Below are 288,358 nucleotides of genomic sequence, written 5' to 3' on the forward strand. Positions count from 1 at the left end.
ACAAAATTGGGTGCATGTGCCAGGTCGACATGGCAGTTTAAAATGCGCAGACAGACACTGCAATCGCAGATCTGAGACATGTTTACAGGTCTACTCAGTTGGGTGGCACAATCAGTGCTGCAGGCCCACTAGTAGCATTTGAGTTACAGGCCCTGGGCACACATGGTACACTATACTAGGGACTTACTAATAAATCAAATATGCCAATCATGGATAACCAATCATAATCACAATTTCCACATGGAGCACTTTCACTTTAGTACTGATCAGCAGTGGTAAAGCGCTCAGAGTACCAAATCCAGCAAAAATGAAATCCAGTACAGACTCAAAAATACAGGAGGCTGAGGCAAAAGGGCAGGGAGGAAACCACGTAAATGATGTCAGGTCTAACCCTGGCTTTGTGAATCAACCATGAAACATCAAAAGCCCTATTAGCAAAACTCCAAAAAAAGGCACCGTCCTTTTTATTTGAACGAACAGTATATGAATATTCCAGTTGTAGTCCCATTTAGTTTAGCAACAATTCACAAAAAGATGCGTGGCCGACGTAAAAGAGCTCGACTGCTATTCTAATTAACCTCCATAATGAGCTGCATCTAATACCCACTTTTGCATGAAGGTTTAGTAGGGAAAATAGGTTTCCTGCGCCTTCTGAATATTGCACACTGGCCAGTTTTCCCAAAACCTCCACACATTATTCACCTTTGGGTGTGTGCCTAAATGAGGCCATCTACAGCGCAAAAAAACATGAATTACAAGCGCTCGTGTACACTTCTGAAGAATGAGAGAGAACGGCTTGCCAAGAGATCATCAAAACGAAGCGACGGAGCACGCCGGTGCGTGAGAGGAATGTGGCCCCGTGCGCCGGGGCCTGTGATGTTCACAGCACAGATGGAGGCCTGGAGGGATTACGGGCCCTCGTGCTCCTCAGCAGGGTCATGCGAAGACCTGCTGATCCTGAGAAAGGCGGCCCTCACAGGCGAGCTACGGGCACGGGGTCCTCTCATGACTGCAGCCAGAGCAGGAAAGCCTGAGACGAGAGGCGGGGCCTTTTCAAAGCATCAGCTGAGCTCAGTTCTTTCAAAGGGCAGGAACATATATCTTAATGTTTAATGGGGGGTACAGACACTTCTGAGAGGGCTGCTAGTTTATAAAGGTGTCACCACGTTACGAGGACCTCCGAATATTGTCTTGCATAGGGCTTGCTACAGCTCTTCTGCGGCTTCTACGCGCTCTAGGAAGGGACTGATATTTTAGAACTTTATCACCACATTACAAGGACCTCCCAATTATGTTTTTTTGTACAGAGCCTCGCATAACAGTTCTGCCGTTTCTAAACACTCTAGATAACCGTCAGTATTACTAGCCAATGTAATGGTACTCAGTTTGCAGACATCTTACTGCTTTATAATTTCCCTACGTCTCATGCACTGGTCAGAAGTGAGCATCAACTCACTGAGCCAGACATAAAATACAACAGTATGAATGGTAAGTTACCCCAGCTTCCTGGTGTGGTAGATCTTACACAGCTGTCTGTAGGGGATAACGGGGGGAGGGGCAAATGGAGTTCCATAAGGAATGTGCATGGGTTGGCCACTGGACATATGGTGCACAATCTAAATTGTAACTTTGTTGGTGTTCACAACATTTCTGAATGGACCTGTATATTTGAAGGTGGTGTAAGGTAGCACAGTTCACCTGAAAAGAGGATTATCAAATTTACAGAAAGGAGTGCTGAACAGTACCAGCAACATGGAAAGTCATGGATTTTCAGACATGGCATAAAATGTTCATTTTTGACAGTACACAAACATTTTGGCAGGACAGTTATACTTGTAATAAAGCAATGTTAACATGATTAAAAAGTATAACACCTTAAAGAAACTGCAATGCACTTAATAGCACTTTTCAGTGGAACTGTTACATCTTTAAAAGCAGGGGCGTAGCTTGGCCAGTAAAATTGGGGGGTTGGGTGGGATGAGCTTCAGATTTTACAACAATCACGCTGTCACATCATTTTAAAATAAATTACATGAGAAGCACAATATGAGGGGGACTTAAGATTCAGTAAAAAAGGGAGAGGAGGGGGTTTGTTAGGGGGTTTTAAAACTCATTCTTTTGTAAAATAATCAACGTTTTAAGATCTGCAAAACAGAGACAATTGTGTGTGTACTTATGCCTGTGTGTGTGTGTGTAACCTAAACTCCCAGGTAAGATCCGACAGACACCTCACCATACCCGACTGAAAGCCTCTGCGCCCAACTATTTATTACAGAATACATTTATCAGGGGGTGTAACACCCCCAAACACTCTCCTTCAACTATGCCCCTGTTTAAAAGACAGAAGGGTTGCTTCTTATATCATTATCAACGGCTCCATGTCAATGGTTAAGCAATCTTCCTCGGACCTGGGTTTTCCTAATACAAACAATTTTAATCTGGCATTTTATTTAAAATGGATCAATTAACGTGACCCTAGACTACAACTCCCAGAATACACCCGTTTGTTTAACGGAAGCCGGGGGCTGGGCACTGAAGTGACCTGGAGACACCCTGGCTTTACTTCTAGTAGGACAGCACACGGTGTGGTACACTGTACTGCCAGCTCTTAACTGGCATGCAATACATTTACGGGGACAGTGTAAGGCACTGTGATGCAGAAAGTGAACACGAGCACTTTATGCATTTGAAACACTGTACAGCTACCATGAACCCCCGCGTAATGCGTGACACTTTCACTCAGTACTCTCTTTTTAGCCAGCAGCTCCTTTGTTGCTGTGATTGTTAAACTCCTGCTTACTCTGGTAAAAAGAACACGGGCAGCATGCTAACGTGACCTTGGCTAAAAGGACGAGATTAAATGAAGTGTTGCGCAAGAAATTAGCCCATTTGGCATCCATGAAGTTAATCACTTTATTACGCAAACCGACGAAAAACAGAGAGACTAATATAATAAATTAAGGGGAATGACTGATGCATTTATGAATTTGCATCTGGTTCAGCAGCACATCTTTCAAAGTCGGAAATAGCAAGAAAGCAGTGGACATTTTAGGCCTCGATGCTCCCACAGATAATACATGGCATCCCCTCCCTTTCGAGGTGTGAGCTGCTCATCGTCCTAACCAGTGCTTTAAATGGCCAGGGTCTTCCTGGTACTGAGTACCTGCACTTCTTTTATTTCAAAGGGAGAGTATCTGCACTTCTCCGAGCAAATAGGCAATCTGAACAGAGAGTACAAGCACTTGTATATTTTAATTTAAAACACCTGGGCCCATATTTATACTTTTTTAGCGCCGCATTTACGCCGCTTTTTAACGCAAAACCGGTGCAAACTTTCAAAATACAATTGTATTTTGTAAACTTGCGCCGCTTTTGCGTCAAAAAATGACGCTAATACAGCGCTAAAAAAGTAAAAATACGGGCATTGGCCCCGTTCCTGAATGGGGTTATATTTGCAGCGGTTTGGTACATGTGGTTTTGCTTTCCTCCTTTTAAAACTGCATGACCCAAGGGTCCAAAGGAAAGTCGTGTCGATAGGCATGTTTATTTCGGTATTTGATTTGGACACACGTTGGGCTTGCAAGGATCTCCCAAAAGCAAAAAATCGATTACAACTGGTGACCTCGTGTGGTACTCGAGGCAGATTAGTTTACCTAGTTGCCAATTACATTTATGTTCTTCTCACAGGTGAAACCAACAGCCCTATCACAAACGCAGCATCGGCGGTTTCTAATGTTGGTACACTTCCTAATCTAATTCATTAGTTGAGCAAACTAGCAAATGAAGCAGATTAGCGTGCCCATTCACCCGGCACATAACTTTTTCCCGAGACGGCCCTTTCCATGCAGGCCGGTCATGTGCGCAAAGACGCAGGCTCGCTTATAATGCTGCTTTTATGTTCACGCGCTGGCGGGGCATCCGCACGGTGGTGTGTACACGTGGTTCCGATGTGATATCCGGGGGTGGCGGGTCGGAGGGTGTGTGTATGTGACCTTACTGGGGTGTTGCAGGTTAGCTCACTCTTCACAAAGCACGATGATGGTGTGGGGCCTGGCCGTTTGTGTGCTGCTGTGGGCTCTGCCCTGTCAGGCCCAGTTCCCGCGCCCCTGCGCCTCCTCCGCGGCTCTACTCAGCAAGGAGTGCTGTCCGGTGTGGGATGGCGATGGCTCTCCCTGTGGCCAGCTCTCTGGCCGGGGCAGCTGCCAGGCCGTGGAGGTGTCACAGGCCCCCAACGGACCCCAGTTTCCGTTTTCAGGTGTGGATGACAGGGAGGATTGGCCCATCGTCTTCTACAACCGCACCTGCCGCTGCGTGCCGCCCTTCGGCGGCTTCCAGTGCGGGGATTGCGCCTTCGGGCGTTGGGGTCCGGAGTGCGCGGACAAGCGCTTGCAGGTGCGCAAGAGCATCCTTCAGCTCAGTGCCACCGAGAGCGCTCGACTCCTGGCCTATCTGAACCTGGCCAAGCGCACCATCAGCCCCGACTTCGTGATCGCCACTGGGACCTACGAGCAGATGGACAACGGGTCCCGGCCGCTCTTCGCCGACATCAGCGTCTACGACCTCTTTGTGTGGATTCACTACTATGCGTCACGGGACACCTGGGTGCCGGCGGAGGGCGAGGAGGACACAGCTGTGTGGCGTAACATCGACTTCGCACACGAGGCGCCCGCCTTCCTGCCGTGGCACCGGATCTACCTGCTCCTCTGGGAACGCGAGCTCCAGAAGGTGACCGGAGATGAGAACTTCACCATCCCGTACTGGGACTGGAGGGACGCCCAGGGCTGTGACGTCTGCATCGACCAGCTGATGGGGGACCGGCACCCGACAGTACCCGGCCTGCTAAGCCCGGCTTCATTCTTCTCCTCCTGGCAGGTAAGAACTGGATCCAACCAAAGACGTGCTTTCATAGCCGTATACTAATTCCTTCTTCGAGCGACCCCCCAGAGCTTGACGTGTAGTATTTGCAGGTAGACGTGGGCTTTTGGCAAACACCTTGCCTGCTGTAATTTTCAATCCTCATAACTGTCCAAACGAAACTACAAGTCCCAACATGCAAAGGCCAGGTCTAGTGTCACGTTATGATTTGGGCTCTGACGGGTCTCTTGGATGACTCTTTATAGCTGTGCTGTGTCTGACCTCACAGCACTCGACAGTGCAGCATCCCTCAAAGTTACCTTATGGGTGGCCTCCCTTCAGCATACGGTGCTCAATCCCTTAGAGCTGCCGGTAGCGGGTCTACGGACGTCATACTGCGCTGTGTACCTCACAACTGCCTTAAGCATGGTCTTCCTCTCCATCCTAGAGGATTATGATAAATAAGCTGCATAGAAAAAGGGATAGTATCTGAACATGGTTCCTTGTGCTTTAGAGTTGAGTTGCTTTTGTGTGACCCTTCCGTTGGATCCAGTTCAATTGCTTTTACATCTGCGCTCTCCTTCTCTGTCTCCTCAGCCCTCCTCTCTTTCACTTCATCACCTGCCCTTCACTTTCGATCAGAAATTGCATAGTTTCTTGGCAGTGCCTGGCAGGTCAGTCCATCAAGTTCTTGGGGAATATGTACTTTTGTTCCTCTACCTACAGTCTTGCTTGGACTCCTGTATAGGTGAAGATAGAGTAATTTGAGCTCACTGGGTTCTCCATTCCGTTTGTAACCTGGGTCACATTGTGGTGTTCACTTTATTTATAGTAGTTAAGTGCTGTATTTGCTTGGCTCCTGGTGCCCGAGATGTATGAGAAGGATGTGACGTAGTTGGAGGGTATTCTGGTCCACACATCCCAGTCTGGAGGCCTCTTATTTGTTGTACGGTGGATTTTTGGGCAGTTTGTACACCCCCCCCCCGCCCCCCTTCACTAAATACTCGCCAGTGAAAGGGGATCGAGTGTACTCTCATTGCAAGAAGATGCACTACATGCATTGTTTCATCCCACCAAGGCCTCCATTTAAATGTTACCACACATTTCTAGCACTTCTGCAGATTTTTAATGCTTTCGCGATGATACATTAACTTAGCGATGTCCGTAAGCAGTATCTACCTACAGAAGGCTGGAGTTAACAACAAGCAACAATGGAAAAATATGTTGTCATGAAATTGTTGGAAGAACTCACTTCTTTTCAACAAAAATTTAAATCCACCCAAAGTTAATTGTGTTTAGTGTTGTACTCGTTTTGGAGTATTAGTGATGGTTTTAAATCGAAAATCTGAATGAGCGTGTAAACAGGGAATGGAATTCTGATAGGTCAATTTCGAGGATACCCGTGGCAGAGGAGGGGCTACGTATACTTTTATAACAGATTTTGCATGCAGGTTTAGCTTTGACTATTGTCACTCCTACAGGCCCTCTACGGGGCATTGTCACCGGGTCTCCCTGCAGGTCGCTGTACCCTGCTGTGTTGTTTGCAGCAATACAGGGCCATCCTTCCCGGCCACCACATCTGATGGAACCTGTCCTCTCATGTTCCTGTGAATTCCTTCTCCTCCTTTATCAAAGCTCTTTTTACCCTGTTACTATGTCTAGCTTGGCAGGCCCAGTCCCAGACAGTCACTGTCCTAGAACCCCCTGGGCCATGAGGCATTCCTAACCCCCCTCACCCTGTCCTTTCCGCTTATCATCAATGTTCTATGCCTCCAAACTCCAGTGATGGGTGTTGTGGAATAAGGCATGTTACATGAGTGTTGTAATATGTGGTGCGTACTTATGTCTGTGTGTGTAATATAAAATCCCATGTGAGATCCGACATACTCCTCACCAACCCCCCCCCCTTCATCTACGCCCCTGTTTAAAAGACTGCGATTGCTTCTCAAATCATCATCGGCTCCATGTCAATGGTTAAGCAATCTTCCTCAAACCTGGGCTTTCCTAACTCAAACAACTTTCATCTGGCATTTTACTTAAACTGCATCAATTAACGTGAACTTAGTGACCACTCCCAGAATCCGTCCATTTGTTTAACTGAAGCCAGGGCCTGGACATGTGGAGTGACCTGGTGAACCCATGGATGGCTGTACTCTCAGGACAGCACATGCTGTGGTGCACACTACTGGCAGCTCTAAACAGGCCTACAACACACTCACTGGAACAGTTGAAGGCACTGCGATGCAGAAGGTGAACATGACCACTTTATGCATTTGAAGCACCGTACAGCTAACGTGTGATGCTCTGTGTAATGGTGTTCTGTAGTGAATGGTATTATATGATATAATGAATCTGGGGTCTTGCAGAGTGCCCTTTACTTCTATTCCATTTTATCCTACTTATTATTTATTTTTTCTCCGATATTGGGGCACCAATCCGTTTTAGCCTTAAACTATGCAAATCTATCTGCATGTCAGCAGCCCTCCAGCTGCATGTTCCCAAATGGTCCGATATTCTGGATGAGCTGGCCACGTGGAAGAATCTCCCCAACCTGCACTTGAATGGCTCTGAAACACACCCTACTATTGGTCTCAAACCAAATTCAATCATCATTTGGGAAAATGGGCTATCCACCTTTTGTATTTGGTATTCAACCCACATACACCAAAGAGATTCAGCACTCGGGCTCTATTTGAAGTGAGCCAATGTGGGCTGCGATGTCCATATTGGGGGTGTGGGTCAGGCCGAGCTCTTCCATCCCCGTCTCCTAAACGTGAGCACGTAAACATGCCAACATAATTGCGTGATGAGAACTATGCAAAGTCTCTTTTTGGAGACTGTCAGAGTACCTGTGGACAGGCATGAACAAAGCAATACAGCTCTCTGACGTGAAACATGACCACGTTTCCTATCTGTACTGGGGTCCGGTGACTGAGCATTCTCTTTAAGATGTTACGTTTGACATTTAACTGTGTACACGGTTGAGTTCCAATAAATTACAGTCTAGCATTCCAGTTTGGACCTCGAGTTTGAGTTCTCAAGCTCTTCTTCAGTTCTTGAAGCTCAAAAAGTGCAGAGGAGCTGTAAAACAAACAAAAAAACAAAAGCAATCAGCGTTTTAGTTTAAATATCATGAAACATTTCTCTTGATAGATCAATCCCTAATCGTTTGTCCTTTCATTGGTTAGTTATCAGGAGAAGTGAATTTTTAATTCTAGCTTGACTCACTCCCCCAGCTCTGTCTTTGTCAACCTTATACCAAGAGGTAGCTTCATTTTAAGTTTTGTCTTATAAATACACGTAGTGGTGCGATGCTGAATGGTGAGGTGTGTTGTCTCGTCTAGCATGTGTTCTATCGGATGATGTGGTGCTGGTGCACTGTATGCATCAAAGCGGTGTGGCACACTGTGATGGTAAGGCAATGTGTTGTGGAGTAATATGCTGTACTTTGTGTGGTATGATTATAAAAAGTATCGACTGATGTGGTGGGATGTGTTATATAGGGTGTGCCCATGTCATAATATGGTGAACTGTTTTGTTTTCTGGTTTGATAAGATGTGATATTTTATCGTGATGGGGCGTCTTAAGTTGTGGCATAGTGTTTTGTTGTGTGGAATACCGTAATGAGTTGTGTGACATGACATTTAGTGGAGTAAACTGTGGCAATGTAATCCTCTTCTTTTATAAAGCACTGTGTTTTCAGAATGGGAATTGCACGCTGATGGTGCAGGGACATTAAGACTATGATGATTTCATAAAAGAAAACATCAATGCATTGTGCCTTAAATATTTAGGCAATGCCTCCGATAGGGTGCATACCTGAATGGTGGCACAGCTGACTGCATGACTCTTTGTTATTTTAGCTACACCACAAGGATGCTTGCTGCTGAGGAGCCCTGGGTAGTGGTAAATATGCAGTCTGATTTTCATACAGTTCTGGGCAGTTGTGTGATTTAAAAACATTTTGCTCTTTAAATATAACTCTTATCTGGGTGTCATTACATGTGTTTTTTTTTTAAGCTGGTGTAATATGTATTCTTCTTGGTAGGTTGGTACATCCACAGATTCATAATTCTGTCGAATTTACATTTGATGGATATTTTCCTTTGTTTAGTAGCAGAGATTGGCAGTAGTCTGGTTTCTTTTTGTGTTGTAATTTTGTATTTCCACATTCCAAAACGACATACAGAGAGCAGATAACAAACCTTCAAGATTCTTATACAACATACAGCTTAAAATCTGAAAATACCACACAAAATGAAAAAGACAAGCAAGTCAGGAAATAGACATTCAGAGGAAGGATAACGTTCAGAAAGCCCTTGATACTGCATGTCTAAATCAAGGCCATGTGGCTATTACTGAAATAGAGCACAGAGAATAACTATAGCGCACAAGTGCAATAGTAGAGTAATAATATCTGATCGCAATACAATGATGCAGAAATACAACTCACTCAAGAGCGTAATAATAATGCAGTGCCACTGTGCTACGGTAGTGCTCCCCATTCTGTCCCCCCTCAGGCCCAATTAATAAACTTGATTACAAATATTTCTAACAAACCTGCCATTCCAAGCCCCCCCTCCTGTAGGTGTTCCAGAGTTAGAGTACCCCACGACTTATTTGAAAATAGGAGAATGGGGAGCATTAGGATGTCACTCACGAATAATTATGAATAAAAGACAAAGCTATAGGGCCTCCAGACAAGGAACACAAGCTGAAGGCGAGGAACGATGGCCCCAGTGGCTTGCAAGGAGCGGTGAAATCTGTCCCTTGGAGAGGGAGGACCTAAGAGGGAACAGAAAAGGGGGTGATCGGAGATGAAGGGATGCCCTGTTAATAGCAACGTGGAGAAGAGGAGTAGGTGTCCCTGGGCGTCGGTATGAATTAGCATGGGCGAGGTCATGATATTTGAGGAAACATCTGAGGAAGAAGGTGTAAACAAAGCTGGGAGAACAAATAGAAAGGAACCTAACTAGGGATGGACAGTAAGAGCAGGGACAGGGGATGTGGGGAGAGTAGAGGGTATCCGTGAGAGTGAAAAGGGGAGGGGGGACGATAGAGAGAATGAGAGTACTAGTAAGAAAAAAGGGAACGACGATATAGATGAGGATGAGAATGGGGTTAAGAATGATAGTAGTGGTGGTGGTGACCAAGAGGGAATAACACAGATGGGAGTGGGGGGGAGGGGAACAGGAGGCGCCATGAAGAAGGATTGGCGGGGGCAAGGTACAGAGTGAGAATAGCAGGAGGGATGAAGAGGTAAAGGGGAATTAAAAAAAAGGGGAGAGATCGGGGTAAGCAGTTGGTGCATTCTTGATAGGTCCGATTGGAGATCAGATGAGGATAGGTGCTTGCACTCAACTAAAACCGATAGAAAACAGAGAGGGGCAATAATGCACTGGTGCATGGTAGTAGACACACCGGATAAGTGTATCCCTACTCGGTCAAATGTGTTGCGACCTCCGTAGTAAATATTCAGCTCATTGGCCCAGGGAGAAAGGGGCAACCACATTTGTAGAAACACGTCCGCTTTATACTGCAAGTCATATGAGTCGCTCGTGGGAAGCTGCCTGATACATTGCAGTGATCATTCTCCATGGGAGGGGGCAGTTGCCGCGCGCCAATGCCTGAGGATTCACACCTTAGCTGTGGCCAGTGCAGTGTGTAATACACAATGTTTTGGTCGGGAGAGATTGTAGAGCTCTCCGCTGTCATGCAACAGTAGGAGGGGGGGTGAGAGTTGACGGTAAGGGAAGCACTTCTCTAAGGGTGTCCCCCACTGATCACCAGAAAGGCTGAATGACCGGGCAGTCATGCAAAATGTGTGGCAAGTCACAGCGGGTGTGAGGGCATCTCCAGCAGGAGGTATGAGACAGTAACCCTGCGGTGCGCAGTTTCTGGGGAGTCCAGTACCATTCATGTAACATTTTAAAAAGACTGAATTTCAAGCGGGCCTCCCGTACCCCACGGTCCCTGGCCTCAATCAAGTCAGCCCATTCCTCTAGTTCATATTTGACCTGCAGGCACGCCTGCCATCTATTTTTGAGGGAAATGATAAGGGGGAGTGAGAAGATGTATCGGTTCAGCAATGCCTGCAGGCCCGATGCAGCCCCCATCAGACGACCCCAGGTTTCCAGATAATGGAGTATCGGGGATTGCGGAAGTCGCCAGGGAGGGTTCCCCAGTTGTTGCACCAAACAATGCCTAAGCTGTATAAAATGCCACGAGTGATGTTCGGGGAGACCAAATTTCTCCCTGAGTTCAGAGAATGACTTCAATCTATCCCCGGTTAGGAACTGATCCACCCTCTCAAGACCTCTCGAATACCACTCCTTCACCAAAAAATAATCTGTCCCCCAATCCGAAAAACTTTAGTGCCCCATATTGGTGCCCTATCATGTATTTGGGGGTCCACCTTCATTAAGGGGTGTGCCTGTAGCCATGCATTTCGTATGGCCCCAATCATGGGATTGGTGGTTCAATGGGGTGTCGAACCTATAGCATAGCGCATCTGGAGTCCTGACGTAGAGTGCAAAAGTGTCCGCTCTACTTCCACCCAAAGTGGTGGATTCTGTACTCCCGGGAGTAAGATCGTCGTCTGCGAAAGGTGTAATGCTAAGGCGTAATGTTCCACTGAGGGGAGACTCAAACCCCCAAACTCACGTCTAGCGAGCAAAGCAGCTCTAGGTAGCCGTGGACTCATGGACCCCCAGACGAAAGCTTGAATAAGACGATCTATCTCTCGGAGGAGAAACAAGGGTATTCGTAAAGGTAGCATGCCCAGGACATATAGAAATCGCTGTAAGGTCACCATTCGTACAGCCTGCACTCTGCCCCACATAGAAAGGCCCAGATGGGACCATTTGTCAAAATCCTGTTTCATACTGCTAAGCAATGGGTCCAAGTTGTCTGCCACCATTTTATCCAAACCTCTGGTGATGTCCATGCCCAAATAATGAAGATGTGATTATTTCCACTTAACTGAGAGTCCCTGAACTAAAGTGCTTACCGTTACTGGAGATAAGGGCAGTGCCTCACTCTTATCCCAGTTGATTCGATAGCCCAAGAGATGTTCAAATTCTGATAGATATCTCTGAGGGCTGGAAGGGAGTTGGACAAATCAGTGAAAGTGAGTAAAATGTTATCCGCATATAAGTAGATGGTGGAACTGCCACCTGGGATTGATATCCCAGATATAAGATTGGAATTGCGAATTGTTGTCGCTAAGGGTTCTACGGCTAGGAGAAATAATGGGGACAGGGGGCAGCCTTGACGCGTCCCTCTGTTGACCAAGAAGGCATCCGAGAAGAACCCATCACAATTTACTTGGGGAGTCATACAACAAGCTCACCCTGTCAATAAAGCTAGTCCCCAGACCAAAATGTTTTAGTATTTTGAAGAGATACCACCATTCTATTCGGTCAAATACCTTCTTAGCATCCAGCAAGAGGGCAAGGGCTTCCTCTCATGACTCCTGAGCTGACCAAATGGCATGAAGTAGTATGCGGAGGTGATTTCTCGATGAACAGCCTGGTACGAAGCAGACTTGAGTATGATGAACCAGGGCGGAGAGGACCTTCTTGAGACAGGTTGCCAAGATGCCTGCCAGGATCTTGGTATCTCCATTGAGGAGAGATATGGGACGATAGCTACCACAAAGAGGGTCCTTACCCGGCTTGGGTAGAACTACAATGGAGGCCTTGTTGGAAAGAGGGTGTAAAGAACCCGTCTGATCAGCCCCCCAAAATGCCTCATACAAGGCATCCACTGTATCCGCTCCTGTCCACTTATAGAATTCTGACGTGAACCCATCTTCCCCGGGCGCCTTGAGATATGAAAGGTTAGCTATCGCCTGTTGTATCTCCTCCTTGCTGATGTCACCCTCCAGAAGCACTTTACCCTCATCCGAAAGGCATGGTATAATTGCCCTCTCGAGGAAGGTGCCCAAGCGACCAGTGTCTTCAGTTATTTCTGGGGTGTATAGCGTTTGGTAAAATTGCCGGAACTTCTCCGCAAAGTCCTGCGGATTGGTAATGAAAGTGTCGTCGGTTCTGCGTAAGGCTGGTATGGCCAGTGCCGCCTCCCTTTGATGGAGTTGAGCGGCTAACAAGCGACCCACCTTCTCCCAGTGTTCATAATGGCGACCTCTCAGCCACTGTAAGGCATATTCCGCCTGTGATGTATAAAGAGAATTGAGCTCCATTTTGGCTAGTTCCAGGTGGCGGATGGGCGGGGTGAGTGTTTGGGTGTATTCCCGAGTGGTCTGGGCAATGTAGTCTTCCAGCTTGCTCTGTTGATCCCTCCTTTGGGCACTGGAGATGGCCGCATCTCTCATGAGCTGTCCTCTAATCGTTGCCTTCACCGCCGCCCACAGGCAGTAGTCTGGTTTCAAACCAGCGGTGGCACCTGCAAACTTGGCTTCATTGTCCCTCTCCAATAGAGGCCAGACTGCTTAGTCACTTAAAACAATAGCTTTGAATGCTATAATCACATTCAAATGATAGCACAAGAGTGCAAGTACTCCGAGGTTTGATTTTACCTTTAGGCACAATGTCAGTAGCACCTATTCTGAGTTTCTGAATTAGAGCTTTGGTCTTCTATAGGGATGCACCCATCAACGAGCATTGGAACTCTGATTTTGCATCTTTTAAACTATGCCAGTTGCTGTCCACTCTGGTGTGGATTAGCTGAAACGTCAATTCCCCAATATCGGCTATTTGCCTGAGTCTTTTTACTGGTGTAAAAAGATCACACTGTCATCTGCTTTATTATGTTAGTATTGCTGAATTTCAAGTGCTGATGGAGAGACTTAGCATATAGATTAAAAATAGGAGTGGCAAACCTGATCCACTTAGTGCATTTATGGTTTGGTGTACTTTAAATTCAAACTCTCGCACTTATTTTAAGAAACTAACTTGTGGCCTCAAGTTACTTAACAACATAAGTTATCGTTTGTTCAGATAAGTATAAGTATGACTGCTGAATTTCTATGGTTTTGTGTGGGCAAATCGTGAACTAAACTATAACGTCCCTGTAACCTTTGTTTTTTTTTCCCCAGTGAATTTGTATTTTTTATTTTGTTAACATAAAGTAATGTATAATTACCATTCATTAATACAACCACCATTGAACAATGCCTTTGGCCTTGCATGGCAGTTGTTGGGGCCGCCCCCTCCCCCCCCCCCCCCATGCCCCAAGCCGGCCGTGCACTGCAGGGGTTTGGTGTGTGAGTGTATTTTTTTATTTTTTTTTATTGTTCCTCAAATCCTTGGATCAATCTCAGTTACACGGGGGTCACGCTGAGTGCCATGGGGGATCTGTGGATCCTTCCGCAGACCAAACAAAAATCTGGGGCAAAATGTCTTGCCCATCAGGGACCTCCCCCGCCCCCCTCCCCCAATGTGTCCTGTGGGGGGGTCAGGATATTTGCATCCTGACTCTTTATGTGTCTTTACACTGAATTCTTCCATCCCCCAGTTAAAGCAATGAACAAAGTGTTCGTTGCAACTTTCATTTGAGGTTGCTGCCAGCCAATCGGGGCCCTGCTTTTTGCCTGTTCTGCAGAGCCTCCGTGAGTGGATCAGCGAAGTATCGGCGACCTTAGATATCTATATTTGTATTTCTTTAATAACTCTCAAAACTACTGAACAGATTTGCACCAATTAACAAAAAGAGATCTATCTGGCCCAAGATCTACCTTTCTGCCAAATTTGGTGTACATCCATTCAGCGGTGCAGGCTGTAGTGGTGTTAAAAAAAAAAAATGCAAAATCCCTATAGACCTCGCATGGGGGGAAAAAAAGCATTTTGGGACTTGCAGCTGAACTAATTAGCATACAAATGTTCACGTTTCGTCAAAGTGCCAAAGTTATTAGCAAAACAAAAAATGCTTTGTCTATGGAAACGTTGGTCCTAACTATAACTACCTGCTGGCTAGCACTTGTGGGATATATATATATATATATTTTTTTTTTTCTCTAGTTGGCAGAGGTCTACACACTTGTCCAAGTAGGGACCACAGTCCTAGTCAGGGTAAGTCAAAACACAATCCAAATTATCCTGTGTCCACCCTCCGCCTTACGTCAGGCTTAACTTAGAAAAATAGATAATATTTATCTGAAAAAAGTAAGGTAAAAATGACAAAGATCCAATAAGCACAAGTTGAAATATCACTTTTAAAAGGTTTAAAAGATTCTCAATTCTCAGAAATAAACAGTTGTCTCTTTGTTACACACAGTACTTGGGATGTGTCGAAAATAACGATGCACGGAGACCGAAGAGGAGGAGATGCATGGTAAAATAAGGGGTTGTGTTGGATTTTCCAACGCAGAACAGACAATGCATCATTTCTTTCTAAGCAGCAAGGGGTTTGCATCATTTTTCGGCAGGCAGTCTTGGTTCTTCACTGCGATGCGGGGATATTTTGACACCCAGGGACGTTGCGTTGAAAATCCTCGATGCACTGGAAGAAGGAGCAGGTGCTGTGTCGATCTGGTATGCAATGCGTCAAATTTACAGTCAGAAAGTCGGGGTTGCGTCGCTCCAGTTGGCTGTGCTGTGATTTCTCATCCGCAATACAGGCTTTGCATCGATTTCTGCAGGTGTTGCATCAATGTTCAACACACAAGAAGTTTCTTGAAGAGGTGAACTCTTTGTTGGCCCTGAGACTTAAGAAACAGGAGGCAAGCTCAATCGAAGCCCTTGGAGAGCACTTGTGGGGAAGGCGGAGTCCTTCCTGCAAAGTCCGAGGGCAGCAAGGCAGCAGTCCTTCTCAGCAAAGCAGTCCAGATGAGTCCTTTGGGCAGCTACGCTGGCAGGGTGCAGGTGTAGGTCAAGAAGTTTCTGAGTTTGGGGGGGTGGGGTTCAGAGACCAAGTTTATGTACCCCAAAATGCCTTTGAAAAGGGGGGAACTTCAAAGAGGGGTTTTGAAGTGCACAAGTTCCCCTTTCAGCCCAGCCCAGCCCAGTCCTGTCTGCCAGGGTCCCAGCGGAGGTGATCAGTCCTTTGTATGAGGGCATGCCACTGGTCTTTGAAATGTAAGTGTGAGGCCCTCCACCCTTCCAGCCCAGAAAGACCCATTCAGTATGCAGATGAATGCAGATGTGACTCAGTGTCCTGTGTTTGTGGTTGTCTGGCTAAAATGCACAAGGGAGTTGTCAACCAGCACAGACCAGACATTGATTGGAAACAGGCTGTAAGGCACAGATGGTTTTAAGTGCACAGAAATACTCACTTTCTAAAAGTAGCATTTCTAAAATAGTAATATAAAACCAAACCCACCAATATGCAGGATTTTCCATTACCATTCTGGCCATACTAAATATGACCTGGGTACCCCTTTCAGATCACAATCTACCACCCAAAAAGTATATGACGGCATTCCTAATGTTAGTCTATGAAAAAAGCAGGCCTCACAGTAGTGAAAAGCTAATTTAGGAGTTTTTCACTACCAGGACATATAACCATATGTACATGCCCTGCCTTTTACCTACATAGCACCCTGCCCTATGGGTTACCTACGGCCTTCCTTAGGGGTGACTTGTATGTAGAAATAGGAGAGTTTAAGGCTTGGCAAGTACTTTTAAATGCCAAGTCGAAGTGAGACATGGTTCAGAGGCTACTTTTGCTGTGCTTCAGGCCCACTAGTAGCATTTATTTTACAGGCCATGGGCACATGTAGTGCACTTTGCTAGGGACTTATAAGTAAAACAAATATACCAATTCAGGATGAACCAATGTTACCATGTTTAAGGGAGAGAGCATTTGCACTTTAGCAGTGGTAAAGTGCACAGAGTCCTAAAACCAGCAAAAACAGTGTCAGAAAAGTGGAGGGAGGCAGAAAAAAAGTTGGGGGATGACCACCCTAAGGCTGTCAGGTCTAACATGTGCCCCCCCCCCCAGTTGAAAGTGGGGAGAGCTACCCAACCCCCTCGTAGCTCTCATCACTAAGGCGGAAGAATCTGGATAGACCATCAGTATTGGCACGGTCAGTCCTTGGGCGATGCTCTACCGTAAAGTCCATTCCCTGTAGGGAGATGGACCCCCTTAAGAGTTTAGGATTTTCACCCATCATCTGCATGAGCCATTTTTGGGCCTGTGGTCTGTCTGAACTCGGAAGTGAGTCCCAAACAGGTATGTTCTTAGCTTTTTCAGTGCCCAGACCACAGCAAATGCTTCTCTTTCAATGGCACTCCACCTCTGTTCTCGTCGTAATAACCGCCTACTAATGAAGGCTACTGGCTGTTCTATGCCCTCCTCATTCAGCTGTGCTAAGACTGCCTCTATGCCGTGCTCTGAAGCGTCTGTCTGCACGATGAACTCCCTGGAGTAATCAGGGGCCCTGAGCACAGGTGTGCTGTGCACATGGCTTCCTTGAGAGAATCAAAGGCTTTCTGACAAGCCACTGTCCAGATCACCAACCTAGGCTGCTTTTTGGAAGTCAGCTCAGTTAAGGGGACCATCATGGTGCCATAACCCTTTACAATTCTGCAGTAGTAACCAGTGAGGCCTAGGAATGCTCTCACTTCAGTTTGAGTTCTAGGTGGTTGCCAGGCCGTGACTGTCTCAGTCTTGACCTGGAGGGGGGCTGCACCTTGCCACCACCTACTAGGTGTCCCAAGTACACCATTAACCCTGCTCAATCTGTCTCTTACTGACCTTGATTGTTAGTCCTGCTTGTTGCAGGGCCTGGAGCACCTTCTGGAGGCGAAGCAGGTGTTCCTCCTAGCTGGCACTGTAGGTGGCAGTGTTATCTAGATAGGTGGTGCAGAACGCATCCTTACCAGCCAGTACCCCGTTAATCAACCGTTGTAGCAGGGGCATTTTTCAAGCCAAAGGGCATTACCTGGAACTGGTAATGTCCCTAAGGTGTTGAAAATGCAGACCTCTTTTTTTGCCCCCTCCATCAAGGCAATCTGCCAGTACCCTGATATCAAGTCAAAAGTACTGAGGAATTTGGCAGAGCCTAGCCTGTCAATGAGCTCATTAGCTCCGGGGACGGGGCGAGCATCTGTCTTAGTGACAGAATTGGGACCCTGGTAATCCACACAGAACCAACGTTCTGGCTAGGTGCCTGGTGGGGCAGCCTTTGGTACCAACATCACAGGGCTGGTCCAGGGACTGCTGGGTTTCTCAATCATCGCTAGAGCCAGGATCTTGGCAACCTCATCCTTGATGCTGGCCTTCACCCTGTCTGACAACCTGTAAATTCTATTCTTTACAGGAGGAATGTCTCCTGTGTCAATGTGATGGACACACAGGTGTGTGAGTCCTAGGGTGAGGGAAAACCGAGAGGAGTACTGCTCCAGTAACTGGTAACAGTCACCTCGCTGGTCTATGGTCAGGGAGTCAGAGAGATTGACACCCTCCACTGACACATCACCCTCCTGTGCAGAGAGGTGGTCAGGGAGAAGGTCACTCTCCTCCTCCACACCCTCATGTCACCAGAAGCATATTGACTTCAGATCTCTCAAAATTAGGCTACAGTCTGTTCACAATGAGCACCCTGAGGAGGTTGTAGGGGACTGAAGTTCCACTCAGTAAGTGGCCTCCCCCTTACGCTCCTTGATCTCATATGGGCCAGTCCAGCGATCTTGGAGAGCTCTAGGCTCTATTGGCTCCATAACCCATACTTTGTTTCCAGGCTGAAACTTGACCAGGGTGGTCTTCTGGTCGTACCAGCGCTTCAAAACCTCTTGACTGGCCTCGAGGTTGCTCTTGGCCTTTTTCCAGAAGCGGTGCAGCTGGTTGCATCGGGCCAACATGTTGCTGACCACGTCCTGCACGGGGGGTTCTTAGGAGCTTTCTCCCACCCCTCTTTGATAATGCTTAGGGGTCCCCTAACAGGGTACCCATAGAGAAGACAAAGGAACTGAACCCTACCCCCTTCTGGGGTACCTCTCTATAAGCAAAGAGAGGGCACGGCAAGAGGACGTCCCACTTATGCCTCATGGCTTCAGGCATGCCTGTGATCATGCCCTTCAAGGTTTTGTTGAATCGCTCAACGAGACCATTGGATTGAGGATGATAGGGTGTGGTGAACTTGTAGGTCACCCCGCACGCATCCCACATGGACTTCATGTATACAGACATGAAGTTAGTGCCTCTGTCGGACACTGTCTCCTTGGGGAACCCCACATGGGTAAAGATCCCCATCAGACATCTGTTCTGGTCACCACCGGTGCAGTCACCATCCTCAGAAGAATTGCCTCTGGAAATCGGTTGGCATGGTCCACCAAATCCAGGATAAACCTGTTGCCTAGGGCAGCTTTGGGGTCCAATGGACCAATGACGTAGATGGTCACCCTTTCAAAGGGGGTGCCAACAACGGGAAGTGGGATCAGGGGAGCCTTGATATTTTTCCTTGTCTTCCACTGACCTGGCAGGTGGGACAGGACCAACCGAATGTATCTGAGACTGTCCACGTTTGGGGCCAATAAAAGTGGGTCACCGGCCTGGCAAAGGTCTTGTCTTGCCATAAATGTTCTGCCAGGGGTATGTTGTGAGCCAGGCCCAGCAGGAGGCCCGGTTACACTGGGGAACCATGAGCACACATGCTGGGCAGTACCCAGAATCTTAGGCTCACTGTAAAGGAGATGATTCTCCCAGTAGATAAGGTGATCCCCAGATCCTTCACCTGCTGCTTCGGCTGAGTGGGACACTCTTTCTGGACCTTGCAGAATTCTTCCCTGGTAGGCCCACCCTCAACTTGCCAGCTAGCTAGCTCAGGTAAGTCACCCAGGGCAGCAATGTCTTCCCCGGTTGGCTCAGGGGCCTTCTCCTCAGGGACCCAGTCAACCTTCACCACTGGAATTTCTGGGACTGGTTTCCCATGCCCCTTGCCCCTCTCCTTCGCAGCTGTCTGAGCCATTCTTCCAGGTGCCCTTGACTTCCCTCCCAGGTAGCCATGGACCTTGTGGTCATGCATACCCACTCAGGCAATCCCATCATCTCCAAGTGAGACCTTAACTCTACCTCCCTCCAGGTAGTGTGCTGAAGGTCATTGCCTAACAGACAATCTACAGGCATGGGAGGACTCGCAGCTACTTTCAGAATACCAGAGGCTCCCCCCCCCAAAGGGAACCAGAGCCACCGGTTGATGGCTTTCACGATTGTCAGTGACTATGGCTTGGTGGAATGTGTTTGGTAGGACCTGCTCTGCTGACACCAGCTGACCCCTAACAGTAGTCATGCTGACTCCTGTGTCACGCAGAGCCTCCACCCATTGCCAATTAATGGTGACCCACTGCCTATACTTAGAAGTATTGGCAGGCATGTGGGCTTTTGTCATCACTTCTGCATTCCCCAGGGACACTAGGGTCACCTCTGTCTGTTCCCCAAAACAAACTGGGACTGCCTCCTCCTAGCTACACTAGCCAATCCGGGTGTCTGCCCACCAGTCCCCCGCTGTTACCTCTTTGGACATTTTGAGTCACCCTTTGAGTGACCATACTTGGAGCACTCTGTACATTGGGGTACAAACCTCCCTGTCTTATGGTCAAATAACCCTTTTTTTTTTTTTTGACTCAGACTGGGATTGGTTACCACAATTCGCTTGGTAATTATTTTGGGGGCCTATAGTGAACTCCTTATCTTTGAGTTTTTCTCCCCCCTCTTCTGTTGGGAACCCTGACCACCTTTGTGGGTGTCCCCCCAGATACCTTTTTGGGCACTGTGGTGCTAGCCCAAAGGTCCTCTTCCTCAGCAAGCTTAATGGGATCAGTCGGCTTACTGTCAGCTAGGTGCTGGTGCAACTGTAATGCAAATACTGAGCATATGCTCTCTCATGATAAAATTGAACAACCCAACATAATCACTGACTTTACTGTCCCACACCCAGCCATTCAGTGCCTTACTGGAAAAATCAACACATTCTACCCAAGTTCGGTTTGGGGGCCTTGCTACTGTCCCTGAATCTTTGACGATACGTTTCAGGTATCAGTCCCAATTTCGCAATCAAAATGGTTTTCATGGGAGTGTACGTGTTCTGGTCCCCAGCCTCTAGTGTCAGAAGTGTGTCCCAAGTATTGGCAAGTGTTTCCACAAGGCCCCCCCCCCCCCCCACACCCCACACCCCCAGTGCTCTTCAGGAACCTCATGTGCCCTCAGTGCAACTTAATAAATGGAAAACCACTTTCAATGTCCTCTCCCAGCACATAACTTAACTCCAAATCCTTGGATATACAAACCTTCTTGTCTCCAGCAGGTCCTGTATGTATGCTGCCGGACTCAGACTGCCTAGACCTGAGCTCCAGCTCTTTCAGACTCAGTTCATGAGCCAAGATAAATTTCTTTTCATCTAAGGCCCTTTCAGCCTCAGCTTGTTTGGCTTCGCTTCTCTTTTTTTTCTCTCTTTTTTTTCTCTCTCTTTTTTTTCTCTCTCTTTTTTTTCTCTCTTTTTTTTCTCTCTTTTTTTTCTCTCTTTTTTTTCTCTCTCTTTTTTTTCTCTCTCTCTCTTTTTTTCTCTCTCTTTTTTTTCTCTCTCTTTTTTTTCTCTCTCTTTTTTTTCTCTCTCTTTTTTTTCTCTCTCTTTCTTTTGGTACTCCTCCTTCCTGAAAGGGACCCCGGGTAGGTACTCTCATCCCCTTGCAGAGTCCTTTCAGCTGGTTAACTGTGTATCCCTCCAGCTTTGTCAGGTCAAACTCCCCAGCTCCACTTTTGGACCCAGACAGAGACATTATGTATAGGACTGATTAAAGAATGTCAAGGAGGGAAATTGCAGCAAAAAGAAAACAAATCAAATTCACCTTTAACTGTGGGTAGGTAGTGTACACATAGCTATTGTATGGCACTGCACACACACAAGTCCTATCCTCACAGCTGATCACCAATGTTGGAAATGGGATCTCTAGTTGGCAGAGGTATACACCCTTGTCCAAGTAAGGACCACAATCCTAATCCGGGTAAGTCACAACACAATCCAAATGATCCTTTGCCCACCCTTTGGTAGCTTGGCACTGAACAGTCAGGCTTAACTTAGAAGGCAATGTGTAAGGTATTTGTGCAATAAATTAATCAGTAACACAGTGAAAACACTACAAAAATACTCCACACAGCTTTTAGAAAAATAGATAATATTTATCTGAATAAAATAGGGTCAAAACGACAGATTCAGTAAGCACAAGTTGAAATATCACTTTTAAGGGGTTTAAAAGAGTCTCAATCCATAGAAATAAACAGTTGTCTCTTTGTTACACACAGTACCTGGGATGCGTCAGAAATAATGACGCACAAAGACTGCAGAGGAGGAGATGCATAGAAAAATTAGGTGTTGCGTCGGATTTCCTGACACAGTACAGACAAGGCGTCATTTCTTTCCACGCAGCAAGGGGTTTGTGGTGTTTTTCAGCATGCAGTCTTGGTTCCTCACTGCGATTCAGGAATATTTTGATGCCCAGGGACAATGCGTTGAAAATCCTTGACATGCTGAAAGAAGGAGCTGGTGCTGTGTCGATCAGGTACGCGATGCGTTGAATTTTTCGTTCCAAGGTAGCCGCTGCGTTGACTTTCCAGTGGGGAAGCCAGGGGTGCAATGTTCTGGTTAGCTGTTCAGTGAATTCTCAGCCGCAGTGCAGGCTTTGCATTTATTTCTGCAGGTGTTGTCGATTTTCGAATCACACAAGAAGTTGCTTGAAGATGTGAGGTCTTTCTTTGCCCTGAGACTTCAGAAACAGGAGGCAAGTTCAATCCAAGCCCATTTTTGGGTAAGGCAGAGCCCTTCCAGGAAAGTCGGAGGCCAGCAGGGCAGCAGTCCTTCTTAGCAAAGAAGTCCAGATGAGTCCTTTGGGCGGGAAGGCAGCTCCTCTGACAGGGTGCAGGTGTAGACCCAGAAGTGTCTGAGTTGGTGGGGCCAGGGATCCAGTCTGTATACCCAAAAAGGCCTTTGAAGTGGGGGAGACTTCAAAGAGTGGTTTTGAAGTGCACCAGTTCCCCTTTCAGCCCAGTCCTGTCAGCCGGGGTCCCTGTGGGGGGGTTATCAGTCTTTTTTGTGAGGGCAGGCCAATGGCCTTTAAAATGTAAGTGTGAGTCACTCGACCCTTCCAGCCCAGGAAGACCCATTCAGTAGATGTGACTGAGTGTCCTGTGTTTGTCCTGTGTCTGGGTGAAATGCACAAGGGAGCTGTCAACCAGCCCAGCCAGAGGTGGATTGGAAACAGGCTGTAAGGCACAGGTGGATTGTAAGTGCAGAGAAATGCTCACTTTCTAAAAGTGGCATTTCTAAAATAGCAATATAAAATCCAACCTCACCAATTAGCAGGATTTTCTATTACCCTTCTGGCCATAATAAATATTACCTGGGTACCCCTTTCAGATCAGAATCTACCACCCAAAAAGTATATGAGGGCAGTTCTGATGCTAGTTTCTGAAAGGAGCAGGCCTCACAGTAGTGGAAAACGAAATTAGGAGTTTTTCACTACCAGGACATATATGTAGAAAATATAGAGGACATACATGTCCTGCCTTTTACCTACATAGCACCCTGTTTTGTGGGTTACCTGCGACCTTCCTCGGGGGTTACATATGTAGAAAAAGGGGAGTTTAAGGATTGGCAAGTACTTTTAAATGCCAAGTCAAAGTGGCAGTGAAACTGCACACACTGACCTTGCAATGGCAGGCCTGAGACATGGTTCAGGGGCTACTTATGAGGGTGGCTCAATCAGTGCTGCAGGCCCACTAGTAGCATTTAATTTACAGGCCCTGGGCACATATAGTGCACTTTACTAGGGACTTACAAGTAAAACAAATATGCCGATTGGGGATGAACCAATATTACCATGTTTAAGGGCGAGAGCATATGTACTGTAGCATTTGTTAGCAGTGGTAATGTGTGCAGAGTCCTAAAACCAGCAAACACTGTGTCAGAAAAGTGGAGGGAGGAAGGGAGGAAGAAAGTTGGGGGATGACCATCCTAAGGCTGTCAGGTCTTATATAAATATGTATATATATAGAGAGAGAAAGAGGTGAGTTTATGAGGAATAAATCAATGAGGTATGAAAAGAGCTGCGCAAAAGTCATATAGAGGAGGTTATGAAGGTGGATGAAAGAAAATGCGCTTAGCAAAAATTGTAGGTAAAGACTTCGTAACAGTAAGGTAAGTAATCCTTAAAATGAGAGAATTCCTAAGATCGATAATATAAAAACATTGCCAGAGGGACCAATATGAAACAATTTGAAGTTAATTCTTAAAATAAAAAACCCATATGATTCAGGAGTACTTGCAAAGCAATACTGGCTGCCCATTGTACAGCATCCATTTTAGGACATCCTTATTGCTCGTTCATCACCCCTACTTCTCATCCATTTTCCCTACTTCTCATCCATTTTCCCTACTTCTCATCCATTATCCCTACTTCTCATCTATTGTCCCTGCTTCTCAACCCTGCTTCTTATCCCTACATCTCTTACATCATCCCTGCATCTCTTCCATCATCCCTGCATCTCATCCCTACTTCTCATCCATCACCCCTACTTCTCACTTATCCCTGCTTCTCATCTATCATCTATACTTATCGTCATCCCTACTTCTCTCATCATTCCTGCTTCTCCTCCATACTTCTCATCCATCAACCTTACTTCTCATCCATCACCCCTACTACCCATCCATCATTCCTAGTCCCTCAGACATCCCAACACAATTTCAATGTTGTGAAATACCCCTTCACAGGTTGGCAGCAGCCAGGTAAAAGAAAGAGCCAGGTTCTATTGGTTTAGCCACTGAAAAACAGCTTTCTCAGTACACATGGTGGTTAAGGACAGAGTAGAAAAAATTCAATTGGTGTTTATGTCCTGTGAAGACAATGCTATACAGTGTCCTATTTTGTTTAAGTTGGTGCTTTTCTGTTTGAACAGGCCTCTATGGGAAGCTCTGATGGTTTTGAGGAAGGAACGGGACCTCCCACTTAGGCCATAAATCAACAGTTGGAGAGAGGACTACAAATTTAATAGACAACCTTTTGTGGTTTCAATTTCATGTACAACAACTGTTCAGGCCTTGCTCTTCCTGGTTTCCTACACAACTGAATCCCATCCCTGAAATCTGCAAACTGCAAGGAAAGGAAAAACACAGCTGCAGAGCTAAAGACAGCATCAGACTAAAATAATTTTCTTTTTTTCAAATACAGTTGAAACCAGAAAAGGTTTCTGATGACCTGTATGCTACTGACTCCAAGTGTTGATTTATGGCTAAACCCTTTCACTGCTAGGCCTTTTCCTCCCCAGTGCTGAGCCCTTTTTTGGCTATTTGGGGTAGCTCACACATAGACCTCCATTACTTGTTTGTGCACATAAGCTATCCCTGCCAAATTTGTGTCCTTTTTTGTCAAATATCCTGGGGATTCTAAAGGTGCCCAGGGTTTGTGGATTCCCCTGGAGGGGACTGAGAAAGTAGGCAAAGCTTCCAGGAACGTGCAGAGCTGAATCAAATATTTGTACCACAGTTTTAGCATTTTTCTAAGAGGCAGCCTATTTTTCCCATTTTGTGTGCTCTCAACCTACTTCCAGTTTGTGTTGGAAGCCAGTGTGAATCCAAAGGGTGATCCAGAAAATCTATATATTTCTGAAAAGTAGACTAAATTCTGAATCAAGCAATGGATCATATCCTTTGAGGTTTTCCCAAGAGGGGAAAAAGATATTGAAAATGAGTAGGAAGAAACAGGCATTTGTGACAACATTTTCATCTGTACCTTTTTGTCACAATGGCAGAAAACTGACTGTATTTTTCAGATATAGGTAGCTTCTGGTTTTGGAGCCTAGCTCAGTCGGCACCCAGGGAAACATAGCCAACATGTACATATTTTAAAACAGGACACCTAGGGGTATCCAGGGTGGGTTGACTTGCATGGCTTTCCCCACATTTCTGGTTGTATTTTTATTTTTATTTTTATTTTATTATTTATTTATTTATTTATTTATTTATTTTCACCTGCAATGCTCTGCCAATCTCCAACTTTGCCTGAAATCACACATTTTCCTTGCATTTCTGTGATGGAAACTTCTGGAATCCACAAAATTCCAACCATTCGGCTGTGCCGATAAAACTGCTGAACCTACATTCACAAAGTTGGCATTCTCTTACTTCTGCCTTTTGGTGTCTGTCTGTCTCCATTACATGTCTGGGGTGAGTTGACAGCTGGGCCTGTGCATTCCCTCTAGACAGCCACACACAAAGGGAGCTTAGGTGTGACTGATATGCCACCAACATCCTGATGGGCCATCCTGTGCAGGACGGGAGGGAGAAACTGATACATCTGATGGGTTGAGTCCTGAGCCCTCACATACGGCTGCAGAACCCCCTGTAGTGTTTTTGGAGCCAGAGCAGGCAAGGCAGGGACTTTGAAGTGCACAAAGGCCTCTCTTGGAAGTCTCACTAACTTCCAAGGCACCACTGTGTATTAGAACTGGACTACTGACACCTACCAAATCAGTACACCTCTGGACCTGAGGACATTCTGCCAGGAAGGACTGCTGTGCTGTTAAAGGGACTGTCACTTTGATGGGCTTTGCTGTACTCCTGCTTTGCTGTGCCTGTCATGCTGCCCTCCCTGTCTGGGAGTGAAGAGGACTGGGCCTGTTTCTTTATATCCCCAGAATCAAAGTGAATCCAAGGGCTTGCTAGCTTGCTTCCTGTTTTTAAGTCTTAGGGATATCAAAGACTTAATTCACTTCTGCTACAGCTGCTGGACTTTACCAACTGTGAGTCCTGTCCTGCCAAGTGGTGCTAATACAGTTTTGGGCCCTTGGAAGTGGATTTCCTGTGCTGATCCAGCAGAATCCACGCATCGCCGTTACTGTGCTGATTGGAACCACCGCATCTCGCCTTGACACTGACGCATCATCGATGCTGCCAAGTATGAGGGCATCGTAACGCTGATTGAGCAGCTCAGGACTGATTCATTGCCATCAGCCCTGATGCATCGCCAGCTGTGTGGCTAGCAGACAACCAATTGCCTTCATCGCAAGCGTTTAACAGTACATCACTGCTTGAGGATCGATGACTGCATGGCTCGGTGACAAGACATCTCTTACAGTGCAGATCGGAAATTACACATCGCCTTCGCACAGTCTCCCCTGCTCCCCCCTTCGGATGTTTAACGTCAAGGTAACCCTCCATACAAAGTACTTTTTCAGCAGGATGAGGTTGGTCCCTGTACCCTTCCCGTGCTCCATCATGGTTGCCTTGAACTTTAGTGTACCCTGGTCGAGCGCGACCAGATAGCCCGACTGGCGCACTAAGCTTTTAAGCACTACATTTACAAATATTCTTTTTAAATTAGTATCTTGGCTTCTACTTAATGGATTTTTGTTTTGGTCTTGTTTTTACTCATAAAAATATAATGTATTTTTCCAACTTGTTGTGGAGTCCTATTGTGGTGTTTTCACAGTGTTACTGTTTTAAGTGTTGCATTAATACTTCACACACTGCCTCTTAAGTTAAGCAGGACTGTTCTGTGCTAAGCTACCAAGGGTGAGCACAGGTTTATTTAGTTTATGTATCTGACTTATCCTGACTAGGATTGGGGTTCCTGCTTGGACAGGGTGCGTACCTCTGCCAACCAGAAACCAAATTTCTAACACCAACAAATCAGTGTGAAGGTGTGTTTCACAAAGCTGAAAGTATGTTGGCATGATTGAGGGATGAGGACTGAGAAGTTGGGATGATGGATAAGAAGTCAGGATTATGGTTGAGAAGTAGAGAATAGTGGTAGGGATGATGAATGAGAAATAGGGGTAGAAGGTATGGATGAGAGATGAGAAGTAGGGAACACGGATGATAAGGAGTGAGGAATGATGATGTCCTAAAATGGATGTTATACCATTGAGGCCTTGTATCTTTCTTCTTTCAAAATGTTCAATATGTTCAGGGCAGCTGTTTTTATAAGTGTGGATATTAGTAGAATAAAATGATCCATACAAGTCCAAAGTACAATTGTGGTGTCCAATTACCATTAGTGGGCTATAAAGCAAAACTCAAAAAGTTTTGAGTAACCACATAGAAGCACCTTAGCATAAGGGCAGCGGAGACATGTACTGAGTTTATCCTCATATTATTTACTGGCAAAAGCTTACGCCTAGTACTGCTCTCTTGCTTTAATTAATTACTAACGTGGTGGACCAATATCATGAGACCAAATGTAAAACTGGCAAAATAAATACTTCTCACATCGATGCTCCTTCTGCAACTAACAGCCTCAGGTATGCCAACAACACAGATGCTCCATTCCTTGTATGAATTAAAGTGAGACAGTAGGACTTGGCATAATACAATTTCTAGTTAATAATATGAGCATTTTCCCCTCATCGCTCTCTCATTTTACTTCATTACTAATGAAATGAAGTGAGCAAGGAAAGATGCAACAGACAACCATGGTTGAATGCACCAAAAAATAAATTTCTTTAATGAAACCAGACTCATACACTATTGTTTCATAGAGGAGGTTGCTTATACCCCAACACCTTATCTATGTGAGTTTCCTCTGAGCTTCTGTAATGTTTAACAAAAGTGGAAGTGGTCGACAAAGTAGCTGCCTACTTTTTCAGAAACAGATGTCCCTTGTAATTCAACCATCTTATAGGCCATGTTCTGATGGACCTCCCTTGAATCTCCAGTGGTGCAACCTTCTCCACTAAGACATAAGCCATAGAAATAAGTGGCCTGATCCACCTTTTTCAGGAAGCAGTTGTTGACTTCTCTTCTTTACTTGCTGGCCCATAATTCACAAACAGTGCTTCAATTTTTTTAAAGGGTTAAACCTTTCCAAATAAACTCTTCTAACAAGTTTATTTTTTCCGTCCAAAGAAGCAGGTAAGAAATAGAACTTGGGTAAAATGATTTCCTGTTTCCAATGAAAAGACAAATAGATTTTGGGAACAAATAATGGAACCACAGATAACACTATCATATCAGGAAAAACCTTACAAAACTGGAGCTTATATGACAGAGCACCCAACTCTCCCAGTCATCCAGCTGACTCTATTGCCACCAGAAATTTGAGAATGGGAAGTTTATAATACCTCTAAAGGCTTGAAGGGCGGATTAGATAAAGTGTCCAAAACCACAAGTTTATCAAATGAAGGGAAAGGATTTCAGAGGAGAAGGATAGCTATTTTCTAGCCCTTAAAGTCTAACCACCAAGCCATCTCTAACCTTCAACTTCCTCCACGAAGCACTAAACTACTGTAGTAGAATCAAAATCTCTAATGATGAACCAGATAATATATGCCAGTGTCTACTATACAATTTGAAAGTACAGGACCTCCTACAGGCCTTAAGAGTGACTGTCAAATGATCTGGGACACCCTGAAACTTCACCCCACTGCTCTCAATTTCCAGGCCATTATTTAGAGACTCCTTTCTTAAGGCAGGAAATGAGAGGAGAAGGAAGGATTGCAAGTCTCCATTTTAGAGAGACACTTATTGCTGTGAGAAGCAGAAACCATTTAGCATGGGGCCACACTGGTTTAATCAGTATGACCTTGGCTGCTTCTTCCCTCAGCCTCACTAGATTGGGTCTGGTCAATGGAAAGGGTGAAAAAGCATACAAGGGACCCAGAGGCCCTGTGCACAAAAGGGCCCTGTGCCCTGTTGACTGCTCCTCCTTGAGAAAAACCTCCCCACGTTTACATCTATTGGGGAAGCAAATACATCCAAGACTGGTTCACTCCACCTCTAAGTCATAAGTTAGAAAATATCTGGATGGAGAGAGCTGGGAGGAAACGCACGTGTTTGCTCAGATTATCTGCTTTCTCATTGCATGTTCCCAGAATGTAGATTGTGAAAGGCAAATCAAAAACATCTGGGCCCTATGAAATATATTCTCTGACCAACTCTTGTCAAAGCAACAGATCTTGTACCTCCCTGCTTGCTTATGCAGACCTTGGCTGTCATATTGTTTTTATGAACAAATACTGAGCTCCTCTTGCTTCCATGAGAAAAGAACCTTAGTGCTAGTCTCACAGCCTCAAGTTCCCTCCAGTTCAATGACTTTCAAGCTTCTCTGGCAGTCCAAAGACAAAGTCCTGGCCTCACCAAGTGGTATAATTGCTTGGAGCATCACCATGTGGAAAGGGATTGTTGTTACCCATGAAGTCCAGCACTGGATGAAGTGAACCAGAGCATTTTGGACCAAGAAAATAATGCACTTCTTTTCCTCTTTCCTCCCTTGGCACTTGTACAATTGCTCTCTTGTGGCAAAGTGTCCACCCTGTCCAAAAGTGCCTGACGTTTGGTCTATTGTATTGGCATCTAAGTCCAGATCACACCAGTTTCTGGAGACCCAGTTGAGAACTTCATTGCATAGTCCTTCTGAACTATGCTCAGAACTCACTTGTCTGTGGCATTCTGTTTCTAAACCTGAAGAAACTGTTGAATACTGCTACAAATAGAATCAGTGACCTTCGCTCCTTGATTGTCAAGACTTCCTTTTAATATGACCAGCATTTTCTAAAGAATCTTGTTTCAGAGAGTACCTTTTTGAGGTTTTTGGCTGATACACTTGGATTGTCAGACTTGAAGCATTTATTAAGGAAATTGGTTGTTAGGTCTCAATCAACGGCCACAATCCTTCTCAGGGTGAACCACAGAAGTCACTAAATTAACCTGTGCTTTATCCTCTGGTGGCTTGGCACAAACAGTCATGCTTAACTTGGAAGCAATGTGTAAAGTATTTATGCAGCACACCAGCAATGATAAAGTGAAACACAAAAGAAGAAAAATCCCAAACCTATTTAAAAATAGAGTAAAATGTAATACGTGATTTGACACCAAAATGACAAAAAATCCAATCAGTAGAACTGGAGATATGCAATTTCAAAGTTTTAAGGTAAGTATAGCGCCTAATAGCACAAAGTACCAACTGTGATTATCTGATCGTGCCAGACCAAGACAAAGTCACAAGTTCGGGCTGGTCACAATGGAGTGCAGACCAGTATCAGGGACCAGGTTAGTCCCACTGAGAATTGTACCTTAAGTCCTTGATACAAAGCTTTGCGTCACCCTGTCGGTTTAGATAAGGAGCTGTGAGGACTGAGATGCAGAGTTCTGCTTTGAGTTGTGCTGCATCATTTCTGATGAGGCCGCCGATCAGGTGAGGTGAGGTGCTGAGATGTGAGATCCTGTGTTGTGCTGTGTTGAGCTATTTTATGCTCTGTTGGTTCAGAAGAAACATACAGTTAAGCATACACTCTGATGCTAGCCAAGGGTCTAGACCCTGAGGGGCACCTTTTGAGAATCAGGACTTCCTCTAACAGAGACAGTCAACAGGTCACAGGCAGGTACAGCTGAGTCTGGGCAGCTGGGAAGATGCAGGCCAGGACTCTGGAGCTGTTATGTCTCTGTAGCTCAAAACAGGAGGCCAGTCCTCTAGCCCTTGGAGCCATTTTGGTGTTTCTGAGCTCAAGGACGAGGTCCATTATTCCTTCCATAGGCAGCTGGGCACTCCTTTCAGCAGCAAGACAGCAGTACAGCCCTCCTTCTGAGTCTTCCCCATGTCCAGAAGTAATCTGAAGAGTGAGTCTGAGGGTCCCATTATTATACCTGATGGTAGCATTGAAGTGGGACAAGCTTCTTGCGTTTTTCCTCTACAAAAGTGTCTGGAATTTCCTGCCTCCCTGCCCGGGTCCTACTCTGTCTGCATACACAATAGGCTAGGGTGAAGTCCTTTGCATACGCGCTGAAGCAGTATCTTTGAAGTTGCAGTGGTGACAGCTCTGCCCCTCTCCTCAAGCTTGGATGCACATCCTGCCCACACCGAGGCATCTATTTTGGTTGTGCTGTCTGGAAGGAAAACAAAAAGGCCAACTACACCCTGTCATATGACTCAGGAAACAGGCTGCAGGTACCAAATGGTTAAGACAAGAAAAAAACAATTTTCAAAAATTGGAATTTTCAGAATTGTGACTTAAAATCCAACTTCACCATTAAAGACATTTTTTTTTATTGCAATTTCCTCATACAACAAACACAATAGTCCTACCTACTCCCACACAGGTTATCAGGTATTAAATGTAATAAGGTAAGTCAATGCTATCCTATGGTAGGCCTCACAGAAGTGAAAAACAAATTTGGGGGTCTTTTACTACCAGAACATGCAAAGCTTAATAGCACACATCCAACTTTTTAATTACAACTCACAATGCCCTGAGGGCTGTGTAGGGCCTGCTCTAGGGGTGGCAGGTCCATATTAAAAAGCTAGGGTTAGGCCTGATGCAATGGTTATTTTGTTAGGGTAAAATGGTAGTTTAAAACTGCACACACAGGCTACAATGGCAGGTCTGAGGCAAGTTTTAAATGGCTACATAAGTGTGTGGCACAATAAGTACTACAGGCCCACTAGTAGCATTTAATGTACAGGCACTGGGTCCATGTAGTACCACTTTACCAGGGACTTATACATATATTAAATGAGCCAATTGTTTGAAAGCCAGTTGGTTGTAAGTCAATTTTACCGTGTTTGAAGGAAAGAGCACACAAACCTTAGCACTGGTTAGCAACCTAATAGCCAGCAAAAACAAGTTCAGAAAACAGGAGAGGCGAAGGCAAAAAGTTTGCAGTAACCCTGCAGTGATGGCTAGGTCCAACACATTGCATAAATGTTCTTTTCCTTTCCTTTGTTGATACTTATGTATTATTATACAGTCCTTCATGTACCGTTCCAAACTTGAATTACGCTGCATGCATATGGTATACATTTGGGGTTCTTGAGCATGGGCATACAGTCTTAAAATGTAGCGCTTTCATGTCCTTCGCAATTTGAACAGCGTCATGGGAATGGGCATGTGACTCAGATAAAGGTCTTTCGCGCCATCCTGCATTGCCCTTTTGGTGCCTACAGGATGTTCTGCAATACATCTTTGAAATAAGTCACAACTTTATGCATTTAGACCAAGGACTTGTACACACTGCCAAACTCTTGATCGCTTATTATCATTTGCAGTAAAAGCCTTGCATAGTTTCAAGTGTTCAACTCAGTTAAAGTTCCCCAAAAGCAAGTAAGGTAGCAGTGGTAAAGCCAATACTGCACTTACCGTTTTGTAACAAAATAATACAGGTACGTAATCTTTGTCTGCTCAATAGGTAGGAGACACCATGTTACCCCAGCAGTCAGAAGCGTTGTCTGAGAACTCCAACACCCACATAGATATTCATAAAATCCTAGAGCTGAACCATGTAATTTGAGTAATAGAAGAAAAAAAAGATAAATTGTCCAATTAGTACACAAATAAGTCTTAATCCATTAACGAAATGAAGTTGTTTAATCCACACAGAACAGGCAGCTGACACGCTTTTCGTCTTATGACGACTTTTTCAAGGCTGCAAAAACATATAGAAATACATACACCATATCACTAAACAAGTTAACAAACATTTAAAACTACTCCATTCATGAAAATAGTTGATAATAACACCAATTTACCACAAGAAACCAAAGAGGAAGGAATGCACTGGAAATGTGTACTGATAGCCTTGGATTGTAGAAGAAGTACAGAGATGAGGAGTTGTGCCATAAAACGTCCCCAAACTCCCAAGGAAAAAAACGCAAGGTATTCAGTGAATCAATAACATCCGTGATGATCAAAGCGTCCTGCATCAGACAAGAGCACAAATAAAAACTTTATAGAAAAAGTAAAAACTTTATAGAAAAAGGTTTCAAAATGCGAAATTACCTCAAAAGAGACCAATAAAGTTCACAAAATGCCTGAATTCAAGAAAGCAAAATGGGCAAAGTATATTGGGCACTGTATCGGCAGAAGAAAACCTCCTGCTGGACAAAGATGGTGTATTAAAAGTCCTGTATATACATTGTGCCTGATGTCTTAGAAATATCGTCAATAATACACAGCTAAACTATGTGCAAGATATTTATACTTCTCGAACCGACGGCCATGTGTTCGACCATACATATGTAAACCGTTATATTGCAGTGCAAACAGTAGGGCAAACCAACCATGTAATCCTGTGTTTAAAAGTGACTCTCACCCGTATCCATGTCCATAGCTACTATGTGACAGACCTAAAATAAACAGTGTCAGCAGGAAGCTCGTGAGCCCCAAGTAAGTCATGACAGTACCGTCACTAGAGGGACACCAGGTAGGTGATAGTGAAAGTTACCGAAAAAAGGTGGGAGTTAGTATATAGTGCAGTAAACACAGATGAGGAAGGAAAGATACTTCAAAAAATATAGGCAAAGCCACTGAGATGGCCATGTTTTATTGTCTGTATTAAAGTAGCAGCACAAAATCATGATACAGAGCATTGCAAAACTCGAAGATGTCATTTCACAGAAAGACACATTTAATATCAAACATTAAACAGCACCGACACAGAACCAGTGAGTACACCCACCGTCATCGACTGCAGTTAAAATCCAATGCTAAGAAACCACCAGTGGTTCTGACCCCAATACAAAGAGTTTGGAAGTTGATGGAAGAATGTTGCTTTGTCACCTTGGATTTAGTTTCCTTGTACACTTCCATTCCACTAGAGGGGGGCATTGAAGCCATAGAATACTTTCTCTCTTCCAGGGATGTAACCCTTTTTGAAAATACTAATATGCTGATTGACATGATCTCCTTTGTATTAGAGAATGTGTTCTTACACAATGGTACGTGGTGCCGCCAGAGTCATGGTGTCGCCATGGGTTCGAAATGTTCTCCCTCATTTGCAAACCTCTATATAGGGCGGATGGAGAAAATATACACTTGGTCAAAATGTCCTCCTTCTCTTCATGAACATGGTATGTTTTGGGGCATATACATCGACGACATACGTGTGAAATGGAAGCGGGTGTAAATTTACTGTCAGACTTTGTGTGTTTCCTCAATAACAACTCCCTTAACATATTTTACCCAACACTTGCATTGTAAACATATTGCTTATTTAGATATTCTACTGTACATTGAGGGTGCAAGGATTCTCTCAACACTATTCAGGAAACACAGGGCATGTAACTCAAAATTGCATGCTGTGAGGGCACATCCTAGAACACCTATATACTCCATCCCCTATGGGGAAATGGTTAAACTGAAGCGAAATCGTATTGATGATCTCAACTTCAGTACTGAACTCAAGCCTCTAGAGGGTAGATTTTTCACCAGGGGTTATCCATTGTCGGTGATTATGAAGGATAGACAAAGGATCTTAAGGTGAATTGCCAGCGTCTTCTCAGAAGCAAGCCTAAATCCACAAAAAAATAGAAGAAAAACTCTAAGTTGACACTTATCACCCCATATCACAGTGCATGCAGTAGCCATATAGGATTTTGGCTCAGCAGTGGCATGTCTTAAACTTAGAAGTATCCCTTAAAGATGTTGTTACGAACATCCCAAGATCACGTTTAGTAGGGGAGAACCTTACGCAACATTTTGTGTCCTAGTTTTATGGACAAACTGAAAGTCAAGATCTTATTGGATGAACATTGACACAACCTGTATGCTTTTATAAGTGTGGTCATTGTAGCATGTGTCCCTTTGCCGTAGACATACTCAAATGTTTTCAGTACAAAACCCCGACCAAACACTAAATTGATGCTTTTATGAACTGCAATACCAAATTTGTGGTCTATTGTACCATTTGTATTTGTTGAGCTATCTATGTAGGGTGCACCATAAGGCATTTTAAGGAAAGTTTACAGGATTATATTCATGACATCAGAAATTACCCCTTGCTTCTCATTTCAGTACTCACTACATAATTGTAGACTTATTCCAGTTGAAATTTCATGCCAAATGTGTGGCACAGGAACATCCACAAGGAGGAGATGGAACTCTGTCACTTTGCAAGCTTGAAACCAACTGGATCACTAAACTTAGAGCGGTGGACCAAGACCTCAATGTGGACCGAGAGCTACATGTCTTCTTGGAAGAATGATGAAAAGTCCCCACAAATTGGGACTGTAATTTATGAGACCGTATTTATTCCATCTGTGATTCTGGGATGTTGTTGGAATGCAAGTTATGCTACCACGCTTTATAAATGTTGTTTTGGGTCAAACATTTGGGTGGATTTACAGTATTGGATCTCAATTGTGGTCTGCGACAAAGGGTTAGTCATACTATTGTGCCTCTGTTTTAATAACTGGATTTACATTGTCTATTTCTGAAACTTAAAGAAAAAAAATTCTGTGCTGAGTGTTCTTATTCTGTGCTTCTTGTCACTTCATAGTTCAGTACATCTTCGGGTTTTGCAATGTACTGTATCATGATTTTATGCGGAGTGTTACTTTAATATTGGAATTGAAACAGGGCCATCTGGGTGGCTTTGCCATATTTTTAAGTATCTTTCCTTCCTGCTCTTGGTGTATCTCTGTGTACTACACTATTTTCGTACTCTCACCTTTTTCCGGTAATTTTCACTATCACCTACCCGGTGTTCCTCTAGTAACGAAACTCATGACTTACTTGTGGCTCACATGCTTTCAGCTGATTCTGTTTATCTCATGTCTGTCACATAGTAGCTATAGAAATAGATACAGGTGAGATTCACTTTTAAACACAGGTTAACATGGTTGGTTCGGCCTACTATTTGTACTGTGGTTTAACTGTTTATATATCTATTATTGGACATATGCCTGTCGGTTCTATAAATATCTTGCCCGTAGTTTAGCTGTGTATTATTGATGATACACATAAGACATCATGTCTGGACAGATTTTGGTGTCATGTTGACTTATGTCTATGGGACTTTACCGTTGGACTAACTCATTCCAGTATGGCGCCTACTAGTGAGATTGTTTGGTTCCCTGCCCCCGGCGATGTAACACCTCAATGTCTTTTTTTATAAACTCAAAACATGTGGGACTTTGGCGTTTATACCCACACCGTTAATACAGAGCCGGTTACTGGCCAATAAACAGGTGAGAATGTTCATTTGTGGTTGATACACGTCTAGATTATACCAGGTATTATACCTGCCTGGGATACGTACATAGATAAAGGCCTCTGTTTTCTTGGACTTTCGCTTCACAGATTGAAGAGGGATTTATCAGGGCTCCCCTGTCTGGATCTGTCCTTTAACACATTGGGACACTGACTCTCACATTTAAGGTAAATAATCTTCTAGACCTTAGCCTCTCACTACCTTTGAGAGGCACGGGGTTTGTGTACTGACTGGTTCTGTGACAGTGGCATTCAATGTTTGATGCTGTGATTAGACTACGTATGTGTGAGGGTGTGGAATAGCGACTGGCGCATCTTTCTACATGCTTTTGAAGTTGTGAGTCTAAACAATTCCCATTCCTTCTTTTTATTTTGGTTTTATTTATACAGGACTTTCAAAACACTATCTTAGTCCATCAGGAGGTTTTCTTCTGCTGATACAGTGCACAATATACTTCACTCATTTCGCTTTCTTGACGTCTGACTTTTTGTGGACTTTATTGGTCTCTTTTGGAGGTTATTTCGCATTTTGAAACCTTTTTCTGTAGATTTTTTCTTTGCACTCTAGTCTGATGCGGAACGCTTTGATCATTAAGTGTTATTGATTCACTGAATACCTTGCATTTCTTTCTTTTTTTTTTCTTGTTAGTGTGGGGACCTTTCATGGCACAACTGCTCATCTCTGTACCTCTACATGCCATAACTATCAGTACACATTTCCGGTGCACGCCATCCTCTTTGGTTTCTTGGGGTAAATTGTTGTTGATATCCACTATTTTCAGGAATGGGGTAGTTTTAGCAATGTTTGTTAACTTATTTAATGATACGGTGTATGTATTTATATTTATTTTTGCAGCAGTTAAAATTTCCTTCCTGGGACTGGCTCCTCAGTACCCCAATATAAAAAGAATTGTGTTCCGAGTTCCATGAATTCGATTTGCTGGGGATTTGAATCTCAGTGGCTCACCCAGCCAGGATGAAAATTGTTCACAGTACATAAACATTCACACTGTAGCACAGAACTATTTACAGGGGAGAGAGCATGAGAAGGCACACTGTGAGGGCGCACCCGTGTAGCAGAGTGGGAGAGCTGCTTGAGCGAATACTAGCAAAGCAGGACTCTTGGTCGGGGTCGTTCTACAAAATAGAGTCTCATTAGAAATACACATTTCTTATTAGGGCTTGGACAGATAATACACGGGCTAGAATTAGAGCAGTATACATGGAAGTAACAAACGACCCTGAAACAATGTAATTTGTTTAATACGTGTTAGGTGAAACACCCTCTATGACTTTCCTTCTGATAAGTGAGTGAAAGGGCTTCTTAAGTTAGTTTAGCTAAACTTTTTCAAACAAAAATGTACCCTAAGATAAATGGTCCCTCTAAACGTGTTGACCAGTAGAAAGAAGTGTAAATCTCTTTGCCAGTTTCACGTGTTTTGGGGAACATAGAGCATACACTGAACCTTTCTCAAGTGCTTCTTCGACAAAGACATGGAGGGGCCAATTCACAAATTCATTTATGACTACATGAATTAATACTATCCGAGTATTACTTCACATACTAAATGCCTTTGTGAATTGATCCCAGAAGAATTAACCCGAAATCAAAGCTCTGGTTTTGGTGATTTTCCTTTTTGAACCATGACTCCTATTATACACATGAAAACACATTTTCATACAGATGCCAAATTAGTGGGCCAATTCATAAAGGTATTTATGAGAACATGAAATAGTACCACAGGAGTACGACCATGAGCACTCAAATATGTCTTTGTAAATTTGCCCCAGTATGCCTTACGTGGTTCTAAAACTTGCAGAACCTCATACAGCCCTAGAAAAGGTAGCGGGTGCATTACTGGTGGTGGCATTTGTAGATCTGACCTTCTTGCAACTTGAAAGAGTAATGAAGTTGGTGTGTGCTTATTTTCCCGACACAGGAGACAATGGTAACACCTTGATCCTCCTCTGTAAAAGAACACGCTCCTGTTTTATTTTGTGCTTCAGAATACCCAGAGCTCCTCGGCGATGAGAAGTAGAATGTAATGGCATTGTAAGAAGTGAACTGGCAAGTCCTTCATTTGTGCCAGTGTTTGCTGGTGACCTGCACTTATTTTTCCACATTTGCACTTGTTTATGAGGGTACAGCACATGGTGGTCGCTCTCAGCCTGAGCACAGCAGAAGTCCTTTAGCTATTCGATGTGTTTAAAAAAAATAACACTTGCAGGCCAACCTGGCAGCTTGGCGAGACCTGCAAAAACCTAAAATGTCACACTTTTTTAAATGTGATGGTTAATGGGTAATGCTGGCACTGCCATACAGCAGCCATGACGGGAGCTGTGAGTGGTGCCAGCTGCAGTAGACTACTAGGACCCTGGCACTTAAATCTTTATAAATTAAGCACTACTTGGCAAAGAGATGTCAGCACAGTGAACCTCCAAACACGGTGTATTATTATTATTATTTTTTTTTTAAGCAAAGGGAAGTCAAGCAACTTATCAGAGGTCAACAGCCCTCTTTGTACATGAACACACTTAAAATGGCAACACTAGTTGAGGACCGGAACTGCACACCATTGTCAGAACTGTCCAGTTATCTGCACATGTGCTAAGCACCAAAGTTGCGACGTCCTGAGTGTTTCAGAGTGGAACTCCTTGCTCCATTCCGTGCTGCTAATCAGCACACCTCTGCTGGGCAAAAGGCACAGGAGTTTGAGGGTCATATAACGTTGCCTGGCGCTGCAAGTTTTAATATTGGTAGTTGTGCCCACACCAGTCTCTGTATTTTAGTGAACTAGATTTCAGAATTTGCCTTCCTGCATGGCAGCGTTTTCTCAGTCGCAAGGCCTTGGTGTTGACTTGTCATTGTGTTACTTTCTCAGGTTCGTCGAATTTTTACAGCTCATGCTCTGTTGGGGAATGCTCCCAAAGCTTGTGAGATGAAGCTATTGACTGGTGCTGACAGTGAGCACAACAATGTATTTCTTTTTTTTTTTTTTTTAATCTTTTTTTTTTTTTCTTTCTTGAGATGGCACTGTAGTTGCTCTTATGAAGCTGACAATTCATTTTTCCTATTCTGTCCCTAATAATGCCAACCTCAATGTACATGAGGCCTGGTGTTGCTGACCCCCCATATCGAAGACCAGTCACCACCAAAAAGGTACCAGGAAGCCTCGAGAGGTTACCATATAATTTAAATTTTCTTACAGCTTGCTATATTGAAAGGTTACATTTTCTGAATGACGTTAAGGCATACACGTTAAACAAACATTTCAGAGCGAACATAGCAACAGACTAGGTTTCCAGACCACAATTCACATCAGCTCTGCACTGGGAAGACCTACTACTTCAACATGCATTCTCTGGAAGCCTATCAACAGCCAGGTGTGGCTGAGAAAACCAGTTAGGTTGTGAGTAGGCTGTCTTATTACCAGTAACAACCCAGCCCTCAAATCTTGAGTGACCTTGCTCCCCAATCTAAAGTTTCCTCCTATTTAAGCTAAATAATTTACACACAGGAGTATATATATGCAGGGTTTCGGTGGTTTATGGACACTCGGTGGGCAGGTGACTATCACATGGTGTCCTGTTGGGCTTATGCTGGGACCAGCAACGAGTACATGTCCAGCGTTTTGAAGAAAGGACTTAAACATTATATAGCTTTTACAGGGTTTAACTTATTGGTGTAGCATAATTATGGACAGAGTGACTCCTGCAAAGAAGCTGCTTCGAATGAGGGATTTGGGGTTGAGCAACCAGTGAATCGGCAAACACCAGAAAGTGAAGACAATACTGGGTAAAGTACACACTTGTGCACCACATTAACATATGACATCTAAGACAAATCAAATGGGTAAGTGTTAGAAATGGGGTCTTTGGTTGACAGTCAGGTTACCCCCTGTTCAAGCAAGGACCCTCACTCTAGTCATGGTAAAAGGGAATCACCCTCAGCTAACCCCTGCTTACCCCCTTGATAGCTTGGCAGAGCAGTAGGCTTAACTCCAGAGTGCTAGGTGTAAAGTATTTGTACCAGCACACACAGTAACGTAATGTAAACACTACAAAATGACACAACACCAGTTTAGAAAAATAGGAAATATTTATCTAAACAAAACAAGACCAAAACGACAAAAATCCGACATACACAAGTCAAGTTATGAATTTTTAAAGATTAAACTAAAAAATAGCGCTTAGAAACAAAAATGCTTCGATGAGGTGTTAACACGGCGTCGTGACGGAGTCGTTCCCAACAAGCCGACATCAGCGGCACCGGACACGGAGTCGCGTAGACCCCCAAGTACAGTACCTTTGGTGAAGAGTGAAAAACAAGCCGATGCACGAAGTGTAGGATCGTGGCGTCTGTGCGAAACGTTGAATCCACGCACGTTGAGCGGCGTCGGTCACGACGTGGTGCGGTGACTTCCACAGAGTCGCTGACTTCAGTGGGGCTGCAGCGGCGTCGGGCCTGCGAAGAGCGTCGCGTTCCAGCGAAGGTCACGGCGTCGGGTGCAGGCGGCGTCCCCGGATTCAGCAGCGGCGTTGGTCCGGAGTCCTCCGAAGTCGATTTCCTTACATTTCCACCAGCTTTCCTTTCAAGGGCCCAGGGACTGGATAGCGCACCACTTGTCAGAGCAGGAGTCTCTCCAGAGACTCCAGGTGCTGGCAGAGAGAAGTCTTTGCTGTCCCTGAGACTTCAAACAACAGGAGGCAAGTTCTAAATCAAGCCCTTGGAGATTTCTTCACAAGATGGAAGGCACACAAAGTCCAGTCTTTGCCCTGTTACTCTGGCAGAAGCAGCAACTGCAGGATAGCTCCACAAAGCACAGTCACAGGCAGGGCAGCACTTCTCCTCAGCTCTTCTCCAGGCAGAGGTTCCTTCTTGTTTCCAGACGTGTTCCTAAAGTTTGTGGTTTTGGGTGCCCTTCTTATACCCAGTTTCTCCTTTGAAGTAGGCCTACTTCAAAGTAAAGTCTCTTTGGAATGTGAAATCCTGCCTTGCCCAGGCCAGGCCCCAGACACTCACCAGGGTGTTGGAGACTGCATTGTGTGAGGGCAGGCACAGCCCTTTCAGGTGTGAATGACCACTCCTCCCCTCCCTCCTAGCACAGATGGCTCATCAGGATATGCAGGCTACACCCCAGCTCCCTTTGTGTCACTGTGTGTGGGGTGCAACCAGCCCAACTGTCAAACTGACCCAGACAGGGAATCCACAAACAGGCAGAGTCACAGAAATGGTATAAGCAAGAAAATGCTCACTTTCTAAAAGTGGCATTTTCAAACACACAATCTTAAAATCAACTTTACTAAAAGGTGTATTTTTAATATGGGAGCTCAGAGACCCCAAACTCCACATGTCCATCCGCTCCCAAAGGGAATCTACACTTAAATCAGATTTTAAGGTAGCCCCCATGTTAACCTATGAGAGGGACAGGCCTTGCAACAGTGGAAAACGAATTTAGCAATATTTCACTGTCAGGACATATAAAACACATTACTATATGTCCTACCTTAACCATACACTGCACACTGCCCTTGGGGCTACCTAGGGTCTACCTTAGGGGTGTCTGACATGTAAGAAAAGGGAAGGTTTAGGCCTGGCAAGTGGGTACACTTGCAATGTCGAATTTACAGTTAAAACTGCACCCACAGACACTGCAGTGGCAGGTCTGAGACATGATTACAGAGCTACTTATGTGGGTGGCACAACCAGTGCTGCAGGCCCACTAGTGCACTGTACTAGGGACTTACTAATAAATCAAATATGCCAATCATGGATAAGCCAGTTACATACACATTTTGTAAAGGAGCACTTACACTTTAGCACTGGTTAGCAGTGGTAAAGTGCCCAGAGGAACATAAACAGTAAAATCAGAGTCCAGCGCACATCAACAACCTGGGGAACAGAGGCAAAAAGTTAAGGGAGACCACGCCAAGGATGAAAAGTCTAACAGTAAGCAACAGTGCAAACAGGTGTATTTTAGTGCAACCATTCAGTAAATGCTTTACAAGAAAAACCACAGGCCTCGCATACTCCGTTTCCAGCTCAGGTGTGCATCCTCTCTTCTTCAGATTTCAGCCATGCACGCCTAAGTTCCCTAGTAGAAAAACGTGGTATCTCTCACATATAAGGTAGAATGAACTTTAACCCTGCCTACACAGGTCTGACTTTCTTGGGGATAGGGAAAATGCTGCAGTGGTGCCATGACCCTCCCGTTAAGTTTAGCAGGTGCCACAGAATTTAGGGCTTTGGAAATTGGTGGAAAAACTTGGAAAGTCTGTGACCTGCTCTAGATGGATGACCTATCTTTGTTGGAGAAGGTACTCATTTTTAGGATACCAATGGTTCTCCCTGGTGACAGCGACTGAAGCAGACAAGTTCTACTTGTCCAGCGAGTGCGGACGGCTTATTATGCAGTTGGAAATCCATGGTTTTATGGTTTCCAGCACTGACGGGGATTGCGTTACTGTGGACAAATGTGCCACTCTGAAGGGGTAACCCTGTGGGAATCTGCACTGCTGAATTTGGAGGTGCCTTGCTAGGCTGTGCAGATTCAGAAGCAGCAGGTCTCTTTAAACCTTCAAATTAATTCACCAGGGGAGAGAGAACCCTTTGCAGCGGCATCCTTGGATACCTTCCTCTCTCTAGGGTTGAACACCAGCCTCAATAAAAGTCCAAATTTACAATCACTTGTGGATTTGAGCTCCAGCCTCTCCTTTCTTGAAGTTTTCAATAAGGCAGCAGACCACCGGTTGACCTCTGTTCTGGAAGAATTTCGTAAAGTTGACGTGCATGTTGTTTGGTCTTCAGTATAACCAGGTGCTTTCTTAGAATTGAAGACTGTCATGTGTGCACTCTTGCATCTGGATGTGGGCCACTCTCCAGAGACTGGCACATTAGCATATGGACCCTTCTCCAAACACACTACACAGTGACTCTGAGACCTTCTTTGGCTGGGGAAAGTCCTCCAGTGTCCATGATGGGGGCACATGCTCATGTCTACCGGCCATCCAAAAGCCTGACCTTCGGAAAGAGGCAGTCCATAGATGCCACGTGTGAGAAGTTCTTTGTATAGTCCCCTAATGTTCTCTTATCGAGTGCCATCCCATCATAAATGTAGACTTTTATTTCCAATACCACACAGGAAATACTCTTATAATAGTCCAAAATACTTGAAAAAGGTGCTTAGTGAAGGACAGTCGAGGACATTTATGCTGGTGACTCTAACAGAGCACTTTAGTTTGTTGTCATGGGTATCGGACATGGTCAGATTTCAAGTCCAGTATATTGTTTTATTTTCGCCTTACGACCATTTGAGCACAAACTCGTCTAAAAGAAATGTATTCTCTACTAAAACATGGGCAATGTTTCGTAAAGAAAAAGAATAAGATGTTTATATAAAATATCCTCTTAGTAAAAAGAAGCAGGAATAGAAAAATAGGAGGTGAAGAAAATGAATGTGCCGAGAAAATTTAAAAAGAAAATAAGGGAAATCGAATAGGAGGCAATTGGTATGCTCGGAACAAGGCACGGTGTTAATAGGCCTGGGTCTGCTGAGATAACACCACTTACCTCAATCAGATGTATCTGTGAAGCAGTGGGCACTATGCCTGCCGCAAAAGCCGCCTGGCCCTTGCTGCTATCACCAGCTTTCCTGATTCAACTCTAATTTCGCCAATTTGTCCTTATTTTCTCACTCGACCGTGTCCCTGCGTGACGCACGGTGCCATTTGGATTACTCTGCCTTCTGTGGTTTATCTTTCTTTTTCTTTGGTAATGATGGTGGAGTTTAGCTCCCCGTGCTTTAGTTAAATGGTTCCTAAACTATGGCCCGGGGACCCCTGGGGGTCCGCGAAGCCTCCTCAGGGGGTCCGTGAATTCTTAGAAAATTAAATAATATTAACAGATTAGGTCCCCACCTTTCAGTAATGACTCAGTGAGGGGGGTGGGGGGTTACCTGGATTCAAATTATCATTCAGTGGGGGTCCCCGGGTTCCAGTAATGATAAGTTTGGGGTCCACAGAAGTCCAAAGGTTGGGAACCACTTAGTTAAACTACAGCTCCTAGCTGCTAACCTAAATCTACACCCTAGTTGCTTAATAGTGCTCCATTGGTGTGCTTCTTGACGTGCGCTGTGCAAATCCTTGTTGCTTTAGTACCTCCCAGGGTCGAGTCAAAACAATATAGAGCACCCTCCCAGTCACGCAGCTCACACTGTGTTGTTTGCTACTTTTTTGGGGCAAGTACTTAGCACTCTACAAAGGCTAGTAAGCATTATATAAATGCTGCTAAAAATACAATATTATTTCCATTTGCTTTTTCGTGAACACTTCTTTCAGGGTCCTTACCGCTCTACAGATGTCTTTTTTTCATTTGAAGCCAAATTTGCTCATAATTGGTCCGATATTTCTAATTCTGATCTGTGTGAAAGTATTGCACAATAATATAAAAAGTGATTTGTGTTCTCTATGAAAACCAGGGCGCAGCAGGCAATTTGCCAGTAATGCCTACAAGATTATTTTTCAGAAACTGCCCTATTCACAAAGATTAACATTACATGTGAGCAAATCTATATGTATAAATTTACTGTTACACTTTGTAGCAAGGTTACTACTTTTGACTGTTCTTCATTTATGAGTATAAATGTACTGCAAAGTGTTGACTTGCACGCCCCACACTGCTGAAACAATGTAGTGGAGCCAAATATAGGTGTGTAAAGTTATTACTAGTACATTTTCACATGTTGGCAGAGATCACTCATTCGGGTGGGGATATCTCTATGCTAAAGTTGATTAAACCTTTTTTTTTTTTTTTTTAAATAGTTCCTCCCTAACCCCCTCCCATTTCGTAGTAAGTATTCCCCATTTTCCAGGCACGCCAACGTCCTTCCCACATTTACTATTGAAACATACTTATACATGTGTGGATAATTCTGCATTGCATCCAATAAATGATACTCTGTGTTTTGTTATTTATCCTATATGATAAATAATGAAAATTACGAATTTTGCATTAAAAATGGAGAACATCACAATATGGCACTGTTGAAAATGGGGCTTTCTGCAGAGTTATCCCTAAATGTTTTTCCTTCCTCCTATTTTTCTGACCCTCTTTTTGTTGGCTTTAGGACTCTAGGCACTTTACCACTGCCAGTCAGTGCTAAAGTGCATGTGATCTCTCCCCTAAAACATGATATGATGGGCTTACATCTGTTTGGCAAATTTGAATGACCTGTAAGTCCCTTATCTTAGGGCCTGTAAATTAAATGCTACTAGTGGGCCAGCAGCGCTGATTACACCTCCAACAGAAGCAGCCTTTCAAACCTGTCTCAGGTCTGCCACCAAGGGCCTGCGTGTGTAGTTTACTGCCACATTGCCTTGGCAATTCAAACTACTTGCCAAGGCCTACATTTCCCTTTTATTACACCAAAGTCATCCCTAAGTTAGGCTCTAGGTAGCTCTACGGGTAGGGTGCTGTGTAAGTAAAAGGTAGCACATGTACCTTTGTTTTAAATGCCCTAGTAGTGACAAACAGCCTATTTCGTTATTCACTACTGTGAGGGCTGCTCCTCTCATAGGTTAGCATTGGGCTTTCTCTTTAAGTGGTAATTCCTGATCTGAAAGGAGTAGCATTGGCATGTTTGCTCTGTTTAGAATGGTAGTTATAAATACTGCTTAGTTGTGTGGTAAGATTTTTACATCACTATTTTAGAAATACCACTTTTAGAAAGTGTGCATTTCTCTGTGCTTGTTACTCTGTTCTTGGCAGCCTGACGTTAATCCCCTTCTAGGGCAGAGTGACACTTAGACTTTGTGCATACTTTCCAGGCAGCCACAACACAGAAAGGTCTGGATTTCACAGGAGATACATCTGCATTCATCTGCATACTGATAGTCTTCCTGGGCTGGTAGAGGATGTTCACACCTTCCATGTCAATAGGTTGTGTCCTGCCCTCACACAAAGTGCTGATTTACCCCCACCCCCTACTGATGTCTGGAGGCAGGTCTGGGTTGAAAGGAGTTTGTTGTAAGCCATTTATGAGTATACATACAGGGCTCTGACAACGTTTCCTGAGCGCTTTTGGAATTGAGACTGAACCTCTGTCAGAAGGACTGCTGCACTGCTCGAAGGACTCATCTGGACTACTCTTCTGCTGTTGCCCTTCTGTTTGCTATTGGCTGGGTGCCCAAAGGACTCACTGTATTGTTTTTCTGTGTGTTGCTCTTTTGCCAGCTGCTCCCTGACTCTGTTATGCCAAGGCACCATGGTGCTGCCGGGAGGCCCTGACGTTAGAGTTACTTGCTTTGTTGTGCTGACCTGTTTTCCTTGAAGGACTGCCACTTTGCTAAACAGTAATCATATGTGCTGGCCTGCAGCCCCCTTTGTGCCCCTAGTGCTTTCATGGACTGGGTTGCCCCAGAATTGGCTGTCGGTCCCAGAGTCTGGCCCTCGCAGTCCCCACAAACAGCTCATGGTGAGCGCCTTATTTCCTCTTTGCGTGTGGGGAGAGTTTTTATTTTGTTTCTTTAGCGCATGGTTAGTGCTTCCCCCTTGAAATAGGGTGAGCCTATCGGGCACTCAGGGGGAAAGTGTGTTGTGCATATCAAAAGCAGCGTTCGCGCTGCAGCAGTAGAGTGTTGGGTTCATCTGAGACATGCTTGTTGTAACTTGGATAGCTGTGGTACAGTCCACTCCACCCCAGCAATATTGCCGGTGCAAGCAGCAGAGTGTCCGCCCTCACGCGCTGCCTTCTTGTGGACAGGTTGCCATTTCAACTGCACACCCCGCCTTCAAGGTTGCCTGCTGGAGACCACCGCAACCTTTGTGGAAACCGTACGGCAAGGAGATGGCCTGCCGTGGCCCTGGACGTGCAACCAGGATATCAGGAATCCCATCCTCGCTGTTGTCACATTTAGGAGCACCAGTAACTCACCAGGAAGGAGGCACTGAATCCACCAGGACCCATGTGGGTCTATAGCTGCACTGCACTCTTGGAGGTAGCTGCGATTGCCTGAGCTCAATCAGGAGGGTCTGGGAGAGGACTCTCGCACCAGCAATTTGTAGGCTTGGGGGCTTACCCAGTTGTAGTCATACTTGGGATCTCTTGTCCTTGCAGAATAGTGGCAGTGCAAATGAGTCCTCAGTGGAGGCCCCCCCTCCATATCTTGCCACTGTTTGAAAAGAAAATTACCGTATTATCAGTAGTAGGTGCCCAGGTGCCCCTGCGCCCAACCTTCCTCTCTCTACCAGGTTCTCTTAAAAGTACTGTAACCCCACTAGTAGGGTGGCAGGTGTCCCTGTATCTAGGTGAACTCATGATTATTGGTACAACAAGGATGATACCTGACAACGTATGGGTCTATGATGATAGTTGGTAATCTGTGTGTTTCCTAACCAAATAATTGCATTTCATGCCCTGAGGTCACTGTTTTGTTGTTTTACAACGGGCACTGTCCAGAAACCGATTACTATTTCAGTGTTGGCATAGTATGCACAATATTTATGACGTATGATGTTTTTGGTTTAATTATATATTTATAACATAAGACATGCATTTTATATAATCCTGTGTGGAGTCTCCTTTTTTGGTATGATCATTGCCTTACTGGTGTGAGTGCATTGAGCAAATGCTTTACACATTGCCTCTGTTTATAAACCTGACTGCTCTGTGCCAAGCTACCAGGTGTGAGCATGGGTTATCTTTGGTCCGTAACTTACTTGCCCTGACCAGAGCAGTGGATTCTGCCTGGCTTAAGTGAATACCCTAGCCAGCCAGAAACCCCACTTCTAACAGGCACCCAAAGCTGCATCACCCGAGATTAACAAGGACTATTTCACCTGGCACATTTTTGACAGCTTTGTTTTGACCTGCTGAAATGTATCCCACTCTGATCTTTCTGACTTACTCCTAATTCGGACTCCTGTTCAAACATTGGTTTACATGAGTTTGGGAATTTTATGACACACTTAATTGAGGCCTACTGCTCACCTCGTGTGTGTTTATATAAAGTAATTCAAACGTAAGATCTTTAAAAGTGGTTATCGGTTTAGACATCCAAAGCGAAACATTTAAATGCTGAAAATAGCGCATTAATCCTTGTGCCCTAAATGTGTAATAAATGTGATAATTTACTTTGTAACCAAATACAGAGTATCTATTTAAAAGGAACGGCAATGTGAGTTGAAGGAGGTAGCTCAAATGTATGTACATATTTAGAAAGAAAAAAACAATTAAGCTTGACCTCAAGCTATTTGCAGTATTTAGTAATGGAATATAAACCTCATTTATGAACTGTGCTAAACAAGCAATGAGTCTTAATTGCATTAATTAGTCACACTGTTATCCATGTTACCACATTAAGGAGATAATTAATCAAATTGCCTTAGAAGTTCTTAAAGAAACCCCCTTTGAGTAGCGATAGGACTTCTGAGGCCACCTGCCTGCCTTGCACCACTTCAATCTAGCATAATTTGCATATTTACAGGAGTACGCATATGCAGTTTCATTTTATTTTAAAGTTTTCTAAACTTGTTTCCTTTTCGAAAAAAACTCTTACAGTGAACTCCGTTTGATGTGGGAGCATTCCCACCCTAGATACGTATTTATTTCTGCCATTGTCTGGAGTATTTTGTTGAAAATCTATACAGGTAAAATACCAGAAAATAGGCAGCGAGTGCCTCTTTTGTGGGTGGTAACTGACGTTTGCAATGACACTCATGGGATTGGCTGGAGACGCTGAGCAATTACAGAACCTGCCAATGGGCAAAAGATGCAAGGAGGAGAGGACCGCACGGAGATCGACGACACCCAGAATGAACCAGTGCAATGAAGGGACCGTATTGGGAGGTATTTAGGGTGTGGGTAGGGACAACGGGTACGGTGAACAACACATGATCCAAGCACCCCTGTGAGAAGCCACAAAGGGACCCAAGTTACAGGACTCTATCCATGGAGGGAGGCCTGTGTATGGTGAGTTGGCGAAAGCAGGAACTGAGCAGCATTATAGTGCATGTTGCACTGGGAATGGTCACACCAATCAAGATAGTTTGAGTTTGAACAAGAGCAGTATACAGTTTATGCTTAATATTGTTGAAGCACACACATCAAGGGCACGAAGGGCAAACGGCAAAAGGAGTGGTATGCCGGGAGGGTAGCACCATCCTGACACCAGACAGAACCCCAATAGTTGACACTCTTCAGATGGTCACTTGGAATGCCCAGTGGCTGAACATACAGAAAAAGAGCTAAGGTGGGGCCCTACTTGCGCAAATGGGAAGTAATGATAGCATGCCTGCAGGATACGCACCTACTCCCAAGCGAACCTGATGAGCTATATAAAAAAAAAAAAATTGAGGGGCACATCCTACTATGCTGATTACAGCCTGCATGCCAGAGTAGTGGGGATCTGGATGCCACCAAAAGCCCTGTATGAAGTGGAAGTTCAAATGGACACCAGGGGGTGGTATGCAACATTGCATGGTCGGCTTACTGGATGACCCTTGACAATAGTCAGACTGTATGCCATAACACTGATGATCAGTCCTATTGAGGGGCAGTGGCATGATTGACCCAGCCCCATCAGGGTACCCCAGTGCTATGGATGGAAGACTTTCATTGTGTATTGGATGGCACATAAGACAGACTCATACCTAACTGGACCTATAAGCAGGGCACACTGGTCTGTTGGCGGTTGAACTGCTTCAGATCTACCAGGGGGAATTAGAGGTCAGAGAGTTGCCCAAAGCTGAGGAAGGCCATCATCATCCTTCTGCCAAAACCAGGGAGGGACCCACACAAATGCAAATCATACCAACCATGGTCTATGCTCAACACTGACAATAAAATATTAGGAAATGTTCTAGCCACTCGTATGAAAGAAATAATGGGGGTACTAGTGCATTCATACCAGAACGGTTTTATACTGGGCAAACAAATTGCTTTAAATATCAGATGCCCGAAACGTGTCTTTAGGCAAGTGGAGGATGCAAACCAAAAAATGGCAGTGGTTTCACTTGACATTGAAAAAGCATTTGATAGTCACATGACATTACCTGTTTGAGACACTCGGAGAGATGGAATTAGACCGAGGTTAATATAAACAATTTCCCTGCTGTACACTAGGCCACTGGCAAGGGTTATACTAACAACCTGATCCCAGATGAGTGGGAAATGGGCAGCGGGACCAGGCAGGGCTGCCCACTGTCACATGCTTGTTGTTGAGCCCCTGGCATGTAGATTGCATGGCGTCCTCCATGACTGGGTGATAATCACATGGGACAGTGGACACATGGTGTCACTGTATGATGATGATCTATTGGTATACCTGATCAACCCTATAGCATTGATGAATGTTTTACTAGAAAAACTAGGTGACTTTGGATGACAAGCTGGTCTAAAGAGTAATAAACAGAAATCAGTAATAATCTCTGAATGGATTAAGTGGCAAAATAAGAAAGAAAACTCCCACAACTGGACGTACAATGGGCCCCACCTCTTTTAGATAGCTGGTGATTCAAGTGATCTGGGATAGGTGCCTAGTCTTGAACCCAGGCAAACGTTTGGTGGACATATGTAAAAGATTAGACTATTGGATATCCCTGCCCCTCTCTATGGTGAGCAGAATAACCATAACAAAAACATTGGTAGTTCTTAGATGCCAGTACTTTTTTCAGTGTAGCATGTTCCCGATTCCATATGACATACTTATAAAGCTCAAATCAGTATTGATCCATTTGACATGGAAGAACAAAAGGACCAGAGTAAAAATGGAGACACTACAGTGTACATGTGAGCAGGGGGTAGTTAAGAACCCCTGCTCTGAAAGGGTATTACCAGGCCACGCAACTACAGTTCCTAACAGGCTGGTATGGACAGATAATGACATACATATAGCCCCATTTGGAGGATCTAGCGCGCAAAACGTATAGAAACCATATATAGAAAGAGAGGCACACAAATGTCAGACAAAAATATTTTGAGACTACACTGCATGCCTGGGATCTGTGTGGTGCACGCTGGGGACAAGCCTCTCCTTAGTCCCATGTGCCACTACTCTGGGACCTCCCCGGGTTCCTGCGTCAAGATAGAGAACTAAACATGAGGCACTGAAAAACGGGGAAGGGGAGTTGCTGTGAAGTGGGCGACTTATATATTTGACAATCAAATATGGGGTTCCCAAGATACTGAACCACAGGTTTCTGTAACATTGACATTGCTCACACAGACAGACGGGGACACAGGAGATATAACACTCCTTTACCAGGCAATCTGGGCGGATACTGTTTCACCTGTGTTGCACGTCAGACAGAAGTGGGAAATTGAATGCAGTGGGCAGGTCCAGGATAAGCAATGGCAGGAAATGCTCACACTCATTAGAACTGCATCCAGTAATAGCAGGTTTCGTATCTTAGAATTCAACGTTGTTCAATGTACATATATAACCCCAGCTATGCTCAACAAACTTGACTATACAAAGTCACTTCATTGTCCAAAATGTGACAGGGTGTGGTGACCTACAACCACCTGACGTGGACGTGTGGCAAAATCCAGTTTTACTTGGAACGGGTGGCAGGCATATACCGATATAGGTTACACCTCAACTTACAAAACACCCCACAACTCTTCTTACTGGGAATGAGGGTACCCACTTTGAAACGCCTGAACCAAACCAAAAAAAAAAAGTTTGTATTCTTTACCATACTGAAGGATGGCGATCCACTGGCTCACTATTTAGGGCCCAGACAGTGGAAGAATGCTTAACAGATATTACTGAATGCTGCGTAGCCGAGGGTGTCTGGAAGAAGCAGGTCATAACCGACCCCCAAACCTACAGATGACCTAGAAGTTTCGCATGTACTGCTTGGGGGTTCTGAAGTTGCACCCGAATGTCCACCAGTGGTGGGGGTGGGAGGGTGACTTCAGGGCCACAGGGAACTCGGACAATATGATGAGTGACTGTGTGTGTTGAAAATGATAGGTGGGTCTACCTGCCTCCAAACTAGAATATTGTTATACAGCCTTCCTTCCCATCCTTCAGGTTATGGGCTTCCGGAATGAGAAGCCTGTCCACATGTATGACATGTATTTTTATGTACAAACACAGCAATTAGTGCTGGGTTTGTGCCGCTACGCTACTTTTTCATGTGATAGTCCTTAAAATAGTTTTACATTAATTTTTAACTTGTTTTAAACTACAGATGGGGGGGATCCTGAATTTTGGGAAATTGTTGTACTAATGTGTTTGATCTGAAGGGCCATTTGCTTAACACGAGTCATTTCAACTAATCCTCTTCCTGGAGGCCATTCAGAGCGGCCATTTTTCTTGGTCAACGTTCTAGTCTTTTTTTTTTTTTTGGGCCTCATTCTATTTAAGCAAGAGGAATGCAGTGGACACGCAGCAGGTGCACCACCAGTGCATCGAAGGCACGCCAAGGCAAGCCTGTCCATGACCTGAAAGCAACCAGAGCCAGCCATGCTGCTAAATGTCTGCTGAATTTCTACTAAAGTTAAAAGGTGTAAAAAGTGGGTGACTTGACCTTTTCCCTGAGATATGAGGGACCAATTTCCTGTATTAAGTGCAGAGAATGCACTGGGATGCCTTTTTTCATTGGGGAATAATATTCCCATATCATCTAGAGAAAATCATTTTTTGGGGGGACTCATTAATGCACACTTACTAAGTAAACATTCACAAGAGATTTGATTTGTTCAGTGAGACCCAGCTGGACGGTTTGCTCATTACGGAATCATGGTTAAATGATTGTTCTAATCCTAACATCGTGAAAGCGCTACCCCCTAGTTATACGATAATGTGTTTCAATGCCAGGTTTTTTAATTAGAGACTTTAGAACGTGCAGAAAGCGTTAGATTCTTTATCAAGCTTAGTTCCTCTTCTGTCTTTGCAGGTGGTCTGGTTTATCGCTGTCCTGGGCATTATGGTAGTTTTCCAACAACCCCTGGGAATGCTATTGCTCCACCCACCTTACGTTATGCAAATTTCATATTACTTGGCAAATTCAATCTTCATTTAGAAACCAACTCAAGCACAGAGGTGTCTAATTTTATTGCCGCCCTAGTCTCACTTGGCCTACGACTATTGGTTACTACATCTACTCATAATGCTGGCCACACTTTGGATGGAGTCTTTACAAGTAAGGGTAACCTAGTTACTGACCCCCACGCCCTATTAAACACACTTGGTGAGATCACTTCCTAATTCCATTTAAATTAGGATTCAAAGTCACCAACGGTATTTTTAAGTCTCGTCCTAATGTAGTCTGTCAATGGACTAAACTTCTCTGTAACCCTCATTTAATATGTGAGTTCTCCACCAATACCCCAAGTCTGTTGATAAATGTAACAGCAAAGAAACTCACTTTCAAAACCTGGGTTTCTGAAGTTCTAAATAAACTTGCCCCTGTAGTCCCTGTAAAACAAAAATGAGAGATAAGCCATCAGCCCCTTGTGACTCCGCTAAGGACTGCGAGTACCATCACAAAGATAAGCATTTCTAATGGAAATAGAGAAAAGCTTACCTGACTGAGGATTTAATTGCATTAAAAAAAGCTCTGAAAATCTATCACAACCAAATTAAGATTGCTAAAAGACTATATTTTGCCCAGTCGATTGATAACAACCAGGACAACCAGACGACCATTTTAATAGTGAATTCATTTTTGCAACCAATTGCACCTGGCAGGGAGATACCACCCTCACAATTCTTATATAATAAAATTTCTTTTATGATAAAATATGATCAGTTCAATTAGCATTTGTCAATTCGCTGCCCCGGGACATTCCCTCAAGCAGTGATCCTCCACACTGATGATCTTCTTTACAAACTTTTCAAGAAATCACTCGCGCTCAATCCCACCAAACGATTCTGCCATGTAACTGAGGATGTCCTCTGGACCACTCCCTCCCTCTCCTCCCCGTATTTTTCACCAAGTGGTAGATTATATTAACCCACTTATCAATGACATTCTGAACTTTTCTTTTGTCACCAGCTACAGTTCCCGATGATTGGAAACTAGCGATTGTAAAGCTCCTTCCCAAAAAACAGCTAAATGATCTCACAACATAGTCTAACCTACGGCCCAGTTCCCTACTACCAGCACTAACTAAAATGTTTAAAAAACTGGTCAATTCACAAATTGACATTCTTGGAGCAAGCAAATATTTTGAACCCAAATCAATCAGGCTTTTACCCTAAACATTCCACTGAGACTGCATTGCTAGAAGTTTCGGACACACTCAAAACAACACTGGACAGGGGGGGGTAAACGCAGTGCTGATCTCGCTAGACTTACCCACAACATTTGATACTATTTCACATGACCTACTGCTGCAACTAGCTGAGCATTGTGGCATCTATCACTTGGCCCTGGCTTGGATTAAGTCATTTCTGTCCAATCGAAGACAAACTGTTATGGTTGGATCTTTTTCTTCTCTAAAAACAATTGTTGAATTCTGGGGTGCCTCTGGGCTCCTCAATGAGCCCAGCCCTATTTAATATTTAGATGCCCCCCTAATTACCTTAATCTCATCATTTGGTATTGATGTTTCTTCCTATGCTGATGACACACAACTTATGTTGTCCTTAGATAAGACTTCCTTGGGCTTCGAGCTTAATTTTTAATGTTGTATGCCAAAAATGATTAGGTGGATGCAAACTAACCACCTTAAATGCAACACCGATAAAAGTGAGTTTATGCTTTTTTTAATCTCCAATACTTTTGATCCCATCCTTTGGTGGCCTACCTCCACCCTGCCTCCTCCCGCTCCAGTTCAGGTAGACCGAAACGTAGGAGTCAGATTTGACTCTGCTCCTTCTTTTGGGCCTCAAACAACTACTGTAGCTAGCATCTGTTTTGGGCTTAACGAAAAACATTGAAAAAACCTTTTGACTTACTCCCCCCTTGCAGCCAGGAAAACAGTTGTTGTAGCATTAATAACATGAAGGCTGGACTACTGTAACAGCTTGCACGCTGGATCTTCCAAGCTTACAATTCAAAAGCTTCAGGTAGTCCAGGATGCTGCAGACAGATTGGTTCTTAAACTTCCTTTCAAGGCTTCAGTTTCTAGAGCTCTGATAATATTATACCGGTTACCAATTTATAAAAGTTTTATTCAAGATCATCCTTACTGTAGTCAAAGCCTTGGGACCAGAATACTTATCTATGAGACTTCTCCTTTTATGTCCCTGTGCACCCGTTGAGGTAATTAAATGCTAATCTTGAGGTCCCTACATTTAAATTAAAAATGAAAAGAAGTAAATAATTTGTGATCCGAGGAGGTAAGGCATGGAATTGCATGCCTGCATATTTTAGGAGTATTGAATCTGAGGACAGGTTCAAAAGAGAGTTGAACACCTGCATATTCGGTTTTCTCGATTCACTTGGCTACTCTCTGATTTGAGGCAGGGCTCTTTCACTGCCACTAACCGTGCTAATTGCTTGTTCAGCGGCAGGAATCTTTCTTGGGAGTGACAGTCGCGCTTTATAAGTCCCTGAGATAAGTTATGTTCATGTTAATGTTTTTGAAAGTGCAGTTTTTACATCACACTGACAAGCATAATCCTTCTTTGTGGTGAGATTCTTTACTGTGAAGCTGCAGTATTCAGTGCAATTCATGAAAAATGAAATGAAATAAAACTTTAAAAAATATATATGTTAGGGTATCGTCAAAGCCATTGACTGAGGAAAAGCCTACCCCAAAAATACATTTTGAGAACACTGGACAGATTTTCATGTGTCATTTCAGACCAAATCACATTAGGAACTAAGGGGGTCATTACAACACTGGCGGACGGTGTTAAAGCGGCGGTAATACCGCAAACAGGCCGGTGGAAAAAAAAAAGGAAATTATGTCCGTGGCGGAAACCGCCAACATAGACAGCCACTTTAACACACCGCCCGCCACGGCGGTACAGACAAGCAGCGCGGCGGTCACCGCCATCAGGCAGGCGGAAGACAATGTACCGCCCATAGTATCACAACCCGCCAATCCGCCACCTTTTCCGGGGCGGATTCTCCGTGGATAAAAACACGGCGGAAACAGTTTCTGCTATGGGAAAACACTCACCTGAACACATCCCACGAGGAAGGAGGACTCCATGGAGCCAGAACTCCAAATCCTACCGGCCCTTGTATTCCTACTCATCTACGAAGACCAACGCCTGCGCCGGCGATGACAACGGTGAGTACTGCACCTATGACATAGGGGAGGCAAAAGTTAGGGGGACACACACGCAACACCCCCACCCCACCCTCGCATATTACAACACACACACCAATGCATTCACAAAAATCACATCAACAATCCAAAACCCCCCGGAAGAAAGCAAAGACAAAACAAAATCTGTCCAAACATTGTAATGTATCAATATACATGTCTCAAAAATATACAGATATATTAGCAAACCATACAAAAGTATATACATTCCGAGAAGTAGTGCAGATATGCACATATAAATGTCCGTGCACCACTAGTCCAAAAATGCATGGGCGAGGCCCACAAAAGATACCTGTCCACACACGGAGAGAACACTGCCGGGGCATCAGATAGAAATACTACAGGCACCTCAGGGGGAAGGGAAGGGGGGGCACCTCAGCCGGAGGAGTGCAAAGCCAGATCCACGACGGGGCTCCATGCCCACTGTTCCATCCTGGGGAGTGCAAAGCCACAGTCTCTCAAGTCTCTACAGTGGGTGGTTTGCCCACTGTACCATCCTGGGGAGTGCAAAGCCACAGTCTCTCAAGTCTCTACAGTGGGTGGGTTGCCCACTATTCCATCCTAGGGAATGCAAAGCCACAGTCTCTCAAGTCTCACAAGTGGGTGTGTTGCCCACTATTCCATCCTGGGGAGTGCAAAGCCACAGTCTCTCAAGTCTCACAAGTGGGTGGGTTGCCCACTATTCCATCCTGGGGAGTGCAAAGCCACAGTCTCTCAAGTCTCTACAGTGGGTGGGTTGCCCACTATTCCATCCTAGGGAATGCAAAGCCACAGTCTCAAGTCTCACAAGTGGGTGGGTTGCCCACTATTCCATCCTGGGGAGTGTAAAGCCACAGTCTCAAGTCTCACAAGTGGGTGGGTTGCCCACTATTCCATCCTGGGGAGTGCAAAGCCACAGTTTCCAAAGTAGATAACAGTCTCCACTGGTTCTGGAGGGGGACTGGTGCCCAGACTGGATTAGTCTCCCCGTGGAAGTTCCTGTACCGTCCCTGTCCCACCTGCACATGGGATAAGGATACTTGATGTGGTGGACATTTCATTCTTCCCCGGTGCATGCCCTGTTCAGCGGTGCTTTGCCATGGCGGTTCTGGACTGTTCAGCGGTGCTTTGCCATGGCGGTCTCTGGACTGTTCAGCAGTGCTTTGCCATGGCGGTCTCTGGACTGTTCAGCGGTGCTTTAACATGCCGGTTCTGGACTGGGAATTGGTGTGTGGCATGACGTTCTCTGGACTGGGCATTGGTGTGTGGCATGACGTTCCCTCATTGCCCAGCGGGGCTGTGGCAGCTGGGGCCATCCTGGGCACTGACTCTGGCGGTGGTCTCCTGACCAGTGACGATACTTGGGCCCTCCTGGGCACTGACTCTGGCGGTGGTCTCCTGACCAGTGACGATACTTGGGCCCTCCTGGGCACTGACTCCGGCAGTGGCGGTGGTCTCCTGATCAGTGACGATACTTGGGCCCTCCTGGGCACTGACTCCGGCGGTGGTCTCCTGACCAGTGACGACGGTGCTGGCGGTGGCGTCCCGACCACCGGGAAGGATGCCGCCCTTCTCCTCTGTGCTGCTCACACTAGGCGGTGCAGACTTCCTCTGGTCCTTCCCCACCTTTGGAGGAGTCACAGCTGACTCTGCAATCCCCCTGGAACCCCTGTGAGTTGTTTTGCCTCCAGGAGTCATCACAGGGTCCCGTCGGCCACTTTCCAATTTTAGAGCCTTTACAGGGGGTGGGCTGCCAGTGCCTTGGCTCCGGGTCACACTGCCAGTCCTGGTGGCCGGTGCACTCCACACACCTTGAACAGGCACCACTGGTATTGGAGGCTTTTTGGCTGAGGCGCTACGACGGGACTGATGAATTAGAGGGGGGGGGCAAATAGGTCAACTTTACACAGGGACAGTTTCTGACGAACACTGGGATGGGTAGTTGGAGGGGGTCTGGGAGTGGAGGAAGAGGAGATGGTTGTAGGAGGTGTCACTTTAGGTGTTTTGGGTGCAGGTGCAGGTACTGGAGGCTGTCGTGAGGTGGATGGATGTTGGGTGTGTGGGTGCCCGCGTTTGTGTACTTTGGGAGGGGGCGTCACAGACACACTGGGAGAGGACACAGGGGACGTGTAAATGGGAGTGGAGGTGGTGAGTGCAGGTGAGCGGGGTGTGGTGCTGGGTGTTCTGGTGCGAGTCCTGGTGCCTGTAGATGTAGTGCATGCAGGTGTGAGTGAAGACGAGACTGTTAGGGAGGAGGGAGACGATGAGGAGGGGGGACACAGTGGAGGCAGTGGATGTTGCTGTGTCTGCACGTGGGTGATGCTTGCGTGTGTGCCTGTGGGTTGTGTGGTGCCTATGTTTGCCTGAGCTACTTTTGTGTGTAGAGGTTTGTGCATGCTGGTCTGATGGTGTGCTTGGGATAGGCTGGGGTACAGGGGATTGGGTCTGGGTGGAGGAGGTTGGAGGGGGGAGGCTAGACACAGGGACAATGGCTGCCATCAGTGCTGAGGCCAGAGATTGCAGGGTTCGCTGAAGGGCAGCCTGACCAGAATGAATGCCCTCCAGGAATACATTACCGTGTTGCAACTCCCTTTCTACACCCTGGATGGCATTCACGATGGTAGACTGCCCAACAGTGAGTGACCTGAGGAGGTCAATGGCCTCCTCACTGAGGGCAGCAGGGGTGACTGGGGCAGGGCCTGAGGTGCCTGGGGCAAAGGTGATGCCCACCCTCCTGGGTGAGCGGGCACGGGGCGAATGCTGAGGGGCTGCTGGGAGGGCAGTGCTGGTAGGGGAGGTGGCGGCTGTACCTGTAGAAGTGGGACGCACAGATGGTGCCGCCACCACAAGGGAGCTCCCATCGTCGGACGAGTCTGTGTCGCTGGTTGGTGATCCGGTGGCCGACGTGAAGCTCCCCTCGCCCTCCGTCCCACTGGTGCATTCAGAGTCCGTGGTGTGGCCCTCCAAGGCCTTGTGGGATGCAGCTCCCTCGTGCTCCGGTGCCACTGTACCTCCGCCTGATGATGCTGATGCACAAAAGAACATGGAGAGCACAAAAAAGGGGGGGGGGAAGACAGAAGAAAGACAGGTTGAGTGCATGGCATACCACGACCGTTGGCGGACACTACAGACACAGCAGCCCCCTGCACTACGCTGTGCTCCTGGCCTCTACAGATGCAATTCCTGGGATCTGGCCTACATGGCTATGGTGGATCTCTGCAAACATGGATGCCACAGGGGCATCTATACCTGTACTTGGCACTCTACTGCGGCGGGGTAGGGAGCCACATGGCCTGCATTACGGAGGGGCCTAGTCTACCTATGTCTGCCTGGTCTATGTACACCCACAGGACTCCTCCCCCACCCAGACCACTCCACTGCGCGCAAAGTTAGCAGAATTATGTTGTACTCACCCCCTTGTGTCTGCTGTGATGCCCTCAAGCGCCCATCCAACTCAGAGAAGGCTACCGCCAGGATCCTGAACATCAGGGGGGTCATGGGGCGACGGGCACCCCTCCCACGTTAGGAGGCCATCCCCAGCTGAGCCTCCGCCGTCTTCTTGCTCCAGCGGCAAATGTCCTCCCATCGTTTACGGCAGTGGGTGCCCCGTCTCTGGTGGACCCTCAGGGTCCAGACGTCCTTGGCGATGGCACGCCACATGTCCTCCTTCTGGTGGGCGCTGACCTACATGACATGCACAAGGGAAGAAGAAAAGTCATTAACAACTGCACCGTCAATGTGCGTGGCCCCCCTCCCTACCCTAGCCATGTGGCACATTCATTCACATGCATTAATGTTCCCTGAACTCTGCCCCCTTCCCTCTTCCAACCAGCCCTCTCCACCCAGGCCTAGCCCATACAACGTGCTCCCTGTGTACTTACCTGTTGGTCTGGAGGACCGTAGAGTAGCGTGTACTGGTGGAGGACCCCGTCTACCAGTTTCTCCAACTCCTGAGCAGTGAAGGCAGGGGCCCTTTCCCCAGACGCAGCAGCCATCGTCGCTTCCAGACCGAGGTCACAGCAGCACTTGCAGTGTAGGTCCTCTCCTGTCGTAGATCAGGTATCGAGTGATTGAACAGATAGAAAATGGCGGTGACGTCCGCGGCGGTGCGTATCATCACCGCCGGCGCACTTCCTCATTGGCTCCTGGGACCCATAGGGTCCAATATTAACCAATGCAGCATTGCGCCGCGGTCTACGACCGCCTACCGCGACGGTGTGCAACGCCAACGCAGTTACCCCACAATCCCATTGTCCCAGTTTAGAGGTCAGGCAGCCGCCATTTCAGGGGCCCACATGGCTTAATTTACTTCTGCGTCACACATAGCTAGGCCTACACTCAACACACATACAAGAAGGGTCTTGTGTTTGGTGTCGTGTTCTGTGTAACTGTGGGTACATACCTGGAAAAAAGTTGACTCGATCCTCGCTGTTGCCCTTCCTAGGCACCGTCATTTGGGACAATTGAGAAGATGGCGGAATCCTCCGGTGTACCGACCGCTGGTGGACCTGTTGACAATGGAGGAGCGACATTTAATCGTCACCTACAGGTTTGACCGTGACACTATCCAGGAACTATGTACCCAGTTGGAGCCAGACCTGATGTCACCAATCCGCCATCCCACAGGAATCCCCCCTGACGTGCAGGTGCTGTCAGTGCTCCATTTCCTTGCAAGTGGGTCTTTTCAGACAACAGTGGCCATGGCATCAGGGATATCCCAGCCTATGTTTTCCAACGTGCTGTCCAGAGTGTTGTCTGCCCTGTTGAAACACGTAAGGAGATACATCATTTTCCCTGAGTTGGAAGATTTGGCTACACTGAAAGGTGACTTCTATGCCCTTGGACATATCCCCAACATCATAGGTGCTATTGATGGGACCCATGTAGCTCTGGTCCCCCCCCCCCCCACAGGAGTGAACAGGTGTACAGGAACCCGAAGAGTTTTAATTCGATGAATGTACAGATGGGCTGTTTGGCAGACCAGTACATCTCCCAGGTAAATGCTATGTTCCCTGGCTCAGTGCATGACGCCTACATCCTGCAGAATGGCAACATCCCTGATATGATGGGTCAACTCCAGAGGCACCGTGTGTGGCTATTAGGGGACTCTGGTTACCCCAACCTTTCCTGGCTATTGACCCCAGTGAGGAATCCCAGGACCAGGGCAGAGGAACGCTACAATGAGGCCCATGGGCGGACTAGGAGGGTGATCGAACGCACCTTCGGCCTCCTCAAGGCCAGGTTCAGGTGCCTCCATATGACAGGTCGTTCCCTATTCTACTCACCGAAGAAGGTGTGCCAGATCATCATCGCCTGCTCGATGCTTCACAATCTTGCTTTGCGACGCCAGGTGCCTTTTCTGCAGGAGGATGGTCCAGATGACGGTGTTGTGGCAGCTGTGGAGCCTGTGGACAGTGATGAGGAGGAAGCTGAGGAAGAAGACAACGACAACAGGGAGTCAGTCATACAGCAATATTTCCAGTGACACACAGGTGAGAACATTTCATTTTTAACATTACATTCACTGTCACACGTCTTACTCTATCCTGTGTGTAATTTAATGGGATTATTTGGTAACTGAGTTGTTCCTTTTCATTACGGTTTCACAGGTGTGGTTACCAACGTGTGTCATCTGCATGCATCCTTCAAGGACTTGTGATGTGTGACATTGGTATGTTGCCTTAACAACCAAAAAAGCATTTTGACACTGTCATTGATAATACATTTTACAAAATCATAGACTGACTCCAGAATGTTTTGTGGTTCAAGGGTGTTTATTTAAGTGCTCAAAAATGGAGGGGGGTTGTAATATGGTGATGGGTGATGGTGGAGGAATGTCCGTGGCAGAGTCCAGTCTATTAGTCTCACAGGTGCGCTGCCCATCTGGGCATAGGAAGTGGAGCTGGGGCAGTTAAAGTATGGACAGGGTAACAAAGTGGGACGGTGGGGGGACAATCAGGGTGCTCTCATTTGCTGGCGGGGGTCTTGCCATCTTGCTCTGTCCTGTTCCTGGATCTCAGGGACCGCTTGCGTGGTGGTTGTCCGTCTGCAGGGGGTGGGGTGCTGGTGTGGTGGTCCTGTGGCGGGGCGTCCTGTCCACTACCGCCAGCGGAGGTGGTGGGCAGTTCATCGTCCTGGCTAGTGTCAGGGGCCCCTTGGAGTGCCACGGTGTGCCTCAAGGTCTGCTGTATGTCATTGAGCACCCCTACGATGGTGCCCAAGGCGGAGCTGATGGTCCTGAGCTTCTCCCTGAAGCCCAAATACTGTTCCTCCTGCAGGCGCTGGGTCTCCGGAAACTTGACCAGGACCGTCGCCATCGTCTCCTGGGAGTGGTGGTATGCTCCCATGATGGAGGATAGGGCCTCGTGGAGAGTGGGTTCCCTTGGCCTGTCTGCCCCCTGTCGCACAGCAGCCCTCCCAGTTCCCCTGCGTTCCTGTGCCTCCGTCCCCTGGACCGTGTGCCCACTACCACTGCCCCCAGGTCCCTATTGTTGTTGGGGTGGTGGGTTATCCTGGGTTCCCTGTAGTGGTGGACACACAGCTGATTGACCTGTCCTGGGTACGGAGGTTTGGGCCCGCTGGGTGGGTGCTGTGCTGGTGTTACCAGAGGGTGGAAGGTCAGTGTTGGGCTGTGCTTGTGCAAGGGGAACCGACTGTCCCGAGGCCCACGATGGTCCGGGCTGGTCATCAGGCTCCAGTAGGGCAGAGCTGCTATCGTTACTGTGGGCCTCTTCTGTGGGTGGAGTGGAGATGTCTGGACCCTCCGGTGTGGTGACGGTCCTTCGTGATCCTGCAGGGGCATAAGAGCATGATTATTGCATCTGTGTGTGTCATGGTGTCCAATGGGTGGGTGAGCGTGTACCCCAGTGCTAGCATTCCTGTGTGGGGGCTTGTGTGATGATGGTTAGGGGGTTGTTCTGGGTATGTGCAGTGAGCATGCTTTGGTGAGGGGTGACCATGCTTAGTTGTGTCATGCAGGGCTTGTTGTTGGGATGTGTGGTTTGTGTTCTTAGTACATTAGTGAGGAGTTGGAGTGATAGGGGAGGGGGTGAGGGTGGGGGTGTGTGATAGCATGCAAGTAGGGTGGGGGATATGATAGTTGAGATTTGACTTACCAGTGTCCATTCCTCCACGACTCCTCCGAGGCCCTCTGGATGCATGATGGTCAAGACTTGCTCCTCCCATTTTGTTAGTTGTGGGGGAGGAGGTGGGGGTCCGGCGCCAGTCCGCTGTACCGCGATGTTGTGCCTGGAGACCGCTGAACGCACCTTCCCCCGTAGGTCGTTCCACCTCTTCCTGATGTCCTCCCGATTTCTTGGGTGTTGTCCCACTGCGTTGACCCTGTCCACGATTCTGCGCCATAGCTCCATCTTCCTGGCTATGGAGGTGTGCTGCACCTGTGAGCTAAATAGCTGTGGCTCTACCCGTAGGATTTCCTCCACCATGACCCTGAGCTCCTCATCGGAAAAGCGGGGGTGTCTTTGGCGTGCCATGGAGTGGTGTGTGTTATGTGTGAGGTGGTGTATGTGGTGATGAGTGTAGTGGTGTGTGGTGTTTTGTGCGTGGATGTTGTGTGGGTGATGGTGTTGTGTGCCTCTGTGTGGTGGTATTGTCTATTCTGTGCTCTCTCTCTGGCCTTCGTCAATAATTTTTGGTCGTAGGGGTTTGTGGGTGATGTGGGTGTGTGTTTTATATTGTGTTGGGTGTGTGGGAGTGGTGTTTGTATGTGTATCAGGTGTGTGTATTTGGAATTGTCCAATTTGGCGGTGTTTTGGAGATGTGTGTGTATTTTGAGCGCGGCGGTGTGTACCGCCAATGGAATACCGCGGTTGAAAGACCGCCGCGTGGATTCGTGTGTCGTAATAGCATGGGCATGTTTCTGTTGGCGTGGAGGTGGAGGTTTTGTTTTCGCCAGTTTAACACTGACCTTTGGTGTGGCGGACTTGTGTGGGTGTCTGAATTTCGGCGGATTCCGAGATGTGTGTCATAATAGCTGTGGCGGAATTCCGCGGCCGCGGCGGTGTATTGGCGGTCTTCTGCACGGCGGTAAGCGACTTTTACCGTCAATGTTGTAATGACCCCCTAAGTCTGCTTGTTGATGATTTTCTTTCAGTGGCAGCTAATCTTGAGTTTTCCGCATTTAAATATGATAACTGTGATTACCCCTTTGAAGAAGCTAACAAATCATTCATAGACCTCTGCTTTGAGAAAAATAGCACAGCCATAAACCTAACTAAACTGTTTTTACCCTACGATAAACATCTATAACCCCATGATAAACATGAACAAATAGTAATTCAAAGAAACTTTACAACTCCTGACGTTATATTATCAAACTATATTCCCCCTTCCACATCCTGTATTTGGTGTATTTCATTTAGTGACAGAAAGCTGGCCATCGATGTAATGGCCCAGTCCCTCATGGCCCCACACCTGCACCATTACTGCTTAGACCGAAAGCCGATAACATGCATGTGCTGCTGAAATGTGTCCCGGTGTCTGAAAATTACACTGGGGCGAGCTCAGTATATATCAGTGGGGCCCAATATATTGGCAGGGTGGACAGCGTCTACCATGTGAAAATAGTGGGTGGGCAACATCTACCTGAGTGTACCCCTAACTTGTACCCTCCTTTTAATGCTAAAAGCAGCTGTATTGTCAAATACTATCCCAATGATGTGTTCATTCTTACTTTCATTCTCTTATGTTAGAGGTGCTCCTACTGCAATTAAACTGCTTTATTTGAAGTACCGACTTGTTCTTTTGCATCAGATCCATGCAAAGGCGCAGCAATGGGAGAAGCAGTGAACTTAGATCTGTTTTTCTGGAAGGCTTGCTACATATCTGGGTTCATCACACTGAGTGCAGCACGTTACATGCATGCACATAATTAACTGCAAAATGGTGTGCAGGAGGAGACTCCGTTGTTTCCACTGTATGGATCTACAAATTACTGTATGGTGATGCAGGAGAGATCTTGAACACTCAAGGCTTTCTGATACATACTACAGCTAACTGATTTGGAAATGGAAGTTTCCAAATCCAGAAGATATCCAGTCTCTGCTCCTCCTGCTTGGTCAATTAAGAGAGAGAAAGAGCGGGAGAAAGAACTTTGGAAATCATTGATATAAGGGTGATCGATCTGTTTGACATACAAGGATCGGGACATCTCATGGAACATAAACCAGAAAAATGAGATTGCCCCTGAAACTTGCATTGACTGTGCTGGGGCTGTTTTGGTGCAGCAAGGCCGCTGCTTTAGAAAGATTCTCCATGAACACCAAAGTTCATTGAATTCCTCTTGTAGCATGGCTAGAGCATTATGGTTCACAATGTGCTCTGTATGTGACCCATTGTTTATAATGACGATGTGGTCAGATATTCTACTTGAATTTATTAAACTTCCAGTCCCTACTGATGAGGCGCTGATTCTGGTTTGTGCATAGAGCTGGCTTTGGCGTAAAGTTGAGTAACTTTATTTGTATATTTATGAAAATTATTCTTGTCAGATTCAAATCCTTTGGATGTGACAATTTCCATACGTTTTCCACTGTGTCCCGAAACTCAAAGGCTCTTTCTGTCCATGGTACCACGAAAGGTGCAGGCAGATCTGCACCGGTACCCTCCTTCCCTCCATTTTGATGTTTAACTCCAGCAAATATAATGATGATGTACAATGAAGGCAAACGCTGCAAATGTAGGGTAAGAAGGAACCGTGGGTGAAGCATGTGTTTTTTGTAGTTTGGAAAATGTGTATCGAGTTTGTGCACCCTATAACTCAAACAGTTGTTTTTCTAAACTCTGTGTCGGTCCTTTAGAGACCCCTCCGAGTCCGGGAGGTAATGTGAAGATATGTGGACTTCCTGTTTTTTTCAGGATGCATGGACTATGCCGGAAACCCTGTAATGGCAGGGACAAAAATATACATTATCTTAAGGTCAGCAAATCCAAGCCTTTTGGTCCATAGGTGAAGAGCAAAGTTTCCTGTTGCATTTCAAATGTGAAATGCTACTTTTTTTACCATACTTTATTCCCCCTCTCCGCCCACTCTGCATGGATCTGTACACAATTTGCCATGATGAACATAAATCACATTAATTTTGTTTTTAAAATATCATGCAGATTCAAATTAGCAAAGCAAACACTGGACATCTGACGAAACCCTAACTACAATTCTGCTTCTATCTATCATATATGGGTTTTGGTGATTTTATTGCACAAACTGTAGTGGCATAAACCCATGATGGGGAACTGTGAAATATGTATAATACTATATTGCTGGCTAATAAATACGGACTTTATCATCATAATGATGGCCCCAACCCACTCTGAAAAGTTGAAAATTGATAGAGCTACCAGGAGTATGCAGCATGGAAGACCAAGTTATGCAATAAGGTTATGTAAGTTATGTGACAAAGTAAATTATGTAGCAAAATATCAAGTAATATATTTATCAATTTGAGCTGGAAATTCAGTTTTTGGTGAAATCACAAATTATGTGGTGAGTTATGTGGCTAACATAGTAAATTTATAGACTGTAAAGCCATTAGAAGACGGAGGATTAGGACCCCGAATTTCGAGGCGTGCTACATGTTAGTAGACTAATATGCCCAATGTGCTGGGCGGGAAGTGACACTGAACGAGAGGGTCAGGAGATTAGAGCAGTACAGGAGGGGACAATGTCCTCACAATGCTACTCAACTTACGTCCATGTTTGGCTTCGTACCCTAGGGTTGATAACGCGTCCAGCCCTTATAAATTACCTGTACCTGGACACGTTGGAGGTCGGTGAATCTTTTAACCGAGTCGGGCTCTCCTCATCCTCAATAGTCGAGTCACTCAGATCAATAATCAATAATTGTTGTAATCGGTAATCAATACTCAATTAATAGATCAATATAACACATCAGAAATCAATAACAGTTGGTATTTCGGCGCACCATGACCTTTCAGTCATGAATAACCACACCAGTTTATTAAAAGTTAGTGAATTTATTTCCCTATATTAACAAAGCTAGCACGATATATATATATGTCTCAAGACCAATTGATATATGTATATGAACATTACTAGATGTCCATAACGGCGGAAGAAACGCAATCTACGTAAAATCTGAATAATGATACACTCTGTTATAGCAATGCAAATCACCAATGTGACTAACTGTATTTGACTAATTGCATACATTCGGTCAGCATAACAAGATTTAAATTCTTCATGATACATTGAATGAAAACCTCGACTAACCTCTAATTAGCATTGGCATGTGGGACTTCATGCAAAACGAATTTAGTCAACACAAATTTGGAAAACTTCTAGCTAGGACCCTATCAAAATAGCAGTTGGTACCTAAAAGGAAAAACACAATGCATAATACATTTATCCTTTCATATTTACCAAATACAATCAGCATTCAAGAAAAGTCTTCGTCCTTCAGGTACCGGTTGATCAGCCTGGGGCAAATTTCAAAAGGGGCAAAGTTAAGGGCAAGTTTCCTTGCAGCGGCAAGGAGAATGGGGCAAAGTTACTGCATGGGCAAGACGGGGGCAAATCAAAGTTAAAGTCTCTAGGGTGAGAATTCTTAAAGTCTCTTTCTCTCAGATAGAGAAAAGGGCATCAGGGTGTCGTCCAAAATGGAGTCTGGCATCAGGCTTCAAACTGGCATCGAGGAAAAATGGCTGACTTCTCTTTGTCCGGTGGGTTTAAGTAAGAAACATTCCAAATTCTGTAGGGTCTTCCATTGGAGGGTTCATAGGTTGGCTTCAAATTGTCCAATCAAAAATTGTCTTTTACTAGCGCCCATTTATGCATACACTGTCCTTGGAGCCTTGGAACACAAATTGTATCATGGTTTGCCAATTATTTTACTATCTGTACCTCCATTGTCCGCACCTGCAGAGACTGACCTTGTATCAAAGGGGATGTAACCGGCCTAGCACGAAACCTTGGAGATAAGTGTACCAGCCAGTTTCTACTGGAAAAATACAACTTCAAGTAAGAATATATATTTCGTTAATTCAAGGAAAAAAATCACGCAGTTAGAATTTGAAACCAAGCAACTAGGCCAAAGCCTGTACTAAATTTAAGCTAAGCAAAACAGTATTCAAACAAGAAATTATGGCATACATTTGCGATTATGACAGATTAGTACAATTTTAATACTTCGTGATTAATAAAGCTCGTTTATAATGATGGCGAACTACCCCGAGGGCACAATTTCCCTCGCACATTATTTCTTTAATTAAAATCACACTTCATTATATATGTCGGTTACACGGTGTACATGAAAATATGTCGGACCTTCTTTTTCTGCGTCCTCAATCCCTCCTCTGATGACTAATTATGTCATCACATCAAATCTACCCACAAATTTTATCCCATTAAAATTCTGTATAGTAATTTGGCACTTCAGTCAATTCCCTTTTTCTTTTAATCCCTTTTGACTTCTCCCTATATATTTCCACCATTTTGTTCTCTATTTTCTCTTCTCTTTTTCTTTTGTTCCTTGCTTTTAACATTTTGAAAGCTTTCCATATTCCCCAAGAGCCTAATAAACAAATTAATATTATCAATATTCCCTTTACTATTTTTAGTAACAATCCGTTCCAAACGTTGCTGAGCCAATTTCCCACGGAAGCAAATCCTTTTCCAACTTTCTCCCAAACTCCGGGTTCTTTCAATTCCTTTAAATCTACACTTTCTTTAGTTAAGTTTGTAAGCATTGTTCTAATTTTTCCACTGCTGTCGGGTATATATGTACAACAGTGACGCGTGCCAAGCATTTTGCAAACGCCGCCATCCTTTGCTAAAAGAATGTCTAAGGCAAGCCGATTTTGAAGAGTCATAGCTCTTTCTGCAGCGAGTTCAGCATCCATCAGGATTATAGCTCCTGAAAACTTTGTCAGCATGTTATCCACAATAGTAGACAACTTTCGTATTTTGATTGAATTCAATATGACTCCTACTGAAGGAATCAGAGCTCCAAATATATCTCCTACCACACCAGCAGCTGTCTCCCTTTTCTGAACACGATGTGATTCAGACAGCCTTAGAAACTTCTTTAAGTCGTCTAGTTGGTAAACCTTTGGGAACACTATTCCCAAATAACACCTCCCATACCATCCTTTAGGAAGACGATAATAGGCGTTGAGTCCACAAATATAATACACTCCAGGAATAACTGGGTCTTGTCCATTCAGCATGAACGTCCACTTAGATTGAAATGCATATGTATGTTTACATTCACTCGTTCCCACAAAAACTGTGTCATATTATGATGGAAATCTATGTATACAAAATCTTCCCACATGCAATGTATCTAAAGCTATTTTCCCTTGTGTCTTTATTGCGGCAAAAGCATAATTATCTACAGACGTCCTTTCGTGCAATTCCTTCTCTAATTTCTCCTTCATTTCGTTCTTTCTGTCGTCAGTGCGGTCTAAAAATTCTATTTCTACTGGTGAAAGCAAGCATGTAAGGTTCGCCTTATGTGCGTGAGCTGTGTGGAAAGGGGACATTGGTTCGAAAAATTCCCTCATTAATTTGGCAGACCAATCTCTAGCTATCTTACTTAGGTGCCCTATTATGGGGACATATGCAAAAGTAACATCGTAATTAGTATAGAAATAATGAATGTCTTTTTGAGCATAAAATCTGGAAGCTACTATACTACATGTAATTCCATATGTAAGAGGCATGCTGTGATATGTTACCCCTTCCACTACTGAGGTAGGTATTTGTGTACACACATAACAATCTTTCGCATCCATGGTCTCAACATACTCACTCAGTAAGCGATAGAAAACGTTAGATGAAAGTTCCTTCTTATCATGCAAGTGTCTCTCGTCTTGCTCGAGTCTCTTCAGAGCTGTTAGTTCAGTAACGATAATAGGTTTAGAAGTAGAAGCATCATTCGTCTCACTCTCACTTTTACCATGCATTCCAAGAACTATTGCTACAATTATTAGTACGCATGCGGTCAATAAGCCTATACACATATATTTACAATACTTCATCTTGCTCCCCTGTGTAGTGAAGCTAGTCATGATCTGTATAGAATCAGAAAGTTGAAGACACTTTATCAAAGCGTGTTTGCAGGTATTTACAAAGCTGAACGAGTTCAATGTTCACACAGTTTTCTTCAGCAGCTTAGTCTCTTATCGGTTAGCAGCGTTGTCTCAAAATCGGTTGAAAAGTCAATCAAGTTAGCAATGTCTTAGCCGGTTGAAAAGTCAATCAAGTTAGCAATGTCTTAGCCGGTTGAAAAGTCAATCAAGTGATCAATGGTTTCAATCAACAGAGTCCATAAAGTTTTTACTTCCAAAATGAAGTTCTGCCTCTTCGTTCTCAAGACTGAGGGATACGAATTCGTCTGACCAATCGTTATTGGCTACGTACGCCCACTCCGGACCGGAATACCTCCTGCTTGGTATCCTTTTTCTTTTCAATTTTGCATCTCTCTTTGATTCTTTCTCACTGATACTTTCCTCTTTTGCCAAGTCCTTTTCTTCACTTGGTGTTGGTACTACAACAGACACTTCCTTTCTTTTCTCTTTCACTCTTGGCCCTTCACTGTCGTTCAACGTTTCTCTAGTTCTTAATTTTACTGGCGATATACTTGGTCTTCTTTTTGCACTGTGTCCACTTGATGGACCTGCGATCTCTTCTGAAGAAGTTTGAGCAGTTTCGTTCTGTTCTGCCTTGTCCCCTCCTTCTGGGGAGTCAATCAGGTTTTCCTTTTCTTTTTCTGTATCGTCTGCTTCTGGGAAAGCCCTCCTCTGATCAGGCTCTCCTGCTTCTTCACCTGTTTCGAGCCCTTTGTCACCGTTACTTTCTTCAGGCTCTTTGTCACTTTCAGCTGCTTCAGGCTCTTTGTTACCTTCAGCTGCTTCGTCGCTGTCTGAGGCTCCTCCTTGGTCTTCCCCAAGTGAATCAGTTGCTTCGTCCTCAGAGAATATTTCTCCCTCCTCTATTTCTGCCTGTTCGCTTCTAGTTCTGGTTTGCTCTGCCTCAGCGCTTGGTACTTTGTTATCAGGTACTGGTAACTTCAGCGCTTCAACTTCCTCATCTGTGGGACACAGTACCCTCTTTGTGTGACTGGCGTGAATCCAGTTGGGAACTCCCGCACACTTCACAGCGGTGGTAGTCGTCAAAATCACTTGAAAAGGTCCTTTCCAACGGGGTTCCAAACACGACTTCCTCACGTGCTTCTTTATCACGACCCAGTCACCTGCTTTCAGGGCGTGTCCTGGACCTTGGATCAGTGGCAAGGTGGTTGCCTCCACCTGGTGAGAGAAAGATCGAACCACATCAGCTAGACCTTTGCAGTAGTCTAACACCATATCATCTGTAATATTCAAAATCGCATTTGCAGGAACTGCTGGAAGTCTCATAGCTCTGCCCATGAGAATCTTGTGTGGGGACAGTCCAGTCTTTCTGTCAGGGCTGTTTCTCATTGACATTAGTACCAAAGGCAATGCGTCAGGCCATTTCAAGTTTGTTGATGCGCATATTTTCGCCATTCTTGATTTCAATGTGCCATTCATCTGCTCCACTAGACCTGATGCTTCAGGGAGGTAGCTACAATGCAGCTTTTGCTCAATGTTCAGTGCTGCACAAAGCAATTTTATTACTTCATTATTGAAGTGACTTCCCCTATCTGATTCTAAAGAGATCGGGAATCCGAAACGTGGTATTAACTCTCTCAAGAGTAGTTTTGCAACTGTGAGACTGTCATTTCTGCGTGTAGGGTATGCTTCAATCCAGTGACTAAAAATGCACACAACCACCAACACATACTTCAAGCCTCCATGCACAGGCATCTCAATGAAGTCCATTTGCATCCTGCTGAATGGACCCCCTGCCCTTCCAATGTGGCTCAAATTTACTACTGTTCCCTTCCCTGCGTTCATCTGTTGGCGAATGACGCAATGGTGGCAAACTGCTTCAGCAACTTGACGGAATTTAGGGTTAAACCAATCAGTTTTAAACAACCTAATCATGGCATCCCTCCCAAGATGAGCTTGTCCATGGTAAAACCTGGCTATCTGTGTCAAAAGGCTATTTGGAAGAACAAATTTCCCTTCACTTGAAACCCATAATTCATCTAGTCTCTTTACACATTGTGATTTGGTCCACAAGAGTTTCTCATCCTCACTGACATCATTCTGTAAGGATTTCAATTCGTCCATCGTATCTATCACCTTTAGAGCAAATATTTCGCTTGGTTCGAGTTCTGGTTCACTTATCAAATTCCATTCATCCCTAAGCAATATACAGTTCAATGCGCAAAACCTTGCGACTTGATCCGCATATCCATTTCCCAGAGAAACATAATCCTGTCCCTTCGAATGTGCACTGCATTTTACCACTGCTACTTCCCCTGGCAATTGAATGGCATTTAACAATTCTCTTATTCTTTCACCGTTTTTCACTGGTGATCCTGAAGAGGTCATGAAGCCTCTCTGTGACCACAGTTGTCCGAAATCATGCACTATTCCAAACCCGTACTGGCTGTCAGTGTAAATGGTAACTTTCATCAATGCAGAGAGCTGGCAAGCTCTAGTAAGGGCTACCAATTCTGCTACTTGTGCAGAGTAAACTCCTTGAAGCCAAGATGCTTCCAAAACACCTGTTACTGTGCATACAGCGTACCCTGCTTTCAATACACCCAGTACATCTCTTAAACATGAACCATCAACAAAAATAATTTTATCATTTTCTTCCAATCGGGTATCTTTGATATCAGGTCTTGGTTTGGTGCAAAATTCAGTCACCTGAAGACAGTCGTGCTCGATATCTTCAGCGTTCTCAATTTCAGCATTTTCACTGGGAAACAAGGTTGCTGGATTCAACGTAGTGCACCTTTTCAGCTGCACATTAGGTGATCCCAGAATTATTGTTTCGTACCTTGTGAGTCTAGCACCAGTCATGTGCTGTGTTCGGGAACGTGTCAAAAGTATCTCGACTGAGTGAGGGACCATGACTGTTAAAGGGTGTCCCATCACTATTCCTTCACTCTGAGTGAGGCTGATACCAACTGCGGCTACGGCGCGCAAGCACCCTGGCAGTGCTGCTGTGACCGGATCCAAAGTAGCTGAAAAATACGCTACTGGTCTGTTTATGCCACCATGGGCTTGGGTCAAGACAGACAAGGAACATGCATCACGTTCATGACAAAACAATGTGAAAGGCTTTGTGTAGTCAGGCATACCAAAAGCTGGAGCCCTGCACATGCATTCTTTCAATTCAATAAAATCATCCATCTCATCTCCTTTCAGCTCAATTTCATCCAATGCATCCTTCTGGGTCAGTTTCAGTAAAGGTTTTGCGAGGGTGGAGAAGTTGGGAATCCATTGGCGACAGTAACTCACCATTCCCAAAAACTTCCTCACTTCCCTCCTCGTCTTTGGTGGACTCATTTGAAGTACACTTGTTATTCTTTCCTTCATTATTCTCTGTGACCCTTTCTCTCTTTGGTGACCCAAATATTTCACTTTCTTCTGACAGAACTGTAATTTTGAAGGAGACACCTTGTGTCCATTCCTTCCCAAATGGTTCAATAGGGCAATGGTGTCGGCTGTGCAGTCACTTTCTGTCTTGGATGCAATCAGTAAGTCATCAATGTACTGTACTAGGGTTGACTCGAATGGCAATTCTAACGCTTCCAAGTCTTTCTTTAGAATCTGATTGAAAATTGACGGTGACTCCGAAAACCCTTGAGGAATTCGACACCAACTGTAAACTCTGTCTAAGAATTTGAAACAAAAGAGAAATTGGCTGTCCTCATGAAGAGGCACCGAAAAGAATGCTTGTGACAAGTCGATGACTGAGAACCACTCGGCATCGCAAGGCATTTGAAACATTATCACAGCTGGATTTGGTACTACAGGGCAGCATTTAATTATTATGTCATTTATTTTCCTCAAGTCCTGCACAATTCGTACCTTTCCACTTGGCTTGATTAGTCCCATAATTGGTGAATTACATGGACTGCTTAACACTTCTTTCAGTACTCCCTGCTTTACAAACTCATCAATGAGTTGGGCGACTTTCATGAGGGTGTCTTGTGCCATATGGTACTGTGGGGTCTGGGGAAAGGTTACATTGGGTTTTACAGTCACTTTCACTGGTTCCACTCCTTTCACCAATCCCACCTCTTTTCCTGTCATATCCCACACTTCTTTTCCGACTGTTTCCTGTAACTCAGCTGGAATATCTGCTTCAGTGATCATCGGAAAAAGGGTAATCAGAGGATACTCTTCATCGACAGTCTCCATCTCATCCCCTTCTACACTGTCCTCTTCTTCCCCATCACTGCTCGTCTGAATTCTAATTCCATCGTTCGAACACATAATCGAACATCCCAATTTGCACAATAGGTCTCTCCCTAACAGTGATATCGGGCTTGAGTCACATACCACAAAATTATGTGACCCTTGATAGTTACCAATTCTGACTTGTACTGGGTCTGTGATTGGGTTCGTCAGGTACCGGTTTGCTACTCCCACTACTTGAACTGTTCTCCCTGAAAGTGGCAGATTTGGTACTTCACTGCTCCTGACAGTGGAACGTGTAGCTCCTGTGTCAACCAAGAATGAAACGCGATGACCCATAACTCTTCCCTCCACATGCGGACCCTTTTGATCAACTTCCAAAGATGCTGCAAGCACACAATTTCCCTCCTCATCTGAACTTCCACTCTCCCATACATCGTTTATTCCATTCTCGCTGTGTAGTGGGAATTGGTGTACTGTGTCATTTTGACTCATTCCCTGACCCGTGACCTGTTGAGGAAGCATTGCTTGCTGCTGATTCATTGGTGCTAAGGGTATTTGCATTTGCTGATTAGGTACCATAGGAAACTGCTGTTGCATTGGCTGCAATTGTGTCATTTGCACACAAGGCATTTGCACCTGTTGCGGTTGCATGGGTTGTAGACCCTGCATCTGGTTTATATTGTTTTGAAAATTTGGGTTCGGACCTCTCAGTTTCGGTCCTCTCATAGTCTGAAATGCATTGACATCATTGTTTTGCTGACCTACACCTTCCTGCACCATCATTGGGCACTCCCGTTTCCAATGCCCGACAATTCCGCACGTGTGACATGGCATCACCTTCTTCTTTGCCTGTATACCATTTGGAATCATAACGGTATTCAAATCAGGACCATTATTCACAAAACCTCCTCGACCTCTGCCTCTCATCTGCGGCTGAAACATAGCATTTCCCTGTTGCTGCTGCTGCGGCATCTGTTGTTGAAACCCTTGTAAACCTTGTAAACCTGTCTGAGCTGCTCTGAGCTGCATCACCATCACCTTTTCCTTCAATCTTTTCTGCTTTGTCTCAATCTCATCACTGCAGTATTTTGCATAATTCAACACTTCATCGATCGACTTTGACTGCCAACAAATCAAATGCGATTTAATCATCTGGCTAATTTCGGGTCTCAGCCCTTCCACAAACCTGAACACAAAATGGAGCATGTCCTTTGGCTCAATCGTTTCCGTGCCACTGTAATTTTTAAACGCTTTCAACAACCTCTCATAATACGCATGTATAGATTCTTTAATCTCTTGAGCGGTCCTGTCAATCCTTTGCCAATCCACATTTTTCGACGCAACCTTTGTTTTCAAGTGCTCGATCACCTTGTGGTATAAACTCATTACCATAGGTGATGGCGCACCTGTGTCCCTATCTCTCTCTGGTTCACTCGTCGGCCAACCTACAGCCCTTTTACAATCTTCCCACAAATCTGCCGGAACCACAATTTCAAATAAGGTATTCAGGCCTTCCCAGAGACACTTCGCGAGTTTCACAAATCTATCCGTTTGTTGATACCACTCAATCGGCTTCTCTCTTAATTTGGGAAAGTCATCCGTAAAGGATTGAATATCGCACCTGTGCCATGGTACATGCACAAGTTTTCCCCCTGCTGTCTCTCTCATTGGTAACATGGTTATCAGATCGTCATTCTGTTGTTTTTTCTCACTTCGTTCTGAAGTATTTTCCTTCTTTTTATCCTTTTTCTTGACCCACCTGCTTTCCCACTTGTCTAAACATCTCCAAACCTGTGCACTCTGCAGTATCTCTTTAAGGTGTGTTTTCATCCCTGCGGATCTCATGTGTTCAAAATCTTTTGTCTCAAAGTCTAACCTGTAACTTCTGCTTAGATGTTTGGTCTTACCTATATCGATCTCGTTTCTGTCTGCAATTTCTTGTAATTTCTTATGTATGTTGCTCACTTCTCTTGTAATCCTAGGGCACATGTATCTTAGTTCTTCTTCTGTGTATGATTCTAATCTGTTCAAACCCATTGTTCCCTCTACCAGTTCATCTGCCTCCATACCCAACCTTATTTTATTCAGGTATTCTTCTCCCTTCCCGCTTGATGTACTCTGTGGGGAGTTCAGGCTGTTGAACCATTGTGTCAACTGTTGCGCGTTCAGTCCCATCAATGTAGCAGTTACATCAACTGCCATCGACGGTTTCTGAAATGTTTCAGTCTGTGAGGTTAACGGTACTAATAGTGGTGGATGTGACCTTACCACGGTTGACGGAGCACAAATTGGAATTGGACTAAACTCCGACAAGGACCCAGATCCATTTGGCAGTGCCGCTATCGGAGTTGTCTCTGGAGTGGTTTCTATGCATCTTCTCCCTGTCCCATTCTGTATCATTAACCCTTGGTCGCTGGTGCTTGAATTTGCCTGTATGTACAGTGGTACTGGTGGACCTACAGTGATAGGTAGAGATATTGCATCTGGATTCTGTCTGTTCCCCGAATTCTGTGGCATGTTAATCCCCACATTGTGGTTCATCATTGCTGGCATACCTAACTGACTTTCTACTACTCGCGCTTCTTGCGTTTGCTTTTGGGGCATCGAGAACTGTGTTGATTCAGCTTGAATCAATGTCGGTCTCTGATAGTTTTGTCCTCCCTGCGCCATTGAATCGGAAGTCATTCCCACATTATGCTCATCGCAACAGTGCCTTTGAACCTGTGGCTGATAGTTATCAGCAGGTTTCAATATTGGCACGTCTGGGTACATTCTCTGAATCCGTGGTATTCGTGGTGAGAAAGGCATGTCAGAGCTGCTCGGCCTTTGAGATATTCTCAAATTTGGTGTTACATTAGCCTGTATTGGTTCTGGAGGGGCAGTACTAATACTTGAGCCTTTTTCGCTTTCCACGTATGGTGGTGGGCGATCATTCAGCAATTGTATAATGAACTCCTCATCATCTGACTCGTCTCCCCTTTTCGAATTTCTATTGCCCTCTCCCTCTCTGGACTGACTCCTGTTTGTCTTACAGGTGGCTTTCCTTCCTTCCGTCTCCGCTTCCTCGGCAATCGCTGGAAACAATTTAATTCCCTGCAATACGTCTGATCTCCAAACCTTTTGTGTGCTGTCCCATCTAGCATCCGCTCGTGTCTTTTCTACTTTTCTTATTCTTGTCTCAAATTTCTTTTGTTGTTGGTTTCTAGCTATTAGCTCCCAAATTGCTAATGCCTCAAACTGTGCTGGCCTTGGAGGTACTTTCATGTCGTATAGCGCAAATCTCAGATTTTCTAAAACCCTTAGGTTAAACGACCCGTGGATAGGGAACGCTACACTTCCATGTTTCTCTGTTAATTTACACCATTGTTTTAACCATAGACATGGCGCTACACCCTTTTCTTCAATGACGATGTAAGCTGGTGTACCCTCAGGCGGTGTTTCTTCTCCTACATTGGCTTTAATATAAACATCTCCCCTCATGGCACTCTTGAATGCTTTGAAAAATTTCATCTCTCCGTCTTTTGTTTTTCTAAAATATGTAATCAATAAGTGACTTTAATTCCCGGAATACTCTTCGCTTGCCTTTCCCCTTCCAATTGTGCTTCACGGACTGCGTCCAATCCGTGCGCGACCCTACTCACCAACCGACCTATCCCAGCGCGGCTCCTAGTGACGTCACACTCACACACTGCGGCTGACAAAGTCCTGCGGCTTGTCCTCTCTTCATTCGGCTTCACTCATAAACTAATTTCTGCAATATAACGCGAGCACTTAACCAAAAGAATAAAACAGATCTGTCGGTTTACTACAGGAAAGGTACTACAATCGCTTCAGAAACCTTAGGGATTTTTCACTAGCCTCGGCAGTTATTCCATCTTTCTCGGTTTCCCACTTTCGCAAGCAAAATTTGACCCGCAAACTTTACTCTCAACTGATCAATGAACTATTCTAGTGCACTTTAGAATTCGTCAAATCTCAAAGTCTAAGTTTTCTTTCACTCTGCAACATTCATACCGACTTGTTGACCACGCCCGATCAACCTATTAAACCTGACCAGATCACAACATCAAACAAGTGTCACATACACTTTTCAACATACTCCGGAGTCTCTTGACCTCGCAGGGCCCGTCTCAACATCAACAATCACGTGGACAATTTTTCTGCTCAAAGCGCCACACACACGTGAAGTTCGACGACTTCCCTACTCTCACACCTTTGGAGTAACACTCCTCTAATATCTTTTAACCCCCCTTAAAATCCTCACAAACTTCTCAATTAATCTGCGGCGATAAGCTGTGCAAGCGCGAAACCCTAACTTCACTCATACCGTCACTAGAAACGCTGAGACCGTTCTCATACCTGCATGTTCCTCATTCGCAAGCTCCGAGATCCCGGGAAAGTCATCGGGGACTTAGGGCATCATCATCTCTCCAACTTGTTTTATCAAAGAAAATTCTAACCTGACTCTGTCTATTGTTCGGATGGGGTCCCAAAGGGCTAAACCATCCTCTGCTACCATCTACTGATAACGCGTCCAGCCCTTATAAATTACCTGTACCTGGACACGTTGGAGGTCGGTGAATCTTTTAACCGAGTCGGGCTCTCCTCATCCTCAATAGTCGAGTCACTCCGATCAATAATCAATAACTGTTGTAATCGGTAATCAATACTCAATTAATAGATCAATATAACACATCAGAAATCAATAACAGTTGGTATTTCGGCGCACCATGACCTTTCAGTCATGAATAACCACACCAGTTTATTAAAAGTTAGTGAATTTATTTCCCTATATTAACAAAGCTAGCACGATATATATATGTCTCAAGACCAATTGATATATGTATATGAACATTACTAGATGTCCATAACGGCGGAAGAAACGCAATCTACGTAAAATTTGAATAATGATACACTCTGTTATAGCAATGCAAATCACCAATGTGACTAACTGTATTTGACTAATTGCATACATTCGGTCAGCATAACAAGATTTCAATTCTTCATGATACATTGAATGAAAACCTCGACTAACCTCTAATTAGCATTGGCATGTGGGACTTCATGCAAAACGAATTTAGTCAACACAAATTTGGAAAACTTCTAGCTAGGACCCTATCAAAATAGCAGTTGGTACCTAAAAGGAAAAACACAATGCATAATACATTTATCCTTTCATATTTACCAAATACAATCAGCATTCAAGAAAAGTCTTCGTCCTTCAGGTACCGGTTGATCAGCCTGGGGCAAATTTCAAAAGGGGCAAAGTTAAGGGCAAGTTTCCTTGCAGCGGCAAGGAGAATGGGGCAAAGTTATTGCATGGGCAAGACTGGGGCAAATCAAAGTTAAAGTCTCTAGGGTGAGAATTCTTAAAGTCTCTTTCTCTCAGATAGAGAAAAGGGCATCAGGGTGTCGTCCAAAATGGAGTCTGGCATCAGGCTTCAAACTGGCATCGAGGAAAAATGGCTGACTTCTCTTTGTCCGGTGGGTTTAAGTAAGAAACATTCCAAATTCTGTAGGGTCTTCCATTGGAGGGTTCATAGGTTGGCTTCAAATTGTCCAATCAAAAATTGTCTTTTACTAGCGCCCATTTATGCATACACTGTCCTTGGAGCCTTGGAACACAAATTGTATCATGGTTTGCCAATTATTTTACTATCTGTACTTCCATTGTCCGCACCTGCAGAGACTGACCTTGTATCAAAGGGGATGTAACTGGCCTAGCACGAAACCTTGGAGATAAGTGTACCAGCCAGTTTCTACTGGAAAAATACAACTTCAAGTAAGAATATATATTTCGTTAATTCAAGGAAAAAAATCACGCAGTTAGAATTTGAAACCAAGCAACTAGGCCAAAGCCTGTACTAAATTTAAGCTAAGCAAAACAGTATTCAAACAAGAAATTATGGCATACATTTGCGATTATGACGGATTAGTACAATTTTAATACTTCGTGATTAATAAAGCTCGTTTATAATGATGGCGAACTACCCCGAGGGCACAATTTCCCTCGCACATTATTTCTTTAATTAAAATCACACTTCATTATATATGTCGGTTACACAGTGTACATGAATATATGTCGGACCTTCTTTTTCTGCATCATCAGGGTCCTTAGAGCGGCAGCGCACTGCTGAAAGAACATTGTGGGGGGAGCTGGCCTGGTATTGGCGTATGCCCCTGAGATCCCCCTTTTTACTGCACTTCAGATATCTGGCTAGATCATTTGACAAAAAACTCTGGCCTTCAAGTGATGGGAGGTTTGAATGCAAAGGGCTGCCTTCTGACTTGTGAAGAAACTAGCGAAGAGTATGGGCTACCAGCAGGATTACTGCTTGCATATGATGCTATAAGAGTGCTATGACAGATAACGGCCTTGGAGGATACTGGGCCTATAAGGTCCAATATACTCACTGCACTGCTAACACACGGGGATGGCAGACAATGTTAGTATAAAATATTACCCCAGCTTTCTATACTGATATAACCCAGCTGAGATGTCATTTGGGGTGGAAGATGAGGAAGCAACTAACAGACGAGGAGTGCAATACTATCCCGGGGGGGAGGGGAATGGGGGGGAATGGAGGGCACAAAATCAGTTGCCAGGAACGCCAGATTTCAGTTCACTCAACCGAACTATTTACATCAAGCTTTCCGATCACTGCCCCTTATAGCTAAAATGTATCCTGGGGTGTTCGACACCAGTGCGGTATGTGGTCTGTCTCGTGCAGATTGCTTCCACATAATTTGGGAATGGGCCCACATACGGGAATATTGGTTAGAAGCGCCTGAGATGATTCATTAAATCATAAGCACAAGTTGGGTGTACACTGTGGGGACAGTCTGACTTATCTTAGTTTAGTGTTGTTTTGCTGTTCTTTTTGATACCCACTGCTGATCCTGTACCGGAAACAGAGTGGAATACAAATAATGTATAATGACTCCTTAAATGTAATAAGCTGCTAATGAGTGTTGGTATTACCGAAGTGTACAAGTAATGTATTTGTGTGTGCGTTCTACCTTGTCAGTTGAAACTAAATAAAGAACAATTTACATACACATAATAAAATAATTCATAATTATGCAGTGAACATTGGTGCCACAGAATCCAAGCAAGGTAAACAAAACCTAAATACTTTAACCCAATCAATGTCTATTGTTATCTGAAGAAAACAGCTTTTGCTCAAGCTAGTTACCTCAAAATAAGAATGTAATATAAAAATACATAACGGGTAATGTGTGTTATATGGTCCAATATTGCCCTCTCAGGGTTCTGGTGACAGCAAAGGTCTGGTGGTGTATCAAGTCACTAGAACCCTTCAAAGGCAATTCAAAGACCATGTTACAAAATTACCCCATTAACTGTTACATTTATTGTGTATGAAACGCCTGTATATCGAGGTTAGGTTTCATGCCCCTTTTTACTGTAAAAATACTTGATTTAAATACATTTTGATTTTTCTAATTAAAACTAGTGTCCCATGGAAGTTTGGAGGAGTCGGAGGGCTCGTAACTTTTGCAGTGTACAGTTTACTTTGTAAAAACATTTTCTGTTCCAGTGGGTCAGCTAAATGGCAATCTTGACCATGCTTATAGTTTGCTGGAACATGATGATCTGTAGATGATGGAGTAATATGAATGGCCCCACTAATTGTACCAATGTTATCACTGCAGAAGTACTCAGTTCCCGAGTTATCCTCGCTGCCAGGGAGTATCATCAGAGAGAGAATGATTGTGTCTGAGATTCTGGTGATAGCACCTCGTGCCTGCAGATCAACCAGAGGATAATCATGCAAACCATAATAACATCAGGATCAGATAGCGCACCAGGCCCAAGTGGGGTTCGCTTGTCTGTTTTGAAATCAAAGAATGGCGGCCACTGCTACTCTCAAGGGGAGGGGTGGGAGGAGGGGTTGTGGGGTTGGGTAGGATGAATTTAAAAATAAACAAAAAAAAAACGTACCTTTCTGACACCAGCCGCCTCGCTCCTGTTCACTCTCGATGGTGTTTGTGTTCCAGCAGTCCCTAGGACACCAGCACAGGCTCCCCATGCAATCCTGGAGCTGCTCTCATGCTAAACCTACAATGGGAGCAGCACCAGAATTGGTCAGAGTGGCTTGGTCTGCCACTTGGACACTGCATGGGAGTCTGTGCAGTTTCTCCAACCCGGCTGTGTAATATAGCAGGTTGGAGAAACCTAAGTGTGCATGTGTGTTTGGCCAGCCTAAGACGGCTGGCCAAACACACGTGCACTTCACTCCCCCTACCCTGCCCCGCCCCCCCCCCCATGGCCCAGTCCGTCCCTCCCTGCACAAGATACTGGCTGTGCCAGCAGCTGAAAAATAAAATGATAGTAAACTATTGTTTTATTTTTCAGCTGCTGGCTTGGCCGGAGGGGGAATGGGGGGCAGACGCTTCCTCGCCATTGCGAAGGCACTGCCCCTGAAATCAAATACTAAGAATTGAAAGAAATCTATATCAACCTTTTACTGGCATATGAAAACTGACCCGCTACCTGAATCCTAGTGGGGGGCAATATTTCACCCCATACATATAAAGGGTAGTGAAATGGATCCTAAGAACTATAGAACAATTGCTTTGCTCGCGAGCGAAGTTCTATTATTTGCCAGGATCCTTCTTAAGGATTCGGAGGAATGGGTTAACGCAAAGCAAATACTTATCCTGCAGCAGACTGGGTTCAGAAGAGGACGAGAGACCTTGGGTAACATTCCAACAATATATGTAATGGCAGAAAATGCCCTGAAAAAAGCAACTGCTCCATATGCCTGTTTGTATTTTAGCAATGCATTTTACAGGGTAAATAGACCTACCCTCTGGGGAAAAAAAAAAACTATAATTGTGGTGTATTCCCCGCACCCTTGCTTGAGGCTATTAGAATGCCGCACACTGATGCGGGGGTGAGGATTGTTAGACCTGACAGCCTTAGGGTAGTCACCCCTAACTTTTTGCCTGCCTCCCTCCTCGTTTTGGATACTGTTTTGCTGGTTTTTAGACTCTGCGCACTTTACCACTGCTAACCAGTGATAAAGTGTATATGCTCTCTCTCTGTAAACATGGTAACTTTGGATCATACCTGATTGAACTATTTAATCTACTTATAAGTCCCCAGTCATGTGCACTCCAGGTGCCTAGGGCATATAGATTAAATGCTACTAGTGGACCTGCAGCACGGATTGTGCCACCCACTTAAGTAGCCCCTTTTCCTTGTCTCAGGCCTACCATTGCTAGGCCTGGGTGTGCAGTTTCACTGCCACCTCGACTTGGCATTTAAAAGTACTTGCCAAGCCTAGAACTCCCCTTTTTCTGCATATAAGTCACCCTTAATGTGTGCCCTGGGTATCCCCTAGAGCAGGGTGCTGTGTAGGTAAAAGGCAGGACATGTACCTGTGTAGTTATATGTCCTGGTAGTGTAAAACTCCTAAATTCGTTTTTGCACTACTGGGAGACCTGCTCCCTTCATAGGCTAACATTGGGGCTGCCCTCATACACTGTTGAAGTGGCAGCTGCTGATCTGAAAGGAGCAGGGAGGTCATATTTAGTATGGCCAGAATGGTAGTACAAAGTCCTACTGACTGGTGAAGTCGGATTTAATATTACTATTCTAGAAATGCCACTTTTAGAAAGTGAGCATTTCTTTGCACTTAAATCCTTCTGTGCCTTACAATCCACGTCTGGCTAGGTTTAGTTGACAGCTCCTTGTGCATTCACTCAGACACACCCCAAACACAGGGTACTCAGCCTCACTTGCATACATCTGCATTTTGAATGGGTCTTCCTGGGCTGGGAGGGTGGAGGGCCTGCCCTCACACAAAGGACTGCCACACCCCCTACTGGGACCCTGGCAGACAGGATTGAACTGAAAGGGGACCTGGTGCACTTCTTAGCCTCTCTTTGAAGTCTCCCCCACTTCAAAGGCACATTTGGGTATAAAACAGGGCCTCTGCCCTACCTCATCAGACACTTGCTGGAGAAGAAACCGGAACCAGAAACTACATCCTGCCAAGAAGAACTGCCTGGCTGCTCAAAGGACTCACCTGTCTGCTTTCTACAAAGGACTGCTGTCTTGCTGTTGCCCTGCTGCCTTGCTGAACTCTTGTCTGGCTGTGAAAGTGCTCTCCAAGGGCTTGGATAGAGCTTGCCTCCTGTTCCTTGAAGTCTCAGGACCAAAAAGACTTCTTCCTTTCACTTGGACGCTCCGTGCGCCGAAAATTTCGACGCACAGCTTGTTTCGCGGCGAGAGAAACGCCGCACACCGACGCTGATCGACGCGACGCCCTCGGGACGATCGAGACTTCGACGCACAACCTCGCAAGGACAAAGCCGCTCGACTTTCCAGGAGAAATCGACGCGACGCCCACCGTGAGTGCGAAACTTTGACGCACGGCCTCGCAAGGACAACGCCGCCCGACTTCCAAGGAGAAATCGACGCGACGCCTGCCGTGAGACCAAACTTTCGACGCACGGCCTCGCAAGGACAACGCCGCCCGACTTCCAAGGAGAAATCGACGCGACGCCTACCGTGAGATCGAAACTTCGACGCGCAGCCCCGCAGAACGACGCGCAGCCGGAAAACAAGCAGGAGAATCCACGCACAGACCCGGGACATCTGGTAATCCCCGCGATCCACAAAAAGAGACTGTCTGCGCGCCGGAAAACGACGCCCGACTTCCCCGCGTGGAAAAGACCGACGCAAGTCTGTGTGTGCTGAGGAGAAATCGACGCGCACACCCCTTTTTCCACGCATCTCTTCTCCTGTGGCCCTCTGAGGAGATTTTCCACCAGAAACCAGGTACTTTGTGCTAGAAAGACACTGTATTGCATTCTAAAGACTTAAGACACTTTATATCACTTCCCTGTGATATTTCCACAATTTTCCATTGCAACTTTATTCTTTTTGACCTACAATTATCCTGATAAATATTATATATTTTTTCTAAACACTGTGTGGTGTAGTTTTGTGGTGCTATATGGTGGTATTGTATGATTTATTGCACAAATACTTTACACATTGCCTTCTAAGTTAAGCCTGACTGCTCGTGCCAAGCTACCAGAGGGTGGGCACAGGATAATCTTGGATAGTGTGTGACTTACCCTGACTAGAGTGAGGGCTTTTGCTTGGACAGGAGGTAACCTGACTGCCAACCAAAAACCCCATTTCTAACATTGGTGATCAGCGGTGAGGATAGGACTTGTATTTGTGCAGTGACATACAGTAGCTAAGTATCTCACTACCTACCCACAGTTGAAGGTCAACTTGGTTTTTATCTCTTTTTGAAAATCCGTTTTTTCCTGACAATTTTCAAAAACTAAATCCTCACTCAACATGTCTCTGACTGGGTCTCAGACAGGGGACTTTGACCTAGTCCAGTTGGATACATACACGGTCAAACAACTAAGAGGATTCTGCAGGGCATTGAGGGTACCCACCCAAGGGGCCTCCAGAAAGGAGGACTTTCAAGTGGCACTGAGGGCCTGGGCAGAAGCCCATTTAGAGGATGATGAGGAAGGGGAGCCAGAAAATGGCCCCTCAGAAGGATTTTCACTATCTATGGATGGTGTTACCACTGCAATTGGGCACCCTTCCAGACCAGGGAGCAGTGTCTCCATGCAAAGCCTGACCGCAGAGGAAAGGAGAGAGGAAAGGGAGTTCCAATTGCAAATGGCAAAACTGAAAATTGAGGCGCAACAGGAGGAGAGGAGGGCAGAAAGAGAAGCCAAACAAGCTGAGGCTGAAAGAGCAGCCAAACAGATTGAAGCTGAAAGGACAGCCAAACAGATTCAAGCAGAAGCTGAAAGGGCAGCCAAACAAGCAGAAGCTGAAAGAGCAGCCAAACAAGTGGAAGCTGAAAGAGCTTTGGCTGAAAAGAAACTATTGTTGGCTCATGAACTGAGTCTCAAGGAGCTGGAGATCAAGGCAAGACAGTCTGAATCCAGCAATAATGGTGGCAGCATACAGACAGGACCTGCTGGAGAAAAGAAGGTTCGTATACCCAAAAATGTGGTGCCCAGTTTTGTGGTGGGAGATGACATAGATAAATGGTTAGCTGCTTATGAAGTTGCACTAAGGGCTCATGAGGTTCCTGAAGGGCAATGGGGGGTAGCTATGTGGGGTTATGTGCCGCCATTGGGGAGGGACACACTTCTCACATTGGATCCACCGGATCAAAACACATACCCACTCCAGAAAGCCACTTTACTTGCCAAGTTTGGGCTGACCCCTGAGGGATACCGTCAGAGGTTCAGGGACAGCACCAAACAAACCACACAAACATGGGTAGATTTCTTTGATTTCTCTAGTAAGGCACTGAATGGATGGGTGCGGGGCAACAAAGTAGCAGATTATAAAAGTTTATATGATTTGATCCTGAGAGAGCATATGCTTAATGTTACTTATACAGATTTGCGCCAGCACCTAGTGGATAGTAAGCTGACTGATCCCAGGAAGCTTGCTGAGGAGGCGGACCTCTGGGTTAGCACCAGAGTGTCCAAAAAGGTACCTGGGGGGGGACTCCCACAAAGGTGGTCAGGGTTCCCAACAGAAGAAAGAGGGGGGAGATAAACTTACAGATAAGGAACTCTCTAAAGGCCCCCAAAAGAATTCCCAGGGAGGGGGTGGCAACCCTTCCTTTTCCAAATTTGGGAGAAAGCCAGGGACATTTGACAAGTCAGGAAAATCTAGCCCCAAATGCATGGAGTGTTACCAATATGGTCACTACAAAGGCGATCCTCAGTGCCCCAAGAGGGCACCGTCCACTACCGGACAGGCACCTGGGTTGACTAGTGTAGCACTCGGGGGGGAGATGGACCCAACTAGCTTTGGGGAACAGGTAGAGATTTCCCTAGTGTCCCTGGGAGAAGGAGAAATGGTGCCCAAGGCCCACATGCCTAGAAATACTTCCAAGTACCGGCAGTGGGTCACCATTGATGGGCAGAGGGTGGAGGCTCTGCGTGACACAGGAGCCAGTATGACTACTATCAAGAGTCAGCTGGTGTCAGCAGAGCAGATAATGCCTAATACATTCCACCAGGTCAGAGTAGCTGACAATCGCGAGAGTCACCTACCGGTGGCTCTGGTTCCCTTTGAGTGGGGGGGGGTCTCTGGTACTCTGAAAGTAGCTGTGAGTCCTGCCATGCCTGTAGATTGTCTGTTAGGCAATGACCTTGAGCACACTGCTTGGAAAGAAGTGGAGCTCAGGTCTCACCTGGAGATGTTAGGGTTACCTGAGTGGGTCTGCATGACCACACGGTCCATGGCTGACCGAGAGGGAAGTCAAGGGCATCTGGAGCCTGGAACGATGGCCCAGAGAGCTGCCAGGAGGAGGGACCAGGGGTGCGGGAAACCGGCCCCCGTTGTTCCCACAGTGGCTGACGGGGCTCCTGAGGAGGAGGCTTCCGAGCCAACTGGGGAAGACATCGCCGCCCTAGGTGACTTACCTGAGCTTGCTGGTTGGCAAGTTGAGGGTGGACCCACCAGGGAGGACTTCTGCAAGGCGCAGAAAGAATGTCCCACTCTAGAAGGTTTGAGGAAACAAGCCTCAAACCAGGCAGCCGGCGACGCCTCTGGCGATCACCACCTATATTGGGAGAATGATCTCCTTTACAGTGAGCCTAAGGTTCCGGGCTTTGGGGCAGCACGTGTGCTGGTGGTCCCCCAATGTTACCGAACCTTCCTACTGGGTCTGGCTCACGACATTCCCCTGGCAGGACATTTGGGGCAGGGCAAGACCTTTAACAGGCTTGTCACCCACTTTTATTGGCCCAAAATGAGGACACACTCAGACAAGTTCTGCAGATCCTGTCCTACCTGCCAGGCCAGTGGTAAAGCAGGAAAAAGGGTTAAAACCCCCCTGATTCCACTTCCTGTCGTTGGCACCCCCTTTGAAAGGGTGGGCATCGACATTGTTGGCCCCTTGGACCCCAAAACTGCCTTAGGCAACAGGTTCATCCTGGTTTTGGTGGACCATGCCACCCGTTACCCAGAGGCAATCCCTCTAAGGACAGTAACTGCACCGGTGGTGGCCAGAACCCTGATGGGGATATTTACCCGTGTGGGGTTCCCCAAGGAAATAGTGTCTGACAGAGGCACTAACTTCATGTCCGCATACATGAAGTCGCTGTGGGATGCGTGTGGTGTAACTTACAAGTTCACCACACCCTATCACCCCCAGACGAACGGTCTTGTGGAGAGATTCAACAAGACCCTGAAAGGCATGATTGGTGGCCTTCCTGAGGCCATGAGGCGTAAGTGGGACGTCCTCTTACCATGCCTTCTCTTTGCTTACAGAGAGGTCCCCCAGAGAGGGGTAGGGTTCAGTCCCTTTGAACTTCTCTATGGGTACCCTGTCAGGGGACCCTTAAGCATTGTCCAGGAGGGATTGGAGAAAGCTCCAAAGGCACCCCCTCAGGATGTGGTCAGCTATATGTTGGCCCTCCGCAACCAGATGACCCGCTTCTGGAAAGAAGCCCAAGATAACCTTGAGGCCAGTCAAGAGGTGATGAAACAATGGTATGACCAGAAGGCCACCCTGGTAGAGTTTCAACCTGGAGACAAAGTGTGGGTAATGGAGCCAGTAGAGCCCAGAGCTCTCCAGGACCGCTGGTCTGGCCCATTTGAAATAAAGGAACGGAAAGGGGAGGCCACTTACCTAGTGGACCTCAAAACCCCTAGGAATCTCCTAAGGGTGCTCCATGTGAACCGACTAAAAGCTCATTGTGAGAGGTCGGAGATCAACATGCTTCTGGTCACAGATGAAGGAACGGAAGAGGAGAGTGAACCTCTCCCCGACCTCCTCTCTGCCCAAGAAGGTGATGGGTCAGTAAGCGGGGTCATTCTGTCTGGCACCCTGACTCTAAATCAGAAAGGAGACTGTTATGAGCTGTTGGAGCAGTTCTCCCCCCTGTTCTCCCTTACTCCTGGGCTGACCCACCTCCGTGTTCATGATATTGACACCGGTGACAGTCTCCCTGTGAAAAACAAAATTTACAGGTTGTCGGATAAGGTGAAGACCAGCATCAAGGAGGAGGTCTCCAAGATGTTGACTCTAGGGGTCATTGAGAAATCCAGTAGTCCCTGGGCCAGCCCAGTGGTATTGGTCCCTAAGGCTACTACCCCAGGTGCGAAGCCAGAGCTCCGGTTCTGTGTGGACTACCGGGGTCTCAACTCAGTCACCCGGACTGATGCTCACCCCATCCCCCGAGCTGATGAGCTCGTGGACAGGCTAGGCGCTGCCAAGTTCCTGAGTACGTTTGATCTTACTTCAGGGTACTGGCAGATCGCCCTGACTGAGGGGGCTAAGGAAAGGTCCGCCTTTTCCACCCCTGACGGCCATTACCAGTTCCGAGTGATGCCGTTTGGATTAAAAAATGCCCCCGCTACCTTCCAACGGTTGGTTAACGGGGTCCTGGCTGGCAAGGATGCCTTCTGTGCAGCCTACCTGGATGACATAGCTGTCTACAGTTCCAGCTGGGAGGAACACCTGCTCCACCTCAAGGAGGTGCTTCAGGCCCTGCAACAGGCAGGCCTGACCATCAAGGCTAGTAAGTGCCAGATTGGGCAGGGTTCCGTGGTGTACTTGGGACACCTAGTAGGTGGTGGCAAGGTGCAGCCACTCCAGGCCAAGATCGAAACTATCAAGGCCTGGCAACCACCTCGAACCCAGACTGAGGTGAGAGCCTTTTTAGGCCTCACCGGATACTACCGCAGGTTTGTCAAGGGCTATGGTACCATTGTGTCCCCCTTGACAGAACTCACGTCCAAGAAGCAACCTAGGTTGGTGAATTGGACAGAGGCTTGTCAGAAAGCCTTTGACGCCCTAAAGGAAGCCATGTGCACGGCCCCCGTGCTCAAGGCCCCTGACTACTCCCAGGAATTTATCGTGCAGACAGACGCTTCAGAGCATGGCATAGGGGCAGTCCTAGCACAGCTAAATGAGGAGGGCCAAGATCAACCGGTAGTCTTTATTAGCAGAAGGCTATTACCACGGGAACAGAGGTGGAGTGCTATTGAAAGAGAAGCTTTTGCTGTGGTCTGGGCCCTGAAGAAGCTGAGGCCCTACCTGTTTGGGACTCACTTCCTAGTTCAGACAGACCACAGACCCCTCAGATGGCTCATGCAGATGAGGGGTGAGAATCCAAAACTTCTGAGGTGGTCCATTTCCCTACAGGGGATGGACTTTACGGTGGAACATCGCCCAGGGGTTGACCACGCCAATGCTGATGGTCTCTCCAGGTACTTCCGCCTTAGCGATGAGAGCTCCCAGGAGGTCGGGTAGCTCTCCCCACTTTCAGCTGGGGGGGACACATGTTAGACCTGACAGCCTTAGGGTAGTCACCCCTAACTTTTTGCCTGCCTCCCTCCTCGTTTTGGATACTGTTTTGCTGGTTTTTAGACTCTGCGCACTTTACCACTGCTAACCAGTGATAAAGTGTATATGCTCTCTCTCTGTAAACATGGTAACTTTGGATCATACCTGATTGAACTATTTAATCTACTTATAAGTCCCCAGTCATGTGCACTCCAGGTGCCTAGGGCATATAGATTAAATGCTACTAGTGGACCTGCAGCACGGATTGTGCCACCCACTTAAGTAGCCCCTTTTCCTTGTCTCAGGCCTACCATTGCTAGGCCTGGGTGTGCAGTTTCACTGCCACCTCGACTTGGCATTTAAAAGTACTTGCCAAGCCTAGAACTCCCCTTTTTCTGCATATAAGTCACCCTTAATGTGTGCCCTGGGTATCCCCTAGAGCAGGGTGCTGTGTAGGTAAAAGGCAGGACATGTACCTGTGTAGTTATATGTCCTGGTAGTGTAAAACTCCTAAATTCGTTTTTGCACTACTGGGAGACCTGCTCCCTTCATAGGCTAACATTGGGGCTGCCCTCATACACTGTTGAAGTGGCAGCTGCTGATCTGAAAGGAGCAGGGAGGTCATATTTAGTATGGCCAGAATGGTAGTACAAAGTCCTACTGACTGGTGAAGTCGGATTTAATATTACTATTCTAGAAATGCCACTTTTAGAAAGTGAGCATTTCTTTGCACTTAAATCCTTCTGTGCCTTACAATCCACGTCTGGCTAGGTTTAGTTGACAGCTCCTTGTGCATTCACTCAGACACACCCCAAACACAGGGTACTCAGCCTCACTTGCATACATCTGCATTTTGAATGGGTCTTCCTGGGCTGGGAGGGTGGAGGGCCTGCCCTCACACAAAGGACTGCCACACCCCCTACTGGGACCCTGGCAGACAGGATTGAACTGAAAGGGGACCTGGTGCACTTCTTAGCCTCTCTTTGAAGTCTCCCCCACTTCAAAGGCACATTTGGGTATAAAACAGGGCCTCTGCCCTACCTCATCAGACACTTGCTGGAGAAGAAACCGGAACCAGAAACTACATCCTGCCAAGAAGAACTGCCTGGCTGCTCAAAGGACTCACCTGTCTGCTTTCTACAAAGGACTGCTGTCTTGCTGTTGCCCTGCTGCCTTGCTGAACTCTTGTCTGGCTGTGAAAGTGCTCTCCAAGGGCTTGGATAGAGCTTGCCTCCTGTTCCTTGAAGTCTCAGGACCAAAAAGACTTCTTCCTTTCACTTGGACGCTCCGTGCGCCGAAAATTTCGACGCACAGCTTGTTTCGCGGCGAGAGAAACGCCGCACACCGACGCTGATCGACGCGACGCCCTCGGGACGATCGAGACTTCGACGCACAACCTCGCAAGGACAAAGCCGCTCGACTTTCCAGGAGAAATCGACGCGACGCCCACCGTGAGTGCGAAACTTTGACGCACGGCCTCGCAAGGACAACGCCGCCCGACTTCCAAGGAGAAATCGACGCGACGCCTGCCGTGAGACCAAACTTTCGACGCACGGCCTCGCAAGGACAACGCCGCCCGACTTTCAAGGAGAAATCGACGCGACGCCTACCGTGAGATCGAAACTTCGACGCGCAGCCCCGCAGAACGACGCGCAGCCGGAAAACAAGCAGGAGAATCCACGCACAGACCCGGGACATCTGGTAATCCCCGCGATCCACAAAAAGAGACTGTCTGCGCGCCGGAAAACGACGCCCGACTTCCCCGCGTGGAAAAGACCGACGCAAGTCTGTGTGTGCTGAGGAGAAATCGACGCACACACCCCTTTTTCCACGCATCTCTTCTCCTGTGGCCCTCTGAGGAGATTTTCCACCAGAAACCAGGTACTTTGTGCTAGAAAGACACTGTATTGCATTCTAAAGACTTAAGACACTTTATATCACTTCCCTGTGATATTTCCACAATTTTCCATTGCAACTTTATTCTTTTTGACCTACAATTATCCTGATAAATATTATATATTTTTTCTAAACACTGTGTGGTGTAGTTTTGTGGTGCTATATGGTGGTATTGTATGATTTATTGCACAAATACTTTACACATTGCCTTCTAAGTTAAGCCTGACTGCTCGTGCCAAGCTACCAGAGGGTGGGCACAGGATAATCTTGGATAGTGTGTGACTTACCCTGACTAGAGTGAGGGCTTTTGCTTGGACAGGAGGTAACCTGACTGCCAACCAAAAACCCCATTTCTAACAAGGATGAAGGCCAGTTTGGGCAGGATTGCGACTAGAGAAGTCTATACAAATCTTGGTTTTGAAGCAGGTTTGTTTGCTCACACCTATTACTCAATCTATGTACATCACATATTGTCTCAACTCTGAAAAAAAGAAAGTTAGTTTTTGCCCAAAATAGGCTTTGTATACATCCCCGCCCTTCAATACGCAGATGGTATGGTGCTGCTGGACTGTACACCCATTTGTCTTCAAAGAGCTCTGACTTGCCTACATTACAATAACTGCAATTAAATTCTGGCCTCGATAAATTCCTTTCAGAAGGAATTCGGACGATTTTTGGTCTTCCTAGTAGTGCCCCCTCCCCCCCCAATCTTTCAACTACACCTTGAATTTGGTTTGACAAATCTGATTGAAAAAGATTTACAGTTTTTGAAGTCCTTTTACAGGCTGAAGAGCACTTCACGCTAAGGGGTCCTTAAAGTACAACATTTAGAATGAAATTAAAGATGTCAAATCGTACTTCCTGAATGTTTTTGCAATCCGCAAAGAATATTACTCTCATGGGACGTGATGAATGTATGGCAAAATTAAATTTGCTACAGTGCCTTCAAAACATTAGCCTAGAAAGCAGCGATAAATGTTGTCCTTCTCAAATAACATATCTGAGTTCAGTAATTCCACTGTCTGCCCCACTTTTACCATCCTATTGTTCACTAACTGCCCAATGGTACAAGTGATTGAGCCTGAAACATGAGAGCAGATCCAAATTCTATTGGTCACACTGGCATTGTTGAAATATAGTCAATGAAAGAAGTGAAAATGCTACAATGAAAGAAGTGCAAATGCTGCAGAGAATGTGGCTATTAAGAATCTTTAAAACGCATCATAGGGCATGTCCCTACCTGCTCAGCTAGACTTCTTTGGGCTGCGCCTCTCTCAAATTGATACGTTACTGCAAAAAATATTAAGTAGACGGATTTATTTGAGGATACAGTAGTATCTCTAAACAGATGGATGTATTTAGGTCCGGGCTGCCTGCCCCATCTCACTGTGAACGATGAGCCGGAAACCAGGCGGTAAATCCTCTTTGTGCAGTACAACGCACAGTGCTGGGCTTACCATTTTAAAGCCCTTCCGTGCCATAGTAGTCCACTGTAGGCCAGCGCCACTGTCAGTGACAGTTTCGGGCATTGCAGACTGCATCCCTACGTGAGGCCAGACGGCCATCATTCACAGGTACAGATCCCACCCATTCTCATTCGGCGTTAAAACGTGCCCTATATTTGCACCCCCTTAACATTAATGCCAAAGCATGGATGGATTTTCGAAACAAATGTTAAAAACATTAAGGTAATGCATGTCCGCAATTTAGTTCCCCTTATATTTCACTTACTTTACCTAATCTTGAACTCCCCCAAAAGCTTTAGCTATTTCCATCATGTATGGTTATGTGTTTTTTTTCGTGCATCCTATTACTCTTTTATAGTGCATACATTGAGTCGTGGCAGGCGTTGAAGTGGCCCTGATTGTGAGCTCTGGCACTGTGGCTGAAGGCAGTGCGAGCTTCTTACAGTGCCTGTCAGTAGGATGGCCTCTCTGCAGAGCACACAGAGCAATGGTCACCTATTCCAGTTGCCAGTGAAATTCTCTGTAAATGAATCTGAAGGGGCTACACAGTTGTCAAAATATTTACGAGGCAAAAAGTAAAAGATAATAAGGGGCCTGATTTAGTTTTTGGTGGGCTGGTTACTCCCTCACAATCTCATAAAAAAGAATGGAATTTAGATTTCAGCAGAAAGGATATCCGTCACTGTTGTACTGGAGTAACCTGTCCGCCAATATCTAAATCGGGCCCAAAGTTCTTATATGTGAGTGCAGTGTATACCTGGGGGTGGTGAAGTGCGTCCAATGCAAGGAGGTGCATTCTGGGGAGAGGGAAGAGAGAGGGCGCTAAAGAGGGAAGAGATGAGATTCAAGATGTGCAGATGGATGAGATGTGGAGATAAAAAGGGCACACATGTTGAACAGTGCACACAACTGAAGACCAGTAACCTTCCCGAGACCTCAATAATATTTCATTTATAGGCTAACGTTTACAATTTTAATTTTTACAACAAATTGTTGCTACTCATTTACCTTAAACAGCTAACATTCATTTCTCAAAGCCAATAGTAATGGCTGGTTTTAGTTGTATGTCAGTTGTGTTATATCTCCTGATGTAATAACATCTTAGAGAGAATCTAAAATGCTGGTCGGGTGACACACTATTAAAATCACAGAAATTTATTTTACATGTTACATTTTAAAGACCATCCACTTTCCTTATTTTTTTTTTTTTTATCCCACTTAAAGACCTGGCTGCACATATTCCTATATTGCAGCCTGTAGCTGTGGATGCTTCCCGAAGCCTGGTTAAAGCATTTTCTTCCAAAGCCGATGCTGCACACAGTGCAAGACACAGGGCAAGCACACACTTTAAAGGGCCTGAAGTTGTAACGCTGTACAATTTGTGCACTGCAGTAATTGCTGAACACATTAATGCAGTAAGATATTGGGCAGTTTTTAATGTGTTTAAATACTTCAAGGCTATGAGTTCACAATTGCTTTATAAATCTCCTTGCTTTCGTCCTAAACCCTTTAATACAATGTGCTTTAAAATGCACCATTTGCCATTTTTTTTTTTTTCAAATTTATCTCAGGAGGAGGATCCCTCACGCATTCCACGTTTCTCCATTGAGCTTGCTTGCTTTGATCGCCACTTTTATAGCTCACCATTGTCAAATGCCACAAACTGCCACTGCAAGATGTAGACTGCCAACTCATTTGTTGGCTGAACAAATATCTGGACCTGGCAGTCGGGGAGCTAATTAAAATCTAAAGTCGGTTGCACTCAGCGGATTGCCAGGGCGGGGGATATTAATTTTGTGTGGTTTAGAGAAACACTTTAAAATGCCCTTTGAGGACTACTACTTGACACTTTTACATTGACAACAGTCAGTTGATTTTAGGTTCGGGGTTTCATTCTACAAGTAATTAAAGTGAATAGTGGCTTTTCAGGAACAAGTTTTATCAATACATTGTGGGTACCTGTATTTTCGTGACCAGGATTAACGGCATAAAGTCTTGTTAAAATACAATATATTAATTTCAAGGCATGCATAATTACTCATGAGGTTATGGACAATGTGACTATTAATCGAAGAATCGCCACATTATCTCCAGACACCTAGGAAACCTACTGTCACTTTTTTATTTTTATAAAAAGTTTTACTCAACTTCCAGAAGTTGTAATTAGTTGAATTTTTAGGATTAATCTTAACACTTGTATAACAGCTGTTCGGATAAACACCCACATTTGTATGCTTTATGCAATTTTTATAAAATTGTTTTTTACACCTATCAAATTAATTAACAAATTAAAAGTGCTGTTTTTTCCTAGACAAGCGTCATCTATAGGCAATAGCTTTTAAGAACGTAATGCAAAACAGTTGTGTATTGTATGTGGCCTTGTATAAGCAAATTGGTATATTTACAAAGCCCTAATGCAATTTTCCTTAGTTTCCATTCAGGAGAATCTACAAATTGGTTTCTTTTCTATAGTATTTATGCAGTAGGGTTTATGCTATAAAGGGAACTTACAGTCTTCTATGTCACCAAGATTACCCATTGTGTTTGCATGGTTTTATATAATTTTTGCAATTATTTTAATTAAACGAACAAATTAAGTTTACTTATCACTGTGGAAGGCTGTAGACGGACATTGCCTCTGCCAGAGTTCTAGCAGGTTAACAAATAGATCTCTTCAAAATGCTTGCAGCTCAGAGATCCATCGTAGGCCCTTAATAGTAGAAAAGGAGAAATCTCAAATCAACAACACAAGTTACCATCTGAATCAGAATTACAGGTTTTGCAGGAACTCCATACACCCAATTTACTTTCCACACACATTTTACCAAGAAAAAGATGGTGAAATCCGCATGGAGTCTTGGAATAGAGAAAACACCTGTGCTGATTGGGGGAGAAAAGCAGATACAAGCAGTTATGCATGGTTCCAATGGGGTAAAGTCATAATGGAGTAGTACACCATCCAGAAAATACCACACTTATGGGATATCGGGATACGGAATTGTAAAAATGTATTTGGCAATTTGGAATGCCTTTACGTGGGTAATACAAGAGCCATAGTAGTAATGCCAGAGCATCAAGGCAATACTCTTTTGGAAACTTGGCCATTTTTCTCCAACTGTCAGTACTGAGTTCTGAAAATACACACATTTTTTACTCAAATACACACTTTAAAATGTTGGTTTCCAAATATTAACTCAACCATGCAAAAGATTCTAGTTTAGTTGACTAGGCTGCATACAGGAGAGCTGGAGGGCTACCAGTAGCTCACAAGCTACTCGTTGGCGAATCCTGTATTAATGCATCAGGAGTTCAGAGACTTTCCGCCAGTCCAGTAATGAGGATCATATTTGTACTTTTGTGCCTGCAAGGTCAAGGCACCACCAGTCATTAGTCTCATTTAACATAGGAAGAGAATTCAAGACATTAAGGATTTCAGAGAAACATGGATTGGGGTGCCGTGGTTAGACAGAATAGGCGATGCGCCTGAGCTCGTCCTTAAGTAGGTTGACGCTAATGAGGCAGAGTGGAGCAGGCAAACAGCGGCTTCATGTCGCATCAAAGTCCAATCAGCACAGATGAGATGGGCAAATCCTCAGAGTCCGCACAGTTTATGCAGAAACGCAAATACATTTCCACTGAAATGGTCTGCTTAAAGGTCACCTAGAAGGCGAAGTGCCCTGGCATTTCTCTTGCAAATGGAAATGAAATCAAAATGGATTTTACAGCATTTCCGCCTTCAGCTTTTGTGCTGCGTGTCTATTCTTTGTGCTTTTGATTGAGACAGCCTGTCTAAAACTGATGCAAGGCACATGCAAATGTGGTTTTTCATCTCGGAGAGCAAGTGACTGGTGCCAAAGATCAGAAATGCCAAGCCCGCTTAAGAGGTCCTGGCTAGGCTGGAACACTTACCTATTAAAGGGCTTGTGTTTATTTGAAAGTGGCCTGAATTAGTTTACTTCGGTCTGGTTTTAGCTGACATAGAGTAGCTGAAAGACTTAAACACTGGGGCGGACTCCATTAATCAATAATGGAATGAGGGCCAAGCCCCAATAGGATTAGAGCCCTGCTTCACCATCCAGGTCTTGAGAATTGGATGGGAAGTCTGTGGTCAGTCACCCAACCAGTAGATTTGTGGCGCGCTTCTGGTAGCTTGTGAGGGTATCCAGGCGCTGCACTGAAAGCCGGGGCGTAGCTTGGTCAGTATGGGTTTGGGAAGAGTTTAAGATTTCCCAACAATCACGCTGGGACATCTTGTTAAAACGCATTATATGAGAAGCCGGGCATGTAGGGAGCTTAAGGGGCAGTGGAAAGAGAGACGTGTGCGGATTGTTAGGGGAACTTAAAACACAATATTTTTTAAAACAAGTCAACATTTTTTTAAGGTCTCAAAGTCATAGGGGAGAGAAAGTTTGCGTGTTTTTGTCAGTGTGGCCATGTAAAAATCACAGGTTATATCTGACAGACACTTCACGTTACCTGACTGAGAGTACTTGGACTCAACTATTTAGTACAGAAAACATTTTAGTGGGGTGTAACATCCCAAACTATCCCGCTGGAGCTACGCCCCTGACTGAAAGGATGTTCGGGAGGGGATTAAGTAATAATCATTTGCAGTCTCTATGCCTAGACACATAGTGACTTAATGTCCAACTAATTTATTTTATTTTTGTAAATCAGGTGGCGTGAACCGTTCTGTGGTTCAGAACTCAGTGCTAGTGCTGGATTAGGAAAAGTATGGGAAGACACGGGGTAGATAACAGAATTGCTGTATGGCAAACAATAACTTTGATCTATAGTGTTAGTAAATGTGTGGGCAGGGAAGCTATCATCCTGCCCACTGGAATTATGCGGCAGAGGAGGACTAAATTATGTGGCAGGGTTTACTAAATTATGCAGCAGGAAAAAGAAAATTGTGCTTCACAATACAGCACATTCAGTAATAGTATTAACTCAATATTTTGTTAATTGTAGACGCTAAAACTATCTGGGTAAAGGTTTCACCTCTTCAGTACCAGTCTGACACCTAAATAATAAGCAACATAAAGATGACCAGTCAACCTTTGCCAAGGCGCTTACGTTGCGCATGTTTTTAGTAACTTTTTTGAGGTATTTGAGCTAGAAATGACTTTTTGTTACAATTACAATCTGCAGATCATGCAACAGACGATGAAATATGTGGCAGATATACTTAATTATGAGGAAAACACCATAGCTGAAAAATCACATAATTCCGTGGTCCTAGCTATAATGCTGGTGGCGTGGCATGATCACTTGGGCAGGGAGGTTGCCTGTGCTTATGCATAGCCTACTTCTGGTCTGAGCCAGGCTGGTGCATAGCCTCCCAGAATCTGATCTGGATTGGGTGATTGGCGTCCAATACAGCTACAGTGCTGTTGAGTCAGCCTGCTGTGCTGCATTTCAAGGGCTCCAATTTGCAAACCTGAGACTGGGATTCCTGACCTGGCTTCTAATGTATCCTGCATGACGTTACAAAAGCAGGCCTGGTCTGTGGCACTGGCAGGAACCTCTGATAAGCATCAGTATAGAAGGGCCTCAGCCGAGTTTTAAGTAGATTCCCAGGTGGTCCCATCTATACACAAATAGACGCATCCTCTGCCTGCTGCCATGGATGCTTTATCAAATTGTGCGATCCTGGGAAAATCATTTTCAGCTCCCAGTGATCCGGTTCACATCTCTGGCATGGCTTTGGATCTGAACACAGCATTAAAGTGGCCCTGTATGACGAAGCATGGCTTGTATCTTCTGCTTCCACTTGCTCCTGGCGCACAGCCCACTCACCAACGCTGGCTGTAACTCATTCATTGATACTGTCCTTTCTGAATGAAGTGAGTCCACCAGGAAATTGAAGCTCTCTACAGTAGAAGATACAGAGCCACCAGTTCATGATTCCTCTAAGTCATGGCCATATGGCACTGTTCTTCATCCCCAATACTGTAGGTTGTGTAAAGATAGTGTTTGGGAGCCCCCCTGCGTCTTTTTCTTAGCTTTTACTAATTCAGAAATGGATTTATGTAATGCCATACCTGACAGGTGAGCTTGTTACAAGGATTGGCAAAGCCAATCAGTCTGTCTTTATGTGGACGTTCATGAAAGAAAGCACACAAATGTGTTGTTTGTACGAGTTCACCACATTAAAGCCAAACCTGCACAAAACTTGTTCTAATACAAATAGCTAAAAAGCAATGTATCTCACACGTGTCATTATTCCTGATACACGCACGATGCTCTCAAACAGACAATGCGCTCACACACAGAACTATAAGGAAGTTTGGTAGTGGTGGTTATGCCATTGTGGGTATGGTAATAGTGGGTAAAATGTGCACCGTTGATGTAGTGATGTTATGGTGCTAACTGCGGTGATTGTGGTTGTTCCAGCTGTATTGTGGTGGTTATTGTAGGGAAACACTAAGTAGTCAAGCTCTCAAAGGCTGTGCATTGGGACTGTGTAACCGTTTGAGCATGACCATGGAGGGAGTCTGCTAGGCACTCTACATCCCAAATGATCAGTCCAGAAGAAACTTTGGAGACACTGTCTTGCACCCATCTTTGAAAAGGCATTAACAGTCTCTCAAGCATGACACCGGAACTGGCTGGTGAGGGCTGTGAACCGGAGTCTGTTCTGAGCCACAGTGACTTGATCCTAAGCAAGCGGTGCAGAGAAGACGCTAGGAACACCATGAGCCGTGGTAACCTCGAGGACGTGGTAGAGCAAGATCTAGGATCACTGAGCTACGGAGAACAGTGTAAAACAGGAGCCTGGGCTTCCAGGATCCGCAGCAAAAAGGAGAGTGGGTAGAGCGGAAGCTGTGTTCTCACAAAATATCAGAAGGGCCTCTGGCTGTATTGTTGTCAGGCCCCCTGGATGTGTGAACCCCAAAAAGCATTTAGGTGGCCATTTTTATGGTAAGTCTAACACTTGATTCGGTCCAGAGCTTGAAAAGGCTTCTGCAGTGATAAAAAAAAAATAACCAGAGCAGATAACCATGTTTGAAATAGATAAATAATTTGTGATCACAATATATTTTTCAGATGTAGACTAGTGCCTCACCTGTTACATTGAAACCACTTCGCATGAGGAGGACTGATACACAAAACAGACAATAGTGTGAGGTGCGAGACTGATCAAATATATGACTGATTAAAGACTCAAATCACTGGCAGAAGGTGGCTGACTCAAACAAGCTAATGGCTGAAGGGGGCAGACCCAAAGCTCACTCTCTCTATTAGAAACAATAGACCTTGTAGAAAGCTGCACTGTACAGTCAGACCAAAAAAGCAGTGACCGTTTTGATGGTAGATTATGAAGAATATATTCCTGGGTTGAATCTGCTGCAGAGGTGTCTGTGTAACTTTTTGGTCACTTCTTCAAAACCTCTTGATTGGGTCGTTTTAGCCAGATATTGCCTCCCAAGTGCTGTTTATGAGGGAAACGGCAATGCCTGCTATTTATGGAAGGTAAGTTATGTTTCATCAAGCATTATGTAAAGCACATAGTTATTATTCCAGTTTTTTTAAATGATTGCATCTCTGAAAAATGCAATCGGCTCTTTTTAGAACGTGGTGAAAGCACCCGTCTTGCTGACTCCGTTTTGTGCCCTATGATTCAGAAGAGTATTCTCCGGAAGCAGGCTCATTATTCCTGGGTGTCCCAACAAGGACAGGCCTAACAAAGGCCCTCCGCAGTCCTCGCGGTGCGGAGGGAGGGGTCGAGCTCCAAGGGCCCCCTCAGCAAAGTAGCCTGTGCAACAGGGCGGCAGGCCCGTGACTAAGTCCAGGGCGGAGCCTCTTCCCCCGCCCCCCCAGTTACTTTGAGGGGGATCAAGTTTCGTTACGTCACTGGACAGCATTGTTCTCTTTATGTTGTGGAAAAAACGGAATTAAGTCTCACAATTTCTCACTGAATACTGCAATCAGGTTACATAAAATAGTGAAGGTTTTATTCTCTGTGGTAACACGTGTAATGTGTCAATACCTAATAATACCTTTGACCCTGAACACTTCTAATGATTAGTAAGATCCAATAAACATCTAACAAATGATTTAAAAAATCAAAAATACTGAAAGCTAACAAACAATGTAACAGTTAAGTCCATGTCTTTGGCTACCCTTTACTGTGTAAATACCGCTAGGAAAACTGAGTTATATTCTTTAGTGATAATTCTAAATGAACATCAGATAGTATACAGAGCAACTGAGAACACTCCTCTACCTCTGAGGGTAATAAATGCGTTTTATTTATCTCCCCTAGAACAAATGTATTCTTTATTTATTCAGCAATATATGATGGCAATTTAACACAAGTTGTGCTTGCCATGGTTCCTCTTTACATATGAAATATTGTAGTTATAACCGTTTGGACTTATTGATCCTCCTGTAAGGAGGAATCAGACTATCAAGCGGTGGAAAGGAGGTTATTGACCTGAAATGATCTATAACTGAGCTCCCCCACTGGGGGGGGGGGGAGATATATATATGGGTGTGTGTACACACACCCACACACTTTTCTCTAAGTCTATCATTTCATTTCCTTACCTTTGCCTGATAATAGAATTAAGTGTGAGGTAAACGGTGTAACAATGCTATCGAAGAATACAGATACATACCTTAAAGGCATAATAATTTGCAATAACATTCTGACAAATTCCTAAAAAGAAATCTGCACCAAAATGAAGTAAATCTTGTAGGGGCAGTGGAGTTGCTCAATAAACTTCAATATTTCTACGAGGATCATGGACTAAAGCAACTTTATGAAAGAAAATCAGAATGCGGAAATTCCCAACAAAGTGACAGGAGTCCTCTCCTTTGGGCATGAGCTGGAACTAGGGATCAATTGATGTTGCCTCACAAGCGCACTCGCTTGGATTTAAGCTGGCATGCATCTGTTTCAAGATTTTACATCTTTCTCAGAGAGCAAGACATTGCCCCAGGCAGAAAAAAAAAATACATCACCTCACCTGACCTGCGAAGGAAATAAACTTTGCCCTAATGAACAGCAGGCATAATGCCCATCAGGACTGGTGGAGCAGCACTGTCAAGCTGGTTCCCCTCCGGACAAACGGACCGTGTGTGTCTCACATGACACCAACCCCACACGCTCCTAGCAAGACTAAAGCTCTCCTTTCACTAATCTCCCTCTTGTGTAGATGTTCAGTGAAGTTAGGAAGAACATGTGGGTTCATGATAACTTAATTGAATTCTTAACTAAACTATGTGAGACTTATTGAAAACTATTATGTATTGACCAGACACATAACCCAGGTACAGAGGTTACCAGAAAGGGATGGCTCTGTACGTCTATTGTCAATGCATAGCGTACTGGTCATTAATATCTAACTCCTCTGCCATCTTAATGACCTGCCAAAGTGCGAGACAGTCCCTTGGTAACGAGAACTGCAAGGGGAAAATGAAATACTGTTTTGAATAGCGTAAAGGGACAAAAATTGTGTTAGCAAGGCTCAGGACTGGAGTGAATGACCACTTGAAAATGATAATTGGTAGCCCTTTGGTTGCCACTTGCTATACTCAGTTGTTAAACTAGGTTTAATGAGTTAAAACACTTGTTCAGACACCATGAATGTGCATTAAAGTAACAAACTGGCAAAAGAATAATGCCACAGAATGTTCTGCCTTATGCTGCATAATTTGCCTTTCTTGCTGCATTATTTAGCCAGTCCTTCTACATAATACGGTCTTCTACTGCCAAACTGATTGTGGTGGAAAGAAGTGGGTGATGGTTATAAGGATGAAGTGAGAGCTGACAAGAGCGGATGGAGATGAAATGAATGTAGGGGAAGAACGTCACAGGAGTTGTGAAGATACAAATCTTGAAATACTGTGCAGGTATACCATGCTGCTCTTGTTTCGTTTGTCTCTCAACTCCCCCTGCAATTTTTTTGCCAGAAGGTTCATGAGCTCTTACCTCTTAGCAATACCTCAAATTGCAGATTAGTGCGCCTCAAGGTCGTCATTTATGCCATAAACCTGTGAACTATTCTAACCGCTAGACACTGGAACTGGCCTGCTGACCATGTCCTCTTCCTGGGCTATGCCTGAGAGCACTGCAGGAGCTCCACCAACCTGCCTTGCTGCCAGTCATCCCCACCATGGAAACCTCAACCAGCCCAAGGTGTCCACAGACACTTAAGAATGATCGAAGCCTGCTCTCTCACCATGCGATCACAGAAGTGTTTCTGAAGAAATCAACCTCGGACACTGGCATTTACAAACTCCTTACCAGAAATGAAGGTGAGCTGTTAAAGAGATCAGTTGCTACATGTCCAGGTACTACTGTGGTAAGCACACCACTCGCTGCAGAAGCTATTTTTTATTATATACATTTTATTTACTCCTTGCTGAGTGAAAAGGTCCAGCACTCAGTCAGCTAACCAGCCATATTTTTGTGGTCTGTTCTGAAACTGGTGTCCTGTTGTGCCAGTGGCCCAAGTTCAGGATCTGTGTGGTCTACAAAGGCGACACACTCAAACTCTGAAACTCTATCCTCTTTCTTTGCAAGTTTGCTGAAAGCTGTAGCCCAAATTGTGTAACATTCAATTTTTGGTGTCTAGGTGTTCACAACCATTTGAAGTCGCACATCCTAATTAATATTCAAGAGATACAAAGTAACCTACTTTTAAAGCGAACACTGTGGTCCTCCAATTTGCTGATGTGTCCGTTGTGTTGTTACTGAACATTAGGTTTTTGTGAACATTGTGTTTCTGTTTCAATCCTGCATTGTTTTGGTTTTGTTTCTTTCCATTTCAGATTTGTGAGAATGTATGTGTGTGTGTGTATATATCTATAATCTTGTTAAAAGTGGTTGTCCTCTCGCACAACTTTATAAGGACATTCTTCATTTAATGCAACCGTGATAATTCTGTTGCACTCAGCAGGAGTCTCTCTACCTCCACACATGACTTCAGCTTCGGCTGCTGGTCAGCCTTTACCCAGAGAGTCGAGGGAGGCCTAGGTGAGGCCCATCTTTTAGCTGTATTGGTCTCAAGTCTAAATCACAAGGGACCCACCCCTTCTTCTTTAAAGAGAACTTAGCTGGGCTTGCAACCCCACAGTCACAGGGACCGACTTGACAGGCTTATTGATAGGTTTATTGATACATTGACAGGTTTATTGATACATTGACAGGTTTATTGATACATTGCCTTCCCACTTGAAGGAATGTATGACACAGATTTCATGCTGCAGTTGGTTGTGGAATATTTGTGTTCTGCATTATTTGCATTAATTGTTACTCTCATTTTTCTTTGAATTGAATGTATTGTGGCTCTTCAAGATCTCTTTGCTTTCACGTGTTCTATCTCAAGGGAGAAGGATGTCTTGTGCTCTGCGCTTCCTGACCAGGCGAGCAGAATTGCTGGATGTCTGTTTTGCCCAACCATGAGTGGTAAACAATTGACTTCTCATGAAAATATAAAACGTTGAATCCTTATTGGATTGCATCCAATATTTCCAATTTGTATGTATACCTTTTAATAATTCATGGAGCTCAAGACTCTTATTTTACATTCTAGTAGGCAATGTTTATGTACATCTAATCTGACCTGGCCTTTGCACGATTATTGTTAAGATGTAGCTCTGTTTTCTATTTTTCATGTTATTGTTGTTATGCATTTTCTGTGCATGCTTTAACCGTAGTTGTTTCTGGGTGGGATGTATGTTTGGCGCCCACTACAGGACTTTCCTCATTTCTAGATGCATATTTTCGTCTGTAGTGGTGCTGCACTCCTTAATATACCTGCCACGTGGCCCGTGTCACGTGCGAGACCTTGATTAATTCCTGTGTTTTTTAACTAACACCACTTTGCATGCTGGTAAGTTTAGTTTCACGTTTAATACTGCAGCTGTGGGCTTAAGTCTCCAAGCATGCTAAATGTTGTCTTCTGAAAACCCAGACTGGCTGAAAGTTTTATATGTGACACAGGATCCATCGGCAGCTGTTGTGGGGAATGCAGAGCTCTGTAAAAAGGGCCCAGGATTCCCCAAATCTTCCCTTCTCGCCGACAACAAACTGCCTTACTCCTTCCTCATTTATGGTGCTGTCTAATCATGCTTTGTCAGTTAGCATGCACTGTCCATAGGAATAAATCACGTGCTTTCCATCCATCAGTTATAATTGAGTACACCTTCTGACCACAGCTCATCTTCTGTCCAGCACACCTGTCACTTAGCGCTGCTCAAGCCCTGCCTCGGCCCTCCATTCACCCCTTAGATAAAACAGAAACTGGAAGGTAGCGGGTAGAAAAGAAGCACCCTCTTTTTCAAGTATAAGACATTGAACCAGGCACCTGCAGCAGCGCACAGCACCACCGGCAAAAACCTCGATAGCTGAAGATACGCAAACTTTGTGAATCAAATGAAGTGCCCAACTCACCAGGCAGAATGCCTCGACTCATGAACATAACATTTATTTATCGCTCTTTTATTGAAAAAGAAAAAAAAACTTTCACAGAAAGTGTACAAGTTTGACACTAAAATTTAAAAAAATCATGTCTGCCTACAGTAAGGTAAAACGTCCCACTTATCTCTCAGCCACCATACATTGCCGCTCTCATAGTCCTATTGACCTTTTACATTGTAACCTAAAGAAGCAAAAGTTAAATTAAAAAAAAAAAAAAACATGCATCCAGTACACGTGCCGATACTGTTTTAATGCTTATACCTGACTTTCACTTATCGAAAGCTAACAGCAATCCACTTATAACCATAAATGGCGCATTAGTTAATTTTCTGCTCTGTGCTGGTGACTTCATTAATATATACTGTTCTCCCATTACTTTGCAAAGCCGGTGGAAGGCTCTATCACACTATTGTACGTATAATGAAAATAACTTACCATCAATACAACTAAAACTAAGGGCATGCAGTTTAGAAAGGGAAAAGGGAATATTTGAATGGTACGTGTTAGAAATGTGGCCTTTTTGCGGATCGCCCAGATTTTTGCCACCTTTCAATGAAAATGGTGTTGGCCATAGGATTCTTTGCACTTTACTCCTAACCAGTGGTAAATTGCTTCTTCTTTCCCTCTTTAAACATGGGAAAATTGGCATATACCTAATTGGCACATTTAATTGACTTATAAGTCTCTAGTATATGGTACTACATGTAAATTAAATGCCCCTTGTGGTTTTAGCTTCATTGTGCCAACCACTGAAGACTCACTGTAAATCATGTCTCCAGGGCTGCCATCACATCTTAGGTGTGAAGTTCTAAAACTGCATTTTCCATCTGGCAAAACAAACCTTTTGCCAGGCCTAAACCTATTTTTTTTTTTTATACAGAAGTCACCCCTAAGGTAGGTCTTAAATGCCTGTATGTCAGTGTGCATGGTGCTTAAAAAGTAGGTCATGTGTCATTTGTTTTGCATGTCCTGGCAGTGGGAAAACCTACAAAGTTGTTTTTCACTGTGACACTCAGGGTGTTGCCCCCAGGTCCTGAATTCTAGTGTTGGAGTGTACTCCTCTCCACACTACAAACACTGGGACCTACAACCTTATTTGCGATGATCTTACCTGGAAGAACCAATGGAGATGAGGATCAATGTTGAATCATCGGTCTTCCTCAGCTTGCTGGTGTCTCTGTTGAATGGCAGCGAACTTCCAGAGAAGTTTCTAAATCCAAACTTGGACGGCTTCATTGGGACTAATGCAGAGCAGTATCCCAACAAAGGCATTCATGGGCACAGACTTCAGAACTCACCCACTCGGACCTTTCCCGACTTTGTTGGGGACCACACTAAGTCCCTACTCTTCAACAGCCCACCCTCATCAAGCCCTGCTTCATAGCCAGCTTTTGCAGTTTGTTTCACTATCATCTAAGTAATGTCCACTTTCTCTCCATAAAAATTTCTAAGTTGAAGCTAAACTTCCCACTGAGACGCACCTAGTCCTGCTATCTGACGGGTGATCCATCACAGTTCGCCTTAACTTTGGACTTTGACCTGGTCAAGCGCAACCAGATAACCACAGGTGGCACTTTGTGCTTTATAGCACTATTTTTAATTCAAGCTTTAAAAATTCAGATCTCTGATTCCGCTAATTAGGTTTGTGTCATTTTAATAAAATTTACTCTATTTTTCTAAATTGGTTGAGCATATTTCTTGTGTTGTGTTTTCACTTTATTACTGCATAAATACTTTACTCATTGCCTCCAAGTTAAGCCTGACTGCTTGGTGCCAAGCTACCAGAGGTTAAGCACTGGTTTATTTTAGTGACTTAGGTGGTTCACCCTACCATGCATGTGATTATTATTCAAGGTGGGTTTTCACCCCATAATCTAATACTACAATTTCTAACATTATATCTCAACACCAAACATATAAAAGTATCATCATATAAGTATCTGAAAAACCTGTATAATGCAGAAGAGGAGTGAAGAGGAATGACATTGCGTCTGAGAAATGTCACAAAGTTTTTTTTTTGTTTTTTTTTAATGCAGAATACCTGTGCACTAAAGTCAGTTTATTAGGATTGGGGCAATATTTGTCAGTGTTATTGTCCTCTACGAAGACGCTCCTCTATCCAGCTTTTAAAACACTGGATGTAAAGAATCTCAAGCCACTATTTATTGAGAATACTCTTCTCAGTACTGCAGGTGCTTTTAGATTTTTATCTGAATTAAATTCGGATCAGGTGGCCAAGCAGCAACTTTATTTTCTGAAGGATTGCAAGAAGGGTGTGGCCGCAGATGATTGATTTAATATGCTGCTCTTTTCTTTTTTTTTAAAGAATGTATTATGTTTCGTTTTTAACGTGATTGTATTGTGATTTGATTGAGTTTTTAATTGACTGTTTTATGTGAATGAAGAGTATTGTTTTTATGGACAAATATGTCTAATAAATACTCCTTGACTAAATGGAGGGCGTTTTCAGGCCCCAAATTGAATGTATTCTTGTTTTTAGGGTCAAGTGCGTGCAAGTGCTCTGGACCATATTGTAACCTCTCTGTGGGCGTCTAACCATGCCCATGTCATGGCCGTCACTCTCATTAGTTTGTGGGCTTGCCTTTTAAAAATGGATTGATTCCATTTGTGAAAGGCAAGCATGCCTCATGCCTTTTCTGGTGTTTAGCCCTCACTGAGCACACCAGTAAACTACTGAAAACTTACGAGACTCCATGTTTTCAGCTGGTTTCTGGACTACTTTATCTTTTCATTTCCTGCGCAGCACGACCTCGCTGGGCAGAAGTCGAGCGCTTTGCATGACATCGACCCTGTTACATGGATAATTGCACTTTTGTCGATAAGTTTCACTGCAACCAAACTTCTGTTTCCTTTTCCGTGTCTCCTTCACGCTCATTGAAACCATCAGCTTGCATATGTGAAACTGTTTTACTTTTCATTATTAGTTTATGTGGCAAGAAAAGTCCTGTTAGGAGTTTACAGCGGTAATAGCTCTAACGCGAGGAAACACGAGACCCATTGCATTGCAAATGCTTGTTTTAATTTATCATGAATGTATTTGTCTTCTTAAAGAATCACCCTTTATGTGTGTCTTGTAATGTTATATTCAGTTTCTTTTTAGGGCAAGAATGACCGTGCTTTCTGCGTTGTTTGGTCCAAGTTAATATTTTTTGTATTAAAGCCAGTAACGTCCTTGTCTGTCCGTAGTTGCTGTACAATAAACGAAGGGGGACGATATCTTGTATTATTTTATTATATTTTTATTAAATACTTTTCATAGCATCGATTGTGTCTTCGTAGTTACAATAACACAGTTGGCACAAAATAGCCATATAATTGCAATTTGCCTAAACTATGCAAACCACCCGATTGCTTTAGGTATCATCGTTGTTGATAAAAGGTTTGTGATAGAGATATTAATGCTAACAAATTAAATATGTTATCTTCCATTACAATTTATACATGATTTTCCGATTACTATATTAATCTGCTTAAAATGTGGCTGCACAGATAAATTGTGTTTCCAACCCTCACCTGATTTGGTGTGTTTTAAAGATGTATGTCCTGATCATTTATGATAATGTTATCACCAAATCTAAAACTATGTTCTTCCAAAAACAACGTATTTTTCTTTTTAGGTCATTTGCAGCAAGGCTGAAGAGTATAACAATCTACGCATTCTATGCAATGGTACACAAGAAGGACCTTTAGTCCGGAACCCTGGAAATCACGATAAAAGCAGGGTTCAGAGGCTCCCAACTTCAGAGGAGGTGGAGTTCTGTGTAAGCCTTACACAGTATGATACAGAGCCGATGGACAGGTCAGCTAACCTGAGCTTCAGAAACACATTGGAAGGTAAGATGTTCAGAAGTTTAGTGCATTTCCGTTAAAAAAAAAGAAAAGATTGCAATAGGTTGTTTAACCTAACAATTGAATAGACCTGGCTTATGTTTGGTTTTCGGGATTCACCTGACAAAGTGTAAATTAATCCATAGCGGTAACAACCGCAGTATGGGTTAGGTAGAAATACACTGACTCCTTGAATAGCTATAAATCCCATATTTGATATGTTGGTATGAGATTCATAATCAAGATTGCTACAGCATGTCCTGCACCATTTCTCCTTGCTGCCTGGTTCACCTCTGCCAACTCTGCCGGAGTAGGCTGCAGGTTGGCTTTTCTGCTGCTGCCTCCCTGTGTGCTGTGCTTAGCCCCCTGCTTTCCCGCCATGTTTTTCTGCTGTTCCCCTCCTGCCCTCCACCCACTGCACTCCTCCCACCCCAGGTCCTACTTAATGGCAGTCACACTGTGACCCCCCTGAGCAGGTCCTGCACCAGCTGTCCTTGCTGCCTAGTTCACCCCGGCAACTCTGTTTGAGTAGGCTGCAGGTTGGCTTTTCTGCTGCTGCCTACCTCTGTGCTGCGCTTTCCCCTCTACCATCCTGCCTTCACACTGGTTTCTTCCCACGTGCCCCTCCCTTCCCATGACGTACTTAACGGAAGTCCCATTGCAACTGCACACTGGACACATGCAGCGGGCGAGCTGCTAGCATGCCAAAACCACGCCAAAGACAAGGTCGTCTGCACCCTTTTACACATGGATCGCGCCAGCACCAGAAACTCTGGCTCTCCCACCATCTGCCAATTCGCTGCTGCTGAACTCTGGGCCCTGGCTTCTGTGAGCCAAGACAACAACTGCAGCATCATCTTCACCCCAGATCCCAGTCAGATCTTTTGCCTGTCTCCAATGCCACTTCAACTGCAACTCCTAGACAAGCACCGCTCCTGCACTGCCGCCCTCCAAGCCTGAGAAACAACTTTAGTGCCTACTGCTCAGTGCAAGATTCCTCTGCAGACAGGCCGCCACCAGAGAGCCCACCTTTCACTTCAGAACCTAAGTCCAACATATGCAGCGTCCCCCAAGGATCCTATCTCAGCCCCACCTTCATCAACGTCTACGTGATTCCATTGGCTGAGAATGTTCATTCCCAGGTACTCAACATTATCTCTAACGCCGACAGCACCCAACTCCTACTCTCCCTCTCAGAAGACCACGCAACCCCCAGAAACAACTTCAGCAATTCCATGACACATGTCGCGAATGTATGAAATCCAACTGCTTGATACTGAACACGGACAAGACGGAAGTGATCATCTTCAGAAGCAATCGCTCGCTTTGGGATGACTCCTGGTGGCCCTCTATGCATGGACAGCCCCCGACTGACCACAGCAAACTCACCTTCAAAAGACAGATAAACAAAGTGGCCTCCAGCTTCTACAACCTCTACATGCTACTGAAGATCTCCAGATGGGTCCCCATCGAAACCAGAAGGGCGGTCACCCAAGCCATCATCACCAGTAGACTAGACTATGGAAACTCCTCTGTGACGGACTCCCTGCCCAGCTCCTCCACCACCTCAAGATCATCTAGAACGCAGCAGCGCGACTCATCTTGGACCTCCCCAGACGGACAGACAGACACCCCCTACCTCAGAGGTCTCCACTGCCTGCCTGTGCACAAGAGGTGTAAATTCAAGGTTCTCACAATTACAGACAAAGTCCTCCACAACATCAAACCCAATCTCATCAACCACAGATTCTCCTTCCACCAGCCCACCCCGGAACTCCATTCAACAACTCTCACCTTCGCTCATGTCCTGAGAGTTTGATGCAGCGGCAGATGCTCCTTTTACCTCACTGCCACGATCTGGAACAACCTCCCTGAGCAACTTGTACATACTGTTCGACTTCAGGAGAAAGCTCAATACCTGGATCTTTGAGGAGTAGCTACTGATTCACAGAGGGAACCCACAGCGCCTGGTCACCCCCGGGGTGATAAGCCATGCTTTACAAATCTAATGATTGATTGATCGATCTCACTTGCTGGGCACTCTGTCGAATTGTTTAAAATCCCTCTGCAATATAAAAATATCTGAGGCTGGATTGGTGCATTTTAGATGTTACACTTGCTTCATGCACTGTAAGTAAAAGAAAGAAAAATCTGCCAGAACCCCTTTCAGAGGGCCGCTGGGCAAACACAAGTTACTCAGCCCAACTGCGGTAGTTGATGGCTTTCGCTCCTGATGCCTTGGGGCCCGGCCTTTTATGGGCTCTCAGCAACTGTGCCAAGAACTGCTGCAGCACCGGACTCTCTGTAATTGCACTGATTGAGCAGCCCAAGGCTTCTAAGGGAGGAGGTAGTTGTAGGGTGAATGCAGAATCACAAATCAAAACCCATCCAGCAACCCCAATGAAGTATTGTTCAGACCAATATCTGCTTTTATGAAGAAAGAAGTATTTATCTACTAACACAAAGTACACTTCAGAATTCCACAAACAATTATCTTCCTAAGACTGGCATGCTAGTGTTACCCAGGGTCATTTCTCGAGTCTCATTTCCTTGTTTGCATGTGAAGACATCCAAACTAGGCTCCGCTAACAAATTCAAGTTTTAGAAGTTCCACAGTAACTTTGCACCATACTGCATTAGTCTGGGCACATTTCCTCAGGGTCTGGTGGCCTGGTAATGAGTCTTACCTGCTTTAATTAGAGTGGCAGGTCGGAGTCCCGGGGCGTGTGTCTGTGGCCCCACAGTGAGCAGAAGTCAGGGTGGTGTGGTTAAGATGGCAGATGTCCTCAGCACTGCTCTGGTAATGAAGTAAATCTCTCTCGTAGTCCAGTGGCAGGTTTTGGGTGTTCCCAGATTGGGTAGTTGAATTGTTGCCCTTTTCTCCCTGCATCACAATCAGCAACTCTTTCATGGTTGCATGTTGATCCGGGGCGGCGCCTCTCCACTTCATCAGGGCCTGTTCCTGACAAATGGGCGTCAGAGCAGCATACACAGGGCAGTGGTCCCTTCCAGGCTACAGCACTATCCAGAACAATTGCTCTCCTCTCGATATAGTGCTGCGAATGGGTGACATCTTTCAATCTACACTGTGGCCCTCACCTGGCCTATGGGTGTTGCAAGATGCACAAACAAGAAAATAGCCCTTTCTGGTTTGAAGCACTGCACAAGACAACAGCTCTTGCTTTGACACAATGCAGCACCAAGGGTGATCACCCTCAAATTTCACACATGGGCAAATGGTCAGATCAGTATGAAGGTGCACATGGACAGACAGCTCGGTGTGGCAGCATCGATGGAGCTGAACTCACACTCCACTCCTGGGATCCTTGCTGGACCTCACTAACTCCATGTGAGCTCCTCTTCCTCATAGAGACCTCTGGTCTTTTGCAAGGCAGAAGCTAGAGCTAGAGACTCCAGGCAAGGGTTACTGCTTCTCATGTGATGTTCCCTTACCAAGCATGGCAGACCCTCAATCCCCACTCCTGGACACAATTGGCAGAACTCATGCAGAGCTTCTCTATTTTAATATACAGCTTCAGTTTGACAATTGGAGAATTTCAAACTCCCCTTTTATAATCCTTTTCAAGACACAAATGTGATTTAATGTCTGTCTTTGATGTTCAAGTTCTGGGGGTTACCCATTTCTCTGTCTTGCTTTTCATCCAGAGAGCAGCCTATCACAGCAGGAGTGTCTTAAGATCTGATAGCCCCAAACACAGACCATGTGAGTGAAGAGAGGATCACACCTGGATATCAGCCAGAGTGATATCTGCATCAACATGTTTCAAGTGCCCCATTTCTACTCATGATTCCCTTATCTGTCACAACTCCTTCCTGAGGTGTGTACAGATCTTCTTGACCAGTGACTTTCAGAATCAAACAGCCCTTTTGAAGAGTACTTAAGAGCCTGGCTCTTCCTTGAGCCACTGTCTGTCCCATCCAATTCTCAGGAGTGCCACAATCCACAAATGTCTGGGAAAGGGGTAGAATGGGGGTTTTTGCTCCTCCACATGTTCCTCCAGCACGGCCTGGCTTTCCCAATATGGGACACTAAGGCCCTCATTGTCTGTACCACTTGCAGGTACTCATTACTCATGCATGGAAAGAAGAATGTAGCACTTTTCATACTGTTTCTATCATATATATATTGCATCAAAAATTTAGCCGTGCACTCCACCAGGGTGAAAATAATTCTTGAATTTTATTTGAAACAAAAAAGAACAGAACAACGCGTTTCGACCGGATGGTCTTTGTCAAGTTCAACAAACAATTCACAAAGCAAGTTCCTTTTATAGTGGAATATATTAAACTCATATAGTGCATGCTGGGAGCTGTAGTTAAACAAATGTTACATAAATTAAATACAAATTTTCAGAATTACGTGATTTTGCAAACAATCTATTCATGGTGAAAATACAATCATAATTAAATTTCCATATTCTTTTATTTTTTATTTTTTATTTTTAAAGTTAAATATCTTACAAACTTACTTCATTTGTATATAATTTCAATCTCATATTTCCCCTGTTACCTTCATTAACTCTATACTGATTACTTGAAAAAAAAACAAAAAAAAACAGTATGCTGCCATCACCACCCTTATGCTACTCGCTCGCTCCTGATACGGGTGGTAGCCCTCCACCACTATGAAAGTGGCATGCGGTTTGCCTCTCCTATGAAACTAGACCACAGTCGGTGAGACAGGCCTAGGTCAAGGTGCACACACGATCTGTGCTTGCCCATGATCAACATTTCATTACCAGTGATTCAGATATCACCACAACTGGGGGCACTCAAGGACAGGGATTCATGTCTAGTACCATGAGTGGGACTTTTCTGTCCCAACAGATGGGGAACAAATTGATGTTTTATGTTAATCTGGATAACCATTTTTTGTAGTATATCAAAAAGTATGTAGTAAATTGGCCTTACGTTTGCAAATATATTTCCATTGATGGAAATCATTTTTTGCTGTCTTTGACTTAGCTTTAATCACAGGCAATTGATTATTAGTTGGGTTAGATGGTATTCCCCCACAAGTAACAATGTCTCTATACTTCTGCATCAGCATGGAGTCTCTGCAAAACGCTAAGGCAGAGAAAACTCTGCAGGAAAAGCTTTCACACCCCATAGGTCTCTGGCATTGATCAGGTCTCTTAGAGGGTGTCGTCAATGAAACTTTGACTGGGCTTCAGCATTGATGGATTCTGGCATCAAAGGAAAAACACATGGTGGAGTCAGGCCCACAAGTTATGCACCCTCTGCAACTTGTTTGGCAGTTGGTCCTGGTCTCTTGTTCTCCAGGTAAAAAGTTCCTAAGTTCCCAGTCTTTAGGGTCAGGCAAGAGTTGACACTCTGGCACCAGCCAAATGTTCCAGTACCTCAGTAACAGTAATTGAGGGTCAAGACTCTCATTTAACAGAGGCAAATTGCAGGGTCCATGGCAGGTCGCTGTCGATGAGGGTTTTTGATGTGAAAAGGACCACACAGGACCACTCCGCATTCCGGAGACTCCTCAAGACCTGGCTCTTTGAGCAGCAGTAACCCCTTCCCCCTAGCGCCTTGAGACCCGCACGGGTGAGTAGCGCGCTTTATAAATGTTAATGATTTATAAATGTTAATGATTTGAAGTCCGGTGTTGAGGATGCATCCTGCTGTCGAGATTCCAAAGTGTTGTGAGGCTGTGACATGAGAATTTGCATTGTCGTTGCATCTGCTGTCGACAAGTGATTTGTGGAATGACTGCCAGCGTTCGTGAAGCTTTGCACAATGGTAGTTCCGATGCAAGGTCAATGTGTAATCCTTGCACTGGGAGAACCCTTGCAGCAAAGGTGATTGTGTTGGTTGAACTTGGAATTGTGCCTTGCAGAAGGGGTTATGTGTCTGTTGTGCTGGGCCCTCAGATGGGCTGGCAGTGCACCTTCAGATCCACTTCAAAGAGCCAAGGACTGGGGTGGCAGCACTTGGCAGAGTAGGTCTCAAAGATGGCAGAGTCCAGATTTAAGATTGCTGGAGCCTTCTGTTTCTGAGGCTGTAGTCCGGCTACCAGCCAACTAGCCTTTGAGGTCCTGGGTTTAACAGATGCAGGTCCAATCCTCAGGCAAGAGGGCAGTAGGTCAGCACAGCAGAGCAACAGTCCTTCAGAGCAGCTGTTCAGCAGAGTGACAGTCCTTTCAGCAGCACAGCAGTCCTTCATCCTGGCAGAGTATTCCCAGGTCCAAAAGGGTTGTGAGAAGTTGGTGTCCCAGGTCCAATATTTATAACTTGGCCTTCCTTTAAAGTTGGGAGGTTTCTAGAGGTTTTTCTTTGAAGTCCCCAGGTATCCTGCCTTCCCTGTCTTGGTTCCAGACAATGTGACATAGGCAGCCTTCTGTCTGGAGTAAGGCCACAGCCTACCCAAACATAAGTATGGTTGTGCCCAACTCCGTCCTCCCATCTTGTCAGTGATGGCCCATTCAAGTACACCTAAGCTCTCTATTGTGTGTGGCTGTCTAGGAGGAATACACAAATCCCAACTGTTGGCTACACCCAGTCAGGTGACCCAGAGGCAGGCACTACATGGTTAAGGCAGGAAAATACCAACTTTCCAAACGTGGCATTTTCAAAACTGTAATTTAAAGTCTGACTTCACTATAAGAGAGGATTTTTCATTCCAATTCAAAGACACCAAACATGAACTGCTTACCTGCTCCCATTTGGAATTTATCACTTGTTAGATATAAGGTAACTCCAATGTTATCCTGTGGGAGAGGTAGGATCTGCAATGGTGAAAAATTAATTTAGGTTTTTCACTGCCAGAACACCTAAAACATTAACGTACGTGTCCTACTTTTAAATACATTGCCCCCGTCCTCTGGGCTGTCCAGGGCCTATCCTAGGGGTGATTTATATATATATTGAAAAGGAAGTTTGGGCCCGGCAAAAGGTTTATTCAGCCAGGTCGACATGGCAGTTTAAACACTGCACACACAGGCTGCAGTGGGAGACCTGATGCATTTTTAAAGTGTTACCCACGTTGGTGGCACAATCAGTGCTGCATGCCCAATAGTAGCATTTCATTTATAGGCCCTGGGCACCACTATAAGCCAATTCTGCCATGTTTTAAGGAGAGAGCACAAGCACTTTAGAACTGGTTAGGACTGTTAAAGTGTGCAGGGCCCTAAACTGAAAAAAATGAAGTCAGTAAAACAGGAGGATTTCCTGAAAAAAGTTAGGGGAAAAAACACACCAAAGATGCCATATCTTACGCTTTTGAATCTGTTCATTTGTGCCCTTCTGCAAACCAATCCTACAGTGCCCCTCACTCTAATCCAAATATGACAGAAACTTTCTTCCCCCTCACAGAGCTGAAAATGAAATGAGCCATTCCTCTTTTGTGGCCTTCATCTGATTCTGGGGGCAGCTTCTTTCCCACTGGGGATTGGTGCCTGATTGACTAAAGGGACAAAAGAGGGGCAGGTCCAGCTGTTAGCTACACTTGCCCCACTGATAGGTTCTTCTTTCATTAGATTCCTCGCAGATCACAAAGCAGTTACCACAATTGCCCATGTGTGGGCCCAGGTGTAGGCAATGAAAATGGCCCACTTCACTCACTGCTAGCATGGAAGTAAATTACTAGGAACGGGTGGCCTTCCGCCGCATACAGAACTCTGAAGAATTTCACAGGCTTTTTAGATCACTCTGCAGAATTCTGTGTAGTAGAACTCCACAAGTTCCACCCACCACTACTCCTAAGTACAGTTTGTACCATTTACTAGGAACGTACACTACGTTAACATGTTTTTAGTGGTCAGAGAACCTGAACTGGGCACCCAGTGTGTAGAGTCTAAAATCCAGAAATGAAATCTAGCAAAAAGGGCCATCCTCTACAACAGTTGTCTGTTTTGAAAAGTAGAATTAAACTGTTTTTGCTTCAGTGGTCTTACTTTAAGTAACCTATGAATTATCTGCAATTGTACCTGCATTTATTGTGCTCTAACCTTTGTGGTATTTAATGGTCCCATAAAATATTTTGTGCCATTTTCCTTTGGTCTGAACTCTTATTCACCCAGCCCAGATTTTTTTGTTGAATATATGCTTATCGCGTCAGTTCATATATGTTTTGTGAATTGTCCAAACGAAATGTGGTTCACACAAGCGGCTACCTGCCTATTAAATGATATGCCTACTTTGTTTCGGGAACACTGTCTGATAGATATCGATATAAACATAAACAGCAGCATTTTTACAGTGTTGCTGAGTAGCACATGGTGGTTTCATTTTTAATTTCTTCTGCATAGGTCATTTCCTGGTAAAGTTTGATTGTTTCCTCTGTTTTGCAAGATCATTTAAACTCACAATATTGCTTTTGGTAGCCTCTAATGCTCCTCCTGTAAAATGTTTCTGTCAATGTTTTTTTGTACAATTAATGTCCCACAGGTTGGCATTGCATTTCCAGTTTTGCCAGCTCCAGATTGAACCACCTGTAGGAGGATTTGGGGCCCTGTTTACACTTCCTGATTCATAGTGCCATCTATTTCACTGTGATAGTAGTACTGTGGTAGATTGTCTTCTATTCAAGACCCGGAGTTCTTGGTAGATTCCTCTTTCTGCTTTATATTGTTAAATTCTAGTTGCTAAGGCCTTAGGACTGTTGGGTTTAGCTTCTTGTGTGTGGACAAGGCAATACAGTTTGCTTAAGAGGTCAAGAGAGATACAAAAGCACTTATTGTTTGAATAAGTTGTGGCTAGTTATAGACTTATTCTAAGAATCCAACTTAAAAAATAGAAGAAGTGTTGTTACAACTATAAATACATGGTCTGTTGAGCAACAGGTATATGTTTCTAATCACTTAATTTATTTTCTTGAATTCCACCCATAAAGTGAGGAGCTCTAGTTTTTCTAAGATTAGCCTAATATAGTACTCTTACCCTTGACCTGCAAAAGAGGCTTGTGTATTTTGTGAGTGACTCACAAACATGTATGTAAGCCAAGTCCAGTCATAAAACAATGATAATAAATTTAGTGCTCACTCAAGTAGTCTTAATATCTTGCTGTCACAATGGTTTAGATTTGTTTTAATTGTATACACTTTCCATTAGGTGTTCATTTCTAAAGTTTATTCTCAGATAGAATGTTCCTAATAAGTGGCACCTGAAACCAAGCAGAACTACTTTGAGAATTGTTCCTATTGACTTGAAGTTGTCAGACTTTATTGATGTGTCTTCTCATGCAAAAACAATATTTAACTTGCTTAAACTATATTTTTTCTAATTCACTTATAGGATTTGCCAATCCAAGCACAGGAATTGCAAACCGATCAATAAGTGCTTTACATAATTCTCTCCATGTGTTTATGAATGGCTCCATGTCATCGGTTCAAGGGTCGGCCAATGACCCCATTTTTGTAATTCATCATGCCTTTGTTGATAGGTAAGTCACATGTACAATGGTTAGCAATAGTTTGTTTTGTCTGAAATATGCAGACATATAAAACTAGAATAAAACTCCATAATGTGTTTGTCATTATTTTTGTCTGGTTTTAAGTAAAACAAAAAAGATAGTTTTAAAAACGGTTACTGCAGGAAATTGGGTTACTGTTTGAGGCGGGTGAAACCCCACTCAAGCAGCAACCACAATCTGTCAGCCTGAAACACAAGCAAACCCTAAAATAACCTCTGCCTAACCCCTTGGTAGCTTTGCGTAAAGCAGTCATGCTTAACCTAGAGGTAACATGTAAAGTACTTCAAACAGTAATAAAGTTAAAACAAGAAAAATCCCTCACCAATTTAGAAAAATAGAGTACAATATAATAGATCATTCAACACCAAAACAATAAAAAATTCAATCAGTAGAACCAGAGTAATGCTATTTCAAGTTCTTAAGGTAAGTATAGTGCCTCAAAGCACAAAGTGCCACTCGTGGTTATCTGGTTCTGTGAGACCAGGTGAAAGTCACAAGCTCAGGCAGACAGAGCATGGGCCAGGTACAGACAACAGGATAGTACAGTTGAAACAGTTACCTTCTTTTATATAGCGCAAAGAGTTCCATTCATGTTAGAGGAGGCCACGAGGAGTAGGGATCGTGCTATAGAACAGGTCAGGTTCCTTGGATGGTCATCACTGTAGCGCAAAGATAATGTTGTGTGTCACAGACAGTTGTTGCTGGAGATTCATGTTGGCAGTCATTGAGGGCGGTTGATGCTGTATGACCGCAGTGCAGATCTCCAGTTGTCGTTGGCATCAGCTGTAGCGTTAAGAGTCCGGTTCACCAGAACTTTGATTGGCTGTCAACGTGGGTGGTAAAATCTTGGCCGGAACAGGCACATTCACTATTGCAAAGAGCTTAAACTTCAGGATTTTTCCCTTTCTTCAGAATTGAGATCAACTGATGCCACACTTACGGTTCAGGACTAATATTTAAAATGTTCTACATCTACATGTTTTTGCAATATTTATATTATTAGAAATTTGACAAGTTTAGAAAATAAATGTTTATTCAAAGTGGATTATTTGAACAGGTTCCTGACAAAGTGTTTACAAATTAGCTAACAAATTTGCAATAAAGTGAAAACACACCACAAGAAAATCCCACACCAACTTAGAAGAATAGAGTAAAACCTTATAAATGACTTAGAACCAAAACTACAAAAATTGTTTAATAGAACCGAGGTATGTAAATTTAAAGATGTAAGTGAAAATAGTGCACAGAAGCACAAAGCTTCAAGTGTGATTATCTGGTCATGCCAAACCGGGACCAAATCACAAGTTCAGGATGACCACGATGGGCCAGATGCAGAGGCAAAGTTAGGCCTGCTGAACAAAGTGCCTTAAATCCTTTTTGTGGAGAGTTGTAATCCTGTGTGGAGGATGCATTGAGCATTGGCTGATCCAAAGAAGTTGTGAGGCTGCAATGCAGAATCCTGTATTGTCATTGAGGATGCCATTGAGAGGGGCTTCTGATGCGGAGTCCGATTTTGAGGATGGATTGCACAGCAGGAGTTCTGAGGAAGCTGTGGGGGTGTGATGCGACCACCTGCCAATGAGATGCTTGAGATGTGAAGGCCTCCATGGAAGACTGCAGCGACGGCGGCTCCGCAGCATCAGCAGCACTGCGATGCAAGGTTCTGCATCTGCAATGTGTCGTGCAACAGCAGTTCCAAATCAGCTGCAAGGGGATGTATCACACTATCGATTCTGCTCACAGGACCACAGCTGGGCTGACAGACCACTTCAGGCCCACTTCCAAGGGTCCAGAACTGGAGTGGCACCACTTAGAGGGTGAGACTCACAGCAGACAAAGTCCCGGTGCTGGGCTCAAGGTGGTTGGAGCCTTTTCTGTCACTGTGGCTCTGATCTGGGGCTAGCCAACTAACCCTTGGAGTTACTCTGGTGGTTTTGGGATTGAGATGCAGATCCAGTCCTTCTTACTCAGGCAACAAGGCAATAGAGTAGCACTCCTTCTTGCAAAACAGCACAGTAGTCCTTCTGAATCTTTGACAGTTCCAGAGGTGTACTGAAGAGTTGGGTCTGAGGGTCCATTATTTATACCCAGTGCCCGCTGTGGGGATTTGGGTGTACTATATGATATGGCTGTGGGGCCTTATTGTGCAGTAGACTCATACCATCATGGGTCCAGTCAGGCTTGTTTACTTAACCTTAAACTCGAGACTGGGTAATTGTGGCTGCGAGCAGTAAGGGTTAGCAAAATAATTCTGTGTAAAGCATTTAACAGTACAAAACAACGAAATATGAAAGCAACAACACACAAAAGAAAAAAAGACACCAGTTTATAAAAATTGAATATATTTTGATGAATATTTAGAGACCTTGATGCACAAAATCTGCCGGAGGATTCTGGAGATACAGATTTTTGACGATATCACTTTTAAATGCTACCGCAAATAAGCACTGGGCATCAAAAACTTTGCAAACTTTTGAAAAGTTTGAAGCTGTTATTTTGGCTACTCTGTCACAGGTTTGGCAACCAATTTTGGCAGAGGTCTTGGAGACCATAGTGGAAATCTTGGACAGTAACCTGGGTAAAATATGGCCAAATGATGTCTGGGTTGTGGTGAGCTTGATGGGAGAGAGGGGGTTATCTGTTTGGGTGATCCTTGGTCCTTGAGTGAAGTGGGGCGAGTCTTGCCATAGAGATCTGGATCCCTCAAAGTCTTCTATGCTGCCGATGCTGGGCTACTGGTCATTCTGCGCCGCGGATGGGGTGAACTGCTTAGGTGGGGGGCTAGTGTCTCTGTGGTGTGATGAATCCAGACATGGATAGCACTTCAGGGTCAGACAGACTTCAGTTCAACTTTTGCTTATCTAAGATTTGTCCTTTTGGGTGCTCGACAAATGGTAGTGGCAAAACATCTGTGGTGGCTTCCAACTTGTTGGTTTGTACTACTTCCGTTATTGTGGCCCTGGAGATGGTTCCAAGAGATCAGCTGACTGATCCTTGACGTCACTGCTGTAGGCTGGGAATCAGCTTTTCCCAGAACCAGGAGCTGCAGGCACAGACCAATCTTTGCTAGACCAAAATGCAACTAGTAAAGTCTTTCTGATGGTGCAGCCTCTGTGTGCGTCCAAGGGCAGCTGGGCAGTCCTTCAGTACTTTTTCCAATTCCAGCTTGATCTGTGGTCTAGGGTGCCATATTTATCCCAGGAAAGTACCCAGAGGGTACAATGCGATCACTAGCTAAGGGACTAGTAGGTCCCCTCCTTTTGGATAATGATGATCCTGTCTGGTCCCAGTGCAATATTCTTGCCCCTTCCAAGATGGCACGACCCTTCTTTTGTCACCAGGAGCATGGTAGCCCACTCCAAAGTTGTGCCTACCCAAGGGATACACGCTTATGGGAAAAACAGTACTGATACTGGGTTTCCCTCTCTGTCCCTGTCTCCAACCTGTTTGCAAGAACATAAGGCAGCCTGCTTGCGAGTGTTATCACCATTTGCCCTTCAAAGGCAGCTTCCCCTTTGAAGTCTGCCTTTTGGGATAACACCCCAAGTGACCATCCTGGGGGAGGAGGTCACACCTCACTCTGTGGCAAATGCCATTGTCCCGGAGCCTGGGAGTTGCTCACACATCTCTCCAGGTGGTCAGAAAGCTGTCTCTGTGCCAGGGCCTCTGTGAAGCCACTTTCCCAGCAGAAGTAAAGAGTTGCAACTTTCTAAAAGTTGCTTACCTTTAGTAGTGGTATTAACTTCGACCTGGGCATCATGTCTGGTTCAATGCCATGATTAATTTGATACCTTACATGACCTAGTTAGGTAATCCCATTCATAAGTTCTGCGGGTTGGGGTGCCAACTGGTAACCCTGTGTTAGTCAATAGGGCTACTAACTTTATGCAAGGCAAAACATCAATTTGGAAGTGTTGCTGTTAAAACATATTAAACATATATGTCTTAACAAAATGCAGCTCCCTGCCTTGGGCTCTATAAGCTTTCCTTAGGGAAGACCTATTTATAGTGTTTAGAGATATGGTGACTTTGCCATTGGTGTGAATGGCAAAGTCAAACTGGCAGTGAAAACACTGTCCTTTGAGTCTGCAGTGGCAGGCTGGGGGTCATTTTGTACCTTGTCACACACGGGGTGGCACAAGTAGTGCTGCAGCCCTGGCTGGACACACTGCCTTACATGCCCTGGGTACCATATACTAGGGACTTATAAGTAAGTGAGTGCTTGCCAGTTGGGGACACCCATTTCAACATAAGGGACTGAAAACTGTCACTGATGCCTGGACAGCAGGCCTCAGTCCTCTCTGAGTCAAAACAAAGCAGCAGCTAGTAGTCCGGGGTGAAAAAAAGAGGGGGGGGGCATGCAAAAAGCCTGGTGCCTCACATGAACCCTGCTCCTCAGCTAGTTCATCTGGCACACTTCAACCACACTCTTGGTGAGTCTCCCTTACCATTCAGCGAGGAAGGATGTAGGGAACTGGCTGTCCTATTGCAGGCCCTACTCTGCCTTACATTCTTCTTTCAGGTTAATTCCTACTGGGGAACTGACCTACCTCAATTTTGACAGGACTCATCCTAAACAAAACTTTAGCTAACTCTGTATGCACCTCATTCTTTACTTTGACCTTGTGCAGTGAAGTACCTACCTCCACTAACCCTAACTTAGCCAGGACAACACCGAGCTGACCCACAGAGGTTATCAAACATTGACGTAACCTCACCATGAAAAATAGGGTCAGAGGGCCTACCTTGCTACCTGTCATGGTCCTTGACCACCATGCTAGGGACAGTGCTTCCATAAAGGCAAACAGCCATCGACAGCTGTCAGTGCCCAGAACCACACCCTTAGCTCTCCACTGACAGATGTGTGTGCTATTGTATGGGTTTAAGGTGCACTTCTGCTTTTCCTGAGAAAGAAGCTGCCACATTCTGAAGCTGAAACGCTCCTTTCAATCCTTCTTCTGACAGTTCAAGGGTGCCACCCTCAAAACAATCAGCTGCCTGAGTCTTCAGGACGTCTTGGGGAACAAGCACAGTCTTATTAGTGCCAAATGTTGGATTTTTCCTTACTGGGTTAAAATTTCAGTGGCTGACTGGGTCTCTTCCGAAGAGCTGCTTTCCTTTCCTATCATTCTTTTTCTTACCTTTCTTTTGGCGCCTACTATTATTCCTAACCTTAGGGACAGTACCTCCAGAATCCTTAGGGGAGGCAGTGCACTGGGCAACTGCCTCCTTTGGGCTCAGACCAACCTCTGGGAGGTCATTACAAAAGAGCCAATCTAGGGGAGGTCTGGACGCACTACGACCCAATGCCAACCAAGGGAATTACCTAGCTTTAAAGGCCTAAAAACAACTTCACCTGGGGTAACCCTTACTTTCTTTGTTTCTCCTAGCAAATACAGTCTGGAGACACTAGCCTGTCAAGCACGATGGTTTGACCAGCACAAGAGTCTCTCAGGGCAGTTATTGAGATTCCATTCACCTTTACAGGGGCAAAAATGCTTACTACCTTCAGGACCTAACAACTCACACTCTGGGCCATTGTCCCAGTTAAAATCAAATAGGGTATCCTCATCAGAAGAATCCTCCTTTACGGCTAAACTGGCAATTCCATTGGTAACCTTTCTCTTGAGACAAGCTGCATCTCCTCTGTGTGCCCTACCGGCTGATAATCACTCTGTTTACTAGAGGTGGGGTGGGTTTTGATCACTTCTCTTTTAGGGTTCTGCAGCTATGAGGAATTGTCTTTGGTGGACTTACCACCTCCCTCCTTTCCCTTCTGTGGGTGCAGACCCCCTCTCCCGGGGATCATTTCATCCCCTTGGTGTTTTTAGGTACTCTAGTTCTGGCCCACTCAGCAGCCCGCTTTCCCAACTCTCTAGGGCTAGAATGTTTTAAATCTTCTAAATACCTGTGTAACATCTCAGCGGTACAATTTCTAAGAATGTGTTCCTTCACCCTTAAATTGTATAAGCTCTCATAGGTATCAACTGTGTTGCCCTTTATCCAGCCATCGAGTAACTTCACTGATGCATCCACCAAGTCCACCCATGTCTGAGTTGACCCCTTTGGTTTGCTTCTCAATTTACGTCTGAACTCCTCTGGGGCAAGAAACAATAACTCAATGTGCCCCCTTCATGTGAGTTACAATTCTGCCACCTCATCCTCAAGTGTATGTAATCTAGCTGTCTTGACTGTTGGTAACAATTTCCACAACATGGTCCCAAATTTGAGCACTTAATTTCTCATCTTAAGAATGCTCTCATAGGATGACAGCCACTTGTTTGTCATCCCCTCCTACAAACTTTGGAACAACCCCTTTGGGCGACCTGGGATCATAGGTACTTCTGACTCTTTCTTGTGGCCACCATTCTCTTGGGGAGCTAAACTTAGCTTGGCCCTTCTTTCCTGTAGGGCCATTCTCCTTGCTTGAAAAGCCAACTTCTCCATCTCCAGGAGGGCAAACTGGCAATCTAGTTCCTTGGATCTCCCTGTGGAAGTAAAGCTCCTCTCACTCGCAGATTGTGACCCATTCCTTGATCATGTTCTAGGAACCACACTGTGGTTGTCCCCCTCAGTTTCAGAGGAGTTTGTGCCATTGTCGTCTTCATCACCACTCTCGGGGGTGACGTTCTCTGCCATGTAGGCCTGGGCTCTCCTTGCCATTCCACATGCTTTGAGATCTTTCTCTAATTCATCCTTTCTGGAAGTCATGCCTAGGCCGATTTCCCTTCTCCTGCACATCCCTCTTGAGTCATTGATTTTCAGTGTGGGCAGGGTGCCAAATCAATTGCCCCCATTCTTCATCTTTTAAGCCTTTGGAAAAATGTTTTGCCCTCTATGAAAATTGGTTGTCAACTTCTTTGGCTCTTGGAAAAACAGTGCGTAGTGTGTGTAGAACGTTTGGCAAACCTCTGAAACTGTTACTTCAACTCCACTCAGTGTTCTTTATGTGATAGTCAACCCATTACCTGTCTGGTACAGCGAAATAAAAGTTCTGGATCCCATCGCTAGGCACTAATGTGAGGATTTGGGTGTGCTATATAATACAACTGTGGGGCCTTATTGTGCAGTACACTCACAAATAACATCTTGGGTCCAGTCAGGCTTGTTTGCTTACTCAAGATCAACACTAGGTAGCTGTCTGTGAGTGGTAAGGCTTAGCAAAGGAACGTGTAAAGCATTTAAAAGCACCAAACAATGAAATAATAAAACGACACACAAAAGAAAGAAGGCACCAATTTATAGAAATAGATTATATAAAATTCTTACCACTTGCTGTTTTTATTTGTTTGATTGAATTGTTTAATGCTAAGCAACCTGTTCAATCTGCATGTGATGTTACTGTTGGACATCTGAGAAATTTCTAAACAATCAGCTATATAAGCATTCAGTCGTAAACAAGTCACTTATCGGCATTTCTACCTGCTTTACATTTGCACCCAAGCCTTCAAAAGCATATTGGGATGTGTACATTACTGTTAGAAAGCTGGCATTTTCTTGTCCAAACCATTTGGTGTCTGCAATCTGTATCATGGGTCACATGACTAGAGGTAATTGATACTTGGCCTCTGTGCGTTCTTCCCAGGTAATATCACAACAGAGTCTGGGTCTGGGTGTTGGCAGGGTGGGCCATCCTGACTTAATACTGGGCGGAGCTCCTTCCACACTTTCGCTTCAAAATCAGTGGCTCAGCTCACACACATAGGACTTACTAGCATATTGTGCTTGTAGACAGACTGAGAACAGGGCTGGGAGGCAGAAAATTCCAGACACTTCTGTGGAGGGAAACCTCCAAAAGCTTCTCCCATTTCAAACCAAGTATAAACATGGGACCCTCAGACCGACTCTAAAGTACACTTTTGGATTTGTGGATACTACAGGATGACTGCCTTGCTGCTTGTTGCCTGCCCTGCTGTTTGGGAAGGAAGACTGCCCCTGGACCCTTTATTACAGGCTGAGGTGACTCCAAGGGTCAGCTGACCGACCTCCTGTTCTGAGCTATAGGGACACAACAAGCTTGAGAGGTCTCCCTACAACTGCTCAGCTGACCGGCTGCACTGGACCTGCCTATATCTGCAGCTGGATCTGCCTGAACACTGCTGGCCTCTGCTGGAATGAGTTCTTGATCCCCAAAAGGTGCCCCTCAGGTCTTGGAACTTTGGTGTGGCATCTGTTGAGCTCCTCCCAAAAGAAGGAAGAAATCCTGAAGTATGGCTGTGAAGATGCCTGTTTGTGCCAAGATCTTGTTGGCTGTCAACGCGAAGCTCCGGTGAACTCAACTGTTTGAGCTACAGTGACTGCAAGCAATGACCAGCAACATGAGATCTGCACTTAGTGCTATAGCATCAACAGCCCGTGGTGACCAACAACGTGAATTTCCAGCAATGACCATCTTCAATGGCACACAATCTGTGCACTACAGCGACGTCAGGCCAGCTCTTCATGCTAATGCGACAACCATCTGATATGCCCTCCCTGCACCGCGCAGCTTCTTCCACTGAAAACAGAATTCTTCGTGCTGGACTTTACAAGATAACTTTTTCAGCTGGAAAACCTGGATCCCGGTGTTCAGTCCACGCTCCTTCGTCTTCAGCCTAAGCTAGTGACTTTCACTAGTCTCACACAACCAGATGACAGTGAGTGGCAATTTGTGCTTTTAGGTGCTATTCTCAGCTTTGATCTTTGAAACTGCATATCCCTGGTTTGACTGGTTGGATTTTTATCATGTTGGTGTCAAATAATTTATTACATTTCACTCTGTTTTTCTAACTTGGTGTGGGTTTTTTTCTTGTCTTCTGTTTTCACTTCATTGCTGTTTGTGTCCTGCATAAATACTTTACACGTTCCCTCTAAGTTAAGCCAGACTTTTTTTGTGCCAAGCAACCAGAGGATTAATAAGCACAGGTTAACTTTGTGACTTTTTGTGGTTCACCCTGGCAAGAACTGTGATTATTGCTTGAGAAGGGCTCACACGTCCCCTTAACCAACCACGCAGATTCTCATGATAGTGCATGGCAGTTTACTCTTGTTAAAGGTTACCTTCATGTATAGTTTCTTTTACGAACTCTAACCTTTTACCACTATAGCGGATCCCATAGCTCTATTCGACAAAGATGAAAGGGGGTCAGATATACTGATAAGCACTAGCATGTGCATCTTAATGACTGACAATGAATGTTTGAACATTGGACATTTTTGTGGCATTTATTAGTTTTTTGTACTGCTAGCAGGAGTTATGTTTTCTTTTCTTCAATAGGCATGGCATTGAGGTCAAAGCTGACTAAGCTTTCATGCCTTCTGATGGTACAGAAAATTGCTGTAGTCTTTCAATGTTTCAAGTGAGAACTGCCAGCATGCAATGAAAATTCTCAGCTGACACTGGGTTCAATTCCTGCAAATAAGGCAGAAATCATCAGACAAAAGAGCCACGTAGATGCCTGAAGACAAGCCAGCTCTCTGTTTCCCATAGTGTTAACTGCAGTTTCTCGCTCTGTTTTCTTCAACAGAAGAAAGGAAGGATTAGAAGAATTCACTGAGCACTTGGATTATACTAACAATGTATCAGGAATTGTATGTCGATAAACCGGATAGGTTAATGTGTACATTAGAGATACTGAAGCAATGGAAACAGGTATTCTCATTTTTATGCCAGAAATCCTAATGTATCCAAGATCCAAAACTGCTATGCAGTCACTGGTGCCCCAGGTGTTTTTTTTATTTTTATTATTTTATTATAAAATGTGTTTTGTTCCAGAGTAACCCCCCATAATATTTGAAATCATTGATTTCCGACACTAAAGTTTCACATATTAATGCCCCTAATTTTAAAAATGGTGGAGGTGATTGAATTTTAAGCCTCTGTTTGTATGTGTCTCCCACTCTACCTCAGTAGGACACCTGATAGTAAATTTTGGTGGCGGGATTGGAATGACTACTACCACTTGTCTAATTAAAACTAATAGAACATTCTGTACATTGATAGGGGGAACAGTCCACTTCACAGGAAGGTCAGTTAAAATAATGTGTGGTACTTTCATTCGCATGAAGCCCAGAGATGGCTTTTTTCATTGGAGTTGATCCTGTGTGATTTTCCCTGGACAAGGCTCTATCATAACAGCTGAAAATCCAATGTGTTTGTTGGATTTTGCCATTGGCAATATGAGTGAAACCAGCTTCAAGTGCAAGTGTGGAATCAACGTGTTCTGACCTAAAGAAGAGGTTGCATCTCCATGCTAAATGTTGTAACTTAACACCAGTAATAAGCTGTAGGACCACATAAGATTGAGATCAGCAGAATTGAAAACCTCTTGTAAATGGCTAAATTTCATACAACTTTAAAATGCAAGGATATGTAATGTGAAATATAAATGACGGAAAAATGTTGCTTGCTCTTGCAGCATATTCGAGCAATGGCTTAGAAGACACCAACCATTATTAGATGTTTATCCAGAAGCGAGTGCGCCCATTGGGCACAATCGGGAATACTTCATGGTCCCCTTCCTTCCACTGGCCACAAATGGTGAATTTTTCCTCCCATCAAGAGACCTGGGCTATGAATATGAATATTTAGTAGAACCAGGTAAGATATACTGGTTTAGTAACAGCTTGCAAATCGACCAGTAACACATTCTAGAAAATGCTTGACAAGTTTGTGGGGATGAACACATGTCACCTTAATGTTAATATGTTTCTATTTTAGGTTTGATGTTGTGTATAAGCTATTTGGGCATGGTTCTTTGGAATATAATGTTCAGTCTAAAGCCCTAATTCTCTTCCAGCATAAAACCCATTTTTGAAAGACAGCCAGATTGTTCCCCTTAACCTTATCTGTACATGATATACTCACTCACAATGGGTTTTTAAATGGTGAGTGACAGATTTTATTTTAGGTTTAGTTGACAGCACTACACATCATTTGTCTCCCCATCCTATTAATATGGAGGCTAGAAATTACAAAATGTTAATTGGATAAGCAAGGGGATGTGCAAATGGGATTACACTAAAGGGTAAATATGGATAAGACACTGACTGGCCCTAGCATATGCCCTGGATGCTAGGATTGTTCTACAAGATATTGAGGATAGGAATATCAAGATGTACATATATTGTGGACAGAATTTCAAGGGACAAATTATCAAAAGGTAAGTGCATATAGAGGAAGTACAAATGTACTATTCTCAACACCACATTTATGCACCTTAATTATAAATACATCATCAAGGTACCTAGATGTAGAGTTAGGTAGAGAAAATCTATACTTGCTTCCATTTTGATAGTTCATCCTTCAATTTTGTGTCCATGATATTTCCTGACCTTGGGGTTCCTACCTGCATATTCTGGGGATACACTGATGCTAGTGCATAGGTTCAAGGATAGAGCACATAGTACTTGTTGTTCTCTCCTGCAAGTTATCTTGCTATGGATTTGGATTGTTTAGAGATTGTTGTCTTTGTTAGGCATGGACTAGATATAAATACATTTGATTATTGAAGACATCAAGCATTAGCAAAGGCAATTAGTCTGGCCTCTGCAAATTGGATGCCAAAGTTACATTTTATCTTTTATTGCAAACATATGTCACAAAAAGGAAAATAATTATGGAATCTACACCCTTACATTTTAAGTTAAATGAAATATCGCATATACTTCAGGAGAAAGCATCTGCATCCCCGTCTGCCACAATTCAAAGGATGAATTGTGGCCTAAGAGATGTTTTTGGGGGGGACTGATGGGCCTATCTTAGAAGCAAGTGGGGTCTAATATTAATCTTCAGTTATTCATTACGGTATACTCATGGTAAGCAGGCTCTTTACAAATAAACGCTATGTTAACAAGGTCTGGTTACTGTGGGTGTAGATTAAATGTTTGTTCACTTATTTATTTGTGGAATTTTATATTCTGCCAAAGTGTTAACATTTGGACATCTTTGAGCATTTCAGCACAAAGATGACTTCTGCGTGTGTTAAGTAGCTGGTAATTTTGAGGGAATGTTATGGTAGATTTACTTGTTATCACCATAGAGTTCCCCACTGAAACTTGTGTAGTGGGTGTGGAGGGATAGCTGGTAAGCAAAATAAGGGGGGCTGTGTAAAAGCTGAACTGTTAATGGAGATGAGTAGAGTGAGGCCTTTCTAGTGGTATTGTGTGTTTTCATGCTGCCTTCCTAAATCACTGTGGTCAGAACAGTGCAGTGAATCTCTGCATCTGGGTCATTGATTAGTGTTAGTTAATTTGCATTTCTATTTCTAGAATATCCTTATGGAACCAATCTTCTAGAGCAAAGATTCTAAGGTTGGGCCGATGTGTTGGAGGGTGGGTCATTAGTTGTGTGGCCTGCCACTGGGAACCAACCACCCCATTGTGTTGACTATTAGTTGGTATGGACAAGTAATCACCATTCACAAGCACATAAGAATAACACTCAATAAATGATTACCCAGTCTTTGCTTTATCATTCGGTAAAGTAAAATTACATTTATTACACACTCTCACTACTCAATACTATGCAACAGTTTACAAATAAACACAAGCTGATGGAATTACTTTTAGATGACTGAGTAATCATTCTTGTCTCTTCCAAAATGAGATATAGACCAGCAACCCACATGGTAGAACATTAACTTACATTCCAATGCAATATTTGACTGTATCTTGGAGTGAGAGCACCTAATACTGGCAATAAAGTACATCCACTTTTATTACTAGTGGCCATTAGTCTAATTACTCAAATAAGCATCAACAAGGAGCATTTTTTTAGACCGGTGGGAGTGGTCTGCACTGCTCAGATTACCCTCAGCACGATCTATGCAGTCCACCCTCACTCCTACAGGGTGTGGGCCAAGGTTCATCTTATTTCACAATGAAACATTCAACATAAACATGATGCACAGTTGATACGGTCCCTAAAAGACATCACTTGGTTGTAAATCATTATGTAATGCTATCTTTCCCCTCTAGAGGGTGCCTTTTCATATGACTCTACACAAGTTGTATCATTGGCCACAACACTGCAGCACTACATTTTGAATCACATTTAGCATAAATGCTACCCTTTTAACCACAGTCCCTAAAGGACTCCATTTCTGTAACAACACATGTAATTACATCCTACAATCCATTGTTATGACAATTCAGGCCATAAGGTCTGCAGCCATGATCTTTACCACTAGGGGGCACAGTCCCACCACTCTGAAAAAAAGTTCCAGCTGGGACTCACTTGAACACACATGGAAACCCTTGACGGGTCCTCATTTCCAAGTCCCCTAAAACTGAAGATGGGGACAGTTGATAACAATATCTTCTTTTTTTGGGGGGAGGAGGCTGAGCTCCTTCTGCAACATCCCCCAGACTTAGTGATGCTTTTGGTGGTGACCCTGCACTCCTGGGGGCTACCACCATGCCAAATGAGTGTGTTTTGCACTTTAATTGGGTCAAGCCCTTCAGGGCATTATGGGGTGCTCCCTCTAGAGCCTGGATACCACATGAGGTTCTCCCGCTGATCCAGGGAGTGACACTGTGGCGGTTTTCTTACTGGCTTTTGTTGGGCGAGTGTGAACGGTCCCACTCAGACACCCCGTGGCCATCAACATTGTTGGAGAGCAGCTCAGGGAGCCCACCCCCGGCTGCTTTCGGCCGTCCCTCCCTTACCAGTATCTTTACATGCTGCTGTGGGAGCTGGCTTTGCATTGGGAGCTTGCCCGCTCCTGCAGGCAGACACGTATGGTGCTGCTGTCGGGGGGGGGCAGCTGAGGGGAGTGTGGCATCACTCCCTCCCCCCCTTCATGGCACTATCTGGGCCCAGGGATGGGTTTCTGGGCCCCTACTCACCTTCATGGGGAGCGCAAAGGTGCTCCCTGACTTCCTTTTTGGCCGCTGGGCCCACCCTTTGGCAGCGGCCTTTTTTGTGGTGAGCGCAATGGTGCTCCTCAACCATGCTTCTTCGTGGGATCCTGGAATGGGATCTGTGACCCAACTCCATTTTTGTGGGGGGTGCAACGACGTCTCCCACCTTGGCTTCTTTGTGGGCCCCTCCCAGCATCTTTGTGGAAGGACAGCTTCCATGGGCCCTTCATGGGACCCCATGGGCTTCTTCATAGGGCCCCAGGATGGGGTCTGGGGCCACGCACACTATCTTCACAGAAGGTGCAATGGCATCCCCAGACTTGGCTTCTCTCAGCAGGGCCTCGGGATGGGGTCTGGGCCCCTTCCTCTCACCTTCGAGGGAGCGCAACAGCGCCCCCTCAATGCAGATTGTTTACCAGGGATGTGTGACGGTGTTCCCTGGTTCCATTCTTCTTTGGCCTTGGGTCCTGGCCCACCCCTGGTGCAACACTGGAATCGGTGGCGGAGACCCACGCACTTTGCCTCCAGTCCTCCCTGCAGGTCAAAGGTCCTGTACTTTCCCTCACGGATATCTCAAGCCCCTGTATGCTAGTTTTGCTGATCTTCGGCTCATTTTGCTCCTGGTGGCGACCCCTAGCCACCTGGAGCATTTTAGGCCTCTGGGCCTAGAAGGTTACCAACTCGGTAGGGAGCCATTCTCACTGACTCCCTGCACCAGCCTTTCATCTGGGTGCCTTCTTTTCCTCTGGGCAGTGGCTCTCCCTGCGCCAGAGCCCAGCCTTTCCCCCAACTGGTCCTTGAGGGAGTTTAAGGGGACCAGCTTACCTGGAGTTTTACCCCACTGGGTCTGAGGTCATTCAGGGGCAGAGTCCTTGCCCCAGTGGGCAGTCAGAGGGTTCTTCTTTCCAGTTGTCCATGACACCTGTCTTCAGTCCCAATGTTCTGCAGGGAAGCACAGACCAGAGGGAGTGTCCTTCCCTGTACAAGACTTTTTAATTGGGGGCAGAAGTGGCTAGCAGGGCTGCGTCTCTGGCCTATCCTGATGCCCACATCACTTCTCCACCCTTGTCCCAACCTTCCTGTATAGTCTTCTTGGATAGCTCAAAATGGCGTCGTCCAGAAGTCTGTTGCCACATGTGCTTTGATAAACTCTCCTCCTCCTCCCTGACATTCCTGCCAGGGCCTCTCCCCAGCAACTCCTCCAAGGAGCATCTCCTCGCTGAGGGGCCTGAGGCAGGGACGGTTCCTGGCACAGAATGAGAGCTGGCTTATTGATGCAAGGGCTTTCTCTTGCAGCTGGACAGATCAGTAATTGGCCCTAATACTGAGCTGAGTCAGAGAAAGACGACATTCCTGGATGCGCCAGAAGTGGTACAAATATTCTTTTGTAACCTACTACATTATTATTTTCATACAGGTTACAGTGGAAATTGGTGCAACTTTGGACCCTAGGAAACTGGAGTTGCGCCCTAGGCCAATCTTTTCTCATTGACATATAATGGATTGTCACTACAATCAAGACAGTAAGCACACTGTCTATCCCTCACATGTGTACACCCATTTCATAAGGCCTAATTCAGGTTGCCGGCCACTCTGTATGCTCCCTTCTGCGCCAGGATACCTATGAGCAGGTCTTGAGCTGTGCACACGTGATCAAATATAACCAACCCTCAAGCCTCCTAGCCTTGTTGCATCACAGCAGCCTATGCTTAACAAGGCAGCACCAGTGGGAAACGTGCAGTACATTTTACCATAAGTTTACAGTGGGTGATTCCCAAACTATGAGGCTCCCTCGCAGTAAAAGGTAAAAAAACAGATGATCCAAAAGCAAAAAATCAGGGTAGACCAGATAGTCAGAACGTCCACCCACACAATGTGACAGATCATGTTTGGACTTGCATGTCAGTTAGTAAAATTAGGCTTGAAAGGAAAGGCAGTTTTTATATGATCATTTCCTCCATCTCAAGGATGGGCATAGGATGTTCCATAGCTTCAGTCATTTGATCAGCCTCCATTTGTCTGGTGCTAGAATCGGAGTTTAATATTCTTGTGAGACTTTGACAACTGCAAACTCTTGCTAGAGCACGGTAAGTTGCAAATTTGGGAAGGTACTCTTGACTGTGAGACATTGTATATCTTGCATTGGATTTTGAAGATGATCATTGTTTCAACTAGGAGCCAGTGGAGGGATTTCAGTATCATTGTTGTGTGATGGCATCTTTTTAATTTATGATCAGTCTGCAGGATTCTAGACCTTTTGAAATCTGGTGGTAAGTATTTTCACGAATCCTGCATAAATAAATATTGCAGTTACCCAATCTAGTCATCACCAGCAACCTAATCTATCAGTTAAGCCATTTGGAGGAACAGCAAAGTTATTCTAAGGAAGGAGTGTCAGAAGTTGGGGTTTTGGACAACTTTGTGTTTGGCTATAATTAAAAATGTTTACACTTTATGGATTGGAGTCATACCACGCCCACTACTGTTGACCAGTGTCATCCTTACTGTTGCAAACTATTAGGATTCCAGTTCTAGAGCTATTAAGACAAATGAAATGTTTATTCATTCAAATGTCTATATTATTATGAGGAACATTTTTATGGCAACAGAGTAACTGTAAGAGCCTGCACAGGTAAAATTGGTGTAGTCTGTCTGCCATCTTAACCTTTGCGTTCTCTGCAACCTGAATAGAACGGATGCTCTATGAGCCTATACAGTATGCCTACTTCTGCTGTCTGCCTTAAAGATCTGTGAGTTTTGTGAAGCTTCTACATTTTCCATCCTGCCCAACCCCTTCCATGTAGATGATCAGTCGTTAAACAAGACTTGGAATATACTTGAAAGGGCTGTGGAAAAATGAAAGGAACGTATGGACGCATAGAAGCATGGAGGAGACATTTAAAAAAATTAGATGACGTGTGAATTTGCAACTAATATCATTTTAAAAGGTCTCGAATACTCCGATTTTGACCATTAGAGAAACGAGTATAAAAAAAAACGTAATAGCTTTGAGACAATTTTTCAAAAGTTGTCTTGGGAAATGTGAATTCATATCATCCCAGGGTGAAGAAAGTGGTAAGCGTATTTAGCACATGTTGAATTGATTAGAGTATTGCATGAGTGCCCCGTCATAACTCAGTCAGTTTAATAATAAGGTCTAAAGTGCACGGTTTGCATCCATTTTTGCCAACCTCTCTCGTGGACAGTATACCTCCAAATCCCCCTGGAGGAAGGTCTTCCAAGCTTTTTCTGCTTGTTGCATTCCAGGGCAGACATGTGTTCTCCATCACTTTCACATTAATGTAGGCATCACTGTTCACAGCCATCCTGACCTTGGCATCCCTTGAGGAGCATTGCAGCATCCCTGCCGCGCATTCTAACCCTCTGTACCATAACACGTTTCCCCCACAGTCAAAGTCCGAAACGTATCTAAGGTCTGTAAATGAGTATTTAGCGATGTTGTGTCTGCTTTTGATAAGGAACATCAGGCATGCACGAACAAACTTTTCTAAAATGTGAAAACGGAAGCTTGTGCATTGCTGCATTTCCAAGATATATAATTCTGTGACAGTCGCGCAGAAAATGAATGGAAATTGTCCGCTGAGGATCTTATATTGTAATAAGGCCAGTGGTGCGTGGCATGTTGGACATGTTGACTTGGCTGCAAGGTTAATTTGGGCAGATTATTCATCAATTACCATATTTGAGTCAAAGCCGTTTTAGAAAACCTGTAGGTGGCAGTGATTATGGCACATTTTCGTTCTTGTCTTGATCCGTGGATGTAGTTTGCTCCTTTGAGAAGGAAATCTAAAATCCTCGGTGACAATTAGAGTGTGTGTGCAGTGGAATGGGTGATATAATTATATCCTAGGAGGGAGGGAATTAACCGGTAAATTGGATCCATTATTGCAATACAGGTTGTGTGATCCGCAAAGAAACTTGTCTGAAACGGGTAATTTGATTCTTTGTTTAATTTATGCCCAGACAGTGGTCACAAATGAGATAACCATTAATGAGACACTATTTAGCCATGATCAGCACGTCGCACTATGAACAATCAACAATGCCCTGCAAGCTCGAATGTGAGGAAACAAATCCACTGTCTAGTGCGACAAAATCAGCAATTACACTGGTTTTTTCAATCTTGATTTTAAATAAAAAATTTAACTGCTTACATACCCCAGTATCCTCATCGCATTGTTGATTTAATATAGGCTATAAGCATTAGCAAAATTAAAATAGCACACGCCATTACATGACTGTCATAGAAGCTTTAAAGGTGTACTTGTGCCTTATAATTATTTTAAATGCATGCACATCCACTTTCAAAATCAGGCTTGCAAAGAGTATCACATTGCAACTCCAGCCTCCCTGTCTGAGAGACACCCACATTCCCTGCCTGGCCCCAGTATGGATACATGATTTGCCCATTTCCCCCTTATCAGGACCCTATAGAAAGAACACTTTGCTCCTCTGAGGAGTAACCCCCAGACTTTGGAGCTGCCACGTGAAGCACTCTGCGTCTACTGCTACACCAAGGAGGAAAGATATTGGGCACGTCTGCCCGTTTATAAGTGTCCTAGAGATCACATTGTGCCACCCGATCTTTGTGGGAGACACAGAAACTATTTTCAAACCCTTGACACTAAACAACTGATATTAGATTCATAGTGAATTCCCTTCAACTCTCATGGCTAGTGAAGTTCACAGTGGAAAAGGGGGAGCATTATTTGTGTGGTGCTAAAGGGTAATGTAGTGTTCTCCCTGGTAAGAGTTTAATTAGAGGATGCTTATACTTCAAAGGGACATTAAAGCCATAGGTATTCCATATAATTTTGAATTAAAGAAAGGGTAAGATTTGTCAGATTTGATCAGAACGTTACAGTGCAATATCAGGAGAAGGTCAGCTATGCCATCTTCTCCTTCTTGCATTTATTGGTTTCCACCTTAGGGATGTTGCTGTAGGTGTGATGAGACCCACTTGAGAACCTGAATTTGGCTGATCAGCACGGTGCATTGCTGGAACTGACCACTTTGTAGCAGATGTCCTAATGTTTTGAAAAGTATGCAGATCGGTAGTGGAGCGTCAAAGGAATTCTGTGTACGTCTGAGGCATTTAATCAGTGAATCACCGCTTGAAGGATGTTTTTCAGGTGGTTGAGGTATTGCTCAGGTAATCTAGTGAGCAGGGCTTTGCTTTAATTAAAGCAGTGGAAGATCAAAATTCTGGAGCCCAGCTCTGCATGAAAAGACTTGATTTTAAATAGCCAAGACTGCAGATAAAACTCTGTTTTCATTTGAGGTCCAAAGACACTTCTGTGATTACGCTTGGTGTCCCTGTAAAAGCTCAGGAACCTTTCACTATCTATCTGTCATGGAGAAAGCCACCCAGTTTGATTCATGAGAGCTTAGTGGTCGAAATGTGAAAGGATGTCAAAATCATGTAGAACAATAACATTTGGATCATCATTTTTGTTGATTCAAAGTGCACCATCAACCACTTTAAAAATTTGTTGACTCAGTACTGCTTTGTGGTTGAGCACAAATGGTAGTCATGAAGATGGGCTTTGCAGTTAATCTTCTCATGTAAGTGAATGGCCTTCTAGATGATCATTCCTGTGAATGACAGATATGTCAATGGATAGTAGTTAGGTCATTGGATTCTTTATTGGGTTTTCCAGGAAGGATAGGTTATCTCTTGTTTTAAGAGTCCTGGAAGGCACCTTGGTGGAAAGATGAGTTGAAGATTTTGAGCAGTGGTATCAGAGCTTTCACTGTTGGATGCCTTAACCAATGACTAATGAGGTTCTTGCTGCAGGTTACCTAGGCATCATTTACAACATTTTCCTGGGTGGTGCAAAGTGACATAAGAGTCATCAGGCATGAAAGCTGCATGTAATGCCACATTTAGTGGAATCTAATGTTGACTTTGCTAACATGAAACCACTTGGCTGTACCATGGTGCAGAGGGGTCTGTGAGGTGGTACTTGAATGAGACATGGGCATCTACTAACAACTGGATGTTATCAGTGAAGTTGAAGAGTGGAGCTCCAACACTGGCCTCTGAAGTAGAGGTGCATCCCAGATTGGTCATGCTCTTAAGCAGTGTGTTAATGTTGGAGTTCTTGAATTATCTACTTGGTCAATTACATGTTTGTTTTTGGCTGTCGTCTTTGGGGTGTTGCAAATCAAAGGTTATGGCTACTTGGTTGTTGTGATCAATGAGCTGAGAGGCATGGTATGTGGAGTTTTTCATGGTGGTCTGATAAAATGCAAGGTATTGCTTCTAGTATATAAAAGCAGTATAACAAGCTGAGCAATCTCAACAGTACCCAGGTGGTTAATAAACACACCCTTCGTAGTGTTATTCACGTTTGGAGGTTGATATTGCTAGAAAGATGGTATTCGTTTAGCTGTGTGACGCTGATGTGATGAGGTTGTCATGAAGGTGAAGGCTAGGTTTATTTATCAGTTGAAAGGTCCTGGTCTTCAGTGCTGATGGGAGAAGAAGTAGGAGTGAGCTTTAAGTAGGTGAAATATGCCCAACCATGTTTAGTCATTACAGTTGGTGGATGAACCTACTGTTTCATGTCCTGGTGCATCCTGTCCTGTTTGAGCAGCTGATGTGCTAAATTCTACCTTTGCTGCACCACAACATAGGCGATGTGGGAAGTAGCTGAGAAATCCAAGTCTTCATAATAATTGCATTGGGATTATGATAACTGATTAGGTCTACACTGTGTAAGAAAGTGATATGAGCATTGAGCAGGATGAAAAGCAGCATGTGGTGAGTGTGCCCACTCACACAGTTCTATCATTATATAAGAAACACTGTACCCAATCGACCTCACAATGCATGAAGCAACACATTAGCAACAGGACTCATTGGACATCCAAAAGAGAGACTGAAATAGAAATGTTTTAAGGAGTTTCCGGAAGCTGAGTTGTGGTTGGTTCATTCCACTGAGAGGGCGTTCCGGAGTTTAGTAGCTAAATAGGCAAAGGGTCATCCTCCACTCCTTGCCCTCTTAATCCTGGGGAACTGCAGTAACTATGTTATCCCCAAAACATAGTGATCTAGCAATAGAGGGATTTAGCAAGAGCTGTATTAACTGCAGACCCTTCCCGTGCATAGTGCGATGGGCTAGACAGAGTGTCTTGAACTGGATTCTCTTACACACAGGATGCCAATGCAGAGCTGCTAAGGCTGATGCCACCTACTGGTACTTTGGAGTTTTAAAGAGAAGTGGGCACTGGTGTTCTGGGCCACTTGAAACTTCTTTATCACAAACTTAGGACTTCTCAGGTAAAGAGAGTTTCCATAGTCCAGATGTGAATTTACCAGTCCTTGCACAACCACTCTCTGGAAAAGGCATGGTAACCAGCCCAACAGTTCTTTGAGAGGTCTAAGAAGTCCAAAACAGCTTGATGTAAGTTTCCTAGCCTGTACCTCCATGAAGAGTTTATTATAAGCCCAGAACCAGGGGCTTTTGCCTACAGGAATATGGGAAGGTTGTGTGCCTAGATCGTCAGGCCAGCACAGTTTCAGCGAGAAGAGAGGTAATTGCAGATACTTAATACCTCTGTTTTTTCACAGTTTAATATCAAGCTGATGGCAGACATCCAGTCTGTTACTTGTTCCTAACAGGTATTTAGTGGATTAGAGACTTCATCAGTATCCTAGTTGAGAGCTATGACAATCTGTGTGTTGTCAGCGGAGGAGACCAGTGCTAGGCCATTAGCCCACACAATCTCCGCAAGTGGGAGCATATAAAGATTGAATGGTGTAGGGCTTATAGAGGAGCCTGTCAAACCCCACATTTTAGGGGGGGGGGGTTTAAGGGAACAGGGATTCCTCAAATACCTGGAAACTCCTGTTTTCAAGCAAGGCAGTGAGCCATTTGAGTGTGACTCCAGAGAGTCCTGCTCCTCCCTCCTATGTATTAGAACTAGATGGGATACGATATCAAAGGCCGGCTCAGATTCAACAAAATCATAGCTGCTGAGCCACCTTGATCCAAGTTTACCCTCAATTCTGTGCTGCTTCCAGGACTAAAACCTGTTTGGGTTGGATGCAAAATAGCATGTGTCTGTAGAAATGAGGACAACTGCCCGTTCACATACTTCTCCAGAACTTTGCTGGCTCCAGGAAGAGGGGAAATAGGTCTGTAATTCTCCAAATGTAAAGGATCAGCAGAGGGTTTTTTTCAGCAGGGACCCGCAATTGCATGTTTCCATGCGGAGGGGACACTCCCGCTTTCCAGGAAGGGATCAAAGATATTACTCAAACTGGACAGAATTATTTTTCCCCCTTTCCTAAGTATGTCTAAGGAGAGGGAGTGGGGAGGGAGGTTGGCTGGGTCAGTGGTGGTGCTGATTTTATTGACTTTAGAATCTCCTTAGTGGCCTCTTTGCTGACAGCAGCAAAAGCGAGCCTGGACTTACTGTGAAAGGTATTTTGCTAAGAGCAGAGTCCCCTGGTAGGGAAGGAAGGCTACTGTTTACTTTTCCAAACAATAAGTTGCTGAACATATTGCAGTGCTACACTGAAGGTGGGGGGGAAGGAGGGGGGGTGGAATGATTCCTAGCCACAAGGCTGTTCACCAGCTTAAATAACTCTTTGGAGGAGTTGAGCGAATTTTCAATGTTGGCTGAAATAAGAGACTCTAGCTTCTCTTATTGCATACTGGTATTTTCTCATGGCTTTCTTGTAGGGTTACCTTCATAGACTTGTCATAAGTTTTCCTCCAAACCCTTAACAACTTTTTGCTTCCTTTTTTTGTTTAACAAGCTCAGATGAGAACTTGGGGCGTGTCCACCAGGCGACCAGCCCCTTGAAGTCTCAAAGGGACAAGGACATCTGGGGAGTGGTATGGCCAGCCCTCAACATTTTTGTACCTTTCTGCAAAGTCTTCTTCAATTGTAGGGGTATAATTAGCTAGAGAGCTTTCCCACAATGCTGCATCAAGCTTTGCCCAGCAACAACTAAGTCTGGGTGGATGAGCTTGGTGGGCTTTTTCCCCAGTACTGTATAGGCAAAAGGGCACTATGGTGATCATGTGATTATCTGACCATTATATTGGAATGGTGGTGTCTGTGGCCATATCACTAATATTTGTAAAAATTGGATCCAATAAATGGTCTAATCTGAGTGGGGAGTTAACAAGCTGAGTCATCTAGATAGCGGTCAGGTCATGGCTTACATTTTTTGCGCTTTGGCAACTATTATTAACAAAATGCAGATTTAAGTCCCCCAATAACATGAAGTCGACCTATGGAAGTTCTGCCACTAGATCAGTTGGCTCTTGAATAAATTGAGTAGCTGGGCCAGGAGGACCGTGCATCAATATGCCTGGGAAGGTGAAAGTAACCAAAAGCTCCATGGAGAAAAGCAAACCTTCACTCCCAGGAATACAAATGGATGGGAATTGTCCTTTCAACTCAGTCTTAAAGACTATGGCTACTCCCCAGCTCTTTTCTTTATGCAATCACACCTTGTGATTGTGTATCCCTGGGAAGAGACATCGCAGCATCTTGAATGGAGTCCTCTCTGAGCCATGCCTTAGTGATAAACATTGCCTCTGGTTGCTTATCATCCAGAAATGTAAACCGCTTGGAGCTGTGCCTCAGTAGTGATCTTCAATTAGGCATATACATCTGCCAGTAGTGGTTGTTACTCATAGCTTTAAGTTCCCTAATGCCCATTTTTAATAGTTTAAAATTGTGTACACCCAGTTTGCACCTTTTCAAATAAAAGGGGCACTGTATGGTCTGAAGTTCTGCCATGGAAAAAATACACCATTTTATAAGTAAATGGAAAGTAGCTCTGGCCCATGGGTGGACACAGATGAACAGATTGGCTTGCCTGTAGTGCGCCCACTGCACCCGTCCACTTTATGTCTGCATCCTGTGGGGGGCATTAAATATCTGGGCCGTACTTGACAACGAGAGTGCTAACCCAAAATGGCAGCTCTAGATGTCTCCGGTGGAGGAAATGGTACTGCACATGGCCAAAATCACCCAATTTAGTAGATCTCAATTAAAACGGCCCCTGCCCAATACCCCCACCAACACAAAAGGAATACAACTTGTAAAGTTTGGGAAGTAATGTGCAGAGTGTAAAAATAGCAGCACAATGTCAGGAGATGCAGAAGAGAGCAGAGTCACCTGTGTTACTAGCCCGTCTGCGCCCCGGAGTGTATCAAGATCCGCGCTGGACTTGACAACTAGAACGCTAACATAAAATAGCGGCACTAGTTGTCTTAGTAGGGACATGGTGCCAATCTGTAGCCATGATATGAAAACTTTGTGAGCGTACGTTGTTTTTTTTTTTTTTATATAGCAGTGAGACGCAGCTTCTGAACACATTTATTCCTTCATAGAGCATGAGAGGAGAGCACAGTATGAAATGAAGACAAGGAGGCAAAGTGCAAGAGGAAAAAGGATGTGATCTAGAGCATACATGAGCACTACAGAACCAAGGATGAATTCTGTTTGAAGATATTTTTCCTAATGACATTCACAACAAATTTAGAAGCTTGATGGTCTTAGTAGTTTGTTGTAGGCAATGGCAATCTCTGATCTTATATCCAGTGGTACGGAGTTCACACTTTCACCTCAAACTGGCCCATGTGCCTACAGTTTCATTAGTTAAAATATTTTTGCTGCTAAACATATTGATATTGATTACGGTTGAGATATTACTAGATTCTGCCAGATAATCCTTTATATTTATTGAAGCTAAGAGGAATAATGAGTGGCTATTGTTAGCGCATCGGACCTTAATAAGTAAACTTACAAGGGAGACCCGAATAGGTTGATGAATCGTTTGACTCGCTTTGAGGTTTTCCCACCATATATCCCGTAGATGCAGATCAATAACCAATAACGATCAATAACATTAGTAATCATTAAAAGTCAGTAATTGGAACACATCATGACCTTGAGGTCATGAATAACCACACCTTTATATAAAAGTTAGCATTGTAAATATAGGGAAATAAATATTCTAAGATAATATAGGTTAATCTCAAAGTCAATTGATAAACATACAGGAACAACACTGGCTGGCCGAAATGACAAAAGAACCGCAATCTAATCAAAGTTTGATCTGCTACACATTCTAAGGTTACAGTGCAAATTAATAGCAACAATAATTGTGCAAATGATATTACATACATTTAGTTTAAGCAAAGAAAATACATCAGCTGTTATTTCATATAGCGAACTTCATCAGTGAGAACCCTAACTAACCCCAGTTTAGAATTAGCATGTTTGGGCGTCATGGAAAACAATTTAGTCAACACAAACTTGGAAAACATCTAACTATGGCTCTATCAAAATAGTGGTTGGTACCTAGAAACAAAAGCAAATAGACATGACAAACTGTATCATAGTCAAAATACCTATCCTCAGTTTGGATCAAGAAGCGGTGACAGTCTTCGTCATTAGGACATCAGTCTGGTCAGCAAAGCATCAGGATACAGGATCAAAGTTCAGAAAAGGCAAAGTCTTTTAAACAATAAAGTTAATCATGTCTCTTCTCAAGAAAGAAATTGGGCAAATGTGTTGTCAAATGGAAAAGTGCTGTCCTTTTCTCAGTGCAGTCTAGCTAAGTAATATTTCCTAAAACTTCTTCCCAAGTCCCTATTGGTCAAGGGATCGCAAGTTCACACTTTGTCCAATAAGACTAAAACCCTTAATCTAAAGTTCTTCTACTACATGTCAGTGACTGGCTCATCTTGTCCCGGTCTTGTCATTCGGCTTGTCAGGTAACAATATTGTTGCAGCTCATACTCCACTCAGTGTCTCCTTTGTATTCTCCTGAGAAAGTCAGTCTTACACACATTACATAAAACAATGTTACATTAGCAACTACATCATCTTCTAACCAGCAGTTCTCATGAGAGAGACTTTTAGCTATGAGCACATGGGCAGTACAGTGGAAAATCACAAATTAATTCCTGAAGCAGACATTTTATTAAACGCCTAAGAAATACTGCTTGACGTAAGGCCGTGCAACTAGGCCAAGACATTCGCTAAGTTAAGGCCCACAATTAATAAAGCTACTACATAATACATAACCCTTAATATGACATATTACTACATTAATCAAACATAAGCTCAACATTTCATACTAATAAGCCACTAATAAGTACGCTTCGTGAACACTGGAGACCACTTACGTGGTCACACTTTCAGATGTGTGAATTATTTTTCTCTAAGTTATTGCATTTTCTACGCAAATCCAATACTCAGAATACATGAATATTCATTAATAAATTCAGCGTTAACAATCCCTCCTCTGATGACTAAATGTGTCATCACACTAAACCTTCAAAGACAAATTTTTGCATCAGCTAAAATTCTGTCATTTCTACCCCTTCAAATCATTGTCCCTTTTTCAAATTTCTTCTTAACAAATGTTCCCTTTTCATTTCTTCCCTCCTCTGATAATTTTTCAATTTCCTCAATTTGATCCCTTTTAAACAATTTACATATTCCCCATATTACAATTTAGCAAATCACGATAATCAATATCCCTTGTATTATTTTCAATAATATTCCTTTCCCAAGGTTGCTGAGCCAATTTCCCACTGAAGCGAATCCTTTGCCAACTTTCTCCCAAACACCTGGCTCCTTCAACTCTTTCAAATCAGCACTCTCATTAGTCAGATTCGTAAGTAAGCTTCTAATTTCTTTACTATTATCAGGAATAAATGAACAGCAATGCTTTGAATTAAGCATTTTGCAAAATGCTTTGAATTAAGCATTTTGCAAACTCTGCCATCCTTTGCTAAAAGAATGTCTAACGCAAGGCGGTTCTGAAGAGTCATAGCTCTTTCAGCAGCTAATTCAGTATCTATCTGGATCATTGCTTCTGAAAAAGTTGTCAGCATGTTAGCCACAATAGTAGACAACTTTCAAATCTTTATTGAATTCAGAACAACTTCTACTGAAGGAGTCAGTGCTCCAAATATATCTCCCACTATACCAGAAGGAGACTCTCTCCTTTCTTTAATGTGATGTATTTGTCATTTTTTTTTTTTTTTTTTTTTTTTTTTTTTAAGTCATCAAGTTAAAAAATCTTTGGTAAGATTATCCTCAAGTAACATGTCCCATGCCATCCTCTTGGAAGATGGTAATAAGTATTAGGACATCAGATGTAATAAATGCCAGGAATTGCTGGATCCTGTCCATTCACCATGTATGTCCATTTACTCTGAAACAAAAACACATCTACAATCACTAGTTCCCACAAATAAAGTGCCAGTGCTACATTTAGGCCTATATACACAAAGTTTCCCTACACCTAAAGCTAACTTCCATTGTGTTTTTATTGCACTACAAGCATAATCATTCCTAAAAGTCCTTTCCTCTAAGCCCTTTTCTAATTTCTCCTTCAATGCCTTTCTCCTGTCATCTGTGTGATCTAAGAAGCTCCTTTTTAAAGGTGTAAGTAAGCATGTCAGACTGTGTGCATAAGCTGTGACAAAAGTTAATGTGGGTTCAAAGAAACCTCTCACTAATACTATGTCATTATCTTTAGCTACTCTACTCAAATACCTAATTATAGGGACAAACAAAAACACCACATCGTGGGTGGAGTAAAAGTACTGAATGTACTCTTGGTTGTAGAATTTTGTTAGTAATAGACTACAACCTATCCCATAAGTAAGAGGCAAACTATGATGGGTAACTCCTTCTTCGACTGATGAAGGAATCTGCGTACACACATAATTTTTCACATCCATCGTCTCAACGTACTCACTCAATAAGCGATAGAAGACATTAGGAAGAAGTTCCCCTTGTGCATTTCTACCTACGTGCAGATACTTCTCATCTAACCTAAACGTCTCTATTGCTATTAATGCAGTAGTTGTCTCTAAAGCTGAAGTATGGTTGGCTTTTACTCTTATCAAGAACAGTCATACACACAATCAATATCACGAACAATATCATACACACAATTGCCAAACCAATACTCATGTATTTACAGCACGTCTTCTTCCTACCCTGCTGGCTAATGTTACTCAAGATATGTAAAGAATCAGAAAGCAGAAGAGAAAATTTACAAAAATGCAGCAAAAATCTTCTTTTGACAGTTATTTACAGCTTTCAGTCACACTTCCAGGATCCTTTCTCAAAATCGGTAAGCTTGTCAAAAATCAGTTTAGCAGCTTGTCAAATCAAGTTATTTGTCAAAATCAGGTTATCAAAAAGTCGAATAGGTTACTTTTAACAGTGTCTTTCCCCTCTGCACCCTTTCTCAATTTGTCTCAACAGTTCAGTTCATCGGCTTCCTTCAAGTGCCAAAATATTGACCTGGAATGTTTCAATCAAAACAAGAAGACAAAAACTTTCTTCCACTCACTTGTAGTTGCATTCGCCCATTCAGGACCTGCGTACCTTTGACTTGCAATTCTGTTTCTTTTCAACTTTCGATCTCCATTCAATTCTCCTTCACTTAGGTCTCCTCTCTTTGTTAAATCTACTTCTACCTCGATTGTTGTCACAACAACTGCTTCCTTTCTCTTTGCTTGTGACTCTGGCCACTTATCTCCTTTCAGTGGACCCTTGGTCAATGCTCTTTTCAGAGTTAGATCACATTGACTTTGATCCGCCCCAACTACTTACCCCTCGAGGTCTGGCAACTGCTCTGTTTTGTCTCTCAAAATCATCTGCTTCTGGGAAAGCCCTCCTCTGATTGGGCTCTCCTGCTGCATCAATTGAGATTGGCTCACTGTCACTCTCTTGGCGGTCTTCTCCTTCGTCTCTCACAGTAGTGACTGAACCGTCCTCAATGGGCTCAGATCTGGCCTCAGTTCCTTTTCTCCTCCTTCTGGCCCTGAGGCTTGCCTTGTTGTAGTTGTTGGTACCGTCGACTCCTATTCGCGGTCCAAAGGTCATGCCACTTTTTTTGTGTGACTGTTGTGGATCCAGTTCGGAACTCCAGCACACTTCACAGCTGTGGTAGTGGTCAGAACTACCTGGAATGGGTCTTTCCAGCGAGGCTCCAAACACGTCTTCTGTACATGTTTCTGGACCACAACTCAGTCACCGGCTCTCAGGTTGTGTCCTGCGTCATGGATTGGTGGCAGTTTGGTGGCTTCCACCTGCTGTGAGAAAGAGCAAACCACACCAGCCACACCTTTGCAGTAGTCCAACACCATATCATCTGTAATGCTCACAAGCGCATTTGCAGGCACCGATGGCAATCTCATTGCTCTGCCCATGAGTTTTTCATGTGGTGACAATTCTGTCTTCCTGTTGGGTGTGTTTCTCATTTTCATCAGTACTAACGGTAGTGTGTCAGGTCATTTCAGATTTGTGGATGCACACATCTTCGCCGCTCTGATTTCAAAGTACCATTCAGCTGTTCCACAAGTCCTGATGCTTAAGGGCAGTAACTACAATGCAACTTCTGCTCAATGTTCAGTGCTGCACACAGTAATTTAATTACTTCATTGTTGAAGTGACTTCCCCTATCTGATTCTAAAGAGATCGGAAACCCAAAATGTGGTATCCGTTCCTTAAGCAGTAGTTTTGCTACAGTGAGGCTGTCATTTCTTCGTGTAGGGTATGCTTCAACCCAGTGACTAAAGATGCAGACAATCACCAACACATATCTCAAACCTCCACACACAGGCATTTTAATAAAATTCTGCTGAATGGACCCCCGCTGTTCCGATTTGGCTCAAATTAACTACTGTCTCTTTTACCGTGTTCATTTGCTGGCAAATGACGCAACAATGGCAAATTGCTTCAGCAAATTGTCTAAACCTTGGGTTGAGCCAATCATGTTTAAACAACCGAATCATGGCATCCCTCCCAACATGTGCTTGACCATGATAATACCTAGCCATTTGAGACTGTGTGGCAAAACCAATTGACCCTCTTTCGAAAACCACAATTCGTCTTGTCTTTGCACACATTTCATTTTGCTCCAGGATAATTTTTCCTCCTTGTCAACTTTATTCTGCAATGTTTTCGACTCTTCCATTGTATCTATCACATATAATGCATAACTTGGACATGTTTCATCTTCTTCTGGTAACAATTCCCACTTATCTTTGAATGATATACAGTTCAATGTGCAAAACCTTACAACATGATCCGCATATCCATTCCCCATTGACACAAAATCTTGCATTTCACCACGGCAATCTTTTTAGGCATTTGGATAGCTTTCAACAAATCTTTAATTCTCTCACCATTTCTCACTGGTGAACCAGAAGAGGTCATGAAACCTCTCTATCACCACAACTGGCCAAACTCATGGACTTTTCCAAATCCATACTGGCTATCCGTATAGATGGTAACTTTTAGTTGAGTAGAAACATGCCACACTCTAGTAAGGGCTACCCGTTCCACTACTTGTGCAGAATATATTCCACAAAGCCAAGATGCTTCCAGTATACCAGTAATTGTGCGTACCGCATTTGCTGCTCTCAGTGTTCCTGCATTGCCTCTTAGACAAGAACCATCAACAAAGATAATTTGGTTATTTTCCTCCAATCGGGTGTCTCTAATGTTGGGTCCAGGTTTGGTGCGCAGATCCATCACTTTAAGACAGTCATGCTCAATGTCTTCCAACTTTTCAATTTCAAATTTTCATTTGGAAGCAAAGTTGCCGAGTTCAGCACTGTACATCTTTTCAATGACACACTTGGTGACCCTACAGTACTTGTCTCATATCTGGTAAATCTTGCACCCGTTTCATATTTGGTTTTGGTGCGGGTAAGTAGAACTTCGACTGAGTGAGAGACTGTTATTGTTAGAAGGTCTCCCAACACAAGGCCTTCACACTGTGTGAGGCTCTGTCTAATGACTGCACTCAAACAGCCTGGTAAAGCTGCTGCTACTGGGTCCAAAGTAGCTGAAAAATATGCTACTGGGTGGTTTACACGTCCATGGACCTGCATCAAGCCAGACCATGAACACGCATCACACGCATGACAAAACAACGTGAAAGACTTAGTGTAATCAGGCATACCCAAAGCCGGAGCTCTGCACAGACTCTCTCTCAACTCAGAAAATGCTTTCATGCAAGCCTGGTCTAATACTATGGGATTGGTGACCTCCTTAATGGTCAACTTCTGCAAGGGCTTGGAAATGACTAAAAAATTGGAAATCCATTGGTTACAGTAGCCTACCATCCCTAAGAACATCCTGACATCTCTGTGTGGTCGGGGGACTCGTCTGTAATACGCCTGTGACCCTCTCTCTGGATACTTTCCTTGACCCCTTCTCAATCTGGTGACCAAAATATTTCACCTCCTTCTGACAGTACTGCAATTTAAGTGGAGACACTTTATGACCATTCTTTCCCAAATGGTTCAGCAAGGCAATCGTGTCTTTCTTGCACTCATCCCTTGTTCTGGATGCAATCTGCTACTCATCAATGTACTGTACCAAAGTTGATTGGAAAGGCAATTCCAACGACTCTAAATTATTTTTCAGGATCTGATTGAATATGGAAGGTGACAATGAAAACCCTTGAGGAATTAAACACCAACAGTAAACTTGGCCTAAAAATGTGAAACAAAAGATAAATTGGCTGTCCTCATGAAGAGGCACAGAAAAGAAGGCTTGTGACAAGTCTGACAGTGAACCACTCAGCATTACAAGGAATCTGAAGCATTATCACAGCTGGATTTGGCACCATGGGGCAACATTTAATCACAATGTCATTTCTCAATTTTTGGACAATTTGAACTTCCCAAAGTGTTTTTTTCAATTCCATTATTGGTAAATTACATGGGCTGCTCAACACTTCTTTCAAAACCACTTGTTTCACAAATTCTGCTATTATTTGAGCAACCTTTACAAGGATATCCTGTGGCATGTGATACTGGGGAATTGGAGGTAAAATTGCATTCGGCTTTACAGGAACTTTAACTGGCTCAACTCTCTTTATCAGACCTATCTCTTTACCTGTCAAATACCACACTTTTTCTTTAACTGTTCCCTGTAGGTCAGGAGGAAGCTCCTTCACTGTGAAAACTGGAAAGAAATTAATCAGAGGATGCTCCTCATTTATTGTCTCACACTCGGTCTCTGGAGCTGGGTCATCCTCATCATCACTATTTGTCTGTTTCTCAATTCCATCATTTGAGTGAGTAATTGGGCATCTGGTTTTACACAGCAATTCTCATCCCAGTAAGGATACCAGACTTGAATCACAGACTCAGAATTTGTGCAATCATTTAAAGTTGCAAATCTTAACCTGAACTGGTTCTGTAATTGGGTTGGTCAAGTACTGATTCGCTACTCATACAGTCTGGACTGTCTTTCCTGAAAGGGGCAAGTCTGGTACTTCTGCAGTTCTCACTGTAGAGTCTGTAGCTCCTGCGTCCATAATGAAACCTTGTGACCCATTACTTTTCCCTTCACATATGGACCTTTCTGATCTACTTGTAGAGAAGCTGCAAGCACACATTCTTCTTCATCTGAACTCTCGCTCACCCAATCACCGTTTATTCCATTCTCACTGTGTAAGGGGAATTGGTGAACTGTGTTATTACTTTGGTTAGACCTCTGACCTGTGATCTGTTGAGGAAGCATCACCTGCTGCTGTTCCTTTGGGGCTTGAGGTATTTGAATTTGCTGTCTAGGTACCATCGGGACTTGCTTTTGCAATGGCTGCAACTGTCATTTGTACACGTGGCATTTGTACCAGCTGCTTTTGTTGAAAATTCAGATTATGACCTCTCATTCAGGATCCTCTCATATTTTGAAACTAATTGATGTCATTAGTTTGCTGAACGACACCTTGCTGCACCATCATCGGACACTCCAGCTTCTAATCTCCAACCACTCCGCAAGTGTGACAAGGCAACAATTTCTTCATTCCCTGCACATCATTGTGAACCACTACAGTATTCAAATCAGGACTTCCATTTCCTCTGCAACATCTACCTCTTATCTAATTCTGAATGACCAAGTCTCCCTGCTTCTGCTGTTACTGTGGAAAATGTCCCTGCATCCATGTTTGTGCAGCTTTAATCTGCATCACCATTGTGTTTTCCTTCAGCTTTCTCTATTTTAACTAAATCTTGTCACTACAGTACTTTGCATACTGCAACACCTCATCAATCTGCTTTGCTTGCCAGCAAATCAAATGACTCTTAATCATCTGGCTAATTTCAGGTCTCAAGTCTTCCACAAATCTGAAGACAAAATGAAGCATGTCTTTCGGCTCAATTGTCTCCGTACCACTGTAATGCTGAAACAATCTCATCACACGCATGTATCAACTCCTTGGCTTCTTGAGCTGTTCTGTCTGTTCTCTACCAGTCAATGTTTTTGGGTAAAATTCTCGTTTTCAAAAATTCAATCACCTTGTAATAATAATTCATTACCTCGGGAGACGGCGCACCCATAGTCTGATCTCTCTCTGGTCCCTTCGTCGGCCAAGCTATACTCCTCTTAAACTCCATCCACAGATCCGCTGGAACTACTATCTCTAATAAAGTGTTCAAATCTTCCCAAAGGCACTTCGCAAGTTTCACAAACCTGTCTGTCTGCTGGTACCATTCTACTGACTTCTCTCTCCACTTGGGATAATCATTTGTAAAGGACAGAATGTCACTTCTGCTCCAACGGACATGAACAAAATTCCCTCCTGGAATGTCTCTCATTGGTAAGATTTTCACTGGATCCTTGTCCTGCTGCACATTTGCAGTCATCTCCACAGAATTCCTTTTTCTTTTATCTCTTTTCTTTACCCATCTGCCTTCCCATTTGTCTAATGCTCCTCAGGTCTGGGCACTTTGGAGCAACTCCCTAAGGTGTGCCTTCATGCCTGCAGATCTCATGTGTTCAAAATCTTTAGTCTCAAAATCTAACCTGAAACTCCATTTCAAATGTTTTGTTTCCTCTATTTATATTCTGTACTTCTCTGACAGGTCTGCCAGCTTTTGATGCACATTGCTCACCTCCCTTGTAATCTTCGGGCACAGATACCTTAACTCTGCTCCTGTGTAGGACTCTAATCTGTTCACACCCATAGTTCCTTCAACGAGCTCACCCACTTCCATTCCTACTCTCGTGTAGTTCAAGTACTCCTCTCCCCTGGGAGCACTCTGTGGGGTATTCAGCTTGTCTAACCATTCAGTCAATTGCAGGTCAGTCAAACCTTGCAACAAAATATTGTTGGCTTGGACAGATGGCGCTTGTTGTACCACTGTATTCGAGGTCTGCAGCATCATTATTTCAGGCTCTGACTAACATTCAACCCTATCACGGTATCCAGAGGAACTCTGCGTGGACTAAGGTATAGCAATGATCTTGATCCGTCAAATGTCTGTCCCACAGGAGAGGTTACTTGTATATTCTTATTAAGTCCTCCCCTCATTAAACTCTGACTCAGGACTCCCTGTCCATCTACACTAGATTTCTCTTGTGCGAACAAAGGTACAATCGGAAAAATAGTAACAGGTACAGATGCAGTATCTGGGCTTGGTCTAACATTCAGGTTCTGTGGTTGTGTAATTCCCATATTCTGGTGCATTAGAACAGACATATCTGTCTGGGTCCCTGTAATCGGAGTGTACTTTGGCATTGTCTGTAACTGCAATTGAGGCAGTAAAAGTGGAGTTGGCTCTGTCTGAACCAACATCTGTCTCGGGAAAGCTTGTCCCGTTGGCTCTATTAAGCTTGCGGCACTTTCCACAATGGGCACATCAGGGTAAATTCTCTGGACCTTTGACTGTGGCACCTGCGTTCGTACTACTGGAGTAGTAGGTGCATTAAGACTGCTCTGCACTGGGCTCTGTGTCGGGTTAGGATTAACCTGCGCTGGACTCATTGTCACATTAACCTGTGTCGGACCTGAAGCATCTGCACTTGTACTCGGACAACTCTCATGTGCTGCATATGGTGGTGGATAACTTCTCAATAACTGTAAAATAAACTCATAAACTCATCATCGTCTGACTTCCTCAAATGTCATTGATCCTCTAGAGTCCTTTGGTCTCCCCTCCCTACTCTCAGAAGGGCTTCTGTTAGTCTTTCTGGTAGCTTTCTTTCCTTCGACCTCGCTGTCCTGTGTAATGAGCGAGAATAAATCAATCCCCTGTAAGGTCTCGGTTCTCCAAAACCTCTGGTCGTCATCCCACTTAGCCTCCGCTAGTGTCTTTTTTTGCCTTCCTCATCCTCCTTTCAAATTTCTGTTGCTGTCTGGCTACTAACTCCCAGATTGCCAATGCCTCAAACTGTGCTGGTCTCGGAGGGGGCTTCAGATCATACAGCTTCGTTCTCAGATTCTCTAAACTCCTCAAATTAAATGTTCCATTTGCAGGAAAGGCTAGGCTCCCATCCTTTTCTGTCACTTTACACCATTGATTTAGCCAAAGACCTAGTGCAACAAACACCTTTTTCTTTGATTACAATGTAAGCTGATGTACCTTCTGGTGGAGCAATGTTTCCTATACTAGTTGTAATGTATGTATCTCCCTTTAAAGTACTCTTTAAAGTATTGAAAAATTTCATCTTTTCGACCTTTGTTATTCAAAATCAAATCAGGAAGTGACTTTGAAATCCAGAATTTTCTTCACCAACCTTCTCAACCAATTGCGCTCCACGGATGGCTGTCCATCCGTGCGTGACCCTTTTCACTAACCAACCTATCCCAGTGCGGCTCCAATGACATCACACTTGCACGTACTGCGGCTGACAAAGTCTTGCGGCTTGTCCTCCCAAACTCAGACTCCGACGAAACTAATGCAAAATTATTGCGAGCACTAAACAAAATCAAAACCCAATTTGTCCGTTTACTACAGGTAAGGTAACACCATTGCTTCAGAAACTTTACGCATTTTTCACTGACTGCATTTCCCTCTAACAGCTACTCCTTCTTTCTCGGTTTCCCTGATGCGCAAGCAAAATTCGACCTGCAAATTTCACTCTCAACTGATCAGTGGGTCTGTCTTGGTGCACATAGGACTTGCCAAATCTCAGTCGAAAATTCTCTCACTCACTTTGACTCACATTCTGACTTGTCGACCACGTCCGATCGACCTATTAAACCAGACAAATTACAACATAAACCAAGTGTCTCATACACTTTTCAATATACTCCGGAGTCTTAGATCATGCAGGGTCCATACATCAACAACCACGTGGACAATTTTTGAGCACAAAGCGCCACACACATGTGAAGTTCAACAACTTCCCTACTCTCACACTGCGGAGTACCCACATTCCTTCTACAACTTCGTTTGGAGTATGTAAACTCCCTAAACCCTCACAAACATCACAATTCACCTGCGATTTGCATAAGCTGTGCAAGCGCGAAACCTACTTCATTCACACCGTCACTGGAGCGTCATTTTAGGTACTTAGGGGCACATTTTCTCTCCAATTTGTATCACTGAAAAAATAAATCAAAATCTTCACCAATTTCACCAAATCTGCGAATTATTTTGATCTTTGTAAGGTATTAATCCTTACACTGCTACCATCTCTGGGGACACCTCTTATTTCTCGCTTATAATCTCTGGGACGTAATACTCTGCTACTAGCTCTTCCTGGACTGTATGACGGGCTCTTAAGGAGACAAACCTGTACCTGGCATCTATGCTGGGCTCTTAAGGAGACAAACCATGTACCGGGCATCTATGATGGTCTCTTTTGGAGACAAACAATTACCTGGCATCTATTGTGGGCTCTTAAGGAGACAAACCATTGATCTATGCTTCCATCTCTGTTAGCGCGTCGGACCTTAATAAGTAAACTTACAAGGGAGTGCGAATAGGTCGATGAACCTTTTGATTCACTTCAAGGTTTTCCCACCATATATCCCGTACATGCAGATCAATAGTCAATAACACTCAATAACATTAGTAATCAATAGGAGTCAGTAATTGACACACATCATGACCTTGCAGTTAGGAATAACCACACCTTTATATATAAATTAGAATATTTATTTCCCTATATTGCTAATGTAATGTAGGGTAATCTCAAAACCAATTGATAAACATACAGGAACAACACTGGCTGGCCGAAACAATCAAAGAACAGCAATCTAATCAAAGCTTGAGCTACTAAACATTCTAAGGTTACAGTGCAAATTAATAGCAAGAATAATTGCACAAATGATATTACATACATTTAGATTCCGCAATGAAAAGACATCAGGTGTTATTCCATGTAGCGAACTTCATCATTGAGAACCCTAACTAACACCAGATTAGAATTAGCATGTTTGGGCTTCATGCAAAACAATTTAGTCAACACAAATTTGGAAAATATTTAACTATGGCTCCATCACAATAGTGGTTGGTACCTAGAAACAAAAGCAAATAGACATGGAAAACAGTCTCATAGTCAATATACCTATCCTCAGTTTGGATCAGTAAGCGGTGACAGTCTTCGTCATCATGACATCAGTCTGGTCAGCAAAGCATCAGGATACAGCATCAAAGTTCAGAAAAGGCAAAGTCTTTTAAGCAAACACGTTAAGCACATCTCTTCTCAAGAAAGAAATTGGGCAAAAGCGGTGCCAAATGGCAAATTGCTGTCCTCTTCTCAGTGAAGTCTGGCTAAGTTAGATTTCTTAAAACTACTTCCCAAGTCCCTATTGGTCAGGGGATTGCATGTTCTCACTTTGTCCAATAAGACTAAAACCCTTAATCTAAAGTTCTTCTTCTACATGGTTCACATGTCAATGATTGGCTCCTCTTGCCCCGCTCTCGTCATTTGGCTCGTTCGGTAACAATATTGTTGCAGCTTATACTCCAGTCAGAGTCTCCATTGTATTCTTCTGAGAAAGTCACTCTTACACACATTACATAAAACAATGTTGTAATAGCAAGTACATCATCTTCTAACAAGCAGTTCTCATGAGAAAGGCTTTTAGCTACAAGCACATGGACAGTACAGTGGAAAATCACTATGTAATTCTCTAAGCAGACATTTTATTAAACGCCCAAAAAATACAGCTTGACATAGGGCCATGCCACTAGGCCAAGACCTTTGCTAAGTTAAGGCCTACAAGTAATAAAGCTACTACATAATACATAACCCTTAATATGACATATTACTACATTAATCAAACATAACCTCAACATTTCATATTAATAAGCCACTAATAAGTACACTTCGTGAACACTAGTGGCCACTCATGTGGCCACACTTTCGAATGTGTGCATTATTTTTCTCTAAGTTATTACATTTTCTACACATTCAACACTCAGAATACATGAATATTCATTAATAAAATCAGTGTTAACACCATTAACTGTCTTTTTGTTGACCATCATTTTGTTCTTAAATTTGATGATAAATAAAGTTGTGAAACGTGATACATTTCTTTAACCAGATATTTTTACAGTAATGCAAAAACAACAACATAAGATCCTTTTCCTTGTCTAGACAAGCAAGCATTTAAACACACTCCCATTGAGGACAATGACCGTCAAAAGTATCCTTACTTTTCATGATAGACTGGAAGGCTTCCAACCTCTGACACAGCTGACCTCAAGTCAGACTGTTTGTATATGCTGCCTGCAAAACTGCGAACTCATTCTAATTCATTTGTAAAACAGGGATGTACGTCAGATTTTCGTTGACAGGCTACTGTCTGACATAATTATGGTTTCCCATATATCATCTATGAAATCGTTATCTTCAGAATGATCGTTAGGTGGTAGTTAGTCCACAATGTTGTGGTACCATACTGTAAGAAACTGCCACACACTCATACTCAGAGGACCTCAGGAATGACATCAAACTCCATCACTAATTGAGGTCACAACCAATAAAACAGCTTCCCAGGTATGTCCTGGAAGTCTAGGTAACTACCTACTCGACAAGAGGGAGAGTAATATAGGTTCTAGAAAGAACTAGGAGACTGCGATAGAAATGTCACAATACAAAACCAACAGAATCTACTTCCTCAAAGGAATGAACCTGGTTTTGTTCTGTGTATGTGCTGGGCAGGCTCCGTGTGTGTGTGTGAGGGGGTGTTTACTGCATCCTGCTCATGGTCTTCTTCAAACCACAAGTGCTTGTGTTGCACATATCATACATTGAAAAATGATTACAGGCATATTCAAATGAAAATGCTTAATTAAACTGAAAATCTCTTGTGCAAAGACATGTACTTGTATAAAATAGTTTGCAGTTGCACTGTTCTTTTTTGTAATTTTATTCTCTGAGTAGACCTCCGTCTTCAAAACGTTATTTGTTAGTGCTTACATCTTTATTTTCTGTCTGCTAGGTAATGGAGCATGATGGTTGAAATAAATTTAAAATATGCCATCCACTCTCTTTATGCTTTCCAGAGGATTTTTTGACAGCTGTGTTAAGTTGCTGCTCTTCTGAAGAATAAATTATATTACTGTATAGCCTATCTCTTTTATTTTGTTCTTAAACAATGTTATCTTTTTATAAATTAGAGATTCAGATGCCTGATTTTATCAGTGCCTTCGGGGCTCAGAGGGCATTTGAAGACACTGTTTGGCCCTGTATAGTTCTGTACTACAAAAGTGACCACAGATGATAGATGGCCCCTTTGTAAGACCAGTTGTGCAGATGAACAGTTTCTGGCAGCGAGCTGTTAAGGGGTAATTCTGTCTTTTGCAGAGAGGTGTGGCCCCAGGCCAAAGAAGGAAAGCCTTTGTCCACAGGAACTGTATTGCAGGTGAGGTCAAATAAGCAATGACATCCTGGAGATGCACACTAGCTTCGTGCCACCTAGGACATAGTGCACCGTTAATTGCCCACCAAGACCGTCTTGGGGGTTGTGGCATCTATCAAGGATCCACCTACATACCCATTGACAGGGGGGGTTGCAAGCATGCACTACACTCACCTAAGGGTTTTTCTTTGCGAGCTCTGTCTTTCACTGTAAAGCTGACCACACTGCAAGCTCAGATTCCTAGGTTTTATCTTTTCCCACTAGGATACATGGTTCTGGACTTTTGGTTAAAAGTGCATCAGTGTTTACTGCGTATTAGACCTGGAATCCATGGTGTGGTGTTCCCCTAACTTTTTGCCTTCAGACCTCCTGTTTTTGCTGTCTTTTTTGCTGGCCATAGGACTCTGCACACTTTACCACTGCTAACCAGTGCTAAAATGCTGGTGCGCTCTCCTTAGAACATGTTACATGTAAATTAAATCTGCCAATCTAAGTCCCTAGTAAAACCGCACTACCTGGGACCAGAGCCCAAATATTAAACACTACTAATGGGCCTGCAGCACTGATTGTGCCACCCACTTACGTAGCACTTTAAGCATGTCTCAGGCCTTCTATTGCAGCCTCTGTGCACAGTTTTAACTTGCCATTTCAGCCTGGTAAAATAAATCTTTTGCCAGGTCCAAACCTTCCTTTTTAATACATATGTCACCTCTAGGATAGGCATGGACAGCCCAGAAGGAAGGGTGCAATGTATTTAAAAAGTAGTGCATGAGCTTCTAAGTTTTTTTTTTTGTTTGTTTTTTTTTACATGCCATTGTAGTGAAAAACTCTTACATTACTTTTTAACTACCTCAAGGCCCACCTTTCCCGTAGGATAACATTGGAGTTACCTTAATACATTTCAGAATTGTAACTTTCACATGGGAAGAAGTAATCAGTTTGTGTTTGGTGTCTCTAGAATTGTAATGAAAAATCCTTACTTATGGTGAAGTGTAATTTCAGATAAAAAATTCGAAAATACCACTTTTAGAAAGTTGGCATTTTCTTGCCATAGTCAGTTGACATTAGGCTTTGTGTATTCCTCTTAGGCAGCCAAACACAATGTGGACTTAGGTGTGACTGGATGGGCCATCACTGGAAGGATGGGGGGGTAGGAGCCGGATCCGGCCCCACTTACATTTGAATAGGCTGTATCATGTCTTCACACAAAGGGCCCCATACCCCCTGTAGTTAGTCTGGAGCCAGGGCCAGGAAGGCCGGGCACCTGTGCACTTCAAACGGGTGCTTCTAGAAGCTTCTCCCATCATCAAAGGCACAATTGGGTATAAATACTGAACCTCAGACACCAAAGGACTGGAATAGCATCTTGAATCAAGAGTCCAGGGTGACTGCACGGGCTAGTTTTCTGCCCTTCTGATCTGAAGCCTCAGGGACATAACAGCATTCTAAAAACCTTGCATCTAAACCTGGACTCTGCCATCTGTGAGTCTACTCTGCCAGACCGTGCCACCCCAGTCGTGGACTCATGGAAGTTGGCTTAATGTGCTCTTCTAGCTTCTGTGGATCCAGAGGAAATGATGCATCTCCTTTGCATGGCGCAACCCTGAGCAGATGCTTATCCGCTACTGTGTGAATTGCACCAGTCGCCGCCACAGCCCGCAACACCTGTGGAACTGCCACTGTGTGATATATCTTTGGCACAGACCCCTGCATCCCTTTTCGAGGGCAGCATGAATAACGCCGGACTACACATCGCAGCTCCTCGGAACCGACATCACTCCGGCTGCACGCCGCATCCTCAACGCTGGACACACCATCACAAACCCCACTGATGGGATCCTTGATGACAATGCAGGCCCTCACTCTGCAGCCCCGCTGCACCTTGGAACCAAAGCTTCACTTTGGTTGCACGAAAACATCTTTAACACAGATCTTCACAACCCTCCACAAACCAGAATTTAAGGTACTCTGTTTAGCGGACCCAACTGGGTCCCTGTAGCTGGCCCATACTCCACTGTGGTCAACATGAACTTGTGCTTTATTCTGGTCTGGCACAACCAGACATCCACAGTTGGTGCAGTTAGAAATTGGGTATCTAGTTGGTAGATGTATGCACCCTGTTCAAGCAGGGACCACAGTCTTAGTTGTGCTAAGTCGGGTACACACCCTAAATTCACCTGTGCTCACCCTTTGGTAGCTTAGAACAGAGCAGCCAGGCATAACATAAGAGGCAATGTGTAAAGTATTTGTGCAACACTTAAATAACTGAAAACACCATAAAAAGACAACACGAGTTTAGAAACATAGAGACCATATTTATCTGGGAAAAACAAGACCAGAACAACAAAAATCCAATTAGTAGGTCCTCAGATATGCAATTTTAAAGATTTAGGTGAAAATAGAGCATAAAAGCACAAAGCTCCAACTGTGGTTATCTGGTCGCGCCAGATTGGGACAAAGTCAAGAGTTCAGCCAACTGTGATAGAGCAAGGCCGGATACAGGGACCCACTTAGGCCCAGTGAACAGAGTATCTTAAATTCTGGTGCTCGGTCAGTGCTGTTGATTTGCAAGGCTTAGCAGCAGTTCCAGTGAGGACCCCAGAGGTCTCCCACCTGGCAGCTAAGACCTGGAACAACCTTCCACTGCACCTCAGAGCTTCACCATTGCTCCAGCAGTTCAGGAAGGACCTTAAGACCTGGATATTCAACCAACAGACAAACATGAAGCATAATCTACCAGAGCCTTGATACCCTCATGGGTGATGCAGCTACACTCTTCAAATCCTGATTGAGAGAGCAGAGCACTGTAGGCCCACTTTAGAGGGTCCAGGACTGGGGTGGTACCACTTGGCATGGCAGACTCTCACAGATGGCAGAGTTCAGGAGCAGGTTGGCTGGAAGTCATTTATGTCCCTGAGACTTAAGAAAACTGGAGGTCAGTCAGGTGGCCCTTGGAGTCGCTCTGGGTTGTATTGTATTGTATTGTATTGTATTGTGATGGTATTTATGTAGCGCTTATTACCCCTGACTTGGCGTCGAAGCGCTTTTCTGCGAGTAGCATGCTACTCCAAAACCCAAAAGGAATTAGTGGTGGATTAGTATAGGGAAATATGAGTACAGTTTTAATATTATTATGAGTTCATTTGAGCCGTGAATATGTGAGTTTGTTAGTTGGATTGGCTGGAGTAATGGAGGGATGGAGGAGGGAAAAATCCAGAAGTGTTAATTGGGAGTTTATGGTAATAGGATTTAGGCTTGGGATGAGTAAAGGGGGGATGAAAGAGGGAAGAGTCTGTGGAAAGGGTTAGGGAGATTATAGTAGCAGGAGGGGTTTTGGATGAGTTAACGGTGAGATAAATAAGGGAGAATTTAGTAGGGTTGTTTGGGAGATCATGGTAGTAAAGTGAGGTTTGGGTGAGTTAGATGTGGAAGAGGAGGGAAGAGCTTAGGCAGGGTTATTTAGGAGATGAAAGTAGTAGAATGGATTTAGGATGAGTCAGAGTGGGAATGGAGGATAGATTGATAGAGACATGACATATGGTGATGAGTAGACAAAGTGTGATATAAAATGAGAGCAGGGATTCATAAGTATCTAATATAACAACTTATCTAGGACCTATGCAATGACCTATGAACGTGTTAAGCATAGAATAACGTGTGTGTGTGTGTGTGTGTGTGTGTATGTATATATGTGTATATATATATATATATATACATATACATATTTAAACCATGAGTATATATACATTAGTTAAACAGGTTTAAAGAGTATGTGTGTAGTTTATTGTTATGACATAGTAGCGATACAAATTTTCTAAAGAACTATATATAACTAGAACAATGGTTCCCAACCTTTTGATTTCTGTGGACCCCCACTTAAACATTAATGGAACCCAGGGACCCCCACTGAATCATCATTGGAATCCGGGGACCCCCGCCGGAGTGATTACTGGAAGCTGGGGACCTAATTTGTCAATATTTGTTAATATTTTTTCATTTTCTAAGCTCTCGCGGACCCCCTGAAAAGGCTTCGCGGACCCCCAGGGGTCCTCGGACCACAGTTTGGGAACCACTGAACTAGAATATACATATAATCAGATAAAAAATATTTATCAACATAGGCATATGAGGTCCATAGCTGTTTGAATATGGTGGTTATGAAGGAAAGAGACAACTCTTGAGTAGTTTTCTGAGGACAAGATAGTTATCTGTGGCTCTTATAGTTGGGGGTAATGAATTCCATAGTTTGGCTGCTTGAACGGAGGAGAATGTACCACCTATAGTCTTTTTCTTGTATGGTGGTGTTTTAAGGCCAGCATAACCACAACAGATAAACTGGGAATGCAAATCAGTGAATTTTTCTCTGCCTACAAAGTGAACAGAATTTGAAGAGCGATTTCGCTCTGTCAGCCATGGCGGCCATGACAGTTGGTCACAGAGCCAAAGTGTCTCCTTCCCCTCACCCCCAAAACCATCCTTCCTCCCAAGCAACAAAAAAAAAAAAAAACACTAAAAACAACTTGGTGCTGTAGAAGCAGGAAACAGTTCTTGATCAGCCCTAGGGTAGACCAAGAAAATATCAATTTTGAGAGTTCACTGAAAGGGTAGAGCAGAGCTCTCTCTGGAGACTCCCTCACACCTGAAATGTAGTAGAAATCTGAGCCTCTTGGAGGAGGAGGAGGGGAGCTGAATGAAGTTCAGGATTCTTCAAATGAGGTGGATATGCTTTTAAGCTGTTGTTCAGGCACTGTTGGCTGGTCTTTATATTTTACAGGGATTCCTAGCCTGATGACCGGGAAGGATTCAAACATGTGACGATATGAAAGATGCATTGTTAGAGAAGCAATACCTAAGACGTTACAGGAGCAATGTTAAGCTCAGGTTGACAGCATATCATTACATCACATGACAGAAATTGTCCATTTTCATTTATCATACAGCCACCCCTACTTAGACATTTTGACTGCACATTCCTAAAGGTGAGCCCAATGTACATTGGTAAGAAGGGATCAGTTAGACAGATCTCCCTTCCGTTTTTCCCCTCTATGCCTTCACAACAACCCAATCAGATCAACTGCATCATTTCACAAGAGCTGCCTTGCTTTATCCCTGTCAAGCAACACTTGATACTCCAGTTCCAGGGTAGTCTTGTAACTTGCTATATCATCATTGTCTACTCTGCTAAGTCTTATCCTAAGCTTCTTATGACTCTTCGGTTATCTAGTATGTCTTTTAACAGATTGTTCAACTGTGGCTCCCTCAGTTTCCACCAGCATATAACAATGCACCTTTTCACCAAGATTACTCTTAGTGCTGTAAATGTAATCTGCATTTTCCACCTTTAAGGTTTAGGTATATTTCTAAACAAGCAGTTCTTTGGAATTATTCACCTGCTGGCCAGTTATTGGACACAGTTTAGCTAGAATGCATGTCCAAATCCTCTGTACTAACATGCAAGACCATGCCACTTGCAAGACGCCTGCATTGTTCTAACAGTAAGGGGCACTCCCAGATTACTCTCTTCAGCAAGAGTGAGGTATGCTCTATGTAAGTAAATAAATTGATCCAGAACTGAGCTTTTCTGTAACTGTAGGCATTCTGTTCCCCAGAATGCCCAGAACATAGGTATCTTCCACTGATCTCGAGCTTTAAGCGACTCACCCCTTTATCGCTCCTATGCATGGAATATATGGATGCAACCTTCTTATCTCCAGAGGCCAAGCTGAGCATCATCATTAGGGTCTGTTACTGCAGCCACCTCCCTTGGCACCACAACTGCATGCCCTGTACAAAGGGAGCTCTTTTACAAATCCTTCAACACTTTCATAAATCAATAGCTCCAGTGAATGCAACTTTATACCACCAAGCATTCTCAAAATTCTCTTTGAATACACGTGCCTTTAAGCAGTTTTCTCTCCCAGTTGGAGATCACTAAACCTCAGGCCGCATTCAGAGTCTGGCAGCATCAAGTCACCTTTTTTCTCTGGAAAGCTTCACTGTTTCAGGCCTAAGCCTACTTGGCTTCTCTGCCTATAATAACTAAGGGCCAGATGTAGCAAAGGTTTTTTCCCATTCTGTGTCTATGGGGAAAAAGTGTTTGTACATATGGCCCTAAGTCACTAAGTGACCTCTTTAAACAACTGTGTAGTACTGGATTAATTGCTCCTGGAATGGAAAAGAGGCACCTTGACAAAACGACCATTTTGGCCAGAAATACCAAACTCATTACTGATGAGAACAATGAATTCCAGACCACGGACGTCTTCAGCCCTGGACAACTGCCCACACTGTGCATAAACTATTCCTTCCCTATGTGCCACACTTAAATCCCCAAGTATTTGAGGCATTATGGCTTCCCCTGAATATCTACTTTGGATCTTTACTACTTTGTAGGCTGCTCGATCTTGCAATTCAGTCCAGTAAGTGCCAAGCCCCAATACATCATCAAAACATTCCATTTCTTTACTTATCAAGAAATTATAAACAACAATGAAAAACACTTATGGCAGTACCCTTCAGCATCAGTCCAGTTATCTCGGAGGTTGGGGTTTTCTTTGAAGTCTTTTCCAATACCAGCAGCTCTAAATCGAGCACTATCGAAGAATGCAGTTGTAGAGATGCAGGTCTAGTCCTTCTCACTCTGAGGCAAGAGGGCAGCAGGCACAGGTCAGCACAGCAAAGCTGGAGTCCAGCAAAGTATCCTGCAGAGTGACAGTCCTTTTAGCAACACAGTAGTCCTTTCTGGCAGAGAATCCACGGGTCCGAAAGTGTACTGAAGTAGTGGTGTCTGGGGTCCAATATTTATCCTTTGGTGCCCTGGTTCTGGAAGGTGGAAGAAGTCCTGAGACTGTGGTTTTGAAGTGCAAGGACTTCTGTTCCTCCCCTGGTATGGCTCCAAGATGGCTGGTATGACAATATATGGTTGATAAGCCCTATTGAGTGTGCACAGAAAAAGCCTATTCAGGTGTGAGGCAGTGCTAAGCTCTGTGCCCATCAAGCCAGTTAATGGCCCTTTAAGGCCCATCAAGTCGCACCTAATCTCGGTTTGTGTGTGGCTATATAGAGGGAATGCACAAGGCCTAGCTGTCACCCACCCCAGACGTGTATTGAGGCAGGCATCAGGCACACAGGGCTCAGAGCATAAGAAAGACCAACTTTCTAAAAGTGTCATTTTTAAAATTGTAATGATAAATTTGACTTTACCATTAAAGAGGATTTATTATTACATTTCCATACGTACTAAACATGGCAGCTCTACTTTCTTCCAATCATGAATTACACTTAATAAATACATTAAGGAACCCCCAATGTTTTCCTACTAGAGGGATAGGGCTCACAGTAATGAAAAGTGAATTTGCTGGTTTTTCACTACCAGGAGATGTCAAACTAAAAATGACAGGTCCTACCTTTCACTTACATAGCACCCTGCTCTATGGGCTACCTAGGGCCTACGGTAGGGGTGACATATGTAGTAAAAGGGGAGATGAAGGCTTGGCAAGGGGTTTTAAATGCCAAGTCAACATGGTAGTGGAACACTGTATTCAGGCTGCAATGACAGGCCTGGGACATGTGTTAAAGTGCTATTTAAGTGGGTAGCACAAGCAGTGCTGCAGGCCCACTAGTAAAGTTTAATTTACATGCCCTGGGCACATGTAGTGCACTTTACTAGGGACTTACAAGTAAATTAAATATGCCAATTGTGGATACACCAATGTTGCCATGTTTTAGTGGAGTGAGCACATGCAACTTGACACTAATTAGCAGCATTAACGTACCTAGAGTCCTAAAGTCAACAAAACAAATTCAGTAAAAAGGGGAGGAGGAAGTCAAAACATTTGGGTGCAACCCTCCAAAAAGGGCCATTTCCAACAAGCGCTTTGTGATTTTTGGTGCTATTTTTACTCACACCTTTGAAATTTAATATCTCTGGTTCCACTAATTTGATTTTTGCTGTTTGTCTTGTTTTATTTATTAAAGAAAATTCTATTACTCTAACTTGGTGTGGGATCCTTTTTGGTGTGGTGTTTTTACTTTATTACTGTGTGAAGTGTTGCACAAATACTTTACATTTTGTCTCTAAGTTAAACCTTAATGCTCTGTGCCAATCTACCAGAGTGGTTAGCAAAGGTTAATTCAGGGTTAGCTTGTGCGTTTCCCTGAAAACTATTGTGGTTGTTGGATGACCAGGGTTCCCACCCCAGTCAACCAACAACCCAATTTCTATCATCGGGACAATGTGGCAGATTGGTACTGTGGTGCCAGGTGATCTAAAATACTAAAACTACTCAAATATATTTGCTCCTACTACATATTTTCTTTACAGCCCTGTGGTAACAATGTTTGGTTTTAATTCATATGTCAAATCAGGCTTTTTTTAACGCTTTTTTCCTCATCCATTCATACAGAAGCCTATAAGAAAGGCGCATTCAAATTAGAAGGCTGTTAAGTGGCAGCGCAAGTAAGAGATTAAATAGATTCATGGTAGTGTGGCTTGCAGCTGATTGCGCTTCGTGATGGCGGGCCTGGTCTCCGGGCATCATACCCAAATGTGAGGGCTACAGCCATCTTTGAGACACTGTAGATGAAGGCAGAGGTGGCATAGCTTCCAGAGGCAATCTGGCAAAACCCTGAGGCAGAAGAATGCAGAGTTTAGCTGGCATGGAGTGGGCTGGTCCACATTAAAAATGGCAGCCACTGTGGCCTGAAAGGAGGACCGAAGCTTCTGTTCCCCTTGGAGGAAAACAAAAAAGGCCTTGAGTTTGCTGCCGGCAGGCGTGGATGACTCCCTCTACCCTATTTTACATGTGGATGAGAAGTAGGCATGCAAGCATGCCTGCTGAAGGTGAGTGATGATGTGCAGCTGCTGCCAACTTAGGCAGAGGACTGGCATATGAATGCCTTAAATTTCTTAGCCTTACCAGGAACGGGGAGAAACCAGGCCTTCCTCTTTACCCTGTGGCCTGAAATAAAGACTAAAAGGATGTCTGTAGTGCATATGCTGGGAAGTTGACCGTGTGTGTGTGTGTGTGTGTGTGTGTGTGTGTGTGTGTGTGCACTGTGGATGTGGCACCCACTGAAAAGCAGATGGCAGAGGTATGAACTGAGACAGTTAGGGTGCCCATTTCTTAGGTGTGCAATCCACATTATTGCCAAGGCACACCTGGGCCCCACAATGAGGAGTAGAAGGCCCTTAGACAAATATAAGCAACTTATATTTGTAAGAAATGTGGCAGAAAAAACATGTGCTGAGGAAGAGGAGACCTCCTCTAAAAGTAAATGACACACATAAGAAAATTACACCAGACGGACTGGAAGATACCTGAAAACAATACCCAGAGTACGCTTTCAGAGGTGGTGGAGAGCATATAGGACACTGAACAAGGGCAGGCTGGGGTAGAGTGTTCAGCACCCCAGCTGAAAGCAGCAAGGGGGAGGCCCCAGAAACCCCCAGAGTCTTTAGAGAGGGGGGAAGGCAGGCCCTCCCGGCACCACCTATTAAATATCACCAATGGAACTTCCACTGTTTGGGATAAGGATGCACTGCACCAGGGGATTACAGGATCCAGAAACCCCAGGAGTCAGGAGAATGCACAAGGGGACCACAGGCCCAAGAATCCTCTAAAGTCAGGAGGAGGAAGAGGAGGAGGTGGGCCCATTCTGCACCACAAGCTATATAGTGCAATCAGAACTTCACCCTCGTGGGATAAGGACAGACTGCACCAGGGGACTACAGGCCCCAGATAGCCAGGAGCCAGGAGAGAGGAGGATGAAGTGACCGGCCCACCCTTCACCACGTTATATGAATTTTCGCTACATAGTATAAGGAGAGACTGCACCAGGGTATTACAGGCCCAAGAACCCTCTTGAGTAGGGAGGAGGGAGAAGGGCCCATCCTGCACCAAAGCTATATAGTCCATCAACTTCCAGCATGTGTGATAAGGACAGACTGCACCAGGGGATCACAGGCCCCAGAATCCCTTGGAGTCAGAAGAGAAGGGGAGGAAGTGGCTTGCCACCCTTCACCACATGGTATATGGTGCCAATAGAACTCCCACTGCATGGGACACGCCGTGGCCAGGGGTGGGCCTGTTATCTGGAAGAGGCTGGGCCTACCCTTTTGTCTTTGATCTTTGGATAAGGGGCTATTTATATGTGCTGCTTATCTGCTCCAAAACCATAGTAAGGTACTGTTTTTTCCATCTTACTGGTCTGGCATTTGGCTACATTTGACTACTTTTTGTTAGCACTGTGATTATTTTCACTATTTACTGCCTTGGTAATATTACCTAGGGACTAGCTTGATGGGATGGGCAAAAGGGAGGCAACAACCAGAGCTAATGGTACTCAAAAAAACAAAACAAGGATTAAGGATGCAGCTGAAAATTGTACTACCAAAGAAACTTACAACCTGATTTGAAGAGGTGGAGTCCCTGTTGGGAGAAATACACCAAGTGGAAACTTGACTCACGAAATAAAAAAACAAGTACAAAAAGTTTTGCTCATTAGAATAAAAACTTCACAAGAACTAGCCACCTGATCTCCTGCTTGTCGATAGGCTTTCTTTGTCACCCTTCAAACTGACAATACACAGAGCAAGGAAGAGCGCTCTAATCGTACCCTAACTAATGTTCCCTGTTCAAATAGATCTGAAGTGCTACTTCCAGGAGAGTGGGGACAGGAATGAGTAAATTGGGAGTATGGATGGTCTTACGGATGAAGGAACACAGCTAAGGTTCGCTGTTACCAACCCTCTCTGCTGTAAAGAAGTTGGTGAACTTATTACTTCAATAAAATCAGAGATATCAAAGTTGAAACAGCTGCTGGAAAATCTGATAAATCAAGTCTGAAATTTCCGCTGTGCTGCATCTGCTCCACATCTACGCAGTCTCCAAGTTTCCCAAAACAGTGACCCAAATTGCAATAGCATCTCACGAACCCCACAAGCATGCAAGATGTGGTGTTGTCTAAAAGAGATTGACCAACTGAGCCACCTATAGGACATGCACTTATGGTTTTATGCCTGAATGCATCACACCCAAAAATGTTTACAGGGTGGAACAAGCAAAGTGGTTGGCACCTAAACACAGGGGTTCTCTAACCTCAGGGTGGCCAATGAAGTTTGCAGGAGGAGCCACACCAAGGGTTCAGGACATGGGAGGCACCTTTTGGGGTTCAGGAAATCACTTCTGCAGAGACTGGCAGATCCAGTTGCAGCAGGTCAGGTAGGCATTTGCAGAGAGGCCTCTGGAGCTTGTTCAGTCTCTGTAGCGCAGAACAGGAGGTCAGTCTGCTGACCCTTGGAGTAACTAAAGCCAGGGATGAAGGTGCAGGTCTAGCCTTCCTTCTCAGACATCAGGGCAGTCCTTAAGCAGCAGGGTAGCCCTCTGGCAGCAGGGCAGTCCTTCTATAGTATCCACTGGTCCAGGAGAGTGCTGAAGAGTGGCTCGGAGGCTCCCCTTTTTATAGCTGGTGCCCACGTTGAAGTGAAATAAACTACTGGAGCCTTCCCCCTACAGAGGTGTCTGTAATTTCCTGCCCTGTTCCCACTCTGTCTGTAGGTGCAATAATCTAGTGTAAAGTCTTTTATGTGTGAGCTAAGCAGCATCTTTTGAAGTGCAACTGTGACAGGTGACAGCTCTGCCCACTCATCAAGCCAGGATGGTCCAACCTGCTAACTCCCAGGCCAGCTATGGTGATGCTGTCTGGGAGGAATGCACCAAGGCCAGTTGGCAACTACAGCTAATCATGTGACCCAGAAGACAGGTTGCAGGCCCCAACAGTTACGATAAGAAAATGTCAACTTAAAAAGGGGCACTTTCTGAACGGTGACTTAAAATCCAACCTTACAATTTTGTAGATTTGAAATGACAATTTGTCAGACACCAAACATAACATTCCTATCCATTCCCATACAAAGTGTATCACTTATTAAATGTAATAGGCTGACCCAGTGTCTCTCTATGGTAGAGGTAGGACACAAATTTGATAGGTTTTCACTACCAGGATATGTAAACCTGAAAGGTACATGTCCATCTTTTAAATACAACACAACCTGCCCATGGGCTGTTTAAGGTCTACCCCAGGGGTGAGTTCTATGTACTAAACAGAAAGGTTTAGGCCTGGCAAAAGGTTTATTTTGCGAGGTCGAAATGGTAGTTTAAAACTGCACACACAGATTGTAATGATAGGCCTCAGACATGTTTTAAAGGGCTACTTTAGTGGGTGACACAGGCTGCAGGCTGCAGGCCCACTAGTTGCATTTATTTTACAGGCCTTGGGTACCTGTGGTAATATTTACTAGGGACTTACACTTAAATGAACTTTTCCAATTGGGTGTAAGCCAATTTTACCATGTTTAAAGGAGAGAGTGCAAGCACTTTAACACTAGTTAGCAATGGTAATGATTGCGAACCCCCATCAATGTGTCTCTGCCGCTTCTCTGTCATCTCTTTTGATGGGGTGTGAACATCTCTGCACCCAATCATGTCTCCCAGATGAGCCTCCCCGACGTGTCTGTGCATCCTTTGCAAACTCCTACAATCTTTGCATACAGTCAATCAGTTGATCTGTGTTCTGCAGTGCCAAGGGGTCGCTGTTGATCTTCCTAGAGCTTGTTTCCTCTGTGAATGATGCATAAAATGTAGAATTCTAGACCTGTATCTGTTACCAGCAGTGTGTAAACCCCTCGAGAACCACATTACTTCAACTATGAGCACTCCTCCAAGATACGCTCTTCTTGGAAGCAAGAAATGAGCATACAGCCTGCTCACATGATGGAGCCTGTGCTCATTGCTACTCTAGGTGACTTGTGATTGGAAGTAGATCAAGGCAATACCAATGCAGTAATCCTGCTGGATTTATTGTCTACGTTTGATACAGTGGATGACTATATTCAACACACAAATTGAAGTCCAGAGTGGTTCCGTCATTGCCCACCATCCTACGTCCTTCCTAACTGCCCGGATCCGGTCTGTTAGTTTACCCATTTATACTCCACAAATCCTCCAATTAAAATACCCACAGGGAACTGCACTGTTTCCTTATCTTTGCAAGGTGTGAGGATCCTCTTGCCAATTCAATTCAAACAATGGAGTTCCTCATGTACGCTGATAATAACCAAATACTACTTCCACTAGGCGGAGCTTTGTACTGAAGCCAAGCCTACCAACTAAGTATGCAGTTTATTTGGACTTGGATGGATACAAACTGGATAAAGTTAAATGATGATAAAACAGAAGTGGTGGTGTGAAATGGTAAGCAAATCCTACAACATGTCTCCCATTGGCCTTGTGGGTTGGGCAGTCTCCACTTTACTGGTACCCGCAGTAAAGAATTTAGGTGCAAAACCTGACAATCTGAACAAATCTCCTCAATTGTTTTTAAATGCCATTTTATCTATTTTCCTAAGGAACAGTATTCCTTTTGTGGAGAAAAAAAATGGTAAGAGGTGGACGGTATCGGTCTTATTGCGTCTTGCCAGGAATGTGCTAATTTTTATTACATAGATACCCCTGCCTACATTCTCCCTAAGCTATGGATCATCCATAAACATGCTGCTTGCTTATCTCTGAAATAACAAGGGCGTGGGTATAGGTCATGTTGTTAGTCACCTCGCTTTCTCATGCTATCATCCTTTCCCTTTCTTTGCTTTATTTCAAGTGTGGGTAGACATCCCTAAGGGGGATAGAGGAACCACCATAACTACACAAGGGAGAGGGCCAATATGTTCCCCTGATAATTACTATTCTAAACAATGTCCTGTGAAACCCTGGAGGGAAATACAAAAATCATTTACCGTGAAACTGTCGCACATTCTGGCCCTTTTCAAGTAAGTTGTCATGGCGAACTGAATCTACATATTCCCATCTCATTACACCTTGGGGACATATCTTCAGTTTCAAAGTGTGGTGAAACTACACGTAATATTTTAAATGCATATTTAGTATAGCCTAAATTGCACTGTTACTGATACATCTCAGTTTTGAATGGAAATAAATCGTCACACAAAATATCATGGTATATGGAAGAATTATACTGTACACACTTGGCCCTTATTGTGAATATTCTGATTTAGGTGGAAAAGTGGACTTTACGCCCCAAACTGTACTAAGAGGTATTCAATAATACCGTAAATAGTCTTAAACTAGGTGATTGAGGAGGGACCAGTTCACCAGGTTAAACCTTGTTGAACTTGTCCTCAAAGAAACACCCATAATTTGGGACTATCATGATGAATCGGGTGCAAGAACTATAGTTAAAAGGTTAGATGGGCTACATTCTCCTGAAATAAAATTAATAGAAAAACTTAAGAAGTGATGTTTAAGCGATAAATGCACGATTGTCCAAAATGTAAAAGATGTGTGTGAGGTGGAACCAGCACTTAAAAAATAAAAAAAATACAGAGACGAAACTTTTTTTCTTTGAGAGATCCTCGCTGGTGCTTTCCGATGTCAAGGCTTGTCAGTGTTTAGTCCACTGTTTTTAGGTCGAACCTGCGACACCGCATGCGCTGCATGCACTCTTGCTTATGAGAGATATTGCTTACAGTAAAGAACTTGGAGTCTGCCCATTGTTTACCATTCCTTAGCTTTATAGTCCCTCCAGTTTGCTGTATCCTTAATTGGTCAACGTGGCCATGCATCACTTCCTTTTATTTGTGTGGAGCACGGACCAGGCACAGATTAAGTCATCTAAATTAGTGTCTGTCGGCTGCACACATTCACATTGTAAATCAGGCACTTTTGCTTCTTCTCCTGCCCACACACCCCTTCTACCTGCTGCTTTTTACCCCACTCACTCACGCCTTCTCGGTGTTACTGTTTCCCCCCCGTCCCTATCATCGTTGCTTGCTTTAAAAAAAGCATTATGATGATTTGTTGGCACTAGCTGCGTCAAATCGCTTTTTGTTTTTTAATTACAAATTTGTAAAAGGCCAGTACTAACAAACACTATTTGCAAAGCTCATATTAACTCCAGGGGCATTAACAACTCATTAACAACTTACTTTTAGGTACAGTGAGATTAAGTGATTTGCCTAGAATCACAGGAGGGTGAGCAGACGCCAAGACTTGCCGCATATTGTGTTTTTAGTTATTTGGTGTAAATCTGTTCAGTAGTTTTTGGAATATTAAAGGGAAAATAAATGTGTGTATCTAGGGCAGCGGATCCTCCCTGACGACTTGGCGAATAATAACAAGCTTGTGCACTAAGCTGCAGAGCTTGGATTGACTGCCAACACTTCAACCAGGAAGTGTTGGCAGCCATCTTGGGACTCGGCTTTAGCCGAGTCCCACCAAAAAAGTAAAAGAAATAAGACAAGGGGCAAGGGTAGAGTCTCTGATGCTATGGTCCTGCAAATTTGCAGGAATTATTATTATTATTTTTTATATAAACACAAGCGCTGGCTGACACACTTTTTTTTTTTTTTTATATAAAATTTTTTATTGGCTTTGTTGAAAGGAAAGAAGGAAGAAGAAGAAAAAGGAGAAAACATATTGCACAGGTAAGGCCTGGCACAGCAGCTTAGAGTCATACTTATAATGACAATTTCTTTTAACCATATGACGGATCCACAAAATTTTTATACAGTACAGAAATACACAGTTTCTTCACGGGAGAAGACTCAACCATTTCCCCCACACCTTGTGTGCTCATGAGGACAGCCCCTCGCCTCGTAGACTGTTTTTTTTTTTTCTTGGTTTGCACACCAGTCAACTCCGTGCCTCCATTTCTGGAGGGATGGCCCCTTCGGAGAGTTCCAGGTGGCTGCAATGTCTCTCTTGGCCACCAGCATGGCAGAACCAACAAACGTGCAATCAGCTCTTGTGCCTTCCAACTCCTCCATCGTGCCCAGCAGGACCAATTTTTGGGGAAATCTGTTGCTCCCATCCAAGCACTACATTCAATTCGGAATTTATCTTACCCCAGTACACCTGTATTAGTGGGCATGTCCAGACCATATGGAAGAAGTCTGCAGAGTCCCTTGCACACTATGCACATTGAGCGAAATGACAAAGACCCGCCTGATAAAGCCAATCAGGGGGACAAAGACCCGCCTGATAAAGCCAATCAGGGGATAGGTACACCCCATACAAAAAGTATAGCTGCACTGCAAGCAGTCTTGCAGAAGCTGCCAATATTCTGGTTGTCATTAGCGCTTCCATCCAGTCAGTCTCCTCAATGGGTCCCAAACAGCCCTCCCATTTGTTCTTGATATGGTTTAGGTTGCCTGGAGCGTTGTTAATTAACATCTTGTAAATTTGGGATACTCCTATTCGCCTGCCCCCCCCCCCCCCCCCCCCAGGCTCCCATTATCAGCTTAGCCTCTAGTGGACTGTATTCCGCCACAGAGTCAGTGTGTGGACAAGTGCACAAGTGTGGACAAGTGCTTGCCCAGGTCATGCCAGAGTTGGAGGTCTCTGAAGAACTGCATGTGGGAGAGTTGAAAGTCAGATTGCAAATCATGAAAGGATCGCATGGTATCCCCTTTCCATACATCCCCTAGGTGCAAAATGCCCACGCGATACCAATTCACAAACCCTCCCAATGCAGCCGATTCGCTAAACTGTGTGCCGTGCCACAGTGGAGTCTATTGGGTGATGACATTGCTCCACCAAGTATGTCGCAGTGCCTCTCGCCAAGCGAGAAAGACCGCCCTGGTCACTGGATCCATATCTTGGAAAAGCAGCGAGCCATAAAGAAGACCTAGAATACGTGGAAATCCCAGTGTGTTTAGCTCTAACTGATAGGCCGGTTCTATCCACATCCCATTAAACCACTCGTGCGCCACCAGGAGTTGTCGCCAAGTAGTACAGGTATGGGTTAACCATACCCATCCCCCCCATCACAAACCCCCCTCTGGCAGTGCTGTAGTGCTATCCGGTGTCTCGCGCTATACCAGAGGAATGAGCTGGTAGTTCTTTCCAGTGTCTGGAACCAGGGACGTGGGATAAAAAACTAAACATTTTGGAGCACATATAAAAGGCGTGGTAGGACCATCATTTTATGAGGCCACGCGGCCCAGGGTTTTTAACGGCAATACCTGCCATCTTTGTAGATCTACCTTGATTCTGGATAGTAATGGTGTCAGATTTAGGGTCCAAGTGAGTTCCGGAAGTAGGGCCACCATATAACAAGGTATTTAAAGCTCAGCTGGCGAAATGGGCACCCCCCTGCCAATTATAGCAATTTCACGACATCTTTAAGGGCACCAACACCGACTTGGCGGGGTTCATTTTGAGCCCCGATACCTCTTCATAGCAACCCAGAAGGTGTAAACTCCTTGGGCCAGTTTCACTGGGCTCCCTCATATAGAGCAGAACATCGTCGGCATACAGGGCCGCTCAGTCTTTAGAGGATGTTCCCCAATTCCAACCACAATATAGTGGGTCTATTCTAATCAGTTGTGTCAAAGATTAAATGGCCAGGGCAAAAAGGAGAGGGGACAGAGGGCAGCCTTGCTGTGTTCCATGGTGGTTAGGAAGTATACAGGATAGGGTACCGTTGACCTGCACTAGGGCCGTGGGGTTGGCATATAAGGCATGGACTAGTCGGCGAAATCTCTGCCCCAAACCTGCACGCTGTAATATTAGTGTTAGAAATGGGGTCTTTGGTTGACAGTCCGGTTACCCCCTGTTCAAGCAAGGACCCTCACTCTAGTCAGGGTAAAAGGGAATCACCCTCAGCTAACCCCTGCTTGCCCCCTTAGTAGCTTGGGAGAGTAGTAGGCTTAACTTCAGAGTGCTAGGTGTTGAGTATTTGTACCAACACACACAGTAACACAATTGAAACACTACAAAATGACACAACACAGGTTTAGAAAAATAGGAAATATTTATCGAAACAAAACAAGACCAAACCGACAAAAATCCACAATACACAAGTCATGTCATCAATAAAAATGCACAAAGAGTCTTTAAGTAGTTTTAAACACACACTAACACTGTTACCGTGAAAAAGTACTTTGGGTGCATCAAAAATAACCCAGCACGGGCGAGTGTGCATCAAAAAGGGCTTGCGATGCGTTGATTCCACTCACGAGCGGGACCTTGCATCGTTTCTCCTTATGCCGGGTCGGGGCACGTTGTTTCTTCTCTCCGCAGGAGAATGATGCGTCGATCCGGTCAGCACTCTTGGGTCCGGGCAGGCCTTGTGTTGTTCTCACACACCCATCGGTACTTGAGTCTGAAATCCAGCCGCACGATGATCTGAAAACCCCACAGTGCAGGTTGCAATCTCCCAGCCTCCGTCAGCGATGCTGCGCGTCATTTCTTGTGCTCCGATTCTTCGCTCACGTTTCCGGCGAGTGTCTATTCTCAGCTGCGGAGCCGCGGCGCGTCGTTTCTTCAGCCGCAAATCGGAGTTGCGTCGATCTTTTCCCCGCACAGCGCTCTGTGCGTGGGTTTCCTTGTCTTTAGGCTGCCAGCTTCTCCTTTAAGGGTCCCAGGAACTGGTTGGGCACCACAGGGCAGAGTAGGAATCACTCCAGAGACTCCAGGTGCTGGGAGAGAGAAGTCTTTGCTGTCCCTGAGACTTCAAACAGCAGGAGGCAAGCTCTAAATCAAGCCCTTGGAGAGTTCTTCTCAAGATGGAAGGCACACAAAGTCCAGTCTTTGCCCCCTTACTCTGGCAGAAGCAGAAACTGTAGGATAGCTCCACAAAGCACAGTCACAGGCAGGGCAGCTCTTCTTCCTCAGCTCTTCAGCTCTTCTCCAGGCAGAGGTTCCTCTTGTTTCCAGAAGTGTTCTAAAGTCTGTGGTTTTGGGTGCCCTTCTTATACCCAATTTCTCCTTTGAAGTAGGCCTACTTCACAGTAAAGTCTCTTTTGAATGTGAAATCCTGCCTTGCCCAGGCCAGGCCCCAGACACTCACCAGGGGGGTTGGAGACTGCATTGTGTGAGGGCAAGCACAGCCCTTTCAGGTGTGAGTGACCACTCCTTCCCTCCCTCCTAGCACAGATGGCTCATCAGGATATGCAGGCTACACCCCAGCTCCCTTTGTGTCACTGTCTAGTGTGAGGTGCAACCAGCCCGACTGTCAAACTGACCCAGACAGGAAATCCACAAACGGGCAGAGTCACAGAAATGGTGTAAGCAACAAAATGCTCACTTTCTAAAAGTGGCATTTTCAAACACACAATCTTAAAATCAACTTTACTAAAAGATGTATTTTTAAATTGTGAGCTCAGAGACCCCACATGTCCATCCGCTCCCAAAGGGAATCCACACTTTAATCAGATTTAAAGGTAGCCCCCATGTTAACCTATGAGAGGGACAGGCCTTGCAACAGTGAAAAACGAATTAAGCAATATTTCACTGTCAGGACATATAAAACACATTACTGTATGTCCTACCTTAACCATACACTGCACCCTGCCCTTGGGGTTACCTAGGGCCTACATTAGGCGTGTCTGACATGTAAGAAAAAGGAAGGTTTAGGCCTGGCAAGTGGGTACACTTGCCAAGTCGAATTTACAGTTAAAATTGCACACACAGACACTGCAGTGGCAGGTCTGTGACATTATTACAGAGCTACTTATGTGGGTGGCACAACCAGTGCTGCAGGCCCACTAGTAGCATTTGATTTACAGGCCCTGGCACCTCTAGTGCACTTTACTAGGGACTTACTAGTAAACCAAATATGCCAATCATGGATAAGCCAATTACATACACATTTTGTAAAGAAGCACTTGCACATTAGCACTGGTTAGCAGTGGTAAAGTGCCTAGAGTAACAAAAACAGCAAAATCAGAGTCCAGCACACATCAACAACCTGGGGAACAGTGGCAAAAAGTTAAGGGAGACTACGCCAAGGATGAAAAGTCTAACAACTAGGAAGAGAAATCCCCAGTCAACAGTGTTGAAGGTCTTTTCAAAATTAATAAATAAAAGGGGCTAGGTTCTGGGGCAACTGGTGGCGCCCAGCTAGGGCCATGTGTAATCGACGTATACAGTGCTGCGTGCTTCGGTTGGCTGCGGTGCTTTTTTATTTTTTTATTTTAAAGAAGCCCCCAAGTAGGCTAGGTCCCAGGGGCATTGACATTTTGAATGCAGCCCCAGGGACTGTCACCTTCCCAGGGCACAATTTCTCATCAAATGTGGGGCCCATCCGGCCTCTTCCACAGCCCCAATTACCACCACCTTCCTGGGACACATGTTAAAATCCAATGTGGGGGGGGGGGTGCATCCGGCCTTCCCACAGCCCCGGGGACCGCCACCTTCCTGGGGGCAGATTTTGTAAATAAATGCGGGTGGACTGCCCGGCCCACCCTCAGCCCATGGGACCGATAGAGATATATATCTTTCTCTTTCTCTCTCGTCCCCTCCCCACCTTGCAGGGTATGGACGCAGGCTGTGCACGGCCGAAGGCCGGATTAACATATAGTAATAAAAGCTACTAAACGTTAAAACAAAACATAGAAATTCACTGAAAAAATAAAGGTTACAGGGACGTTATAGTTCGACTCACGTTTTAAATGTACAAGACCATAGAAATTCACCTGTTATAGTTAGTTATCTCAAGTAACTATAACTCGTGCCCTAAGGTATATATAACTCACGCCTACACCAGGCACTGCTAATTACCCCGAAAATTACGGCACTCGTGACACCTTTGATAACATCATTGATAATATCAATGTAATATTTGCAGTAACATTTTTGACAAAAAAAACTGTGCGTGGTGGGGACGCAAGTTAGTTACCTTAGGGCACACATTATAGTTACTTGAGATCACTATAACAGGTGAATTTCTATGGTTATGGTTTTGTACATTTAAAATGTGAGCCTAACTATAATGTCCCTGTAACCTTCGGGTTTTTTTTAGGGTGTGTATGTGTGTATATATATATATGAAATATTATATATATATATATATTATATAATATTATATATATATATATATATATATATATATATATATATAATATTTCAGCATTTTAGTTCTGACAATCCAGAGAACATATATATTAGGCATTTCACACTTGCATATAAAGTGTTTAAAATCTTGGCCTTGCTCTAATATAAAAAGCAAAAACGTTGTGAGGAGTGTCCCAACAGCTTGCTTCAATGCACCAGTTCTATTTTAATTTTTTATAATGGACATATGAAGAAACAGTGTCAGGGAAGCCGTAAAGATGTCTTGTGTTGGGGCATGATAGTGCTTCAATAATGCAAAGTAAGGATTCACCCTTGTTTATTATAGATGGCACTCTACTCTCCCCCCCCTCTAATCTATGCCACTCTACTCCACATCACTCTACTCTTCGCCACAGCACTCCATTCCAATATGTGCCACTCCACGTCACCCTACCCTACTATCTAAAAGATATAAGCATATTCAATAGCTCTCGCATAAGCAAGAAATATTGTTTTTGCCAATGCTTGTTTACCCTGCTCCAGCAGGTTCTTTTTAGATCTGGACGCTTAAAGAGTCTTGCCAGCCTTATGTTTTCCAAAAGATTCCTAACATGCATTGGTAATGCAAATAGGCCTCGCTTTAAGGGAATGCTGGATGGTAATCTGAAGCATTACAAATAGCACAGGAAATGAATATGTATTTGTGTGGAGGCAAAAACCGGTGCATATTATAGGTGGGTGACAGTTGCACTTTCAAGCCAGACCTAAACATTCATGTAGGTTAAGGACTGTCCTACTCCCATTTGTGCTGCAGCCAGAGAGACACATCATAAAATATGTAATCTAAGACACTTTAATAGCATTACAGTGTCATATGTGTGCCTCTAAAAGTTAAAGCTCAGACAGCTGGATAAATAAAATCACAGCTGCATGGAGGGCAAGAACTTGTTTTGTGGAAGCGCTCTGCCCAATCAAAACCTGCTCTCATGGCTCCCATCGTGTGGGTGGAGCTAAAGTTTCTCTTTAGTGATACTCTCATAATTGGCGACAGCTGAGCTGTGAAGCCAGACCATAATGAAAATGTTTGGCTATAAATGTACGTAGAGAGACTTTCTGTCAGCCCTCTTCGGCCGCTGGTCTAAGTGTAATTTACATTTTGTTTCTGCCCAAAACAGTATACCAGTATACAGGACATGGCAAGAGTCAATCAACTTTAGCCATAGGTTCTCTTAACTGTGAGTGGAGCACTTCTGCTCTTGCACATGTGCACATTCATGTAAAAATGAGTCCACTTCAGTGCCCACGGTGGTAGATGAATCTCTCCCATTATTACATATTTTAATTTATTTTTGCAAATCTTTTTTGTTATATTATTTTTGTTTTACAAATACATTCACACCACCTTCAGGTGGTGGCACGTTTATTTTTTATTACGTTGACACTTTCAATGTTCATTGCATAAGCTAGCAAAAAATGAATTGCAAAATGTCACAGGATTGCCAAGGCCGAACCTATTGACTTTGCCAATGCTTATTGATCTCTTTTGTCCATTGGTCACATTTTCTTATATTTTTCTTTTTTTTTTCCCTTTTCACCATCTTGCTCTGGATCAATGTCTCATGATGAAAATAAGTAGTGGCCACCAGAAATGAGTACTGGTGCCCACCAACTGAAACCACCAGAACAAATTTAGTACTCCGTGGGAACTGGAAGGGATGTGGGGTGAAGTATGTAATTTAGAAGCAGATGTCTTAGTGTTGCTCCTTGTACTGGAGTGACTCCAGCAGCTTTTCAAAACTTGTGTCTAACTTGTGAAGGAAAGTGTAGGAGGTGAGGACTTGTTAAGACACTACTTGCAAAAGATATTTTGTCTAAAACAGATTGTGACTGGGGATAAGACACGTTTATCAAAATATATTTGAATGCAATAGTACAAAGAGAAGAAGTGTCTGAGAGTTTTCAACCAGAAATGGTGTTTACTGCAGAAGGAAAAAGGAAAGGGTCCAGGCACCTTGCGCTTAGCTTTCCCCCATTAAAGGAACATTTTTCCTTCAGATCTGATGCATTGGCAGTGTTGACCACCACTAAGAAGTTCAGGAGTAATTTTATTTTGCTCAAAGTTTAATTTTTGGACCAGAGACTTGCTATTTTGATTTGAGCAAATAATCATAACCTGGATGTCACACACACACACACGGGGACGCTTGAGTGCAGCACGCTTGGCTGTAAAGCTGTTTCTAACAATTCTCACTAAGCACTCTTTTTGCCTCATTGTGTGTGACTGATTGAGCAGCAGTTGTGAGGAGTCCCTTGCTCCACCAAGATCATGTCCATTCTCGAGAGTTGGATGTCCCGCCCTCTTCCGCCACACCAGCTCAGGTCAGATGTTGATGCCACTGGATCTTTTTCTGGCTTCCCTCAGATGCACGGCCTCTTCATATTGTTGCAAGAACCCATGAGCATCAGCCGCTGGAGCACCATTATCAAATGCTTCACACAATGCTTAATTTGTAATTAGAACATTGGAATATTGGGAGCTCCATTGAATATGGAAAATGTAAACATGAGTTGATTCGATTAAATTGATTACCTTAAAGGTATTTACTGCCACAGCTGTAACATGTATCTGTTTTTGTCTGTAAACCTAAGGATATTATAAATAGATTTATATATACCAGTTTTTCAAAATCAGATCTAACCCTACAACAGCTCCCCACGTAATGCCCTAAATACATGACACACACATTAGTTTGATTTCTAATTGAAATGGGTTTCTTCACCATGTGAGTCACTGTAGTACATTGTACAGTCTATTCTACTTCAGTGAAACATTTCTGGTGCACTCGTTAAAGAAGTGTACTTTTATTGTCAGTTTGGTAATTTTTCGCCTGATGTTTCTGAAGCCCTGTGCTTTAAAGGGGCCGGCACTCGCCGATACCGAGTACCAGCACTTCTTAGTTTTCTTCCACTGAGAAGCAGACATTTTCCTTTGGGCAATGAGAGTACCAGTAATCTTAGTGGCAACAGGACTCGGACTCTGAAGAATGGGTATATACCGTGCAAAAGCTGCTGAAAATAAGCCTTTCAGATGGAGTGTGTCTATGGTGGTGCTCTGCCAGTTTATAACAGCCCTGGGTTGTTGCTGCGGCGTTGTGATCTAATTGGCACCGCAGCAGGAATGAGAAGAAGAGCTGCGGACAGTGGAACTGTAGAACCAGGTTCAAATCCTGGCATCAGCTCATCATCCTGTGATTCTGTGGAAACCATGCTTTATTCCAAAACTTCTGATTATGTAAAGTGCTCAGATTCCCTTGGGCCAAGTTCCCTCTTTATCAAACTGCAAAGAATTAGGACCTGCACATACGACAAAGAAACTGATGCCCTGCCATGTCTCACAACACACACAAAATCCCAATGTACTTGTTGGGAGATGACTGTTCTGTGGCCTGGCTGAGTCAGGGGGCGGCGAGTTGAGACACAGCATGCATAAACGGGATCACATCCACGTTTGTGTAAAAAGAAATTGTTGAAGGTTGCTGCAAGAGTCGATTTGAGTGTTCTTGTGTATGTGTTTATACCTGCTGTCACAGGCCCACGGGTAGAGCTATAAGAGACAAGCTTGTTTACTTCTTCACATGCTCAATTCTAGAAGCGGGGGCAGAAACGGGGATTAGAATGTGGGTGTCATGATGACATAGTTTACAACGATCCAGGAGACTACATTCGCAGCAACGCATCACTTTAACTTTTTGTGTACTGTAAGATGTTTGCATGGTGACCTTTCATTTCAAAATCAATTGTAGTTTCTGCAAATGTGTGTCAAAACTGCAGCACTTAGCTAAACGATCAGCAGCCTTTGATAGGCGCCGAGATAATTTAATAGTTGAATGCCTGCTCAACAGTAACGCCCCTATCAAATTTGTGAGTACGGGCCAATCAAATGAGTGAGTACCGGCATTTTATTTTCCCCATTGAAAGCACTGCATCACAGCATCCTCAGGACAGCGCCACCAGCAGTTCCAAGACGGTGTTGGGGGCATCAGGTTTTGTTGCTGGAGAGCGACTCGGCCTCCAGCCACCCTTTCGTGATGTGGACTTTAACGTGGGAAGGCAAAATGCCGTCGCCCAAGGTGTCTGACGCTCCAAGTCAAATTTGAATGACACTTGCAGCAAACCACTTGCTTAAGGGAACTAACCAATTGCCCCCAAAATGTGTGCGCTGTCCTGTGGCCTGATCGCTAACATGAATGGAATACAAGAAAGCAATAGCTCAAGTAGGGGTCTGAAACAGAGACCCTCTCTGTGAATTTCTGTAGTTATTAACTTGAAAAGATCTGAAGCACAGCTAACGCAGTTAGCGTGTCTGAAAAAATATTCAATTGTAAATAGATTTTTTGTGCATGATAAAATCTACAAATTCGTGTAAAGTCTGGAAGAAGCATTCATCTGTGCAAGTATTGTACTTAAAATGTCACAAGTAGAATGTATATTGCGTTCAAAATGCAATAAAGAAGGAGGCTTACTTTCAAAATAATGTGCTGCCTGGGGTAAAACATGTAGGAGCCGGCAATCTGTCAAACCTGCCCTCCAAGGATGAGCGACACGAACATTTCGCTGCACGTCCCCGGGTTGCCTGCATAGACACCCGTTTCGTACACCTATGTGCCATTCAATGAATTACCTTACATTTTTGGCGGCTTGGACCCCTAGTACTCCTGACAGTATCTACAAAATTGCATCCTCTGTTCATTTTTCAGGCATTAGAGGCTAGCTTTTAAATCAATGACTTTGTGGGCTGTGAAAATGCAGAGTCTTCTCCGCCTGGTAATATTTTCATTGCTCGTCACCAACGGCTGTGAGCAGAAGCTCTAAAAAGAGTATTTTACAATCTATTTTGAATTGCTCAGAATCATTAAACATGAAGAGCGACCTACATCATCGCGACAGCAATATGTATTTAATATGATCTTGCCGAAGCTTAGAAGAATTGTTTTTTATACTGCTTATAAAGTCGACCTGAGGTAGAGGCCTAGCGTGAGCCGCATTCTGTTTCTAAATTACTGCGTGGGATTTGTTTTGCAGCGTTTTCTTTATTTCCAGTGCATGTATGGTTTACGAACACAGTAAAAAGAGGCCAGGGTTTCTTCGAACGTTACTCTCTGCAGGTAACTGAGAAACAGTCTGACACTTCTGTTTTTCTCTGTTCTGTGGCGATTTGCGTGTTTGAAGTTTTCGGCGGGCAATGATGCGGCTGCCAGAAAATTATGCATATCCAAGTGAAACGACTTGGTATAAAGGAATTTAATAAGAGTGTCTTGTTTTGCATTGATGGAAAAGCGCTTTTTACTCTGCAGAAGAAAGGCTTCCAATTTCTCTATTTTGTAGCGCAGTTTTCTTAACCGGTATCCTGTGATTGCAAAAGCATCAATGTGATAATACCCTCTTTTCTGAGTGCCTCAATCTTGTTGGACTAATGCTGCCGTTTTTTAGGTCGAGCGTAAATGCAAGGCCTCTTCTATACTTTTAGTATACTTCTGTGGGCTTAAAACCATTTTATTTGTTTCAGTGTCCTTTAAAAATTCCTGCTTGCTAGTGGTCAGTCATGCCTCTATGTTCCTCCTTTTTCCCTTTGGGAGCAGGGACTAACTACTGTATAATTAAGCTTTGTCATGTTTATCTGTTCTTCGGGGTACTTTCTTTTTTCTTGCTTTCCTGCTTGTGTTCGGCAAAGGTTCCCTTTATGTTTGCAGAACATTCATGATATCAGCTAACTTAACCATGTTGTTCCTGCATACATTTCATATGCTTTACTTGATCTAGCATTCTTTGAGTTTCCTTTTTCCAGGATGTTGCTACTTATTTTTTTTCAGCCAGCATATTACTCTGGTCTCCCCTCTCTCATACCCTGAATGCACAGCGAAAACTTTTCAGAAAACGGGCGCTGCACTCCATTTTTCATCATGGTGCTTGAAAGTCATTGGGGATGTGTGGAATTCAAGACTGCAGGGTGCAGTACCTTATGTGGCCAAAAGAGGTCCCAAGGGAACACCTAGAGACAGCCTGTGGTACTACACCCTTTCCCTGCTTCGTGCACATAAGAATGGTAAATGTTGCAGGTTTTTTCAGCGAGCACGTTACACGTGTAAAAGCATTAACATAACCATATTTTTCCTGATGACATTTCACATGCTTTACTTAATCTTGTTTTTTTTTTTGGTCCATGCTTTCCAAAGCATTCCCACTGTAATTGGCGCTCTCCGTCAACAGATTTCCTTAATGTGGCGCAGAGCCAAAGCTGGTCCCTTTGTAACTGGGGAACAATGTGTGAGTGTCGGCTCACCATCCCGTGATTCTGGGCAATTCAGATAATCTCACTGTGCCCCTCAAAAAATGAATCTCCACTTGTGTAATATAACTGGTGCTACTGTAAAGTGCTTCAATGCCTGCTGGTTGAGTTTGCATGATATAAAACTGCAAAAAATCCTGAGTGATTTTGGAGAAGATTTCATGTAGATGCCGACCTTGTAGTAGATTTAAAATGTATACCCTGTCAACCTTTGTGGGATGGAAAGGTGCTTTCAATCGGGTATGGTGCAGTGTCTGTCGGATTTCACCAGGAATTTTTACACACAGGCAAAAATGCGTCCACACTCTCTCGCTCTTTCTGTTTAGAAAGACTTCAAAATTGATGGTCTGTTCACAAGGTAATGTGCTTTATCCCACTTACTACACTTACAAATCCGCATTCCTCTCTCTTTCCGCTGCCCCTTAAGCTCCTCTCGTGCACCCTGCTTACCATATAATAGTATGTTTCAGCCACTGAAAGGGTGAGATGAAAAAGGGTGTTTACACAGATTAGTGCTTGTCACATTGATTAAAAGCCATCCCCCAGTTCCAAATTCTTCTTAGTAACAGCAGCGAGGAGATATCTGACAACACAACTCAATTTTGCTTCATGTGAAGCTCCACGTCTGTTGTAAACTCTTTAGCGAACGCTTTTCAGGAGAAGAACCATCTTCATAAGATGTACTCTCCCAGCTTCTGACAAGTGCAGCCTAATCCACTTTCCTACTTGTGCAACCACATTTATCATACTTTTGCCCTAGTTCTCCCCTGGGGCATTTTAAGGATTTTGGGGGCCCTGGGTCAAACATATTTTGGGGGCCCTGCTGATAACAGATTAGAATTTATGATCCAGTTCCAGCTCTTTCTAGCCCTTGTTGGCCAGGTCACTGACAATGCACAGGCACACCCTTCCAAATTCTTAATAATATGTTTACATTTAATATTCGGGGATAGTGATGTGTGTTTTCAGTACTTGTAACAGAGCAGCAGCTCACTAATATTACTGCAAATAATCTCTGACACCTTTCCATTTCTCGTGAGATGTCCTCTTTTGGTCTTAATGAACCTTTTTTTATGGATGCTGTATGAAAGAAACACAACATTTCTCTGAAAATGTCAGTAACAGTCCCTCACACATAATCCAAGTTAAAAATAACCCAAAAGAACACTGTACTAAAAATAATCTAAGAAATGTTCAAGGTCATCAGGGCAAGACTCTCTGCAGTAAATGGAAGTGCTTACGTTATATTCAGGGCCACAGCAATTATGTGGCTGAGAGGACCGAGTTATTCGTCAGGATTGACCAATTTATGTGGCAAAAAAAGTCCAGTTATGCATTTACAACACCAATACCTCTAACTCAAGCAAATGCAAGACCTATTGCATTGCAAATGCTTGTTTTTTTTTCTGTGCACTGGGACTCTGCTAACCAGACACCAGTGATTTTGCTCTGGCCCCTAAAACGTATTAGTTATACTTCTAATCAGCTCATGTAACTTGCCTGTAAGTCCCTAGTACATGGTACAGAGAGTACTGAGGGACTCGGAGTTAAATGTCACTAGTGGACTGCAGCACATATTGTGCCACTACTAGAGTGATAGTGCAAAACGTGACTGCAGACCCACCACTGTAGCCCATCTGTGCAGTATTAAAACTGCAATTTTGACCTCACCCCTTTTGACAGGCTTAAAACACTTTTAATAAGTCACCCCTAAATATGACTTATTGCCCCAAAAGACAGGGTGTATGGAGTTTAAAAATAGAACATATAAATGTTTTTAATGTGAAAAATTTCCTTACAGTGACAAACCACCAAAAGTTATTTCACTGTAGCAGGGTTAGCTATTCTATAAGAAAAGACAATTTTTGCTGATCTCATTTTTGTTGACCTTATGACTATGCACTTTACCACTGCTAACCAGTGCATCTCTTCACAATCCGGGTTAATGTACTGTGTTCAGCGTGCTGGAGGGGGTTCCTGTAGCTGACCCTTGCTCCATCACTGTCAGCCAGAACCTGTGACTTTGTCTGGGAGGACCAGATAACCCCATTTGGCGCTTTGCGTTTTTTAGCACTATTTTCACTGAAATCTTTAAACTTGCATATCTCCGGTTCTACTGACTGGATTTTTGTTGTTTTGGTGGAATTTTTCTTGTGTTCTGTTTTCACTTTATTACTGTTTGAAGTGCTGCATAAATACTTTACACATTGCTTATAAAGGTAAGCCTGCCTGCTCTGTCCCAAACTACCATTTGGTCGAGTACAGGTTAATTTGGGGCCTGCTTGTGACTTGACCCTGACAAGGACTGTGGCTGCTGTTTGACTAGGGCTCACACCCCAGTCAACCAACAACCCTATATTTTACATTAGTGATGAGCAGTGAGGATCAGGACTTGTTTGTGCAGTTCCATATAGTGATGTTGTGTACTCTGCCATCCCATATCTCAGACAAATTTGAATTTTAAGTATTCCTTGGTTTGCCTATTTGTATTTTTGAAAATTTCTCCCAGACTGTTGTGCCTAAAACCTCACCTGCAAGAATGAAGTTTGAAGTACACTGTGACCCAGTTCAAGGAGTTCTGCAAGGCGAGGGGACTTCCAGCAAAGCCCCAACTGGAAGGTGAATCTCCAAAAGGCACTGAGGGCCTGTGCAGAAATCCACTAGTCGCTGGTTGGAGCTAGAGAGAAAGATGATGATGATGATGATGATGATGATGAGATGGAAAGGCCTGGAGAAGATCTTCTTGTGTTGCCACCTGCAGTTAAGGGGGATGACCTGACCCGAGAAGTGGAGCTCCCTGCCTGGGCAGAAAGCAGTATGTGTTCCCACAGAGGAGCTGTTGGAAAGAAGGGAGGAGAGAGTGTTCAAGCTACAGATGGCGCAGTTGAGGATGGAGGGATAGACACTTGCAATGGAGGCAAAGAAGGCTGAAGCAGAGGACACCTTAGAGGAAAATAAAATGTTGGCTCATGAACTGAGTTTGAAGGACCTGGAAATCAATGCCAGACAAGCAAAGTCCAGGAGTGATGGTGCCAACATTTCTACAGTGTCCTCCTGAGACAAGAGAGTCCATATTCCCAAAGGACTGGTGGCTACATTTGTTGTGGGGGACGGCATCAAGAAGTGGTCTAAGGCATATTAGGTGGCCTTGTATATGCATAGGACCCCTGAGGACGATTGGGGGGCTAGCCTGTGGAAGCACCTCTCTAGTGAGGGGTGGGATGCCCTACTGGCCCCAGATAAGGGGGGCATGATGAAGTATTCTCCCATGAGGAAAACACTTGTCAGGAAGTATGACCTTACCCTGAGAAGTGCAGGCAGATGTTTAGGGACAGCCAGAAACTGCCCCAGCAGTCCCAGGTGAATTATGTGGACTCGTTTTGCACAGCGTTGGATGGTTGGTTGAAGAACAGTGAAGTAAAGGATTATCAGGGACTGTACAGTTTGATTGTGTAAGAATACATGTTCAGCCTTTGTTTTGCAGATTTGTGCAAACACCTTATTGACAGTAAGCTCACTGACCCCCAGGGAGCTTGCTAAGAAGGCAGACCACTGGCTCAGCACCAAAGTTCATAAGAAGGTACCTGGGAGTGACCCCAAGAAGGGCAGTTCAGGTTTCCCCCAGCAGATTGAGGGGGGAGGAAAGGGTTCCCATGGCCCTTCTGAGAAACAGGAATGAGATTCTGGTGGGCTGTCAGAGTATCTTGATTTGATTTCCTCAGGAGCAGAAGATAAATCCTCAGTCCCAACCCAGACTACTTGCAATTAAATAGAATCTCAGTTTTGACCACCCTGGAGGGGGAAAGGGGAATGGGATTTTGAGAGATTGCACCAGATATGGTGTTTCTTCTAATACTCAGTCTGCCATTCACTTCTTATTGTAACTGGATAACAGCGCCTGCAAAATTACAATTACTAGGGACACTCTATTGTCACTAGATCATTCATTTACATTTACTAATGATTAATTTCAATAACTATTATTTCACACTTTCTTACCCGGAGTTCCCTGAGGATCTTGCCGCTCTCTCTTTCTCCATTACTGTTGGATGTTGAATATTAGTAATTAATAGAAAAAATGGAGAACAACTTCTAAGGAAATCATTTATTAAGTGAAGATTAACTTAATTCTTAACCTTCGTGCTGACATATATTTTGAGTTTGTTTGTTTGCACGTTCTTAAATACTTTTGAATAGTTGCTCCAGTAAACTTTTTGAACTCTGGTTGATAATATCTTAATATTCTTTGAATGTTCACCAGAAACAATTCCAGCCAGAATTATTTTATAAGCTGCACAAACTTTGTCACTGCCTCTGCTTTTAAATTAGTAAATATTATCTGTAGTTAACTTGAATAGTCCGTGAAATGCATGCAAAGCCAATTTTGCCTCAAAACGTTTACCTCACGAGTGCTCTCTTGACACATCTGGATTCCTGTCAGGTCACAGTGGAAGTGCGAAGCTTCTCTAGTGGCACACGCATATCATAGCAACAAAACTGTGTGCAACACTAGAACAACAACTTAACGTTTGAACTCCTCGTCGGCCATCTTGGATTCCTGTCTTCCGCATTTACTTTGCAACGTGTATCGCAGGACTCAACAATCTTTCTTCCAAGAAGGACATCGCCTTTTCCACAGCGGATACTTATTCACCAGCACTTCTTTTGATGGTATTACATGGCAAGTTTGAGGTTTCTTGACAGTACTCCCCCTCAAGGAACAGTTCTCCAATTTAGGTTTGTCTGGATAAGTTCTGTGGAAGTTATTTATTAATCTTGAGGCATGCACATTGTCATGAGGTTCCCAGGATCGTTCTTCCGGACCATAACCTTTCCAGTCAATACAGTAGTATAACTTGCCCTTTCTTATCTTGGAATCTAAAATTTGATTGACCTTATACTCATCTGCAGAGTTAATCTGGATAGGATTTGGGGGAGTGTTTAAACGCAAATTTGGATGACTGTTCTTTAGCAATGAAACATGGAAGACTGGATGTATTTTTAGATATGATGGTAACTGCAACTTAACTGCCACATTATTCATCATCTTGTCTACCTTAAATGGACCAATGAATTATGGCTGAAATTTTCGGTTTCCTTCGAGATGTAAGTGTTTTGTGTGGATAACCAGACTCTGTCCCCTCTTGTAAAAATTGGACTCTCTTCTTCTTTTATCTGCCTTAGCTTTATATGAGTTTTTTGCTCGAGTTATGTTTTTTCTAGCGCTAACTAAGGTGGTCTGCAATCTCTTCATTATTTTGTCTACTCTGGGAACTGTGTTACCTGCTTTACCTAAAATTACATTAGGATGTCTGCCTTGATTTAGATAAAAAAAGAATGAACCCAGTGGTTGAATGCACAGCATTATTATGAGCAAATTCAGCTGCCCAAACCAACTCCGGCCATTCCTTCTCTTGATCAAATAAAGAGTCTTAAGTATTGTTCTAACTCTTTATTCTCTCTCTCTGTTTGTCCATCTGTTTCTGGATGATAACTGGTAGAGAAACATGACTCAATTCCTAATCACTTAGTAAAAGCCTTCCAAAAGTGGGAAACAAATTGGGATACCCTGTCGGAAACAAGAATTTTTGGAATCCCATGGGCTTGTACTATATGTTGTGTAAACAACTGGGCAACTTGTGGGGCTCGAGGAATTTCTTTTAAAGGAATGAAATGAGCCATATTGGTGAAAGTGTCCACAAAAACTAAGCTAGTACTAAAACCTTGACTACTAGGGAGATCTACAATGAGGTCCATAGTAATAGTATGCCAAGGATGGGGTGCTGTGGGTAACGGTCTTAAAATACCTTGTGGAGCTGTTCTGTTGGATTTTCCTTTTTGGCACCTTTCACAAGTTGACACATTGTCATATCTGAGTTATCATTTGTGGCCACCAAATATTTTGCTGAATCAAATCTTGAGTCTTTTGAACTCCTTTATGTCCAGCCAATTGATGATCATGGCAAGCCTGAAGAACTTTTTCTTGTAATTCTAAAGTTGGTATATACAATGCATCTTTATAATATGGTAATCCATCCTTAATCACTCTTTCTGGAGCTTCTTTGGACCACTCCAACATCTTTTCTGGAGTTAATGTTTCTTGAATTTCTTTAGTCAATTCTGCATAATGAATGGTTAATATAAACTTCTCTTTTGGAATGATCAGACCTTTTTCTGGAGGTTCTTTAGATGCATCAATATCAATTTGCGACAGAGCATCTGCCTTGCCATTTAGCTTTTCCAGGTCAAAAGGTGATGACAAAATCAAAGTCCACAAAATAAAGGGACCAACACAAATGTTTTGCTGTTAATGTATGAGCTGATTTAAAAAAAACTGTAAATTTCGATGGGCAGTGTAAACATTCTTTATGCTTAGCTCCCAAAATATAATGTCTCCATTCACAAAAGGTCTCCTTGACTGCCAAAAGCTCCTTATCAGCAATAGAATAGTTTACCTCTGGCGGAGTTAATTTTCGAGAGAAAAAGGCAACTGGAAGCAATTGCCCTGTATTTTTATGACGCTGAGAAAGAATCCCTCCAATAGCGACGTCTGAGGCATCTGCTTCCACATAATAAGACTCATCTGGATGGGGGTGTAGTAATATTGGAGCCTTGGTGAAGGAGTCTTTCAAAAATATAAAAGCTTCATCTGCTTCTCTTGTCCACTCAAACTTCACTCCTTTTTTATTTTTTAAACAAACGAGTGACGGGAGTGACTTTTTGAGAAAAATTGGATATGAATCTTTGATAGAAGTTGGCAAATCCCAAGATGCTCTGGATCTCTTTAACATTGCAAGGAGGAGGCCAATCTCGAACTGCCTCTATTTTAGCTGGATCCATACTGACTCCTTCTGGTGAGAAAATGAATCCAAGGAAGTCAACTCGTTCTACATGGAATGCACACTTTTCCAATTTCACATATAGATTGGGAGGGGCCAGTAATCTCTCCTCTTTTCAGCTCTCTGTTCTGTAACCGATGGTCAATTAATTATGAAATTTCAGTGGGTCGATTTGGAACTTGTGCCAATGCATCCTTCAATTCATCTTTTAAACCCACAATAGAATATTGCAGCCCTCTTTGACTCTGGCCAGTTGGTTTCTACTATGAGTTTATTGAAATGAGCTAGATAAGCCACTTAATCTTTATTTCCTTGCTTTATTTCCAAAAGCTCATTATTTGTAGCCTGAGCTGCAGTTCGACGATTTAATATTCTTAAAAACTCTTCTTTGAAATTTTGAAAATGATATAAAACTGGATACTTTCTGGAAACAATTGGCATGGACCACGCAGCTGCACCACCTGTCATGTAAGACAATATAAATGCCATCTTGGATTGGTCCTCTGAAAAAATAATGGGTCTACATAGAAAATGCAATGAGCATTGAGTTTAAAAATATTGCACTTCATTTGGATCTCCACCAAAACGTTCAGGTTGTGCCAGAGGAATTCTGGGAGAAAAAGCATTAATTACTTGAGTAGATATACCTGTGGACTGTGAAGTACTAGGGTTCTCTGAAAACGCTGAGTCAGTAGGCTTGGAAGTATTTCCTAACTTATTTATTCTTTGTTTTATCTGTACTGTCTCTTCTATGTTATTGTTTAACTGTTTCTGAGACCCTTACAAAATTGTAGCTAGTGCCTTTACATTAATTCCTTTGGCCATTCTGCTCAGGACGTAATCTAACTTCCCATTAATAATAGGGAGGGCACTTCAATCTGTCAGAGTACCTTGATTTGATTTCCTCAGGAGCAAAAGCTAAGTTCTCAGTCCCAACCCAGACTACTTGCAATAATATAGAATCTCCTTTTTGAGCACCCTGGAGGGAGAAAGCGGAACAGGATTTTGAGAGTCTGCCTCAGAGATGGTGTTTCTTCTAATTATCAGTCTGCCATTCACTTCTTATTTTAACTGGATAACAGCAACTGTGAAATTACAATTACTAGGGACACTCTATTGTCACTACATCATTCATTTACATTTACTAATGATTAATTTCATTAACTATTATTTCACACTTTCTTACCCTGACTTCCCTTAGGATGTTGCCTCTCTCTCTTTCTCTTACTGTTGGATGTTGAATAATAGTAATTAATAGTAAATGATTTCATTAGACGTTGTTCTCTGTTTTTTCTAAGTGAAGATTAACTTACTTCTCAACCTTTGTGCTGACATATATTTTGAGTTCGTTTGTTTGCACATTCTTAAATACTTTTGAATAGTTGCTATCTATCTATAAATATATATATATATGTATAGATATAGATAAAAGTCTAGTATGATAGAATAATGCGTGACAGTTATATTTCCTGTTGTCCGTTTTATTTTTTTATTTTCTGTTATTAATAACCTGTACACTTCTTGAAATTTGTCGTGTAAATATTCTCCAGTAAAACATTTTGAACTCTCCTTGATATTATCTTAATATTCTTTGAATGTTCACCAGAAACAATTGTCGGAATTTTTTTATAAGCTGCGAAAAGTTTCTGTCACTGCCTCTGTTTTTAAATTAATAAATATTATCTGTAGTTAACGTGAATAGTCTGTGAAATGCCTGTGAAGCCAATTTTGCCTCAGAAAACATTTACCTCACAACAAGCGCTCTCTCGACTCATCTGGATTCCTGTCAGGTCACAGTTGAAGTGCAAAGGTTCTCTAGCGGTGCACGTGTATCATAGCAACGAAACTGAGTGCAACACTGAAACGACAGCTTAACATTTGAACTCCTCGTTGGCCATCTTGGATTCCTGTCTTCCACATTTACTTTGCAACGTGTGTAGCACGACTCAACAAACTCTTCCAAGAAGGACATCGCCTTTTCCACTGCGGATACTTCTTTACCAGCACTCCTTTTTCTGTTATTACATAGCACGTTTGAGGGTTCTTGACATGGGCAGTGGTCCAGGCCCCCCCCCATTTCCAACCCCACTGCTTTGACTGTTCTCAGCTAGAACACAAACGGGGGGACTCGGTTCTAAGAAACCACCCACTTGTGGGACCTTTACAGGGGTGGCCAATATGGCCCTAGGGGTAAGTAGTCACCAGAGGCAGGTCATAGACCATGCCATGATCTCCTTTACCTGGGAGTTAGACTCGGAGGTGAAATGGTGATACCTGAGCATAGGAGTAGTCACTTCCATCAGGTGAAAGTGATGGAGGTGCCAATCACTGTTCAGAGGGACAGCGGGGCTAGACAGACCAAGAGAATGGAAAGGCTAGTTTCGCAACAGCAGTACACCAGGAAGGTGTGTGGGGTAACTCTGGCCCATGGGCAGGACGTTTTCCTCCCTAGGGCCCTGGTATCCCTGGAAGTGGCCCAGGGGAGGGTCATAGTTAGCCCCAGATGCCTAGAGACTGCATGCTGGGGAATGAGTTGCTCCCGGTGTCGGAGGAACTGAGAGTGGCGACTGCCTAGGTCACCCTGATAGTTCAGATGTCTGGGGATGCCACTCCCAAGCGGAGGATACGGGAGCCCAGATGATGGGGCAGGGGGAGGAAGGACTCAACCCCTTCATTGGTACAGCCTCAGAATGCAGACCCTGGGCTGAGAGGCCAGTCTCCGGATACCACTCCTGAACTTGAGTGAGGTAGAGTAGAAATAGGGTGCAAAACATCAGGGGCTACACTCCCCATTGTGAGAAACCTTAGGTCAGAAAACCATGAATGGTGAGGGGCCTGGCTCTTGACACTGACAGCTGCCAGTAACATCTATTGGTTACTGTCCTTAAGGGCAGAGTTTTCTTTGGGTTGGGGACAGAAATCTGATCTAAGGTGTGGAACATCACCTTGTTGGCCATGGGGGTACTGTCTGCCTACTAGGATGTATGTGTGAGAAAGTAAAGGTTAGGTGCTGCACCGATGGGGTCCACAGATGAGAAGGATTCCACATGGGTCTGTTCAGTGGCTCAAGAGAGTATAGACAGAGCTCAGAGAGATGCAGAACTGACAAGTGCCCCTGCATAACAGGTCCTTTGTCCATGATTTATCCCCTAAGCAGGGAAGCGCATCAAGGTATTGATTAGTCTACCCTGGCTTTCTCTGGAGGGGTGTCATGCTGGAATTTACCCTTACTGCAGGGTCATCGACAAAGTTTTGCCTTCACCCTTCTGTTTTCTGAACCCGTTTTTGTTGAGTTTGAGGACTCTGCATACTTTACCACTGCTAACCAGTGCTAAAGTGCTTGGGCTCTTTCCTTACAAACTGGTAACAGCGGCTTACGCATAATTGGCATATTTAATTTCCACATAAGTACCTAGCAACCCGGCAGTACTTGTACCCAGGGACTGTATATTAAATGCTACTAGTAGGCCTGCAGCACTAACTGGTTCACCCACTTAAGTAGCACTTTAAACATGGCTTAGGGCTGCCATTGCAGCATGTGTGTGTACTTTTAATATAACCTTTCAACCTGGCAAAATAAACCTATTGCCAGGCTCAAACCTTCCTTTTTAGGTCGAGCGTAGTGTTCGGCGTGTTGTATACTTTTTAAGTATACTTATACTGTGGGTCCAGCAATTTCATTTGTTGGTTCCACTGTCATTCAAAAATCCTTGCTTGCTAGTGGTCCGTTCTGCCTCTTTGTCCTGCCTTTTTCTCTTTGGGAGCCTCACAAACTACTGTATAATTACGCTATGTCCTGTTTATCTCTTCTGAAGGGGACTTTTTCTTTCAGTATTGGCCTGTTTGTCTTACACTGTGGGTGTATAATCAGCCCCTCCTCCCCTCCAGCTCCCTCTGTAAACATAAACCAACAGCAGTGGGGGCTTTTCCAGGGCCAGCTCACTCTCGCTCTCTTCCCTTTCTTATTTTCAGTCTGTGTGGCAAGAAAAGTCCAGTCAGTAATTTACAATGCTAAGAGCTCTAACTCGAGCAAACACAAGACCTTTGCATTCCAAATGCTTCTGCTCACTCTCAGAACGAGCCATTAGTAACCATTTGATTGTGGAAATCTCGGATCCCCCCTAGAGCCGATAATTTCGGCTCTCCCATGAATCGTTACACTTTTTCTGTAATAAACCCAACACGCACATTCCTCTACGGCATTCTCACAGGCGAATATCGAGGAATGGAATAACAGGCTGAACACTAAGAAAAGTAGAATGTGACAAAACATCCAACATAATAAACGAAAGAAAGTCCGCTGTCTCCAGCGCACCAGCATACATTTAACGGTGGGTTCCACAAATGGAGGCAAGCACACACTAAAATGTCTCTCCTGTTAAACAATTCACCCTCTCATGCTGTAGAAGCTGTAATTGCTAATGAATAGACACATTTCGGATGCGTTCTTAAGAAACTTAAAAACAGGCAATCTATAACGGAATCTGTTACAGCATGTGGACAATATCTTTTTCTTTTTTTCTTTTTGCTGTACTGTTTCCAGCATTTCAGGACAGGGTTTCCAATGAGGCAAAACAAACCCGTGCTAAATGTATCAGGCTGTCTTCAGAGCTACTACAAAAAACACAGAGTTCAAAATCTGTAGTCTGGTGAAGTCAATAAATGCAATGCCTTCACCGGCTTCTGGCACTTTGCATCTATTGCACCAGCCATCCATTGTTTCAGTCCCTGTGTCTTCCGTTTGGGTAGGTGTCACAATCCAGTTTTAATGGGCCTCTTTGTGCGAGTGGCCTGCCATCTATCGTTTTTGAAGCCGTCCCTTTGTGAGGCGCATTCATCGCCTGCCTGGCGGCATGAATACATGCCACTAGTGTGGGTGGAAAGTGTGGCATTTCACTTCATGTCCTTATGCCTGAAAGCACTGACCCCCGTTTGTGTAAGTGCTTGCGATCTTCTATTGTTTCAATATCAACAATCCTTAATTATTCAAATACCTTCCATTCATAATGATGCCTCGTTTTAACGGATGCCCTATGCACAAGTGTTCACCCTTTGTTTGGCTATCTTTCTATTTGGACAAACATAACAGTAGTCACTATCCAATCACCACTCTGATTGAAGCTGGACACACCCCTTAATTGTTTTAACTCATGCTCCATGTATATGTGCCCCTAGGCCTTAATACATCTATTAATATCTCGTCGTACAGGCGCATGGTTCTCATTTAGTGTTTGAATGATAGACATTTATATAGTTACTCTCCTCTTTATACACTACTGAGACACTAGACCGTTGTATAGATAGATGCCTGTACTATGTTTCAATACATAACACTTTAAAAGGTGCCCGTGTATGGTGCACAATTCTCCAGTCCCCGAGTACCCGCCCCTTTGTATCAGTGCACAACCCTCCGTTGCACACTTTTTCTGCCCTCTGAAAGATGCCCGACACCTAAGATGTAAGGCATGTCCCTTGTGCAGAGGCCTCCAATCTGTAGCTTGAAATAGTAAGCTTTACCATCAGGTTTTATTCTTATGTAGTTTGATTTAGTCCCTTGGCATCAGCATCAATTTATGTCGATACCTTGCTATAGGTACATTAAGACACTCGCTGCTTATCTGACTGTCCTTTTGTACAAATGACTTATCCTGCCGACTAAGATCGTATCGTTCCCTTCTTGTCACTGATTTAAAATAACCCCTTGAACCACCCCTTCTTCCGGACTTTCTACCAAGATTCACATCCCCAAAAACCTTTACTGGGCTGAGCTCACACTTCCCATATTCAGATACATTCTTGTTATCGAAACTGCCTGTAATGATTAGCTGTAGTTCCCTTTCTGGGCATGCCATCAATACATTTAATGCCCCTTAACGTCAGGCATTCCATTGTGTTTGTAGCCTACTTCGCGTTTTCATTCACAAGCACTTTTTGCTTTGTGTACACAGAGCACTGCTAAAGCTTAACACAATGAACCAACCCCAAAACATGCCCTACGATCCCCGCACTTCTAATAAGGCCCGTTATATTATCCTAGATTTTATAGACTCGTAAATATATATATATATATATATAAATATATAAATATCACCATATCTTCCAAGCATCAATGGGCCAACAATAACTTCATGTCTAGAGCCATTTGTAGATGGTAGGCCCCTGTGCCCTTCCACCGCCTGATATATATTCCCCTATCGCATTCATTGTACAGCCCGTCATGCAATGTCCTACTTACCACTCGGAGACTGCTGTGACTGGTGCCGCCAACATCTCACTACAGAGAGCGACCTGAAGTCTCGGTGCCAATTGTTTACAAACAGTGACTGTTCCCTCTGGCTTCAGCACCTTATTGCCCGATAATCCTGTTGAAAGCACCCATGTCATTTCAAAAGATACCCAAATTCGTAATATATGCTAGCCACCCTACATACACCAACGGTGATTATCACGCATGACATGGAAACACTTCCCACGTAGGGTCAAAACAAAGGCAAAAATCCCACACCCTGCACGTGCAGCATGTTGCCTATGTAGTCAAGCGCTTTACTCTGATTGCACTTATAAATTGCTAACTGGTCCCGACGAGGCGCTGATATGGGTAAGTACTCTACAAAATGGTAAAATGCAATAGCTCAAGCCAAGTATCCTAAGGTTCAACACTCCATTGACAGTCCACAGGGACGTCCCCTATCCAAAAATTGTGTTGGTAAAGTTCCAAGGTGGGTACTCTGGACTGATTAAGCATTCTCTCAGACTCCCTGTCTGACATGTGATTCTCCATAGGTGTAGCCAAACAGTCTTTCCTGATCCTTAATAGTAAAATTCCACTAATGTTGCCATGTCTTTATCTATAAGCTGACACCCAAACAAGCCCCTTGACTACTCATAGCTAGAACTCCAAGAGTCTGTCACTTTGCCTCACACTCCCAAACAAAGCTTCCCACTGTCGCAACATGTGCAGAGGTGTGTTAATGACCATCTCTGCCCCTTCACTACCCTCTTTCCGATCTGACAGCTCAATCACACTCCTGGATACTGCTTTCACACCTTTACCAGCACTTATTCCCTTTGCCAATAACTGCCTCATGATACCTGCCTGGCCAGCTCCTACACCTAGATGCATGCTTGCCAGCGTGATTAGAAGACATTTCCTTAACAACGCCTGATCATGCACATAGGCACTACGAGGCATGGTGGATCCTAGGAGAAGGTGACCACAGACACATCCATTCAGCTGGACATCATGTGTCTGTTCTGTTGGGGTGCTCTTCAGACACCTTCCAAACCAGCCATTGAATGAGTGACAACTTGTATATTAATTGCCTTGTTATAGTTTCAAGTTGGTGGTTATTTACAAACACTTTTTTATACTATATTGTTCATGGTGCATATAATTTGCATGAACTCAAACACTTTATTGTATAGTATTTAATATGGTGTAGTGCGTATATAAAAAGATGTTCTTATTTGTCACACTGTGCTTCCTTTTTATGGGCGAGCGCAAAGCGCTCCGTCCCATTCTGTAGTCTCTCTTTGGGCTCCAAACCACGCCCATGTCACGTCAGTCACTTTCATTGGTTCATGGGCTTGCCTTTTAAAATCCGCTTGCTTTCATTTGTGAAAGGCATGCATACATCATGCCTTTTCTGGTGTTTAGCCCACCTACACAGCACCGGTAAACTACTAAAAACATATGAGGCTCGATGTTTTCTGCATGGTGTCCGGACTACTTTATCTGTTTATTTTCCACGCAGCGCGTTCGCGCTGCATTTTTTCTCTCTGTACAACGCTAATAGCTCCAATTCGAGCAAATGCGAGACCCGTTGCATTGAAACTGCTTGTTAATATGTATGTCGCCTCTAGGGCGGGCCCCAGACAGCCCAGAGTGCAGAGTGCAATGTATTTAAAAAGTAGGACATTTAATTTTAAGTTTCACATATCCTAGTAATGAAAAACTCTTACATTTATTTTTCACTAGTGGAAGGCCTATCTTCCCAATAGGATAACATTGGAGTTGCCTTATTACATATAATAAGCTGTAATCTCCAAATGGGTACAGATAACCAGTTCATGTTTGTTGTCTCTGGAATTGTATAACTTATGGTGAATTTTGATTTTAAATTACAATTTTGAAAATGCCACTTTTAGAATGTTGACATTTCCTGCCTTAACCATTTGATGCCTGCATCCTATCTCTGGGTCACATAATTGGGTGTGGTTGGCAGTTGGGTTGGGCTTTGTGTATTCCTCCTAGACAGCCACACAGAATAAGGAGCTTAAGTGTGTTTGAATAAGTCATTACTGGCATGGTGGGAGGGAGGAGCTGGGCCCATTCCCACCTACACTTGAGTGGGCTGTGTCTTGCTCCCACACTAAGGGCTGCATATCCCCTGTAGTTAGCCTGGAGCCAGGGCCAGGATAGCAGGGCACATGTGCTCTTTAAAGGCCTGCCACTAGAAGCCTCTTCTTACTAGAAGGACACAACTGGGTATAAATTCTGGAACTCTGACAATAACTTTTTGTCACACTTGTGGAACCATGGGTACTCTGCCAGGAAGAAGGGTTGCTGTGCGGCTGAAAGGACTGAAACTATGCTGGACAGCTGCTCTGAAGTACTGCTGCCCTGCTGTGCTGACTCGCTGCCCTCCTGCCTGGGTGAGAAGGAGTGGATCTGCAACTATTGAACCCAGGATCCCAGAGTTGACTCCAACAGCTAGTTAGCTAGCCCCTGACTTGAGCCTCAGGGACAGAAGGCTCCCACAATTTCAACCCAAGCACCAGGACTCTGCCATCTGTGAGTCTACCCTGCCAAGTGGTGCCGCCCCAGGCTTGGACCTTTGGAAGTGGGCTTAAGGTGCTCTGCCAGCCTCTGTGGACCCAGAAGAACTGACACAATGAAGCTGCTGCATGGACTGAACCTGTAATCAAAGACCCTCATTGCCTCCACAGCCTCTTCAGAAAGGCCGCTGCACAACACATCCTTTGTGCAGGCCCCCATATCCCACGTTGACAGCAGCCTTGACAATGATGCTGGACTCTGCATTTCTGCCCTCAGAAACGACTTATTGCCTCAACAGTCCGATGCATCCTTAACGCTGGACTTCACATAGCAAACCCTCATCAATGGGATCCACAAAAATGCAGGACACCACAGCCTTGCCATATCTTCGAACCGACGCATCGCCTTGGTTGCACAACACATTTTGACACAGATCTTCGCAATGCTCCACAAACCAGGATTTAAGGTACTTTCTTCAGCAGGCGTAATTGGGTTCCTGTAGGTGACCCACGCTGTATTGTGGTTGACCTGAACTTGTGACTTTGTCCCAGTCTGGCACGACCTGATAGCCACAGCTGCCACTTTATGCTTTTTGGCTCTATTTGTACTAAAGTCTTTAAAAGTGCACATCTCTGGCTCTACTAAACGGATTTTTGTTGCTTTGATCTTGTTTTATTTACTAAAGAACGCTCTACTTTTCTAACTTGGTGAGGGATCCTTTTTACCTGATGTTATTACTTTATTACTGTTTGAAGTGTAGCACAAATAGTTTACATTTTGCTTCTAAGTTAAGCCTGACTGCTCTGTGCCAAGCTACCAAATGGACGAGCACAGGCTAATTTAGGGTTCGCCTGTGCGTCACCCTGACAGGGACTGTAGTTGCTTCTTGACCCGGGCTCAAACTCCAGTCAACCAACAACCCAGTTTCTTACAGGGTGCATCACCAGTGGGCTGAAATTTGTTGTAGGTCCTTCTACGTTCTTCTCTGCAGCAGCATCGGCTTCAGCAGGAACCAGTGCAGACCAGCATCTGAGTACATCAAATCCTCCTCAGCTACAGCCTGTAGCCTTGCCCACTGAGGAAATTCAACATCCAGAAAAGAGTTTAAATCCGAACAAAGAAAGCCTTACCTGGACAGACCCAGAGTAGCATCTTATTAAAATCGTCAACTTCCTGGGTGCAAACTCCAGACTTTTCAGCTCTGAGCTTTATCTCCTATAATCAATGGTTTCACAGAGACCTCATCTTTCATCATCCCCTCATTGATAAGCCAGTCTTCAGGTCCAGCCTGAAGCCTTACCCTGCGAAAGACTCTACCGTCCCTGAAAATGTATGTGAAGGTAGCTTTCCCTAGTTATGGTCTAGTGTGACCAGTTGCATGCGGTTTGCCTTTTATGCACTTTTGTTGCTCTTTTCATTTAAAACTTTAAAAAATCATATCTCCAGTTCCCCTTATTGAATTTTTGTTTTTGTGTCATTTTCTTAATTGAAATATTATCATTTAAAAAAAATTGCAGTAGGATTTTTATTTTGGTGTTTTTTTGAAGTTTCAATTGTTTTGATACTTCTAAACGCTTTACACAATTTACTAAGTTAAGCCTATCTGCTTTGTGCATAGCTACCCAGGGTTGAGCTCAAGTTTAAATTACTGAAATGTTTATTGGACCTAACAAAAATAGTGACAGTTGAGGTGGGTGGTATTCCACCACAACTAATAATAATACTTCTCCCTCTCAAATTGACTTTATAACACCAGATCCCACTGGTCTTTATGTCTGTTATGTAAAGACTGATTTAGTATGGTACAAACTATAATGGTCTCCTAGGCCAGCCTATCTATAGACTACACAATGCACTCAACTGTGGAGCAGAAGCCACCATATTGTGACTGAGGATATCCCCCTTGCCTCGAGATCTGATCTTGGTGCTGTTCGGCGAATGCCCTACTTCCAAAACCAGTGCATTTTCCGCAAAGCTCAAACTGGGGAAAAAATGTTCCCTGTGTTTAAAGCTAAACATTTTTTTTATTAACAGACAGAGGCAAACGCTACAAGTAGCTTCACTACTAATTGCAAAATCTCAAGCGACACAACGTATATATTTACATAACAACCTTGTGAAATAACTGAAGCATTTTAAACAAAATGCGAAAGTATGTTGACGTTACTCTGCCTTCATGTTGAGGTGCTGTACGATACATAGAAGCATTCATAGGGCAACAAAAAACAGATTAAACAACCAAGACACTGAAGAATCCATCGGATTTCCTTCTAACAATTTACTGGAATACATCTCTCGACATTTCAACCCTGTTGTCACCAGTCGGACATTTTGTTAGTCAGGACGGCAGCATGATTTTATTGCAATATGTGTCACCATTCATAGTTGAACCTGTCGTAGCAAAGGCCATCAACGGTGGCTGACAAATTCAGAAAACTCCTTTCAGTAGCCAGTCTGAATTAATCAGTGCACTGTACTAAATGCCGGATGCTTGTTAACAGTGCACCGCGCGCAAGGCTGCAAATGTAACCACGAGTCTGTGCGTGAAAGGGACTTTCAAGATGTTTGCCAAGAATAGGGGTTTGGCATTCTGCTGTGTGCTTGAAGATGCCAAGGATCCGTCTACTGGATTCTGCGAGTGTTGAGTGAATATTGCTGTTATGTAGCCCATAAACCACACATTATGGGATATCTGAAACCCAGACTATGGAATATCTGAAGTGCTTTGTATGAGGCTGGCAAATATAAGGTACTAATCTGACAAAGATGATGGCATAATGACCATGATTTCATTTAGAGCAAAAGGCCGCTTTACTAGGACAGGTGGAACAGTCGAAGCTTAAAACATCTGACCATATTAAAAAAAAAAAAAACCTAGCCTCACTATTACAAAGTTTAAAACTATCATCCCCCCCAACCCTTAAGCATCCCTCCAACAATAAACAACCCAACAAATCATTCAAACCTTTATCTCGCCATTCCCTCTCATTTCATTCACTGTATGCTCATGCCTGCCCCAATCATCTCGCCCCTGTGTTCCCTCTGCCAAAGTCCTGAACCAACAATACCAACATTGAGTAAAGTTGAAAAAACTACCACCTTAATTTAAATAACATCCTAACAGAAGAAAGAGTGCGGGAGGAAGAGGTGAAAATTTGCAGCTAACACTTGTCAAAAAACTTCCCTAGCTGACAGGACTACAGTGTGCTTGCTTTGACTGAAAAACTGGCACCTGTGGCAAAGAACATCTTCTCCCCTAACTCCTCGCACCCTACCCACCTAACCAATCACAGGTGCAGCGTGGGCCTGGATTGCCTCACTTGTCCAAAAACTCAATGGGTGGACATCCATGCGGACACCACCCTCGTGGGACACAACGGACAAAGATGATGCATAATGACAATGATACAGTTTAGAGCAAAAGTCCGCTTTAATAAGAAAGGTGGAACAGTCAAAGTTTAAAACATCTGACAAAGTTAAAAATCCCCAGCCTCACTAATACAAAGGTTAAAACTATCACCACACCACCCTTAAGCATTTCCAATGATAAAGGTTTTGATGATTTGTTGGGTTGTTTATCTCACCAGCCCCTCATTTCATTCACTGTACACTCACGCCTGCCCCAATCCTCTCTCTCCGTGTTTCTCATTACCAAGGGTCGCCCGTCTTGACCCAACTCTTATGGCTCATTGTGTGATCCTTCAACTTTCTTGTCACCCAGGAAAAAACCCTAACAAGGGTTTTTTCCTGCCCCCCTTTTACACACTTTTAGTGCTTGTGAGAGACAGCCATACATATATTTGAAAAAACATTGATATCGCTCAATCAATAACAAAACCATTCGCCAACTAACTCAAACTGGACCTTGCTATATAAGGAAAATATACAGAAAAATAAGGGATGTCGCCCTATAAAAGCGTGTACCATTTGCATCAGATATTGTGTTGACTGACTGCCAAATCAGCCTAGAAATACTTTGTCAGAGTGATTAACACCAAGGAGAAACTGAAAGAATAGCCGCCGAAGCCTCTTAGCGTCAACAGATGTAATTTGTTTACCATAAAAGAAAGATGCACCTCATCTTGTCTGTAGAACTTGAAGTCCCTGCTCCATATATCATTGTGCTCTACCACCCCAAAAGTTTTTTTTGTATGCAAAAGCGTCTCATTTCTAGATTCCCTTTTCTCCTTGCTCTTTTAATTGCAGTATATTTCACTGCTCCCCTCCAAACCCTCCTTGGCATCACAGCTGTCCAACAAATGTAAGAGCCAGTCCACCTTTCTTTAATCCGTTCCCAATTTTTTTTTCAGTTCCTTCAATAGGCCTAAGCCTATAAGCTGAACAAGATAATTTTCCCCCACGTGAATCAGTAAGACATCTGAACAGGATGTCCCCAGTCAATAAAGCAGAAAGCCATGGTAACAACTGTCCCTATTTCACACCTCACCCATTCCCACCATTCAGTCCCAACCTCTTTAGAAAGAAAACCCAAATTATTCCCAAAAGGACAATTTAATGCCTCTTTAGCTGCCTATTTTACAAATGAATGTCCAATAATCCACACTGAAAAGAGCCAAGCTGGGCATTGGCAAACTACATGAAAAAGAAAAAGGAGGTGTTACCATTCTTATCAAATCAGATCTAAAGTTCAATATCTCTAATCTATCTTTTGCAGCATACCAAAGACCATCTACTCAATTTCATGACTTTTGAAGCAAGCAACCCAACCTGTTTGCTTCTGATGCTGCCCCAATTCCACAAGAATGAGTTCCAAATTCTCTGTGCTTCTCACCCATTATAGTTAAACCCTTTTCATACGTTTAGTACTTGATGAGACATCAGCCTTTTACCATTCATATGTGTAAAAATAAATTTTGAATTGCACCCCCCCCCAACAATAGTTTGAATTTTTTCCACGCCTCCACAGATGCTATTGGATATGGTGTAAAGACTAATAATTTTCTACCTGGTCTGTCTTTGACTTTGTAAGATTCACACATAAATGATCACTGCATTCAGTCACATCTTCTACTTTCATACCTTGGTAAGAATTTTTTCCCAGTAGCTCTGAAATGTGAAATGCGCCAAAGAATAGCCATAACATGCATAACTGAAATAGCTGCGATTAAATTTCTGACCAACACAAATCCTGCTGTGTTCTCACCAGGTCAATTAACCTCTTAAAAGTGATCGGTTTCCTCTTTCTGGAGCGTATCTTCCTTTCGTTAGCCCATCTTTGTAAAATTTGACAGCCTATTTCCTCTGCAGATGCTTCATATCCCCAGAAGAACTTGCCATAAAATGTTATTCCTGCCAGCTTCTTAGTGATGGTAGTGGGAGAAATCCTCTGATCAATGTTGATCATATGAATTCTCAAGTAAAATGAAGATCCTCAATCGCCCAGTTCCCATATCTCTTTTGGGACCTCTGTTCTCTGCCAAGTTGCTCCACACACTACACCACAGAATTTCAGCCACTGTGAACGAGATAGCATGTCAGCAATAGCGTTAGACTGACCTGAAATATGCCGAGCTCTGAACACAATATTAAACATGAGACAGCCTAACATAAATCATTTCAATAGTTTTAATAGTCTCTTGTCCCTTACTTTTTGACCGCTCACTGAGGAAATCATTGCAGTGTAGTCAACACGGAAGGTTACTGTTTTGTGCACAAGTTCTTTCCCCATAAAGCTAATGCCACCAAAACTGGAAAAACGATAAGAATGCAATGGTTCTACCCTGTTGAATCCAATGGTTTGGCCATCTTTCTGAGCACCACCGTCCTTCCCAAAACAGACCCAAACCATCCCCACCTGCTGTGTCGGAAAATATTTCCATTTGCCAATGGAAGTGTTCATCAGCTAGCCACATGGTTATGCCATAAAAGTATTTAAAAACATCTGCCACACCTCTAAATCCACTCAAACTGCAGCCATTATCCTTATTCTGTGGTGTGGCAGCTTGGCACCTGCCGTAGCAGAACCAAGTCTCCTCTATAAGGATCTACCCACACTAAACACTTTGCATGCGAAGTTGAGAATAACCCAACAACTTTTGCATTTCTCTCAACTGAAGTTAAGGTTTTGAAAGTGTTTATCTAATAACTGAAGTATCTCTTATTTTAGCCTGAGGTGCTCTAGCTTCCATTTTGACTCTATCAAGCTCAAGTCCTAGAAATAACAAGGTTGTGCTTGGGCGTTCTGTTTTCTCTGGTGCTAAAGGCACTCCCAATTCTTTTGCCAACTTTGAAATTGCTGGAGACCCCACCTCTATTCTCCGCATCCTGCAGATCCCACAAACAAAAAATCGCCTAGGTAGTTAGTAATCAGTTCAAGTTTCATTTTGGCTGTGACACACCACTATAAGAAAGTACTAGAACATTTAAACAATCTGCATAAAACTGCACAGCCCACTGGCAAAACTTTATCCACATAAATTCGCCCATCGAATTATATCCTTAGCAGTAAAAAATCAAGGGGATGTATCAAAAGGAGACGAAATGCAGACTTTATATCACGTTTTGCCAACTGAGAGTTGTGGCCACATTGTCAATTGCATGGGTACATCAACAAAAGCAAATTATACCATGGCATCTTCTCTGGCAATAAAATCGTTCATAGACCGGCCCTCCGGCCATGATAAAAGATGAATCATTCTACATTCCCCTGGTGTTTTCTGGAGTACAATCCCCAATGGGAAATCATGAGATCCTTTAATGGCCAGTAACTAAAGGGGCCTGCCATTCGTCCTTCTGCTACTCCTTCAGGAAAGTTGTTATGAATCACCTGTGGACATTCTGCAGCTGATTTCAAATTATCTGCAAATCTACGCTGCCTAGGACCCTGATAACCCCGCTTGAAACCTATTTGAAATCCCCCACTCCAACATTGCTTCATCTTGTCTGTTTGAATAAATATTTAACTACTCACATAAAGCCTTTATACTAATTGGAGTAAATGCCCTTGTGGCCAGGTTGGTTGTAACCTCCTCTCCCTCTCCTTTGGCCCATGAAACCATTATGCGCATGTTCTCCAAAGCACTGGAGGACCGCATGTTTCCCGCCACATTTCGCACATTCATGCTTGTACTTGCAAGGGTGTTTGGGGTAATGAACCCTGTTGAAATTCCAACAGGCTCCTGAACTTCGTGTGTATTGCTTATTCCATGAACCCACCACCTTGGAGTGGATCTGTTAAGAAAGGGCTGATAATGATTTGCTAGGCCACTAGCCACATGCAGTGTCGTGGTGGGCACTCCAGGTACATCCATTGAACCCATAACTCATTATCTACTTCACCCCATGGCTTATCTGTGCATAAACTTAGCCTGGCCCTGAACTCCTCGTCATAGTGCTGCCAAGCATAACCCCTCCCCCAAATGCACGTTAGCGTTTCTAATAATGTCCATATATTTAAATATTGAGACTGATCTATCCAGATATTTTTCACAATAGAAACGTGTGCATATAGGAAAACTCAACATCCATGTATCGATGTTTGTAGGCACTCATGGACGTTTAGGTAACTCCCACGATTCCTCCGTTTGCCCTCTCCTGTATTAACTTTACTGTTTTCTTGTTTTTCATCACCCAAAATTCCTTCAGTCCCCAAACCCTTAACCATCATCCCTGTCCCGATACACTTGTGCACAATCTTTACTAACTTTCTATCGATCCACTATATCCCAACATTTCCACCAATTTAGCTCACCTGATTTATATCCTCATAGCACTCTGTTCAATGCCTGATCTTCGCTTCCCATTTCAACTTTCCTCTTTATTCTGATTTGCTCAGGGGCTCTGACGCCTGCAAGACAGAATTCTGTGTGGATACATTAGCTAGCCCACCCCCTTTTTCTTTAGCTAATGCCTTTTCATGACACTCCACCTATTACCAATATGGAATTTCACCCTTCCATGCTCTTACTACCACTCAGCTTTTCACCATCACCACCATCAAATTCATTCCAATCAATTGTTTTATTATCAGAACCCTTTATCAAACTTGCATGGTCCCTCGACGACTGGACAGGTGCATCAGACCTCCCCCTTTTCACAGCCTGGTGCTGAGAAGCCACTTCTTGCCTGACCTGTGTCTGGATCTTTCATGAGGCATACAGAGCCAGCATCTGTCTCTCGTCGCTTTTGAGTTTGTTCAGACTTAAAAGAACTGTGGTCCTCTGAGCAGTCCCTGAAAACCTGCTGTTGTCCTGTGACCTGACCTTTTCTTCTGGTACCCAAACACATTGCCCTATAACCTCAGTAGCCTGTCTGCCTCGGATTGTTGCCCCGCAGAAATCTTCTCTGCCTTTCAATTGTACTCTTCATTGTTTATATGGGTATCCAACTCCATTTGTCTATTTTTCTTTAAATTACTTAAAGCCTTTTCAATATCCTGCATGCCTGTGCCATCCAATTCAGTCACCAATATGTTCTTTATAACTTGCCCCTGCTTCACAAGACCTTTCTTCTATCCCTTTCTAAAATGTACTTTCTATATAGCCTTTTTATTATAAATCAAAAACCTCTCAGGAAAAATGTGTTGTCTTTTTAATGCAAAACCCTCATGCAATTCAGACTGAGGCTACACCCTTATGTTTTGTTCCCCCGAACCAACCCGTCTGCTCACCGGCTCTGACTCCGCCTGTGGCCGTGTACTCAAAGCCACTCCTTCATTCACTGCATCTTTGAAAAACGCCTCTTCAGCTGCTCCCAATGCAAGTTTGCGAGCACAACCTGGCTGAGACGCTTTCACCGGTTTTTAAGTTTTTTTTTTTTTTCTCCTTTTGTTACCAAGTTATCCAGTGCTTCCTCTTTAGAGGATACGCTCGCCACCTACCTCATAATTCTCTTTGCTTTAACAGGTTTATTGCCCGGCAGTGAATAGGGTATAACTGCTGCCACAACTACTCCTGCTGCTTCCCTATGCATCCTCGTCAGTCCCCCCATGCCTCAGACAAAACTCCTGGCTGGATGGCTGGATCAGATCTTCCCTACCTGCCTGTCTTTAGAGCACCCCTTACCGCTATGCTCTCCTTAGATGTAACTAATTTGGCATCAACAAACCCGGTCTACTTTATACCAGCCAAAAACACCACAAATTACAGATAACACTTCTCTAAAAACATACCTACCGGATAGGACCACATCGCAAATGCCGTGACTGACAAACTGTCACCTGTTGCAAAGTGCAAGTTCTCCCCTAATTCCTCATGCCCTCCCCACCTAACCAATCACAGACGCCGCTCGGGTCTGGATTGCCTCACCTGTCCGAAAACCCAGGGGGTGGATGCTGTGCGCACACCCCCTATCCCACGCCCCTCAGTCGTACCCATTGGGAAAACATCTGGTTTGTTGTCGGTGATATGTGCACCCAACAACCTAATTACTCTCTAAACTAGAACTACTGCACATGTGTAATATTATGCTAGTTCTCTTGAAATGTGAATAGTCCGTTAAGTAGGAGAGAAGCAAGATAGGCATGGCAGTCAGTTTCCAGTAGCTAAACAAGAAGGGCATTGCAGACAAACAGTCTGGAATAATCACTTAAGGAGAAGAGTAGTAGGATAGGCATAGCAGAAAACAGTCTGGAATAGTCAATTAAGTAAAAAAGAAGCAAGATGGGCATGGCAGTTAGTGTGGAATAGGCACTTAAGTAGTGTTTTAGTCCGCACAACCTGGTTACAAGGAGGAAAGCCATCTGTATCAATAGTGCATGCAATTACATTGCATTGTCTGTTGGTGAGACATACATGTTTTGTGTCCTAGGGCCCCCTGGAAGGAGGGTTTTAATATGGGAAAATAGTCACGGCCACAGAAATTATGCAGCAGGACCTAGTTGCTTGTCAGGTTTAACTAAATTGTGCAGCTATAAAAGGCCAATTATGCGTCATAGCGCAGCACATTTTGTTGCCGTATAACTTCAATATTTTCATATTTTTGAGCATTCATGCTGTCAGGTCAAAAGTTCACCTCAGTCTATCATCAAGGTGACCAGTTTCATAGAGCCTATCACTACGCAGTAACCCACTTGGCAGAATGTTTAGTATATATTGATCCATTTGAGCTACAAAAATGAAACTACATGAGTGAGATAAAGAGATTGAAAGTATTGCGGGGAGGAAGGAGACGTGACAGTAAACCAAGACTAGATAGCCTTGGTGTTGTGCATCCCCCACAACAGTGGGCTCCTAAGAAACAACGTTGGACACCTGCACTTAAAATTATATTTATATTTTTTGGACCACTAAAAAGCAGTTTTAATTTTGATATATAAAAATGTATCCACTGGTATACGAATGAAGGAATACATCTGTGTATTAGTTGGACAAGCTTTTTCTCATGTCCTTTTGGGTTCAATACTGGACCAAGACAAAATCAGAAAATCAAAACATGCAAAGTCTAGAAATTATTTCCCTATAGAGATCATATTCTTCACTACCTTAGAAAATCATGTTACTGGAACCACAGCTATCACACTCCACTTCGTTTTAGCAACCAGATGCTCACAAAATCTAATACCACCCGTTCAACATGTATGTTTGCATTCCCTCCTGTTAATGCTTTTTGAGTGTTCATGAAATACAGTATATGCAAACACCAAACCATAGTTATTCTTTTTACCATTTTCACACATATGACTACCACTTGTTTTTGGTCTTTGTCAGTGCATGTTTTCTATGAGACCCTTAACTATACTGTATCAGAAACCATTCAATCGTTTTAGGTCGAGTCCACAAGAGCATGCTCTAGCATGTGTGCTCTTGCCTTCAAGACTCTCGGTTCTAATAATGGGCTTGAAGCCTGCCTCTTATCACTATTTGGCATCGCTGTCCCTGTTCTTGCTGCCTTCTCGTTGGGCAGCCCTGGACATACAACACTTCCTATTCTCTCAGTGGCGCACGGAGCAAGTACAGATTAATGAGCTTTAATAATTAATGTCCCTCTGTTGCTCGCGCTGTGATTAAGGTTCTATTTTGCCTTTTTAATGAATCCTCTTCATGATGCATTTTCTAATGTAGTCACACTGCAAAGGCAGTGTAAAAAAAAAAAAGGTTAACGGAGCACACTGCAATGTGGCCCAGCCGTCTACTCTCGCACTGAAGCAGCCTCGTCCAGCAACATTGGGCGAGAGGGAAAAATAACCAGGCTGTGTTCAAGAGACTAAAAGGCCGCTTTATTGGATGGGTAAGCAGTTCTGAAACTTTTGAAACATTCTACAATGTATAATCCATGGCCTCACTAATACAAAACCCAAAACACCCCACTCTTAAACCTTCCCCCCCCCCCAAACACCACAAATCCCCAGAGCAGTCTTTAATGCTTCAATCTTCCCCATTCCTTTTCTTTCATCCACTGACCTTCCCTGTGACTCCCCCAGCACTCCCCGGTGTCCCCTCTTCCAACCCCTACTGTGTAATACCCCTAATCCTTCCTGCTTACTGTTCCCCCACTGACTGCCACCTGTCCAAGCAACAACAAAGTTTCTGGACTGCAAACCTGGGATCAACAAAGCACAGCGAGGTACCTGTAAAAATTGTGAGGGAGGGGCCAAATTTATCTTCCCTGAACTACCGAGCGACAGCGCCGGAATGAAGCGTTCCAAACCCAGCGGTTATTTTTAACCGTTACTCTGCCCCCTCCAGGGACAGCCAATCAGTAAATCCCAATGGGCCTGGGATTTACTACTCGCCTGAAGTTGCCTGAGGGTAGACATCCGATGGATGCCACCCCCAGGTCCCCTATCGGGCGAGAGGGAAAAATAACCAGGTCATGTTCAAGAGAGTAGAAGGCCTCTTTATTGGACAGGTAAGCGGTTCGAAAACCTTTAAAACATTTTACAGTGTATAATCCATGGCCTCACCAATACAAAACCAAAAGTAACACCCCACACCTGAACCTCCCCCTAAAAAAAAATCCCCCCCCACCCCAAACAACACAAATCCCCAGAGAAGTCTTTCAGGCGTCAGTCTTCCCCATTCCCTTTCTTTCATCCACTGACCTTCCCCGTGACTCCCCCATTGCTCCCCGGTGTCCCCTCTGCCAACCCCTACTCTGTAATGCCCCCAGTCCTACCTGCTTACTGCACCACCAGGAAAAACCCTGATAAGGAGTTACTTCCTGACACCTCCCCCCCACACAAAAACTGTTTAAGCTTGCAAGTTGTTTAACAGAACTTAAATCCAGCAATCTTGTTTGAAACAAAAGCTGCCATCGAAGCAGCTGGGCATAAAAAAATGCCTTGAAGTTGATCCGAGAAAAGCAACATTTGTCCCCCAGTATGTATTTCACCAGCACCACCATTGTATAGCTAAAGTTGACGCCAACTTTTCTCTTATTTCAAGCAGATATAGCTCTGTCCCCATCAATGAAAGACGGACCCCATCTTGCCTAAAGAATTTAAACTCTTCCTTCTTAATATCATGATGCTCCAACCAAGCCAGTCCCCTGTTCTTGCAGAAGTGTGACATTTCCCTGTTAACCTTGCGTCTGGCCCTCTCCACTGCTGTGTATTTCACAGCCCCCCTCCAGACTCTTCTGGGCACTAACGCTGTGACCACCATTTTGGTTCCCGACCAAGACCCCCAATGATGTCCAGATCCTTCTTCATTTCTTTAATCAAGCCCAAACCTGACAGTTGTACCAAATCATTTTTGATTTAAATGCAACAAAAGCACATCAGGGCAAGCTCCTACAGAGACCAAATTTGATAAAAAAGGGAGCAACTGCCCCCATCCCATGTCCCCTCCCCACCCCACCATTCAATTTTTACTTCATCGTTCCTGAAACCCAAATTCCTTCCCAAGGGTCCACGGCCAGTTTGTTTTTCAGCCCACTTAACGAACGATTGTCCAACTATCCAAATTAACATTAAAGCCACAGCTGGGATAGCTACACAACCTGAAGTAAGAGAAAAATGTTAGATATGCCATACAATTTAAGCATCCTCAATATCTCTAATGAATCAAAAGCAGCAATGGGATGACCAACAACCCAGTTTCTTCACCTCTTTGATTGAAAACCCCAGTCTTGCTTCTTCAGATGCTGCACCTATACGGAAATAATGTGTGCCGAAATGAAATGGATGTAAGCTTATGTGACCAAGCGCCTTTCTCATGACACCCAAAACTTGCGTGGCCGTGAGTTTTCTGCCATCCGGATGAATAAATACAAAACCCAACTCACCTCTTTCAAGTGCCTTGAAACTCAGCCAGTTATCTACTGGGCACACTATTCCTCCAATCCTCTTCAGAGACACAGTAGCCCCTTTTTTCTTTTGATCTGTCTTAGATTGCTCCAGGAATATTTGCACATACTCACCAGTAGCCTTGACATGCCCTTTCCTTAACCCCCCTCCTGATTTTTACCCAATAGCTCAGATATTCTAAATGCACCAAAAAACAACCATGACATACATAACTTGAACAATGTTTGCTCATAATGTGAAAAACATCCATGCCCTAAACCTTTTACCAAACTTACAAACACCTTCATGGAGTTAGGATCCCTAGCTGACCCGGGGGGTTTGTTCTCTTTTGCCCATCCTTGCAGTAATCTCCTACCCATTTCCCCAGCTACAGGCTCATATCACCAGAAAAAACTTTCCATAAAAACACAAACCAGCTAACTTACCAGCAATAGTTGTGGCCTAAATCTTTCTATCAATATGTTCATTATGAAGGTCAGCACATCATCCCTCCTTTGCAAACAGCCCGGTTCATCTCTGGCCCTACGAGCCACACCTATGCTCAAGAATTCCTCCCATGCTATCCTGTAAGCTCTTCTAGTGCTCTCTGCTAGCGACTTCTCAATCAGTGTCTACATTCTCAATCTGCAAGATCCCATTTCTCCTGTGGGACCTGTGTTTTCTGTCATTCTGTTCCGGGCGCCAAACCACGGAATCTCCGCCACTGTGAACAAGATAATGCGTCCAGTATATTATTGTTCACTCCTGGTACATGCTTGGCTCTGAAGACAATATTGAACATCAGACAACCAAGCATAAATCTTTGCAGTCGTCTTAAGAGGTACTTTTCTTTGACCCTCTGACCGTTAACCAAATACACTACTGTTTTGTTGTCTACATTGAAGGTGACTGTTTTCTTCTCTGACTCCTTCCCCCACACAGCCAAAGCAACCAACAAAGGAAAAAACTCAAAGAATGCAATGTTTCTTTTCTCTTTTATGCATCTCTCTGGCCATTCTTTTGCACACCGTTTTCCATCCCAAAACACCCCAAAGCCATTAGCAGCTGCTGTGTCTGAAAAACTCTGAACCATCCAAACACAATCTGAGTCAGGCGACCACATGGTTATCCCATTGAAACCTCTCAGAAATGTTAACCAAACCACAAAGTCTTCTCTCATGGCTGATGTAATCCTGATTCTATGGTGTGGCAAACTGACACCTGACATTGCAAAACCAGGCCTCCTGCAGAAAGACCTTCCAGCTCCTACCACCTTACAAATAAAATTAAGGAGACCTAACAAGCGTTGGATTTGATGCAATTGCAACTTGGGAGTTTGTAGTGCTTCATCCAATGTCTCAATAATCTCCCTGACTTTCTCCTGTTGGCGCCTTGTGTCCATTTTCACTATATCCAACTTGATTCCAAGGTAAACCAAACAAGTACTCGGGTCCTCCATTTTCTCTGGAGCTAGAGGTACACCAAATGCTCCTGCCATGGCCTGAAATTGCTTCAATGCATCTGTACATTCCCCACTCCCACCTGAACCCGCCAGCAAAAAATCATCCAGATACTGTGTAATGAATTCCTTTCCTGTTGTATAAGTGAAACACCACTGTAAGAAGGCACTAAAAAATTCAAACAAACAACAAGAAATGGCACAACCCATTGGTCAAACCTTGTCAAGGTATAACTGATTCTCAAACTGGATTCCCAACAATGAAATGTCCAAAGGATGCATGGGTAATAGTCTAAAAGCTGACTTACTATCACATTTCTCTAGTTCAGCTCCTGGACTCACTGTCCACACATAGCTACATCTACTGAGGCAAATTGAACTGTGGCATTGTCAGGATACTTCAATTCGATTTCCTCAGAAGCAGAAGATAACTCCTCAGTCCCGACCCGAGCTACTCACAACTAATATTAATCCTTCGTGCTGAGTACCCCGGAGGGGGAAAGGGGAATGGGATGGTAGAGAGACTGCCACAGAGATGATGAACGCCAGTACTCAGTCTGCCTCTTCACATCTAAGATTGGATACAGCACCTGCAAGAGTCACAGTCGCAATTACTAGGGACATATAACATCAGTTTTTCACTTTCTACTCTCAACACTTAATTCTCTTTAATTCTATTATTTCTTCACTCACCCTGAGTTTTCTGTAGCCTTGCTTCTCTCTATAAATGATAGCTCTTCTTAAAATAATGCTTATTACTGATTCTGGAAGAACTTCTCAACCTTTGTTAGAGATTGGTTTTATGTTGCTATATATATATATAGTTGGTGATAATGCGTTCTTCAAATCAGCTGATGTTATTTAATTTCTCCTGTCTTATTGTGACTTCTGTCAATACTTGTATTTGTAAATGCTTGTTCATTAAAGTTAATTTCGCCTTTCTTACTTCGACATTTGTTGATAACTTGTATTTGTAAATGCTTGTTTATTACAGTTAGTTTCTCCTTCCTTACTTCGACATCTGTCGATAACTTGTAGTTGTAAATGCTTGTTTATTTAAGTTCGTTTCTCTTTTAAACTCTATCTTGGTTTATTACCATTGAATTTGTAAATGCTTATTTGTTAACAGTTCGTTTCTCCTTTAAACTTGGCCTTTGTTTATAACCTTGACATCTGTAGATACTTGCTCTTTTAAAGTTCGTTTTTTCTTTGACTTTAATATCTTAAACAAGAACCTTGTAAACCTAAGGTTAATTCATACATTAACTCTGTAGCCTTGCCTACTTCCACGGGAACGGTCTACTATCAAACTCTTCAAATAAACCTTGACAATATTTATCCGTTTTCTGTAATATAATCTTCAAATGTAATTTTACCTCACAGGAGTTTCTGTCCTGAAGCGCGCTCTCTCTCCACACAGCTGATTCCTGTCAGACCTCAGTTGAAGTGCAAGGCTTCCAGCTGGAGAGCTCGTAACCTAGCAACCAACCGATTGCAAGACTAGAACTGTAACTAACCTTCAGGACTCACAGCGGCCATCTTGGATCTTCTCTTCTTGATTCTTCCTTTGAAATAAGCGCAAGATTACTCTGCAAACCTTCTTCCAGTTTGGGCTTTGCTGTCTCCACTGAGGATATCTCTTTGCTTTTCTCATGCACTTCTTTGATTTGACTTGGCAAGTATGTGTGGTCATGACAGTACTCCCCCTCAAGGAACAGTTCTCCAATTTAGGTTTGCTTGGGTAGGTTCTATGAAAGTTTCTCACTAATCTTGAAGCATGTACATACTCGTGCGGCTCCCAGGATCGTTCCTCTGGACCATAACCTTTCCAATCAATTAGATAATAAAGCTGGCCATTACGGATTTTGGAATCTAAGATTTGATTGACCTCATACTCTTCTGCAGAGCTAATCTGGATAGGAATTGGAGGGGAGTTTTGACGTAAATTTGGAGGACTGTTCTTTAACAAGGAGACATGGAAAACAGGATGTATCTTTAGATGAGCTGGCAACTGCAATTTAACTGCCACTGGATTGATCATCTTGTCAACTTTGAATGGGCCTATAAATCGTGGCTGAAATTTGCGATTTCCTTTGAGACGTAAATGACGAGTGGATAACCAAACTTTGTCTCCTTTCGAATAAATGGGGCTCTCTCTTCTTTTTCTATCAGCCTGAGTCTTATATGAGTCTTTTGCTTGAATGATGTTTTTTCTAGCCCTAACTAACGTGGTCTGCAAATCCCTCACCATCTCTTCTACTGCAGGCACTGAATCATCTTCTTTACCCAACATTACATTAGGATGTCTACCCTGGTTCAGATAAAAGGGAGTGAACCCAGTGGTGGAATGAACAGCATTATTGTAAGCAAATTCAGCTGCCCACATCAACTCTGGCCATTCCTTCTCTTCATCGAATAAATTGAGTCTTAAATACTGTTCTAACTCTTGATTCACTCTCTCTGTTTGCCCATCGGTTTCAGGATGGTAACTGGTAGAGTAACGAGAATCAATTCCTAATCTTTTACTAAAGGCCTTCCAAAAGCGAGAAACAAATTGGGACCCCATGTCTGAAACTAGAATTTTCGGGATACCATGGGGGCGTACTATGTGTTGTGTAAACAACTGTGCAACCTGTGGGGCTCGAGGGATTTCTTTCAAAGGAATGAAATGTGCCATTTTAGTGAAAGTGTCTACAAAAACTAGGATAGTGTTAAAACCTTGGCTACTAGGGAGGTCCACTATAAGATCCACAGTAACAGTATGCCAGGCATGGGGTGCAGTGGGCAAAGGTCTTAACAGACCTTGTGAAGCTTTTCTATTTGATTTCCTTCTTTGACATTTGTCACAAGTTGACACATATTGTCTTATCTGAGTTTTCATTTTTGGCCACCAAAATTCTCGTTGTATTAGATTTTGAGTCTTTTGAATTCCTTTGTGTCCAGCCAATTGATCGTCATGATAAGCCTGAAGAATTTTTTCTTGCAGCTCCACAGTCAGAACATACAGTGCACCTTTAAAGTATGGCAAACCTTTTTTGATTTCTCTTCCTTGGCCTTCTTTGGACCACTTCAGCATTCCTTCGAATGTTAAGTTTTCTTGAATTTCTTTGGTTAAATTTTCATACAATATGGCAGATATGAACTTCTCTTGTGGAATAATCAATTCTTTTTCTGGAGGCTCTTTAACTGCACCGGTATCAATTCGAGATAGAGCATCTGCCTTCCCATTTACTTTTCCTGGTCTGAAAGTGATAACAAAATCAAAGTCTGCAAAATATAGGGACCAACGCAGTTGTCTAGCTGTTAGAGTTCGAGCTGATTTAAAAAACTGTAAATTTCGGTGGTCCGTGTAAACGGTCACTTTATGCTTAGCTCCCAAAATGTAATGAAAAGTTTATTTGACTGCCAATAGCTCCTTATCCGCAATTGAATAATTTATCTCTGGTGGTGTTAATTTTCGAGAGAAATAGGCCACTGGATGTAATTGACCTGTATCTTTATGACGCTGGGAAAGGATACCTCCTATGGCAACATCTGAAGCATCTGCCTCCACATAATATGGCTCATCTGGATTGGGGTGGAGCAAGATTGGAGCTGAGACGAAGGAATTCTTCAAAAAATTTAAAGCATTTTCAGCTTCTTTTGTCCACTCAAACTTCACTCCTTTCTTCAACAATCGAGTAATGGGTGTAACTGTTTGAGAAAAATTGGATATGAATCTTCGATAAAAATTAGCGAACCCCAAGAAACTCTGGATCTCTTTGACATTGCAAGGAGAAGGCCAATGTTGCACTGTCTTTATCTTGGCAGGATCCATACTAACTCCTTCTGGTGACCAAATGAATCCTAAGAACTCAACTCGTTCCACATGAAATGCACGCTTCTCCAATTTTACATAGAGATGGTTTTCTTGCAACCTTGTGAGGATGGATCGAACATGGGAAATGTGCTCCTGTAGATTGTCGGAAAAGATTAAAATGTCATCTATATAAACCACGGCAATCCGGTCGAGGAATTCTCGGAACATATCATTAACGAAATGCTGGAAGGCAGCAGGAGCATTGCATAACCCATAAGGCATCACTTGATATTCAAATAATCCGTATCGAGTCCGAAAAGCGGTTTTCCATTCATCCCCTGAAGCCACTCGAATCAAATGATATGCTCCTCGCAGGTCCAATTTGGTGTAGATTCTAGCATTCTTTACTTGATCTAATAAAACTGACACTAAAGGCAGTGGGTATCGATTCTTGATGGTAACCTGATTGAGGGCTCGATAATCAATGCAAGTTCGAAGACTCCCATCCTTCTTTGGTATGAAAAATAGTGGGGATGACACTGGAGATTCAGAAGGACGAATAAAACCATTAGCAAGATATTGATCCAAATACTCCTTTAAATGTTGATTCTCTGCTTCTGTCAATGCATATATTCTGCTACATGGCAATATCGCACCTGGCTCCAGTTCAATTTTGCAGTCGTAGGGTCGATGTGGTGGCAATTTCTCAGCCTCCTTTTCATCAAAAACGGCGACTAAATCCTCATATTCTTTTGGGATTTCTGCTGTCTTTAGTGCACAGATCATTGAAGAGTGTGATGATAAACAGGCTGCTTGGGACTTGGTGGACACTTCCACTCCATCATGAAAGCAATTCTCTTTGCAGTAAGAGGAATTCATCTTGATCGTTCTTTTGCTCCAATCAATTTGTGGATTATGTTCTGTAAGCCAGGGCAGACCGAAAATGAGTTGAAATTGTGGAGCATCTATCAAATTAAAGATTATCTGCTCCTGATGTCCACCAAAACCTTGCATCTGAATTGGTTCGGTCTCATGGGAAATGGGTCCTGAAGAAAGATTGGTTCCATCCACAGCTCTTACTACTTCCAAAGTAGATTTCTTGATAAATCGAATACCCATTTTACGAGCGTATTTGATATCACAGAAGTTGCCCGTAGCTCCAGAGTCTATCATAACTGAGATCCCTTGAATTTCCTTCTCAAGGGTCTTAACTGATACTGTTTGTACCAAATGTGGCGCTGCGGTTTGTAAGGTATTTGCCACTCGTTGATCTAAAGGAGTTGTCTTGGGTTCTGCTTTCATCAGGGCAACTCCCTCTACTGATGAAGCTGGCCTTTTCCCGACTGAAGAGCTTTGGGTTTCTTGGGACAGTTTTTAACAAAATGCCCAGATGCACCGCAATATAAACATAGTTGATTCACTCTTCTTTTCTCTTTTTCTTCCTTAGATAAAGGACCTCGGATGGAACCAATTTGCATTGGTTCTTCTATCGTTATCCCTTCTGCGGCTCTCGTATGATCATTTCTTACACGATCAATTCTCAGGGGAAATGGTCGATACTCTCTTCTCTTTTCTGCTCTTCGTTCACTTAACCGGTGGTCAATCTGTAACACAAGATCAATTAACTCCGAAATTTCGGTGGGTCTATTTGGAACTTGTGCTAAGGCATCTTTCAATTCATCTCTCAGTCCACGATAAAATATGGCGGCTCTTTTTGACTCCGGCCAGGCAGTCTCTACAATGAGTTTATTGAAATGAGCCAGATAGGCTACTAGATCTTTATTACCTTGCCTGATTTCCAGTAGTTCATAGTCAGTGGCTTGAGCTGCAGTTCGCCGATCAAATATTCTTAAGAACTCTTCCTTGAAATTTTGGAAATTATATAAAACAGGATCATTTCTGGAAATTATTGGCATGGACCATGCGGCCGCATCTCCTGTCAGATAAGACAATGAAAAATGCCACTTTGGACTGGTCTTCGGAAAAAATGACTGGTCTACATAAAAAATGCAATGAGCATTGGGTCAGAAAAATCTGTGCCTTATTTGGATCCCCACCGAAGCGCTCGGGTTGAGCCAAAGGAATAATAGGGGAACCGCATGAATTACTTGAGTGGATATACCTGCAGACTGTGAAGGGCTAGGAATTTGTGAAAACACAGATTCATTTGATTTAGCGGTGTTCCCTAACTCATTTATTCGCTGTTTTATTTGGGCTGTTTCTTCTATGGTGTTATTTAATTGTTTCTGTAACCCTTCCAAAACGGTGGCTAATGCTTTTATATCAATTCCTTCTGCCATTCTGCTCAGGAGGAAATCTGTTTTTTCCCTAAAATTAGGGTGATGGCACTTCAATCTGTCAGGATACTTCAATTCGATTTCCTCAGAAGCAGAAGATAACTCCTCAGTCCCGACCCGAGCTACTCACAACGAATATTAATCCTTCGTGCTGAGTACCCCGGAGGGGGAAAGGGGAATGGGATGGTAGAGAGACTGCCACAGAGATGATGAACGCCAGTACTCGGTCTGCCTCTTCACATCTGAGATTGGATACAGCACCTGCAAGAGTCACAGTCGCAATTACTAGGGACATACAACATCAGTTTTTCACTTTCTACTCTCAACACTTAATTCTCTTTAATTCTATTATTTCTTCACTCACCCTGAGTTCTCTGTAGCCTTGCTTCTCTCTATAAATGATAGCTCTTCTTAAAAGAATGCTTATTACTGATTCTGGAAGAACTTCTCAACCTTTGTTAGAGATTGGTTTTATGTTGCTATATATATATATATATATATATATATATATATATATATATATATAGTTGGTGATAATGCGTTCTTCAAATCAGCTGATGTTATTTAATTTCTCCTGTCTTATTGTGACTTCTGTCAATACTTGTATTTGTAAATGCTGGTTCATTAAAGTTCGTTTCTCCTTTCTTACTTCGACATTTGTTGATAATTTGTATTTGTAAATGCTTGTTTATTACAGTTAGTTTCTCCTTCCTTACTTCGACATCTGTCGATAAGTTGTAGTTGTAAATGCTTGTTTATTTAAGTTCGTTTCTCTTTTAAACTCTATCTTGGTTTATTACCATTGAATTTGTAAATGCTTATTTGTTAACAGTTCGTTTCTCCTTTAAACTTGGCCTTTGTTTATAACCTTGACATCTGTAGATACTTGCTCTTTTAAAGTTCGTTTTTTCTTTGACTTTAATATCTTAAACAAGAACCTTGTAAACCTAAGGTTAATTCATACATTAACTCTGTAGCCTTGCCGACTTCCACAGGAACGGTCTACTATCAAACTCTTCGAATAAACCTTGACAACATTTATCCGTTTTCTGTAATATAATCTTCAAATGTAATTTTACCTCACAGGAGTTTCTGTTCTGAAGCGCACTCTCTTTTCACACAGCTGATTCCTGTCAGACCTCAGTTGAAGTGCAAGGCTTCCAGCTGGAGAGCTCGTAACCTAGCAACCAACCGATTGCAAGACTAGAACTGTAACTAACCTTCAGGACTCACAGCGGCCATCTTGGATCTTCTCTTCTTGATTCTTCCTTTGAAATAAGCGCAAGATTACTCTGCAAACCTTCTTCCAGTTTGGGCTTTGCTGTCTCCACTGAGGATATCTCTTTGCTTTTCTCATGCACTTCTTTGATTTGACTTGGCAAGTTTGTGTGGTCATGACAGGCATCCTCTTTCGCTATGCAGTCATTAACAGATAAACCTGTAGTGTGGTTAGTTTTACGTATTCTTTGCGCTTTAGCTTTAGGCTTTAGGCCTTTGTGCATTTTGCCCTGAATATATTTTATTCATTTGCTGACAGCTTAGAGCCTCTGTGCACTCTGCTCTACATGCTTTTTATTAGGCTTCGTACTGTTATTTTTCACATAGCCAGTTCTACGGTGTTGTTTTTTATTCATATCACACTGTTTTGCCTACTTCAGCACTGGAGTTCTCCATAACATATTTACTCTGTGCTTCAGTCAAGGATACAGTCTGGTACATTGCCGATAGACGTGGTAAGAGTTTAGACTTGGCATTCCTGCGTAGGGACGCAGATCACGATGACATGTTAGTTATAAAATCACTTCCTTGTCCCAATACACGCAAGAGGGAGATTCCGACCAGGGAACCACAACTTGACGCTGACTGCCTTGTTGCAGATGCTGAACCAAGATCACAGGCCTTTGCTCAGGTATGAGTGTATCAGTCTCCCTAGTGATACAGAAAGGCAAGCTGAAAGCTTAACATGCTGTGCTCTAAATAGAACAAGCAGAGGGAGAGTAGAAACGGTTAGGAATTATGATAGCTTTATTTCTATGTTTTACTCTCCTGGTTACTATATCAATCCTACTATGTTGTGTTGTATTCTGGTTATTGCGGCTCACGCCTTAATATCTAAAATACAGTCGTTTTATTAAAACATTATATAAAACTTATACTGTCTTTGTCATTTGTATATGAGACCATATTGTGAATGAGAGAGTTGGTTTGGATCTGAGTGACCACGACTTCCCTGAGAAGTTCCAAAGATGTCATGCGCTCGGCTGCCCAATCATTTCTTCCCCGTGGGAGAAATGAGGCACTGCTAGTTAGCCGGAGCAACAACCGGATTTAGGGTGACAGAGTTCCTTACACGTGGGTCAGACTCAGTCCCCCACACCGTTATCGATCCTGCTGCCTAGAAATCCAGTAGTCTCATTTAGGATAATGAGAGCCAACGCGACAAACCTTCTGGCCAACAAATGTGATGTATCATCCGAAACTCACCCTATTTATTTTTTTGTACCACCCCTAAAAGAGAGATCATTAAGTCAGTTAAAGGCCAATAATCAAAAGGGCCTGCCATTCTGCCTTCTGCCACTTTCTTGTCCAGTTTCTCTTTTATGATACAGGGATGCTCTTTTGCTGATTTCAAATTATCAGCAAGCCTCGGTGCTCTTGGGCCTTGGTAACCCAACCTGAAACCTCCTCTAAACCTCCATTCCAACTTCACTGCATCCTCTCTGTTGGGGTGAAATTTTAACCAGTAACTCAGGACTTCCAATTTAATTGGAGTAAAAACCCTTGTGTCCAGATTGAAAGGTTTCCCCCCCTCTTCCTACCTTGTCCACCTGTACTGAAACCTCCTTGCTCCCCAAAACATTGCAGGACTGCATGTTTACCTCCGCACTTTGAACATTCGTGTTTGTATTTGCATGGATTTCTCGGACAATAACCTTTATTGAATCCCCAACATGCATCTGAATTGGCATTCTGACCGTGTAACCATGTGAGCTGTCTTCTTTTTTTCTACATTATCAGCATAATTTGTCCAACTTGTAAAATATAATCCTTAGACATGCTTTTAGCGTCCCCCCACAGCCCCCAGACCTCTTTGTCTTCAATACTTTCAATTCTCTATTCCCTTGCCAAAAAGGTATCTCCTTTCCTCCAATTCTTCCCTTTCTTAATCAAAGTCTAACTCGCACTCCAGGACCTCATTAACCTCTGAAACACTCACACCGGGATGCTCCCCATCTCCAACCTCTCCATCAAAACTTTTCCAGTCAATACTTTTCTTATTTAATGCAAATGATGACGTTTGGTGCTACTTCACTGTTGGGAAGGTTGCTCCGAACCTCCCCCTCACTTCATGGCAATTGTCCCAGGTCGCTCCAAACCTGGCCGGCTGTTCCTCACTGCATCTGCGCTGTTCATGCAACATGCTCCCTATGTCGCCCTGCAAGTCGCCCATATCTGCAGAGACTGTGGCCCTTAATGTTCCCTGAATTAAGCTCTCCTTACACACCTCAATAGACTCGGGCACCCAAAGCCATCTACCCAACCCAGACTGTGGGGAAGAACCACCAGTGTATTCAAAAGACCCTTCACCTAACCCTGTGCCTATGAATTCTTTTTGCCTTTTTATATTTGGTATTTCACTCTCCACTACATCCTCAAGGGCTCCCAACACCTTTCTCCGTCTCTTTACATTTCTTATGAGTGACTTTCTGGTGCTTCTCATTTTGCACCCCCACCCCCCTCCCATGGCCCCTCCATGAAGGTCTCATGTGCAGAAGCGATCTCTCAGTACTTGGAGCAGCTTTTGGAAAATGTTCTGTTCATTGCAGAAGGCTTTTACAAATGTGTACATTTGCCTTCCCACTTTGTTTAGACGCCCTACTGAGCAGCTGCTCCGTTTCATGCTCCCCCTCCTGTCCCCTGCTTCTCACATTGCGATCAGCGGGCAGTGCTGACGCGGCACGCCACTTTCTTTTTCCTGACTGGAATACCCCATGGCCAGCCCCTCGCTGACAGACCTATGCCCAGCAGCCACTGGTGCACACGCGCGGCCCGGCCTCGCCTCCCTTCCCAGACTAGAGATGCCTGAGCCGGTAAGCCGCTTGCCTCTTGCGCTGCCTCCTGTTTTCTCCCCTTTCTGCTGTCGTCCCCTAGGCAACGAGCACTCACATATTCATTACGTTGTTGCGGCAGCGAACAAGCTAGTATCACCGCTACAACACCGCCTGCTACAGCACGCTTACGACGCTCCAATCCAACCCAGGCTTATGAAAAAACGACTGGTTGGATAAGGTCCTACCTGCCTGCCTCACAAAACACTCTGAGAGCTCCCCTTACCGTGGCCGCCTTATCCACCATAACATACATGTTATAACATACAAAACCCTGGGGGCCAACATTTTTCTTCCCTCCACTACCAGGCCACAGTGCTGGAATGACACGTTTCAAACCCAACGGTTATTGTTAACTGTTACTCAGCCCCGCCGCAGAGACTGCCAATCAATAAATCCCAACATGCCTGGGATTTACCACTCGCCCAAAGTTGCCCGAGGGTGGGCATCCGATGGATGGCACACCCAGGAGCCCCCATTGTGAGCTGCGGCTGTCAACTCTAAATATTCACTCCATCATTCCTACATTGTGCGAGGCAAGAAGCTGGAATTGCTCCTATAAGGGATCACTTTAATAGCACGAGATATGCCTTTCCCCCTTTGTTACACAGAGTTGTAAGTCAGCACTTGTGCCAGCTCGGAGATGTCTCTCCCACATACAGAACGTGATGGTGATGCAGCCATTAGTATTTCTGTTATTGGGTTTTTATTATTGTTTTGTTGTGTTTGCAAGTCATAGTTAAATTTAAAAACGTGCTTACGGGTGTGCACGTGTATTGCAGAACTAAGTCGTGCAACTGCATGTGGAAGTAAGTGCAAACCGCAGCCCAATAATGGATCACATCTGGGCATAATTCTGTGGGACCCTTAATGTCAACATTACAGACCACCATATGTAAAGCAGCCTCTTATGTTTGGGCTTGTTCATATTTTTGGCAGCCTTACTAACTCTGGGGTGGTATCGGGACCCCTGATGTTAATGCGGGAAACACGTTAGCATGCCTTCATTTACAAAGAAAGGGCCAGCTCTCGGCGGCGTATAAAGTGCCTCTCCCTTTATTCCCTTTGGCTTTCATGCATGTTGAAACTCTGAGCTTTCTTCATGTGTCAATAGTTGGGTGATTAGAAAGCACACACTCTTTCATTCTGATGTTTTAAAACAATACATAGCTGATCAGTGTTTACAGAGATCCTGATTGCTCTAGAGGCAGGAGAACCCCAGAACATGCAAGGTAGCTCATCGGGGAGGAGTGGAGCTGGACCGTGAGATGGCTCGTATTAACACCACTATCTACTCGTTCCCATCCTTTACATTACCACAACCAGGTACTCCCATTCCACACCGCAGGCCCTGCCCCCCAAACCTGAGCCACTGTTACAAAGTACATGCGCCTAGGTCTTACTTTTACTGCCCCCAGTTACCGCCACCCCATAAAATTTACTGCCCACATGTGCTTTTTTTCTCTGCCTTAAACCATATCACTCCAGTTACCAAGCCCTCCTGAACCATCAACACTTTAGGCGCAAACTCCCTCCCCCCTAACCCTCACCAACAGGCACATAACCACTCCTTCCTCAAAATATTACTGCTGCAATGCACTGAGCCTCTTCCCAACCGATATGACCCCCTGCTACTGATCACACCTTGTTTCGTTCCAGTATATTGCTTTTACCACCAGCACCAACAACCCTGCCTCTGTGCGACCAGTTGTTTTTACCCCCTGCCATTGCTTTTACCTCCCCAGTGTTGCTTCCCCCGCCCCGTTTACTTTAAAAAAAAAAAAAAAGCTTCCATGCGATTTGTTTTATTTTTATCTACAGTTCAACTGTGATCGGTAGATTAAAAAGAAAAGACACAGGGGCATATTTATACTCTGTTTGCGCCGTTTTTTTTTACGCAAATCCGACGCAAAGCTAACTCCATATTTATACTTTGCCGTTAGACCCGTCTAGCGCCAAAGATCTTGGAGTTTGCGTCATTTTTTTGCATGGACACCTACCTTGCGTTAATGATATGCAAGGTAGGTGTTCCCGTCTAAAAAATGACTCCAAGGCATGTGCGCCTTATTTAAACTCCCGTGCAAAAATGGCGCACGGGAGTGGGCGGGTCAAAAAAAATGACGTCCAGCCGCTTTTGCGTCATTTCTTAACGCCTGGTCAGGGCAGGCGTTAAGGGACCTCTGGGCTCGGAAGGAGCCCAGAGGTGCCCTCCCATGCCCCCAGGGACACCCCCTGCCACCCTTGCCCACCCCAGGAGGACGCCCAAGGATGGAGGGACCCATCCCAGGGAATTTAAGGTAAGTTCAGGTAAGTATTTTTTAAAAAATGTTATTGTGGCATAGGGGGCCCTGATTTGTGCCCCCCTACATGCCACTATGCCCAATGACCATGCCCAGGGGACAGAAGTCCCCTGGGCTTGGCCATTGGGTAAGGGGGCATGACTCCTGTCTTTGCTAAGACAGGAGTCATGTCAATGGAGGGTGGGAGTAAAAAAAAAATGGCGCTAATCGGGTTGAGGCAGATTTTTTGCCTCAGACCGACTTGCCCCATTTTTTGACGCCCAAGCTCCATTTTCCCCTACGCCGGCCCTGCCTGGTGTGGGTCATTTTTTTTTACGCACACCAGTCAGCTCCGCCGGCTAACGTCATTCCATAAATAAGGCGCCCGCATGGCGCTTTGGAATGGCGTTAGCCGGCGTTAACATTTTTGACGCACAACTGCGTTGGCACAGTTGTGCATCAAAAAGTATAAATATGGCCCACAGTGCCCCTACGAAATGACGCCGATGGCAGTGTGCAGCATAGCTCAATATCATTTGGAAATCTGATTTGTCAATACTTGTGTTGTGACTTTAAATTCAATTAGTAGACGTTGTTTCTTTTCCAATTTTAAAAACCTTTTACAAGTTATAAAATGATTATGTTGCCTTGTGAAAAATAAGTATTTACAGTAATCAAGCTAGGCGCCAACAGTAAAGTACTCCACAATTCTTACAATGAAGTTGAGTTCAGGGAAGAGTTCTGTAATTGCTAGTCCTTTGGAACAGGGACCACTGACTTGCCCATTTAAATTTGCAATTTCATGCTCTGCAGCGTTGCTAGGGTCAAAAGTAAGTAGAATGTTGGAATGTCTGTCACACATTTTTAATTGCTTGGTTGTGATGCATATGTGCTTTCGTTCTTGTGCAACCACCAAAGCAGCTTTCATTCAGACTCCAAATTGAACAACCTGTCTCGTATCGACATAGTAATGACGTATGGCAAACTCACTTTATGGAATTTAATTAGCCCCGTACGAAAATGCAACCTGGCCTTTTCTTTGACAGCCTTATTAGCAAGGTATCCCTCGAGGGAAGGTGATGTGGGTAATAAACCTCTGCTTTCCTTGGAAGCTGCTGTGGTTGTTAATAAAAATCTGCCTCTTATCTTTGCAGCTCCTGGCACCTTTCAAGATTTTCTGGAACCCTACCTTGAACAAGCCAGTCGGATATGGCAGTGGCTTGTGGCAGCCGCCTTGCTTGGTGGTGTGATTACTGCGGTGATTGCAAGCCTTGTCACTCTTGCCTGTCGGAAGCGGAAGCGACGAAGCAACCCGGAAGAGAGGCAGCCCTTACTCATGGAGGCAGAGGACTACCAAAGCACTTATCAATCACAGTTGTAGTAGACGACAACAATCTGACATTGAAAAGGATTAAATACATCAAGTGTATGGAATGTAAATGGAGGGCTTGCTCCCATATATATACGACTAACTTTCTTTCAGATGACGCAGCAGCATTATTGTGGCCTATTTGACAGCAGGTTTTTAAAAGTGTCCTCGTTCCCGGATTTTTACACATTCGTGTGTAGAAGATTACATTGAATAGCAACCAACTTTTATTATTATTTCTTCTGTCTCCCTAATATATCTTAGCTAAACCTAATGTGCATGGAACCAAAATATTTTATAAAAGCCTTAGGCTTTTCTTAGCTGACCTGCTGCCTTGTATGCATCATCTGCTGTGATGCACATCTGTAAACTGTTGGTTGGTGTGCCTTTAAAAAAAACATGCCCATTGGGTATTCAAATAAAAAGGCATGGATGGAAACACATACTATGTGCTGATTTGTTTTCTTTGTATGCTTTGTCTACTGCAAGTAGATCGCGGAAGAGGCACAAGCAAAGTGGGCTCAATGTTAATAGATAACGGAGCACTTGGTGTAGTCCTTGGGGTGTGATCTTGGAATAAAATTGCCCTTAGGTATTCAGTATATTCTAATCATTTTTCTTTTTTGACCCAACTTCACATCCTAGTTTAAAGTCTGGGGCTAGGAGGTGGGTTAGCAAGACACAATACTGGAGGTATTTCCAAATATTTAATTGCCTGTTCTCACATCCCTGCACCTTGTATTGTGGCTGGAGTGGAATGGACAGTGAAAAATGAGGGTTGAATGGGATACACAGCCCTTTATCCTTCCTGCTTCCCCAGCTCATGAGGATGGGTATTTTAATGCACTCAGGGAAGTCACTGAAATTTGTGATCACTGCTTCAAGCACCACCATTGTGACACCAAATCCTAGGTCTTCAGTGGAGCAGTTGGAACATGATGGGGAATCCTTTCTTTAGCTTTCAGTAGTACCTGATCTCCTGTCCTTCTCGAGTAACCACAGTTTTAAGTCACAGCAGACTTGGTGGAGACATTGTGACAAATTGCCATGGTGTCTTCATTGCAGTCACCCATCTCAATGATACTCCAATTGTTTGGGTGCAGGTTGGCAGGAGGCACAGAATCTGCCTAGTAATATCAGTACTCAAAGACACAGAGATAATTGTTGACACACAACAGTTGTATTGGGCCTCTAAGTGGTTTCCTACTTGATTGAAGCTGGCACTACATGATTTACTGCAGTCTAGGGTAAACCAGACTTTTCTGAACATATTCAGAATTTCTCAATATCTCTCTACTCTGCAAAGGAATATGTTATCAATCATGATGTTCTACAGGTCCTATTTCCCTTGATGTTTTCCTATAAAATCAATTTTCAGTCTAAAGCCAAATTCATCTGCTCCTGTTGAATCCAGTTTTATTTCTAGGCTGACAATACTAAGATTCTGCTTTGGTTGTTACAGGGATCCGTGAGCTCATTCTCTGTCATCCAACTCTCTGTATTGGATAGGGACATAATATGGAGCAATTGGGGGGAGCTGAATGCTTATAAAACGTAGATAATCATAAACAGTGAGGTAATCATAATGCACTGGAGATGACATGTCGGCCTTCTTGGTATAGCCCAAACAATTGGGAACTACAGAAGCTGGTAGAGGACCAATGGAAAAAGCATGCTCTCTGTACCAGATAGCAAATGGGCTACCATAGTTAATGCATTAACCTCTGCATACCTGGATTATGGCAATGTTCTTCATTTGGGACAACCAAAACATTATGTAAATTGCAGCACAAAATGCAGCTATGTTAACTGTGAAATATGTCAATTCTTTTCACCTGACCCTCTGCTGCTGGTGGAGCAACACTTTAATTTGAACGCGTGTGTGTTGCACACAGTCTTTAATCAACAGACACCTCTGTTCTTGGCAAATATATTGCTATGTCCCATACAGGAGTAATTCTGAAGGAACATAAAGAGGCACTGTTTACACCTCTGAGTGAAAAAACATTATTTGACAAGTAAGAGATGTCAACTGACCTCCAACCTCCCAGTTCTGTTTGAAATTCCAGAAAAATCTGCCATCACACAGCTATAATCATACTTGGAGTTAAACAGTATTTTATGCAGATGGCAGTTAAAATTCAAAGCCAAGTAGGTTAACCACCTCCAACCAGGACATTATGAACACTGTAAAATATTTATGAATGTATCCATAATGAATGAGTGAATGAAAGAACTACCAAAACCTTATGTAAATAGGTAAATGGGACTAACCAGGATGAACATGCTCTCACCAAACCCAGTAATAAATTGCAAAAAAGGATGAAATTCTGAACATTCAAACAAGAAAAAGCATAATTTTTGGAACTGTTGGAAATTGGGATTCTGGTTGACAGAGGTATGCACCTTGATCAAGCAGGAACCACAGCCCTAGTCAGGGTATGTCAAACACACCCTAAATCCTGTCCCCCTCCACCATCCTCCCCCCACACTGGTAGCCTGGCACCGTGCAGTCAGGCTTAACTTAAGAGGAAACATGTAAAGAATTTGTGCAACACTTTAAACAGCAAAGCAGTGAAACCACTGCACAGAAAGATACCACACCTTGTTAGAAAAATATACCTTCATCTAATAAATAAAACAAAACCAAGACTTCAAAAAGCAAATAAGTAAAACTTGAGTAATGAATTTTGAAAGAATAAACTGTAATATAGCGCCTAAAAGCATAAAGCTCCAAATGCGGCTATCTGGTTGCGCTAGACTGGGTCAGAGTCAAAAGTTCAAGTCAACCATGATGGAGCGCGGGTCAGATACAGTCCCATATTAGTTCTGCTGAAGTTTTAGCTTCTCAAGATTTGTTTCAAGAGTCCTTTTTCACAGGTAAGGAGTTCACCAGGAGCAGGGAGAGCATTGCTGGCAACGGTCGGCGGGGCGCAAAGAGCTGGCCAGGCGTCACTGATGGGCAAGCTGGAGCCTCACGATTTTGAGCATGTCCAACCTTATATTTCTTTTGATAATTTATTTATAAAGTGACACATATAGGGTAACCATCAATTACCCTTAGAGGTCAACCAAATCTTTGGACTTAGATAGGAGTGAGATACTATCCTAACAGTCAACATCAATAAGATCAAATCAATAAACATTACTTTCAATATTGGAGTCAGTGATTTATACGAACCATAACCTTTGTGGCCATGAATCACCACACCACCTAAGTAAAGTTCAAACATTTATTGCCCTTTCGATTACCAATGCTAAGATCACGTAAATCAAACGCAAGACCAAATGATAAAAGTACAGAAACTATACAGGCTGACCAAATCTGCGAAAGAATCTTAACCTAGACAGAATATTTATCATTAAACATTCAAGGACCACCATGCAGAATAACAATAATAGATGAACAATAGAAAAAGAATACATTTAGTTATTGCAGATGAATTGGTTTACAATCAACATATATTAAACTGTCTAGTTCAGATTGTGACATCCTTAACTATTTCTCTAATTTGAAGAGCATGTTTGGGCTTCATGCAAAAATAAAAGAAGACAAAAATTAATTTGGAAAACATCTGACTATGGCGCTAACGAAAAATAGCTCTGTTTGATTTTTTTAAAGAGAGAAAACATAAAAATCTGCAAGAAAGTTAAATGCACATTTTATACCTCTTCTAAATGGATCAGCAAGCAGTGATGTTTTCATCAGTGGTGCATCTTCTAGTTTTCTGCATTGGACAATGACATAATAGGGAACAGTTCAGCAATGTTTGGCCTTAATGCATTTGAATTGACAGAATCATAGGCAAAGAACTAAGGCAGCACTGAAGTTAAATGGAATCTCACCTCCCTCACCTAAATCTTTGCTAATTAAAGTCCTAGAAAGCAACTAGCTAAGCTTCTATTGGTCATTCTATGGGTGGTTTAGGTCAGAGCCAATTAAAACTATTCCACGTTCTCCGAAGTACCTTTTCTTCATTTTCTGCATTCACGATTGACTCATCTTCTCTCACTGCAGTCACCAGTTTCCTCAGTAGAATACAATGGTTGCAGGTTCTACATGAGCACTGAAGACTATTGTTCCTGGGTACACATTATCTCCTCATAGGAAGACAGGCAAATGTTGCAACATAAGAACATAATTTTTCCACAGTGAGCAAGTCACACACAGGATGCTTAGAGAAACATCTTCTTGAAGCTTTAACATTTTAAAACATTGCCTTTGAAAATTTACTTAAACGTGAGGCCTTTTTAAAAACCAATGCTAAAACATGAAGAATAAAACATTTCATAATATTTAGAATATTAATCCTTTTTGTATATATTAATACTTTCCCAGTACATTTAAATATGAATAAACAAAATACATTTTCATTAGACAGTTATTTATTATTATGTTGAACCATATTATGGCTGACACCAAGGTGATCATATTTTCCAAAACACACATTGTTCAGTTTAACCTTTTAATACATGTCATTTGATTATGTTTCAGTATTACCATTTTTATTAATAATGCTTGCACTATAACACGATCGCCAGCGGTGAGACTTGCTGAGTGAAGAAATGAACTTGCAGCTGCTTGCTCTAGATTTCTAGGCAAGTGACGAGGTTCGGGAGTGAATGGGCCGTTCACATTCGTGAAGAGCCCAAAAGCTTGCCTTAGAGCTGGAAAACCTCATCCAATGGCACAGGACCTGAGAGGCGCCTCTTCGGGGTCAAGAGCTTGATGAAGATGGGTCAGGGAGCTGTGGGGAGCCTGTTATGTCGCTTAGGCTCAGATCAGGAGGCCAGCAGATTAGCCCTTTGAGCTACTCTGGGGTCCTGGGAGCAAGATAGAGGTGAAGGTGAAGTTCTTCTTCCCCTGGCAATGAGGGTAGCAGGGCAGCACAGCTAGGCAGCAGTTCTTCCAGAGCAGTAATCCAGCAGAGTGGCAGTCCCTGTAGCAGCACAGCACAGCAACACTTCAGGGCCTGGGTATCTCCAGGCCCTGAGGTGGTAGTCTGAGGTCCAGTTCTTATACCCAGTGGTGCATTTGAAATGAGTGAAATGAGGGACACTTCCAATGAGCCTTTGAAATGCCCCTTAGGGCTTCCCCTCCTGCATTGTCTCAAGACTTAATACATGGGGTATGCAGCTCTTTGTGTGGGGACAGGACATAGCCTATTCCGGTGTAAGCCTGAGCTTGTGGCCAGCTCCTCCTACCCACCCTGTCCTGATTGCCCATCTGAGGCCATCAAGTCACACCTAAGCTCCCATTGTGTATGGTTGACAGACTGCAGGCACACAGGGCTAAGAGCAGGAGAAAGCCAACCTTCTAAAAGTGGCATTTTCAAACTTGTATCAGGATTTATCATTACAATGATTACCAAACATGACAGATCACCCCTTCTCAGTTAGGAATAACAGCTTATTAAATGTAATAAGGAATCCCCTATGTTATACTATGAGAGGGGTAGGCCTCACAGTAGTGAAAGGTGAACTTGAGAGTTTTTGCACTACCAAGACTTAAAGCTTAAAAGTATATATCTTGCCTTTTATTTACACTGCACCCTGCCCCAATGGGGTACCTAGGGTCAACTGTAGGGAAGATGTTTAAGTAATAAAAGGGAAGTTCAAGGCTTCGCAAGGGGTTTTGAAGGCTAAGTCGACATGGCAGTGTAACACTGCATGAAGGCTGCAATGGTAGGCCTGGGACATATTTCAAAGTGCTACTTAAGTGGGTTGCACAAACAGTGCTGCAGGCCTACTAGTAGCATTTAATTTGCAGACCCTGGGCACTAGGGACTTATAAGTAAATTAAATATGCCAATTGGGTATACACCAATCAAGCTATATTTTAGAGTAAAAACACAAGCACATTAGCACTGGTTAGCTGTGGTAAAGGGTACAAAGTCCGAAGGCCAACAAAAACAAGTTCAGCAAAAAGTGGAGGGTAAAAGGCAAAATGTTAGGGGTTGACCCTGTGGATATTTTAAAACTATAGTGTACAATATCATTAAATGCAGTCTGCAGGTCAAGTCACAGGAAACAAATTTTGTTTGTAGAGTCATACCTCAAAGCTCATTAACTTGTGATTATTTTAAAACCTTTTGAGGAATGCAAGTTCTTTAGGAACCAATCACTATTTATAACATTGTATAAAAAAAAAACAGATCCGTAAAAGGAGCATGTACTGCTTCCATTACAGCAGGAGCTTTGAAGGATTAGGACACCACCTAAAAATACAAGAAAGTGTAAAATACTGACCAGCATTAAAAACACATTTTCTGACATATTTGATAATGTTTCTAAATTGTGAGCAATATTCAGCATATCTAGTATAAACATTTGTTCATCAAACATATTTTATACCTTGTAAGGGCCAGAAAATTTGTATTTTACAAACACTATTTTGCGGGATTGCCATATTACTTGTCATTAGACACAGAGAAACATTTTTAAAATCCAATATTAAATTGAATGTTCAAGTGAAAATAGCTTTCCATTAACAATCTGTATCTGTAAAAAAAAAAAATATGCTGAACATAAATAATTACATTATTTCAAAAGTAGAGGTGCAAGAAGCTTCAATCCTTGAGCTTCAATCTCATTATTGTGCTTCTGCCATATAAAATCACATTGTGAAGTACACCACCATAACGTCTGTGTGAGGAGCATGGCAAATCGTGGCTCTAATAAGGGCAGGGAGAGAGCTATGATAGAAATTATTTATGGTATCTATTTTAACTGATGATGTGAACTGAAACGTAAAATTACTCAAAGATAAATAGTCCCTTTTCCTTATTAAGGAACATAATACATTGTTTAATTTAATCATCCATAAGGATTATTTTTTCCTTAATTTTTGTATTGTCACCTTTGCATTTTGTAAAGCACTTGCTAAACCAACAAATCTTAATTTACGCAAATCTACAAAGATATGTACATGATAGATTTGACTAAGTTTATTTTTAATCCTTCTCAGATGTTCTGCCCACCTTCAATTCAAAGGTGCTGTACCAATGTATTGGCTTTAGGTCTTAACTACCAGACAGCTTTATGCTGTCTATAAGCAAAAGTCTTGTGGGCCACATCAAACACATTGGTTGGCTTTTTTGTCACTGTCATTTGCTTTTTTCTTATTCAGTGGCTTACTTTCCTCGTCTTGTTTTTGTCCCTGCCTTGCAGCGTAACCTCTTTACTTTTTTTTAATTTTTATTTCCAAAAAGAAGCAATATCGACTGTACATAAGAAAAGCCAATTCATTATTATAGAACATGCTAGACACTTTTTTTTTTACTATAGAAAAGATCATCATTGTTTTAAGGCATTGTAAACAGTTCATTATCAAAAACAACAGCAAGGGAAAAATCAGCAAAACCTATACATGTCCAGCTGGAGCATTGATTAAGAAGAAGCTCATCATAATTAATTAATCCTAGCTGCAGTCAATATTCATAAGTTAATACAGTAACAGATGAGATTTTCACCACGTTCAAACTTACCCCATCAGGAGCATCCAATTCTCTGCGTTCAAATAGGCCAAAGCAATGGGCCTGTTTCTACATACTCCACTCCCCTGCACTGGCTGGGCCAGGAACTAACCAGTCATCAAAGTCCAAATTATCTGCTATCCAAGATATAATTGGGGATGAAATCCTTCTACCCTGCCGCCTGGCTCCCTCCCCTCACAGTTGTACAACAACTTCTCAAAATTATACAAGCTTAGCAGACACCCAAACCATCGTCCCATGAGTGGTTCAACACTTTTCTAAGCTGTTGCTATTAGCAGGCCTTCTACCTCCAAGGAGATGAAAGTGAAATACTGCTGCCCCTGATCTTGTAAGGAGCAATACTTGAGACCAAACGGGATCATGGCTGGAGTGATGTGGGTCTATTTTTCAAACTGCTTCTTCCAGAAGGCCCTTAATACCCTCTTTGAATTCCTATAGTCTGCCAGACAAAATAAAATATGGGCAATATTGGTCAGACCTTCTCCACAGTGGGGACACCTATCATCCTCCCTGCTACCCCAGCTGAGCAGCTTGGCTGACGTATAATAAAGATTAAATATGGTTTTGTAGTGCTGGGTTCTCAAACTAGCTGAGAGAAATACTTTCATCCCCCAACCCAATTGAGGCCTGCAAATCTGTATGCCCCGTCCCGATCTTTGCTGACCATCTAGCCTCTTGCAATTCTAGGACATTGATGACCACACCCCTCTGAATTTTGTAAATGTGGCCAATCTTATATCCCGGCAGCTGGAAGTTTATCTACAAGGGGAATTTTTTCCATCAAAACGGTTTCCTCTAAAATTCCCTGACCTGTAAATTTTTCAAAAAAAAGTCCTAGCCCCGAGCCCAAAATTGTGCTGCAGCACACCAAATAAACACAACTGCCCCTAACAAGAAAAGATCTCCCATCCTTACAGATCCTGTCATGGAATGTTACCGGGAACAATGGGAATGCCACAGTGGAGTATACTGATTGTATCTTTTAAACCCGCTGTTTCTTAACCCTGTTCCAGACCCTCCACACTGCCACCACAGTCTTAAATCTTACTTTTTTAAATAGCTTGGCTCGATCTGCCTTAGGAGAGACCCCCCAGGCCGACCTACCTAGAGTTAACTCATAAATAGTTGGAAGCTCTGGGCATTGCACCAAATCCTCCATCCTACCCCACCCTCCCCCTGTCGTAAAGAACCCCATATGCTACAGGAGCACTGCCCAGTAATAAACCAGGAGACTGGGTGCTGCCCACCCTCCCCTTTCTCGTGGAAAAGTTACAAATTTGACGGCCCGCCTTGTCCTTTTGTACTGCCACACAAAGTTTACACAGATGGCATCTAGTTTCCTGAGCAGCAACCTTTTTAACTCGAAGCATAGTTCTGAACAAGTAAAGTACTTTTGGAAGCACAGTCATCTTTAGCACGTTGCATCTTCCCACTAGGTTAAGATGCAACCCATTGATATGTCTGAGATCTGAACTGACATTGCCCAACAGCGTATCAAAATTAATCTTCTAGATGAAACCAACATTGGATGAAATTCTGACCTCTAGGTACAGAGCTGTCTCAACCCTAAGGCTATATGGCATAGATATGTTATCCATGCATACAATCTGAGGTTCTTTTCCCTGTTAAGAAGGTAGCCCAAAATTGCCCCTAAATGTGTCCTGCCAGCTTCTTCACCTCTGGCACAGCAGTTATGGAATCTGGAGTGACTACTGCAATGTCATTGGCATATGCTCATACCTTTGTGTCATAATTATTGACCCTCACCGGCTTGATGTTAGGATTCCTCAATAGTTGCCTTAACAATGGGTCACTTTGAAGAGCAAAGAGAATGGGGGAGCAGGCACAGCCTTGCCTTGATCCCGGGCTAATCACTTTCCTTCCTGAATCTAGGCCTGTAGTTTTAAGCTGGGCAAATGGGGAGTGGTAAAACCCTTTATTGCCTTGACCAGCATTGGACCAAATCCCTTGGGCCTCAGTATCCCGACGATAATAACTACACAACACTCTATCCAATGCTTTTTCTGCATCGAGGAGGTTCATAGCCAGAGGGTCTCCTGTTACCGTAGCGATATCAAATAGTGTAATGACCCGTCTGACATGGTCATTTGTCCCTTTATCAGGTATGAACCCATGCTGCCAAGGCGAAACCATCTGGGCTATGACCTTCCCCAGGCTCACCACAAATATTTTTTAGTACAATTTGGTGTCAGAGGTAATCAGGGAGATTGACCTACACAAGCCTGGATTGTCCAGTGCCTTATCCTTTTTCCTAAAAATTACAATGTTGGTACCCTGCCAAGAGAATGGTGGAACCCCCTCTCGTTGAATTCCCACAAACCTATCTAGCAAGGTCATCGCCAATTCTGTATGAACGTTTGATAGAATTCTAGAGGTATTTTATCAGGGTCTGTCGCTTTACCTGAAGTGAAGGAATTTAATGCACTAGAGACTTCCTCTAACATAATATCCTTGCCTATCTGGATCCTCCCTTCCTCTTCCAGTAGATCTTCTGTCTGAGCTACAAAGGTGTACTATCCTCCCAATATAGTGCCCTGTAATAATCTTCAAACACTTGAATGATTCCACCAGGCTCTGTGACTGAGGTACCGCCGCTGTAGGAAAGTCCTCCTTTTTACCCTGGTCACCCCCAAACTTTTTGCACAGGTACTGGTGGTTACTGACTCTTGGCTGTGCCCTGGGTACTGCTTACCAGTCCCAGGGCCAGTGCGCTGTGTAAAGTGGATATGCAAACTAGGCTAATTATAATTGGCAAAATTAACCTACCTATAAGTCCCTAGTATATGGTAGGGCATGGAGGTTTAGGGACCCCAGCATAGGTAGTGCCCACATAGGTGCACTGCTGAGGTGCCCAGTGTCATTTTAAAGGCATACCTGCCTTGCTGGCTGCTTTTAAATTAAAGTTACATCTAAATTCGACTTTGGAATTAATAGTAGTTCCAAAGTCTTAAACTACCTTATTTTTACATATGTCACCCCTAAGGTGTGCCATATGTGCCCCTAGGGCTGGGTGCCATGTAACTACAAGCAGGGACCTTATACAAATAGTTTCATAAGCCTTGGTGAGGTAAAACAGCCAAATTTGTTTTTCCCTCATTGTAGTGAATGGCCTCCATAGGCTAGAATGGGAAGACTTTATTTTAATTTTAAAAGACCCCTTAAGTAACAGATACCAGAAGTTTGGTATCAAATGGATTGTTATAATAAATCCCACAACTTTCAGTTGTGGGATTTAATATAACTTGTTCAGGTAAAGAGTTTTAAACTTTACCTGAAAAGTTGCCAACTTCAGCCCTGCAGTGTTTTTGCTGCTGTCCTCTGATTGGCCAGCCTCTGGCAGCCTGGCCAGGCTGCATTGATGAGGTGTGAAATGGCCTGGCTCCACACAAAGAGATGTGCCTGTGGGAGGAGATCTCCCCTCAGATGGTGAAGCAGGAAGGGGGAGGGCTGCCAAACTGGTCTTCAAAGGCAGAGAAGGACATTTGGAGCAACCCAGTAACACCCACACATCCTGCAAACCCAGACAATTAGGTGCCCCCTTGATTAGATTAGGAGAGGGGTGTGTTTAGGATTTTTAGCCACACCAGTTGGCGGGCTCAGCCAGATGTAACCTCCAAAAATCACTTTCAGCCATGATGTATGTTTGAGGAATGTTGCTCCCTGGGATTGATTTTTGCCACACTTCCCAGGAAGTGGTCATCACAGGGGGAAGGACCCTGCACCTGATTGGGGAACCAGGATCCCCCATTTTTCACCCAGGAGCAGGGCTAAAACTAGCGGACCTGCACCCACACCTCAGATCCCCATCAGATTCCAACAAGGAAGAACCACAGGAGCACGACTGCCCTGCTGGACCCCTGGCCTGCACCTGGAGCCTGCACTCTGAAGGGCTGCACACTTGGACTTCACCACAAGAAGGACTTTGCCTGCCTTCAACTGGTTCAAGGAGGGCCTCCCTGTTTTCTACAGGTGAAAACATGCTAACCAGAGTCCCCTGCACCAACTCCTGAAGAAACCAACCAGCTGACCACTGTCCAGTGGCCAAAAAGGAGTTTGCGCCAGGTGCATTCTGGGAGTTGTAGTCAACACCCCCAAGGAGCATATCAGAGCTTCTGGAACCTTGGGGAGAGCTGTGGACCTCAAAAGAACCTTAAAAGAACATCTGGAAGAAGATCCAGAAGTTTGGAGAACTTTGGAGAACTTTTGAAATAAAGCTCCATAGAGAGACCGACCTGCCGTGGCAACTCTAGCCGGCTTGCCTCAACCGCGACCCGGCCTGACTTGCGGGTTCGTCCCGGTGAAGAAAATCTCTAAAAAAGAGACTAAGTCCGAACGTAGGAAGTTGACAGGGACCTCCCAGCCAGTGTATCCGAGGAGGGCTCCAAGGACGTCTGATCAAGATCCAGGTTTGCCCCGGTCGAAGGATTTTCACCTCGAAAAAACGACTAAGTCCGAAGGTAAAAATCTCCACAGAGGGCTCCAGTGACACGTATCCGAGGAAGAGTTCCAGGAGGTCAGATTGGACTGGCGGGTTCGTCCCGCTGAAGAAAATCTTCAGAAAAACGACTAAGTCCTAAGGTAAACTTATGACCGAGGCCTCCCGCGGGCTGTAGCCGGGCCGGGCTCCATCGTGGTCAGCCTTAAACTTTGACTTTGCCCTGGTTGAGGTGCGACCAGATGACCAGATTGGCGCTTTTTGTTTCTAGGCGCTAGAAAGCAATAATTCTTTAAAAAATCATACCTCCGGTTCCCCTTATCCGATTTTATTTGTGTTTGCGTCATTTCAAGGATAAAAATATAATCTATTTTTATAAATTGATTTTGGATTTTTAAACTGTTTCCTGTGTTTTATTCAATTACTGTTTTGTGATATTTGAATGTTTTACACTCTGTCTCCTAAGTTAAGCCTTGTCGCTCGTTGCCAAGCTACCAAGGGTTGAGCTGGGTTTAATTTACTGAGACCTAACTGTACCTAAGTGGAGGTTTGTGGCCTATTGCTAAGTGTAGGTACTTACCTGCCCTTACCAATAACCTATTTTCCAACAGCCGCCCTTCTTAATTATATTGATTTTCTATTGATCTCCCTGTGCCAGGTGTGTAGGGCCAGTAATCTACCTACCACCTCCCTATATTCATAACTTTCAGCTCTATACGGCTGAAACCTTTCCACCAACTTCCTGACATAGTAACTATTAATCGTGGCTTTCACCACCACTATTTTCTGCTGACTTTCAGAAAGACCACAGCCCATTGTAATCTCCCCAGTATTTTGGTTTTCAAGGATGGTTAACTCCTCATACAGACCATTAATCTCCTTAGCCTGCTGTTTCCGGTCATGTGCGATAAAACTAATGGTCTCACCTCTCATTCCTGTTTTTAATGCATCCCAAATCACCCTTCTTAAAGCACTAAATCTATTAGCGTCCAGAAAATCCTTTATCCAATTTCACATGTGGTCGATATAGTGGGTGCTTAAAAGTAGCTTCCGATCAGATGCCTTTTTGTCCTGGGTCCTACTTGCCCCCAAACCAGATCATTCCAAGCCTAAGGGATTATGGTCAGAGAAGAGCCTTGGGAGCTGTCTAGTATCAGCCTTGCTCAGTAGGCTGGTAGATATAAAAAAAAAAATCCAACCAGATATACTTCTTGTGTGGGCAAGAAAAGTAAGTATACCCAGGGCTTTAGTTCCATCCCAAACATCCACCCACCTATGACTGCCCATTAGATGCCAAAAAGCTCCGTACATCTGAGGCTTTCTCCCCTGATACTTAGTTTTGAGTTTCCTGCCAACCCCAAGATGCCAAATTAAGTCGGGATGGGCCATATCGCCAGCTCCTCCTCTAGATCCTCAATATGAGTTAGTTTATCCTGATTAGATCCATAAATTGAGAAAATGGTGAGTCAGGCCACTGCAATCTGGCATTCAATAATCACTCAGCTTCCCAGTTTATCCTCTATTTAATGTTTCTCCCCTAGCAACTGACATGCCCCCTAGCCATTAAAGCTACTTTGGAGGTGTTGTGGGCCATACAGCATGAAGGGTACACCCCACACCTTCAGTAGTTCCATCTTCCCCCAGGGGATATGCATTTCCTGTTCACAAATATTATCAGCTCCCAGGCATATAAGTATCTCCGCCACACCTTTCCACTTAGAATGATCATTTAGGCCACCTACATTTATTGAAAGAAAGGTGATGTTACCTACCTGCACCATAGTGAAACCATGTGAATACCAGCACAGAACCTCTCTCGCCCCCTACTCCCTTATATGAAAAACTCTGCAATTCAAGCTAACCCCTACTGAACCCCAGCTTTGTTGAGTCACCTTTCAATCCCCCTTATCCTTATCTTGGCCTTTACATTTTCTTTTACATTTTTTTTTTTTTTGTGATGCATCGTCGTCTCCCCACCCAACCTACACCAGCACCCCCTCACCCCACTCATGAGATGTGAACAGACCACACATTGGTCTGCTGGAATTTGAGCATCCTCTCCGTCCCACCCACAGAGCACAGCACGCAATCACCATGTGATCTTAACCACCACATAAGTTCATCAAAGACATAGAAGAACAATATACATTCTCCCACAACCTCTCCTGCGCTCCAGTTTCCCTCAGGTTTTTTTTAAGCATTCTTATCTTCCAGAAATTCCTTGGGTTTAATTTTGGACTTAAACATCTGCGTCTTATTGTTCTGTTCCAAATCACCTTTAGTGGTGCAGGATTCAGCAAAAAGGCCTTAGCTCCCTTGTCCTGGAAGGAATTGATTAGCTGATTAAGCCTCCAGCATCTTTCAATGGTTATGTGACAGAAGTCTGACTTGACAAAAAGAGGAGCAGTCCCCTATGCTCAGTTTAGCTTCCTGATATAAACCAGGATTGATGGTGATTTCCCACCTTCCGGCTTAGATTGCTTCTGGACCAGTGGAATTCTACGCACTCACTGGATCTCCGGACCCCAGTCGCAGCCCTCCAGTGTGGGAAAGGCCTTTTGAAACAAGACCACCACAAATAGTCCCTCCTTGCCTTTTGCCACTCCTAACACCCAAAGGTGGTTCCACTGCTGGTGGTTTTCCTGATCTTCCAGTTTATACTGAATATCTATCAGCTGGGCTTCATGTACCTCAGCCTGACCTCGAGCACCCACAACATCGGATTCAAGGGCCGATGCCCTGATTTCCAGGTCAGACATTCACTCCACTATGGCAGCACATAACATAGCAACTTTGCAGACAACTCCTTGTAGCTTATGTGTCACAGCGTGAGCCCAATGGCTGGTGAAACAGGTTTCCTCCCTGTGCGCCATGATGCATTGGTATATGGACTTCTAAGGTGGGGGTATTTAGACTAATAGTCTCTAGAGGGGCCTGTACTGTGCCACCAACTAATTGCACCATCGGTGAGTATTCCCATTTCAGGCCCCTTACCAGCGGCTGCCTGCCACCTACCCTTTTTAGCAGCCTTACGAGCTGTCCGAAGTAGTACCAGCACTGAGCACGCCGGAAGCACTCTCATTGGATTCACTGATCAACTCCAAATCCTCCTCGGACCATGCTGACCCATCCAGCAAAGAGAAGAACCACTCAATTTCATCCACATCCTAGCCACCTTTCCTAGCCCCAGTATGAGGCCTTGTATTATACCGGATGGACTTCTGAGAGTAAGCTGTTTTATGGGGCTCTTCATTGATACCCTTTGGCCTTAGAGGTACCACAGCCTTTGGAGGCTGTACTGAGCCTACCAACGGATGGCCACCATCACCCCTAGTTAGCGCCTCTCCCACCTTCTCCTTAATACTACAGTCAGGGCACAGCAAAGGTTCTGAAATCATCTGCAAGGGAGCAACTGCATCATGACCAGTTACTTCATGTAGAAATAGCAGGGTGGCTTACCTCTCGTTCTCGTTCTAGTGCCTACTGTCCTTGAAAGCGGTCGGCCTCAGCCAAACCACCTCCTTCCTTACAAGTAGCAGTAGCACCAATAAATTCAATTTACACCTGCTGCAGCTGCTACCTTTGAGGTTCCACATCTGTGCCCTCTACTCTGGGTTCAGACCCAGCCATCTGCTGGAGGGCCACCACCGGGTTACACAGCAGGTCAATGATTGTAGTGCCTGTCCCAGACATTCACGGGGAATCTCCTCTCCCTCTTTTCTCTCTTATATCTGTCTTTCCTCCTGGGGGGAGTGCCGGCAAGCCAGGCTGTCAGTATTCTCTCCCATTGCTGCAGACTGCATTAGTGGGCCTGTAACTCTATCCAGCTTTTAATGTTACCAGCCACTGCACTAGCCGCCTTGGGCCCCATTCATCTTGCCGATGTGTTTTTGCTATGACTGCGCAGCCGCAAAGTGCTTCAGCTGCAAGAATCAAGCACTCCCATGCATAGAGGAGCTCTTATCTGAGTAGTGCATGGTTGCGCTGCCTGCTGCCAAATGCGTCTCTCTGGGTCATGGCATGCCAAAGACTCACCACAACACCGGGGAGCATACTCTCTGGACCAGTGGCTACAGCACGCTTGTGTGCTCCTGAGGCTAGACAGAGCTGCATTATGGCCACCTCATACAGCTCCCATCTTGCTTCCCCTACACTTTTATCTCTTTCTCATCCTTTTGATGAGCTGACTTGTATCCTTCCACTGCTCACTTTTAGGGAACTATTTTTTTCTTTTTTTGTTATGCATACCATGAAGAGTGCATGTTTTTCCCAGCTATTTCCTTCATTTGATTCTTCCCCATCAAATACGACATCCCACACTCTGGATAATACATGCCCTGCACTTCATGTCCCATGTTGTTCTTCTCACCACAAAGTCTACCCCAATGCTGTGTTTCTCGCTGCCTCATGTGCTGTTACTCCTTTATTGCCTCTATGACACATAAAACTATTACGATATTAAATATTGCTGAAAACTGTTAAGGGTAGCAATTGTGTCGTAACATACTTTGTATGTAAAGTGCACAAATATCAACTACAAAAATAGTGGACCGAATATCATCATTAAATAGGTTCTATCAAATTAAAAATATTTACCATAGTATAAACCTAAAAAACCATATTAACATAACACATTTAAAAATACATCATATAACCTAAAAACAAGAAATACATGTATTTGTGTTTATATATATATACATATATATATAACAATTAAATATACAAAATAACCATATTATGAAAATAGTTTATTAACAATAGGTATATTAAAATAAAAGTAATAATTACAACTAATTATCTATTTATTGTTAGAAAACAAGCTTATAAATACAATTATTAAAAGTAAATACAATTTAATTAAAGAACTTAGACATAAAACATGCAAGAACATTAAAACTAAAACTACTTTAACATGAAATCACAAAAAATCTGATAGAAACAAAAAACACATTAAAAAAATGATTTTGGAAAGGGTCAAATTCATTATTACCACTCAAAAATTGAGCAACAGTGGGGAAAATGCAGAACTTTGTAGGTGTAAGATATACTGTTCTCACTCACACTGAGCAACAGTAGATAAGTTGTTAGACATTGAAGAATTCAGATTAAATTCTCCTACTCCTATCAGAGCAAAAGTAGGAAACGTGCTGAATTTGGAAGGGTCATATTTCGTATGCCCACTTCTGTATGAGAAAAGTAGGGACTGTGGGGGGCAGATTTACTATTCACCTCCCATTCTGAGCAACAGTGGGGAAATTGGTGAACTATATAGCGATTAGATTAACAGTAGTGTAAGTGTTGAACTCTGGAAGGGTCACATTTACGATTCCTACTCCTAAATTTAAAAAACAATAAATAAATAAAGAGATAAAACATTAAATAAGACAGCAAATCTGTTCAAATATATTTTACCATTATATAAGTAATGTAAATTATTAAAAATTTAAATGACATCACTAACAATTACGATTATAAATAAAATGTGAAAAAGTATTCACCCTTTAAAAACTATATATATATATATATATATTTAAATAAAATGAAAATGAAACAGTTCCAACTCTACTGCCATACAAATCCAACATCCACCAACATAAATAAAAATGCTAGAAACAAAAAAGTACACAGTTCCAAAATGCTATAAAATAAGTTGATATAAAATTACTAAAGCATAATACATTTAGGGGCATATGCATATTTCACAAATAGCTGAATTGCTCTTGAGCCAAGCAATAGGTCACAAGAGTGATGCAACTCTTAAGTTAAGGCCACGCAAGGCCATCTTGCGAGGCCTTGCCTGGCTTTATAAATCTAGAGTAACACAACACAGCACAACGCGTTGCATTGCGTTACTCTGCCCTGGCCATGCATCCACCCATGGATTTTAGCGCATGCCAGATTTACTATTACTGTTAGACCTGGAATGCATAAAAATCCTACACCTCCCCAGCTAAGGGATATTTAATTTCTCCATGTTATTTCCTTTTTCCATTCTGCAGCACACATAAAAAGAGGAATATGCCTCTAAGGGTTTTTTTGTGCAGGAAGAACCCCCTTCGTGCACAAAAAAATCCTGTCTGCAACAATCAGCACATTGTGTACCAGCACGGGAAAAGATAGGAATGCCTTGTACAATGTTAAGTACGGCACATTCCTGTTTTTTCCCTATCACACAGGGCCGCACAGGGCAGGGCAGGGCAGTGCAGTGAAGTGATTCGCTGTGTTGCGTGATTTTGTTTGTAAAATATGCCCCACAATTGATATAAAAAGTATGTAAACAATGCATTTATAGTCAATACTCTAATTACCAATTAACAGTTAAATAATTTTTTACGCTCTTTAAACATTATCTGTTCCATAACTCAAAAAGGAATTATTCACATAATAATCAAATTAACAAATTAAAATTTATAAAATTGACTATTTATGAACAAATAAAACAAATATATTAAAACAACTTCCCAACCTACTCCCCTACAGACCCAACTACCTCAACAACTCACCAATCGGTAAAGTCAAAATATATATAGTGTATATATTCCCAGATCAAAAATAAAATAAACAATACTAAAACAATATTGCATATAATTAATATTAACTCACACCACAAAAAGTAATAAAACAAAGAAACATATTATATACAACTGTATTACATTAAACACTAAAAAAATAACGATATTCTTACCTGCAATATTCCGACTCATATTCCTAAATGACAATATTTTTGACACCATATTTGTGTGCAGTTATATTTTTGCAACGATCTTAATTAAGATTGTACACCCTTTCGTCCCTCCTCCTCCCATCTGGTCTCATTTGTATTCCGATGTAATGCACCCTCATGTATTCCCCATTGTTTACCTCTAGTTACTCCTCCTTTTCTTGTCCGCCCCTCTAGGTCCATCTTAGATCAGTAAATACAAAAATACAATGGCACCTGTGTGATCAGTGGATGCACGCATGCATGGTGAAACATGCACAGGTGTACATCATCAAGCATGCATGCACCTACTGAATGACGCAAGGGCCATTCGATTAATGACTCATAATGTGCTGTTCACTCATTGCATCATATATATATATATATATTTTTTTTTACCAAAGCTGTATAGCTTCGGGGGAAAAAAGCATTTAGCTTTTTACTGATTTAGAACAACATTGTCGAAAAGCATTGGCCAAGCCAATAGGTCCCAAAAAGCAAAAACTATAGACTTTAAAATTAAATATTTACGATTGCATTGTGTGATGGATATACGGAAGCTTCAGTTACAGCTCACAAAGTTCAACATTATATATTTCTTTTCTTAAAAGATCAGAGAATTAATCAGCTATCTAAAATTCAGCATGACATCTATATAGCAAGTATCAAACTTTCGTGGTTTACTTATCAACGCTTTTCTAGGACAATTTTCTGTGTTGAGAAAATGTCAATGCTTCTTGAAGACTTTTAGGTATTATTATTTACCGCATTATATTCTGCTTAGCATAGAGGCCTGTCTTCAGCTGTTTTAGCCGGATTTGCTCTATGGCTCTCATAACTACATTGTGTTACTGTATTAGGTATGTATCCCCTTCACATAAAGCTACTTGTATTCACCTACTGGAATATATCTAACTGTTATCATGGCTTTAATTATAAACAAAGATGATGCTAGTAGGGGTTTCTTGTCTCTGAAATGTCTTTTTATGTGTCTATTTCAATTAAAACAATCCACAACAGTCATGCGCAGGCCACAGAGAACTCCGTAGACATGAGGCCTTGACCTGGGGAAAGGGGGGGGATTCCTTTCCACAGCCATGTGTATGGGGCAGATGGATGCACCACGAAGAATGTCATAAGGTTCTGTTGCACACAGACAGAACAACTACAGCACGTGTAGCTAACAGGGAGAGAGAGTTGTTAAGGGACCATTGTATGACCTCACCTACACAGATGTCAACATGCAAGAAGTACACCATTCTTGGAAGACGAGGCCTAACCATCTATGGAACTATCATACATTCATGTCCTCACATAGGACGATGAACACTTACCTACAAAGTGTGGTTTGCTTCATTAGTGCATTTCTCATTTAGCACTGGGATGTATCCAACATCACTACTATCCTTTGGTTGTACAGCCGTCTAGTAATGGCTTCCCTAGTTTGGATGAGATGATGCTCCTTCTGTCTACCAGTATGTTTTCTCTTTATTAAACTGCCAGATCAATATTAACATTGTGTGTAGGTCGTCTAAAATGTGTTATGGTGCCTCCCAACCACAAAATTAAAAGCAACTGACCCTGCTTGTCCTTTCTATTAGCATGTTAGATCACTCATATATTGCCCGCATGGAGTCAAGCATCTTTCTCAGGACTGTAGATGTTGGTATCCCCCATTGAGTATTGTGAAACGCTCCCTGACTCTTAGTACTCGTTTTTCAATGACATTCCATATATCTTTGTGTTTTCATAAGGATGGGTATCAAAATAGAAATGCCCCTTGTTCGTAGAACAAGAACACTTTGGGGACCAGCAGTGCACTCACTTCCCTCGCAGGACTGGTACCATTTCATAAGTAGCAATGCAAAACAATACCCTCACAGGACAGGTACAAACTGGGGAGCAGCAGTTCAAGCTTTGTTTCCTCTGGGGTCATGTATAATCTTTCCTACCCCACAGAAAGAGTCCATAGCGCAGGCGTCTTGACCCTGCAGTAATAGAGCATATACAGTTCAGGAGTGAGTAGCATCTAGGTTACAAGCTGATCTCTGTAGTAGTTGATTAATCCACTTAGATGAGTAAATCGGAAGACAAGTGAGTGAAAATGTGAGTGCTGACACCGCTTTAATTTAGATGACATTCCATGTCAGAACATTTGTTGTTGCTCTTTTTCACACCTTCTTCTTTCACTTGCAATGCAGTCAGTGATGTTTCGATTTGTCCGTGAAGGTCCTACTGCTGCCACTGCTGTAACTTCTGCTGTCATATCCTCCACGCATGCTGCTGTCATAGCCTGTGTATTCTACTGCTGTCATTCACATATACATTTGTCATATATATAAGATGAGTGAGAAACAGGCTGATACTAAGCACAGGCAAAAACAAAATAATACACCTCTATAGCACACAGGAGCTCCTGCATCTCTTGACTCTTCTGATCTCTTTATTCCCCATCTATTAAATATTATCCTTGCTCTCTCACTATGCAGTATGTATTTCTATACATTCTCTCCCTTCCTCCCATTTTCTCACTTTATATCTTTCCCTCCCTCTCAGGTTAACTCCTTTGGCTTTTAGTGTTTTCTATGTTCAGTGTCTTCTTAAGTTCCTCTTGTTTCAGCCTAATATCTCTATACAACTTTTCTCTTGCCTCCCTCACTATCATTGTTCACACCTGTCTCTCTCCCATCTATTTCTCTCGCAACCTACCCTGTTACACTTACTATCTCTCTCTTCTCATTATCCCCAATCGCCCACCCCTCTATCTCTAATCTACCTCCTCTTACTTCCTCCTATTCCATTCATCCACCCCCTACTTCACCACTTAGAACCAGTGTTGGAATTTGTACCATCCATGCCAAAGGCACATTTTCTACCATCTCTATTAACAATTGTACCACATTTGAGGCTTGTGTCAGTCATTTGATGTCACCTCTGGGTGCAGCCTAGGCATTAATCTAGTTTCCTCTTCCTCAAACATTACCCCAGGTCTCTCTTTTGTATCCCACCACACTCTCTTTCTCATAGTTACTACCTTTAACTCTTTGTTAACCATTCATCTTCTTTACTCTTGTAAAATGCATGGTTTTCATAGTTTCTTCTCAGCTTCTCATCCTGTTACATTCCCTTTCTCTATCACACATTACCTCATTTCTCATCCTTCCCACGCTTTACATTTCCAGGTTTTGTTTCTCTCCATCCTCTGACACCCTGGCTTATCTTCCTCTTACCACTTTCCTCTAACTCACCACACACACCACTCACTTACCGAACGTTTTCTCACTGTCCTCTCACAGATACAATCCTTTCTTACATCTTCCTTTCACATATCCTCTAGCTTCATCCTCATCTTACACCCTTCTCTCTTAGATCCTCGTCTGTCACACACGTCTTACCATCCCATTTTTACTATCATACCACTTTTTCAGAATTTCCCCTCAGACAAGCACATAAACAGACAACCTCCTTTCAAATTCTCTTCCCTTCACAAACCCTTACTTACCCTTTTTACATTTACCCTTCCCTACACTAAGCCTTACTCTGGTCATGTTCCTCTCGTTCTCATCTAATGTTTCTCATAAACACATTCCATTTCCCCCCTCTATTTCCTTTACACAGATGCACACACGAGAATTGTTGTGTTGTTTACACTCCCTACCACCAGTGCAATTGCTGAATTATATTTTTTCAGTCTTATGCATGTGAAAACAAACCTGTCATTCAGAATTAGGCAATGCCAATTTAGAGGCCCTGCTGACAGAGGATTGGAATCTTAAATCACTGCAACAACGATTTCAAGTTGAAACTTGTATTTATTTGTGAAAAGTGAACAAACTAAAGGCTTAGAACCATTTTAATGCTGATGGATTCTTTGGTTTCTTGAAGAGTAGCTTTAAACTAGTTGATCTGTTGCATATACAGCTTCCTAGCTACCACCCAAGTAACTCTGCTCAAGTGAGACACACAGGTACCATCCTCTTCAAGCAAGTTTTGAATGCACATACATTGGGTGTTTTGAAATACTAGCCTCGGTGTTGCACGAGTTCAAAATGTTAAGGGCCTCCATTTGATACACATGTAAATATTTCTAAAGTGCATCGATAGCAGCCAAAATGTATGTTCACCTGGCATGTTCTATTACCCTTTGAGTAAGTCTTTAGTATCTATTTAAGAAGATGTTAAACTATATGGCAAGGGAAAAACGATATTTAATGTGTTCTTTAAGCTTTAAGCTTTGTCTTTTGACGGTTAGCCTACACCTGTACATGACAACATGATGGAAACCTTATAAAAAGTAGGAATTAAGTAAATTAAGGAGATAAGAAAGTATACTTCAATATATCTTTTCTCATTAATTTAGTAATCCTGAAGTATAACATTTGTCTAGAAAACTATTGTGTCTTGCTTCAGTTTCATATCAGAAGAGTTTAGAGTAGTTTTGTAATTATACTATATTCTCTTAATTTCACAAAGTAGGAATAATATCCCTTTTTTCTTTAGTTATTTGTGCCCGTTAGTGGTGCCCTGAGAGGTATACATGTGGCCAGTACTGGGTGCCCTGAGAAGTACAAAGGTCAGCTTCTGGGTCAGCTTTCTCTCAGGTGCCCTTGAAAGGGTTCGTCTGTCTTGTCCCTTGTCCCTTGTGCCCCTGGCCTGACAGATAGATTCTTTAAAAACAATTTTGGGAGGGGAAAGTAATAACTAATAACTGAGACGCTCCTCTGACTTTTTAGCTATATCGGCTATTAAGAACTGATGGGAAAACATAAAGGGCCTCATTACGATTTCGGTGAACGGAAAGCCCACCCTCCAAAATTCTGACGGGGAGGTTGCCGCCATTGTGGCAACCTCCGTTTCCACCTGCTGGCCCAGTGGAAAATGGCCTACAGCATTGTCTCCGGCTCGTAATAGAGCCGGCGGAAATTCTGTAGCGCAGGGTTCACCAGCATCCTCGCAATGTTCACTGCCTGCAAAGCAGACAGTGAACACTGCGACGGCGCTGGCCAGGGGGGCCTCTGCACTGCCCATGCCAAGTGCACAGGCACTTCAGGAGCCCCTCCGGCGGCACCCTGCACCCGTTCTCTGCAAGCCTTTTTATGGCAGTGCTACTGCCATGAAATCACTGAGAACGAAGTCGTAATCCCCCCTTGCAGATTAGGACTGCCAGGACGACTAATCCATGTGGTGTTAGCGGTCTGACTGGAGTCGTAATATGGCACTTGGACTACCCCATAGGTGGCGGTCTGACCACCACCGCAACCCTGGTGGTGATGAGACCACCAGGTTCGTAATGAGGGCCAAAATGACTGGCTAAGGTTCAGGGGGTCAGAATGGTCCCTCCGCTTCTCGGCAGGAGAAATCAAGTATCTTGTCTTTCTTATCCTCGACCATGGGGGCACTGGCGAAAGAAATAAACCATGTGGCGGATGAACTGGCTCATTGCAGTGATTCCTCTTCACTGGTCAGTAAATGAAAAAAAAAAAAGATAAGCAAGACTACAGGAGGATGTATGGTCAGTTATCCTCAGAGAGGTCTACCTCAGGATGAGTGGAGTTGATCAATAATCAATCACAATCATGTCTGGACTCTTATTATGTCAAGTTAGAACTTTTAATTAAGAGATTGTTGGATCCCCTCACAGTTAGGTTTTAAAATCTGGAACATGTGACATTTAATGCAAACAGAGACACGACTCTGGGATCTTCGGGCCCCTCCATAGGTCAGGTGCCAAATACCTTAAAGGACGGTGGAGCTGACATTGTGGGGGAGAGCTTACAAGATGTGGTCCGAAAAGACAGCAGAGGGAAATATCGGCCCGTCCCTAATGATATGAATTCCCAAAAGAACCTATGCCTAGATAATAATGTAGTATACTTGCGGGATGGTGGAGCAAGTATAATCAGGCCAATTATAAAGCAGGTGGGGGTGTTCAAACTGAGTTAAGGCAGAGTGAGAATGAAGGAAAGGCGCTGGATCTACCAATTATAGACCTCCCTCCCAAAGCCACCCTATACGTGGTGGTCTTCAGGAATGTCCCCCCTTCTAGTGGACAAATGTAATGAATTGTTCTAAGAATAAGGTATCACACTGGCTTAGTACTCACCTAAAATTAGTAATGGGGATATGGGATAGTATAATCATGGTGAGGAAAGTGAACTGGTTGGGAAAGAGACTGATGTTTTTGAGGGGTGTGTGCATAGTTGTAACTTTTAACAGCGCAGAAGTGTTAGAACATGTGATGACCTTGGCCCTTCCTTTGAATGGTCTGTGGTTCTTGAGTATTCCTTTTTACAGGCTAGCACATGTTACACCACATAGCCCTCTTTGGGAAACTGCCAGTGTTAAAGCATGTTCTAATAGATCTGCCCCTTTAAGCCAGATAGATGATTGTGACTGTACCAAGTGGAGACTACTCCAGTGAGGCCAGTGTTCCCCAATGTCAAGGCTCCTGAGGGTGGTCACAGGACAGTCCTCTTTAAAGAAAAGGGGTCAGAGTTTTCCTTACTCTGTTGGAACATAGCGGAGTTTTCTTCCACATTCAATGACATTTCTTTTCAAGGATTTCTGAAGAACCATTATGTTATTTACCTTCAAGAGACATGGGAATGCAAAAGCAAATTTCATCTTGAGGGTTATTCAATGTATTTTATTCCAGCAAGGATGGTTATTTTCTGTCCTTTAAGTTAGTAGGGAGGGTAAAAGAGCTATCATCATCTTTCACCTTCATGCAACCTCTTAAGTTTACAATTCTAGGGTTTATAAACTTTGTTTCAGTAAATTGTTATAATGTGAAAAATTGGTCAACAAACGCCTCTTGTATTTACAGTTTGTCTATATATATATATATATATATGTATATATATATATATATAGCATCACTGGGTCATATGAGGGAATGAAGTACAACACAACTGTTGTTGACTGGAGGTTTTAATACATATCCCTGTGGGTTGAGCAACATAAGAGGCCTGGATCCAGATAAACAGGTATAAACCAGTTAAATTAGGACAAAGTGTGCATTGTCTAGCGTGGTTTACTGCACTTTCAGATAATTATAACTTTGTGTATACCTTGGATACAATTACTGACCCCACTAATGGAGTATTGGTTCCAACATATAGGGGTAATGGATGTGCCTCTATCATAGCTTTTATTTTTATCTTAGGGTCTTTATAGTTTTGACATCCTAAGTCACCCCTATAGTGCCCTCAACCCACTTGTGTTAAGGATGAGGGGTATAAAGATGGTAGCTCAAAAGAAATCATCATTTAACCATGTATTAGCTCAGGGCAAGCCCCAGGACCAAGGCAAAAGGTTAAGATGATCATTAGTGGATCCTGATGCTTTTGCATCTTCTTTATTTCAAAGGTGTGCTACTGAGCTTGGGATTTGCCTGGAGCCCGTCTCTTTGGATGAAGCGCAGTTGAGTGCTTCCACCGATGTGACAGTCCAAGTTAATACACTTTTAACTTCTAATAGTAAAAGATTAGCATCTCGGCCCTCAAAGTGGTTTGATCCTCCCTGTTCTCGAGCACTACGAAATTTAAAACTGGCAATTAAGGAATTATCTAAAAATCTCAAGAAAGTGAGATTATGTCTGTGAATCTATAAGGAGGCTTTAAGAAGGAGGAAGTGGGAATTTAGGTTAAAAGTCTTGGAGGATCCCCCGCCAATATTTTGAAAAATAGTTCCATGTTTTGAGGAATAGTGAACCAGCCTAGCTTTGCAGGGGAGAGTATCCCTAAATATGCCATCAAATACAAGTTTAGGATTGGGTGGTACATTTCAAGACGATGTTCAACTGAAGCGGAGATGATAGAAGTGAAAAGATTGAAATAGTGTTTGAAAAATCTAATCTGGTTTTCACTATTGATGAGGCAATGAAGGTTATTAGTGGACCCTCTAGGAATAAGGCCCCAGGCCAGATGGAATCCCCCCAGACTTGTTTATGGCATATAGTGAGGATTGGGCCCCAATCTTAACATTGGTATTAAACGTGGCAGTAAGAAGGGGTCCTTTGGCTTCCTGGTTGTTATCCACAATAATCCCCATATTCAAGAAGGGAGATAGGTCTATAACAACCTGGACTACTCCTATCTCTCTTCTTGATTCTGTAGTGAAGGTGTTGGGAAGGATTCTGTTCGAAAGGTTACGTTCCTGGGCAGAGGAAAATAATATTATAGTGGGAAGCCAATATGGATTCCAACAGGACAAGTCAACTATAGATCAATGTACAAATCTTTTTCAGGTGGCTAGTAAATATACGATTTCCAGATGGGAAAATATGTACCTGGCATTTATGGCCCTTACAGCGGCTTTTGATCTGCTGAACAGGAATTAATTGTGGGTAATTCTGATCGAAATGGGAGTAGACATCAGTATTGTGTCTTTCCTGCACGATTTGCGCCTAGATTTCCGGGCAATGGTCAGATATCCGGCTGACAAAGGCTGCTCTGAAAGTTTTATGACTAGTCAAGGAGTCAGACAAGGGTTTTATTACACCCAGTGGTTGTTCTGTTTATATATAAATAGGTTGGAGAAGGTGCTGGTGGACACCAAGGCAGATTGCCCCCAGCCCGTTACTTCTTTAGTTATACGTGGACGATGGGGTTCTGATGTTGAGAAATTCAAATAGTCTGCAGGAGTTACTAGATTCTTATGACTCCTTAACAGACCGTTTAGATCTTACAACTAATTTGGCCAAATCGCACGTTATGGTGGTGGGCTGTAAAACCCCCAAGCATAGGACATTTTGCCTAAAGGGTTCCCCTTTAGACAAAACAGAGTCTTTTACATATTTAGGCGTCTAGTTTGATTCAAAACTAAATTGGAGGCCCCTGATGGAGGCCAAGAGGAGGAACTTTAGGAAGGCAATTGGGGCAGTTTTTAGTTTTGAGTCTCGAATAGGGTGTCACCCACTGAAGGTTTTAATGAAAGTATATGAAGCAAATGCACTTCCAGGAATTTGTATGGGGGTGAATTGTGGGGGTATTGTCTAGCAAAGGAGTTGCAGGTTGAGGAGAACATTTCTAAAGTGTGTGCTCTGTACTCCTCGAGGTACTTCCAATTGTGTAGCTCATGAGGAAGTTAGGGTAAAGTACTTGTGCAACTCTATTGCCGTGAGGCCTCTGTCGTCCTGGGTAAGAGTTTGAAGCAAAAAGGAGTTGGGTTTAACCAGACAGATTGTGCAAGATTGTCCATAATTATCCAATGTCTTTAAACTCCCTTGGTTTAAGTATCTAAAGGACTGTTTTGTCAAAATGGCCCATGAAAGGATGTTCACGAATCCGGAGGGGCATTGTTAATAATGATTATAAATGGGTTAAAGATTTTTATAGGGAGAGAGCTTGATAATTAAGCGAGGAAGAAAAGTTGTTTAAGCCCTCTGTTTGCCAATATGTTCTGATTACCACCACATGGGACATGGAGCTGTATTTAACCTTGGTATAGAATAACAAGTAGAGATGTTTTTTAACCTGATTTATTCAACAATTAAAATTGGAGAACTTCACTCCACCTAATCCTAGTATGGATCTGTTGAAATAATGTTGCATGATAATACCATTAAAGACTATAAAGGTAATAGAATGAAAATATCATTGGATGACAAAGAAACCACTGTCAATAATTTTAAAGAAGTGTTGTATTTTGGGTAAGGTTAATCTATGGATAGTTATGTTAAAAGGAAAATTTGATTTTTTGACTTTACCGTGAGGAAACATAATTGATTTTGTTTGAATGATAATGCTGTTGATTGCAACATATTTTTTAGAAAATCATATGCAGCGTTAAAGTGGCCATTCCCCCACGCCATATTTACAAACAGGCACAATGCATGCTTTGCGCCACTTTGCAACTCCTTGTGACACCTTATGACTGTGCCAGGCATAATTTATTCGAGGGGGGCATTCCCATGCAGGGCGGCCCAAAAAATGGTTCAGCGAAATTTAGAAGACTTCTCAGGGCAGGTGTGAAAGTGATGCACCCATAATTATCTATGGGCTTGCCTGTGCTTTGCAGCACTAGCACCAAAACTTTTGGCCAGTACTCCAATTAAGCAGAGGTGATAAATCCATGGTTGTGACTATACCTGGATGAGGGAGTGGTATTAAAATTGTTGGAAGGATTTACAACAGGCTTTCAGATTCCATATGAGGTCATGCCATAGAGTTGCTGGGCTGACAATTTGAGGTTGATGAAAGGAAGCTTTGTTGTGAGCAAAACTGAATAAAGAGGTTCAGGCAGGTGGGATGGTGGGTTATTTTGAAGGGAGTAAGGGCCAGATGTATCAAAGCTTTTTACATTCACAAACAGTGTGAATCACAAAATTCCACTGTTTGCGAATGCAAAAAAGCCTTTCAGAATGTATCCCTGAAATTGCAACTCCATTTGCAATTCTCTAAATAGGGAATTGCAAATAGGGAATACCTATTTGCGATTACCAGTGCACATGTATCATGCATTTCCTAAATGCAAATTTGGCATTTAGGAAATGCAATTACCACAAATTGAAGTTTGGTGTTAAGAATGTGCAATTTTTAAAAAATGCATCAAAAATAAATTTTTAAAAATGACATGTCCACAAATATTTTTTGGGGTGCATCAAAGGGGGCCTTAGGCCGCCAGCACCCTGGGATTTGTATTACCTAATTTGCGAATTCCTAACAGGAATTCGCAGATTCTGAAATGCAAAACCATTTGCACCTATGGGCCTACATGCCCATATGGATAAATGGAGTCCCATTCCTTAATTGCGATTCGCTAATAATTGTAATTTTTAAGAAATTGCTATTACCAAATAACAATTTTCATACATCCCATTTTGCATTTCTCAAATAGCGATTTCTTAAAGTTTGCTAGTTAAGTAATGCAAACCGGGAGCTTGATACATCTGGCCCTTTGCTCCCAGACTTAATTAGTTTGCCCCTGGGAGTTTATCCCAAGAAAGTGGAAGGAGAATTCCAGCTCATATACCTTCTGTCATGGTCAGAATGTAATCAATAAATGACTATGGAGGTGTGGGATGGGGGCTGAGATGAGTTTAATAGACATGCAGTCAGACTTGTGCCAGTACAGCTTGAGCATTTCCATCTGCTTTGTATTCAGTTTGACAGGCCTTTCTTTACAAAGCAATGCGGATGGGCTGCTCTTTAACATGTGCCATTTTTAAGATGTTAAGCTCCTCTCTGGAATATGTGTTAATGTAGTGCAATTAGAGAAAATGTGGCCAGATGATTTTCTTTGTTAGCAGAATGGAAGGGTGGATGGGGGGAGTAAAGAGATTGATGAGAGTTGTGGAGGAACCTGATGTTTAGAGTCATACATAGAGTGGGTTTACAGAACTAGGTAGCTTATGCTTTGTCACAATTCCAGTGATCCAGATTCCATGAGTTAGCCCCAGGGTGGACCTACTAGGAGCAGCAGTGCCAGAAAAAATGTGGGACCAATGGAGCTAAGAGTTGAAAGGTTACACAGAGAGTTGCTGGCTCCTTCCACCAGAGGTTGCTACCAGCAGAATCCCTGAATAGGGGGTGAGATAAATGAGCAGTGATAGGGATGGCATGGTAAGCCAGAGGAATGATGTGGTGAATTTTGTGATGTCACTGATCGACAAAGGGCTGTCATAGGGATCCTATGGGGAAAAATAGCAGGAATAGCTTACTACAGGAAGTGCTTCTCGAGATATGAGCTGACTTTGCTATTGGGAGGATTTGGAAGTAGCAGGGATGTGCTGCAGAGAGAAGAGGGTAGGTGACAAGAGTAGGTTTATATCAGTGGAAGTGTTGGAGGATATTTTTGAGCAAGCAAAAACTGTGTGTGTATTTGGAAGTCCCTCATGTACTGGGTCATAGTCTGCATTACGTTCTTTTGAGCTTCCAGAATACCTGACGTGGTGGGGTAAAGGCTCACGTGTGATAGATCATCTGATACTGGGCTGAGAGCAGTTACATGTCGGTGTGCAGAAAAGCAAGATTTATGGGGGGAGGGGTCAGGGTCAAAAGTGTTTTGATGAAGTCAGGAAGTAAAGTTGGAGCTGTGTCCAGAGAAGGCTTATTGGAGTTATGTGGATGAAATGGGTTGGGCACAGAGACAATTTCTATTCATGAGGACAGCAGCAGGTTAACAGGCAGGCAGCAGTTGTATAACATAAGCCCCCATGGTGCAGGGGGCCCTAGCTCCACAGGGCCCCCTCAGCTAAAGTGATAGGTGGTGAGCTGGGGAGAGGGCCCCCTCCATATATTTTTGCAGGGGGACCGCCTCAAGTTACCTACCGCCACTGGTTGACAGGTATTGGGATGTTTGGAAATGTGTATACAACTTAGACAGTGACCCCGGAAAAGTTTTAGTACATATTCGTTTAGGATCAGGGCAGCAGCAGAAGCATATTGGTTTTGATGGGGGAGCGCAGGCTGAAGAGGCTTCAGAGGTGGAGATCAAACAAGTTATGAAGTGACATGGGCAAGAGAGCTTAGGGCAGATAAGCAATAATAAGTTTTGAATGCAGTGGCTACAGGCCTGAAAGGGCAAAGGAGGAATAATGTTTGGATGTGCAGACATTCAGTAATGAAATATACTGGGAACTACATGCAAAAACCGCCATACGGACATCATTTGGATTGAATGAGGAACAAGTGTTGGTGGTTTGAACTGGTTGTAGTAGCATGCATTGAAGGCAGTTGTTTAGATAGGACAATCCCAGACATGGTTTTGATTCATTTGAGGTGAAAATGACTAAATGCAGTCATCTGGTTTGGAACTGCTGAAAAAGATGAAAAATTGTTTTATGCTAATTAGGCAGGTGGAAGTGCACTGATGTTATTAGCATGGATATAGAGAGGTGCCAGAAGCCTATTAACTGGGCACAAAAGGAGATCAACAGGGAGGTGTCTGGTTTTTCCATTACACTAGGGTTGCGAGATAAGAGGGAATTGGTTAAGAATGCCCCATGTTTTGAGAAGAAGGATTGCACCTGTCTTTGCTGGATAAAAGAATGTACTTTGAAAAAGGTGATGAAAGTACTGAAGAACTGGTAGGCAAAGAAAATATGGGAGGTGAACATGGAAAGAACGGATCAAGGGGAGAAATAACAGCCAGCCTGGACCAAAAGTGGACAAGCTGAGAAGAAAAAGTATGGTGATTCAGGGACAAGGGATAAGAAAATAAGTTAACTGTTAAATATGTGTGACGGATGTAGCGTTAAAGGAAGGGGAGGGGACTTTAGAGCATTTATAAGTGTGAGCAGTGTACAGAGATGGGGGATGGGTTTGTGTTGAATACTAGATTGTTGATGAAGGATATTTGGAGTGTTTCAGAAACCAAAGGATACAATTATTGGAAGCTCTGCTTGTTGTGAATAAATCTGCTTTTATACAGATATGAGCATTAGAAGAAGTCCTTCCCAAAATGGTTGGTGGGGGGACCACACACATCCCCACATGCATATGCACACTCACACCCTTGCAGACATGCACACTCACACCCATTCACAAATTTAGATATTCATACATACACACACAAAACAGTCAATAAAAACACAACACACCTGCTGCATCTCTCAGGGGGACACGCCTCAGAGGTGCTTAGAGGGTTAGGACTACTGCCTGCCCTTACTGAATGACATTAAGTCAGCCAGTGAGGGGAGGCAGCAGTCTCTACCTTGTCAGAGAGACTACTGACCCCACCCACTCTGTGACAAGGTGTCAATTATAGACATTCAGCATTGGGCACTTCAGGGCTTAAAACGGAAGCACCCAAGTATGAGTCTGTCACTGACAACCCCCCTTGTCACAAGGGGAGGACCTCGAGAACCTTTGTAGAGTTGAGCAGGTTATGTCCAAAGAAGCTGTGATATCCTGTGTCCAGCAAAGTTCAGCCCAGGCAGCCAGGAGACTGCTCATTTAGTGCATGTTTAGCTTCTGACTGCCTGGTCTGAAAATAAGGAATGTCTGTCAGACTGACCTTTGCTCACCCTGAAAGACACTCTTTATGTCTAAAAGATGTGGGATGTCCCCTTCATCCATAAGGATTGGCCGCTGCTGTAAATACTTCTCTCTTCATTTTTCCTGCTGGCAAATGGTTTTGCTAGTGGTTGGTAGATGTTGCAGCAGCTAACTGGCTTTTTGATTTCCAGAAAATGCCTTATTCTAGTGAATGAACCATCACTTTCATTGTTTTTGTGTTTCTTGTAATTATTTCCAACTCTAAATATTCAGCTGTTTAATTTAGCCATCTACTTGTGCGGACTGATGATGCTCGGGCCCACATTTATATTTTTCGTCTCTGATGGACCTTTTTTGGGGTAGTTGAGAGGTAAAGAGAGTTAAAACAACCCTTCAAATCAATTAACACTGTAAGCTATTTAGTCACACATTAAATCCAGGAGGCAGTAAATAAAGTTCAAAAGTTGATTACAAATTAAGAGCAAACTGATGTAAATGAATCTCAAGAACATGCTACAGAAGTACAAAATCACCAAAGGTGAAGTAAAACATTGAGTGAAATTAAATTGTATAAGCATAAAACATAAGAGAATTTCAGTTAAAGCAATACAAACGATGAGAAATATAATCTGGTGATCAGAATATAAATCTCAATTCTCTTACCTAGTCATTGAAGAAACTAAGTTAATCTAAATACCCTAAACTATGTTACAGGAAAATCCTGATAATCTCAGGAATCACAGGAAAGTGTCAGCATAACAGAAACCTCAGCAGACATTCTAATAGATGGGTTTTGTATGGCATAAAGCCATACAAAGAAATAAGGGTAGAGAGGTTTGTATGCTTCCAAGTCTCAAGGGACCCGGCTCTCATCTAACTAGGTGAATACCAATTATACCTACAGAAACTTCAAGACGTCTACGTCATCAAAACCAGTAGTTTTCCATATTCCATGAACAGGTGAAATTGTCAACTCCCCTCAGGATTCTCATCCCACAAATCGAACATCAAGACCTTGAAAGTCTCATGGAGCCTGGTACACAAACAGGAGTCTTTTCTTCTCAGTTGATTAGTGCTCCCTTGTCTTTGCCAAGGTATCATCCCATGCCCAACTATCTTTCACGCACAGCATGCTTTTCCTTAACGGTACACTCACACAAATGCACTGCAAAGAAAGAAAATTGCAACATGAGCAAAACTCCACATTGAATGTTAAACACAAGAATCAAACATTTCATGTCTTTGGTTATGCTACCTTAATAAGTAATTGAAAGCACATTTCAAATACATGATTACAAGTGTGTCTTTGCTATTATACATGGAACAAAAATCATAAAGGAAACGCAATTTTACGCAGTTTCACCATAACACCATAATCCGAGTACATAAGTGTGCATAAGTACTACATTTCAGCCTGGTAAAGTCACACATTAGAACACACTTGTATATGAATTTCTAATTTGCCGTTGTAAATGCACCTTCAATATTATGATTTGAATGTTTCAATTTATATTAGTAGCATTAAGACACACATTATTTGTGTTGTTGATTACAATATTATGTCACTTCTGTAACACATGATGATGCAACCAAAATTATGCATTACCAATCCCCCCTCTGATGACGAATTAAGTCATCACAATCATAATAAAATCCTTTAATGAGACTGACTAAAACCTCAAAGTTTTCATCAGATTCCATCTATGCTCCACCAGACACTTCATGCCATCATAACATTTACATCGATTCTCTTCCAGCTCAACATCCGCTCTCTTTCTCTTCTTTGCCTGTCTAAATTTCATCCTCTGAAAAATTTGGAACCTACAACTAAGACTATTGCAAAAATGGCAATAACCAACAATGGTTTCAGAACGAAATCCACAATTCCACTTGCTAAGTTTCCAAACCATCTGCCTACAGCAGCAAATCCATTTTCAAAAGCTTTCCATGCAACTGTTGCTTTCGATCCTTCTTCAAGCTAGTAATTCTCTGAATGTATTTCTCCAAATCCTTACTTTTGTCTCAGATGTAAGTACAGCATTGCTGAACTTTTAGCATCCGGCAGACTCCACCCTCTTTTTTGAGGAGAACGTTTAAGGCAAGTCTGTTCTGCAAAACCAAACGTCTTATCACTACCATCTCAGTATTCACAAGCAAAAAGGAATTTGTTGTACTTGTTTCCAGTTTATCCAGTAATGTAGACAGCTTCCTAACATCATTCAGAATCAGACTTACAGATGGAATCAATGCACCAAAAATATCTCCTACCACTTCTCCAGCACTAGCATGTCCCCTCATTTTAAGTTTTGTATCCCATACAGGATCATCAAAATGTTCCACATGATAAATCTTTTCAAATACTATACCTAAAACACATGGACCAATCCATCCCTTGGGAAATTTGAAATAAGCATATTTTCACATATAAAGTATACTCTGGAAATCACAGGATCTTTTCCATCTAAAAGTAATTCACTTTTTTCTCCAACCTCAAAAGTGTGTTCACAATCACTCTTTAATATAAATAAATGATACAAATAACTTTGATAAATTTTCATGCACAATTTTCCCCTATACTGCTAATCTAATGCTAGAGCATGTTGGTTTCCGTTCACTTGACGTTCAAATTCTTCTCTATTCCACCTGTGCTGTTTCCTAAGGTCTTTATCTATTTCAGATGTGGGCTCTAGATCCCCTCTTCTGTCTTCCACTGGATTAAAAAAACTTCTCTACTTTTGTCATGTCACAAATCATATCATGTCTGTGTGCATATGTAGTGTCTAATGTTGTGAGAGATACAAAATATTGACCAGCTATTTCTGCACCTTTGAAGTAAAGATTTGTATTCATGTGTTTAAACAAAGGGACTTCTGGACGAACTACTTCATAATTTTAGAAATAATATTGAAATCTACTCTGTCTTTAAAATATACTCAATAAAAGACTACAGGAAACTCCATAGGTCAAAAGAATGTGATGCCTTGTGAAACTGAGGCAGGTACTTGCGAACAAATGTAGCAATCTCTTGCATCCATAGTGTCAATATACTCATAAAGCAACTTATACAGTTGATCCAATTGAAAGATCTCCTCTAGAAGTGTGTACGTGCAAATCTTTCTCATTTAGTGAGTACATCCTGTCATCAGTAGGAAATGAGGTCTTAGGGACACTCGTAGATCTAATGCAGAGCTTAATTTTAAACAATGGTTTCAGCACTTATTTCTTAGGGTAGACACTTATTTTTCCACCTCAAGCATTTGTTGCAAGCAAAAGACACATATGGGAAAGAGAGAGGAAGAACAAAAATGAAAAAGTTTCACAAAGGGAGAAAGCCAAAAGCTGCAAGAGTGAGTGAAGGGGCAGATAGAGGTGGTAAATGGATTAAAGATGCCACAAGTGTCTTTAGGATTACGCTGCCTCACTATTCTGGGATCACAGATTTAATTACAGCAGCCACATTTCAGAGGATAGCTTTGAGCGCAGGCACATTTTTATTTACAAATCAGGCTCTGAACTAATGCCCTCTATACTAGACTGTGTAGGTGAACTCAACCCTATAACCAAAGCGGTTACTACTATAAATGTCATGGCTAACACTCCTGTAAGTATGTATCTACATCTGCTAGTGGTATTGCTACTAGGTTCCATGTTTTCTCTAATTCCAGACCTGTTTTAATGAAATGCAGCAGCAGTAATGGTTTGCTTGTGTTTCACTTATGCAAAGTGGCAAAACAAAGTCCATGTGATAAATTGTAATAGATTTATTTACAAAGGACTTTGTGAGTCTTCCTTATCCCTACTCCATGTTCAACCCGCTCTTCTTCTGCAAAGTCAGGCCTCAGTACACTTCTTTGTTCCCTAACAAAGTCAATACAAAGTCTCCACATAAGGCACAATTCAAATTCACTAATAATCACATACAGTGAGAAATATCTCAGCACAGAAAACCCAAAGAGCAATTAGAGCCCAGTGTTCCCAAAACTTTCTCTTTCCTTCATTTGCAGCAATGTACGTCCATTCAGGTGTAGAGTACCTCCAAGAGGGCACGCTAGTAATTTTAGATCTCCTCAGTGCCAATCTTTCAGTTTCACTTTCAGATTCACGTTTGCTTAGATCAGAGTTCTCATTGTCCTCTGGGATTGTTTAAGGCACACGTTGCTTGAGCAACCTCAATTTCCCTGTTTCTTGCCTTCTGGGCCAATGGGCTCCAACTTCTACTCGCTTTCTCACAGCACTATGCCCTTCTTCAGGGTCTGAATCTGTAGTTGATTCATTCACCACTACAGCGCGAGGCTCTTCCATCTTAGATTAAACTGTGGTTCTCTCCAGACCCCCGATCAGGCCTATCATGTGCAGTTTCAGGCTCTCTTTGATCTCCAGGCACTTGACTAAACTGCTCCCCTTGTCTCTCTATCACCACTGCTACTTCTGGTACAGGTGATGTCACCTTTCAAGGACACTCAACTCTGCGAATATGGGAAGCGTGTATCCATTCAAGGAAACCTCCACATTTAACAGCTCCCTTTGTCACCAAGATGACTTGATACAGCCCACACCAATGAGACTCCAAACACGTCTTCCTTATGTCTTTCTTCACCAGGACTCAGTCGCCGATACTGAGGTCATGGCACTGTTCCTGATGCAGAGGGGCTGTGGCTGCTCCGACCTCATGAGGCACAGAATGCACTACGTCAGCTAGCCCTTTGCAGTAATCAAGAACCATGTCATCTGTAATGTTCCCAAGTGCATTCGTAAGTATAGCTGGCAGTCTCATGGGGAGACATCCCCCTCTTCTGATCATGTACACTGTGAAAACTCAGCAACACAAGGGGCAAAGCATCAGGCCATTTCAAAGATGTTGAAACATGCACTTTTGCCAATCTGGATTTCAGTGTCCCATTCATCTGTTCGACAAGACCCGAAGTTTCAGGTCTATAGCTGCAATGTAGTCTCAGTTCCACTTGCAATACTGCCCACAACAATCTCAGGACCTCAGTATTGAATTGAGTCCCTCTGTCTGACACTAGAGAGGTCGGGGAACTTGAACCTTGGAATAAGTTCTCTTATCAACAGTTTTGCTACAGTGAGACTGTCATTTCTTCTGGTCAGGTAAGCTTCACCCCAATGTAAGAAGATGCACCTGATCACCAGGACACATTTTAGCCCGTTACATATAGGCATTACAATATAGTCCAACTGCATCCCATTAAAAGGACCTCCTGATCTTCCAATGTGGCAGTGTTGCTGCAGTTCTCTTTCCAACATTGTGCTGGCACACAATACATCTGTGACACAACGCTTCAGCCATCAATCTGAACTTGGGATTAAACTATGTTTGCCTAAACAATCACCCCATGCTTCTCTACCAACATGAGCTGGACCATGAAAATGCCTGGCGATTGGGAGCAACAAACTATTTGGCAACACAGGCCTTCCATCCATTGAAACCCAAGTGTTACCAACTTCTCTCTTGACACAACCTGCTCTGACCCAACTCTGCTGCTTTTCCTCTGGCACCTCTTCCTGAAGCTTCTTTACCTGTTCCCATGTGCCTGTAGTTGTAAACAAAAGATTGTAATTGGTCTTATCCATTCCCTCATTGGTATATTCTCTATTAAAGGTGCAGACATCGTGAGCACAGTACTTTGCGGCCTCCTCAGCATATCTGTTGTCTAAAATTACATGATCATCTCCACTACGGAATGCAAAGCACTTGACCACTGCAACCTGTTCAGGCAACTGTAACACCTCAAGAAGATTCCTCACTTTTTCACCATCCTGGATGGGGGAACCCAGAAGATGTCATAAACTCACTCTGGGATCCTAACTGGCCGAAGTTATGCACAATACCAAAGCTGTACTGACTGTCGGTATAAATCATCACTTTCAGCTGGTCTTGGACACAGCAGGCTCTAGTAAGAGCAATTAATTCAGCCACTTGTGTGAAAATATTCCTTGAAGATAGGAAGCTTCAAGAACTCCTGAAACTGTGCAACTGCATAGGCATCGCTCAAACGTCCTCCATTGTCTTGTAATCATGAGTAATCCACATATAGCACAAAATCAGACTCGGGGAGTGCTCATCTCGTATTTCTAGTCCCAGCTTGGTGCATAGCTCAGTGACATGAGACAGTCATGCTCCACTTTACAATCTATTTGTGGCAACAATGTAGCAGGATTTATAAAAGCACAATGCTTGACATTCACATTTTCTGCTGCAAGGATGGTCTGCTCATACTTTGTAAGGTGCCTACTTGTCAAATGCTCGTTTCTAGTCCTTGTCAACAATAGTTTGACAGAGTGCAGGACATAAACAGCTAATGGGAGACCCATGACTGTTTTCGCACCTCTTTATGCTGACACTGACGGCTGCACTGCTTTAAGGCAATTTGGTAGCATAGATTCTACTGGATCAATAGTAGTAGAGAAGTAGGCACACGCCTTTTGGCATTTCCGTGTAACTGTATAAACATTGAGAAAGTGCAGCTTTCCCTCTCACTGCAGAAAAGTGCAAATGAGTTTTTGTAATCAGGTATTCCCAGTGCTGGTGCACAATAGAGACTTTCTCTCAGTCCTGGGAAGGCAATCAAGTGATCAGTATCCCAAGGTACTGGAACAGACAAATCTTTGTGTGTCAGTCTCTGCAAAGGCTTGGCCACTAGGGAAAAGTTAGGTATCCGCTGGTGACAGAAGCCTACCATTCCCAAAAACATCCTGACTTCTCTCTGGGTAGTTGGCGGATTCATTTTCAGAATTGCAGAAATCCTCTCTTGTGACACTTTCCTTGCTTCTTTCTCAATGTGATATCCAAGATATTGGACCGCTTTCGGACATTATGGCCCTCTTTACAACATTGGTGGTAAATGCCACCTACCGCCGTGCTGATGGCTGCCAACATACCGTGACCGCGGCGGTATACCTCAACGGGTATTATGACCCACACAGAGAAATCCGCCACTACACAGACACCCACACAAGTCTGCCAGCCCAAAGGTCATTGATAAACTGGCGGTACCAAAACCCACACCGTTACGCCAACAGAAATAAGCCCACAGGATCATGACCCACGAATCACCGCAGCGGTCATTCAACCACGGTAAACCATTGGCGTACAGACCGCCGCGCTCAATATACACACACACTAACAAAACAGCACCACATTGGACAATTCAAACTACACACACCTGACACACATACACACAACCACATCACTATAAAACAGGGTCATGGTGGAGGAAATCATCCAGGTAGAGCCACAGCTATTCGGATCACAGGTGCAGCAGAGTTCTATTGCTAGGAAGATGGAGCTATGGTGGAGAGTCGTGGACAGGGTAAACGCCGTGGGACAGCACCCCAGAACAAGGGGTGACATCAGGAAGAGGTGGAACGACCTATGGGGGAAGGTGCGTCCGTGGTTGCAAGACACCAGGTAGCTGTACACAGGACTGGCGGTGGACCCCCACATCCTCCCCCACAACTAACAACATGGGAGGAGCAGGTCTTGGCGATCATGCATCCTGAAGGCCTCGCAGGAGTAGCAGGAGAACTGGACTCTGGTAAGTCAAATCTTTACTAGTATATCCCCCACCCTACCTGCATGCCATCACAAACTCCTACCCCTAACCTCACCCCCATCACTCCACCACCTCACATTGACCCCACTATCACAACCCATCCCAATGCCAAGCCCTGCATGCAACACCAATTCATGGACATCCATCACAGACCTGCATGGACACCCATCACCTCAACATGCACACTAGTGACAATCACTTAGCCAAACCAAGCACAACTCACACAAGCCAAAGCTGCCTTGCTAATAACAATCATAGAGGGAAACATGTCCATGCACAAGATGGCACATGCAAATACAATAACACTGCATTTACATCCCCACAGGACCCCCCCTCAACGTCACGGGAGAGGAGGTGCCACCAACATCCAGTCCCCCCCAGAAGAGGCCCACAGTGACGACAGCGGCTCTGCATGCCTGGATCACGATGACCAACCTGGCCCATCAGGGACCGCTGGACAGTCGGTTACCCTGCCTCAGTCCCAACCCACCACAGAGCCTCCCCCCTCAGGAAACACCAGCACAGCACCCACCGAGCGGGCCCATACCTCTGTCCCCAGGACACGTCAATCAGCAGTGTGTTCACCACTACAGGGACCCAGGCAACCCCACAAACCCAGACAATCAGAGACCTGGGGTCAGTGGCAGTGGGCACATAGTTCAGGGGACAGAGGCACAGGACAACAGGGAAGCTGGGAGGACTGCTGTGTGACAGGGGGAGGACAGGCCCAGGGAACCCACTCTCCACGAGGCACTTGCAGGGATCCTGGGAGGATACCCCCATTCCCAGGAGACCATGGGCCAGATACTGTACAAGTTGCAGGAGACCCAGCGGCTTCAGGAGGGACAGTACCTGGGGATTAGAGAGGACCTGAAAGACATCCACACCACCCTGGTCACCATTGCAGGGGTGCTGGCTGACATGGCCAACACCATGAGGGAGGCAGTGGCACACCAACAGACCCCGACACTAGCCACACTGTAGAACAGCCCTCCACCTCTGCCGGCGCTAGTGGACAGGAGGCCCCGCCACAGGACTAACAGGCCATCAGCACCCCAACCCCTGAAGAAGGAGAACCACCCCGCAAACGGTCCCTGCGATCCTGGCAGAAGTCAGAGAACATTGCCAAGACCCCTGCCAGGAAATAAGACTCTCCTGATTGTCACCCTTGTGTTCCACTCTGTTACCCTGTCCACCTTGAACCTGCCATTGCTCCCCTTCCTATGCCCCCTTGGACAATGCACCTGTGATACGAATAGACTGGACTCTATCCTGGACTTTCCTCCATCAGCAACCTGACCCATTGCAATACCCCCTCCACTTATTAGCACCTATATAAACACCCTTGGAACAAATACAAGTATGAAGTCTGTCAATTGACTGAAATATGTATTCGTTTAACACGCTATAAACATTGCATTTCTATTCTATTGCAATATTAACATAGGTATAACTTGTAGTGGGCAGCAGTAAACACACCAGGAGCCAGAGTGGGGCGCAGAGATCTGAAAATAGAGATGCCAAAGGGTCGGTAAATGGCCATAGACATAGGGTAATCAGGCAGCCATGTTCAATGTCAAATACAAAACTGCAATGGAAGGTGAAGTTACAGTGTCTTACCTGTGTGTCACTGGAAGTACTGTTAAATGAGTCTGTTGTCAGCATCTTCTTCCTCTGCCTCCTCTTCATCACTGTCCACAGGCTCCACCGCTGCCACAAGACCATCTCCAGGCTCATCCTCCTGCAGAAAAGGCGCCTGGAGTCTCAAGGCCAGGTTGTGCAACATGCAACGATGATCTGGCACACCTTCTTGGCTGAGTAGTCCAGGGATCCACCAGCCAGATGGAGGCACTGGAATCTGGCATTCCGCACTGGGGTCAGTAGCCATGAGAGGTTGGGGTAACCAGAGTCACCTGTACATATCGAGGGATACCTGTTAGCCACACACTCACCCTTAGGGCCAAACCCACACCCATATACCTACATCAATTGGGTGGGGACCATGGGCTCACCTATTAGCCACACCCGGTGCCTCTGGAGTTGAGACATCACATATGGAATGCTGCTATTCCTTAATATAAAGGCATCATGCACAGAGCCAGGATACTTGGCATTCACATGGGAGATGTACCGGTCCGCCAAACACACCATCTGCACATTCAGAGAGTGAAAGCTTTTTCTATTCCTGAACACTTGTTCATTTCTCAGGGGGGGGACAAATGCAATATGTTTACCATCAATGGCACTAATGATGTTGGGGATATGTCCCAGGGCAAAAAAATCAGCCTTCACTGTGGCCAAATCATCCACCTGGGGGAATACGATGTGGCTGCGCATGTGTTTCAGCAGGGCAGACAACACTCTGGTCAGCACTTTGGAGAACATTGGCTGAGACATCCCTGATGCCATGGCAACTGTCGCTTGGAAGGAACCACTTGCCAGGAAATCGAGCACTGACAGGACCTGCACTAGAGGGGGGATACCTGTGGGCTGGCGGATAGTTGAAATCAGGTCTGGCTCCAATTGGGCACACAGTTCTTGGATTGTGGCCCTATCAAGTCTGTAGGTCAGGATAATGTGCCAGTCCTCCATTGTCGCCAGGTCCACCAGGGGTCTGTACACGGGGGGATGTCTCCCTCTCCTATTCATCCTCAGCAGTTGAACTCTAGGGTGAAAAATGGTGAGCAGAGGGTCATATTCACACATATGTTAAAATAAAATGCATTTCTTCCTTCACAGAAACAGTATATGAATTCGAGAGTCAGTTGATGTGCCAATGTCTGCTGTGACGCAGTTAGGTGCCATGGCCTGTGCCCCCCTGAAATGGCGGCTGCCTGACCTGTGAGGAGAGACAAGTGGAAATTAGGTAATTCCGCTGGTGTCATGTGCCGTTGCGGTCGGCGAACGCCGCGCAACTTCGCATTGGTTATCATTGGGCCCTATGGGTTCCAGGAGCCAATGGCGATGTACGCCGGTGGTGAGGGTACACACCGCCGCGGACGTGACCGCCATTTTTATCTGTTCACTCACTTGCTACCTGACCTTCAACAGGAGAGGACCTACACTGCAAGTGCTGCTGTGACCTGTGTCTGGAAGTGACAATGGCTTGAGTGCCTGGGAAAAGGGCCCCCGCCTTCACTTTTGGAGTTGGAGAGACTGGTGGCTGGGGACCTACCCCAGTACACTTTACTCTATGGTCCTCGAGACAAACAGGTGAGTACACTGTGAGCATGATGCATGGGCCATGAATGTAGGGATTGCTTTGTGTATAAGCCTCATGTAGGGGGGCTGAGGGGTCCTGGGCAGAGTGCTCCATGTCTGGTGGTCAATGTCTGTGTGTAAGGGGATGGGAGGGATATTGTGGGCCATGAGTGTAACAGTCCGGACGGTATGAATAATACCTTTTCTGCTGTATTTTTTCTGCAGGTCAGCGCCCATCAGAAAAAGGGTATTTGGTGTGCCATTGCCAAGGAGGTGCGAACCCTGGGGGTCTTTGACAGGCGGAGCACCCATTGCCGCAAACGGTGGGAGGACCTGCGGCGCTGGGAAAGTAAGACGGTGGAGGCCCAGCTGGGGCTGGCCTCCCAACGAGGAAGGGGTGCCCGTCGTACCCTGATCCCCCTCATGTTCCGCATCCTGGAGGCGGCCTATCCGGAGTTGGATGGGTGCTTGAAGGCATCACAGAAGCCACAAGGGGGTGAGTACAGATTCAGAATCATGACTTTGCACTCGTTAAGGTTTTACCTGGGTGGCGGATGTGGGCTGTGGGTGCCTCTTGGCCAGGGTGAACTGGCAGGGTAGGTCCCTTGTTGGGCAGGCTCTGAAGCACTCCAACCCCAATAGTGTAAGTAGGCATCTACTACTGGGCAAGGTCCTGTTGGTTTCAGGTGTTCAGCTAATGGCGTTAGGCAATGTACCCCATGGGCTGGTGACTAGCATTGTAACTGGTAGTGCATGGCCTAGTGCATAGGGCTGATCCCTGTGTGTTGTGTACACCAACAGTAGTGTTGTTGCTGGCATTGACCAAGTGTATCCTCTGTCTCTCCCTCCCCTTTTTGTTTTGTCACCCTGTCCTTGTGTGCATTAGAATCATCTGGCGGAGGAGCAGAGGCACCGGCGACGGAGGGAGCTGCATCCTTCCATGGGGCCTGGAGGCCAAATCCACCGACAGTGAGGGCACCAGTGGGACGGAGGGCGAGGGGAGCACCACGACGGAGACATAAGGGGACACTACAGACAGCAACTCCTCCTCCGATGGAAGCTCCCTGGCGGTGGCAGACACCTCCTGTGCCCAACCCAACAACACAGGTAAAGCCGCCACCCCCGTACCAGCACCGCCCTACCAGCAGCCCCTCAGTGTGTTTCCCGTGCCCGCTCACCCAGGAGGGTGGGCACCTCCTTCACCCCAGGCACCTCAGGCCCTGCCCCAGTCAGCCCTGCTGCCCTCAGTGAGGAGGCTATTGACCTCCTGATATCCCTCAGTGTTGGGCAGTCAACCATACTGAATGGCATCCTGGGTGTCGAAAGGCACTTGCAACAAACAAATGCATACCTGGAGGGCATTCACTCTGGCGTAGCGGCCCAACAGAGAGCATTCCAAACTCTGGCCTCCACACTGATGGCAGCCATTGTCCCTGTCTCCAGCCTCCCCCCTCCAACTTCCTCTACCCAGTCCCACTCCCCTCACCCCCAACCTATCCCAAGCACACCTCCAGACCAGCAATCACCCAAATCAACACACAGAAGTGGCTCAGGCAAACACAAGCACCACACTTCATGTCACAGGCACTCACACAAGCACCATCCCCATGCAGACACACCAACATCCACTGCCTCCACTGTGTCCCCCTCCTCCTTGTCCTCCACCTCCCTCCCAGTAACGTCTCCACTCACACCTGCATGCACTACATCCTCATCCACTACCTCCATCACCAGCATGCCTATCACTACACGCCCCTCACTGGCAGTCACCACCCCCACATCCATGCACACATCCCCTGTGTCCTCTCCCACTGTGTCTGTGACCCCTTCCTCCCAAAGTACACAAACGCAAGCACACACCAACCCAACAGCCATCCACCTCACAACAGCATCCAGCTCATGCACCTGCACCCAAACACAACAGACTGACACCTCCTAAAACCACTCCATTTTCCTCCACTCCCAAACCTTCACCCTCTTCCCGGCCCAATGTCCCTAAGAAGCTTTTCCTCACCAACATTGACCTCTTCCCTACCCCTCCCCCGTCCTTCTCATCGGGCCAGGGTAACCAGAAACCAGCCCAGCACCTCAGCCACCCAGTCCACGTCCGCTGTGGTTTCTGCAGCTGTGAGAGGCTCCAAGGAGGCACCCATCAGCCCAGCGAGTGTGCCACCAACACCTGTGAAGCCCAAGAAGGTTCCGCCACCTGGCAAGAGCAAGAAGGGGACAGCAGCCAGCAAGGGGAAGGAGGCACAACCAGCCAGCAAGGCCAAGTCAAAGACTCTTGCTGGCAGAAGCAAGGAGGCACCACCATCTGCCAAGGGCAGGAAGGGGCACAGAACACCAGCCATGGCACTTCAGCCGTCCGAGGCTGCAGGTGAAAGCCTGGAGACTACCATCACAACCGCCAGCACCGCCACCTGCACCGCGGCCAGCAGTGCCACCTGCCCCACCGCAAGCAGCACCACTGCCAGCAGCAGCCCCAGTTGGCAGCCGTCCGAGGCTGCAGGTAAAGGCCTGGAGGCTACCACCACAACTGCCATCACCGCCACTTGCAATGCGGCCAGCACCGCCACCTGCAGCACAACTGCGATTCACTGAGCAGCCGTGACCGCCAGAGAGCAGTGTGTAGTGGTGACTACATGGGTTGCAGTGCGTCCTGGCCCCGGCAAAAGCTGTTGTTGTGACACCCAGGTGAGAGACTGTGACCTTGCACTCCAAAACATCTGCATCACAGGGCACTAAGCCCCCTCCGAACCCAGTGGAAGGAGGCATCCACTCACCCCCTCCTTGTCAGGATGAAGCACACTGGGCACAAGCCCCCCTCCAGAACCAGTGGAAGAAGCCATCCACTCTGCCCATCCTTGCCAGGATGAAGCACACTGGGCACAAGGCCCCTCCAGAACCAGTGGAACAAGGCATCCACTAGAGAGACTGTGGCTTTGCACTCCCCAGGACCAAGCAGTGGGCAAACCACCCACTTGAGAGACTGTGGCCTTGAACTCCGCAGGACCAAGCAGTGGGCATGGAGCACCCTCCAGGAGCAGTGGTGTTGTACCATCTTTCGGCTGGATTTGGTACCATGTGACAACAAGGAGCAACAATGTTGTTCACTTTTTCTTGGTCTTGAATGATGCAATATTTTCCACTTAGCTTCTGTAAGCCCATAATGGGTGAATTGCATGGACTCCTCATAATGTCCTTCAGAACTCCCTGTTGGAAAATAGATTCAATTAACGGAATAATCCCAGCAATCATTTCAGGTGTCAGACTATACTCAGGTGTTCTCGGATTTTCAGCATTTGGCTTTCTTGTGATATGAACGGGTTCAACACCTTTGATCAACCCAATGTACTTTCCTGAAAGCTCCCAAACATCAGATCTGACTGCGTCTTTAAGGTCTGGGGCAAAACATCAATGTCAGTGTAAGAACCATTATTCACCAGTTTGAAGGCGCCACCCTCATCATGAGGTTGCATTTCTACACCTTTTAGCATACAATAGATGACACAGTTGAGCTTGCAAAGGCGGCCTCTCCTCAAGAAACTTAGTGGACTAGAATCACACCCCACTAATCAGTGATTCTCCTCAAAAGACCCTATTGTCACAGGTATTTCTGTGTTTTCTGGGGTTGTCATTTGTTCATTCGCAACTCCTATAACTTGGATCATTTTCTTGAGAGGGGTAGGTCTTGGACTTCTTCTGTTCTCTGAGCAGAATGGGCAGCACCAGTATCAACCAGAAATGTCAAAGAGTTGCCATTCACTTCACCATCTACGAATGGATCACTCTGGTCTACCTCAAAGACTATGTGAAGTATACAATCTTCCTCCTCCCTCAGGTAACTTCAGGCTGACTGATCAGAGCCATGTAGTACACAGGATAAATGCATTCAAATTCATGTTTGGAACTTGATTAGAATTCAATCTAGGGCCACTCGCATTTTGCTGGTACATCCGGGGTTGTGGAACCTGCATCATTGGTGCTTGTGGGATGTTAAAATATGAATGGAGTTGTTACCATTGGGCTGTAATTACCCTGAATTCTGTAGTTGATTAGCTGGGTTAGGATGACATACGCTCTTCCAATTCCTCAGCTTGTTGCAAAAATTGACAAGGATTTGTCTTCTTTAGACTACCCATATCTATCGCTGAACTAGGATCAATTGGGACGCCTCAACCTCTCCCATGCATCACAGTAGTTCCCTGCTGATTCACTCCTTGCATATCACCAACATTTCCTACAAAAGGCTGGATCTGACTACTTCTCTGAGCAGCCTTCATCTGAGCAACCATTAACTTCTCCTTTCGTTTCTTCTGTTTCATCCCTATTGCATCACTGCAGTACTTCGCATATCTCAACATTTCATCAACTGATTTATTCTGCCAACAAATCAAATGCTGCTGAATTCTCATGCTGATTTCAGGTCTCAATTCAGTCAAAACCTCGACACAAAATGTCCCTTATCCTTCTGTTCAAGCGTCTCCATTCCACTATAGTGATTGAATGCCTGCAACATTCTCTCATAATAAGCATGAATCGACTCTTTAGGTTCTTGAGTCATTCTGTCAATTTTGATTCAATCAATGTCTTTGGGCAACAAATTTGACTTCAAGAATGCCATCACCTACTGATACTTTTTAATCACCACGCACAAAGGGCCTTTTGTCATTAGGCTCCTCTGTGGTCCAGACTCAGGACATTCAATGCCTATCTTACATTCTGCCCACAAGTCAGTCGGAATCACAGTGTCAAACAGAGTATTCAAAGCGACACACAACACTTGTGAAATATTCACAAATCGCTCAACCTGCTTGTATCACTCTACTGGTTTTTCCCTCAGCTTCGGAAAGTCGTTAGTGAATGATGCAAGATCAATTTTACTCCAAGGCACATGAACCTGTTTCCCCTGTCTCTTTAAGTTCTTTCTTGCCCATCATCTTTCCCATTTGTTTAACTCATTCCATTTCCAAATGTTGTGAATCAGCTCTTTAATTTGTATTTTCATCCCTCAGGTTCTCACAAGGCTATGTCTTCTTCACTAAAGCATACACAATACCTCGCCTGCAAATCTGTGGTCTTATTCAAGTCTATCTCTTATTTTGAGCAAACTCAGATAGCTTGTCCTATACTTGTCCTGCTCTAGTAACATCCCTATACATGAGTACAAGCTCATTTTCGTGGTAAGAGTCTAAACAAGTCAGTTCAAGATTCCCGCTAATCATCTTGTCAAATTCTAACTTCAGTTTAGCCACACCCACCAAGTTCTCTCTCATAGGTAACTGAATCATTCTCTGACTCAACTTGGAGCTCCTGCTATCACTTGAAAGAGTACTGTATTAAAAGCTGTCACCCACATCTGTTTCCTTAGCACTGAGAGTTCATGACTCCACAGGGACCTTAGACATATTCCTATCTCCATGGGTACTGCTACTGGAATTTAAAAGCAGCTGCCATACGGGTGTACTAGAAATTAGCAGTCTCTGATATATACGTATGGAACTGCACTCTGTAAGGTTCAACGTCAAATCAGCACTCATCACACATGAAGAGCTTGTGTGTGTTGGGACTAGAGGAACAAATCCTCTCATATTGGGACTTTTAACAGCACCTCCTGAGGCACTTGCTGCGCTGGGGACAGCCAAATTATAAGCTGTCTTTCCTGGGAAATAAGGTTCATACATGGGGACCACAGGACCAATAGTAGCTGGAACAGTAAGAGCAGCAGGAGTGTTTGGGATAGGAGTGTTAGCAGGAACACGAATTCCTGAACCTTCTCCCATCTGTTCCTGATGAACATTCACCAGAGTAACCCCCACTGAACTAAAGTTCATGTTTATTGGGACAGTAGCCAATCCAATATTCCAACCACCATTAGTTCTATCGCCACTCAGGTCTCATCATACGGGTCTCATTATAAGGAGGTGGACGTTATGACAATAATACATCTAGAAGGCTATCCCCAGAATCACTGTCAGTGATCTCACTCATATCATCTGTCTCCTTTTGTTTTCATCCTTCACTTTCTTGTCCTTTTGTTTTGGTTTCTCTTTTGCTTTGCTCATTAAAGTTAGGTACAATCTAGCTCCCTCTATCATGTTATGGCTCCACTTTTTTTGTTAAACATCCCATCTAGTATCTGCATGAGTACGCACTGCTTTTAAAGCTCTTCAATGAAACTTCACTTTCACTCTAGGATGAGCAGCACGGTCCCAAGCATTCAGTGCCCACTACTGTGCAGGTCTGGGAGGTAGTTTCATCTCATATAATACCCTCCTCACGTTTCCAATCATTCTCAGAATAAATGTGCCATAACGTGGAAACCTCAATGCAACTTCTTTTTCTGTGATCTTGTGCCACTGACCACTGACCAACACAAAAACATGTGTAAAGCCCTAAAATGTATTGCCATATAATGACCTGGAGTATCTTCAGGAAATGTCTCCTCTACCTTTCTACTAGGTATGGGCACATTTCTTCGAAACAAATCTTATATGACCTTAAAACAATTCACTTTGCAATCAAATATCAAAGATCACAGATAAAATTATTTTGTTCCTGGACCAGGAAATACCTCTTTGTCCACAGTTCTTGTTCAGCAGCAAGAACCTCGGAGCATGAACCCTTGTGACACAGACAACCAATACCAGCACGCCACACTGTGACGTCGATCTCGCTCTTTGCAGTGGCTCACCCTCATGCATGCACTCTTCTCAGCTTCAAAAAACACATAACCAAATACAATATAAAAAACCTTTTTTCTGCTTCACTAACGAATTGAGTATTCAATCACATACCAGTCAACTTAATCATGCACTTCAAACGAAACCTCAACCTGCAGGCTAACTTTCAGATTGGTACAGATTCACCCTGAGCATTAGGATCCACTATACCAACCACATCCCACATTCACGCACAGAGAAATCCCTATTTCAAATGTGCCATCAATGACATCTCTCTACAAGCACCACCAAACAAATTATAATATAGTGTCTTCTACACATTTGAATACTTTCCCGGGATCTTAGGTCACAGTGGACCCAAAAACAACTTTAACTACTTTTACTAACATCACATTCACACAACATTCAAAACATCTCCGCAAAACATCATCCAAACTCCACAAAGCACCGCGAGTAAAGCATGAACCACTGCGACTCGCAACCCTATTGATACTCACTCATTGGCTGACATGACTCTATCCCGATTCACTGGAACTCCACTGATCTTCCAAATTCTGGACATGGGCACTAGGGACTGGGTTCTAGGGACTAACTAATCTAGAATAGAGGGTTCTGGCTCTCCACACTCCAAAACACAAACCATCCTCACTCTGCTACCATCTGATGAGCTCAGGGCCCATATTTTTATTTATCTTCTCTGATGGACTTCTTTGGTGTGGTTCAGGGATAAAGAAAGTTAAAACCCACCGTTCAAATCAATTACCAGTGTAATGTATTTGATCACAAATTAAAGTCAGGAGGCTGTAAATAAAGTTCAAAAGTTTATTAAAAATTAAGAGCCAAATTGATGTAAATGTTGTAAATGAATCTCAAGAACATGCTTTATAAGCACAAAATCCCCAAAGGTGAAGTAATACGTCGAATGAGATTAAATTTGATAACATAAGGCATACACGAATCTCAGTTGAAGCAATACAATAGATGAGACACAGAGGCCCTCATTATGACATTGGCGGTAAATGCCGCTTACCGCTACGCTGACTGCCGCTGCAGTGGCGAATATCTGTTCGCCAAATTGTGACACACACACACACCAATCAGACAGAATACAGCCACATACACAAATCCGCCAGTCCAAAGGTCAGTGCAAAAGTGGTGGTCCCAACACCCATACCGTTACGCCAACAGAACAATGCCCACCACATTATGACCCACGAATCACAACAGCGGTAAACCATTGGCGGTACATACCGCCGCGCTCAGAATAGACACCCATATACAAAACAACATCACATTGTCCAATACGAAAAACACACACCTGACACACATACACACACCACACCCACACACCCACAGCACTATAAAACACACACCCAAATTACCCACAACCCTTTATGAATACAATCATTGCCACCAGACTGACACCAAGACCACTGAGACAACTAGACACACACCACTTACATCCATACATCCCTCAAGCACCCACATTGCACACCCACCACATTACTCAACACACTCTCACCAACACACACCACACAACACCCATGTCCCCACAAAGGCACCCCTGTTTCACTGATGAGGAGTTAAGGGCCATGGTGGAGGAAATTGTCAGGGCAGAGCCATAGCTGTTTGGAGCACAGCTACAGCAAATATCCATTGCAAAGAAGATGGAGCTATGGCGGAGAATCGTGGACAGGGTGAACACAGTGGGACAGTACCCAAGAACAAGGGATGACATCAGGAAGAGGTGGAACGACTTACCGGGGAAGGTATGTTCCATAGCAGCAAGACACCAGCTCGCCATACAGAGGACTGGGGGTGGACCCTCACCTCCTGCACCACAGCTCACAGCATGAGAGGTGCAAGTCTTGGCAATACTGCATCCTGTGGGACTCACTGGAGTAGCCAGAAGACTGGACACTGGTAAGTCAACATTTAACACTTATCACCCCCATACCTGCATGCCATCACATCCCCCCACACTCACTGCCATCACTCCACTCCATCCCACATACTGCACCTACACATATGACTAATACAAATGCCATGCCTTGTATGCGATACCAATGCATGGACAGCCCTCCCAGCCTTGGATCGACACCCATCACAGAAGCATGCACAGCATAGGGAAACTAACAGTCCCACAATACATGGCCATACACAAGAAAAAGGTGGCAGGGCAACACCAACGATAGAGGGGAAGCCAGGGATGTACAATATGTCATACACATGAAGCATAATACATCACTTACATCCCCACAGGTACCCCAGCCAATGCCTGTGGAGAGGAGGTGCCACGACTATCCAGTTCCCCAACAGAAGATGCCCCCAGTGATGACAGGAACTCTGGACTTCTGGATCTGGATGACCAACCTGGTCCATCAGGGACCACTGGACAGCCGGACACCCAAGCCCACTCACAGGCCACCACAGAGCCTCCACATCAGTATCCAACACCACAGCACCCACCCAGCATACCCACACCTCTGTCCCCAGGACACGTCAATCAGCAGTGTGCCCACCTGTACAGGGACCCCAGTTTACACCACACCCCCTAGACAATCAGGGACCTGGAGTCAGTGGCAGTGGGCACACTGTTCAGGGGAGAGAGGCACAGGCCAACAGGGAAACTGGGAGGACTGCTGTAGGCCAGGGGGAGGACAGAACCAGGGAACCGACTCTCCAGGAGGCACTCTACGAGATCCTGGGAGCCTACCAACATTCCCAGGACACGATGGGCCAGATCCTTGACAACGTGCAGGAGAACAGGCAGCTGCAGGAGGGACAGTATCAGGGAATCAGGGAGTACTTGCAGGCCATTAACACCACCCTGATCTCCAAAGCAGGGGTGCTGGCAGACATGGCCAACATCATGAGGGAGGCAACAGCACACCAGCGGGCCCCTACCACTAGCCAGTCCATTGACCAGCCCTCCACTTCTGCTGCAGCTAGTGGGCAGGAGGCCCCACCACAGGACCCACAAGAAACCAGCAGCCCTCCCCCTGCAGAAGGTGAACCACCCCGCAAACGTTCCCTACGACCCAGACAGAAGCCAGAGACACTTGCGAAGACCTCTGCCAGGAAACGAGACTCTCCAGATTGTCCCCCTTGTTTCACACTCAGTCACCTCGTCTTCTTTGAACTGCCTTTGCTCCCCTTCCTATGGCCCATTGGACACTGGAGCTCTGCTACAAACAGACTGGAACAATACCCTGGACTTTCCTCCATCATCACCCCATTCCATTGCACTTTCATCTAAATTTCTTAACACTACAATGTACACCCTTGAACACAACTTGACTTCTAGTATTTCATGTGTTAAAAATGTGTATTTATGGAAACAGTTACATCCATTGCAAATGAACTGTACATTGTGAGAGCATAGAAATAATGACCTGTAGCTGGCTGTAGTCAGCACATCAGTACACAGTTGTTATATCACCAACATCTATACAATGACAAACCATAGGTGCCAGTAAGTAGAGGTAAAAGGAAGTTAATGCTATCATGCCACAGCCACAAGGAATACACCAATAGTCATAGCAGTGTGAAGTTGCACTGTCTCACCTGTGTGTCATTGGAAGTACTGTTGGATAGCTGATGTTCAGTTGTCCTCATTTTCAGCCTCTTCTTCCTCACTGTCATCAGGGTCTACTGCTGCCACAGGGGCATCTCCTGCCGCCTCCTCCTGCAGAAAGGGTACATGAAGTCTGAGGGCCAGGTTGTGCAACATGCAGCATGCCACTACTATCTGGCAGACCTTCTTGGGTGAGTAGCACAGGGATCCACCTGTCAGATGGAGGCACCTGAACCTGGCCTTCAGAAGGCTGAAGGTCCTCTCGATGATCCGTCTGGCTCACCCATGTGCCTCATTATAACATTCCTCTGCCCCTGTCCTGGCATTCATCACAGGAATCAGCAGCCACAGTAGGTTTGGGTAGCCAGAGTCCCCTGCAAATATTGAGGTACAACATTTAGCCACACGCAATCCTATGGGCTAAACACCAAAGGCATACACTAACATACAGTGGGTGGGGACCAAGGCTCACCTATTAGCCATCACATGTGGGATGCTGCTATTCCTCAGAACAAAGGCATCATGCACTGACCCAGGATACTTAGCATTGACGTGGGATATGTACTGGTCCGCTAGGCACACCATCTGCACAGTCAGTGAGTGGAAACTCTTACAATTCCTGTACACCTGTTCATTCTTGCGGGGGGGACAAACGCAATATGTGTACCGTCAATCGGTCCAATAATATTGGTGATATGTCCAGTTGCATAGAATCCAGCCTTCACAGTGGCCAAATCTTCCACCTGGGGGAAAGCAATGTAGCTTCACATGTGTTTTACCAGGGCAGACAACACTCTTGCCAGCATGATTAAGAACAATGGCTGTGACATTCCTGCTGCCAAGCCCACTGTCACTTGGAAAGAACCTGTTGCCAGGAAATGGTTCACGATAGCACTTGCACAAGAGGGGGGATCTCAGTCGGATGATGGATAGATGAGATCAGGTTTGGCTCCAACTGGGCACACAGCTCTGTGATTGTGGCCCTGTCCATTCTATAAGTGAGGATAATGTACCTGTCCTCCAGTGTAGCTAAGACCACCTGGGGTCTGTACACGGTGGTATGTCTTCACCTCCTATTCATCCGCAGCGGTAGGTATCTAAGGGACACAAGAGTGAGTAGGCTGTCATAATTGGAACAACAAAACCACAACTGCAGTACACATGGTGCACGTATGTACTGGGACAGTGTTAATGGCAAAGTATGTGCCAATCTAATCTGTGATGCAGTAATTGTCTATAATACTGTTTCCCTCCCCTGGAGTGGCGACCACCTGTCCTGTATGTAGGGGCAGGTGGAAGTGAGGAAATTCCATCGACGTTGGGCGTCGTGGCGGAAGGTGGTCTGCACCGCGTGCAATTTCTCATTGGATAATATGGGGCTCTATGGAGTACAGTGGCCAATGGGGATCTACGCTGGTGGTGACGGTGTACACCGCCATAGATGTGACAGCCATTTTCTATCTGATTCCTCACTTGTTTCCTGACCTTCAACAGGAGAAGACCTACACTGCATGTGCTACTGTGACCTGTGTCTGGAACCTACCATGGCCCGTGTGACCGGGGTGAAGGGCCCCAGCCTTCACTTCAGAGGAGTTGGAGCGACTGGTGGATGGGTTCTTACCCCAGTACGGACAGTTGTATGGGCCTCCAGATCAACAGGTGAGTACACTTTGGACATGAAGTATGTGAGAAGGATGCATGGAGATGTGTGTGCAAGCATCGTGGTGTGCGCTGGGCTATGTATGTGCCAATGGTGATGGAAACGGGTATGGTGGGCCATTTCTGTGACAAGCTAGACTGTTTAATGGTGTTCTCCTGTCTTTATTGCCTCTGTAGGTCAGCGCCCATCAAACGAATGGAATATGGCGTGCCATCGCCAAGGATGTGTGGACCCTGGGGGTCTATGGCAGGTGGAGCACCCACTGTCAGAAACAGTGGGAGGACCTGAGACACTGGGCCCGGAAGACCGTGGAGGCCCAGCTGGGGATGGCCTCCCAACGAGGAAGGGGTGCCCATCGGACCCTGACCCCCCGATGGCCCTCATACTGGCGGGGTCTACCATGAGTTGGATGATCGCTTGAGGGAATCACAGCAGCCACAAGGGAGTGAGTACAGTGGGTACCATTACATATTTTGGCTGGTGGGGTGGTTTCCGGGTGATGGATGTGTGTTAGTGGGTGCCCCTAAGGCCAGGCCAGACATTGCATCGTGGGTCATCTGAAGGCTAATGGGTGTATGGCACATACAGGTAACCTAGCTTGTTAGCAGTCCCTTTCAGCCAGGGCATCGTGGGTCCCAGGAGTGCTGCAGTTGGCGGTGGGTGGTCCTCATCTTGCCTTAGTGACTAGCAATATCACTGGTAGTGCAATGCATAGTGCTTAAGCCTGTTCCCTGTGTGTGACCGTGATGTGCATGTCAATAGTGGTGTTAATGCAGTCACTGACCCAGTGTATCCTTTGTCTCTCTCCCCCCCTTTCTTGTTTTGTCATCCTGTCCTTATGTGCGTTAGCATCATCTGGTGGAGGAGCAGGGGCACTAGTGACAGAGGGAGCTGCATCCCACAGGATCCAGGAGGCAGAGTCCACCGATGCCAAGGGAACCAGTGGTACGGAGGGCGGGGGCACCACGGCGGAGAATGGAGGAGACAACACAGACTCAGATACCTCCTCTGATAGGAGCTCACTGGTGGTGGCGGACACCTCTGTGACCACCCCAGCTGCAGGTACAGCCACGACCCCTGTACCAGCACCACCCTCCCAGCAGCCCCGCAGCGAGTTGCCCGTGCTCGCTCACCCAGGAGGGTGGCCATCTCCTGCCCCAGGCACCTCAGGCCCTGTCCCAGTGAGCCCTGCTGCCCTCAGTGAGGAGGCTATTGACCTCCTGAGATCCATCTCTGTAGGGCAACCAACCACTGTGAATGCCATCCAGGGGCTGGTATCCTAGATGCAACAATGCAATGCATTCCTGGAGGGCATTCACAGTGGATTGGCAGCCCAACAGAGATCGATTCAGGCTCTGGCCTCCTCTCTGATGTCAGCCATAGTCCCTGTTTCTACCGCCCCCCCCAACTGCCACTTCCCAGTCTCTTCAACCCCAACCCATCCCAGGCACTCATACAGACGAGCATGCACACAAGACAACACCCAAGAGTGGCACAGGCAAACACAAGCATCACACTTAATCCCACAAGCACTCACGCAAACACCATACAGTTGCAGACACAACAACATCCACTGCCTCCACTGTCTCCCCCTCCTCCTACTCCACGTCCCTCCCAGTCACGTCCACACTCAGACCTGCA

General features: G+C 44.0%; 1 protein-coding gene across 1 annotated transcript; it reads left to right on the forward strand.

Annotated features, from left to right (window-relative positions):
- Positions 1 to 3,902: 3,902 nt before the first annotated feature.
- On the forward strand, positions 3,903 to 231,873 carry TYR (tyrosinase). The gene is made up of 5 exons (XM_069204007.1): positions 3,903 to 4,872; positions 110,971 to 111,187; positions 120,446 to 120,593; positions 131,021 to 131,202; positions 231,216 to 231,873. The coding sequence occupies exons 1-5, from the start codon at positions 4,036 to 4,038 to the stop codon at positions 231,440 to 231,442; spliced, it is 1,611 nt and encodes a 536-aa protein (XP_069060108.1). The 5' UTR covers positions 3,903 to 4,035; the 3' UTR covers positions 231,443 to 231,873.
- The last annotated feature ends 56,485 nt before the right edge of the window (positions 231,874 to 288,358 follow it).

This window comes from Pleurodeles waltl, chromosome 8, assembly GCF_031143425.1.
Source record: "Pleurodeles waltl isolate 20211129_DDA chromosome 8, aPleWal1.hap1.20221129, whole genome shotgun sequence".
Lineage (NCBI taxonomy): Eukaryota > Metazoa > Chordata > Amphibia > Caudata > Salamandridae > Pleurodeles > Pleurodeles waltl.

Bases quoted from the DNA above. Each gene is read 5' to 3' on its own strand.
- TYR (XM_069204007.1), top strand. From the start codon at position 4,036: ATGATGGTGTGGGGCCTGGCCGTTTGTGTGCTGCTGTGGGCTCTGCCC. The intron at 111,188-120,445 runs GTAAGATGTTCA...ATTCACTTATAG, and splicing joins CTTCAGAAACACATTGGAAG to GATTTGCCAATCCAAGCACA. The intron at 131,203-231,215 runs GTAAGATATACT...TTATCTTTGCAG, and splicing joins TGAATATTTAGTAGAACCAG to CTCCTGGCACCTTTCAAGAT.